Genomic DNA, 254091 nt, shown 5'->3' on the forward strand with positions numbered 1-254091 from the left:
TCGAGGGTGATGTCCATATATGGTATAAAAGGGGCTTTGTCCGGTTCCTGAATGTACAGAGTTATTGTATGCATACTCGGAAATCCATAAAATATCTTTCCAATTACTTTTGGTCTGGTGTAGCATGCAACGTAGGTACTGTTCAAGGGTCTGGTTGGTCCTCTCCGTCTGACCATCGGTCTGGGGATGGTGACCGGTTGATAACCTCACGTCAATTTGCGCCAGCTGACAACATTTCTTCCAAAAATGTGAAATGAATTGACTACCTCGGTCAGAGACCAATACGGAAGGAAATCCGTGTATTCGAACAATGTTTTCGAGGAACTCCTTGGCCAGAACTGAAGCAGAATGTAATCCCTTTAGAGGAATAAAGTGGGCCATCTTGGAAAAAAGATCCACAATAACTAGAATGGTGTTAAATCCATTACATGCAGGTAGATCTGTAATAAAGTCTAACGATAAGGTGTGCCATGGTGTTGGTGGAATATCCAAAGGTTGTAAGAGGCCAGCTGGTTTTTTCTTCTGACTTGTTTTGGGCGCAAATGCCACAAGACATTACAAATGACTTTACGTCTTTTCGCCAGGTGGGCCACCAGAATTGTCTCTTAATTTTAGCTTCAGTTTTTGCGATACCTGGGTGTCCTTCCATCAGGGTGTCATGATAATTGGAGATGACTAGTTCTTGTAGTTCCTTGTGTGGTAGAAATAGTCGCCCTTGATAATAAGGTAGGTCATTGATGACTGAGTAGTCCGAGCCTTTCTTCACCCAGTCCTGCAGGGCTGTTGGATCTTTACTTGAATATCCTCTAGTGTCTGTAGAGTGGTTATGCCAAGAATTCTTTGTTCTGAAATTATAGGCACCGGTTCCGGGTTCGCATATGCTTCTCCGATCCCTATTCGGGATAAGGCATCTGCCTTGCCATTTTTACAACCTGGTCGATAAGTGATCACGAAATCGAACTCGGCAATGAACTATGCCCATCGAAGTTGATGCGACGATTGGGCCTTGGCTGTTTTAAATACTGCAAGTTCCGGTGATCGGTGATTACCGTAATGGCATGCCTGGCACCGAGAAGATAATGCCACCAAGACTTGAAGGCGGATTTGATGGCCAATAATTCTTTATCGGTAACCGCATAGTTTTAACTCGGGTGCCGAGAACTTTCTGGACCAAAATGCTACTGGGTGAAGTTGACCTGTTTCAGGATCCTTCTGGGACAGGACAGCTCCCATGGCTAAACTGGATGCATCAGTTTCAACTATGTATGGAAGTTCGGGGCGTGGATGCTTTAAGACAGGTGCAGACGTGAATTTCGCTTTCAGCTCTTGGAAGGACTTTTCAGCTTCTTCGGTCCACAAGAAGCGTTTGTTTTTCTGCAAAAGTGCTGTGATAGGGTGTACAACATGTGAGAAATCCGGAATGAATCTGCGGTAGAAATTAGCAAATCCGAGCATGCTTTGTACCCCTTTAACTGAACTGGGTGATGGCCACTTGAGGATTGCATCCACCTTTCGAGAGTCCATTTGGACTCCTTTTGGAGTCAGGATAAATCCAAGGAATTCCACTTCCGTAGCATGAAAAACGCATTTTTCCAATTTTGCATATAACTTGTGCTGGCGTAGTTTCTCAAGGACTGCACGAACGTGCTTCACGTGGTCTGATTCTGAAGAGGAGTACACTAGAATATCGTCTATGTATACAACAACACAGACGTCAATGAGTTCACGAAGGACATTGTTCATAAAATACTGGAAGGCTGCTGGTGCATTGCACAACCCGAAGGGCATCACCTGGTATTCGAATAACCCATACTTAGTGCGAAAAGCAGTCTTCCATTCGTCGCCTTTCTTTACACGTACCAGATGATATGCCCCTCGGAGACCTAATTTAGTGTAGATGCAAGCGTCCTTTACTTGGTCTAGTAATTCGGGTATCAGAGGCAATGGGTATCGGTCTTAACCGTGATCTGATTTAATGCGCGGTAGTCTATGCACGTTCTGAGGTCACCTTCCTTTTTAGACCCGAAGAACAAAACTGAAGATGCAGGGGACTTGGATGGACGAATGAAGCCATTAGCAAGGTATTGGTCCAAGTATTATCCTAGGTGAAGGTTTTCGGGTTCCGTAAGGACGAAGATTCTACTACATGGAGGTTGTGCACCGGGTATGAGATCGATTTGACAATCGTATGATCTGTGAGGTGGTAGGGTGTTTGCCTGTTCCTTTTGGAAAACATCCTGGAATTCTTGATATTCCTGAGGTAACTGCACGACTGGAGTAGCGACTGTGGCTAGGCCTTGGTTCAAGGGTTTTTTCGGGTAACAAGTATGTGCACAATCCGGGAAGGTTATTCTCTTCTCTCGCCAATCAATACAAGGATTATGTGTTTCCAACCAAGGTATCCCCAGTATTATTTGGAACTGCGGGGCTTTGATTAAATCAAACACAATAGTCTCTCGATGCACATCCTGACCCAATAGTGTCATCTCTGCGGTGGAATGAATTACAGGCCCAGAGGCAATTTCAGTTCCATCGACTGTGGTGATGACATCCGAAGTGGTCTTTTTCAAGAGAGATAGATTCATCCTAGAAGCCAACTCGTGGTCCAAATAGTTTCCTATGGCCCCGCTATCAATGTATGCCCTCACTGCGTGCATACGTGATGGCTGCCTTGGATCTATAAGGACCATTGGTATGATGAAGTGCGAGGTCTGAGTATCCTTCTTCAAGCTCGGCAAGCGGACCTCTACGCTTGTCGGGCGTGGTCATTTCCCGAATCAGGCTCCGTTTGATTTTTATCAGCAACTCCGACTACTCTTTAGATGTTTTTATAGGGCAATCCCGTAGAAAATGTCCTGAGGCCCCACAGTACAGACACAATTGCATCTGCCGTCTTCTTTCTCTTTCCTTTTGAGTTAAGGGTCCCTTGACCCCCCCTCCGATCTGCATCGGTTCTGATACATATGTTCCTTTGATGGTAACATTGGGTTTAACCAATACTGATTCTCGAACTTAGCTCGATCAGCCTTTCTATTCTGAAGTCGGGGTCTAACTGGACCACTAAGTCTATATATTCTGCACAATCCTGAGGTGGGTTCACAACTTGGGCCAAAACGTCTTTGAGTTCACCCCGACGTCCACGATGAAATAATGTAATAATGCACCGCGAAGGACTGACAAGGACTGTTTGCTGTGCTGGTCTCTGGTCGAGGAGCGCTGCGCCTCGTTTATGCACAGCCAACGTGCGACGGTGGACTTCATTTCGCCGGGCCTCGCCTCTCTTGACTCTGTGCTGCCGTGAGACTAGGAGGAAGTCTTGCGCTGTGACACAGTTGTGCCTGACCTGCTTTACATCAGGAAACAGGTGCTCTGAATCAAGCCTCCCTCGCTCTGAACACGCCCCGCCTATCTCGATAAATTCACTCGACCCCAGCGCACTCGCGCTGCGCACCGCGAAGGACTGACAAGGACTGTTTGCTGTGCTGGTCTCTGGTCGAGGAGCGCTGCGCCTCGTTTATGCACAGCCAACGTGCGACGGTGGACTTCATTTCGCCGGGCCTCGCCTCTCTTGACTCTGTGCTGCCGTGAGACTAGGAGGAAGTCTTGCGCTGTGACACCGTTGTGCCTGACCTGCTTTACATCAGGAAACAGGTGATCTGCAGCATGTTCTCTCCTCCTTTCTTTCTCTTGGCTTGAGGCTTACTGGACAATAATATCTGCTCATGTATAGCGGATAGTGAAGATGAGTCAAATAATAATTTAAAACTTAAATTCATTTTTTTGTTTTATTTCTCTTTACTGCTTAAAGGTGCTCTGAATCAAGCCTCCCTCGCTCTGAACACGCCCCGCCTATCTCCATAAATTCACTCGACCCCAGCGCACTCGCGCTGCGCACCACGAAGGACTGACAAGGACTGTTTGCTGTGCTGGTCTCTGGTCGAGGAGCGCTGCGCCTCGTTTATGCACAGCCAACGTGCGACGGTGGACTTCATTTCGCCGGGCCTCGCCTCTCTTGACTCTGTGCTGCCGTGAGACTAGGAGGAAGTCTTGCGCTGTGACACCGTTGTGCCTGACCTGCTTTACATCAGGAAACAGGTGATCTGCAGCGTGTTCTCTCCTCCTTTCTTTCTCTTGGCTTGAGGCTTACTGGACAATAATATCTGCTCATGTATAGCGGATAGTGAAGATGAGTCAAATAATAATTTAAAACTTAAATTCATTTTTTTGTTTTATTTCTCTTTACTGCTTAAAGGTGCTCTGAATCAAGCCTCCCTCGCTCTGAACACGCCCCGCCTATCTCCATAAATTCACTCGACCCCAGCGCACTCGCGCTGCGCACCGCGAAGGACTGACAAGGACTGTTTGCTGTTCGCGGTGCGTGGCAAATGGCGGGCGGTTGCTTCTAAATTGATAATCAAATGTGTTGGGTAAGCTCTACTTTATTCTTTAGTATTCTGCCCTTTTATTGACAGTTTTTATAAATACTTACGGTTGTGTTTTTGGAACGCAACCTTTAAATAAAAAAAAAATAAAAATAAAAATAATAAAAAAAATAAAAAAAAATAATAATAAAAAAAAACACATCACACATTATTATTGTGAATTGCTAATGTTGTGATGGTACTATAGGTGACGTATTATATGCCAATCAACCACCAATTTATGGATTCCTCTTTAGTCACTTTAAGGAATGGGAAACGATTGCGGGGATCCAACATAAAACCTGGTCTCAAATCTATCTCAAAATCAAAAATGGAAGTAGTTAGTGTAATAGAAACTTGTACACAGTCTGAGCCTCTCGCTGACATACAAACGATGTCTATTGCGAATCCTGTAGAACTAGTTACTGAACAGCACACAAGTACTGAAGGTTCTGTTCCTTTACTTGAATTACAAATGCACACACCTTTCACTCTACAAACTGCTAATGACATAGACACTCAAGCTAATGTCTTTCTCGGGGTGATGGATAATGGCCCTATGCCTATCTCAGATACCTCTATGCTCGCTCCTGGCATAATCTCGGCCTTAGAAAGGCGTATTAGTCTCTCTCTAGGCCCTTCTACTCCTGTATCAGCTTTTTGCGGAGCGAGGGAACATGTCCATTTCCATCAGACACCATGTCCGCCTTCAGCACCTTGTAATCAACCCTCTTCATCCAGAAGTCATTCACGTGAAATGTTTGCGCTGAGCAAAATGAGAAGCTCCCCCACTTTTGAACCTCAATCTCTCATAAAACCACAACATGAGAATACTGGATTCTCTGATCCTTTGAATATTCATTTACCACATGTGCCTTCCCTTGATCCTATTGCTCCCCATTCTCCTATATCCCCAATATCGAACAATGAAAACTCCTCACATTTATTGGAGCGTGAATTACATTCTTTTCCTGTATTAACTCGTATTCTAAATTTATTGGACAGGGGACATGAACTTACACACGTGTTGTTAAAGGATATAAAAGAATCTATTGTTGACAATTCGATTAAACTAGCAAAAATTGAAGGGTTTATGTTAGCCCAGGAATCCTGTCATAAGTTTCATGCTGCTTGTCCTGAACGTATGGCTGAGCTTGTAAAGAGAGGTTTGCCTGCCAACCTGGCAATACAGGCTCCAACATCACAAAGTACACAAACAACCGAGATTACATATTTGTTAAATGGCATGGCCACCACTTTTGCTAATGCCACTGCTGGAGTTAGTTTGCCTGCAACTTCTACTTCTGGCCCAACCCCAATGGACATAGCAGAGGTGGCGAAACTTCAGCATGAGAGAATATTACAAATCGAACAGCTGCTATTTAGATCAGAGCTGTTCTCAGCTGACCTCCTTAACAATGATTTAAATGCTCAGGTTGCTACTGCGGATGAGCAGGCTCCCGACAGTCCCTCAGCGATTACAAACTTACTTGAGGATTCCATCCTGACCTCGCCCGATTTGACTGAGGTGCCATCAAATATCTACCATCCCTCTCGGAGGATAAAAAAAATCCTATCAGAGAGCATTGAAACGCAGAAATAAAGCAAAGAAAAACTATGCCGCCAATGCGAATGGTGGCAGTGCAGCCATCTCTTTACAGGCTTCAGCCAAAAATTGCAATCACGGGGATGTAATACTGAATACTTCACAAATTGGAAGCGAAGATTTTCGTTTTAATTCTAGCCAACTGAACGAAGAAAGCTTAATGGCGCTACAAATAAATTCCTCTAAAAAAGCCAAAAAAAAAAGCAAAGCAAGGAATGTGTTCAAATTCTCTTAAATCCATTATTGAGAATGCATTAGAAGATCTTACTCAGGCTGGAGAAGTAGCTGGCTGTGAAGATGCAGTAAGTTCTAGCACGTTAGTTCAGGCAAATATCAATACTTTCTTTCCCCTGATTGAAAACAAAAAAACATCGGGCTGTAGCGGGACTAGCAATGTTAAGAAAGAAGCCTTAGAATACATTACTCCAACTACTATGAATGTTCCAGTAATGTTTCATCAACCCATGTCAACGACGCAATTGCAAGAACCTCAATTCTCTCTCCCGCAGAACACTGACACTCAAATGCTCCTTCCAACTGTGTTGACAGCCACTAATAATCTCAGTGGAGTAGCTTTAGCAATGCAAGTTGGTTCATCTTCTGGCATCGCCACTTCTCCAGAGGTTACCCCAGTAGTGGCTGCATCTCCTTCTGCGGCGGTGAGTGTGATCTGCCGAGAGCCCATTGCTGAATGTACCCCGGCTGTCACACAGGTCATAGTTAATCGCGATCTGCGTTCCTTCAATGAAATCCCCGAAGAGACGCAGACCTTGATTGGCTGGTCCAGTAATCAACAAATCAATGGAGTGGCGCCCATCAATCGCTCATTTTTGATGAACACCATATACAAAATCCCTGCGCTACGTAATTTAATTTCCCAAGACATCGAATGGATAAAGTTACCTTTAATCAACAATAATCTCATGCTTTGCAAGGTAATTTCGCCCATTATTGCAAAGCTAATTTGGGAGCATAAATTGGACCTAGTTTTCTTGGGACTGGAACTACAAGCATTTTCTTCTTTCGAAAAAGCAATGCAATTCTTAGAATTCATTCCCCCACCCACCCTGTCGAAATGTAATGCCCTGACCAATTCGGCCCTTACACCTTTGGAGAACGAAAAAATTTTAGTTCAGTTGGCCTCCCTTACTTCTGCTCTGAATGGACTTTTGGGAATTTTGCCGCTTTCTCAAAATCCTTTACAAACAATGAGCACGACTGCGGCATCATCATCATAATGTAACAAGCTTATTGTTCAGTCTTGGAATTGCTGCGGCTTAAACAATCTTCTCACATGGTTTACAAATAGAAAACTGAATGTTCTTCCTTCTATTTTATTTCTGCAAGAAACCATGTGCTGTAAAGAATTCTGTCTTGATGGATTCACAGCCATTCATAATACCGCATGCCAGCCACCGTCTGGTCGGCCAGTTGGAGGCATTTCCATTCTTCTCAATAATGATCTTGTCTTTGTAATAAACTCTAAGTTGTGCTCTCAATTGTTTGTAATGACAAATATTGACATTGACATTTCTGGGCTAAAAAAGGTGATGTTGATCTCCATCTATTGGAACCCCGCTAAGCTTCCCATCGATGAAGCTATTCACATTTTAAATGAATTGCTAACAGAAACTTTTTGTAACTATCCAGCGACTGAAGTGTTGATTTGTGGCGACTTTAATGCTTATTTATTTGCATCTAAAAAAGTTCATCCTTCACATATAGCCTCTCAGCACTTCAAAATAGCACACGCAAATGGGTTAAAATGGGCCCAATTTTTTTGGTCATGGGATCTAGTAGTAGTAGATCCCTTACTCCCTCAAACTTTTCTAACTTGGCATAGGGGAAAGGCTTGCTCGACTATTGACTATATGGTTGCCTCCCAGGGTTTAGCGGGCATTATTGATCCTATTACTTCGTTCTTTCCCGCATACGGTGATCATGCCATTTTACAGTGTATCATATTTGCTGAAATCCAGTCCTTTAGCAGACTCCAATCGCTGTCTCTAGTTCAAAGCGATAAGACAACTTTTGTCTATTCGCTGGAATATTTCCACCTGTTGACGTCTAACATTTTTAGTAAACCGGGACTGGTGGCCTGATCATGATCAAGGGACACATTCCTGCCAGATTATCCTTGCATGGAATCTGCAAATGATTCATAATCATTTAATTGCCCTTGCAGAACTTGCATCGACACAGCCGCAATCAAATGCTCCTGACTATGTTTTGACATGTAAAATCGCCAAATTAAAATCGGAGAGAAATCATGAGCTAAGAATTCTTAAAAGAAACTTCTATTCCACACACTGTAGCACTTATCTTGCAAGTAAGAAGTTATTACTAGGCAGATATAGATGCAATATAAGAGCGGCCAGATCGGCATTTCATTTAATTGGTAACCAAAACATGGTACGCCTAATTTGTAACCGCAATACGCGGGACATTTGGAAACTACTGCGTACAGTGAACATAAGTACTAGGCCTTCGCTTGAATCATCGATTGATGGCATTGCTTGGTCAAATATTTTTGTACAGAAATACCTGCTTCCATCAAGATTCGCTTCTGTAGACATTATGGACTTAGTTATCCATATTCCAATGACATGCCCATGGACCATTGAAGACATTTTGTTTGCTATTTCCAAACTTAAATCCTCAAAATGTGCAGGTCCCGACGGCCTCCCTCCCTGTGTAATCAAAGACGACCCACTGTTTTGGGCCAATACTTTTTTGAAGATTTTTCAATCTATCTTTATCCAAAAACATCTTCCAACCTCGTGGGTTTGCTCTATTATTATCCCACTACATAAAAAAGGACCTACAAATAACCCCCTCAATTTTAGGCCTATTGCACTCATGGACGTGGCATCTAAAATCTTTTCTCTCCTCCTATTGAAGGAGGTCGAAGCCCACATTTCTGAGAATCATATCCTAAACAAAGTACAGACTGGTTTTCGAAAGAATATGGGCACACAATTAAATGCCACAATCCTAGCACGTCTAAAAGCGGAAGTGTTTTGTCCTAACCATGGTCCAATCTTTATAGCATCACTGGATTTATCCTCTGCATTTGACTGCGTTATTCGCAGTAGGCTCTGGAACAAAATGCTCCAACTGCAATTCCCTCCCTACTTGGTCGCACTAATTGCGCTGTTACACGACAAAACATCCTTTAGAGTACGCATCTCGAGTCAGGGCAATTTGACTGCCCCCATTCCCACTGCAATTGGAGTTAAGCAAGGATGTAATCTCACAGCGGTCCTATTTAACCTTTATTTATCTGACATTGAAGGGCTATGGGACCCGGCTTTTTCTAACACAATTCGTCTTGGCAAACTTCAGCTGTCTTGGCTGGCGTATGCCGATGATGTGCTTCTTTTTGATAGTACCCAATCAGGCTTGCAAAACAAACTGAATATTTTTCAGCATTATTGTAGCGACAACAATTTGACGATAAATTCGACAAAATCGAACATTCTTGTGCTCTCCTCAAAAATAAAAACTCGCAAATTTCGATGGCACTTGAATTCTTGCAATATTCAAATTGTTAAACAGACTATCTATCTGGGCTACAACTTGGCAAATAATTCTTCTGCTATTTTTTAGCAAATTACACTTGCAGATAAAACACAACCTTTGCAAAACCAAATGAAAATGATTTTCCACAAGTATTGTAAATTTTCTCTACTTCCGTTGTTTGAATTTTATTCTAAGAAGATTGAAGCAATAATTTTGTAAAGTTTAGATCTATGTCTCTTAGATCCATCAGTCTTTCTAAATAAACTCCAAGCAAAATTGTGGAAGGCCACCTTAGGTCTTCCGAATTATCTTCCTAATTCAATACTACTACATGAACTAGGGCTGAATTCCTAAGCAGTGCGTCATGACTGGCGCATTTTAAAGAATTATGCAAAAATGTGCTCTCCGATTGAAAATTCTATTTATGAGGACTTTAAAATCATGTTGCAGGAAGCTTACCCTATATCTATTAGATCTTTCTATAAGCGTATGCTTTCTATTTTAGCGAGTATAAACATTTCTGCTGAAGCTTTACCATCTAACCTAGTTAAAGCACATAAACGACTGTTCGAGAATGATTGGGCGGCTATCTGTTCGCAAATCTCGGTCTACAAATCGTTCACCGAATATGCGAAATTCCGTCATAAGCAATCGCCAAGACTACCATACTTGATACTCTGCCCCTGTGCAGAAACTAGAGCCCTTTACATGCAATTTCGTCTAGACCTATTACATACGAAATCAAGAACAAAACATTGGGAGAAGACTGCTAATAGAACTCACAGTATCAGCTGCAGATTTTGCAATAAATTGGAAGTAATCGAAACTCTAAAACATCTTTTTCTAGTATGTCCATTCTTCGAAACCGAAAGAGTGAAAACGATTAAATCTTTCAGTTCGACAGACTCGAGTTTTGCAAGAGAATTAGTTTGGTCACGGTGTATGTGGGGTTCCTCAAATGCTATCATCCTAGCGACAGTACGCTTAGTGAAAATCATTGTGGAGGCACTATCATCGAGCTCAGAGACTGCTCTCCATTGAGTCTCAACTTTTAGTGTTTAGATCAAGACTATATACATACATATATACACATATATATATATATATATATATGTATATATATATATATATAAGTGGTTATTGCCAAGTTTTCTTTTATATGTTTACTTTCTTGGCCATTCATTATATCTTGTAAAAACCAAAAAAAAAAAAAAAAAAAAAAACAAAATATTTTTGGTGATTTCTCTATTCTTCTTATTTAGATAAAACGTTACATGATTTTATATATGATATCTGTAATTTGACGTTCTGTTTTTGGCCCTTTTTAAATTTTTTTTAATTCTGTAAATTGATAAAAAATTGTGATATTGTTGTTTATGTAATTTTGGGAATGAACTGAATGAACTAAATATTACAAAGATGTAAAGATGTTTATTGGATGTAACTTTTATGAACAATGCTATAATTTTGTAAAGATGCGTATGCATCAAAAACAAAATTTTGATCAATAAAACTTTTAAAAAAAAAAAACTTTAAAAAAAAAATTCGTTTTACCTCTGGCCCTCCGGTTTCCACCACTAACCTATTGAAAGTGGCGATATAGGTTAGTAGAACCTGGTTACCTTGTCGTAATGATAAAAGTTTGTTATCCAGGGCCTGTTCCTGTGAATGTTAGGCAAATAGTCTTTCCATGCTCAAGTGAAAACCTTGAAAATCCCAAAGAAGAGGGTCATCCTGGTTAACTAATGGAATTGACCAATCCGCTGCGCTGCCACTAAGATATGATAGTACAAAGGCTACTTTGGTTTGGTTTTTCGGAAAAGCTCCAGGTCTGCATAAAAAGTGCAAGCGGCATTGGTTCATAAACACGGCAAACTTTTTTGGGTCCCAGCAAAACGTTCGGGTGGAGCTAAAGGAATGCTCCCTGGTAGAACCACTTGCACAGGATTGCTCGATGAAACAGTAGTTGAATTTCCCACGAATCCAGGTAATGGTGTTTGCCCAGCTTGGTTTTGCAGTAATTGTCTAGCAAGATCATCAGTGCGCTCCTTTGACACAATAAGTTCTCTCCTGAGGGCATTAGTCTCTTGGCGCGCGGAGTGCACTTCTGCCCTAAGTTCCCCTAACAATAGGGCTAGTTGGTCGGTTTCTGAGGTTTCCATAACGCCCGGGTGGGGATTTTTGTAGATAGGCTTCGCGTTCTGTTACGCTCACCTGGCTCCCACAGGGGCGTCGGTCGGACCCGGACAGCTGCAGTCTCCACCCACGTAATGCGTAGTGCAGCGATGACTGACTGGATCTGCCCTCCTAATCTTGTCTGCTTAACCCGTAGAAATATTCTCCTGCAAGTGGAGAGATGGATTTAGCCACTTGTGGATTCAAGTGATGGCACCCCCACAGTCCTCCCCAACTAATCACCTCCGAAATGCCCTCACAGCAATCTCATCTTATATTCTTGAAAGATGAGCTCGCCATCCTGCGTGGATTTGCAGGGGCGCGTCGATTCCAGTTACTTCACTGGTTTGAAGGCTCGGGAGAGTTCCGGAGAGTATTCACTCTGAGGTTCCTGGTGAGGACCAGTAAGTATTAAGTTCATAGAGTGCAATATGTCCGATTTTCACTCTTTTCACTCTTGTTCCCCCCTTCCTTTCTTGTCTTGCATCTGGCTCGTGAAAAGATGCTCTTGTGGCAGCTGGTGGCGCTCAGGTAAGAGTCTGTATTACCCGGCGCTGTCCGGTAAATGTTGCATGAGGAAAACGTGTTGTTTTGTCTCTCTTTACAGATGCGTCACGTGAAAATATGGAGAGTCACAAAAGGATGCCTCCAGTGGTAAATCAGGTAAGTCTATGGTGGTAAGAATTATATTTGTTGGTTACCTCGGCGAAGAAATGATGGAGGCAGCGCCGACCCGAAGGATGCTGTGAAGACTGGTGAATATGGTGCGGCGCTGCAGCTGGAGGTGCGGCGGGTGCAGAAATTATGTTCTTTACAGGTCCGGAGACGAGATGGATCCAGAATCAGGTGTGGAATAGAAATAAGTCTGTTTTCTAACCTTGTCCCTTTCTTTCCTCTTTGTTTTAGGAGCTCCGGATTCGAGGCGGGCGTGGCAGAAGACTGGATGCAGGCTGCAGGCACGGTGAGCGTTACGCTGCTGGATGCAGAATAACGCGAAGCGTGTGTTGCTAGTCGGGCGTGGTTTAAATAGCCTCAAAAGTAGTCCCAGGTAAGAAGTCCCTAGAACCACACCGAGTAAAAAAATAGTCCCTGTAGAAAAATAGTCCCTTTCAGGATTCATGTTGGATTGGAGTCATTTGCAGCATGGTCTGCCTGAGATAAATAATGACTATGAGCCTGGCGCCTTAGCCGGGGCTGCTGAGGTTTTACTAAATGTCTAGATGCCTGCTCCCGGGGCTGATGGGCTTGGTCCGGATGCCTGGGGGTAGGCATCATGACAGGGATGAGGAGGGTAGGTGGAGGCAAAGGCACCCACTGTCACTTTCTATATAGGGCTGGTGACTTTGATGCCGAGTGGCAGTGCCGGGGTTGTGTTGCTGTAAGAGGAGAGGAGAGTGTCGGGTGTGTTGAGAGAAGAGTGTGGTCGGTCTAAGAGAGAGAAGAAGTGAGAGGGGTAGAGAGAGGGATGTCAGAAGAGATGAGAACGTCCATGGTGTGGCCCCCGGTATGCACCTATATATCGGAGGTTCTCCAAGGAAAGGAAACATTTTCTGATAGAATGTTGTAAGGAGTGGTATATCAACGGAACAACTCTTGTCTCGCAGCCCGCGTGAGTTGACCGCAGTAGCCGCAGCAGCAGGACCTGCACTGACAGCAAGGATTCTTTCCCCTGGAGAGAGACGGACCGTTAAGGAAAGGACTGCTCATCTCTTGAACATCTACCCACGCCTGCACCCACAAGCCCTGGAGGTGGGGTTCATGGTCTGGTGTGGATGCCCCATCTTGTCTGATGGATAACAGTGACTGATTGTGCACTTCTGAAAGTATTGGTCCTGAAGAAGATGACCCCACTGAAAGTGTCATCGAAACCGATCCACCTTGTTTCGTTGTGACGATAGCCTTTTAAAAAAACTGTTGGGATATGGTATATTTGAACTAACCACCCATGTCGACTGCTTTGCCGGCACAGTACTGACGATACTGGTGGGATTGAGTCACTTATATGAGAATTAGATTGGAGCTGAAAAAATGAACAGCCAATGAAGTAGCCAACTGACTGTTTGTTTTTGAAACTTTTAATCGCGCCCTGTTTTTTTCTAAATCTCACATCTTGAATTCTGTGCACACACTTCGTTGGCGGTGAATAAAGAATGGCGCATTGCCAAAGGAAATATTCCTCTGTGAAATGTCCAGACTGTCAAAAGGTCGGGATATGGCTCAACTGCTTTTAAATATTCTGTGATAAACACATTGTAGTGATAGGGACAGTCCCTCTCACCCTCTTTTCTATTAAATAGGCGGTGCATCAGCATTGGCCTAGGGATACCATCACCCAACAGGGACAGGGTGTGCTTCTGACTAGGGATAGTGTTAGCGGACACATTTATGGTTCATATGAAAAACTCATCCTTGCACTCCTGTGTGCTCTACTTCTGTTTTTGTGTGATATAATATATCAACACATGTACCATCTGTCGGGTAAAGTTATGTAATGCTCTAGGGGGCTGTATTTGCAAAAAGGAAACTTTTACTTTGGACTTCTTGACGCAGACTATCCTTAGTTTTTTTAGGTAGGGAAGTCCCACCTTAGCATAGGGCAAGTTATCCCTTTTTCCAATCTGCTTTTAGTTGAATAAAAGTTTATAGCCCAAAACTTGAATTCAGTTGCCTGTGTCTACTTCATGATGCCTTCGGAAATGGTGTCAGAGTGGGATGTGGATCAACCGATACAAGTTGGGGAACCCTATAGTTTGAGAAGTTAAGTCCCAAAGCATCCGATCCCTCAGTAGCCACATACGGCTCTATTGGGTCTGATATTTGCAGCAGTAGGGAAGAAATCATTCCTCCAGGTGAAAGATGACTAATACCCACTGATCTAGTCTTGGTTCCACCCCCCACACATACATCAGATTGGCTCTCAAGTCAGGGTTAGTGTGGAAGTATGGAACTGATATATTAGCCGTGGTCATAGACCCAGATTTCAGAGGAGATATAAAGGTGTTACTAAAAAACCATGGGAAAGATCCCTTTCACATCCGCCAGGGGGATACTATTGTACAAGGGGTGCTCGAAAGAGCAATGTTTCCTAGAGTAAAGGAAGAGGCCAGGAAAGAAGTAACCAATTGAGGTACCCAAGGCTTTAGGGAGGATAATTAAACATCTGACACCCAACCTAAACCTGAGCCTGAAAGGGTCATAGAAGAGGAATCAGAAACTCTTCCCGATTTAGCCTTTGCCCAAAGGAATGACCCACTGTTAGCTAAAGCCTTCCTACAAATCATACCAGAAGTAGAGGACCGTGAGACAGGGTGATCCCACCATAATAAGGAACAACCTGCCTCACTTTCTAATCACCTGTCAAAAAGATCTAGATGGAAGTATGATCCCCATTACCAACTGGCTTGTCAATTGGGAGCCACATTTCATTCCCTAACCCTCCAGGCTATTCTCCCCATAAGGAAAACAGCAGAGGGGAATAATTTCCACCTTTTTTGCCCCCAAGATTATTTGGTACAGGAAAGAGACAAAATAATAATTTTGTTTGAAAAACAGATGAGTTTCCCTGAAAATGTTCCCATCTATGTAATATCCCGCTAAGAAAGAGAGTTGAAGATTCTACCTCTCATCTCCTGTTGGCATGAACTAAAGTTTATTCTCCGGAATTTTTCATCAACCCCAATCACAATAAAAAGAGGCGAGCTAATCGGAAGCCTGGTGTATGAAAGTTTTGGGGAATCTCCCTCTCATGAGACCTATAAGGAGAGTCAGTGAAAGGGTTATGGCCATACTTCTGAAGGATATGGACCCCAGAAAATTATCTCTACCCCTCAAAAAGGGAGGTCTAGTATGATTAGATATGGAGTAAGTTCTTGGGGAAGTCAAACCTTAGTCCCAAGGTTTCAATGTCTGTAAAGAGTTTCTCTCCAAGGGAAATAGAATCTGAGACCAAAGAGAATTCCTACCAAATTTTACCAGGCAGTGACACTAAGGAAAATTTGGTTTCCCTACCTCCCTCCAAGGATGATAATGCCACAAAATATGGTGGAGAAAACAAGGGAGATTTCCCTTTTGACAAAGAGAAACAAATACTATCCTCCCCAGGGATACCCTTCAATGACCCACTAGAACTAAATACATCCAATGATTCTGAAGATAGTGAGCCTGATTTAAACACTCTGAGGAGCGGGAGCCAAAGTCTCTCTTCTCCAGCATCATTAAATGATGAGAGCTCCTGTTATTCATGCAAAGAATTTAGCCACCCAAATTAACCGTGTCCTTTGGACCTCCAAATACCTCCTAATAATCAAGAGTTGAAGACATTAGAAAGATCAGGTCCAGACAATAGGAGCTGGGAATAGAGACATTCCATCCTCTCTACCCCCATCTCCAAAGTAAGATTGAAGATGTTTATCTTGTAGAGGGTCTGGGCATATCGCAAGAGATTGTCCTTTAAATATAATTGATCTCCCCACCACTAAGAAAAGCCAGTCAAAATGGGGTAAACCATCTAATATGAGTGTGCTTTACGCTCAACCTGGTGAAATGCTAGCAGAAGGGGAAGAGAACCCTAAGAAAACCCTCTTAAAGGGGAAGTAAAATAAGAACCAGAGAAAAACCCATGTTTTTCGATGTACTGAAGATAAAACCACATAGAATCCCTGTTACCCGAGAGAGAAAAACTGTTTGGGCGCAATTAGATACAGGGAGTAAGAAGTGTGCCATAAGGCAGGTTTATTTCCCATGGGATGGAAAGAAGTAGGAGGAGAGAGGGTAACTTTTATATATAGCCATATGGAAAATCACCCGTTAAACCAGATCCCCATCACAATCTTGGGGAGAGAAATAAACCTAACTTTGGCGGTGATCATGACTTACCGGTCCAGTTAGTCCTGGGAAGTGATTTACCCCAATTTAACCGATGGGCCTCACGAGTGGCTCAAATGAAATTGCAAATCCTTAAGGGTGGACCTCCATATCCGAAAGAACCATTGACCTACAGATTGAACAAAACACCTGGGCAAAAAAATCAACACCATCACTATGACCCACAAGCTTATGTCCCTTGTGCGGCAGGCCATATTCATAGGGGAAGGGTATCTGAGGGCGTCCTCACTTCTTTTCCCTATATGTCCTCCCCCAGGTGGCCAGGGAAAGGTTGTTGCTTTCGGATCCTGTCATTGGGGGTGGAGATGCGAGGCAGGACTACCTGGGTGGAGGAGACTTGGGGAATGAGACGAGGCACCCTTGGGGGAGACACAGTACCCCCCATTCCCCTTTCACAATGAGTCCACCATTTCCCAGGCCTGTATAGGCTCTTTTCAATCCCTACCATGGTTTTCCCGAAAATCTTTCCCTAATAAACACCACTCTAGAACTGGGATGAGGAAGAGGGATGCTGACTACCAAGATCGTTATGTAATGAATGAACATTGTCTACAGCTGAAGCCAAGGGGACGGTATAAGTGGCCTGCTCAGGTGAGGCTAAGATGATCATCAGTGGAACGCTTGCCAGAGAAGCTGTAGGTGAAACCAGAGAGACGCATGCCCAAAGTGCAGACGAGCTGCAGAGTCCTTGCAGCAGAAACTGATCGTGGCGGGAGCATTTGAAAGGCCACTGGTAGCAGAGCTAGTTTGCATACCTCATGGAATCAGACAGACTCACTCTGCGTACAGCAGAGGTGGCAGAGACCCTGGAGGAGAGGCCCGCCGAGCCATGAGAAGCGACAGCCCCAGCGAGCCTGCCGTTGCGGAGAAGAGCACCTGGCGACAGCGTACTCGGTGAGTGAGAGAAGCCTGAGTGACTCAGGGACAATGAGGTGTACACCACGTAGTTGCTGCAGGTCGGATCGCTTGCGAGTGAGCGAGCAACCATTTTGCCGATATGAATGCCGGTCAAGTTTGGACTCGAGTGAAAGGCTTTGTGAATACTGAACTGTAAAAGAGATGAAAGAAAGGCTAACCTTGAGCCGAGTGAAACCCAAGAGTGAATTAGATGAAAGTGTGACTTTAAGCAAGCTTCGTCAAGCCCCAAGAAGAGGTTGTAAGCCTTGCCAAGAGTTAAGAGAGGACAAGCATTCTCCAGGCCAAAGAGGACAAAAGCATTGCCAAGCGTCAAGAGAGTGCCAGTATTGTTAAGGCAAGAGAGGACCAGGGAAAACTATACAATTTGAACTTGTGAATATGCCAGTGAACCAGTGTACAAGTTCCCAGCAGAAGAGCATACTGGGAATTTGATGGTGGTTTCGACAAATCGAACTGTATGAAACCAAGAAAATAAGCACTTTTTGTATAACAATTTGAATGAACTGAATCTGAATGAAAGCAGTTTTGTGAATTCCTACACTATAAAAGAACTGTGTAAATTAAGAGAACAAGCTTTGGCAAGAGGCATAGAAAGATAGGAAAGTGTAACAAGTGAATAGTGGCAAAACAAGCAATGATAACGCATCATGAGGGTGTGAAATGGGAAGAACCCAATTACCACTGTAGAGCTGAAACAGTGGCAAAGTGAATACAAGGAAGAAGAGGCAAGACAGGTGTTTCGGTTGCGTGGCCTATAATGGGTGGACTGTGTGGTCTGACAACTGCGCCTAGAGCGAGGACACCTACTTATGTGAAAGCCACATACCATCAAAGAAAAAAGCCAAATACCAGCAAAGAAGCTTATAATTGAATATAAAAGAAATTTGGTGAACTGAAGTTAAGGAACTGTATTTTGTGAAATTGGTGAAAGGTAACCAAACCAGAGGAGTTGGAAAGTATCATAACAAACTGTGTTTTGGACCAGGATGAAAGACTTGAAAGCGTGGGGAAGGGAACCCCTTTGCATTGTGAATTATTTTGAAGCGTGGAGAAGGGAACCCCTTTGCATTGTGAATTATTTTGAAGCGTGGAGAAGGGAACCCCTTTGCATTGTGAACTATCTTGAGGTGTGGGGAAGGGAACCCCTTTGCATCGTGAACTATTTTGAAGTGTGGAGAAGGGAACCCCTTTGCATTGTGAACTATCTTGAAGCTTGGGGAAGGGGACATCTTTTGCATCGTAAACGATTGTGAACCTTGGGGAAGGGCAAACCCTTTCCAAACTACGAGCTGAAAGAAGCTCTGCACTTGTATTTGAACACTTCTTGTTTTGACACTGACATCCCTCCCCATTGTATACAAATAGCTGTGAGGGCAAGCTTAGATTTTGGACACAGACAGACTTTTACTTTGGACTTCCTGACGTAGACTATCCTTAGTTTATTTAGGTGGGGAAATCCCACCTTAGCAAAGGGCAAGTCAGGCCTTTTTCCAACCTCATTTTGTTGAATGAATATTTATAACCCAACACTTGAATTCAGTTGTCTGTGTCTACTTCATGATGCCTTCACTCTGTGTACTGATGTATTGCCCGATACGACAGGGACACACCCTGTCAAGTCGGCCTTTCCAATGCTCACACTTCCTGTGTCTGTGCTATAAACAGGGGATTTTGTTCAACAAGAAATGTGAATGGGGTGATAAGAAATGGGAAGGGAGCATAATGCTGCATGCTGTGTTAAGTAATGCCTATGGGGTTAAAACCCAAGTGAGATTAGACTCACATTAATTTGCCTGGTGCCACTGTGACCTTCTATGCAGGATGGCGAGAATAAAACCAAAGCCATACTATTATTGCTTAACATATTTGTATGACTATTTAAACTATGCAAGCTTAGGCTGTTATGAAAGTCTGGTTTATTATGTAATTTGAGTTATTTTCAAGGCATTGCCATAAAGAACGTATTATTTGGCACATGAAACCCAAAGCAAAATCTTAATAAATATTTATATCAACTAAACGTGGGAACATAGGTGTTAAATTGCTTTAATTGTTCACATCCGGGTTCCTTCATTTAACCAAAGTTTGTGATCCTGGGCAAATCATTTAATCTCACTGTGTCTTATCTGGAGCCTCTGTGAGTGATTCAGTTTAATATATCATGATATTGACTACAGAGTTGCTCCTTATAGTATAATAATTCTATTCATATATTTCATACCACATTTATCCGCTACTGGGCTTACTTATGGCAGCATCTTTAAGGTCACTTCCGATGGTGCATTGAAGTATCAAAGACTAAAGATGCTCCTTGCAATGCCCCTTTCTGAGAAATCACTTCTGTTGGTGTCAATGCTTATGCATAGAAGGAGGCTTGCATGTATTTTGACCCATAGGGCCTGGACAGAGCTCTAATAGTCGAGTTTCCTGTGTGTATAATGGTCCTGCAGTTTTGTTCGTTTTTTTTCTGTGAATGTGTTAAAATGCCATCTGCAACTAATGTCACCAAAAAAGTTGATGCAGGCGCGCTAATAATATCGTATGCAATCGTGAGCACTTCCGGTCACTTCTGATACACTACCACCTCCAAAGTGTCCTGCGAAACCATTTGGGAAAGTTGGTCACCCTAGCTGGCATGGCAGTGGCACCCTATGCAAGTGAAAAATTCGCCCCTTGGAGGGCGGAGTAGATTTTCGCTTACCTAGGGCACCTGCTGCTGTGCAGGCTCGGACTGACCCATAGGGCAATAGGCCCATGACCGAACCAAAAATCAAAATGCTGGTATGGGTCAGTTTTTCGGGTCAAAATGGCCCACTTTTTTGGCCAATGTGGACCAGTTTAATGAGTTCCTTCACTATGCAGCTACTCGTTTTGACCAGTATTGCTGAATAAATATTCTTTAAAATGCAGTTTGCATCACATTTTATCAAAAAACTCCACGTTGGATACTATTAAAACAGTGTCACAAAAGGAACGAATAGCCATTTGCTAATGTGGGCCACATTGGTGCCCGAGACAATTTTATGGCCCAGTCCGACCCTGCTGCTGTGCAGCACAAGGGGGCCTTTTAAAGGCTGCTCCCTACTGGCATGGCAACTTTGGCCTCCTTTGTAAATGACAGGATTTTGGCACCTGCGGTGCCTAATGCCAGTCTTGCTCTTAAGAATGAGCGTCAACCGATGGGGCAGTTTCTAGTATTTTCTAAAAGCCCAGATGTCAGCCAATGGTTGGCTGCATTATGGGCTTGAGTTAGGTTCCAGCCTACCCTTGAAGTATGGAGTTACTATTATACTATTATTATTAGGTAAACTGACAGCTCCCATAATGAAAATCTAAGAAGGCCCAGCCAAAAGAGCCCACAATTGACTATTTGCAAAAGTAGGACACAAAATTGATTATGTGCATGTAATGTGTTGCTGTGCCAAGAGTAAGGGTACTCAGCAGTGCTTACTTATTCCCCTCTAACCGTATCCACTTGTCATTTTCCTTGAATCACAGTAGCAAATTTAATTGTGTGCCACACATAAAACTACACGAATTGGAATACCCCTCATGAGCTATACCCACACCCGACATAGGACACCTAATTGAGCTGTTAGTGGCACTGAATATAGAATCCATGCCAGTCCTGGGTAGCAGGAGAGCTGCCAATTGGCTGTTTTATGCACCTTCAGCCAGTTCCTGCTTTTTCTGCTAAAATAGTACAATAGTACTTTAGGTCCCATTGCGTGGGGTAAGGTCTGGTGTTGGCCCCCTGTCCCCATTTTATCCTGCTAAATTGTATTTTCTGCTAGCACACTTTGCATGCACTACCCGTGTGTTTCCCCACCATAGCTGTGTGTTTGGAGTGGAGGTTCTGCCTACAGGGCCTCCCCCGGACCTGATTGGCGGTTCCCAATAATCAGCTGCGACAAGGGTCAAGGCCCTGCATTCGCCGCCTCCTCCGCACTTTATGTCCCATTGCGTGAGGTAAGGTCTGGTTTTGGCCCCCTGCCCCATTTTGTACTACTAAAATGTATTTCCTGCTAGCGCACTTCCCACGTGCTGCCTGTGTGTTTGCCCACCGTATCGGTGTGTTTGGAGTCGAGGTTCCCTGTGGACCTGATTGGTGGTTCCCAACCATCAGCTGTGACATTGGTCTAGGCGCTGCGTGCCCCGCCTCTTCTGCACTTTAGGTCCCATTGCGTGAGGTAAGGTCTGGTTTTGGCCCACTGCTCCATTATCTGCTGCTAAATTGAATGTTCTGCTAGCGCACTCACCACACGCTGCCCGTATGTTTCCCCACCGTAGCAGCGTGTTTTTGAGTGGAGTTTCTGCCTGCCGGACCTCCCACAAGATGTGATTGACAGTTTCCACCTCTGAGATACAAGGCCCACGATTGGCTACTAGGGCTTCCTTAAGCCATCACTGTAGGACAAACCCCTGCCGGGTGCAGGCCCCCCTGCAAAGGGCCCCAAGGTAAAGGGTAGCCCCCAATGAGGCAACTATAGGAGGTGTCTGCAGGGGAAGCAAGCAGCCACCTACCAATAAGTATAACAGCCAGCACTGCCCAAAAAGGAGCTATCCCAACTGCCACCCTAATCCATCACCTCTCACTCACATTCATTAACCCAAAAGCAAATCACTGACTCCCCCACTACCTCTTGTAGGGACACCACTCAACACTAAGCTCAAGGTGCAGGAGAGTGGTGCCAGTTGTTGTGGCATGCTTCGCTTGATTCCCCTCTAAGCAGCAGCCCACCAAGCTTCGCTGCTTGTACCACTACTCATTTGGGTGGTTGCCAAGGCATTATCCCACCGCAGCCGTGACCTGACCAGAGCCCCCATAAGACCCATCGCACTAAGGTAAGCCCCCTCCCCATTGCAGTCCCCAAGGTAGAGAAGCCAAGGCAGGGGACTGCACCAGTAGAAGTGGCTTGCAACAGTGTCCCCACATGCCAAAGGGGGAGCAGACAGCCGTCAACCGGCATCAACTGACAAAGTAGGCACATTACTAGCAGTAACAGCCAAGACTCCCTCCATCTTATCGTTAAACCACTGACACTTGCAATAATAACACCAACCGCTCACCGCAAACACGCAGGACACCCTCTAGGAAATAAGTGTTAATCCGATCTCGTTTGAAAGACTACCGTTTTGTGAAACCTAGGCCTTTCCTCACTATTCAGGAAACTCAAATCTAGGTGTGTCTCTCATGTCTGCCATTTTGTAAAACCTAGGCGTTTTTTCCACTATCCAGGAACCTCAAATCTAGGTGTGTTTCTCTTGCGTCTACAATTTTGTGAAACCTAGGCATTTTTCCCCCACTATCCAGGAAACTCAAATCTAGGTGTGTTTCTCTCATGTCTGCCATTTTGTGAAACCTATGCCTTTTCCCCACTATCCAGGAAACTCAAATCTAGGTGTGTTTCTCTTGTGTCTGCCATTTTGTGAAATCTAGGCCTTTTTCCCACTACCCAGGAAACATCTAGCCACCCACTGAAAGCAATTGACTACAGCTAGGCCAGTGCCCCCAAACTAATCAAGAACCCAGGTTAGGTCATCTCCCCTCCCAAAAACAACCACCCCGCTTAGACCCTCCACTCACGGGAAAGCGGAACACCAAAATGCTAACCCACAACTTGGGCAGCCACCCCCGACACCTGAGCAAAATACCTTCACCCCTAGAACTATATCAAGCCTGGAACCCCCCTAATATTTCCAACTCATTCATTGTACAGAACAAGAACACCCTAGCAAATCTGCCAACAGCAGCCACCACAACCACCACCATTTCTGGAATATAACCCACGTACAAAGTCGCAATCCCATGGAGTATACACCGCTATCCCCATAATCATAACACAAGCAGATAAGACTCAACAGCATCCAAACCTCATGAGGTCCAACTGGCGGGCTTCAGCCCGTTACCCATACTCCAAACTTCCAAACCATCTTACATCCAAGAACTCCAACATGCCCCAACACAGACTTGGATGACGCCAAAGAAAAACAGAACATGGAACAAACAGAACAAAACCACACCCCCTTCCAGTAGAAACTGACACAAATACAGAACACACCCCTACAAACATTGTAACCAACGGAACAAACATAATGAGAAGAGAAATGTTCCTATACCTAACACTGTACTTCGCAACTGACCACGCACCACAACATCTCAACGCCACCAACAGGGCTAGGCACGCCAAGCACATACTGGAGCCAAAAAGAAAAAGAAGAGAAACTCTGAGAAGAGAAAGGAACAAAACCAACACCCTCACACATTATATCACAAAAACACAAGGACACTGCCAACAATCGCATCAAAACATAGAAGATGAAGAAGCTGAAGAAATCAGCAACCCAACAACCAATTTAACAGCCTGTTTCAATGACGAAGCAGACCCCACAGAGCACCCATCAATCCGCGACAGCAACACGGAAGCACCCCATCAGAACAGCTGCAAGACAAAAAGATTACAAAATCAACCAAACCACATTGAAAGGATCCACTGCAACCTGATCAATGCATAAATGTCCAAACATGCCACACAGATTTACAACCTCCTGTGCAACAGAGGTATTGACATCCTATTCATAACAGAAACATGGCTAGAGGACAACTACAAAATCACACTCCATACCCGCCTCCCTGACAACTTCAAGTGCTCATAAGCAAACAGGAAAAACAATAGAGAAGGATGACTTGTAATAGCATACTAGGAACACCTCGAAATTAAAACAGATGAACCACTAAGCATCAAAAACTGTGAATCCCTAATCCTTCACCTGACAGCAAACCCCAAAACAAACCTCAAATTTGTCCTGGCATACAGACCACCGACATACGATGCAACCTTTGTGGACACCTTCACAGAAGCCATTACCAACCTAGCCATCGAGTAGGAACACCTGATAATCTTAGGGGACTTCAACATCTGGTCTGAAGAAGAAACCGCAAACCGCCAAATCACAAAAATCATTAGCCAAACAACTGAAGACCATGAAACTACATCAGTTAGTCAAAGGAGCTAGACGCACAGCGGGGCATACACTAGACGCAATCTTCGCCAACAAAAGCCTCATCACCTCGACGCCACCAATACAGATCCTCTAGAGCGACCACCTCATCATTCCATTCGTTATCATGCTACACGCAAAAGCAACCAAACCACCTGGCAAACTGCCGACTATCATAAAAAGAAACTGGAGGACCATCAAAGCTGGCAACCTAGTAGAACACGGGAATTCAACAAACCACCAACCATGCTCCTGAACGAAGATGACCTTGACAGAAAAACAGATCTGCTTCATAAATGCATCATTGGAACAATTGATATCCCCAAGGAAAAACCTTTAACCTCATTGTGCAAAATGGTTTACCCCGCTACTCAGCGCCATGAAAAGAAATCCACCAAATCATACAAAGCAGACGGACCAATCAAAACGCACAACCCACCCTCCCAATTGAGGATCATCAGAACAAACTACAAAGTTTCCCCCAAATATCAGTAGAGACATTCAACAAGTTAGTAAGAAATAGCAACAAAGCAGGCTCCTCCATGGACCCCTGCCCTTCACACATATACAAGTCAATCCTCACACAAGGCACACCCATGGAGCACTACAGAAACCTCCTCAATTTATCACTTTCAACAGGGAAACTACTACGATCATTCAAATTGGCAAACGTCAAACCACTCCTCAAGGACACAGCAGGAAACGTGGAAGACCTCTTCAACTACAGACCCATCCCAAACATCTCCTACCCAGCGAAACTATTCAAAACCCACATCTATAGAATAACACAAGAACATAGAGTAAAACACTGACTACTGGACCAAGGGCAAGTCGGCTTCAGACCTATGAGAGGAATGGAAAAGGCACTCCTCTCAATCTGGGACGATCTAAATCAAGAAGGTACGAAAAAGCCCACTAACCCAACTCTAAAACTTTAATTTTCTGCATTGTAGTCAATTCTGGTTAGACTAAATGGACATGCATCCAGTGGAGACCACAACGTGATAGTATTGTACCAACCCGCCACCAATACCTCAAATAACAATATAGACAGCTACCTGAACTGAGTCCTAGACCACCTGCCAACCGTACCTCAGTACCGTCCAACCCCCCCACGGTCAATGCACCTGTAGGATACACACACAACCCATTGATGGAAGAACAGACAGCACCCAAAGTACCCAAGCTCACCTAGATGAAAGACCAGTATTGTCCCAGCACAAGACATCACAGTCGACTTGTTATCTCTGCACCAAGTAGCAAAATGCCCCGGAACAGGAATGGGCGCCGAGAAGGAGCACACGATCATGCCACAATGGACATGGATACACAAATCCAACTGACCCCAGCAGCAACAGCCTCAAATGCAGGAAACACCCCGCCAAAAACCAATATGACCAGAACAAACTTCGAAAGAGAAAAATCCTTATATCTTACACCATGCCTCGCGACAACCTCAGAACATGGATACCCTGACGACACCGAGACCTCATGCCAAGCAAAGAATTGCTCTAGACAGCTAGAAAAAAGACAGTAGCACCCAAGAAGAGGGTGGGTAGACTTCAACCCTCTCACCCCAAACATCTCAAGAACAGAAGGGCACCACCTACACCCATGAATCACCAGACAAGATGACGAAGTACTATTAACCAACAACCCAACCATTACCCTAACAAACCGATTCAAAGAAGAAGAAGCCTTCGCTGACCTTCAACCAACCGGCATGTGTAGGGAAGCACCGCTATTGAACAGCCAAGCTATCAATCTAGCAGACCACTTCAATGAAGATGCATCCCTCGCTGATCCTCATCCAATCAACGTCAACACAGATGCACCGCGACTGAACAAATGCAAACCAAAACAAGGAACAACTAATAAGCAAAACCTCACCAAAAAGATCCACTGCAATTTAATCAATGCAAGGTCAACGTCCACGCATGGCACCGAAATATACGATCTCCTCTGCGACTGAGGTATCGACATCCTATTTGCAACAGAAACATGGCTAGACGACAACTACAAGATCACCCTCAACGACTGCCTGCTAAAAACTTCAAATGCGTCCAAGCAAACAGAAAAACAAAAAGAGTGGGGGGGGGGGACTGGCAATCATCCACAAGGAACTCCTGTCTATCAAATTGGAAGACGCATTAAACATCGATAAATGCGAATCCTATCATTACACCCCAAAATAAACCTGAAATTCATACTGATATACAGACCGCCAACCTACAATGCAACCTTCGTAGACGCCTTCACAGAAGCAATCACCATCCTAGCCATCAATCATAATCACCTGATCGTCCAAAGAGATTTCAAACTCTGGTTCGATGAAGAAATCACAACCACACAAAAATCTCTAACCAGCCAACTACCAGCAATGAATCTACAACAACTAGTCAAAGGAGCAACCCACTCGGCAGGGCATACACTTGACGCAATCTTCGCGAACAAAGAACTCATTACCACAGCAGCCCCAATTCAAATACTTTGGAGCGACCACCTCATCATTCCCTTCGTAATCACAACAAGAACCACTCCAGTAAACAAGCATCAAGACAACCCACTGATCACCATGAAAAGAAACTGGAGAACCATCAAAAACCTAACTGAACTCCTGGAGCTTAGCAAACCGCACCCAACATTTATGGAACAAGTTGACCTGGACAAAAAAGTAGCCCTACTCCACACCTGGATTGCAACAACTATTGACAACATCACCAAAGAAAAACATTTAATTCCTTCCCATAAAAGAGCAACGGCAAAATGGTTCAACCCACTACTCAGCACCATGAAAAGAAAAAAAAACGAAGACTAGAACTAGGTTAGAGAACCAGAAACACTGCAAATAAGCTGAAATTCCTGCAACATAACTGTGCATACAAAAAGGAAATACGAAAAGAAGAGGAAACACTACGACAACCGAATCTTCAAAGAACCAAACACCCAAAAAGAACTCTTCAAAATCATAAACGAAATAAAAAAATCCACCGGGCTGCAACAATACGCCAATTCCTTCGATGAAACTATGCAATGACCTAGCAGACCACTTCCAAAAACAAAGTCATCAGCATCCAACAAACCATACAAAGCAGACCACTCGATCATACTACGAACTCCACCTATCCTCATGAGGAACATCCGAACAAACTACAAAGCTTTCCTGAAATACTTTCGTCAAACTGGTAAATCAAAGCAACAACTCAGGTCCTCCTGAGGACCCTTGCCCCCCGGACATATACAAATCAATTCTTAAACAAGAAACTTCCATGGAATATCACAGGATTGTCCTCAACCTTTCAATCTCGACAGGGAAAGTTCCATAATCCTTTAAATCAGCGTACATCAGGCCACTACTCAACGATACAGCGGGAACCGTAGAGGACCGCTCCAACTACAGATCAATCTCGAACATCCCGTACACAGCCAAACTGCTTGAAACGTACATATACAAAACAACCCAAGAATTCAAAGAAGAGCACTGCATACTAGACCAGCCACAAGTTGGTTTCATACCAATGAGAGGAATGGAATCAGCTCGCCTCTCAACATAGGATGACCTAAAAACAAACGCAGACTCGCACAACAGTACTGCCTTGATACTTCTAGATCTATCTGCAGCGTTCGACACAGTTAATCACAACATCCTCATAGAGACTATAAAAACTAGGAATAACAGACACCGCCCAACTGTGGCTCAAAGCCTTCTTAACAAACAGAATGGAAACCATATGGATGAAACCCTTCAAATCCAACCCGGGAGACTCCACATGTTTACAATTGTAAAAAAACCTGGGGGTCCTGATGGAGAGCAATCTTACTCTAGAGCCACAAGTAAACGCTCTAGTCAAGAAATGCCCATTTCTCCTGCGAGCGGCAAAAAGGATCCTACCATTCCTGTCATTGACCAACTTAACAACCACCATCATCACTCTCGTCATGTCCAGAGTAGATTACGCCAATAGCCTATACCTGGGTATGCAGGAATGACTCCTAAAAAAACAACAACGCATACAAAACACGGCAGCCAGATTGCTTCTCAAACTACCCCGAAAAGAACACAGCACACCTGCGCTAAAAACACTACATTGGCTACCAATAAAACAACAAATAAAATTCAAAACAATATGCATCGCGCACAGAGCAATACACAAACAAGGCGCTGAGTTCCTGAGCAACAAATTACGCCTACATCAACCAACAAGAACGCTCAGATCAAGCAACGGCATCGGCCTTGAACCAAAACCCTACAATAAAAGAACACTCGGAGGATCTTCTTTCTCTCACCAGGTGCCGAAAACTTTGAACGACCTACCAAAGAACATACGCAAGACAAGAAACCACCTACTATTCAGGAAACTGCTCAAATCCTGTCTTTTCACTTCGTAGCTAGAAGACCGCCCTCAGGGACACACACACACACACACACACACAACTAAAACAATGATGAATGAAGACACAGATCCCGACTACCACCAAGCAATCAACTAAAAAATTGAATCTAAAGAACACACTCCACAACACACCGAAAGACTAACTGAGAGATAGACATGATTGGAGGACACTAAAGACTGAATACATAGCGAGACCAAGAGGGAAGTACCAGGACGATTCATCAATAGCACCCTGGCCCTGAACCACACCTAAGCCCAACACACCCATGTCACGACAGATAGCAAGGGAACAGGGAGCACCCAACCCACAGCTCCTACAACAGAGGGAGAGAAATAAACATACCCAATCACATTATACAAAGCTCATAAGGATACAGCGGGAAGGGCGCTGCACCGCCACAGACAAGCAATCAACTAAACAATAGAATCTAAAGAAGACACACCGAACGACTGAGATAGCCATGACAGGAGGACACCAAAGACTGAAATCATAGCCAGACCAAGACGGGAGTACCAGGACGATTCATCAATAGCACCCTGGGCCTGAACCACACCCAAGCCACAACAGACCCATGTCACCATAGATAGCAAGGGAATAGGGAGCACCCAACCTCAACTCCTACACAAGTGGGAGAGAAATAGACATACCCAACCACATTACACAAAGCTCATTAGCATACAGCTGGGAGCTTGCCGCATCAATACACACAACAGTTAGACGGCCAATAAAGGAAATCAGCAATAACGCCACCCACAGGAATACAATTTAAATGGAACAAGATGAACTAGAACCAGGATACAGTCCCCACTAACCAAACTTTCAAATCTCTGCATACCTAACCCACCCAAAAATCCACACAACCATCTCTCACCCAGCAAACTGCACGCATTTTACAACACAACATCAACAACAAACAACACTTTAAAAGCACCTACAGCACACGAGGTCTCGCCCGGTCCAATACTCGCACCAAAGCTCAGCGCACGGTGTATACCCAACTGAAGCCGCCAACAGCACACCACTTCTCCCACTCTCCTACTCCCCCTCAACCAGACTAAACTTCGTGCCCTCCATCTTGTTTACAGATCCGCCAGAGCGCCTGGGGACCACTCCGGTGGTGATAGTGCGCGGTACAAATACCCTTTTAATATTAACATGCCTTGAAAAAGTTTCATATTGCCAATTATTAGCATTTGCCTAAAAGTGCTAGCATGCAAACTGTGACTAACAAGCCAGGATTGGCTGAACGTTTCACCCAAGCTACAGGGCCACTTTGCAGTTAGGCATTGCCAGTGCTCATTGGGAATTGAGTGGTTCATTTTTGTTAGCCTGTTTTTCTGGTTCCACGCCAGGGGTGGATTGGCCCCTCGGCCAATCGGCCCGTGGTCGATACGATATGGGTCAGTCCCTGCCTGGGGGCCGGTTTCTGCCCATGCTGGGCCAGTGTGAGGAAGAAAAAAAAAGAAGCCAAAAAGCACCCGCAGCAGAGTAACGACAGCAGCAGGAGCCAGGAGGCTGCATGCAGGGCTGGGCTGGGCCTGGCTGCTGGGACCACAGCACAGTGGCGGCGCCAGCGCACACATTATGTTGCTTTCAACTTTGCAGGAAGCAGCAAATTTGTTGCACTTCTTTGCAAAGTTCAAAGCAACTTGTTGTGCCTGGGGACCGCCAGCGCTGGCCAATAAAAATGGGGCTGCAGAGGTTGAAAGAGCAGTGAAGACATGGAGAGAGAGTGACAGCAATGGGGGAGGCAGTGATTTATGTTACTAGAAAAGTGGTATTGCTGGAAAGAATCGGAAACATCCAGGGCTGTTCCCGCTCGCAGGAAGCAGGATAGCAAACCGATGCCGTGCAGCAGAGGAGTGACTCTGTCCAACCCCTCCGACACCTCAGCAGAATGCAAAAAGCAGGACGACATGGACCAACAACGAGAGGGAGCAAACAATGGCTGCAGGCGGCAGCAGCAATGAAACATTTAACCCCCGGCACACGAGGGTGTCAACGAAGCCCCAGAGGGGCAGCAGGCGTGATACCTCCATACTTACCTGACTCAGACTCAGCACGGCAGCCTCCGATACGGAAACTAAAAGCGGCCCTGCAGGAAGGAAATGGAGAGCCAGGCGCGTTCCTTGGCCCACTGGAAGCTAAACATTGGATGCCGCGCTGGGAAGGCAGTGACTTTGTCCCAACCCGCATGACATCAGCACAGCAGGCAAAAGCCAAAGACGGCGGCAGCACAATGCGCTAAGGAAAGGAAGAGCCGGTGCTGCCTATAAGCAGAACTGAAGGTGCACGGAAGTGGACCAGTCCAAGCCTCGGATGCCAAAAACCGGAGAGCCAGCACCAGGAGGAGCAGGCAGAGGCAGCCCCGGGCCTGCTGTGGCCCTGGGACCTCTTCATTTGCCCCTGCGGAAAAACCAGGCCTGCCTCGGGTCCCCCAACCCCTCACCCCCATGGCGGCTGGAATGACTGCTCAGTGTAGGCAATGTACCGGCTAGTGATTGTAGGAGGCAGCAGCGTGGGCAAGCCTGCGCTCACCTTCCAGCTCATTCAGGTACAGGCGGCCCATGGGAAGAAAAAGAAAGAACTAAGAACATACTGCTCTCGTGAGGAACCGAGCTTCAGGAGCGGCATTGGCAGACTGACACTTCCCCAGCCCATCCAATACAGCAGAAATGATGCAGTGTCAGCAGTGGCCAGGGCCTCACACAAGACGGCCCTGGGGGAATCGGAAGAATGGTCCGTGCCCGTGTGTAACAAAACACAGCGAGTGCCACTGGGTGGGCGACCGTCAGTGCCCCAGCCCTTCCAGCACATCCGCAGCTTCCCAGAACAAATTAAGCTGGGTCAGCGTGACAAGGGATCAACTGTGTGCTTGGGAAGGCAAAGGCAGGCGGCTACAAGAAAGGAAATTAGCTGACTGACAAGCGGCTTTTGAAATAGCACAAGTCAAAATGTATGTAAGCAGACTCCCGCGGCCCCCTGCGACGAACACTCCAATACATGGAAAAAGTAATTGTTTAAATTGCTGGCCTGCAACACCTGAAAGCCGAATTTTGCAGGCACCACAGGACTGCTTTCACACACGGAGAGAGGTGAGGCAACAGTTTTTCTGTTAAGCATCCGCGAGGATCAAGACAGCCGGAGCACCGACACTTCCCCAGCCCTTCCGACAGCGGGGTGCTCTGCTCACCAGCCTATAGCATGACGGAACAGAGCAAGGATCAGCGAATGAACACCAGTTTAAACAATGGTGCTACAGAAGGGCAAGCAGGCGGAATTCTTCCCCTGCTACAGGACCAGGCACGGCATAAATTTTGTGGCAGAAATCTGGAGGCCCCCCTTTTTTGCCCCAACCCTTACAAAAGGGAGAAAGGAGAATACCGCAGCTATCTTCAAAGCGACTAAGAGCAGACAGCATCTTTCAAAGATCAGCACTCCGGCCATGGACGTTTTCTGACCTGGCCACAGCCCATGAGGGAACCGTGAGTAAGACTAAAATAACAAAATGAATAGAGATTTTAATGATACATATGGTGGTTCATTTTTGTATGAAATGTATATCACATTAGTGAAATCATAACCATATTTTTCGTAGTGTACTTAGGAACAATGCTATACAACATCTCCCTAAACCTCATTCTGGTTTTCCTACTTCCCCCACTTCCTATCCAACCATCGTCACCCTAACCCTCCTTTCATGCTGGGGTTCGGAACCCTATATAAGCATCGACTTGCAGCAGGTCTCAAAACCGCAGTGGGGGTGGTAGGTTCATGTCACTCCTGCGCCTTGTAGCTGTGGACCCCGTCACAAAACTATGCAAAGTTATGTTATTTTATGAGTTGTGTTGTAATGTAACAGACACATGAACCCTCCATAAGTAGCATTTTCTGTAAAGTTGTGAATTGACACAATAAATGGATGATGGTTTGAGGGCCACTTTTATGAGGTGCGAGGTGGGCCACTTTTCTGAGGCGAGGGGTGTGCCACTTTCTTGAGATGAGGGGTGGGCCACTTTTTTTTTGGTGTCCGGGCCTATTTCTTGTCCCAGTCCGACCCTGTTCCACGCCTACTTACTCTTTCATGTTGGATGTTGAAATCGCATGTTGCACCAAAACTACTTGCACCCTTGGACAATTTGTGCACGAACAAGGGTGTTGGCTGCACAGGGCGGGTCCAGGCAGCATGGATGTTGAAATCGCATGTTGCACCAAACAAACTACTTGCACCCTTGGACAATTTGTGCACGAACAAGGGTGTTGGCTGCACAGGGCGGGTCCAGGCAGCAAGTAGTAACTCGGTTTCTGTTACAGGCACTCTAAGATGGCGGCTCTCGCTTGGATGGAGTGTCCCAAAGTGTCATCAGTGCTGCTTGCTGTTGCTGTCCTGATCCTTGTTCTGGAGCTCCGAAGGTTGTGGCTTCCATCCAAGCGACGACCCCCAGGGCCTGCGCCGCTTCCTTTCCTGGGTAACGTGTTCAGTGATCGAGACAACGTGGAGTTCATGATTCATGTAAGTGAAAAGAAGTGTATTTTATTCCCGTGTAGTAACTTGTCAAGTTAATGCATCTGTTACAGAAACAAAGTAGTCTTTGGGAGTTAAAAAGTTAAGGGAGGCGGCAGGACAATCATTGTGAGCGTGACGATCTGATGGGGTGGGGCAAAGGAGGGGACGTTTCCTGCAGACAATTCTGGAATGTTGTTTGCCTACTGCGGAATGAATCAACACATTGGATGGACACAGCGATGGTGTTTTTGTTTTTAATTAGAACAAAATGACAATCAAACAGGGAGGGCTTCTGATAATTCCGCGTATTGTATGCACTCTTAATTCTTTTTAAGTTGGGCGTAACAAACTCCCCTTCACAATGGGGGTTTGTAGGCAAATGAATTACATTTTTAACTCTAAAAACATCCACACTTCGTTGCACCTATTGTAGGATGTATTTTAAAATTAAAGTTCCTCTTTAGGGCAAGCACCCTCATGTGGCGCTGCCGTGCTGGCATCACTGACTCAAATATTCGTGTAGCTGTGAGGGCGTGTGCAAGGGACGCTTTTTTATTGGGAATTTTCAATCCAGATTTTTTTTAGTAAAAGGTAAGTACGCCACTTGCCTGAAGGGCTGCTCACACGAGCAAGGACTGTGCAAATTAGACCTTAACTCGAAATCTTTATTCTTACAGTATAGGCTTTCCAATTTCCGTTAAATAAAATGTTACTGTACTCACTTTAAATGGGCCAACTCTTATGTTAGATATAACACTCCACGCCAGAGTTCTGCAGGATTGCAGTTCACGGCAGGATGCCGTGCTGAATCTCGAACATTGTTTCCAGTGGGACCATTTTCTTTTTTACATGTCTGTATAAAACATCCAGCACGCGCAGAGTGCATTTCGGGGCCAGGAGCTCTGGGTGAGTTGATGGAACATAGTTATCACGTGCTTTTTTAACCGTCCACTGTTGCCCCGTTGCCCTGCAGTACAACCGTTGTTTATTTCTTGGCTGGGTAGCCTGTTGGAAGCCCGTTGGTAGACTGTAACCTCTATGTACAATTTAAGGAGCAGAACGACTAGTACTGCTGCCATGGAAACCAGAGAGCATACTGCATTACTGTCGTGAGACCTGAAATTGAATCGGGCTTACTCTGAGGAGACAATTGATAGACCTGTTGTGGAAGATAAACTTCACTACTTTGGAACAGCTGGTCTGGACTCTGACCAACAGAGTAGTAATCAAAGAAGGAATCTTGTTGAGGTGAATAGTCGGCACCAAAGTGAGATGTATGAAGCCTGTGAGCTATTAGGGTAAAAAAACAGCCACAGAGAGGCCACCGAAGGACATAAGATTGGGCCTCATAGAGTATTCTAAACTTATACTGAAATCGAAACTGGATACACGAACGCCAGTACAGACAATCAGACTTCAGTCTCACTGCAGGCACTAGCACTGAAGTGGACAAGCCTCCTAAACCTTAAAGCAAATAGAGAAGAGAACAGGAGGGTTAATACTACTGCAGTAAATGACTTAGGTATACTTGAGCTTGATGACATTGTTAATCTGGCGATGAGTGCCAAACGCATAGAACTGAATACCTTAAGCATGGGCTGGTGAGATTTGTTTTTCATGAGCTTGGACTGTGCCCTTGTTGTCGGTCAGATCCTTGGTGAACCACAGGGTGGGGCATTTGGCTCTGGTATGGTCCAGTTTTAAAGGGATATATGTACAGACAAACACCTTTAAGGTTAAATGATCATTTGCAGTATTTATTCATTTATACAGGGAGGAACAATGCTCTGTTGATCAAAAAGCATGTACAATAGATAGGAATTCAGATTTTCAACACATTTGTTCCAGAAAGTCATAATTCTATTAAAGGCACGGAGGCGAAAGATTATGCTTCTCTTTCCATTTTACTACTTCAGCAGCAAATGTACAAACCAATAAAACGTGATAAAACTCATTAAAAAAACTACAATACTCATTGTTTTTGAGTCTTTGGTAGTTCTGATCTTATTGGTCCTCAAACTGACCACATGATAACACTAACCAATCAGCATAGTCCTTATCCTTAAACCACACTGTCCCTCTACTTCACTTCCTCTTTCTTTGCTCAGTCGAGAATGCGTCCAGTCAACTTTGCAATCCCGTCCATTCCATGCAGATACATCCTCAATTTCCGGATTGTTTGGTGTTCGCCACTGCACCTAATAGAAACACCAAGTAACCAGTGACTGTAAGGCGAAAGAGGGTGGGACAATCGTAAAATCAACCATCATTTCCATCTATTATCCTTTTGTGCGTTTTAACAAATCTGTAACACTTCAATCTATTCATCATAAAACATTAAAATAATTTCAGGAAAAACATGTAAAACATTCCAGTAACTTTTCCATTCCATTATTGTTATTACGATTGATCCGTGTCTTTAATATAATTATGATTTTCTGGAACGAATGTGTTGAAAATCTGAATTCTATGTCAATATCGGAGGCTCGGATTATGCTTGTTCAAAGCTTACTCTCACCACTAACGATGCCACACTTTCCGTTGGTTTAAAATAGAAGTTTTAAATGTCGATTTATTCAACCAATCTGCAGACCTCATAATTTCTTCTACTCTGGCTCCTATGTTGAATGCCTTGGTAGCCATCGCCCCTCTTGCTGAGTGAGCCCCATATTTTACTAGGTCAATGCCTGCCTGTTCCATCACCCATCTAAGCCACCTGGCTATGGTAGCCAGTATTATGGCTTTAAAAGGTTTACAAATTGCTATTAGTAACTGAGATACTCCTGGAGGTCTCACTTCCCTTGTCATGCCCTCCTATGCTGCTAAGCATCTGACCGGGCATAATTCTGGTTGTCCCGGAAAAGATTTGTAAGATATGGATCTCAAACCTGTCTTAGTCCTCCTCGTTATGAGGAAGGTCACTCAGTTTGGTGACACTCTTTCTGTTGATCTCAAGTGCTCTAACGTCTGATGACCTTTTACAAGTCAATAGACAAAGTAGCATTGCTAGCTTGCCTGAAATAGCCTTCCTGGATAGCTCCTGATTATCTGGCCATGATAGAAATAATTTCAAAACTGTGTTGACATCCCACAATTGAGTATATTTTTCACTAGGGGGTCTAGTTATCTTTACTCCTGTTACTAGTCTACAAAACAGGGAATGTTCACCTATCGCCATGCCTTTGATCCTGGGGTGGCCTGCCGATATTGCTGACCTGCCTGTATTGATTGTTCTGTATGCCTTCCCTTGGGCTGCCAACTGTGCTAAGAAATTGGCTACATGTACTAAATCCGTTCCATCGGGATGGATACTCCCCTCCAAACACCAGCTACTCCATCTAGCCCATGCAGACTTATAAACCCTGTGTGTTCCTGTGGCCTAGGATTCGTTAATGATTTTTTCTGCCTCATTTGATAGTCCTGGCCTAATCCAAGATCTCCTGAATTTGTCCATGCGATTAGGTTGAATCTGCCTGACCCCACTAGTGGATGGCTGAGGTCCCTGGGGTCTCGAAAAATGAATTCGTAGCTGAGTAGCGCCACTGGGTTGTGGTGAGAGAATTCCAGTAGACTGGGGAACCGCACCTGACCCCTCCAATCCGGCGTAACTAGAACTAGCAATGCTTTCTGCCGCCTCAGAGTGTAATGGAAAAAGGAGGAAACGCATAGTTTGTCTGGTTTGTCTGTTGGCCCCATGGTTGCAGGCAGGCCTCTGTCACTTCTGCCTCTGGGTCCGGTCTCCAGCTGAAGAACAAGGTTAATTGTTTGTTCATTCTCGATGCAAACAGGTCGATCTGGCAGCTTCCAATTGCTGGTGTCCCTGAGGTAACTGGAGTTCCAATCGGCCACCTCATTCTGATGTCCTGGCAGGTACTCCGCCGTCACTTACATTTTCCTCTGAAGACAGAGTTCCCAGAAATCTTTTGCTAATTCTGCCAGTAGTCTGGATCTTGTCCCACCCAGTCTGTTTATGTACCTGACTGCCGAGACATTGTCCATCTTTAGCAGGACACAACATTGTGCCCTCTCTTGAGTCCAGCATTTCACTGCAAAGGACCCTGCCAGTAGCTCCATACAGTTGATATGGAGAGTTGTCTCCTGATCCGACCACCTGCCCCCTGTCGACAGGTTCCCGCATCGGGCGCCCCAGCCCCATCTGCTGTCGTCGGATTCGATGACAAGGTCCGGGGATGAGCCAAAACTGGCCCACCCGTTCCATGCATCCATGTGGTGTAGCCACCATTCCAACTCTTCCCTCAATTCTTGGGAGATGGTAACATTCGTTTCGTATGATGCGCCCCTCCTGAGGTGTTTGATCTTTAACCTCTGGAGTGCCCTGTAATGTACTGGTCCTGGAAATATCGCTTGGGTCTAAGATGCTAGTCGGCCCACTAACCTTGCAATGTCCCTCAGTGACATTTCTCCTCTTGCTACGGTGTGTCTTAACTGTTTTTTGATATCGTTCACCTTGGCAATTGGTAGGCTAAGAGATCCGGAATAGAGTCCACTATGAACCCCAGAAATTCCATTGACTGTTCCGGTACTATCTTGGATTTCTCCCAATTTATTAGGAAACCCAGGTCCTCTAATAATGTTATTATTGTCTGCACCTGTACATGGAGTGTCTCTTTCTCCCGACACATCAGACATATATCGTCTAGGTATATTATGAGTCTTATTCCCTGACTCCTGAGGTGCGTCACCACTGGCTTCATTATCTTCGTGAAGCACCATGGTGCAGATGCCAGGCCGAAGGGCAGACATCGAAACTCCCATGTCGACTCTCCACAGATAAACCTTAGGAATCTGCAATGTTCCTCTGCTATGGGTATAGTTAGATATGCATCCTTTAGATCTATTCTGGCGAGCCAATCTCCTTGAATTAAGGTATCTCTCAACAGGTGTATCCCTTCCATCTTGAAGGGCCTGTACACCACAAATTTGTTCAAACCCTTCATGTTTATAATTGGTCTTACCTTGTGTTTCCCTTTCACCAGGAACATGTTGCTTATATAACCTCTTGAGGGATCTGTTACTAGTCTTATGGCATTTTTGCTTTTTAGTCCTCTTAGCTCTTCCTCTAGCAATAATTTGTCATCTCTGATTAGCTCTAAACCCTTTGGAGGATTCCTCTGTTGAGGTGTCTCTAGAAAATCTATGTGAAAACATTGTACAGTTTCTATTATCCAAGTATCCCCAGATATAGTGTGCCAATTTATTGTAAACTCTGCTATTCTCCCCCCTACTGCTGGGGTAATTAATCGTGGGCTGTTCGCTCTCACCTCAGGTCTTTTGTTGACACTCTCTGTGTCGCCAGCTTCTACCCCTTCCTCGGTCCCTTGATGGGAACAAATCGGTCTGCCTTCGATCCTCTTGGTCTCGCCACTTCGTTCTATCCTGGTAGGATCTGTTAAAGTGGAACCGGCCAGCCGAGCGACTCCTGCCTCTGCTAGCCCTGCCGAAAATCTGTCTCCCAAACACTCTCTTGAGTGATGCCTGCGCCTTGTACAGAGCCGCATAGGAGTTAGCGAACTTTGTTAACTCTTTAATAAAGGAATCTCCAAAGAGCTTTCCCTTTGCGGTCGACGCTGACTCCGAAGAAGCTAGTTGACTTAGCTTCGGGTCTATCTTTACTAGAAGAGATCTTCTCTTCGTGGTGATCGTGTGGTTGGCGTTACCCAACATACAGATTGCCCTCTGGGCCTACCCGATCTGAATTGCCGGGTCCACTGGTTCTCCCTTTTCTCTGGCCTCTTCGCCAATCTGCAGAATCTTAGTGAGGGGCCCTGTCATGTCCAGCATTTTGTCCTGGACCTATCTAGTCCTTTTCTCATGTCCGTGGTGTACTTGCTCATGAACGTGATCATTTTCTCATCGATCTCGGGTGTATGCGCCACACCCTCTGGGAGGTGAGGTCTCAGGCATTCTGCCCTCATCTTACTCCTAGCCTCTTTAGCTAGGGGCGCCCTCAGGCGCTTGCTCAGGTAGGCTGCTATTTTATTTGGCGGCTCCCATTTAGAAGACCATGGGTGGATCAGTGCCTCAGGATCAAAATCATCACCTGCACCGTCCTCCTCTGTCTCCTCCTTCCTCTTTTGCTTTGGCGTTTTATGGCCTTCGTCTTCTGAGGAAGATATGGAATATACCTCTTCCTCTGAATATTCTTCTTCCCAGTCCTCCTCTCCCTCATCAGAGGTGTCTGAGGATTTATCCTGCCACCTGGTAGGCCCTGCCTTGGATCTCACTCTCCTTCTCTTACCACCCTTCTTCCTTAGTGGTCTGCCCGGGGGGGGCGGGGTGGGCTTCTTCTGCTTGCCGGCTGCTTTTCTGCCCCCTTTGTTTTCCCCTGTGCTTTTAGCCTTTTGATCTCCTCAGGACCCTGTGAGAACTTGAGCCAGTCCTCCATCAGAGCTATCTGCTGTGGCCCTTGCCCCAAAGAGGCCCCCAGGGCGTTTTGGAGGACCTGAGACATATCTGCATGGCTCCTCTTCTGGCTAATGTTAGCCTTTCCCTCATCACTGGAGGAGCTCAGGTCTGCACAGAACACTGGGGATTTTAAATATGCCGGGAGTTTTTATATCTCTTGGAGATTTAAATATATCTATATTGTATTGATTGCCTGGCTTGTTTTTTATATATATATATATATATGATATAGCAGGTTTTAACTGGGACTGTGCCCATCACTGTTTTGTTGCGGTATCTCTTTCTGGCCTGCAGGGGCGCTGTGATCTATATTTGCGTAGCACGACTATACAGAATGTTGTGTCCTGAAGTGAACAAGCGGATTCTGTCACCAGACTCTTCAGGATCAGATGTTACAAAGGTAGGCTTTCGGAGCGATCTAATTAATGTGATTATACTCTCTAAACGGTCCGTGAAATGGTGGGAGTGCTGGAACGGTGTGGTCCCATCACGCTCCCCCTTCCCTGACCGTAGTGCCCTCTGTTGTTCTCTTCAGAGGTTGCGGTCGCCGGAGCACCAGCCCTGTTGCGACCGCAACTTCAGAATTCTCACAAATCAGTTGCGGATATGCTCCGCCAAAGCTCTAAGATGTGCACGCGTGCGTGCAGGTGTGCCTTTCCATACACAGACTATCAACATACATTCAACACAGAATAATGAAAAGGGCACTTAACTCGCTGCCGAGCAGCAAAGAAAGAGGAAGTGAAGTAGAGGGACAGTGTGGTTAAAGGAAAAAGACTATGTTGATTGGTTAATGTTAGCATGTGGCAGGGGAGTTGCTAGGTCTAGAAAAGACCCGGGGCTACGCTGAAGTCGGAACTGTTGGGACTCGGGGCTAGCTAGTCTTTTGGCTGTAGCTCCTGAGATTCTACCCGGGGCTACAACCAAAATATCAGGGGCTATAGCCCCCTTAGCCCCCCCTAGCAACGCCCCTGGCATGTGGTCAGTTTGAGGACCAATAAGAACAGAACTACCAAAGACTCAAAAACAATGGTTATTGTCGTTTTTTATGAGTTTTGTTATCATGTTTTATTGGTTTGTGCATTTGCTGCTGAAGTAGTAAAATGGAAAGAGAAGCATTATCCGAGCCTCCGGTCTTGACATAGAATCAGATTTGACGGGAAACAGTGAGTTCGAGGTTGTCGAGGGGAGTAAGTGGAATAGTCACCGGGGACAATGGATGGGTGGACATACGTAAAGGACAAACAACAGTAGACATTTTAAGTGCAGATAGGCTGTACAGCCAGCTGTGTTCGAGATGTGACCATGATGGATGAAGTGCTAGAGTGGAGGCAGAGAATGTGCGGTACAAAGGGAGGTTAGAGGCGAGGGAAAAAATGTTCAAGGATGCAGATTAAGAAGGTAACTCGGAGGCAAGAAGGTGGGCTTTTAGTGTGGATTTGAACAAATCAATATGGACTGTTTCTCGGATGTAGGTTGTTAGGTTTAGGGGTGGTACTGTCTGAGAGGTTGACCAACCGATTTTCCATTGCTTGCCTTACCCTGTCCCTTGTGGGTAGGGAGGAGAATAGGAATTGTGACACGGTCTGTTGAGTTGAGCATAATTGGATTGAGGCATTTGAGGGGGTTTGCACATGGGTTATATGCGGGGAGCCTGCCAGGATAAGGAGAGTAATTCTGGTACTCTTAGTCACTTGGGTTCTGTGAGGGGTCAGAAATGTGAGGCAAACAACTTTGTGAAGGTTTTTCAAAAGAGGCCATTTTATTAACTCAAAAGGTTGGATAAACACCTCACTATCTGACAAGGATTTCCCTACCTAAAATAAACTAAATGAAACACTCTAATAAAGGATCTCTTTCCCTCACACTTATACATACAGTAACTCAACGAGGTAATGTATGGCATTTCAAAGGCAACAAAAATATAACAGTTAAGTACACACCATGAAAACAATCTCTCCTTATAATTGTAAGGGAGGAAGGGTCCATATGCCCCCCCGGGAGGAAGGGTCCATATGCCCCCCCTTGTACATTCCGCATGAAATAAGTCTATTTGCTCATCCCATAGTGGGGAGACGTCCAGGGCTGGACTGCCCCACCGGGACACCGGGACATCCCCCGGTAGGCCTCTGGCCCATAGGGCCTCTTTGGAGCGCACACACATTGCCAGCGCAGGTCAGCAGGGCAGGCTGCAGCAGCCAGCCGGGCCGGGATCAATGTGGACTGGAAGATAAGCAAGCAGACACTTGATTAAACAAAGAGATATGAAGGAACTTTTCATTTGAACTGTGTGTGTCACTCACTGATCGTAGCTATAATAGGACTGGACTTTCACCATATGAACGCTGCTGTTCAAGCATTCGGCCTCTCTGGTTATACACAGCATGTGTGTATGTTACACAGCGCTGTTAACCCCTTAGTGCCCTTGTCGACCCTCTTTTAATCAAGTGACCCGCCCAACATCTCTGAATGGCATGCTGTTTTATTCACACGGTGAGACCAGTCTCTAATATCCTTCTGTGTATGCACCCAACGAGGTGCCGCCACCATGAATGAAATAAATTCTGCAAAGTGGGCCTCGGGAAAGGAACCCTCACAGACCTTACAGTCTCTGCATTTCATCATTCATCCAATCATCCCAAGTAAGCATACATGACATCTCACATACAACCTCTCGCTGGCCAGCAACATCACCAGCTGTCAACCTTTGGGCATGGAACCCTGACAGACCTCACACATGCACCAGATATTCTGCATTCCCCATTCCAAGGCACAGGCAAACATCCAAGCAAGTGAGCATGACACATCACCACACATCTTTTCTGCAACGGAAACCGTACACCCCAACACAAGAACATGGCATATCGCAACAGGCTGTGTAGTGAGCAATGTGACCATGGCTTACTAGGCATCATGAAAGTTTTTCACCAAGTCTGCTGTGTCAGCCAATCAGCAAGCTCAGATTGCTGGCTTTATCGACTCATAGAAACCCTGATTTTTGCCCGCAGCCATGCGTACCCCCATTGCCCACCCACTCCTCTATGTTTAAAAGAAAAAAAACGTGCCTACAGCCACTTTCCTCTTGGTCCTGCCTAGGCCGGCACCTCTTTAAGATGAAACTAGAAAGAGGACCTTATGCATTTTGAATGAGCTCTCTTCACTTATTTCAATGGTGCCTTTGGTTCCCTTTTTTGAAGAACCCTTTCTGCCCCGTTTGTCTGCTCGGAGCACAAATAACCTTTGGAGAAATGGGGCACCCCGTCGCTATTAGCAGCCCAAACGTTTGAGCAAGGGGTGGACTGTGTACCAAAAGAGGCCCTGGATATCATTTTCAAAGTGGTCCTATATAACACCTTTTCAGTGAGCCTAATCCTTTTCCTAAGGAAATAAAATAGGTAAAAACACAAAACAGCTCAGGGTGCAGAGGCCTACCAGGAAATCTCTAGAGAACCCTATAGGCCAATCCACCACTGGCCAGGGTGCAGAGGCCTACCAGGAAATCTCTGGAGATCCCTATAGGCCAGTCCACCCTGCCCCTGGTGCAGAGGCCTATCAGGACATCGCCAGAGTTCTGTATTCCGTATAGGCCAGTCCACCCCTGCCCAGTGTGCAGAGGCCTACCAGTAAATCTCCAGAGTTACCTATAGGCTAGTCCACCCATGCGCAGGGTGCAGAGGCCTAAGGTGGCTCTATGGTGACATGTATGCATGCCACCAAAACCGAGTACGAAATTAATTATTCAAAGAAGCCCCTTTTCTTTAGTCTTTGTGCCATTAGAGATACATGAGGACAATAACTGCCTCCCTCGAGATAGATGGGCGGTGTTTTTTATATTTCTAGTTTTTTGCAATCATTTAACTGAATATTGGTCTTTGGAGTCCAAGGATCACAGTCATCAGATATTACTTAAATCAACCGCAATGAAAGTCAGCCCTTTACAGGATTCTATGGGTTATGCCCCCATCCTCACATAATGGCAATTTACTCATACATGATGCAATCCCCAATCCAAAATGTGCCTTCTATGACATTCCTAGTGTATGCAGCTCGATTCCAGGTGCTGGAAAATCAAGTGAGATAGGTACTGGTTTCTCTTCTAAGTTGCGACGTGAAATCGTATATTTTTGGACAATGGGCACCCCTTCACATGAATGATCGCCAGGCAATTTCTCAAGGTCTTGCTCTGAAGAAAGCAACTTTCCTCGGGGTGAAGGCATGAACAATATATTTTTACCTGGGGCTTTTATTTGCCATTTATCCTTTCTGAAGCCTTTGACTTAAGAGTTGTTACCTCAAGGGATGAACGTACATTTAACCAGAGTCTTGCCAAAATAAACAATTATTGACAATGCCAACAGGTTGGGCTTTTGTATAGGCATGGGTAAGGTATTTACCTGGGCATCTAAAAGCAGTACCTCTCAAAAGCCTAATATTTATATACACAAGCTGAAACTGTTGGCTTTACCAATGCTTGTTTTTAACAGGTCTTCATAGGAGGATAGTGCTTATAAATCGAGTGGCTAAAGGCAGACCTTGGTAAGACGTTATTATTACACCAGTATTGGGTTTACATATCTAATTAAGTCATTAACTGTCACAAGACTGCTTTGAAAAAAACTGGCAGGGACTTCAAATGCAAAGTTTGATGGTAAGGCTTGATTAAAGCAAGCTCGAGGAGTTCCTGTGAGGAGATGTTTTGGGCTGGGAGAGGCAGAAACTGGGTTGGACAGGCCATACAGATTAGCATGGCCATGGGCAGTCAATGGGTGGGCACATAACCAAACAACACCTACAGGCTGTGAGGTCCTCCCCTTATACCATGTCTCTCTATCTGTACTCCTATGCAATAGTTCTGGCTTATAGGTGGTGCAAGTATACAGGGTGTTTCCCTTCTGGTCCAAAAGCTGAATGTGCTGACTTTGTGTGGGATACGGATGTTACCATGTGTGATCATGATCTGTGTCTGTATGGAGCAGGGTAGGAAAAGCTCCTTCAGGGCTATGGGGAAACTCCCTAAAACATTAAGGGGCGGAGGCCCTATAGTAACAGTATCAGGATGGAGAAATCTGGCGCAAGAGTCTAATCTAATTGGACCTAATGTTATAGTCAAGTATCCACTGTCCTATTGTAAGCAATAAGGGAGCCTCATTTTCAAAGTCCCAATAATTGCACGGATGGGGCATTTATGCTTGCTGAGCAAACAGGTCCCCTCTGTGCACTTTAGTCATTTGCAATACAAAGTGCAAAACAAAGTTGTAAATGTGTGAGTAATCAACTGTGCACCTTTGTTTTTGCACATCACAGTGCAAATAAGCACTGCTTGATGTTTATGCATGGCAGGCAGCATCTAAAATGGATTCAAAAGTAATCTGCCTGCTTTTTGCTGGTTTAAAAACCATTCAGATTGTATGGGAATCTACATCCTTTACACCAGCATGAATATGTCATGCCGGCATAAATGCTGTGGCATATGGATGGCGGACAGAATGGGGAGACGGAATCCGATATTAGGTTCCATGACCCCTTTCTGCCATATGCATGAAAGAAAATCAGGCATGACATCAAATGGATGTGTACAATTTTACACATACATTGTACGCATGCACTGTATGCTACAAACTGCTCAACATGAGTCCAACGTTGCCTGGCCCTTAATGTTTTCTTCAGTGCACTCACTATCTCAGGGGTTTAAAGCACCCAGGAGTGGAGTGGCCTATAGTGAACTCTGGAGATTTCCTGGTAGGCCTGTGCACCCTGGGCCCCTTTTGTGTGGTATTTACACATTTTCCCGTAGGAAAAAATGTCTGGGCTTGGTAAAAATGACCAATATTGGGCCTCTTTGAAAATTATTTCCAGGGCCTCTTTTCGTTCCCAGTCCCCCCCTGGAGACGTCCTCTTGTCTTTCACTGACGACAGTAGAAGGAAGCCCAGGCACGAATTGTTACAAACTGAAAACAGTATTCTGTCTCTTCCTCTGAGCTCACTGCCCTGAGTGAGACCGGGGCGGATCTTGATTTGTGTATTCATCCGTCTCCACAAACCTGCTCCTTCACCCCCACCTTTAAAAATTATAGCTTGCACAACCTTTTGCCCCTCTATTCTCCTTTGATGTAGCAGTTGGTGAGACCCTTTCCCGTAGACCATCCTAGATTGCCCCCAACATAACTAATACTGTGTGATCATACATTCCTCTTGGACTAATACCTATCAATTCATCCGTTTGAACCATGAGGCACCAGGGTGAATACATCGCAGATCAAAACCTTTAGATAAGTCACCTGGCAAACAAGACCACCGCACCTCAGCCCCGCAAAGGCCTAGGTAAAAAATGTGTATATGTTTGTTCACAATTTATACACGACCCCGCATTTTGGTATGAGTTTTATGTGTTCCATTATTCTTCGTATGTCAACGATTACTGTGTAGTTAGATTAGTTAGGACAAACGCATCTTGTGGACCCAGCCTGACCTTCACCCTTTCACCCCTCCCAGATTAGCCCAGCTGACCCATGTGCTGCGAGAAGCAACAGCTCTGCACCAACCAATCAAGTTGCACCAACTCCATATGGACTACACAGTATAGTTACAATGCACCAATGGGCCCGCACTATTCATCCCTTATACTGTTCATCACTGATGACAAAATTTGTATATAAAGATATGTTGTTTCTGTATTGTTGGCAGAGCGCTCTCAGAGCAGCAGAGTCCTCTGCGTGCGTCATTTACTTTATAAACCTTTACTCAACTTGCAATCTTTCTCCTGGTCTTATTCCCTACTGGGGTGTGTCAGTTTATTCTGAGTTGGGATTTGTATTTTTGTGGAATGACCAGCTTCACTTGGTGACCCCGATGTGATTGGCCCGGGAAGACCCCCATGCTCCGCGGCGAGATCCGGGGCACCCCCATCAAGACCACCGCCACCTACGGCCGACCAGTATTTAAAACGCGTACGCTCCTGAGCAGGTTCTGCGGGTCCCAGCTTTGCAAATACCCAACTGCTCACCGGAGCAGGCGACGGCTTGGTTGGGGGAGGCACCCCATATTGTGGCTAGACCGCAAACTGAGGCTCTCGGACCACCACGAACATGTGAGTATTGATTGCAAGAAGTCTTAAAGGAGGGGGAATTAACGTGAGAAGGGTCAGATTAAAACAAGCAGGGGGAATAGCCTGTGGATTGAATTCAGTATGAGTGGGATTGAGTGATTGTTGATTAAGGTCTTTTTTCTTCTTCATATGGCCATTAGGTCTTTTATATAAGGTGATGAAATAAGAGGAGATACAGGAACCTAGCTCCGAAAGGTGGTGGAAGGCGGCGCTGCATATTACTGTCTTGACCAATGCAGGGTTATACATGGGGAAAAGAGGAATAAGTAGGAGTCTTATATATTAAGTAGACTCGGAAAATATTAGTAATTAGTTTTTCTTTTTTTAGTGTTGGTAAACGCTCTTTAGAGGTCGGCCCAGAAGGGGTCAGGGTGGAGTGACTGTGAAGTGTGAATGAAGGGGAGAATTAAGTATTGTTGAAAAGGAATCAAGGCCTAAAAAGATAGCTTAAAAAATATATGTTCTATGTTCTCTGTTGTGAGTGACTTTTTTTGTTGTTGGTGGTAAGGTGCGTCGGACTGTAAGGTCTGTCTGTTCAGTGGTTTATGTATCCATGGTTTTCTGTTGTCTTAATGAAATGGTAAGAAGCAAAATAAGGTGTAAGTGAAATGTTTTGAAATGCAATCTTGAAGATTCACCATTTAGACATATTTGTCAGCACCTCCCCTTATACAGTGAGAAAATAAAAAAGTATCATGACCAATGGCTGACCGAGATTAAGGGAGAGGATCGTCTCAGATATGGCCAGAAGGAGGGTCCTTTGATAAAACAGTGTTGGATGTGGTAGCAACATACCTATTGGCCAAATATAAGGGAAAGCAGCTCCAAAATAGGAGGGAAGTATTAGACATCTGGAGAAGGTTTGAAGAAGCACAGCCTAAGAAAAATAACGTTGGGGAACCACAGTCTGCAGTGGCAACAAGCAAGGAGGAGGAGGGGGGAGGAAAGAAGGAAGGAGAGGAACCACAGATAAAAATGAAATAAGGAAACCCTGGTTTGTAACAAGGTTCCAACACAGTTCGGTGTGACTCCAACTTGACAACAAAGTTCCAACACTCCAATGGTTCAGCAACGGTTCTTTCTCTTCCTCTTGTAATAAGTAAGACTCAAAGTAATCTTCACATAAACAAAGAATATTTCCTTAGTTCATCAGTATTAACATAAATTGTCTTTGTCAGGATGCGTTTATTTATTTATTTATTTCTAATGTGCCTTAGGCCATAGGCATCAGGGCGTGGAGGAAAGATAGATTGAGAGAAATGGGATGTAAGATAGAGAGTCATCAGTAATAAGTCAATCTAAAAGAATAGAAAAGTCTTCAGTGCTTTTTTAAATGCAATAAACTTCTCTTACAGCGCACATTTACAGGCAATTTATTCCATGCAATGGCCGCTTTTACAGGATAGGACCTTTCTTTTCCCCTGACTCGTCGGGATCTAGGGCATATGAATCGCATGGAGTCCTTTGATCTGATATCTCTGATAGAATATTGGATAGTGATACGAGTTTTCAGATATCTGGGGGCATCGCCAAATAAAAATGTGTGCGCCATGGTTTTAATTTTAAACTCTATTGTCGCTTCTACAGGAAGCCAATGCAGTTCTCTTGTATACTGTGATATATGGTCGCACTTTGATGATTCTCACAGCATCATTTCGCAGAATCTGCAATCTTTTTATATGTTTGCTCGCTCCGCCTAATAATGCGTTGCAATAGTCTAATCTTGACATGACTAAAGCTCTAACTAGAGTAGCACAATTTGTTACTGAAGCAAAGGGTTTTATCAGGCATAATAGCCCGAGATAGTATTGTATGTTTTTGTCACACTTCCAACTTGAGCATCTGCATTAAGCGATGCCTCAATGGTAGCCCCAAGAGTTTTTACTTTATTGACTGTATTTATTAGATGTTGGTCAATACATAGCTTTTCGTAATCCACTCCTATTTTTCTCTTGCTTTGTCAGAGCCAAAAACCAGGGGTTCAGTCTTCTGACTATTAAGGCAGAGGCCATTTTTCATCATCCAGATACACATTTTCTCATATACAGACGTGATAAGATCTGTGTCCTTTGCATATTCTCCACTCAGTCTAAAAAGAAGCTTAGTGTCATCTGCGTAATTGGTGAAATACAATCCCATAGTGTCCAATAGATCACACAATGATCGACAGAAGACATTAAAAAGGGTAGGGGACAGACAGGCTCCCTGCGGAACTCCACATATAACAGGCTCTGAATTAGATGAGGCATTTCCCCAAAAAATCTTGGACTTTCTATTACTTAGAAATATCCAAAGCCATTCAACAGTATTGGTAGAACTATTTCCAATTTCCTGAATGCATGTTAGAAGTTTGTAGTGGTCTACAAGATCAAAGGTCGCTGAAAGATCTAAAAGCATCAGCCCTGATCCACTATCATCCATAATATCTAGCATTGCTGTTTGTAAATCGAGTATAGCAGTCTCTGTCCCATGTGCAGTCCTAAAACTGGACTGTCGCTGGTGTAGAATGCTTGATTTCTCGAAATACTGTTGGAGCTGAATAGCCGCCACCTTATCAACTACCTTCAGCAGAAATTGGACACTGGTGATAGGTCTGTAGTTGGAGTATACTGTGGGGTCTAGATTTGCATTTTTAAGTAGAGGGGTAACTGTGACACTTTTCAAGAGGTCAGGCACATCATTATCTAAAAAAAGAGGCATTTGTAAAATGAGTCAGAAAAATATCTAAATATTGTAAAACAATTTTTGAGGGGAGAATGTCCATCTGAAAAGTAGTAGGGCACATTTCCTTGCAAATTTTAATAAGAGAGTCCATTGTAATAGTCTGAAATGAGAAAGGGGGATTAACATAGGATTGAGATTGAGAGGTAGAACCCTGAGCAATAAAATTACTATTGGTCTCTTTTGCATTGGCAATCATGCGTTGCGCTTTATACACTTTATCTGAAAAAGCTTTTTGTACTGCTTCACAATCCACATTATTCAGAATAATGTGTTTTATTTGGGCTTTTACTTTTTCCAACGATTTAACAATCTCAAATAATTTCTTGGTGTCATTGGCAGAATTGGAAATTTGGGAGTTAAAAAGACCCTTTTTTCCTGCAAGATTTCTGTCCGGTAGCGTTTCTCTAAAACCTTCAATTTCTGTTTTTTTCCCTAGGGATTGACCTTTAATCCACGACCAGATGCGGTGTGTACCATTTTTGGCTATATTCTCTCTCCCTGACTTTTTTCTCTTTCAGAGATGCACTTTCATCAAGTAATTCGCAAGTACTTTGAGCATACTTAGGTGCTAGTATAGTAGGTGGGTCATGATCTGATGTAGAAGTCATCAATTTGTTTATGTATTTCTGTAACTCATCAGGTGTAAGTTTATTAAAATTCCTACTAGTGACTGTTTGCAGTTTATTAGATTTCTAAGATTCCTTTTTAGGGAGAAGTAACTCGAAGGTCATTGTGTAATGGTCTCACCAGACACAAGGTTTAATACCAAGAAGTTGTAGGTGCACATTGCTGGCTGCAACCCAATCAAGGGTGTTGCCATGTATCAGCTAAACTGTGATAGGTTAGATTTGTAATAAAAACTGGAGAGCTTCCTTTGGAAAGGGTTTTGGGGGTTTCTAAATCATCCCCTGTAAAGGTGATATGCCCAGCCTAATTCCTATTCTGGTGAATCTAAAGATGGCCAGATTTAATCTGGGCAATTGGGTGGGTGGTACGTAAGGGGATTCACTCTTAGGTTATGCCAGCTGCACATTTAGGAGCACTGATGCCTGAACAAATAAGTGGGATTTGAAAACATCACCTTTAGTGGGTTGTGGATTTTGTAATTCAGAACTGTTTTAATAGCAGTCCATTAATACCCCAATCCATATGTAAATCTAGCATTAAAATCGACCATATAGGCACTTGGTATTCAGAAGGATAAGGAATGTGTTGCTTAACTCTCCTCCTTGGCTGTTATGGTAAATTTAGGTTGCGAGCGCAACATGCAATGTTATTTGTATGACCTTGCTTCATTGCAGTGCCGTCATTTTTGTATGCAAATTCTTGTTTCCATTACAATGGTACCTATATGTGTGATATTGGAACATACATGCTGTCCCACAGGTTCATGACAGCACTGCACACTAATTGCTGTGCTGTAAACACAGCAATGTTTTAGTTTCTTTTGTATGGTAACCTTTTTGTATATGTTTTTGCACTATTGTATGTGTTGTGTGAATAATGACAAAAGGAATCAAAATGATGAAATAATTGTTTGAAAAAATAGTTTACAAGCTAAATAATAAATGCTCTGTAAACCTGATCTACAAAATTGCTATTGTATTTGTATGATGATACCAGCAGATATACAGTCAACTTTGTTAAGGTTGCGAATGGGCTATTTAATGAAAGCTCCCACCAAATAATTGGCCGAAAAACTCAAAAAATTTACATTAATTAATGTGAGTGTGGAAATATATGTGGCAGGGCCCCCCCCCCCCCCCCTGTTTCATAATGCATTAAGCCCAGAGTCCTCCCGCTAACCGGGCTGTCCCTCCAAGTACCCCTTCTCAAAAGGAATGGGCGGGCGTGGTGGGGAAAGATGTTTGCCATGGTGGGGTTCTCTGAAACCAATAACATTGCTCTGTGGGTTTTGCACCCGCTAAATTTGTGTGTAACCGGATCATTGTCTTAACAGTGGGTCTGACCCAGCCAATGAGTACCATTCAGGTGCATCATGAGAGCATGCATTTTGAATACCAGGAAATCTTTCTGTATATAGGAATTTGGATTATTTGTATTTGCTACTTTTCTCAATGAAACCTTTGGGATTCTCTCTCTTCTAAGATGCAAAAAAAATATGGCGACATGAGCACCATCTTTTTGGGCCGCACCCCCATCATTCTCCTCAACAGTTACCAGGTGGTGAAGGAGGCTTTGGTGCAGTCTGCCTTGGAGTTTGCCAGCCGGCCATCAATCCCTGTCCTCGAATGGATACTTCATGGCCTAGGTATGTACTAAGTGACCCTTCTTCTGAAGTTAAGGTGGTGGTGGTGGGCATTCAAGCTGTTGTGATGGAGATCTGGCCAGACTTAATCTGTATAACATATTGTTTCATGGACCCAGTCAATGTTAATTATGGTTACAGGGGGAAACATAAAGGCAGTGTGTGGTTTAGCCCAGCCTGGCTTAGTTATTGTTGTGCCGATATGATGTGATGTTAAGGCACAGTGCTGGGGTAATGAAGGTGCTTAAAAATACGGGAGTTTATTCATAGATGGCCCCCAGTCCCGTGCCCACCTCTATGGATGTAAATGTTGGACAGTCTGTTTTTTGGTTGAAGCAGGCAATGTTTTGTTGATTAGTGTAGTGAAGAGAGGGTCACAGGAATGCCCCCGTAATCCCCATGAACATAACGGCCCAAAGAGTCAAGAATGCACAAAGTCACTCACTATTCGGACAGCCCCCAGGAGCGCCAGTGACTGACACGTGTGCAGAGAAGTACTCTCTCAGACAGCCAGTCAAACCTTATCAAGTGAATGTCTTTATGTATACAGGTGCTTCAACAGTGGTCATAGACCCAAATGCCATGATGGATGACATTGACTAGATGCAGAGAAACCACTGTGTGACGTCATTAGTTACACTACAACATAGCCACGTTAGTCATGAAGTACACCTGCAACCATGCACAGCTTTACACACTCGTATACATGAAGAACATGCTTACACAGTTCTGTAGATAGAGGATGGATACATATACATACTGTCGAAGCTTTTATTATTTTTCTCATTAGCTAAGTGCAGAAATGCTGAACGCAAGGCAACAAAGAGATGCAGAGTAAGCTTGCAGATGCATATGGCAACTAACCCTATGGAACTACAGGATCATATAAGGAGCCTGGCAGGACCAATTAGGACTAACCTATAGGAAAGATAGCACTATATAAGGGTGCAGAAATCATAGAATAAGTATAATGAAAATCACATAAGGCCTTAAACTGCAGGACAAGAGACGAGGGAAGCAGAACCAGGCTGCCGATGCAGGAACAGAGACAAGCAGCACATTCCAAATCTAAACACGATAAGGGACCATCTGCAGAAAAACAGAATAAATCCTTATAATTGCAGACCAGAAGAGCTCGATTTCGTGGTCCTCAACCACGTGATGAAGCCGAGCTAGACAATGGGTATTCACCCACAGTGGGAAGACAAACAGTTCTCAGCAACCCAGCATGAAGTGAAACATGAACAAGTTAACAACGTTGCAACATGGGTCTAAATGTGTTTTTAAAAAGTTTGTAATAAACCCAAAACAAAAAAACAACATTGCAACATGGAGAGCACTCTCACTGGAACAAATGGAACTGCTAACAGATACATTGGGCACACAGTCATTCACATCATCTTGAAGAGATGCACAAAGGGCTGAGAACCGAACTGGGTCCCAGGCCTGAGGAAACCAGTTCCAGCCAATCAGGGGACAGAAATCCAGGGGTTGATGGCAGGGGACAAAGATCAATGGTAATCCTGTGACCCTGCAACAATGTAATAGATAGTTTCATGGGGATGGGGCAGGCTAGCCACCTGACATGGAATGGTCAATTGGGTAGGATGTATAAGGGCAATCCATAGTGTCTGCCACTCCGAGCACCCAATGAGTACATGTGATAGGTTTTTTGAGGAGGGCCCAGATTGTGACGCAATTCTGTATCAAAAAAGGCTGACATTACTTTGGAAATGATGACTGCAGAGATTTTCTGAATGTCATGTATGATTCCTGTCGGTTTTTGTAATAAACAACAGTTCTAACTTGCCCTTGCCTGAGTCCTCCGTTTGTTCTGGGGAAGGGTTGTTGGGCCATTGGGAGCTGAACGGGTAAGCTTGTAGTTACCCCCAGACCTCTGGCATATCAGACCTCACCAACAGTAGTTCCTGCGCTGGCTGGCTCTCCCGCGGTGAGCATGTACACAAAGGTGGAGGGAATGTTAGCGTCTCTAAACAGATGGAAAGATTATTTTCCACAAACAGGCCTTAAATGGGCTCCGGTATCTACACGTGGAGGGTAGTCATAAAGTACTGCATAGCGGGATGAAAGGGAACTCGCATTGGATGAAACCCCTCTGGGGTGGTCCAAAGTAGAGGTCTTTGGATGGTGTAGCCTGTCCTAGTAGTAATCAAAGACCAGGATTGCAGCAGAGAGGGGATCTTGTATGGGGTTGGATTGCAGAGATCATCCCTGATTGTGGTTGCGGAGTAGTGTCTAGATCGACTGCCATTGATTACTACTGCACATCAGGCCTCAGACACTACTTCAAGGGAACTATTAACCGTGGATGACCTAGCTTTAGCCTTATAAACTTAGCCTGTGTATTGGGGTTGTTATTTCGTAGAAAATAACATAAATAACATATTGGATGCAAAACATACGAATAAAATTGTGAGTGATAAAATAACACACCTACGAAAGCCGACAAGACTTTTTAATTACCAACCATATTCAGAATAGATGGCTTCCTTGATATGCCATTGACGGGGCATTATATGCCAGGGCTACAGCAGCATAAACAGCTTAAGTCTGTGGCAATGCCTTCATATGTTATCACAGCCATACATTGTCAGTTACTGCCATCTTATTTCTATTCTAGACTCATACATAATGTATAGGCATACTATTCTAAACCGAGCACCACATATCCCAGTGCTGCCAAACTATACTGAGTATTTTCTCTTATATGTGTGTACCTTCGTGTAAAGTCGGTTATAGCCCCACATGCTTGGTGTAGTCTCAATATGCCTCATATGTCCAGGTGATACCATGATATGCTAAGTGCAGTCGTAAGTGACCAAGGGCATCCATTTCATGTCAGTTAATGCCTCGTTTTCTTGGCACAGTCACCATAGCCAAGAAACAGTAGCTCATCTTCAAGTGCGGCCATCATAGGTCAAGTGCAATGTCGGATGTTGAAGCAATCCCATTCTATGCCAGATACAGCCTTCTATGACCGTAAGAGACATAAGTAGGTAACAGCAACACATGTCCAGGTGCTGCATTACATCCATGTTAAGTGCAGCCGTAAATGCTGTAATATTGCATTATAATGCTAGTTAGTGCTTTGTATACTCGTCACAGTCACTGTATGAAAGTAACACCATTATATGTTCAGGTGCTGCTATCATCATATGCCAAGTGCAGCCTCAAATTCCCATTAATGGCATCTAATGACAGTCAGTGCCTCATATGAATGATATAGTCATCATATGTGAGGTACAGCCTTTCATGTGTAGGTGCCACCATCACGACCTATCTTTCCCTGACATCACTCTTACCTCCTAGGGTCCCTTAAACTCCATTTAGTCACCACCATGCAATTCACCGACAAAAGGGAACATGTTTGTTTGGCTTATAGAATGGAGGAAAACATTGCAAATGCAACGTACTAGTTAAACTGCAAGATTAAAGATACCTCTGCACATTATAATGGTACAGTAAGTACATGGGAAGTTGCCTGTTCTGGAACCCTTTAACAGTGAGTTTACGGTATTGCGACAAGGCCTTGTGCACTACAAACCGGGTCTAAAATTTACAATTTCTATCCCTAGCATGTAGACCAACATTCCCCCTGTCATTTAGGAGATTATCATTCAGTTGCGTTTTTTTCTTTAAATTCAAATAAGTGTAGATGTGCTTTTCCCATTTATGAGTTCACATAATGGCAAGAAAAAACAGGAATAGGTGAGCAGCACTCGAATTGACATGGAGTTTGTTGGCATGTATGTAGTAGCAAGAGCTTAGTGACTCATTCAGTCAAGAACTCTACCCCTAATACAAGCCTTTCATCTTTAACATAAAGGCGAGGATTTTTAAAAGCTTGACATTGAAGATCTTTGTAAATTCCCTTTTGAAATACGCCAGGAAAACCTATGCCCTCCTTTGCATAAATGAGACGTAGCACTATGCTAGAAGTCATGGGTCAGCAACCTTTTGCACTCCCGATGTTTTGAACTACAACTCCCATCGCCCCTAACCAGCATAGTCAATGGCGAGGAGGTCATGGGGGGTCATAGTCCAGAGCATCTGGAGAGCCACAGGTTGCATATACGAATGTTAGTACTGAGCATTTCAAAGATGACTTGTATGTGTGATCTTGGAGATTAAGCTCACACGTTCTTATGTAGTTGGGGTAGGTCATTCCTGATAAAACATTCCTGAACAACCCATTCATGATAAAGAAAAGGTTTCAAGCAACCAAATACCTTAATATTTTTTACACCAACCACGTTGTTTTAGCTGCATAAGCATGTGGCAATAGCACTGCCTTATCAAACTGTTTTTACCAAACCTTTCCATATTTTAACAGTTCAAAACACACACAGCTCTTGCCACGGATGCTCTCCTGTGCTTATGAGACTGCCCCACCTCTATTCCAAGACAGAAAGCTGGCTCTCGGAGCTGTGTTTTGCTTTCTTCCAATGCCACTGCTCTTGTGACCCATGCCTGACCGAGCCAAGGGTACCAAGCTGCTACATCTGGCGACGCTCACGTGATATCAATGGACTTTTTCATTTCTGGAATCCCTGACTTGGTGGCAGGGTTTTAGCTTTATCATTTCTACCTCCTTTTTTCCCTTGGGTCTCAGGAATGTGCTGGTTGAGTTCCTATAGGATCTAGGGTTGTCTCTATACTCAGAGGATGGGTCTTTCTCCACTCAAAAATGGTTTCCACATAGGTGAAACAATCGCATGTATCAACTGCTCTAGATAAACTAATGGCCACGAGTCCAAGGTTCCTGGGTGATTGATTTCCCAGGCCAGTATCCACAAAGTCATGCCTCAAGGAGCTATGGCATTCCTGCGCACTTCTTTCCTTGGTGGAGTCGGTCGTCAGTGAAACTGGTCACCACTTGTGCTTCGGATGCATTTCTTCCTGGGATGGTGAGATGGTCTCCAGCAGTGGTTGGACCCCTCATGTCCCAAGGAGTCTGATGTTCTTCTCATTGGGAAGGTGTGTGGTTCCCCCCTCGTCCTCTGGGGGTTTCTAATGCATGGTCACTCCTCCTGCGACATTCTGGATAGAATTAACCCCCCTGCCCCCTTATCTGCTTATCTGTACGGTAAGTCTTGTACTCTTGAGGTCGAACTGATTGCTTGCTCACAGCCACTTCTTATGGATCCCTCCCTACTTGACCATGCTTGTGGATGGTGGGGTTGCCAAGGTGGCCATGTAATACCAGGTGGGTGGGTGATGCCTGACACAGGGGCAGGATGGGTAGAAACCCTTGGCAAACCCCACATTCTTCTGGTGAAGCTGAAGGAACCTGTCTTTTTGCCCCAGCAGCTGGGTACTGTTCCTTTTTAGACACACTTGTGAGCACCCATAGAGAATCAGTACATTCCCTCTCCGGGAACATGTTTGTCAGAAATGATCAATATTCTTTCTTACCAAACATATACCTTATTGTAAAAATAAGAGGCCTAAGTTGTATGAGAAAAGAAGCTGCAAGTGAGAGCAAACTTATGCTCATTGGCACCTCCCAAGGGCCCAGCATTTGGAGAAGGCATCCAGTCCACCAAGCAGCTTTAGAACAAAAATAGTGAAGAGCTGCAGAGTCCCAAGCAAGCACCTCTGCACCATGACTCCCAGAGAGTTAAAAGCCCAGGTGGGAACTCCATGTTTTAATACCTTGTGCCATATATCTGTAGTGTGGAAATCCATGGAACACCATGCAAGTGGGTAGTCATGCTCAGCAAATTCAAAGGCCCCAGTCCCATTTCCATGCATGTAAAAGCATTACCCTTGTTATCTGGCGCATTAGCGGCCCACCAAAGGAAAGGGGATTCAGAACCCTGTGGGTGTTTAGAGTCTGAGTAGGAGAGCGTTTTCAGTAAGCTGGAGGGGCACAAGGGAGCACAGAATGTTGGAACAGGTGGAAGGAACAAAGCTAGTGGTGATCAGGATAGAGGAGAGTGAAAAATGTCAGAAAGAGTGGTAGAGGACATCAGGAGAATTTCGAGAGATTTCAGGAGAAAATGGTAGACATCATCGGAAAGAGTTCCTAGTCTAGCCGGACCCATGCATGAATGGGAGGACTTTTGCTTTGACCTTTTTCTTTTTGCGATACCAACCTCAGGGCGGCTGTGACATTAGACCACCCAGAAACAACACTGGGGTTAATGTGAACAACCCTTAGAGAAGCAGAATCCTAATAAAATTAAAGCCAACATCTCTGTATATGTTCTTGCATTCTAAAGTTTAGCTTGATGCAGGGTCGGACTGGTCCATAGAATTGTCTCGGGCACCAATGAAAAAGTGGCCCACAGTTTTCAAATGGCTATTCATTCCTTTTGTGACAATATCTCCATGGTACCCAAGGGGGAGTTTTTGATAAAACGTGATGTAAATTATGCATTTTAGAGAATATTTCCTCAGCAACACTGGTCAAACTATTAGCTGCTTAGTAAAGTAACTCATAAAATTGGCCCAAACTGGCTAAATAAAGTGGCCCACTGAGACCTAAAAAACTGGCCCACACAAACGCTAGTCTGAGCATGGCTTGATGTATCCATCTGAGAAAATCCTACATCAAAGAACCGTGGAGAGACCGATTTGTGCAGGCTTTTTCTTTATCCTTGTTCCATTTGTAACATACCCTAGCCTGAACCTCCAATCCTGTCTTTCTGGTGTAGCCTTCCTGTATCCAAGGGATATAGAGTCGGAATTCTCTGCCACTTTTTTTCAGGCATATATCACCCCTGACATGCTTCAGGTTGTCTGTGTCACTGTATGGTCCCTGCCAGCTCCTCTATTCATGATTTCTACTCTTGCTTGGAATCCCAACCAGGTCCTTCTCTCTGTGAGGTGGCCCATAGTCTACCTCTGTCTGTGCACTGGCCTTTGAGACTGGGTCACGGGCCTGACTCGGGTTAAGGGGGACCTGGGACCCCTCCCGACCTAGGACAGGAGGCTTCCTGGGTGCAAGCCAGAGACACCCTTGTCTCAAAGCTAGGGAAGGGGAGTGTGGGGAGAGAAGGGAGGGGGTCAGTACTTTACTCCCATCTTGTCCAATGACTGCAAATGCTGATACCACCCCCTGTCAAACAATGTCTCCATACTCTCCTCTCCCTCCTTCCCGCCTGCTCTTTCTTCTCCCTCTTTCACCTCTGCTCTCATTCCCCCATACCAATGTCTCTACTCTCTCTTCTCCCTCCATCCATCCTCTCGCGTCTCTCCCTTCACCTCCACTGTCACATCTCCTTCTTCACCTACCCTACATGTTTACCTCTGCTCCTTTCACATTGCTCTCTTCTCCCTCCTTAACCTCCATTCTCACTTCTCCCTCCTTTGCCTCTGCTGTCCATGCGTCCCATATTCCCTTTTTGCCTAACTGCTGCACACTATCCCTCTCACTGAGTCACAGTTGACTGTGTTCTGTGTGTGCGCAACTAATGCCGGTGAATTGCTTCCAAGACAGTCTGTCCTTGCTGTCTATTGCTGCCCTGGGGAGGAGGAGGGGTTAAAACCCCTAAGGAAGCATGGAGCGCAGCGGAGTCAGCGGAGCCACAGTTAACACAGTTTACGGCAGGGTACGCCGCGCTGACCATCAGCTGCTGCAAGGAACTTCGTGAATGGGACCCAATGGATTCGGAGGGAGATATGCTGCGAGGAAGAACGAGACTCCAGACACATGTGCAAGGTGAGAGTTTCCACCCGCCTGTAACCCTTTGCAGCGAATCTGTTACGGCTTCTCCTCCCGTTCCCTGATTCATGCCCTTGATGAAGGCGGTCCCTACTGCACCGCTACCTCCTCCGGTTCGTGGTGATTTACATTAAGTGAGGCCCACTTCTACACCTTTATTTACGGCTTCAGTGTCCCAGCTATCGGCATCAAGGCGTGACGTGACAGATGACAAGATGAAGGGCGTGGAGCGGGGATCTCCGTATAGCGTGGGCATGGCACTGACAAACTCTGTGCCCAGGAAGGAAACTCTTACATTTGATCTTTCCAAGCAAATGACCCTATAATGACCCCTAACAGTAGAACAGTCCATCAAGTTGCAAAACAGACTGTGACATGGCTAGCGGAGACCAGACGAGCAATGATGGAATCAATTCTGGATTCTCAAAAAATTGATTTAAAGCTTGCTGAACACTAGAGAGACAGGCGCTCCTGACCATTTTTGTGAGCGGGCCAGAATACCATGGATGAGCCCAAAGGGATCTCGCCCCCAACAGCCTGCCCAACCACAGGCGAAAAGCTCATTAGAAAGTGAGAATTGTATTCAGTCTCTGGCTACTCTGCTCCCTATTAACCAGCCCATCGCTGTATTAGATTAATCATCTAGTGAGCGGTTGGAAGAGCCTGGACGGAAACAGAGAAACAAGATTATTGCTTTCTTGACAGCCACCTCTACACAGGATATCATCCTGATGGATACAGTGGTAGAAGAGCAGCAAGGCTCGATTAAACCCCCCTACCCGAGAAGGCATTGATGTCCACGCCCCAGATGACGGACAAGTGTGATTCCAACTTTTCAATTCTTGGGAAAAGCAGAAGACCAACAGACCAGCTCTTATAAATCAGCAGAAGAAACTTAATAATCCACCTAAAAAAAAGAAGCCCAAAAGAATGTCTCCAGAGCCTTCATACACAATTATGAAAGGACCACAATCTATGGTGTGCTCTAATTGCACGATGAGCAAGGAGGTGAGAAAGGAGGCCATTGTCCCACTTCTCTCCGATAATGTGCACAGTAGTAATGCGCCCTTGCCTATACAGGCGGATGAGCCTGTCAGCCTTTTGGATCTCGCTCATAGCCACTCGATGGCCTCGATGGAGTATTCCACTTATTCTGTTGAATCAACAGAAGAAACGCTGGCCATTAAAGGGGCTCAGGCGGAGAGTCAGCATGCAAACGTGACCAGCAAATCTGTGCCCTTCACCTGTCGCGCTATTCTCAAGCCCAAGCAGGCAGTTTTGGTTCATTCAGAGGAGGAGCACTACTTGACGTTAGCAGAGCATCGCCAATTGGTGGAAAAGAGCAAGATCTCGGATAATAGCCCTCCTTTCATACCAGCTTCAGCCAGCAGGCCTCAAGGGAGAAATCCGGGCCTTGTAGTGGCAGACATCAACTGGAGCCCCTTCTATTCCAGTGGAGAATCTTGATCATATGAATGATTGTCTAATATTAAATAGATCTAATGTAATGATCTTACTGCATCATGTTCCCGATCCGTGATCTATAAAATCTAGAGACCTTCTGGTTTTGGAATTCACTGAAGGGTCGAGATTTGATTACGTAAGATTGCATGTGAGAGCGCAATCCATTTGGGAAAGGATATGGAGTGCAGCCCCCTTATTTTGGTCACTGAACTTTGAGCTCACGCAAGTTGAAATTCATAAACAAAAAAATAGGAAAATCTGACAGTCAAAATCGAAGGTTACTTTTGGAGGATGTAGCAAACACTCACCGGTGTTACCATCGTCTAGGCTCTCGGGAAAACCGGATACAGGGATCCCTCATAGACCTCGATCAAGCCAGTTCAGATGCAAATTAAATTTGATCGACCATTGAAAATTACCTTCTCCCGGATGCCCAATGAAGCTCAAAGAGTAGAATATGATAACGCTCATCTCGTGATATCAGCAGAAGACGAAGACTGGTCATGGATCCACTCGGATTTGACTACCTCAAATAAACATTAGGTTAAGGGGGGTCATGAAATGCACTCTGTTCTGATGGGATCCTGGAATACTAGGGGCTTTCTTCACTTAATGAATGAGACACTCATGGATTGGTCTCCCTTTCATAAACTACTCTTCAAGAAACCTGGCTATGTGAACCTCCCTTGGCTGATAACTATACAGTATTTTTAAATCATGCCCAAAAGGGAGCTAAGGGGAGACCTTTTTCGGGATTGATGATCCTCATTAAAAAATCTCTATCTTTGGAAATAGTGAGGCACATTATGCCCAATCCCTGGGTGCAGGCCTTAACAGTTAAATGGTCTTTTGGTGTGGGAAACAAGTTCTCAGTGATTGCATTTGTTAATTTATATCTGAACCACCTGATACACATCGACCCCTCCTGCTAGCCCAGGAACGCCATCGCAACTTAGCCCTAGATAACGCCAAACAGGCATATAGAGCGATGCACACCAATCTGTATGAGATGGGTGACAAAGCTAGCAAACTATTGGCATGGCTAGAACGAAGAGATGATGGCCACCGTCAGGTCAGGGAAATCAAAACAGATAGCTCAGAACTATTACAAACTGATTGCGACATTGCGGATGGGCTTGCATCCTATAATGCAGAACTTTATAAACCCCCAGTAGATCCTGGGGTGACGACGCTGCTTGAGGGGATCACACTCCCTCAGTTAAGCACCACACAATCAGCCCTCCTTGAAAAGGACATAACAGAAGATGAAGTGGTTGTAGCCATTTCGCAACTGCAGTCAGGGAAAACACTGGGGCCGAATGGCTTCCCTGTCGACATATGGAAAAGGCTGGTAGGGAACGAGATAGCCCCACACCTACTTAGAATGTTCATACACTGCAAGGAGCAAGGGATCTTACCACCTGACCTGAGGAAATCTAACATAATCGTGATTCCCAAAGCAGAAAAACCCCCAGAAAGATGCAGCTCATACAGGCCGATTTCCCTAATCAACAGCGAGACCAAAATCCTGGCAAAAGTGCTAGCGAACAGATTACAAAAAGTGATAGCCTCGCTAATACACCCGGACCAATGCGGATTAATGCTGCAGAGGTCCACACGCACGAACCTCTGCAGACTTCACCTAGCACTAGAAAGGGCCCACACCCTTCAAGAATCTCTCGCCCTCCTAGCGATTGACTTTGAAAAAGCCTTTGATTCTGCCTTCTGGGACGGCCAATGGGGAATTATGCATCAAATGGGATTTGGGGAAAAATTCATTGTCTGGGTACAACTCCTATACAGCTCTCCAGAGACAGAGGTAAAGGTGAATGGTTGGCCCTCGAGAGCCTTCCAACTGGGTAAGATAACAAGACGAGGCTGCCCCCTATGGGCAATGCTCTTTGCGATAATAATTGAACCACTAGCTATATTACTAAGAGACACGCCGTCATGGATGGGCTTCAGTTGGCGGGTGGGCCGGGAAGATAGTTTCCTTATATGCTGACGACCTCCTGATATACTTAGGGAACCCAACTGTCTCTTGTCCTGTGGTTACGAACCTACTGAAACAATATGGACCGTTCAGTGGTCTAAAGGTAAACTGGTCCAAATCTATACTCTTCCCAGTTAAAGGTGCAGGTGATGCCATCCCAGATGACTGCCCATACCCTGTCAAATAGGCCATTTCCGTTACCTGGGCATCCAGATCACGACTAACCTTACAGAATATGTGAACAGGAACCTGCATCCGATAACGGACAGATTCATAGAAGATGTGCGCCACTGGGCTCTGCTTCCACTGACTCTACTGGGGAGAGCAGCGATGTTTAAGATGAGGGATCTGCCTCGATATTTATACATTTTGCAAAATGCCTCGCTCCATGTATCAGCCCTTGAATTTCACAAAATGGACCCCACTCTTAGACAACTTCTATGGGACGCAGGGCACCCGCGAATAGTGCTGCAGACACTTCAACGCTCGATTTGGGAGGGCGGCATTGGGCTACCACACCTGCAGGCTTACTACTGGGCTAGTCAAATGACAGTGGCCAACGACATACTACATGAGGGCAGAGACCTACCTCATGTTAAAGCAGCAATAGCCGCGATGCACGAGTCGTCCCCATTGGGAAGCCTCTATCAGACACTCAAACCTCCACTCCCATGCACCATGACAATACACACTGCACTGATTTGGAGAGAATCCCATAAATCTATTGGTTGGGACAAGAAGGTTACCCCAGTGCAAGCACTGTGGGAAATAGAAATCTCCCCAAACTGAGTAAACTTCTGTCCTGGCCGAATTGGGAAACACTTGGGATAACCAAAGTGGGGGATGTGATCATAAACGGGAAGCTGGCATCATTTGAAGACCTGGCGACTCGGTTCGGTCTTCCTAATAATGAGCGATATCGCTATACCCAACCAAAACACGCAATACATGCACATCTCCCGCTACTTCCTGACATGCCTGAATGTACACTGATAGTGAGAAATATTGTTCTTGACTGCATTAATAGCAAAATTACCTCTGTTATGTATAACGCCACAACCACCTTTGCAACACCAGAACTCTGCAACCTGAAAGGTAAATGGGAGGGGGATATTGGTCCAATACTGCCTGAAGACTGGGTTGCAATCTTAATGTTTCCGTGGGATTCGGCTATCTCTGCTAGGCTCAGACTGATACAGCTCAAAGTGTTACATAAAGTGTACTACCCGAGAGTGGCTCTCTATTGATGGAGTAGGGCCACAGACCCCAACTGCTTACGATGCCTACAGGAAGAGGGCTCCTTCTTTCATATACTATGGGAATGCCCCCGGATCCAGGTATACTGGCAACAGTGCTGTGACAAACTATCTGCAGTCCTGGGGTATGCCATCTCTAAAGACCCTAAGTTGATGTTGTTGGGTGTTATGGAGAAGGGAGACACCACACGCTATGAAAAACTGCTCCTCCCGACGACCACAAGAATAATCAAATGCAATATAGCAAAGTTATGGGGCTCCAATGTAACCCCGCAATATGAGCAATGGGTAACAGATGTGGACATTTGTATGTCAATGGAACAGCGCATCTACACTGCCAGAGCATGCCCCAGGAGGGCCCAGAAAATATGGCAGAAATGGGCAGATGCACAATAAAACAATAAAGCGATAACAACTACATAACAGTTAATATGTGAAGATCATATGCCATGGACATGTCATACTGCATCACTTTCAATGATGGTACTGGAACTGTGATTGTTTTGCTTTGTTTGTTGATTTAATTGTATTATTTGTGTCCTCCTTGTTTATGTTGTGGATGGCGCTAATTTCATGAAAACAAATAAAATGTGTTATCGAAACAAATTTATATTGGAACCCGGATATAATTGAGTATGAATAATTTGTGAATGTTGTGATGCAGGTAATTGATGAGATAAGGGTGGAGTGGGAACACCCACCTATCATTCTGGTTGGTGACCTAAACATCAGGTGTGTCCCCTTGAAGGGGATTGATTTTCAAGGGGGGAAAGTGGGAAGTCAATCGCGAGCAACGATCAAAGGTATGGTTGAATGGAATGGGTTCTACAGATTTACTAATGTTAAATAACAACGCAACAGGAGATAGACCATCTAAGGCTACTTGGGATACGGGAATAAACAAGGCAATATTAGAGTATTGTTTTGTCTCACGTAATATATATTATGACATTGAATCCCTGGAAATGGTAGAGATGGAGACCAGCGATCAAGCCCTCCTTAAAATCTACTGGGCTCACCAACTTCTAATAGCATGTAAAACCAAAGCCATGGGTATTGAGGTTACCCATGGCCAGAACCGACTGCGTCCCCTTCGACAGGATGTTATAGAGATCACTTCCTTCCTAAACTCTAGATTGGAATCAAGGAAGGGTGCCCCCAACTATGTGCCTATATTGGCCAGATATGAGCACCTTCAGGGGCAGGGACCCAGACCAGAGTTTGTTGAGAAGCATAGGTTCAATGATAAATTAGTCATTGAATGTAAGAGATACAGAGCAGATCTTAAAGCCCTAAAAAGTATGCCTCTAAATAGGAGGGCGCAGAGTAAAAGAAAGCGCCAACAACAATATAAAAACTGGTTGAACACCTTCAAAATAGAGCATATTCAGGCAGACGTGGGGAACATGTTGTTGAACCTTAAACAAAAAAAAATCTCCAGACTTGCATGGGAATGGATTAATAAAGTGGGGACATCGCAGGCGGCCCTGCAAGTAGACATGGTGAATGAAAAACAATGGTTGGATCATTTTGACCAACTGCTGTTGAACAAGCCCATTGATTCTGTTCCCAGACAGACTGGGAATCCCAGCGAGTGGGCTTGGAACCTAGGAAAAACAGAAATTCTTGAGGCAATGGATAAACTTTACTCCTCTAGGGCACCGGGGCCCGATGGACTGTCAAATTTTGCATTAAAGCAGGCGCTCGCGGAATGGTCTGAATTTGCTCATATGCTGTTTTTGCCAAAGTACTAAAAGGAAAACGAATCCCTCCTTCATGGAAAAAGGCCATTATTGTACCAATTTTTAAGAATGGTGAAAGAAGCGACTCGGGCAATTATCGCCCGATAGCTTTCCTCAACAGTTTTGGTTAAATCTTTGCTTCTTTGTTACTGAAGAGGCTCTCGAGGTGGGTGGTAGAATCAAATCACCAGGATCCCAGACAAACTGGTTTCATTAGAGGCATAGGGGGCGGGATTGAATTTATTTCTGTTCAATTTGCTAAAGCTCCAGGCGATGAAGGCTAAACCTTATTTATATGTGGCCTTCATTGACCTGGAGAAAGCATTTTACAGCATGAACCGGCAACGGTTGTGGTGCAAGTTGCAGGACTGGAAATGCCCGGAGGATCTGTTGGAACCGATGGAAGCCCTTTATTTGGACACGTTGATGCAGGTTCGCCTGACTTCACAGGGTCTGCTATCTAAAACAATTACGGTTAATAGGGACCTTAAGCAGGTTTGTGCCCTTGCCCCATTCTTTTTAATTAGCATATTTGCGATATAGCTAACTCATTAAATGGGATAGGTGGCTTCCCTCCTAAACTTCATGATGGGACCCCGATACCGTGGATGATTTATGCGGATGATCTTCTTCTGATTGACCTGGCACCTATAGGACTTCAAAGGTGCTTAGGTGCACTTTATTCCTATATGCTTGCAAACGACCAAAGAGTAAAATGCAAAGAAATCAAAGATTCTGATATTTAAGGGGAGCGTAGAGGGAAGGCCTCCATTGAATTCAAATGGCAAATAAACCAACAATCTGCTTGATTGCGTCAACCTGATTACTTATTTAGGCGTCTGTTTCAACCAGAGTGTAGCAGAAACTCTGTGGGCATTCCCCTTAAGATCTAAGGTTAAAAATCTAGCTGCCCAGGTCATGGTATTACATCGCAGAATTGTCAAGTTCTCCTTGATTCCATTGATCACATTTTAGAATCAAAAAGTGATACCAATACTTGCGTATGGGCGAAATCATGTCTGAACCTGACTTGGCAAATCTGGGATTTGTTAGAAGTGCTCTTTTCTAAGCGAATTCTGTGACTCCCTAGGAGAATGTCCATGGTCTGCATTCGGTTTGAATTGGGCCTACTATCCTTGTATTCCGTTTCCCTATGGAAATCCGTCCAACTCTTTCTCAAATCCTTGCTCTCTCAATATACTCTGCAATTGACCATTTTGTGAGACAGTGGAAGTGCTAGCAACCAAGATCATTTATCTCTATGGAAAACCAAATGCACTGATTGTCTATCATATCTGGACTCTTCAGTGGCAATTTTAATCTCGAATCCTACCTTGGTAAAAAAAGAAACTCAACCAACATGATTGGATACTGACACGGACTAAAAGAAATAAACTCAGTGTCATGAAAGACTATGGGCCTCATTACGACCCTGGCGGTACGGGGTTAACGGCGCCGTAAAAGGTGCCAGCGTCGTTTACCCCGTACCGCTTCATTACGAGTTCCCCTCGTGGGACCCAGGAAGTAACACCTGGTCAAACCAGGCGTGCTTACCGGGTCCCGCGAGGGGAAGAGGGAGCAAACAACGGGCCAACTCGTAATGGCCCATTGTTTGCTCCCTCTCCCATTCCCATTCAGCCCTAAGGGGGCTGAAATGGGAATGGGGAAGGACCGGGTCCGGGTCCTTGGAGGGAGGAATTACCGGGCTTTCCGAACTCGGAATGGCCCGGTAATTCCTCATTCTGTGGACCTGGACGCGATTTCGGCGGCAGCCATGCCGCCAATAGCGGCATGGCTACAGTCGAGGTCGTAATGAGGGCCTATGTTTTGGAGACCAAATACGCAAAACAGGTACCCAAATATTTGAAAATCTTTCCCTGTCCAAAGGTGCGAGGAGACTTTGTGAGAATTTGCTTGAATTTGTACCCGACCAGGGCATTGGTGGTGGCCAGGAAACAGTTGAAGGGGGTTACGCCGCATTGTAGATATTGCTGGGTCCCTTTAGAGATACAATCATTGAAGCATTTGATAATAACCTGTGTGGGCTGGACAGACAGGCAATCTCGATTTCTGGGCCCTATATTTTCCTCAGCCGCCACATTAGATGCAGATGATTGGTGGTTAAAACATGTAATAGGCGAGAGTCATTTGTTGGTTTTTGCACTGGTGAAGTTCTTGAATGGAATACCCCTGAGGGATGGCCCTAGGCTACTGTACAGTATTGAGTGTCGCTATTTGGTGATTTGGAAGCTACATGAAAAGTGGCCCATGGTGATGCAGGTGTCAAATAAGAAGGGAACTGAGTTTAATTCGATTTTTATTGATCAGTTTTAATTCACAGTGCAGTTTGTTTTGTTTGTTTTTCTTTTGGTTTGATCTGTTTGTCTGAATTAGGAATGTTGTTTACATGTATTTGCACAATTTGGAAAGGTACTTTCCTTTTTATGTTGTTTTATATGTATATCTGTGCCCTGGCATTACAGCTTCAGCAACTGGTGCTAGTTGGCTGGTGGACTGTGCTGGGGCTTCACTAGCTATGGCCATTGGCCTTATATCCACCATCTTGCTTTCACAGCAGAGACTGCAGTGGTAGCACGTCCTGTTTAGTGTCAACTTCTCCTTAGTTTGGTAACCGGGTAACAATTAAAGTTTCTGAGATATTTGATGGCTCATGGCGGCGGGAGGGGAGCTTGCGGGGGAGGGAGGGAGCAAGACCAGCAATTACTGTGTGAGTGACGGTCACAGACGTCTGACTTCCAATGAAGCACACACATTTTCTCATGGGCATTATGGGGCTCCTGCTCACTGGAGGCATAACGTTAATGGAAAGCGTAAAAGTCTTGCACAAGACTTTTACTTCTTCCATTAATGTAAACCTCCGTTTTTAATCATTTGTAAGGTGGAGAACTTGCATTTCCGCCCCTCCTTTTTCTCCGCTATACGAATGCTCGAGCATTTGCACCGGCATGGCAAGCGCAAGCATGCCAGGTAGCATTTACTCACTTCGCATTGCGGAGTGCAAATGTGAAGGGCAAAAGGTGGCGTACACACTACTATGCTGCCTTTTTCCATTTACATTTGCACCCCACAGTGCAAATGACCAAAATTTGGTGACAGCACCCGCTTTCGTTAAAGTGTAAACGTAACTGGTCCCTGTCACCAAATTACCAGTTTCATGAAATTGAGCTCCTATGTATTTTGTGAATGCCAGCGGTCATGGCTCCGTGGACAGCTGGAGCTTTTATTACCTTTCTTTTATATTACTCACATTTTGTCATAGCCTTGTTTTGCTTGGTGCCTGGTGGACAGGATTTTGGGGAATAAGCCAAAGCAGTACATGGAATGGGGAGCCTGTAGGCGATCCTTTGTGTTCCCCTTATGGGTCCAGCTTCATGGAACGGGGGTGGCAGTCCCTGGCTCCCAGGGTCACTCCAGTCCTAGCCCTTATCCTCTATGCTGGGATTTCATCACAAATGTTGGTGTTCAGAAGCACTCAAAACTTTTTGATATTTTGAGAGGGAAACTTGAAGAAGCAAATGTGCCCATTGGCTTGCACTGCTGTGCGTGATGTTTCAGAGGGAGAAAAAAGGGAGGAACCACAAATTGTGTGTCTACTCTTGTGCTGTAAATATGGATGGTTTTCATGTGTGGGCACCCCCACCGTCTACAGTTTACAGTAGAACCCACCACAGCACACCCACTTGCGAAAGTAGACAGCATAACACCTACTTGTCCTGATGCTTAATCTTCCTCTTCCGTCTGTGTACTTTCCCACTGATGTGATAGTAGAAGGCATATCATGTGAGAAATCCCGAGAGTGATGACCCGGTGCTGAATTTCTGTAATGGAAACCCCATGGCCATAAAACTCCCTCAGCATGGTGCACATCTCTGGGCTGACAATAATATGCCTGGCAGGTACAGCATCATACTGGAAGTGAAGTGGGTCACAACTTAGCTGCAATGCACAATGAATAACTGTATGGTCATCTAAAAAATGGTTAAGGATAGGACACGGGGTAGACGAGTCACTTAAGACACTGCAGTTTGACTCATACCAACATATGTACATCCATTAACTCTACGGGCCTCATAACAAGTTTGGCGGTGCAGGGAAAAAGATGGCTGTAATGCCATTATCACCACTTTTCTGGCACTGACAAATTATATTTTTGTCGGATTTACTGCCAGCTGAATTACTGCGCGGTAAATCCTCCGCTTTTCGTGGGTAACGTGGTGGATTCACCTCCAGCTTGTTGCTCAAGGTAAATTCTCCACTTTTCCTCCAGAAATGGACAGTTTTAATGCACTGTAATTCCGCGGGCGGTAAATCTGCCAAAAATCCCCATGGAGTCCTACTGAGAATTACTAACAGCAATGGAGTTTGGCAGTAGTTTCGGCGGCGTCACCGCCAAACTTGTAAGGAGGCCATAGGTGTTTTTATTAAGGGCCTGCTAACCTAGTACAAAGATGCAAAGACAGGCAAGATGCCAAGACCAGTATTGTGTACTCTGCAGGAGGACGATGAACATAGGTGGCCTGAAAGGTAACGCCTATTCTATTAAAGAGACACAGTTAAAATATTCAGAAGTTTAATATGCTATGCAAGCGGTAAGAGAGTTGCCATGACACAAAACCCCTACCAAAATTCAAAGGGAAAATGGTTTAAAAGGCAGCCCAAGAGCGTATTTAATGTTTCACTGAAGAAGCACATTTTTACTTCTATAGTAATTAAAAAGTGTAACTATTTGCATAGAAAGAACTAATTAATAGCACTGGATATTACGAGGTACCAAATATGGCCATTTTGATCCCTTGATGGACTGAAACCGTCCCGAGCAAATTTATAGGACTAGCTTCAGCTATCAAGTGAGTGCACAGAACCCCTCTGCTACCATGCCACGCGGCTAACTGCTCCTCAGAGTGTGCATAAGCTTCAACCCCCATACAGTACTGTACATGACACCATCAGAATGTAAAAAAAGTGTAGTGTACAAGTGGGAGCAGAGATGCCATGGCCCGAACCCAACCCAAAATGCATTACACATTTCCATAAAAAAGCAAATGTTTACAATTCTGTAGTTCTGTCATTAAAATGGGTGACTGTTTGCGGAGAGGGAACGAAAAAGTGTCACTGGAAATAAAGGGGTTCTGAGCCTCTGCTCTCTGGTCCATGGCTGGACTGTCTAAACCTGTCTCAAATCGTTGCACATGCTGTAGCACATCCCCTCAACCACCAAGCTGCAGAGCTAATTGCTTCTCAAAGCATACATTCAAATTTGTAATAGTTTCCAAAACCTTTATTAAAATATCAGGATGGGTGTAACGCCTAACTTGCCCTATTACTATTTTGGGGATTGCCCTACCTAAAGAAACTAAGGAACGTCAATCTCCAAAAGTCCAACACAAACGTCTGTCTGTGTCAAAACCTATGCTTGCCCTCACATCTAATACCGTAATGTAGTGCAGGGATATTCTAACTCAAAAATAGCGTTCATAGTAAAAGTCTGGAGCAGTCTCTAGCTCACTTTCCCAAGTTCAGGATACAGTTTCAAAGGACAATGTTCTCCAGACGCTTGGGATCCCCTTCCCCAGGATTCAAGCATTAAGTTCCAACACAATGTTCTAACGGAGCGCAGGGTTCTTCCTCAAGCTTCAAGTTCTGGTTCACAAAAACAAATATTTTAAAGGAGCTCAGGAGTTCCCTTCCCCAAGATGCAGCTTTCTTCTCGATGTGCTGCAACCTCCTTGGTCTAGGCGCAGTTAATGGGACACACAACCCACCCGTTACAGGCCACGCAACCAGTAGTCCTTACCCCTTGGCAGTTCCTTCAGTCTCGCAAGTTCACAATGACTCGTAGATAGAAATATATCTGTCATTGATAATTCTCAGGCTTTTCTTTTCCTCTAAGATGTTTTTCTGCCGTTCTGTTAAGCCTTCGCTCTGCTGGTTAATGTACATTTGCTGGTTTCATGTAGGTTTGCCTACTCGGCAATTTGCTCGCCCTTCGCTGGCTCCCCTCGGGTGCATGTTCACACTGTCAGCGTATTGTTCCAACAACCTAGTTTATCTTATTTTCTTAACAGTCTAAACTTCAAGCTTTTTCAGTTTACTTCAGTCGGAGGCTTTTAGCAACGTGCCAACTGCACGCGAGCACTCCGATACAATATAATGTCTTTGCAATTGCAACGTCCTCTTTAAACCTTACCCTCATTTCCGTCTATTTCACTCGGAGGCTTTCGAGAACGTGGGGGCTGCGTGTGACCACTCTGATACAATGTAATGCTTTAGCTTACCTTCACTTTCATACGTGCACCAGCTTTCAGCACATCTCTTTGAAACTCAACGGTTGCTGCGTTTCCTTCTTGGGTTTTTCCTCTCAACTGCTTTGAGGTCAGGGTCTCATCGTCTGCCCCTCAGACACCGCTGGAGGGCTCATCTCTTCAGGGGAATACGCACTTCTCAGCCACAGCAAAGGGACAGCCAACCTCCACAGCTCCCTTCTCTCTCGTTCTCCAGCTCCTTGGAGACACGGCTCTCTCGCCATACATTGAAAATTTGACTCACAGTGTCTGGTTCTCCTCATGGTTTTCCTGTGAGCTGTGCTGGTCTTCTCTCTCCACACCGGCTTCCCAGTCTCTGTTTTACTTGAAAAGCTCCACCTTTTATACACCTGTGCCCATTTAAGGGGTTCCAGGTGTGCACAGCTTTTCTCATTTGCCGGACTACAATTATTGGGTTGTGCCTGACCCCCAGGTCTGTAACTCCCAGACTACCCTCTTCTTCATCCGAGTACTATAATGGTACTTTCCACAGGTAACCGGCATTACTCTGGCATGTTATTATTTTTCTCAGTGAGAGACTTCACTTCAGGGTTGAAAATAGCATAAGACCAACAATATCCTACAAAAGCTGAGGGAGCTTGAATTATATCACTGTTAGGAAAGGGGGTATACCGTTTCTCACCCTCAGGCACCCTCATCCCAATCCCCAAGGACCCTCTGCCTAGGTGATCCTCCCTCGCTAGTCCACCCCCAATGCCGGGATCCAAAAGCGATGGCTCTTCCCTGGCCACCTAAACAGAATATCCCTGGGGAGCAGATGTGAGAGTACCTTCAGGTTTCTCACAGCAGGTAGACAAAAAAAAAAAACCTAAAATAAAACAAAAGCTGATTCGAAAAGGCATTGATGGAGGTGAGATTTGAACCCAGCTACCATTGCTGCTCTCCTTTCCTGAGGCAAGCGTCCAAACCAATTTACAACTACATTGTAACCTCGAAGTCCGTAAAAGCTTAGATGAGCGTTAACACATCATCATATGCCACATGTGCTTGCACAAATACAATTCTGAACAGGCACAGTTTTTGTCTAGCGTTACACCATGAAGAAGCGTTGATATTTTCTCTTTTCTATCTGTGATAGGAGGAAAAAATAAATCAATCAGGGGCTTTCTCAGATAAATGGTCTCGTATTGGGGCAAAGTGTGCATCATGTTTTGCCTGATTTTTCAGACTTTGATGACAAGCACACTACAGCACCATTAGCTCCTTAGTATATAGGGTTACATTGACTTTCTATTCAAAAGATGTGGCTTTTAACTTGGACATCCATGGAGAAAAGTCAACAAAACATTCAAAAAATAGATTTTTCATGGGGATACTGACATGTCCTTTAGGCTGTCAGTTCTGGGAAACATTGTTTCCCTTAGCTTTGTTACATTGTTATCAATTGTGGTAACTTTTTATCATTGTACAATGCATCTTACAAAGCAGTACAATGGGGTGCACTTTTTGTTTTACCCTAGATGAACACACATGGGATTTTTGTTTACTTTTGGTGTGCCTAAGGGACAAGCTGGGGACAGCAGTTACTTTTTGCTATTTCTCTATTTTACTTTGGTCTTACTGCGTTTACCACGTTTGGCCACCTTGGCTAGTGTCCAAACATGGCCGTGCCACAAGGTTTTTCGTTTGTCCCTTGGCTATCTTGTCACTAACCCTTCTACCAGACCTGTGAGGACAGGAAAATCCTTATATGGGCTTCCAGTGCCCGGGAGAGCGGTGCTTTTTGCGGGCTACTGCTGGACCATGGGTGTTTGCTGTCAGGAAGTGGTTCGGCACTGTGGTCCCAATTCACAAACTGGTTTCAGTGTGTCTGAATTGTATGCATGAGATATACCACTAGTGGTGCTGATTGGACAATTGCTAGGGTGTGTGTGTGGGCCAGATCTTTGATTGGCTAGTGGGAATTTCGGCTCTTACCTGGCTTTTGAATAAGAAGAGGACACTGCACCCATTCTTCAGAGATCCTGGAAGAAACCTGAAGGAGCCAAGTATCCTGTCTAGCTGCGAGACGTGTTAGGAGACTGTGGACCCATTGGAAGAAGGCCTAGCAACCAATTTATGCTGTTGCCCTGGAAGAGCCCGGTCTTGAAGGTGATCTTCAGAAGTCCTATGAAGGAGCTCTGACCCTTAGAGTGGAGGGAACATCCATTCTCAACGTCAGCTCAGGGTCCTGTGACGAAGAGCCCTCAGAGGTGCCCCTGGATCACCCATTGGCTGCCCAGCTCAGGGTTTGGGCTACAATACTACAGATGTCGCTGTTCCGCATTTAGGCCCAGAACTATGGGCATCAACAGCTTGTGCTACAAGACTCACTTCTGCCAAATCTTGTGGTTCCAGTAGCAAGGGGTCCCAAGATAGGAGGCAAAGTCCGACCGTGACAAGTGTCCTCCCCCCCCAGCATTACTGTGGATTGAGAGGGGCCCTGCTTCCAGTTCTTCTGCATTCTCCAACCTGAAGACCTTGCACCAGCATTTGTCGCCGACTGGAGAAATGCTTGAACCTGCAACCCCTGGGCATCAGGGACTGGGGTTGAAGGTGGGTAAAGCACCCATGGACCCTCTTCAGAAGACCTGCCAAGTCCTAAGAAGAATCACAGTACAGGGGGTGAGGTGTAGTACTTAACTGAACCCCTAACTCCATTGTATAAGTTTGGTAACTTTTAGAAACTTTTACAACAGTTTGGCTTTGCCTGCTTGCTCACGCAAGTATTCTGAAAATTGGCGACACTTTTATTAGTTAGAATAACTTGTCCTTTACCCCTTGGAACTCTTCATTGGACCCCAGCGGCTCCACACTAATTGTTTCCCGCCTCACAAATCTGTGCAGAACTTTGGTGAACCTTTGGGAACAAGGCCCCATACATCTTAGGGATGGATTTTTAAAGTTAGTATTGTATCTTTGTGGACCGTGAGTGATGGATACTAGTACTTAGCTTTCTTTTCAGGGGCTTGTGTATTTTGCCCTACTCCAGTGATTGTATAACTGTATCTTTTAGTTAGCATTGTGTGATATTACATGCTAAAAGATCATAGTGTTATATGGCCAGAAAAAAATATTTTTATTACTGATTGTCTAAGTGTGTTCCTTGACTGTTTTCACTGTGTGCACTCATTGAGGACCCCTTACAGGCTCACCACCTCTTCAGACGTAGCCTTGACCACTGCCTGGCTACCTTGAACTGGTTTGGTTGCCGCTCCCAGAGTTGTCCCTGTCACTAAACTAGTTTGGCCTTCTATACATCTGTCCACCAGGCCAGATTATAGAAAATTAGTCCTAACAAAATTTCACTTGGATTTGAAAAAACATAAAAAAGGGGCGTGCCTAAAAATATAGAAATGGTCCTTTGGGAACAATCAAAAGTAAACACTGCCTGGACACTTTGCATTGCGGCGTGCAAATGTGAGGGGCAAAAGGTAATGTACATGCTTGTATGCCACCACCCCGCATTTCAAAGTGCAAAAGTAACAGGTCCCTGTCGGCAATTATTTATTTTATCACAATGAGCTCCTATGTACTTTATGGACACCGGCGAGAATGGCTCCTTGGCAGTTGGAGATTTTATTGCCTATTGCCTTTGTTTTAGATACTCACATTGTGACATAACCTTGTGTTGCTGGGTGCCCCGTGCAGTGTCATGTGGATCCCAATTCAAATTTGAATCCAAGATTCTGAGAGGTTGAAGGTGCGCTGAATAGGTTTCGTCTGCCTGCTGTCTTGGATATGCGGATTAGGACCCAAATCCATGCAGCCTGTGCTGCAAAGACGCACATAGTATCTATCTGTGACATGTACTGACCACAGCAGTTGGCAAGACCATACCAGAGATTGGTGAAATATTCCCTTTTTTTAAGAAGAAAAACTGACCAATGTCAGGAACCAACGATGCCACACTGCAACATTTTAGAAAGGGGTCAATAGGAGGCCCTTCAGGCAAGTCATGGCTATAGGGATGGCAAGGTCATGCTCCTGTGTGTTACAATATACCCGTATCAATAAACAGAAATCCAGATTTGGTGGCAGCCATGCAGGTCCATGGCATGGCTCTGAGCCCATGGAGCAGGACTGTGTAAGAACTAAAAGATGGCTGTTTCCTTAGTAAACCATGTAAATGCCTCACACTACGCATGTACATTTTAGGTGGCATGCATTAGTGTTTGTGCTACAGTACAAAGAAACCTGAGACTGTCCTCATATCCTTGCATAGTAAGAACAATTATTGTTGAAGGAAAGTTGACAGGTAGGGTCACTATGCTATGGGCGTGGCTGCAAGCTATGTTTACTGGGTAGTGCAGCTAGAGTTTCTTGTGCTTGGGGTATGGACAAATGCCATGCCATAGCCCTAACAGGCATTGCAATGAGGGTCCATGTGTCTGGGGGTAGCATCCTTGCCCAGCAATCACTCGGACACAGTGTCCACGGGGCAACCAGTGACTGTGTCCTGAGAGCTCTGGACATGGTCTGAAGCCATACCCAGCAGGGAGAGTCACTGTGCCCAGGGTATAGCCAAAGACCATGCTCCTGCAACTGTAACCCGGGGCGTGGCCATATGCTTTTCCCAGTGGGCACTTCAGGTAGGGTCGCTGTGCCGGGGGCATGTTTGCAATCCATGTTCAGTGAGAAAAGCAGGTAGCGACTCTTGTACGTGGGGTATGGGCAAAGGCCATGCCCTGGGCCCAGAAGACATTGCAGGGAATGTCCTTGTGCTTGGGGCTTCAGCCTTTCCCAGCAGGCGCTGCAGTTTGGCTCCATAAGCTCTTGACATGTCCAAGTCCAGGGCGCAGTGTTCATTAGATATATCAAGGCACAGGAACCTCCGGACATGGCCTGAAGCCAGGCACTGCAGGCAATCCAGGGAGGGTCACTTTATGGTGCAATTGAGGTAATGTAATTGGGCCGAGGAAGCAGGCCATTCCCAGAAAGTACTGCGATTAGGGTCACTGTGACATGGGCAGGTCCGCAGACTCTTCTTAACGGGAACAGCGGGAAAGGTCACTATACCTGGGGCAAGGCATATGATGATTTGTATTTTATTTATTTGTAGCACGCACCACCAGGCCCAAAGGCATCAGGGCGCGAAAACTTGAAGGCAGTTACATAAATCTACAATAGACGTGAGATGAGGTCATGCTATAGCAGTTACAAGTACATACAAACTGTGTGAATTAGGATCGGCGTATTACAGCGTGAAAATGAGCAGAAGCAAGTTATCATGGCGGCAACATAAGTTAAGCAAGGCATAATTTACAATAAGGTAGAAGATTCGAAGGGCTAAACAAGTGACAGAGTAACTTTGGGGCACTTACTGAAGTCAAGGATGCCATCTGTGATGTCATGTGAGACATTAGGGGGCGAGTTATGGTTGCACTGTAAACCATAACTGTCAATTCCCAGTATTTTTATAGTTAGCTTTCATTTTGACCATAACAACCCTTCAACTATAGTTTTCTTTCAGTTAATATATAAATGCATATCTATCCTTTGGTATTGCCTATTAAGTCTACCTTCTAGAAATGTAGGGCTGGGAGGTTTCTGTGGGTGGTCTGTTTCCCATTAATGAAAAAACTTCAATTTAGAAACATCATTGACAACAATGATACTAGCCTGGGAGCTGCTCTCGCTGCAAAGGGTTCACACAAGGATATGCACTTACATCCGTGATATCAGCCAGTAAACTGTCCTGAGTACATAGACAACTTACTGAGACTTGCCTTCACAGGTGGTGACCTCACCCATGGAGGTGCTTTAATTGTACCTATCTTTGATGTACGGATATCCAACTATAGTTTTTATAACAGCAAGGTCTCACTGGGAGCTGCCTTCCGTGCAGGAACAGCACATGTTCAGGTATAAAAAGATATATTTTAATAACGCACCATCCAGCCTTCCGTAGAAATGGTTAAACCATTTTGTCAACAAGCATGAAAAATCAGATTGAATATGTTTGCATCTAAAACAGAATGCACACGTCTACTAAGTTTAACAATTTCTTTTTAAACGGTTGTTTTCCTTTTCAGGCATACTGATGGCCCCATATGGGCCTTCCTGGAAGCAACAGAGAAGGTTTGCTTTGACCACTCTCCGCAACTTCGGCTTGGGCAAGAGAAGCACGGAAGCCCGCATATCTGAGGAGGCAGAATTTCTGATCCGGTCTTTCCAGGAAGCAGCGGGTAGGGCAAAATGCTACCTTTGTTTATAGGTCCCTTTGCTGGTGGAGGGGTCTCTTTACTGGCCATGTAGTCTGGTTGCAGTTTTTGGAGTCGCATTGATAAAGGAAAATAATTTTTTTCGGGTGGCTGCGGGTGGAAGTTGCTCTTTGCTGGTTGATGTTCGACTGGGCTGGTGCGGAAAGCTCTTTCCCAGAGGGGAGGGCTCTTTGCTAGCGGGCGGTGGGTGTGCTTGTTTGTGGTATGGAGGTATTGCTAGTGGGAGATCTTTGCTGGTGGCGTAGCTCTGGTGTCTGCTGAGACTCATGGCCAGCAGAAGGGGTCTATGCGAGCAGCAGATGCTTGCTGGCCTTTCCCTTTCTCTTTTTCCCTCCCCCTTCCCTATCACCTACCATTTGTCTCCCATATAACTTTCCTCCATCATCCTCAGTTGTGATAGTTCTCTCTCTGTATACTGGCTTTAGCAAAGTTTTGAGAATAAAAGAAAATGTATACGGTAGGAAAAACCCTAATGTATCCCATACTGTGTTACAACGAGAAGGGAGCAGAAAGAAACGGAATGCATCCTAAAAAGAATAAAAAGGGCTACGACCAGGGTCATGAGCTATCTACCAGCCGGTACTCTGGAGAAGAAGCAAACTAAGTTTGCGGGGCTCAGAAGGGCATGCGCATGAATACATTCTGCAAATATATTGAAGGATATGTTTAAAAAAATGTAGGGTTCATGAACTGAACAGTATTACAAATGCCCTCTGTAAAAAAAACTAAATTGTTTGATAGGGATTAACTCTAACTGCTGTTATTACCGCAAATACTACAGCAACGGATATAATATAGTGATGTCACACTGTGCCACTTTTTATTTTATCTTCCTTGTGTAGTTGGAAAGACATGCCACTTTATGATGGGTTCCACACCTCCTCACGCTTCTTGCTTTTATTTTCTATGGGTTATGGGATACTTATTTGTTTTGAGTGTTCAATCATGCACCACCGGCAGAAAAGAGAAAGAGATGGAGGCAAATAGGAGGGAGTTAGGGGAAGAAGGGAAGCAGGCTACATTCACAGCTAGACTGATGGTCCCCTTCCTAAAATCAGATAACATTTGAGACAAATGTCTCACATGTTGCATTTTCAATAGGTGTCCTGCCCATGTCATGGTAGACATCAACCACATTATATGAAATTGTCCTGAGGAGGGAGGGTGACCGCCTAAATCAAACCAGAGTAAGTGCAATGCACTATCCCTATTCCCTTAGAACCCTACCCCTTGGATAGAGTAGGGACACCTAGGAAGTCCCTGATTGAGATTAGAGATCCAGAGTTTTAGGGAGCCATCAGCATAAGATGCTGTTAGACGTCAGGGGGTCAACATTCGATAGCACTAACACAGGGTTACTAACGGCTGGTAACAAGATGACAGAGGGAGCAGGACGGCCTTAGGCCCCACACATAACCAAATAAAAACCCTTAAACTGTCTCTAAGGACTCCAGAGTATTTTCTGTGCCACATGTGATACAGGATGGAAATCAGCATGTTGTAGCAGTACTGCCATCTGACACTATCCTGCCTTCTTCCATCCTGTACATTTTTTCTTTATTTTTCTCCATGAACATTTGATCAGATTTGCACGTCTACCCATCAGAATGTTTTCCCTCCCTGTGCCTGCCTACTCTCGCTGTCCCTGACTGCTGCCCCTTCACTCGCTTTGTCCTCCACACCTCCCTGTGTCCTTCTTTTAATGAGCTAAACTGCAGTATCACACTTGCTACCCTTCCCTTCCTTCCTACCCCCCTTTTTGGTGTTCCTCACCGCACCCCAACTTCCCTTATGCACTTACTTCACACAAGTCGCCAGTCCTCCCCATATCCTTCTGCTCCCGAAGGGCTCTTTCTGACACCTTAAAGCCACAGCCCCTTATTGCTACCTCTTCCAACTTCTGCTTCATGGAAAAGGAAAGGGGACTTGTTGGGACTTTATAGCATGCCGTTGGGAAAGTGTCCAACTTCAGTTCTTGAAGAGCTGCACTAACCCAACCATTCACGTAGAATCTGTCTGTCAAAATGCAGCATCCCAGTCACGAGACCTGCTGTTTGTGGATCTCTCTCATCCCACTCGATTGGTTTTTTCTAATACTAAAGCTTGTCCTCTTCTCTTCCCCTCCTGACTCTGCCTCCTCCTCCTCCTCTCTGTCTGGCTGTGATTTTGGTAACAATTTTTCTTCTACGATTTCTCTTCAGATTTCTAGTTCTTCTTTCTTGTCATCCACATCTTTATCATATCCCGTTGTCTGCACTTCTAGTGCTACTATGTCCTCCTTTGACTTACTTTATGACTCTGATACTGCTTCTTGCCGTATTTGTGCCCACCCTATTGCTGCCCTAGGCGATCCTCTCCCTTCATCTTTGATCCCTACTGTATATCCTCCCCTTGTGGACTATCTTACCTCTCATTTCAATCTTTCACTGCCTCCTTCCATTTTTCCTTCCTCTTTCAAATACGCTTCTGTGCTTCCGATTCTTAAGAAACCCTTGTTTGACCTCTCTCTCTGCTCTAACTATTGTCCCATCCCTCTCCTACCTTTTCTCTCCAAGCTACTTGAGCGCATAGTTTATATTCAAGTTCATAGTTTATATTCAAGTTCCTTCCTTTGTTAACTTACGCTCACTCCTTCCTTTTTTCCAATCTGGATTGCGACCTTCTCACTCTACTGAGACTACACACCTGGCTGTAACAGAATCTCTTCTTTCTGCACGCTTTCAGAAGATGTCTTCACTTCTCGTTCTCCTTGACCTGTTGGCCGCCTTTAATACAGTCAACCACTCTATTCTTCTTTCCTCTCTTTCAAGTGTTGGTTTTTGGGATTCTGTTCTCGACTGGTTTCAGTCCGATTTTACTGACCGCACCTTTTCGGTTTCTTGGTCTGGCCAGTCCTCTTCTATTTTACCTCTTTCTCACAGTGTTCCCCAAGGTTCGATGCTTGATTGACTTCTTTTTTCTCTATACAGCTCTCCCCTAGGGGCTGTCATATCGGCACATGGGGTTTCTTACCATTTGTATTTAGATGACTCTCAAATCTTTCTCTCCTTTTCATCCTCCTCAGACTCAATACACTAATCTCACTCTGCCTGTCTTCTTTCTATCCAATGTTGGATGTCTTGACATTATTTTACATCTAAACCCGTTCCAAATTGAGGTTCTTTTCTTTTCTTTCTCGCTTCTACTTTTCCTCCCCTTTAAGACCCCACTCCATTTCCTTTTCCCCTGCTTCCCTTCCTCTTGCCACTTCGGCCTGCAATGTACGTGTCCACTTTGACCCTGAACTGTCTTTCTCCTCCCACATATCCTTAATTTTGTGATCCTCTCGTTTTTCAACTCTTTAATATTCCAGACCTTGCACATTTAAAGAAAATCCCAGTAGACATGCAGGGCGAATTCCTTAGTTTATACACTCGACCTAAGAGAAATGCACTTGCCCCAAGGTGACTGGTCACAAAATACTTAACAGTGCTTTTTGTGAAATGGCGCATGTCGCCATAAGCACACTTCATATTTGGGGCAATGCTGTCAAGCATGCACTGTGAAACTTGCATTCGCCATTTACTGCGAACAAAGTATGTTTGCAGTAAATGAAAAATAGGTTTCTAACATCCCCCTACTGGCCAGCAAGGTTGAGTATCATGTAAATGGTACTAGGTCTTCATAAAAACTACTCACCAATGCTAGTGGGCTAGTAGATTTTGCGAGCCCTGAATTCGGAAAGGCCCACCGGTTCCTCAATTCCCATGCTTCTAAACTTCTTATCACCTCTTTAGTCGTCTCTTGTCTTTTCTATTGTTCTTGTTTACTATTGGTTCTCTGTGTCTATAGAATCTTTCCTCTTTGTTCTATGTGCTCCTCTTCTATTCATATTCTTTGTTCTCTATCTCCTAGGGACTGTATGTCCACTGCTCTGAAGCATATTCATTGGTTATCTTTTGATGCCAGACTCCGCTAGAAATTCCTATGTCTTGTCTTTATGGTTTTGCTCCTTCCAATCTTTCTGTGCTTATTTCTTTCTACTCTCCACCACATGCTCTTTGCTTACAATCTCTCTTCCTCCTTGTTGGCGCCTTAGGCCCTGTGCGCCATCTCGCTTCTGCTTTTTTTCCCTTTTGCCTCTTAAGCTCTGGAATGCTCTTCCTGTCTCTACGTTCTCTGTCCAGTTTCCCTCTCTTTAAATCTAAACTTAAAGATCACCCCCTTTCTTTGTGATTCTTTTAACTGATCGACCCATTTTGTACTGTTTGTATGCAAAGCGCTTAGGTGATAGGCACTATATAAATCAAATAACTAAATAAAGTTATACTGTTGGAAGTGGTCAAGTGAGTCCATAGGTCATGGGTGTAGTGATTGGTTCCGATGTCTGGTTTTCATTTTTGGTTGTAGGTCCAACTCCTGTAGTAGGGTCAGCTCCTGTAGTAGGGTCTGTGAGCAGAGTCCCTGGAGATAGCAAGGTGAAACAAACAGTGTCTTCAAGGTTTGAAGACATCCACAAGATGGCCCATAAAGAATTTGTCTCCAGAGATCATATTGACACTTCACAGAATGCTCTTTTCAGAACAGAGGACTACACTCAGTCACTGGACATAGAAGGGTATCTCGAAAAAAAGAACCGCAGTGGAAGTCCAGTGCAGGTTGGCCCAAGATAAGCAGATAAGCACAAGGCTTCTAGATGCGTCATCCTACATTTCACAGTCTGGAATGCAGATGCTTTCACCTTAATGTGAGGGGTCAAGGAAAGATGCAAACATGTATTCAATGTTTTCTTTTATTTAATGCGTGGATCATTATGAAAGATTGACATCTGGCGTCTCACCAGCTGTGAAAAGTCTCACCCGTCCATGCTTTTATGTATTGTTACAATTTTCGACAGGATAGTTTCCCAAAAATATATCAATGGAATTACTTCACTAAGTGACACACAGCTATGGTTCACACGCTGTTTGAATTCCTCAAAGGGCCATAGCTCGCAGGCATTATGTTAGAGCTGCCACTGAGTCAGTTTCGCAGTGCAGTGCTCGACTGTGACGATATACGTAGTCACATACAGGATTGCTTTGCATTCACAGGTGATCGAGCATATACAAAGTTTAATTCCAGTGCAGGGGAGACTGGGGGGGTCTAAAACCTGCATCTCTCCAGATGTTTTTGATTACAACTTACATGATCCCTTGCCATTGATTATGCTGGCTAGGACTGATTGAAATTGGTTGCATACTCCTTTTCTAGTGGATGATCACAGCCATTTACATCTGGCGATGGGGGAGGTTGTGTTAGGCATTCAAAACTGTCAAAGTATTTCTTGAGTGTCACAGCAGGCATATCATGCACAAAGAGTCTCACAGGGTGAAGAACATGTGAAAAAGCATGACACATGCTTTGTGTTCATCAGCAGTGACATTAGAGTCATTGTCCAAAAGCCAAATATAGCTGTCAGGAAGTTGGCAGTTTTCGCCACATTAGTCCAGATGTCTGCACCGGTGTGTCTCTTGCAATCAAAGCCTCGGATTCACAAAGTGGCTTTTGGGTGAATGTCATGCTGCTGCTGTAAAGACTTCTCTTGGTCACTAGAGGGGAAGGCAGCTCAATCTGCTGTTAGTCATGTAGTCAGTGCTTTGGGCACTCGCCCACATATCTATTGAAAAGTGAACTTTCCTACCGTCCACCCTTCTTCACCGAAAGAACTGCTGCATCATACAACTCTGATACACTCTGGCATGCTGAGTAATTCTGTGTGGGAATTTGCCAAAAGACCTCAGCACATCCTATAAGGTCCCTAAAATGTTTGCTTTCAACAAAGGCCTATGCCAAAAAGTCTACCAGAACAGTTATTGCCAATTTGGCTTTCAGTAGATGGTCATGGAGGTTTACAATGTCATTTCTGGCTGCACTCAAATAACTCGCTGAGATAGGGCGTTGGTATACCCATTTGTCATCCTGCTATTACTACAGATGTTCCTGTTACTGTGTGTACTTCAACACACTTCCTGCTTCCGGAGTGACAGGGCAGAGCAGTTCCAGCATGCTGCTGAGTGTTTGCTAATTCCTGGGGGGCTGCTGTTGTCTATAATGGTCCCATTCCTATGCATGATAGCACTTCATATGATCAACAATTGATAAGATATCGAGATTGGTTCCTGGATTTCCACAAACCACTATTTTGTGGCACAAAGTGCAGGTGGCAAGTTGCAGCTCTCGACCGTCAACAAAAACATCATGCTGAGAAGATACGTGCTGTGGGCCTGCAGAAACAACAGCAGGTGCCTTTACTTGACGACAGTCTACCCAACTAACACTTTGACTAGGTTTTGCAAAAGGAGTGTGTACTGAATGCATGCTTTGTGGAATATTCTTACTATAAATACATGCAGAGGTTTTGCTGACAGGCGCTGAGCCAGAGTTAGCTTTTTTCTATCTGTCCTTCTGGCTCACTGCTGGTGCTGTGGTTGGTTCACAGATTTGTCTCAGCCTTCTCTTCCAACAAGCTTGTATTAAGCCAATGTGGTGGTCATCGTCACCCTCACTAGATTCGTCATCACCATTGCCGTCATCTGATTCCTAGGCCAAAAAATGGTAGGGATGGATCGCAGTACAGTAGAGAAACATTCTGCACTTATTTCTTTCTTTTTTTTATTTATTGTGCAGTAGCCACAATTTTGACTCTGCACACTAAACAACAACATACATAGAAAAGGAATAAAATTAGGTCAATTTACACAGTCACATTTGCAATTAATCAGTCAAAACATTCAACTTATCATATTTTTACAGAAAGAAAGAAGAGCAAAAAAAGTTAAACATGAGTTACTAAATGAAAAAGAAAAAAAGACAAATCACATAATACACTACATATTACAAAAGTAAAAATGTAAAATGCTTCTGGACTAAGTACCTTTTCTACTCACCCTGGAATTGTCAATTAGCCATCAATTTTAGTTCCTTTAAAGTTCTGACGACCTCTACAGACAGAAAAGACTAATGCCTGAAGATGGTATACCCCAGAACTCATCGGTGTTTAACCAGCGTTCATCATGGACAAACCTACTAAATCTTCTGACCCTCATATTCCATGTGCCAGTGCACTTGGATAGTAGGTGTTTAATAGTCTGAACTTCATTGTTGTCACACTTATCACAGTTAACAGCGATCTCCCCTTCCTTATCTCTAGTAGCTAATATCTCTAGAGTAGCAAGTAGATTTAAACATAATCTCAGAAAAGATATTCTAGAATATGAATCCGATGACTTTTTTAAATAGGCAGGCACTACCGACAGTCGCTTTTCCGTCAATGTGAAGGAGGCTGATCTCTTAGCCTTCTTCATGTTGTCTATCGTGCCTATCCGGTCACACTGTTTCATCTTTTCTTTTGACTTTTAGTGGATTCTGAAGAAGAAGGTCAACACAGCACTCGGATCTGATCAATATCTCAGAAAATATTTGCTTAAATTTAGCCAAAAACGCATTATTTTCAGACTGCATCGCGAGGGCCACTTCCTCAAACAAAGAGCTCTTCGGAGGATCTAGAATTAATCTATAGAGTGCAATCCACTTCCATTCCATCCATCTAAGAGATGAAAGGCCTAGTTTGTATCGAAGGCAAACTATTGGGACACATTCTGCAAAGCTCTTCAAACACACTTCTTCAGCACAAAGATTAACAGTCCCAAAACAATAATGTCTTTCTTTGACTAGTCAGGTAGCTTCTCCTTCCCTACTCTTCTGGAATATAACAAACATACTGCAATTTCCCTTCAGTGTAAGCCTCTTCAGACACAATGTTCTGGTTCACCAAAGGATTTCACACTCTTGATTATCCCCTGAAAAATTTAACAAGGGTTTAGGGAATGATGCATTCACGCAGTCTCTTGGGTACTGTCTCTGTTTCCTTCTGGTTGTCTCTAGTTAAAGCTGGGATACTGCTTCCTCCAGTCATCCTTGTAGCCCCCGTAGGTTTTGCTGTGTCTCCGCCATGAGATGTAGATGTAGTTGGAGTCTCTTTAATTTGACAGGAGAGCTGATTTGTTTAATCTTCATCATTTCCCAGAGGCAATGTTAAGAGGGATCTAGCCACTCACATTCTTGGGGTCCTGATTTTTTCCCTCTTGCAGAATCTTTTTACTCCTCTGATCCTGCTCCTCGTTGATGCCTTGCCATGTGCCCATTCCTCATCACACCACCTTCTAATTTGTGTCTCATCGTCAACTGCTGGCTGGGGTTAAACATGCCCTCTTGTTACTTCCTGATCTTGCTACATACCACCTCACTAGCCTACTATACCTCTCCAACAATCATTTGAATAACTTTCACCATCAACTTCCTGATGACTTCCACCAACTAGTGATGACCTACACCTTCCAACTCCTGATGATATCCAGCAAATACCTCCTGATGAATTCCAATTGCCACCTCCCAATGACGTCCACCTATCACTTCCTGATGGCTGTTCCCCTCATCTTGTCTTCAGCCTCCTTCACTCTTACCAGTCTCTCTCCTATCTCCTTCCTTAGCCTTGTTCCTGAATCGCGAACCTGCTCCAAGCTCCTGCCGCACCCTTTTCTCCAAGCACACATACTTCTTATTCCTAGAATATTCCTTTTATAATACCCACCTCCCTCCCGATTTTGTATGTATCCAAGGACATGTGCCTCTGTATTGTCATTAGGGCTAGAGACTGTTTGGTTGTTGTGGCACTGCTTCCCTCCCTCAGGTGTAGCATATGTCCTAGGCAAGAATCTGCACCAAAGCATGGGTAAGGGTCCTTTGGCTTGGCCCGTAAAGTACCTCTTTGGCTGAAATGTGACTGTCCGTTGTGTGAGTTTCCTGGCCCCTTTGGTCCCCACACTTGATGACCCTAGAGTATGGCAAGGGGATTCATCACAGTGGGCTGGCAGCAGTGAAGTTTCAGACACAGACAAGTCACAGACGACATTAAAAGTAATTAGCCACCTCAACCAGTGTTTCAATGCTAGAGTACTTGTAGCAGTGGTAGATATACCACTTCTGGTTTCTTCCTGGTGCTTTGCTGTTCCATTTTTTATTGTGCATTTGGTTAACATTTTTAAAACCTTTCAAACAGTCAAAAACATCAATTCATCAAATTACACATACATTTAGAACTAGTGTAAACATTATTTCATTTACATTTACAAAACAAACAAAAGAAACAGCTCTTTGAGTGAAATAAATGACATTTTCATAAAAATTCATATTGATTAACATTCAAGAGGTACAATTACTTCTAAAAGTTCAAAGGTTGCAATTAAAAAAACTTTTTTTCATTCAGATTCAAAATGCGGATCCATAAATGGTCAGCCGGTATAGCCCCAAGGTTGTGGATACGTCTACCCAACTTCTCGTAACAGAGCTGGCTAAACCTGGGGCCTTCCACACATAGGTGTTCTAATGTCTCCTGATTGTGGTTACTGTAGCAACATAGTCTCAAGCTGGATGACAGGCCTTCTTGTGAACCTTGTACTGCCTTTGTTAAGTATAGATTAAATCATAATCTCATGGCCTTCATTCGGTAGTACCTAGACGGATGCTTTCTCAAATAGACAGACAAGGTATTAAAGCTTCAGGAAGTCCGCTTCTGAAGTCTACTGCTACTGCTGAGCTGCTATCTTGCCATGGATCTGTGTTGGAAGACTGAACACTCTGAAACTTGGACTCTGTTTGTTTAACTCTGCCCGCATTACCCATAATTCTATATCAACACAGAACACTTGCACTTGAGGAAGTCCGCTTCTGAAGTCTGCTGTTAGGCTGTTAAGCGGTTCAGCGTGTTCAGACTTCCGAGGTGTTTACATTAGCAGAAGCTTATTATCTTTACTATCCATCTAGGTTGCTTTTACCTTCTAACGTATGCGAGATTCGATCTACACCCGAAAATCCGATATGCCTTCACATATGGTGATCACTCGTGCTTCGGTCCTTTTAAGACCAACGCCGCCAAGACCATCGCGGACCATTGCGCTTAAAAGAAAACTCAGTGGTAATCCAGCTACTGCTCTGGAGAAGAAAGTCGTGTCAGGAGAGATTCATGAGTTCTGTCAATTACGCAGTGACACGATTGTTAACCCTTAACCCTAATTGGGAACCTGTTGATTCTCTTATCATAGATGCAACTATAAGTAATTGTGTCCCTCGTATGGATGACTTTCACCCACTTGCTAATGTTTCAATCTCTGATTGTCAGATGGCTTCTATTACTGAAAAACCAGGTCGCTCTTTGTCTCCTTTGGTTGAGATTAACAGACTACGCTTACAACCCAGTGTGATTGCTTTAGAACATGGCGCTGCTTCTTATTGTCCCAGCATTGACACGGGCGATCGAAGCGCGTCACGCAGGGTGTCAATATGAATGTGACAATATGAATTGTAATTTAATTATTGGTCCTTGTACTATAGCTGACACGGGCTCCATTTGCATATTGCAAGCATTATTTTTCCGTCCCCGATAGCCAAGGATGTTGAATAATAGCCTTTATCAATCACCCAGTTTATTTGAACATCCAGCTCATATTTCTGCTGATTTACTGGCATCCTTTATTCAGCCAACACCACGTAGACCGTCTTTACCAGTCGGTTCTCAGGCTATGGGGTTGGGTCCCTCCATTAAAACTGATAATTCCTTAATAGAAATAACGCTATATGCCATCAATAGATCAATTAGTTCTATGTTGAAACTGTTTGAAACCCTAGAGGCGAAAAGTGCACATCAATCTAAGCAATTAGACTTTTTGGTAGCCAGAGGAAAACATCACTACAGCAAGCCCCCAGATACATTGTCAGTTCCTCGTGGTGCTGATTCCAGTTGTTATATGGTAAATGGTTCGCCCAGAGTCAATCACTGTAAGCTCTTGGCTCAAATGTCAAACAATAGTGTACTTCCCTCCTTTACAATCATTATTCATCCAATCGAAAGAATGGAGGGAGTTCTATCTTTACATCCTATTTCAAATCCTGTTGGTTGTGATGTTGACAACTCCCTATCGGAGACTGACCCTGTGAAGGCTGCTGTTTATAATATATTTGACTCACCCACCAAAGTGGACAAATAAAAGCTAAGTGTATGCCGAAAAAGTCTAAAAATCAAGTGGCCCACCCTTCTAATATCACTTCTAATGTCAGACAGTTTGTGAGGCAAATACAACTGCTTAAAGTTCCTTGCCAGAAAGCAGGGCATGCCATCCGTCTAAAAATACAGAAATATCGCAAAGCAGAGAAGAGCCGACGCTACTGAGAGCACCATACTCGATAAGGAGTATGAACCTCTCAATGAGTTGCTCGAGGTGATTAATAAACTGTCTGAAGCACCCAAACCAGTGGAGCCTTTGGTAACTCCTCCTGCACCCAGGGTCGTACAGAATCATACCCCCTGTATAACATCTCAGAAGAAAACAGAGGGACATTCCCTCTGCTAAGAACACCATTAACTCTGAATTGAGCATGGCTCCTTTGCCCTCTTCAAGTATTGGGTCTCTTCCGCCAAAGCACTCACCAACTGACACCATATTATGTTCGAGCTGAGATTCAATGATCTATAGAAGTGTACCTCGAGCATAAAGCTTCAACCCTGGTTGAACACTATATGCTCCATCCACCTGCAATACCTCCTGTTTTATCACATAGAGCTATCCCCACTCACTTACCCTTTGCCTGTGAAAGGGGTCCACTGGCTGCTAGAACCAGTACTAAACAGAATTCAACCATGACTCAGCATGTTAATAACCTGATGAATTTCAATAAATCTAAACATGCTTTATCTTTCAACAAGTATCGCCGTATTATATTGAAATGTTGCCCAGCCCCCTTCCCTCCATCTATCAAGATCGTGTGTGTTAACAATTCTGAGTGATGTTGATGGTTTACAGGATATTACATATCCTGACATCACCCAGGTCGAATTTTTAGATGAGGAAGATTGGTCAGTGGTCAGAATCTGGGTTTCCTCTAGTGTTATACGAAATGTATTGTGGCAAGCCAGGATGGTACTCTTTGCAATGGGTTTCCTCCTGGCCGTAGATCCCACATCCCAAATTGATTCCAATGGATTAGATATTGACAATGTCAACTGTTCTACTTCTTTAGTAAGGAAGCTGATATCAGCAAATCATGATATGTCACACATAAGAACCATTCTAACATGCAAATAGTCAACACTAAGGCTCACAGATGGACAACAAACCAATGACCACCACTGGAATGCAAAACTAATGTATATACCCTAGAAAGTTGGAATACTCGTGGATTTTCGCATTTGATGACAGACAATGTTTCTTCTATTTCGTCTTATAACATAATGGCCTTACAGGAAACTTGGCTGCTTTGTGGAGTGGCTTTGACTTGGTCCTGAACCCTGCTAGAGCGGGTCCAAACGGCCGTCCTTCATCAGGTCTTTTGATAGCTGTAAATTGTCAGTGAAGGGTTCCAACTTAGTCTGTGGGCTGCACCAAGCCACTATTTACAATTAGTTAAAATACAATATGATGTGGGCACTATTGCGCTCCTCAATGCTTATCGTAACCCAGTGGCATTGGCTGACGTACGTAAAACTCTTCACTGATTTAAGTTCTACTCAACATGATCTTACAGGCCCCTGAAATTACCAACACATTTACAGCTGGCAATTTTAGTTTAAAATGTTTACCGGGTTCTAAAGGTGGAAGTATTCAGACTTGTCTCAAGTGGAAGAGTTTGATGGAAAATCGTAATCTGATTATGCTTAATGGTGCTGTAGAGGGTGACATTGCACCTAAAAATACATGGCAGAGAGGCAAAACCAGATCAACAATTGATTATGTATTCACTGATATGCACACATTTTCTCAAATCTCTATATTTGAAATAATTGATGAAGTGCAAACTGATCATGAGTTGTTGTTAGCCGGAATCCTAACTTCTTTGTTTCATCTGTTAAATGCAACAAATTCGACTCATGTTTAACAGTAACTAATGCGAGAACTATATTTCGTTGGACCGATCACTCTCTAGGTGCTCTCAAACATCGCATTGTGGATACCTTTTCTTCACCTGGCTGGACTTATGAACCCTATACTTCAGCTTTACAATTATGTAAAATACACTCTGGCACACGTACCCATTAATACTTTATTCCTAAACATAACTACAATCTTGAAATTCAACGGTATAGAGCTAGGTTTAATAAACAAAAGCGACAGGCCTCACATTTACCTCCTCCTTTAAGGACTGCCATAATTAGATCTTTAAAATGCAAATATAGAAATCGAGTCAGGTTTCAAAGAGCAATTCTCTACAAACATGATGGAGAGACTATGCTACAAGCTATAGTCTCAAAGAATCTATCAAATATATGGTCTCTATTAAACACCGCAAATCATCAGAGACAAATGCTGGCTCAAATTAACTGTGTATTGGAGAGAACTTGGATTGATTATTATACTTCCCTCTATGCCGTACCAAATCAACTCCACCAAGGTAATGCTGTGCCTGCAGTGAACTTCCATCAAATGGAAATCCTTGAGGAAGACATTCTATATTTTGTCCAAAAATCAAGCATTTCCAGGGCTCCTGGGCCAGATGGGCTTAATAACTTAATGTTTAAGCAGACTCCTCAGATGTGGGCTAACATTCTATTTCATATCTTTGCCCTGATTCTTCAAACTAACACGATCCCTTAGTCCTGCTGTCGTTCTATTATCGTCCCGATTTTCAAGAAGGGCGGTCGGTCTAATCCCACCAACTATAGACCAACCGCCCTCTTGGACGCCCCAGGGAAACTTTTCGCTCGTTTTATTTTGAGGGACTTTAACAGGTGGACCAAGGAGCATTCCAAACGAGATCCCTGTCAAACAGGATTTATCTCAGGTTTAGGAACCTCAATTAACCTTTTAACGATCACTGCTATTAACCATCATCATGCCATTAAGCAGCTCCTTTATCTTGTCTTCATCGATTTACGAGCTGCCTTTGATTCGGTATCTCGTGAAATCTTAGTCTGGAATCTCAAGCAAGAGGGATGTCCATTATACATTGTATCCCTAATAAGTGCATTAGACACGAACACTCTTATGCAAGTGAGACTGACTGTACAGGGTAACCTATCAGAACCGATTAAAACATACAGAAGACTGAAGCAGGGCTGTGTTCTTGCTTCGGCTTTTATTTCTTTTTGGCGGACATTGTACATGCGTTTGATAAAGTTTTGGGAGATCCTCCCAAACTATCATTTAAAGCTACCCCAGCCTTACTTTATGCTGATGATCTGATTTTACTTTCCAAAACTCCCCGAAGCCTTCAAAATCTTTTGGACGGTCTTTCAATTTATGCCCAGGATAACTTAATGATGATTAACTTAGGGAAAACCAAAGTTATGACAATTCATCTTAATGTGAAAACCAGTATGAAATCTCATGAATGGACAGTACAAGGGCAATCACTTGAGAAAGTCCATCAATATATGTATCTGGGCATTAGTCTTTCCATACTTAAATCTCAAGCACATTGGGCCAAATTAAATGACAAATTGGGTCATATGATATCTCAGACATCCATCATTCAAGCAAGGTTTGGAAAGTTTTCTGTATGCCCTGCGCTGAATTATTTCCGCCAAAAGGTTACCCCTATTCTACTCTATGGATCAGAAACACAAGAACTAATGCCTGAATCTCTTTGGAGCAAATTAGAGCGTGTTTTCTGGAAACACTGTCTAGGTTTACCGAATTGTATCCCAATTCCCTGGATTAGACACGAATTGGGTTTAATTTCGCTGTACACGCATCACCTTTGGCAAATTGTTAGCTTATTTCGGAAGTGTATTTTAACAACTGACATGACCATGCTCATAGGCGTTCTGTCTAATTACATTTTTTCAAGCAATGATCCATACATCCGTAAATGGCATCGAGTGGCACTTAATGCCCTAGCTGATGCTGATGTCTCTCTCAAGACACTTCTTGAAAATCCTGTTAGAGCTAAACAAAAATGTTCACGCGTGATTGGATCAGAAATATAGAACGTTGCTTACAGTTTCAGGATTTTAAAGGCCATTTTCAATCCTATTAAAAATACAATGAAACTGAGCCGTACTTAATCAAGTCACCATCAACAACTGAATGATCGGAATTCTTATGCCTCAGGTTTAACCTGTGGCCAACAAGGGAGATACTGGTCAAGCGTAAAATAATTTTCCCACAAGATAATTTCTGTAGATATGGTCAAAGGAAAACACAACCTGAATGTGAAGTTCTTAGAGATAAGCAAATTCAATACCTGAAGCCTACCCTTTCAAACTACAGAGAAATAACCTCTGAAATGCTGTGGCGGCTAATTTTCGATAGCACGAATATATCTTTAAGAATCAACTCAATTAGCCTTCTGAATGAGTTAAAACTACATGATAAGGCTTTGACTGATGATGACGATTAAGTTTAATTTATCTTTTTTACTAATGATAAGTTGAATAAAAAATTCTTGTGCAGTACCATCAATTTTAAAGGGATCAATGTCTAGTGATGAGTTGGTTAACTAATTGAGTAATTCACATCTGCTGTTTCTATTTTAGGATTTTTGATGTAATTAATTTGATTAATTTTGATCCTTTATTGAATTGATTTTGATCTTTTATTGAATTTATTGATCTTTGACACAATGCTGTAAAAGTATGTTTTTTTAATTTTGTAACATTGGGAAAAGACAAATTCCTTTTTTAAAGTTGATTAATTTCAGCTAAATAAAAAAAAAAAGAAATTAAAGCTTTTCATGTTGTGTTGAAAGTGGTAGTTGAAGCATTAGTAGTTCATCAGAATAGACCTGTTCTTCAGCCTTTAACTAGTAGAAAGTTTACTTTTCACCTTGGTAGGGTTGCTGACTAGTTCAACAGCAGAGGAATCGATCCTTGTTAGTATCAGCTCACAATTGTCCCTCAAGGCTACTAGTGGCTTATAGATTGCTCGATTGAGTTCATGACCCAATGTATAAAGATGCATGTGGGGAAGCTAGAATTAAGGTATACATTTGTAGCATTTTACATTCAACCAGACAGCCAGCAGGTATGAAACCCAGTTCATGCCGCCATTGGAAGAGAATTTGGCAAATGCAGTGCCTTTCTCCACAGGAGGGCCTCTAGCGATGAACAATCTATGTTGATTCCCAAGTTCTCCGTGCCATAAATCAGGCCTGGCAAGATCTTTTGCCTGTACAATTTCAGCATGGGCTGCATCGAGTAGCACCCAAATTCCATCCAAAAACAAAATAAATGTTCCTTCACGAACCACCTTTCACAGTTAAAAAAATAGAAGAAAAAAAACGCATAGATCTACTTTATATTTTGTATCCTCTACTGGCAGGTCCTCTTAATATACAAAGCTAGATCAAGCTGCAAAACAAAACATCAATAACAGCGCCTCATTCAATACCAGCTGTTAAAGCCCTGATGAAAGTGGTCTTCTCCCCACTGAAACCGGTCGGCTCATCTTTACACTGTATCTGTGCTGTAAAACTGGATAAAAAAACGCCAGACTACAGTCTGATCTCTCCACAGAATATAGGACAGATCAAGGAATTCTGCTGTGCACTGAAGTCCAAGGGACAAAATAAAATGGCACTTCATGCATGAGGGTAGAAAAGGAATCTATACGAGGACTCTGGTCCATCATTTATTATCTATACCCACCTACAGACACCATGGTTGCATGGTAAAAACACTACGATACCAACCAGGGAACCGTGGGCTTTTAAAGAAAATCTTTCCTCTATAGAAACTGAATAAAGCTACGAAGTGTTTCATTTAGAGGACAGTCTTTTATGACAAAAAGGCAATAATACTTGACCAAATATTGGTTTCTCAACAAATCATTGAAGAATAAAAACAACTGAATCATAATGTGGAACTATCATATTTAAGGTAAGATTTGGGTGCTAGACTACCCTTTAGGTCCAGTACGTGGATACCCCCAGTTCTACATTGCTGCCTGAGCAGCGCCAGATTGCTTGGAAATTATACACTAGCATCAAATAGTCACTTAGGTGGGTGGCCCGTATTTCTAGAGATCCACCCCTATCTAACAATTCCGAAGACAGAAAGACATATGGGGTAATTACAAGGTTGGAGGTAACCTTGACTGCTCCGGCACCTTTACCGGCGCTGTTAACCCCTTACCGCCAACCTTGTAATGACCCCCATAGTCCATGGTTGATCGCTAGAGATTATTGTGCCATGATAAACTGGGCGGAATGCCAGGCTGTAATACTCTGTTCAAGAGAGACAGATCCTATATCTGGAGTTCTTTGGAGATCCGACTCCCATTTTGCTGTTTTTTGGCTGACAACCCCAACTGATCTTGTTTTTGGTATCAGAACTGCTCGAGACATTCTGCGTTGAAATTACCAACAACTATAACGTGGCCCCCTTGCTCCGGGGATTCACTGAGCATTGACTAACAAAAATCAGACAGTAAATCATCCAAAGTTACACGGTCAGGATTAAAGTAAACATTAAATAGGAGACACTTAGTTACGATTTTAGTTACGTCCAGTCTCTTCCAAGACAGAAGGGTAATTAACATGTCTCATCTTGATGAATTGATTAAATTAACTTCAAGGTCCTTGGTTAGGTTTAATAGCTGTTAAAAGCCCGCTGTTAGGGCGGCCTCTTTCACCCTGTTTGGCCTTAGTTGCAAACACCTCATAGCCATCCATAATAGGGACATCGCACATTAGGGTTTCCTGTAAACAAAAAATATGAAAAGCACTTAGACATCTTTGTTACTAGAATTTTTTTTTTTTTTAATCAAACTATTTTATTGATTTTCCACATACATTACAAACAGTACATTTACTGATAAACTCTCTGTGTCCTCACTCTCCTCTTGCACCTTGGCCATCAGTAGACCAGACTTGAACTCTGAGTCACTGGCAGTGTTGAGCAATGTTCTATTGGTGTTTTGCTGTTTCGCAGTTTACTCACAGGTGCGTATACCGGGCTAGGCAATAGCCCAGTCAGTGAAAGTCTTCCCATTTTTGCCATATTTTACTTGCTTTTTCAGGGCAACCTCTTGCGGTGTACACCCGGTGTTCCATTGCGGCGCATATGTCCAGATCCGTAACACGCTGGTCGAAACTGGGAGTGACTTCCGAGCCCCATAGCTGTGCAATGTTCCTTCAAAGTACTGACTTGGCAGTTGACAGAAATAATTTTTCATATCTTGACAAATCACTCTTGTCCTCCACACCCAGCAATAGCTGCTTTGGTTCTCTTGATATTGTTTTGCCCATGACCCTAGATAGTTTGTAGCAACATGCCTGCCAATATTGTTTTATGTAGTCGCATGCCCATAAAATGTGAAAGAAGGTGACTTCCTCGTGTTTACAGCGTGAGTCTGAGACTTTACCCCACCGGAAGAGGGCCACTCTCTGGTAGTAAGTTTGGTGTAGGATCTTAAGCTGGACAAGCCGGAGTCTGGATGAAATTGCGGCCTCCTTGGGGTACATCAGTGCAGCAATCCAGTCTTTTGGTTGTAGTGCTCCTATATCTCGTTCCTATTTGGCCTTAAGGGTAACTTATTCCTGTGTGGCAAAGGAGGTGATCGCATTATACATGTTTGGGGTGACTTTGTGTTGGATCTGCTCCGGGATTATGTTGCGTTCCATCGGGGTGTATGCGGGCATATTATTCATGTCTGGGAGATGGGTTCGTAGAGTGTGTTTTATTTGAGTGTAGTGGTATTGTCTTGTTGGTGGGAGAGAGAATTCGGACTGTAGAGTTTCGAATGTGACCATCTTGCCCTCCTGTATGATGTCTTTGATTCTCATTACCCCGTGTGTTACCCAGGCAGGCCATCTAGGGAGCTTGTTAATTTCTGGGAGACATCTGTTGTTCCACAGTGGTTGCTCAGGTGTCAGTTTCATGTCCCAATCCATGTACTCATGTGTCTCTACCCAGATTTGTGACAGGTGCGCTAGCATGGTCAGGGGAGCTGCCCTGTTCAGGTTGCGGTTTAGGAGTTTGACGGGGGGCAGTCCCTTGCTGGTGTTTATTGCTCTGATGCGTGGCAGTGTTGCGTCCCCATGTAGCATGTCGTTCACGGCTGCCATCTGGCTGGCCCAGTAGTATGTTTGTAGTCCGGGCAGTCCAATTCCACCCTCCCAGATGGACCTTTGGAGTGTGGCAAGTGCTATACGCGGGAGACCTCTGCACTATAACAGTTTACGGAGGGCGCAGTCGATTTTTCTGGAACTCAAGCATTGGGATATATAGCAGGGCATTCTGTAGAATGTACAGGAAGCAGGGCAGGGCAATCATTTTGAAAAGGGCCGCTCTGCGCAGTAGAGTTAGCGGTAGCGAGGCCCAGAGACGCCTGTCCTCTACGAATCTCGTTGTAATGGGATGTAAATTCGCGGGTATGTAGTCTGTGAGACTATTTGTGATCTGTATGCCTAGGTACTTGAATCGCGTTGTTTCAACTCGGTATGGGCAGTTTACAGGGGTTATGTCGTTTGCCCTCCCTATTGGGAATAATATAGATTTGGCCCATTTGACGCGTAGTCCACTGAAGGCCCCATACCTCTCTAACAAGTATGTGATTGCGGGACATGAGTTGACCAGGTCCTTCAGGTAGATTAATAGGTCATCTGCATACAGTGAGACAAAGCCCTCCCAGAGACTTCCTCAGCAGCGTTGCGAGGGGGTCTATCGCTATTGCGAAAATCATGGCTGATGAGGGACAGCCTTGCCTTGTGCCCCTCCTTAGGGTGAAGGGTTCTGACCGCCAGCCGTTGACTCTAGTTCTCGCCCTTGGACAATTGTACAGGAGTTTTACCCATGTAATGAACTGGTGACCAAATCCCATACGGTGCATTATTTCCCATGTGGCCCCCCAGTGCACCGAGTCGAAGGCTTTTTCGAAGTGGATGGCGAGCAATGCCAACAGATCCTGGAGTCTGTCAGCACTTTCTAAGGCTCAGTGTAATCTGTATAGGTTCATTCGGGTTGACCTCTGTGGCATGAAGCCGCATTGGTTCGCGTGGATCAGGGATGAGACGACCGATTGCAGTCGGTCAGCTAATACCATTTATGAGTGAGATGGGTCTATATGACCCGCAGTTTTCGGGGGGTTTGTCCGCTTTGGGTAGCACTTTATGGTGGCTTCTCTGAGGTCCGATGATAGGGAACCCAAGTCTTGCGCGTTCTGGTACATACGCAGTAGGTGTGGGGCAATCTCATTCGCCCCTATCTTCTGCCATAGTTTGGTTGGGAAGCCATTCGGGCCGGGGGATTTCCCGGGTTGGAGTCCCTCCATGGCTGCTATTACTTCCTCTTCAGTGATATACTTATTGATTTGTTTATGGGGGAGAAGGGTGCCCTGTATAGGTTAGCATAGGTTGTGGCAAAGCCCTCCGCTATATCGCTGTCCGCTGTTAGTGGGTCAGAGTCACCATTGCTGAGTCGTCTAACATGGATGTGCCCTTCGTCCCTGTGTTCTAACCCTGCCAGCATTTTGCCAGCTTTATCCCCAGTCTCACACACTCTAGCGCAATGAGCTCTGTGCACTTGCCTGGCATTGTCCAGGGCTATGTTTTGGAGGTGTTTCTATGCCAATGTCAGTGCCTGGTGTATTTTGGGCGTGGCCTGCGACAGGTGAGCCTCTTCTGTGCGTTTAACCTGCTGTTTGGCTTAATGCAACGTGGCAAGATGCTTTTTCTTGTGCGCAGTTGTCCAAGAGATGATGTCGCCACTTAGCACTGTTTTATAGGCTTCCCACAGGATTCCCGGGTCGGCTACGGTCCCCGTATTTAGTTCAAAGTATGTTTTGGTGGTGTCTTGGATCTTTTCTACCAGTCCCGGGAATCCCAGGTAATAATTATTTAAGCGCCAGCATGGGGGGGGATTTGTTCTGGAGGTGCTGATTTCTAAAACCAGAGGGGAGTGGTCAGAGATTCCTCTGGGGAGTAGATGCGCCTCGCATATTTTATGTGTGTCTATAGATGTGATGAAGAAGTAGTCTAGCCTCGAGAGTGAGGCGTGGGCCGCAGAGTGGTAGGAGTATTCTCTATGGTCCGAGTGCACTGTGCGCCAAGCATCCTGCAGTCCTAGGGCGCTATGGTGGGATTTCTACCTCGTAGATGTGTTCGGTCCAGTTCTACGTTCATGACCTCGTTGAAGTCGCCTCCCATCACTATGACTTCCGATGTGTCCCGAGTGATCAGGGGAGAGATGTCAGTGAGTAGCGCGGGTAGCAGGGTTGGCGGCGCATAGACTGCTAGCAGTGAAATAGATTGTTCCCATAGTGTCCCTGTTATGTACGTGTATTTGCCCCCCCCGTCCTGGGTGACCATAGTTAGATGGAGGGGGAGTTTTTTGTTAATAAGTATTAGTATGCCGCGGGATCCCATGGTGAAGCCGGCGTGGTTGCCGTTCAAAGGTTTGTGCGTTTGAAGAAAGAGCAGTTTGTGCCTGCTTGGTGCGTCTCAGTCAAGAATGCTATGTCTGGCATGTGCCTATTCAGAAGTTGCACAACTAGGCGCCGCTTGATCCCGTTACCTAGCCCATTCACATTCCAAGTAAGGCACCGAAGGTTCCTAGTGGTAGCGCTACGTCTGGCCATGCTACGGCGGGGCGGAGGGGTTGGGGGTTGCAGCATTTATGATGAGGTGCCTTTGTGTCCTACGTGCTGTATTAGGCCATTTGGTTGGTTCTGACTATATCCGGTGTTCCTGCTGAGTAAACAATATTCAGGTGTTGTCATTACGCCTGTGAATTCGAGCATGTGCCGTGGTTGACTGATCGCTAAGATGCCTAACGGGGTTATTCTCTGTGCCTGCTGCCTTGTGACACACCCACCCTCCCTCTATCCCTCCCTGTACTCCCCCCACCCCACCTAGAAGCACCTGTAGCCCGAACTGTGCACCAACCGGGTGCATATCTTAAAACCAAAACATTTTTGGAGGTAGCGGGGAGCTTACGCCAACCGCGAGTGAGTTACCGTCATCCTATGGCGGCCGCCTGTGCGTGGTCACCTTTGTTCTGTGATGTACTTGAGAGCAGAGTCCTTGCGGTAGCCCTCATCCGGTCCCTTCTCCAACTGGGCTGTCTTGTGACAATGCAGGGTGGTCGTAGTCCTGTGGGTTTTGCTGTGGCGGAGGGTCGGCCTTGCCCGGCATCTGCCTCGTGGGTCCTCTTGGGGATCTTTGGTGTTCCGGCATGTTTAGGATTTGGGTTTCCATCCAATCCCAGGCTTCTTTTGGTGAGTAGAACAAATGGGTGGTTCTTCCATGGTGCACTTTGAGTAGCGCTGGAAAGACCAGAGCGTATTTCATCGAAAGGGATTGCAGTTTCTTCTTGACTGAGTCGAAGGATTGACAAGCCTTCTGGACCTCCCTAGTGTAGTCCGGATAAAATCCGACCCAATGGCCGTTAAATGTGATGGGACCAGTGGCACCGGCCATCTGGAGGATTGTGTCTCTATCCCGGAAGTTCATTCGTTTTGCAATTATTGTTCGTGGCTGTGCGCCAGGGATGGGCCGTCCGGTGGGCACGTTCAATGTAAAAAAACATAGAGAATTTTTTTGGAGCGAATACATTGGTCAGCCAGTCTTCCAGGAAGAGCTTGACGCTGGGGCCCTCTTCTCTTTCGGGAATTCCAAGAATTTGAATATTGTTCCTCCTCGCACGCCCCTCGCTATCTTCAGCTCTGTTTTCAAGTTGTGTTACTTTCTGGGTTATGGTGGCAAGCTGTTTGTTCATCTGTCCTAAGGTGTCTTCTGAGATGGAGATCCTCTGTTCTGTTTGTCCCACCCTCGAGGACAGGTTGTGGAGGTCCTGCTGTAGAAAGGACACCCCTGTAGTTAGGCCCCCTATTTTCCCTCCGAGGGACGTTTGCGACTGATCTCTGTCAGCAAGATGTTAAGTTCATCCTCTCCTGTCCCCTCCTTTTCGGGAGTTGTGGCTGGGGGTCGCTGGAGGGGCTCAACCGTAAAGGGGTCCATCTTGCTCTGGAGGGTCTGTCTTTTTGCTTTGTCTTTTCCCATACCGTTGCCCGGTGCAATGAGTGGTGTGACGTTGATCACTTGTGGTTCTTGGCGTGTAGACCCTTCTGTGACATTGCTCATTCCTTAGGGTTGACCTGATGCACTGGGTCCAAATGGTTCATTTCAGTCTCCTGCTGAGACCCGGCGTCGAGGGCTGTGCATGTGTTCTACTTTTCTGATGCCGGCCTGCGCTGTGGCGGTGGGACCACCAGGTCCTATAGTCGCACAGGTACCAGTGAGGCTTCCCCCAACTGCTCAAGGGTAGGGCACTCACCCAGAGTCTGCCAGCTGTGCGGAGTTGGGCGTTGTGCGCAATGTGGGTGCAGACCGCAGCATCAGAGGATGACTACTGGTATACCCGAGTGTGGGTGGTGGTTGCAGCATTGTGATCAGAGTCTCGGAGGGGGTATCTGCGATGCCAGTGCCAGGTGGGCTTTCTCTGCGATGGTTGATCCTTCGGCCTCCCAGCTCAAGCAGGTCCAGTGGATTTGGGGTTTCCTAGCTAGCACCCTGTTGTCGTTAGGCAGGTCGTGATGCAATTTGGGTGAGTGTAGGTGTATCCCTGGGCAGGAGGTGGGTCACGAGTCGCACAGGAGCCAGTGTCTCAGAGATGTAGTCACGCCAGGGGACCCACTGGTGCGGTGTGCTCGTCACTTGCCTTGAGGGGAGGGGTGTAGTGATCCAGGTCAGGATCTTACGTTTTTGAAGCAGCACCCAGAGCCTGTTCTGTTGTGCGCGCTGCGTGTGGGCCTGTCACATGGGCTGTTCACCCTGCTGGGTTTGTGGTCTGGGGCGCTGGGGATCCGCTTTGCATTGAAGAAGGTCTATAGAGGTAGTGCCCTGCTGCCGGCCCCTTTGTGGCCTATTTCAAGCTTCAGCACCGTGGAGAAAGAGGGAAGTCCAGAGCTCCTCCTCACTGTGGGCTCAGAGTGATGCAGTTGCGTGTGCCAGTCCTGCTCCGGTTAGGCAGACTTATTCAGGGGGAGGGGGGCCTCTGGTCGTGGCTGCTATGCCCTGCATACAGTGTAAGTGTCCTGCATGGGGGGGGTGTCTGCTGCCGTTACAGGGTGATGCCCATGCGTTGGGGGCGCATATGGTGCCTCTCACCTTAGTCTGCTGGCATGTTTGGTCGCCGGACCCGTGGCTGGTGTCTGGTCCGTCGCGGGAGTCGGCGGGTGGAAGGGATCACAGGTGGCGCCAATGGCTGTCACGGGCATAGTGTCAGGGTGCATCAGCTTCGCTCAGCCGATTGCACCACAGCAGCACGCTCTCCGCCTCTGCTCTGGTTTCAAACTGGTGATCCTGCGGGTAGTGGTGGTTTGGGGGCGGGTGGGCAGCTTGCCTCTTCGCACTGGCCAATATGGCGGGCGAAACTCTGCTGGCGGTCTTCGGCCCATTAAGTACTTCTCGGGCCCCAATTCACCTCAGGAAAGCAGCGTGTGTTGCCCAGATGGTACCGCTTCGTTCTTGTCTCGGTTTTAGGCTGGGTAGATGCCCGGGGGCAAGGATATCACAGGATATTTGCTGTGTCCTCCGGGAGCCAATGCAACTAGGTCTTCATGTGCGGTTCGCGCATTACTAGAAATATTGTTGAAACCCCTCGAGTTCCAAGACACCATAGAAGTTGTAAATAATCATGCATGGACATCCGTGGTAGCCACTTCCTCATGTGTTAAGGATTTCAATCAGGCGACACGCACCTTGGTCTCGGCCTAGTATGCAGCACACGACTGAAATGCTTATCTTTTTATGTTAGATTCAATATTGAGATGATACACCACTCATATCACACACCTTGAACAAATACCCCGGGTCACAATGGACCGGTCCATGAACCAGGCTGGTTGGTCAAATGCAATATTTATTTATTTAAAATTCAAAAGAAATCACACACTTTTTAATATAGGGCAGCAATCGCCAATGGAGTGATAGTTACAAATGAGAATGTGAGCAATGCACCGGGTTTGACTTTAGTGGAGTACATACACAGCACAACAGGATAGGAGCACTTTTGATTTAGGACAGATAGCACCCAAGTTAGGATTACCCCATGCAAAGTTCCCTCAACCAACAAATAATCAGTTCTGAATGGATATAAGGAAGCATCAGGTGATCAGGAATAAGGAGCTGAAAACGGAAGGCAAATCCGACCTTCCTTCCTCAAAAACAGATGTTAAAAAGGACACTCGGAAATGGATGAATAAAATAAGGAATGTGTGCAAAAACCTTGAAAAAAATACAGTTCTTCATTAAAGCAACAATGTAAATGTACTAACGACCACAAGCAATGGAGTAGCAAGAGCATACAGTTCGAAAAATGAATGGAAGATTTAAAACAGTTTACAATCAAAATGACACGTTGCAAATATTTCAGTTTTCCGTATAAATTTACTAAAACGGTTTCTTTGAAAAGTGAAATACTGTAAATCGCATTTTTTGGTTGGGGGGATAGCTGTAGATCACAGGTACACTATGGAAGTAAAAGTAAGCCCCTAGCTGGTAAATTGAATAAGTTATGCAAGATCTAAGAAGGTACACTTTGAGTAAATGAAGGCACGAAAAAGGAAAGGAAATCAGGTTGTGAGAAGAACAGTGCCCGCCCCAGTGGAACCAGTCCGATCACTCAAAATAGGATTAATGGCTTAGGATTTCACAAAACAAAATTACTAAAGAGATGAGGCTAGCACTAGAAATCAATGGCAGGGTTGCAAGAATGATTCTGACAGTTTTGCAAGTTATCAGGATATGGATAGGATGACTTAGTGGTTGGGATAAGGACCAAGACAAGATAGGCTATGGGTTTAGATGGGGTGGCAATTGATACTCACAGTCCGCTTTTTGGTTTTTGGATTTTGGACAGTCAGTGGTTCTGGTCACTACACGGCAGGGTGCCTCACAAACAGCTGGGCAGTTCTGGTTACCGGGTAGCACTTCTGGACTGGCAATTCTGGTCACTGGATACCATAGGTCATCAGGATAGCAGGATGGCAGCAGCCTGCAGTGAGTGGCGGCAAGCCAGGCTGGATCAGGATGCCAAAGGTACCACAGTTTTCCCCTTGTTAATGGGGAAACTTAGTGGTTTTCTTTTATATTGGAGGCCTTGCTGGGAATGGGATCAGCACTGCTTGGGTTCTGCAGTGGGCCCTGGAGCAGGATCAGCAATGCTTGGCCTTGTTGTTGGTGTCTGGATCTGGAAGATGATGGGTATAGGAACGCAGCGCAGGAAATCAGGAACAGTGTGTGTGTCTAGAGTCTTGTCAGGGACCCTTATTTATAGTGTATAATGACATCATCAAAGTATAGGCTGGGCAGGGTTAACCAAGCACGCCCCTAAACTACTTGGATTGGCAGGGGCGCTAGTCTCCGCCTTGTTCTCAACTGGTTGGATTTCCAAGGGAATGATCTCAGGTTTATGAGGTGAGTTTTACAATGTCCAAAAACTCCCACATCTGATTTTGCCAAAACATACATTTACACCCTTGCAATCCTCAATACATTGTCATTTCTGTCCACAATGTGTCAGTGAGTTCTACCATGTCTCTAAAGAAAGCACAACAAACCACTTATAAACTGTGACATTTTTACAATTTTTCAAAGTCTTGCTGCAAAGATAGAAGTCTTTAAAGTTTATTCCTGAAATAGTCTTTGGGACCAAATGGCAGTCTTTGTTCCTGGGTCCATTTTTTTTGTCCTTAACTGCTGCCAACTGTCATTTCCTTTAGAGCATGGTGGGGGTTTCTCAGCTTAATTGAAGTTTTTATTGCCCCTTCACACCTCAGCCTTCCTTCCCTGTGAGCTTCATTGTCCGGGTCCCAGCAGAGACGAAAGTCTGTTCAACCCCGTAATTATCAGGGGGCTGTTAGTATCTGCTGAGAGAGAGCCCTCCTTTTGGTGCCACCCCTCCAAGCAGGAAACCTGTTTTTCAATTTGCAGCTCCTGCCACCATAGTTTTAATCTTTAATTTCTGATCTTAGATCTAGAATTAAAGCAAGCCGGTTGCATAAAACAACCCATGTTATATAGTCTCACCATCAACAAACCCCTTCATATTGCTGAAAACTGACATGCTTTCATTCACCATTGTACTGTTCCAAAACACAGGCATTTGTTTTTCTTTAATTTGAAAAAGGCAATTTCTTTACACGTGGTGCAGCTGGCCTTCCTTTTTAAATTCAACTTTTCATCTCCAGCAGATTCACACACTGTCTGCAGCTATAGTTATTCTCTTAAAGTGCTGGAGTTGGTGTGAAGCACGGATACATTGTAGCAGGCCTGGCTTCGCTAGTTAGTCTCTTTCTGAACAGCTGAGTTTTGGATTCTTTTGCAAAAAAAATGACTGTGTTTCCCGTGTGACTAAAAGTAGGGTTCCTGGTTCATTATTTTTAGTTGGTTTGACTGGGCCTGTCAATTCAGAATCATGCCTGGTTTTGCTGAGGCACAGTGAAACACACAGGGCTTGGTAGGGCTTATTAATCACAGTGGCTTTAAGGAACAGAGGGAATTGGCGTCAAAGCCGCATTTTTTTTAAAGGTGAAAAAGGGTTTCTTTTCAATGGATATTTTGGCTTTTGCAGCAAAGCAACACAGCTTTTTCCACTTTCTTCCTTTTGTTTATGTGGGAACCCACTGGCAATCTCCTTTAATGTGCCCCCTGGTTCCATCCTGCCCGATGTGTGATTGGCAGGATGGTGCAGCCATTTTTGTTGTTGTTGCACAACGCAGTTTTGAGCCATGGTGCTCACAGGAGCCAGCACAACCCTTTTGTGATTGTTTCTGCGCAAATGCAGCTTAGTGATGGGGGCAATGCCGTTGAGTTGGTCAATATATCCCACACATGTAGTGCATTTACAATCCTGACCCAGTCATAACTTGCTCTTCCGCCCCCCCCCGTCCCCCTGCATAGTAGAGTGAGGTTTCTGGGATCCCTGAGGCTGTTTAGTACTCAGATTAACTGTTAAGTGCTGAGAGTGCTCTCTAGGGAGCCAGTTTTTGATGGTACTATGCCTGCCAGGAGGGGAAGCAGGAGACACTAAATTCTCAAAGATTTCATACCCCAATGATAGTAAGGCTTCACCCTCGGCAAGGATTACGTTTTCTATATTTGCGCGTAAGCACACTTTTACAACATTCCGGCTATCTTTGTACACAAAAAAAACCTGTTTTATGTCATTAGATCTAATTAGCCTTAAACTTGGTATTTCCAAAAACACAGATAGAATATGACGCTGGTTTAAGGGATTATTGTCAAATTCTTCCAACAAACCCCCCATGTAAACAAAATGAGGCTCCTCCGCAAATTTCACATTCATATTACTTTTGCCAATAGATCCCCCTGTCTTTTTTTACTCTGGACCGGGGTTGGTCCCCTTTTTTGTGGATAACGCCAGGGGCTACATGCCACTGTATTATTAGAATTGACATCAAGCGGTGGTCTGTGAGCCAGGTAGGTCCCTTCTTTTCTCTTCTAGTGTCTTAAATATTGGGAATACCTCCTTGCCCACGGAATCAGTTCTTTTTTCAAGCCCTCAGTTAATGGAACACCTTGACTCACACAATCCCTCCCAGACGTCACCGAAGTTTCAGTCAAAGTGTGACATTTTTCCAGCCCAATTTGTATACAGCTTTCATTGATTCTGCCCAGGGATGTAGCCTGGGGGTTATTCTCAGCCTGGGCCTGGTTCCCAGTGTCTGAATAAACAGAGATCTTGCTTAGGTCAAGTAATTCACATGACTTGGGTACCGGCACCAAAAAACGGGAACAAGGACCCTGAGAGGTGGTGGACGTAACCTTGTCTGCTCAAATTGCAGATTTTCTCCCGTTCAGTCCCCCAAAACCATTTTTCTTTCCCTGTGTTGGCATTTGAGGACCTCCTCCAGAGCTCCCAACCAGCCCATCAATCTTTAGCTTTAGGTTGCGTAGGAATTTCCTAGAGCCATTGTTCGCTCTTTTTTCTGGGCTTTTACAGTTTTTAGGTTCAACCTGATTTTTGGGGATGCCTTCCTTTGGTATCCCCCTGTGCAAGGGTTTTTTGGCGGCCACCTCTGGAGTTTCGATCTTGTTCCTGTTGTTAGTAATTTCGTCCACCATCTCATGTATTGCTGGGCTGCTTTGGCCGAGCACAGAAACAGTGGGCGAGGGCATCTTCTTGGGAGTTAATTCTACAAAACTCCTCTGTTCAAGAGCCTGCGTCTTAACAACCGAGCAGTTCTCGAATTGCAGTAGAACAGCTAACCACATGTTAACATCAGGATTGGAGGCTTTGGGGATATAATTATGTATAGATTGTACCTTTATTTCCTCGGGATTCTCTGAGATATTAGGAATATGTGTTTGAAGTCCTGTAATGAAACCTTCAATAAAATTTACTTTTCCACAAACATCCTTTAGTATTGTCTGCACCCCCCTTAGTTCAAAGTTAACGGTATCGTAACCCCTGTCCATAGAGTCCAGCAGACGGGATTGAACCAGGAAAGATAACTTGTCGACCACTGTTTGCTCAAGGCCAGGGTTACTACCCCCAGGCTTTTCCATATTGTATGATGGATGAGGCTCCCGTCTTGGGTGTTTCAGTGGCACCGATGGGTCCAGGGCCTCTTTTTCTTCCTGTGTAGAGATTGATAGTGCAAGAGCTCCAGTGAGGCAGTGAGGCAGTTCAGCGAGTAGCCAGATGTAGAGGGCCGATGTAACATGACCTCGGTGACACCTACTTCCTCATCAATAGGGCCTGGAAAAACCCACTGGTTGGATTTAATATCGAGCGAGAGCCTCACTCGTTTCCCTAGTTTGTGACAAATTGCAGGAGCCAGGTTAGACATATCGGAAACAAGATCATGGTTATTTAAGTTTAGTGCATGCTGAGCGCCAAATTCCTATTGAAGCCAAGGAGACCCCCGCAGGAGGCACATACGTAGGGGAAGTACAACCAGTGCTAGGACAGGACTTTATAGGCTCTTCAACTCGTTTCAAGTTAAGAGTGGCACTCTCCATTAGAGGCCTCACAGGGCTTTTAACCATGAAGAGCAATGAAGGTTGAGGTTTTTCTTTTTTTTAAAAAACTTTTATTTATTGGCAGAAGGTTAAGACAGGTACAGCAAATGCTGCGCAGAGAAAAGAACAACACATTATAATATCACACATAGGCGTTGCATCAGAAGCATTTCGAACATCTCAGCCCGAGGGAGGAGGGGGACGATACCACTTGGGGGGGTTCAAGTGCTCAGTTCTTATGGTCAGTTGGGCGGGTCTGACGGGGGGGGGGGGGTGGAGCTCCACTCAACTTCGTCTCTACTGTTCAGGTAGCTGTAGAATTCTGTCCAAACATTTTTGGGACGGGAAGGCATAGGCAGGGAACCGATATATTCTTCTTCACACATTTGTACCCAAGCGAGGTCTTTCAACCACATTTCGAATGTGGGGGTGGGGGGGGGCGGCGCTTCCAGCATTGCAATATGCAACTCTTGGCTACAATGGTACTTACATTTAGAAACTTTGACATTGCCCTGCCATTTTTCCCAGCCCAAATTCCGAACAGCAGGGCTAGTGGGTCCAGACCTACTGGGGACCCAATTATCTCTGATAGCGCCTTTGTTACCTCCGTCCAGAACGTGTTTAAACCAGCACAGGACCAAAACATATGTGCATGGTCTGCCTCTTCAGAGTTACATTTCGGGCATGTATGGGTTGAAGTACCTGTGAATTTCGCAACTCTGTGAGTCTGTTGAAGAGTTTGTACTGTATACAACGGAATCTGGCACTGAGGGAGACTTTGCGCGTGTGCGCACACATCTTGCTCCACGTCCCCTCTGTGATTTCCGTTCCCAGCTCCCTGGCCCATGCCTCCCGTGGTTTAAGGGATACGTCCTTTATTTTTGCCAGCTGCATTTTGTATAGGGAGGACACTATGCCCCTGCACCCTGTGGAATTCGCTATGTATTGGAGTTCAGGTGAGTCTGGGGGTTCGTCCGGGTACGAAGGCCACATTGCCCTTATTGCCGCTCTTAGCTTGAAATATTGCAGTAGCTCAAGCGCAGAGTTGGAGTGTGTGGGTCGCCATGTTTGGGGGTTGATGAATGTGCTATTGGGGTATAGGTCAGTTAGGGCTTGGTAACCCAGGTCTTCCCAGTGTCGCGAGAAATGCTGGTCGTGTGTGGGGGCAAGTCCAGGAGATTGCCATATGGTGAGCCATTTGTAGTATGGGCAGTGGCCTTGTTCAGAGTGCAAAATGTTCTTCCATGCTGTAAATGTGGCGGCCACAGGGTCTAACTGGGCGTCTGTTTGGAATGTGCGGTGTAGTAGTAAGGTCATGATGTTAGTTCCATCCCCTGCAAGCTTCTCCAGTTTGACGTGAGGGGGTGGATTCAGGTATATGTACCAGTGAGTTGCGTGTTGGGCCTGTGCTACGTTCCAGTATAAAGTTAGGTCAGGGGCCGTGAAACCCCCTTTTTCATATGGCAAGGTCATGTGCTGCCACTTCTTGCAGACCGCTCCGGAGTGCCAAAGGAATTGGGTGCACGCCGAATGGAGCCTCTTAAAATATTGCTTACCGGGCCATATTGGTACATTGGCGAAGATATAGAGGAGCTTGGGGACCACGATCATTTTTATTAGGGACATCCTGCCCGCGAGGGACAATGGGAGATTGCGCCATTTGAGCATTTTGGATTCAATGAGCTGAGCTGTTGACTCGTAGTTGTCCGCTAGTAGTGAGGCTTTGGTCAGTGATACTTGCATCCCAAGGTATCTAATGCCACCTGGGGACTAGCGTAGGGGAAATTTGCATGCTGGTTGCTGGGTTGCTATAGTGAGAGGGAAGATTTCTGATTTAGAATAATTGATGGTAAAACCTGAGTACGTGCCTATTTTAGTTATGTCTCGGATGATCAGATCTAGGTGCGTGGAGGGGTTTCTGACGTATAGGAGAACGTCCTCCGCATAGAGCGACATGATTTCTGGCTTGTCCTGTAGGCGAATGCCCTTGTTAGTGTGTCGATCCCTGACGTGGTCCGCCATGGGTTCGATGGCGAGCACAAATAGGATGGGGGAGAATGGGCATCCCTGACGGGTGCCCCTGTGTAGCGCAAAGGGAGAAGAGGTAACACAGTTGACTAGCACCCTGGCAAATGGTCCTGTATACAGTAGTTTTATGTAGGAGAGCATGTTCGGTCCCACTCCCATTTCTTCTAGCACAGCCCATAGGTATTTCCACGAAACCATGTCAAATGCCTTTTGTGCATCCAGTGCGACCGCCACTGCGTCAGCACTCGGATCAATTCTGGACATCACGTTAAATAGGCGGCGGATGATGAGTGCTGTAGAGCGGCCAGGAACGTATCCGCTTTGGTCAGCATGGACTAGGTGGGGCATGAGTGGGAGGAATCTGTTGGCAATTATTTTAGCAAAAATATTTGTATCCGTGTTAATGAGCGATAGGGGCCTATAGGACCCACATTCATTGGGGGGCTTCCCCGGCTTGGGGAGGGCTGTTATTAGGGCTTCTCTTAGGGAGGGAGGGAGGGCATGTAATCTGAGTGATTCGGTCCAGACCCCGAACAGAATGGGTGCTAGAATAGCAACATGTTCCTGGTAGAACTCGGATGTGAGCCCAGCAGGGCCCGGGGCATTGTTCTTAGGGAGGTCCGAGATTACCTGAACGATCTCTTCTAAGGCAATCGGGACTTCAAGTTGTTCCTTGGCTTTGTGAGAGATGAGGGTCATGGAAATGCTTTCTAGTAGGTCGTCTAGTAGGTCGACCTCGTCCAGATCGTGGGCTGTATGCTCTGGCCGGGGGCCATATAGATTGGCGTAAAAGCTAGCAAAGGTGTCGATGATGGCTTGGTCCGACCAGTGTCTTAAGCCCCAATCGTCAATAATGCTATCTATACGGGTCTTGCCACCCTCCGCCCGCACCAATCTGGCGAGGGTTCATCCCGGTCTGTCTCCCTCCCCATACCTTCGGGCAGCCACAGGGCGGGCATGGTATCGTACCTCACTTAGGGCGTGGGACTCAACCAGCTCCAGCTCTGTTCTGATCTTTGCCAGGGTTGCCGGGTCTGGTGTGGAAACGTACTCTTGTTCAAGGGTTTTGTGCTTGGTTTCGGAATTGCTTAAGGCCTGTTTTATAGCTTTGAGGATCCCGGCCTCCCTCGAGATACACATCCCTCTGATGTGTACTTTAAATGCCTCCCATCTGGTCCCTTCGGGGGTGTCAGACGTGTTGTTGTTCTCAAAGAACGTGTTTATGTCCGCTAGTATCTCGCCCTTAAAGACGATGTCTGACAGAGCGTCAGATTTAAAGCGCCAGGCGGGTCGGGCCGTCAGAGTATTACCCATATGGATTTGTAGTAGCACAGGGGAGTGGTCAGAGAGCGTGCGCGGGAGGATACTAACCTCAGAAACCCTGCCCACACGGTTCCCGGACAGGAGGAACATATCTATTCTTGAGGAGCTGTCGTGGACCGTTGAATAGAAAGTATACTCTCTTTCCTGGGGGTGGAGCGTTCTCCACACATCGTGTAGATTCAGGGAGCGCATTTGTGTATGGAGTCGCTTGGCAGCGCGGGAAGGGACCCTGCGGGTGGTGGTCGTTCTATCTAGGACGTTGTCAAGTATAAGATTCATGTCGCCTCCCCATATAATGGGGACTTCCACATATCTCATAAGGATGGCGGTTATTGTGTCTATAAATTCGGGGGAATCTGTGTTGGGGGCATATGAGTTAACAAGCAAACATTCTTTGTTAGCTAGAGTGCAGTGGAGAATCACATATCTACCATCTGTGTCAATGTGGGATGTATGGAGTGTGAATTTTATAGACTTGTGAATGAGAGTAAGAACTCTCCTGGCCTGAGTGGAATATTGAGTATAGTATCTATTGGGACCCCAGGTTTGTGCAAGATTTGATGAGAGAAGTTTCAGTGCGTGTCTCTCTTGCAGTAGGAGTACCTTGATCCCATGCCTCTGTGCGTATGCCGTGATCCTACGGGACTTCGCGAAATTTGTCAATCCCCGGACATTCCATGTCAGCATTTTTATAGCCATGCCGACAACTTATGGGACATCCCTAGTGTAAAATCTTTCTCTGAGTGCCGCCATGTGCGCTGCAATGGCGTGAGGATGCCTTGCTTTAACCCCGGTTCCAACCTTTCCGCCATTTTCAATACACCATTCCCCAACTTTGCCACCCCCCACCCTCACTGCTCGGTACCAACTAGCAGTGTGATAGTGCCCACCCCCGGAGCGATCAACTACACGCCATCCCCAACTCAGCGACACTTGAACAGTAGCCCAACTGGGGCTTAAACACAAACACTCCGTTTTAGGAGACATTGCAGTTGCAGTGGGGGCTGCAGCTGCCGTTCGACCCACCTTTGTTACTATCGGTATGATGGAACAACATTAACATTTTGGATTGCCTGATGAAAGTAAGGTTACGAAGAGAGTACACACATGTAGTAGAATGGCAAGGGATAAGCTGCTACTGCCTTGGGGTGGTGTATGACAGTACTTCTTGGCTGTCGGTGGTCGGGCCCCGTTTGTGGTGATACAGTCCAGTGAGTTGAAGATGTATCCCCTTCGAGGAGTCATGCTCTTGATATACTGATGTTTGGCCTGTGTCGGCCCAAGATGGGTGATGAGGGGGGGAACAGCAGCCCGCCAGGTGGCAGTTCACAGGTTAGCCCCATCCAGCAAGACACCGCGCACGGGGCTGGCAGCCCTGGAGTTAGTTGTTGATCATGGGTCTTCTGGGGGTCCACTAGTGGGATTTGTGCCTCGATGAACTTGACCGCCTTGTCAGGGACCGTGAAGAAATAGTTTGTTGCGGCGAAGGTTGAGGTTTTTCATCAAACACAGGCAAGGCAGCGGGCAGATTTGAAGTAACTGTACAATGTAAAGTGCCCCGCCCAGCTTCTGGTCGAAAAATAACTGCATTAGATGAATCTAAAGTATTTTGAACAGGGGTATTGTTTATTGGCAATAGATAGCCCTGGGCAACCTCCACATTATTTTGTTGCGCTGGTAACATACTTCGGAGCACGACCACCATAGTCGCTGGCGAGAGGAGGAGAAAGAAAAAGAAACGTAGGCCTTTTTGAAAAACCTTGGAGTGCTGCTCTGTTATCTTTCATCTACCCTCAACTGCTGAAGCAATCTGCAATTCTTCAATAATCACGCTGCTTCATCACAAATTCCTCCTTCTGTGGTGTGTTGCGTTACATACAGTCATCCCAATACTGGTGCCCCTGCCTGAATGATCAAGTCATAACTAATGGGCCATAAACTTTTGTTCACCATTAGAAATTTGAATGCTGAATCTTGCATTCCAGTTTGTTCCTTTTGTAGCTACGGGCCTACAAGCCTGCTCATGCAAACTGCTGTTGACTAAAAAAACTAGCACTGTATGAAGTTGAACCTCATGATATGGGACTGTTTGTCAACCATGGCATATTTATGAAATGCATCTCAATAATTTTCGAAACCGGCGCTTAGTACACAGACCCTGTTAGTTTAGTCATGGCCGAGAGAAAGGGAGCATCAGCCGACTGACAAACCCAGATTGACTTAATGTCAAGAGAATCATTCCACTGGCCTATGAGTTGTAATCAGAGGACCAATTCTTGTTCATGATAGAGCGTTATAATTATGCCACAGATTGTCCCCATGCACCACACTTCACCAAAACCATTGTAGCACTGCCCCAACCAGTATAGATTTCCCATATGTTGCAGACAATTCATTGAATTTACAGGGGAACCCTAACAGCTCAATACTATTAGTGCCACACACACAGATTATTGGGTATGGAGCACTTCTTCATTGTGCAGTATCTGCCTGAAATACCATTGTGAGCCCTAGTGCAACACTACCACTTTAAGTTCTTAATACTGATTGCCATCTCTTGTTTTTCGTCCACAGGACAGCCATTTGATCCCCAGTTCAAAGTGACCAATGCGGTCTCCAACATAATCTGCTCCCTCGTCTTTGGAAATCGATTTGACTACACCAATGCCGAATTCCAATACCTACTTGATCTTATTAGCAAGAACATCCGCCTGACGGGGAGCATGAGCGCACTGGTAAGAATGATTGACAAAGTTTGGCATTTTCAACCTTCCACAGTCTCCGAATCATACCATACTGCCCAATATTACAGTGTTAAATAGGGGAAACAATCCACTGTAATTTGCAATAGAAAAGGTGCAATCCTACATGACCTTATGACTCTGCCACTAAGAAACCAGAGGGCATCAGTACTGGGCTTTCATGTGCTTAATAAAGGGGCTTAACAGCGCTATGACGTCACTCAAAATGCATCAGTAAATCCCCCAGACTGACTGGAGAGAAAGCTTAGTGAGTTAGGCAATATACAGCAGCAATATTGCCAAACTCGGAACGGTTATAACTCCAAAAATGCTTTACTTTATTTATTTTATTTGCTTATAGAATGCTGAAAGCCCACAGGCATCAGAGCGCTGTAACAAAACCAAACTTACAACATAAAATAACACAAATCCATAAAGCAATACTAAATAACTTAATATCAATATTTTTAACAAATAGTAGTCCGCAGCTAGTCCTCTATCAGTTTTAAATCAGACACACCCTTGGGCAGGTACTTGCATTTGCTAAGAAAATCTAGTAGATTATTCTCCCCACATCCTACCAGGACACAGACCCAATTTTCCTGGGTACAACACTCGTCAGTATCCAGTCTACGTAAACTTTTCAAGTCTGAGCATCTGACCACCCTGTTCTTTGGCAAAGCCAGGCCAAAACTTTGACCTTAAAGCCTCTTTGGTTCATACCCACATGATTTCTCTACATTAGTGATGATGAAATTCCTACATCCATGACAAAGTTTCGTAAGGTCTTATCCCTACGAGACTTTGTCATGGATGATAGGAATTTCATCCATGAGTGTTTCCGCTGTATTTCGCTTAACTTCCTAAGCTATCCATAGCTCCATTGGGGAATTGGGCACATTTACAGTGACCATTATTTTCCCTCGTGATGAATCCACCCATTTTTGACATTGAAGTGGTGAATTTACTTGTATCAAAATGCTGAAGATACATTCTCGACTTTAAGCTCAAACTTGGAAGCTGAAGTAGTGTTAAAAATGGCAATAGTTCCCTTCCCACCTAAAGAAATCGCAGTAACAGAAGTACTGCTTTTTATACCGCAGGACAAACTCAGAAAAAGCCCTATTGTCTTCAAATCAGTTGAACCCTCTGGACCAATGTACCAGATTAGAATGGTTTGTAGAAGGAAAGACCAGGACTGGAAACGTCCATGGAGCCATATGGTCAACCTATAAATTACCTATGATAATCTACGCAGTAGGCAACCCTGGTAACCTTTTACAAATAGTTTTCATCCAAAATAAAGGCTTTGATTTTGGGGTAAAACAAATCGGTTATGTGAAATGTAGATTATCGTGGATAATTTGTCCCAGATTATCCCCTTCTTGTTAATCACATCCGTTCCCCAGATAAAAGCAAATATAGTGCAAAATGCTCAAGAACATGGGTTGGCCAAACAAGCTGATCAGTGAACTCAATATCCTCCCTTATTTTCCTATAGACGGGATTGTCCAATCTTGAAGTGGCTAGTTTGTTAGTAGACTTAAAATGACTGTTTTGGGGTTACAGAGTGGCAATGAAACACCTGATGCAATTAGAAGGAATTTAGAGACTATCCATTGTTTTAAGACAACATGTTTGTATTACCTTTTTTAGATGGTGAACGTGTGCCCCTTTTTAAGGCATTTCCCTGGGCCACACCAGCAAATCAAGAATAACGCCACCCAAGTGTTCAAGTTTATCGACAAGGCAGTCCAGGAGCATCGGCAGACACTCGACGCAGAAAACCCACGAGACTATATTGATGCCTATCTACTGGAAATGGAAAAGGTGGGAGACGGATGAACTAGGTTCCCCTTTTTGTAAGGGTCCCCAGTCTGCCATGGCTCAAATCTGACAAACAATGCCAGTTCCCTAAGACTTTAGTCTGGAGTTTGAGTCTTGTGGAGAAAAGATCAATCTTTTACTGCTTCTGCAAACCTATCCTAACTTTTTTGGTTATGATAGGTTTTGCAGAAGCAGTAAAAGATTGATTTTTCTCTTGTCTTGATGCATGCATATCAGAAGAACGCAAGCTTTATGTGTTGGTACGGCAATTGAGGTATGTGTATCTTGGTGGGAACCCCAGGTAATAAGGAATTCTGTCCTGCAAGTGAGAATGGCTTGCTTGTTGGTTTGAAGGCAGTGTTTAACAAGCTGGTGGGAGAGGTGGAAGAGGTGTAGAGTTCAGATTCTGTGATTGTGGAGTGAGTAGTAACACATGACATCTGCAGCGTGTGGTTGGCTAGTTGATGTGTGCAAGGTAGAAAGTACAATGGTGAGTGGATTAGTAATGGGTGCAAGCAATCAAGAAGCCACAAATGCTTTGAAACAATTGTGTATAGGCGCATAATAAATAATCAATCAAACAGCAAGGACGAACATGGCATTTCAAGGCATAGCAAGGTATGTAAAGGCCTAACAATGCAAAATAACATGGTCTTCTCAAAATGGCCACTGTAGACCTCTCCAATTTACCTTTCTCACTTTGCCACTGTCAACCTGCGTAACTCTCTCTCGATCATTCAGTGTCTCCATCTCCCTCATCTTTCACTCATCTCCTCTCTCTCAGATAGATGCATTGTATACTGTGTGAAACAAGAACCAGAGAATTGGGAGAGGAGGGGACAGAGCTGACTGGGGACTTCACCCATAACCCTAAACGAAGTGTAAAGGGTTATGGGAGACATTTAACTTTTCAGTTTGGAGAAAGAGCTGCTCAACATATGGAAACTACAGGTGATCATTTCACCTTCCTTAGTGTGTTGATTGGTAGCCTGAAAACAATCCCTAACCTCACTCTAACTTGCTCATGTGCTCAATTAAAGGGAACCAGATGCTGAGAAGACGGAGATTAAGTCAGAGATGTACTGAGGAGAAAGACCATTGATATCTCCATACATTAAGATAATTCATTTGAAAATTGAGCTGTTGTGCATGGAGAGCCAACGAGCATGGTATTGGCAGGTAGAAGTGAGGGAGGATGTGGTCATGTTGTAGAGTGCGGGTAGTGAAGTTGAGGACTTTCTATTGAGGGAGGAAGTAGTAGAGAGGTAGGAATGAGTTTTTGGAAAAAGGGGAGTATAGAGTGGGCCAATTTTGTTGAATGTTGTGAAGTTAATACTACCAAAGTAGGTGGTGCGGATAGTGAGGAATTGTTGCAGTTGGAGGTTGCTATCAAAGAAGACCCCAAGATTGTGAGCCTTGGTTGAGGAATTAAGAAGGTCAGGTGGGAAAGATAGTAGAGGGGAGGGATGGAGTTGGAAACCAAGAGAAAGATAACTTCGATTTTTGAACAGTTCAGCATGAGGCAGCAGAAAGCCACCCAGTGACTAATTGCAGTGCACCATTTGGTAATTCCTTCTGAGAAAGTTGGGGTGAATAAGGGAAAGGAGAAAGAGTGTCATCAGCAAAGAGGGGATAGTAAAATTCAAAGGACAAGATCGGTCTTCCAAGATCAGAGATATAGAGGGGAAATACCAGAGGTCCAAGGACTGCTAACAAGTAGAGGAGTGGTGACAGAGGTTTACAAGCTCCAAGTGGTTTTAAAAGAGGAACCTTCTAGGTAGAAGACACTCCAGGTAAGGGGTGATTTGTGAAACCCAAGGTCCTGGAGAGTGAGGATGAGAGAGAAGTGGTCAACAGTTTAGAAACAGGAATGTAGGTCAAAGGATATACGAGAGTGAAGCGTGATGAGCATCAGAGAGAAAGTTGGAAACATTTTCTGTATAGAAACCAGTGGATCTCTAAGGCCCTTCTCCTCCATATATTTAGTGATCTGGTTGAAGATCGCACGCTCATTGTCCTTTGAATAATGGAAAGGAGGGAAACTGGGTGATAGTTTGATGAGACATTAGGGTCATGGAAGTGTTTCTACAAAAGGGATAGGACAGTTGCAGATTTGAATGAAGCAGGGTATAGTCCAGCAGAGAGAAAGAGTCTAAAGCGCTCAGAGATATAAAAGCAGGTGATTGAGACTAAATCTTTGACCGTTTGAGGAGCAAACGGATCTACAGGATCATAAGATGGGTTGGTGCTCTGAAGGATAGGTGCTAATTTGGCAAGAAATGTTGGGGAGAAGTAGTTGAGACTAGAAGGTTTGATGAAGAGGCTGTGGACACAAAGACGGTGGGTGAGGGAGAACGAGGTGGGCTGTGAAAGTTTCATGAGCCTGAGGTTTTACAGGCTAAGTACCGAGCAAATCATTAGCAGAGAGGGAGGAGGTGATGGATATTTGACTATTTAGGTGTGAGCAAAGCTTGGATGAAAGTTTGCAGGGGTGATTGGGAAGGGAAGAGATTCGGTTTTTGCACTAGGAGGATTTGTACAGGGCAGAGGAGAGTGCTGCAAATGAGTTTTGGTAGGCTAGGAGTAATTCCCGCCAGTATTGTAGGTCATGATGCATGTTTATTTTGAGTGTCTGGATCTGAGGTGGTCCAGGATGAGGACAGGGATGGGAAGATGTGACCGTGCTTGCAGGATAGTGTTGGTCAAAGGGAGTCATAAATGCACTGGGAAAGTCAGAATAAACATTGTCGATGGAAGAGGAATACATGGGGTAGAGGGACAGGTGAGAAGTCCTCACATCATCAAAGTAAGGGCCAAGAAGGTCCTGCTTGAATTTCTTCTTGGTCATTGAAGATGGGAGAAGAGGAGTTAGAGGGTGGGGGGACTAAGGTGTGCAATTGCTTGATCAGGGGATAGGGGTCAATGAGGAGATCAGAGGAGGAGAGCAAAGCGCAAAGAAAGACAAGTTCAAGGGAGTTCCCAAAAGAGTGGGTAGGCTAGTCATGGAGGGAGTGGTCAGAAGATAGGTGGGAATTAAGTTCAAGGCAGGTGGCTGTGGAGGGTTTGGGAAGGTTAAAGTCCCCTAACATTAAAATGGGGATGTCCGTGCCAAGTGGCTCACAGAGAAGATCCAGATTGGGGACGAAAGAGCTGAGAGGACCAGGGGGTCAATACAGAGCAACATCAGTGAGAGGAGGAGGCAGGAGTTGAATAGTGTCATATCTGGAAGAGGTGATGTCAGAGGGGCAATGGGAAGGGACATTTCGATAAGGAGGGCTATTCCACCACGCTTCCCAACAGGTTGTAGAGCGTGTAGCAGAGTCTGTGTGGAGAGCTGATAGTGTAGCAGAGTCATGAGGGGAGATCCAGGTTTCAGTGACAGAAAGCAGTGAAAGTTGAGGGTAATAAGAGTCAGTGATGTAGGAAGACTTGTTGTAGCGGGATTGTGCATTTCAGATGCAGAGTAAAGGGAGATGGGGGGAAAGGAGCAGGTGTTGTGCGGTAGGCAAGGTGTATAGATGAGGCTGGAGATCCAGGGAGAATAGGAGTGTCTGGATTGAAAAGTGCAGAGGGAGGGTGGAGGGGGGGATAAGGGGTAGGGGGAAGAGGTGCTAGAAGGTAGACTGAGTTGTGGCTGAAGGCTGTAGGTGAAGAGGTGGAGAAGAGCGAGTGCAAGGAGGAATAGAGCAATGGGCATAATGGAGGGTGGAAGAAATAGACACATGAAGATATTGAAGGAAGGGTGTAGGCGGTGAAGATGCTAGTATACGTTCTGAGATGGGCTAGAACAGGGCAGTAGTTCACCAAAAACAGTTAATGGCCCCAACACGGGGATTTTATTTGGTTCTTAGAGGTATCAGCAGCTCTGCAGTCATGGAGTCATTGGGCCGAAGGATCACAGTGTGTGGATGGAGGAGTCTGGTGAAGGGTGAGTTCAGGTATCAGCAGCTCTACAATCATGTAGAGTCATTGGGTCGAAGAATCCCAGTGTGTGGACGCAGGAGTCAGGTGAAGAGTGAGCTCAGCGAAGTCCTGGGTTGAACTGTGATTCTGGCCATATGCCTCTTCTGGTACTTACAGGCCCTAACAGGGACTTGTCCTTTGCTACTTTTGGCCCTTAACTGGACGTCCAGGGAAGACTCCATAACGAGGGAGGCGGCAGTGTGTCAGATGACCCTTTGGAAGCCAAACAGAGTGTGCATTCAGACTTCCATGGAGGGTGAAGGTGGGGTCCTGATTGTTGTAGACTCACAGATCTTAATTTTTGAGGCAGGACTCACAAATGGTGTACAGGACCCTCTGGGAATGCAGGATGTGACAAACAAAAATTATTTAAAAATGAAATTCCAGTCGCTTGACCCGTTGGAAGCTTATCAAAGTGTTCAAGATGGCTTCCAGACTTCCAGGTAGTACAAAGGCTGGGTCGCAGTTGTTTCTAAGTTGGATCTTTGGATGGTGCACAGGATCCTCTGGGAATGCAGTGTGTGGCAAAAAAGGGATTTTTCTGGGAGTCAAACAGAATACCCCAGAAGACTTTGAGGATACATGTATGGTCCTGTGTGTGGTAGTCCGAGGGAGCTTTGTTTCTCAGACATGACCCTAGGATGGCACACAAGCTGCCCTGGTAATGCACAGAATCCTCTGGGATGGTTGTTCAGGGAGAGGGGTTTGTGCTGCCCAATTTCTGCTCTGTGTAAAGCTGAACCTAAAAGTGTCCCTAATAGCCTCACTGTACAAAACGTGAAGTTAGAAGCGTGCCTAAATATCCCTTCTGTGCAAAGTCTAATTTAGAAGTATACCTAATAGCATATCTGTGTAATGTAGAATCTAGAACTGTGCCTAATAGTCTAATATCCCCTCTATACAAAATTGAATCTAGAAGTAGGCCTAATATCATCTCTGTGTACAGTTGAATTTAGAAGTGTACCTAATAGCCTTATTTCATCTCTGTGTAAAGTTGAATCTAGAAGTTGTGTAAAGTTGAATCTAGAATCTAGAAGTGCGCCTAAAAGCGCCTCAGTGAAAAACTCGAATTTAGAAGCGTGCCTAAATATCCCCTCCGCCCAAAAGTGAAGTTAGAAGTGTCCATACATATCCTCTCTGTGCAAAGCTAAACTTAGAAGTGGACCTAAAAGCGCACCAAATTTAGAAGTGTGCCTAATAACGCGCCCTAGTTGAACTCAGAAGTATTCCTAATACCCTCTCTGTGCAAATTGAACTTGGAAGTGTGCCTAATACCCTCTCTGTGTACACTGAACTTGGAAGTATGACTAATAACCTCTCCGCGTACATAATATCCCTCTCTGTGCAATGGTGTGCCCAGTGGCGTTGAGTTATTAGCTGAATATAGAAGCATTGCTAATATCCTATCTGTACAAAACTCAAATTTAGAAGTGAGCCTAAAAGCGCCCCTTGCGTGAAACTAGAAGTGTGCTTAATAGCGTGCCCCCACTGAATTTAGAACTACAATTAGAAAGCCCTCCTAAACTGCACCTAAAAGTCCATCTAAACCATACCTGGGGTGTTACTACATTCAATTTCTCCCTAATAGCCTACCTGTATTCCAGCTTACTAGAAGAAAGCCTACCCAACAGAGTACCTGTGCTGTAGCTACAACTAAATAGGCCGCCTAATCAGCATATCCTAAGGTCTAGCTACACTTCAAAACGGCCTAATATCTGCAACTTAGTACAACTAGTACACTAAAACCTAGAATAAGTGAATAATATCACCCGGCTTAGTGGAACCCTGAAACCAAGACTAGTCTAACCCAATGATATAGCCGAACTTATAAAGTCCGATAAACTTGAAACTACACCTAATAGCTCGTACTAATCATGAGTGCACCCACTCCACCAGAGTTTGTTGGAAACGACCACCGTGGACCGCCCCCACTCCCCGATCTGCCTTCCCTCCCGTCCCCCCCCTTCCCAAATCATCCCACCCTCCTTCACATTCCCTACCATTCCCCTTTCCAAACACCAAGCCAGAGCGGCATGATGGCGAGCCAACCACCCTAAAACCACTCCTCCCCCGAACCACACCACCGACCAGCCTATGTTGATCATGCCCGCTCTCCTCACTATCATACAGGGCACACGCCGCCGTACAATCATCCACCCCCCGCCTTTCCCACAAATCCCTGCCACTTTCCCCCCTGACTCACCCTTTCCCCTCCCTAAAAACTGCATGCTTAGCCCTAGCAAGAACCAAAGCCTCATCCCTCTCCCCCTCTGACCCCCCACTACCCTCTCTCACACTCCAATCGTAACAAAGACACTAAAGAACAAACGTACCTGGTCCCCCTCGATCTCTCAGCACTCTTCGCCTCCCCTGTCTCGACCCACCACCTCTTTCCCCCAATCACCTCCTTCCCCCCTCGCTTCACCCTTCCTGAAACCCCTCTCCCTTGATTTCTCATCAACTGCAACTGAAACTCCTAACTGCCTTCACCCCACCTTCAAATCCCCCGAGCCATACCCAATCATCCTAACATACGCAGCCACCCACTCCCGCCAGAAACCCGCCAACTTTTCTGCTTGCCCACTATTCCCATAGATCATCATCCACCCTACCCCTCTCCCTCTCCAGTTTCCACTGTCTCCGCCCCCACCCCCTTACGCTCCAGCTCCAAGACCAACCTCGCCTGCTGAAGTGAACTGCATCCTGTTTAATGCCCGATCCGTAGCAAAAAACAGACCCTGCATCTTTGACCTCCTCGCCTCTGACAAACCAGACCTGGTTTTCATCACCGAAACTTGGTTCTCTGATGACTTCGCCCCAATCGCCAATGAAGCCTTCCCCCCTGACTACTCCCTCATCCCACTGAACCGTCCCTCTAGAGGTGGGGGAGTAGCATTCGTCTTCAAGTCTCACTTCCACGCCTCAATCATCGACAACCAACCTTCCATTCCTTCCTGCGAATCACTCCTCGTTAAACTATCCCTCTCCCCGTCGTTCTCACACAGCTTCCTAATAATCTACAGACTCCCTGGCTACGATAGACAATTCTCAAACAACCTCTGCGACTCTATTGCCACCCTTCAACTAAACCATCCCAACCTCACTCTTCTTGGAGACTTCAACATATGGCTCGACATCCCCACCAACCCTATGACACACTCTCTGGTTGACGGTCTAGATGCAATTAACCTCCAACCCCACATAAATGGCCCGACTCACTATAAAGGACACACTCTTGATGCCATCTTTAGCTCCAACATCCGGATTCATTTAAACCCCCCCACCCCTATCATCTGGTCCGATCACTTCATTGTCTCTTTCGCCATTTGCTCACCCGACCCCCATCCCGTACTCTAATCCAAACCTCTGAATCTACGCAAATGCTGGAAAAAACAATAATCGTCTCATACCTAGCCGACGCACTCCTCCAGTCTCCACCACCTACCTGCCAACTCAATAAACAACTAACCCCCGACGCCTTTGACTCATGGCTCAACGAATCACTAATGCGGCTCACACCCTCTTGCAAACCATCAACCCGCCGTGGCCTGTTCCCCAGATGGTTCACTCCTGAGTTGAAGACCACTAAACAACTATATAAATACCTAGAACGCGAATGGCAGAAAGACAAAACCCAGGAGAGCAGGGCCACCTTGGCCCGACACCTTTATCAGTACAAGGCCGAAATCCGGAAAACAAAAAAAGCCCACTACAACTCCCACATCCTAAACTGCAAAAACTCCAGCAAAGAACTCCACAAAATCATCTCTGAATTAACCAAACCGGCTTGCACCACGACCATTCTGACCCTCTCACAATCACTGTGTGACTCACTCTCTCTCCACTTTTACACCACGGCTCTCGAAAGAACAAATACTCTAACCACCAAACTGGCTCTCTTACATCCACCAGGCAATACTCCCCCCCCCCCCCCCCATTCCGGCCAGCCCACCACCTGTGACCACTACGCAATCAACGTTCAAATCCTTTAGTCCAATATCATCAGACCAATTTTTCAAACTTCTATCTGCCCACAAACCATCTGGCTCTCTGCTGGACCCTTGCCCGGCCACAACCCTCAAAGAAATTTTCGCTTCCACCTGCGCAGGAGAACACGCAAGATCCATCATAAATGACTCCCTTTCCTCTGGTATCTTTCCCGACGCATTCAAAACGGTTCATGTCAAACCTCTAATAAAAAAACCTTCCCTCGACCCTCTCGAGCCCAAAAACTATTGCCCCATCTCAAACACCAGGTTCCTTGCCAAACTCATTGACCGAACCGCCTACTCCCAACTAAATGCCTTTGTCGAAGCCAACTATCTCCTAGTCCCCGCACAATCAGGTTTCAGAGCCCGTCACAGATCTGAAACCACCCTAACCTCAATCTGGGATGACCTTAAAATGACGGCAGACTCAGCGGGATGCGCCGCATTAATCCTTCTTGACCTATCCGCCGCCTTTGACACAATCAATCACTCAATCCTCCTGGACCGCCTCCACTACCTAGGAATTCGTGGAACCGCTCTTAAATGGATAGCTTCATTCCTCAAAGATAGGTAGCAAATAACGATACTCTCCACCTATTCCTCCCAAGCCCGACCAGTCGACATGGGAGTCCCACAAGGAGCATGCCTATCTGCCCTCCTGTTCAATCTCTACTTGATCACCCTCCCACCAATAATTCGTTCACACAACATCCTGTGTTACAACTACGCCAACGACACTCAACTAATTCTAAAACTCCTGAACTCAAAACCCAACTCCCGACCTGACCTCCTGCCTCCTCAACATAGAACTCTGGATGACCCAAAGCCACTTCATGTTAAACCCCTCCAAAACGGAAATCATGGTATGTGGCAACTCCGAACTTCTTCCGCACCCACTACCCTGGCCATCCGCCATAGGCAACTCACCGACCCCCTCTGACTCAGGGAAAAATCTTGGATGCACCCTTGACTCTGACCTAACACTCTCACGCCAAGTCAACAACGTCTCAAAGTACTGCCACTACCACCTTAAAACCCTTAGGTGCATCTTTCCATATCTCTCCTTTCCCAACAGACTCTCTGTGGTCCAATCAATTGTTATATCAAGACTGGACTACACAAACCCCCTATACCTCGGAGTCCACGCGTACCAACTGAATAAACTCCAAAGGGCACAAAACACTGCAGCCAAAATGCTACTTGCGCTCGGCCCAAGAGACCACATCTCCCCAGCCCTTAAGACGGTGCACTGGCTTCCAGTAGCCCGAAGGGTGACTTTCAAAACCTTATGCATCTCCCATCGAGCATTGCATAAAACCGGACCTCAATATCTTCAAGACAAGCTAAAACCCTATCACCCTCCACGCACCCTAAGATCAAGCTCACCCGGCCTCCTAGTCATACCTAAGACAAACTCAGTCAGGTTAGGCGGATCATCATTCTCAGCCTTGGCCCCCACGCTGTGGAACTCACTCCCACCCCACATCCACCTAACTGAGGATTTAACGTCTTTCCTCAAACTACTGAAAACCTGGATCTTCCCCTAAAACCAACCTGTACCCAAACTAACCCAAACAGACTAGCAGCATCTCGATGACACCAATCCAACAAACTACCTGATGCGAGAAATCTACAGCTAATAACCACTAATATAAACAAAAAGGACAAACAGAATTAAACGAGTTAAGTAGATCAAAGCAGTGAAGTGGATAATAAGAATAAATCATACGGAAACAGTAAGGAGATTTAAACTACTGAAATGGATATAATGCATGATGAGTGAACGAAGTGAATGGCGTGGATGAAATAGTTAGAATGGATGAAGCGTGTGGAACGGATGATTGCGCTGAGTGTAAGAATGCACTGAACAGATGAGTATGTAGATCGAATGAGTGTGTAAATCGGATGAGTATGTAGATCGGATGAGTGTATAGAATGGATGAACATGTTGAGCGGATGAGTGTGTAGAGCGGTTGGGTGTGTAGAGCGGACGAGCATGTAGAGCGGATGAAAGCATAAATAGAGAGAAGGGAGTACAACGCAGGAGTGGGTAGAACAGATGAATGTGCAGAATGAATGAGCGTAAACTGGATGAATGTGTAGAACGGATGAGTATGTAGAGCGGATGAGTATGTAGAGCAGATGAGTGTGGATAGCGGATGAGTACGGAAGTGCAGAGAGTGTATAGATCGCTGGAGCAGATGAATGTAGAGAGCGGATGATTGTAGAGAGCGGATGAGTGTAGAGAGCGGATGAATATATAGATCGGATTACTGCGTATGAGCGAATGACTTTATAGGGCTGATGAGTGCATATAGCAGTTGAATGCGTGGAAAGCACGAGTGCATAGAACGGGTGAGTGCGGGGAGCGGGTGAGTGCGGGGAGCGGGTGAGTGCGGGGAGCGGGTGAGTGCGGGGAGCAGGTGATTGCGTTGGGTGGGTGAATGCGTAGAGCAGGTGAATGTGTAGTGCATGTGAGGGCATAAAGCGGACAAATTCCTAGAGTGGATGAGTTACATAGACCAGATGACTTGAGTAGAATGGATAAGTATGTAGAACGGATGAGTGCGGAATGCATGCAGAGCAGATAAGTGCGTAGAACGGATGAGTGCGGGGAGCGGATGGATGAGCAGAGCGGGATGGATGAGCTGAGCAGAAGAATGTGTAGAGTGGATGATTGCATAGAACAGACTAGTGGGAAGAGCCGACAAGTATATAGAGCAGACGAGTGCATATGAGCGAATGAGTGCATCTGAACAGAGGGGTACATCGAGGGGCTGAGTGCGTAGAGCGGGTGAGTGATCAAAACAGATGAATGCGTACAGCGTGTGAGGGCATGAAGCGGACAAGTGCCTACAGCGAACGAGTGCCTAGAGCGAACGAGTGCCTAGAGTGGAGCGGACGTGTTGCGTAGAGCGGATGAGTACGTAGAATGAATGGGGGCAGATTGCATGCAGTATGAATGAGTACGTAGAGCTGCTGAATGCGTAGAGCGGACGGAACAAGTGAAGTCTATAGATGGATTCTATATGGATAGAACGAATGATATATGTGAATGGAATTGATCACATATATGGATGGACCGGGTGCCCTACGTGGATGGATTGGGTGCCCTACGTGGATGGATTGGGTGCCGTACGTGGATGGATTGGGTGCCGTACGTGGATGGATTGGGTGCCGTATGTGGATGGATTGGGTGCCGTACGTGGATGGATCGGGTGCCGTACGTGGATGGATCGGGTGCCGTACGTGGATGGATCGGGTGCCGTACGTGGATGGATCGGGTGCTGTACGTGGATGGATCGGGTGCCGTACGTGGATGAAACGGGTGACGTACGTGGATGAAACGTGTGAAATAGGTGGATGGAAAGGATGAAGTATGAAGATGTTACGGGTGAAATATGTGGATGAAGTGCATAAAACAACTTAGAATACACAGAATGGTACGTGTGAAATATGTGGATGGAGTGCATAAAACAACCTAGAATACACAAAACGGATCGGAGTAAATAAGAGCGGATTTGAGTGCGTGTGGCGGACAGGAGTGGGTGTGTCGGGCAGGAGTGGGTGTGTCGGAGACAGGAGTGCATGCGTGGGGCAGATGCGTGGGGCAGACAGGAGTGCATGCGTTGGGCAGAGAGGAGTGCATGCGTGGGGCAGACAGGAGTGCGCGGGGCGGACTGGAGTGCACAGGGCGGACTGGAGTGTATGAGTGCATTGAGCAGACCAGAGTGTGTGGAGCAGACTGGGGTGCATGGAGTGGACAGGAGTGCATGGAACGGACTGGAGTGCATAGAATTACGTGACGTATATAGTATGTTTTGGAATGCAGGGAACGTTTGAAAGAGCATATAACCCATCATATCACACCACCACGCTTACTCTCTTCTTTACACCACCACTCAACTAGAACACAGAGATACTATGACACCATTCGGTATAACTGTTCTCATACCAACATCCGCCGCACACTCCCCATCATTCTAAGTAAACAATGCTGGTTACACACCCCCAAGCCAGGCGTTCTCCTCAGGCCTAACGCAGCCACATTCAATCTGGATAAATCCTGCCAGAACGAACACATACTCCTGATCTCTCAACCACCACACCTACCACTAAGAAGCAGCTATTACACTAATACCGCACCAGCTGCACACATATCTGGTGCTCACACGCACCTTTGACTCTCTCTACTCTCTCTACTGATCTGAACTTCGGTTCCCAAGGGTGTTCAACCTACCAGCGCCTTCAGACCATACCAATGGTATATAAGGCGCTATATAAATGCAAAATAACATAACATAACACATGTTCCACTTATAAAACACACTGTTATGGCCTATGCATGTTTCAGCCTACCCTGCCTCCCCCAGCCCGACCCACTAGGCTCCCTCTCAGTTTAGTCTTCTTGGTCAGCTCTCTGTCTCCTGTCACACTTCACGTTTCTTGGCTGCCTGGCAAAGTGACCTAGCACCCAGCCCCAGAGGCCGGCGCCGGACTGAGAGCTAACACTTGCACAGTGGCGCAACAGCTCCTGTTCCTCCTCTTTACCCATGCATACTCAGAGGTAGGACCATGAGGAAACGCTGTTGCTCCACCATCATAAACCCACAAGTTGGCAAGGTGTCCTGTGAGGTATGGGCATCAGGCAACAAACCGTCTCCTTACAAAGAGTTCTAGAGAATACTGGTGTTTTTTAATGGTATCCTGGTAACCCGCACACATTTTACAGAGGCTTTTCAGAGGGACCTGAGGTTATGGGGAGCTCGGCATCCCAAGGATAACTTGGTTGCTTTTAGTGGTGCTATGTTGGAATGTGGGGGATAGGCATTTGTTGCTGTGGCAAACAACAGAACACACAAGAGATGTATGGTTCAAACAGACTTTATTCTTTTCCAGGTGGGTAACTGGATAGAAGGTTATAGGTTACAGTTGAACTGTCCAAACAAACCGTGTCAAGATGACTTAAACTGCAATGCAGCATGGGTCTCCTGTATAATACGGGTGCTGGTCTACCTCTGTATCCACTCTAACTACAGTTTCTACTGGGACCAAGGGACCAAGTGCCCAGTGTGATTCTGGATTCTACAACAGTCTCAGGAATGTAGCGCCAAGCACAGTATTTGTCATCTAGAGATAAAATGCCCATCTCACTTCCAGTGATATAGTGCCTGTCTCATTTTCAGTGATCTAGTACCCAGGCCGCTGCAGATATATATAGTACCAAGTAAAACTTTTTCTTCAGTTATTTAGCACCCTGTTGGTCTCTCAGTCTGTCCAGATACTCACCCTGTGTCAGGGTAATCTCACTCCTTAGTGAACTCAAACCACTCATCTGTCTCTGCCCTACCAAGTCCCACAGCTCTCACAGGACCTTTACCTCTCTGGGCACCCTGTGGGTCTTTCACCCCCTCCAGTCCTTTGCCTCTCTCAGCACCTTAGGATCTCTGTTCTAGGGTTTTTTCCAGGTTTCAGGTTCCTCTGGTCCTTTGACTCCCTTAGCAATCTAGGATCTTTCATCCCTCTCAGGTCTCTTAGCTCTATCAGCACACTGGGGTCTCGCTCTCGCTCTCTCTCGCTCTCTCTCTCTCTCTCTCTCTCTCTCTCCTGTCTTCAACCGGTTGATCCAAATGGTGGTTCTGTACTAGGTGGAGGGTACTGCATATCCCACAGTTGTCCTCTTCTTGGAAGCTCACAGCACAGGCCTGAGGCGTCCCGTAGGACAGACTACCCTGGTTCACAGCGTAGTCTGTAGCATTTGGGATGTGTTATAGCTACTTTGGTTTGTTGGTCGCGTTGCGCCTGGCAGGGCTTCCAACACCCTGTGGGCTATTTGTAAAAGAAATTCTTTAAAGTATAGATGGGACCTTAATACCTATGTTTGCAACCCTGCATACCTTCATGTGTATAATATTGTTCACTTCAATGTCTGATTGTAGCAAAACTCAAACCCGGATTCAACATTTTCATCAGAGAACTTGCAAGCATGCATCGCAGATCTGTTTGTGGCTGGGACAGACACAACCTCCACCACCCTCCGTTGGGGCCTCCTGTACATGATCACATACCCTGATATCCAAGGTAAAAAGTGTCCAGAAACGTTCAATGTGCAGTAAAACGACATTCTGCATAAGAAATCTACTGTATTGCTAAGTAAGTTAAGCCCAATGAAATGTATGGTAATGCACTTTGATAGCCTGGTTCAGATATATGCACTTACATCTACTTTCAGATTTGGACACTGATATCCTGGATAAGATATGCACACTGAAATTAAAGGAAAGGTATCTTTTTACAAAATAATTTTCACCACAGATTTTTACCACACATTTTATATTGCATTTGGTTCCATAAAAACATGAATCAAATCATTTTTACTGCACCTTTTAACTGCATTTTTCACACAAAATGTAGATGTCTGGTTTGGGTGAGGAAATAGTTTATGGGGAGAGGAGGGTGGGTTGGTTTGGGCGCTGTCACCCCGCATTTTGCAGAAAAAAATGCACAGTGAAAAATGGTTTGATTAAAAACACATGGAACCTTGCACACTACTATCCCAGGAGAAGCACCCACTGTGACCCCCATGGAAAAAGAAACAGCAAACAAAGAGTACAATGCACAACCCTACCCGTACATAAACCATGCATCAATCATACCTAAATAAAGAAACATACAATGCATAGAGAAAGCAAAATACAAAAACATTACAAAATACAGTAAATATTGGTGACCATGTCTAAGCTAGAAGCCACATGAAAAAAAACATAATTTCTCAAGCCTGTGCTGGAATCTTTCACTCGTCGGGCACAACCATTCATTATTTGCAAATGAGTAGAAATTACAAAACTGACTTGTGCAGGCTAACTCGAGTTCCGGCTTGGGGTATTGTCGTTCCTAAAACCTTCACCTTGAACTCAAGTGCTAGAGCTCTACTGAGTAAAATGCAATAAAATAAAAGCAAATGAATGTGGGGAAAATTCTGCTTGTCCATGTAAAATGAAATCAATGTGTGGGTGAAAAATCACCATAAATCACACACCAGTGATTACACACAATGTTCCAATGCATCAACCAATAAAAAACACTAAAGCGTACGCGCGCCCTCACAGCAACAATGCAGACCATTGTAGATCTTCATTTAGGCCACTTTCATGGGTCCTCAATCGATGGATCCATTTCTGTTTGGGTTTCAATAGGCGAGTTGTCATAGAGAAACCAACTAGATCAGGCTTCAGCTGGTCTAAAACCAGCCAAATGAAAGTCAGGCCCGTGATTGTGTTCCACAAAGAGTTGCACCAGCGGCACAGAGAGGACATTATTCCTGGTTCTGCTGTGATGCTCGCAAATCCTCACCGACACCTTCCTAGTTATGCCAATATAAAAGAGATTGCAACAACACTTAATGGCATAAATAACATAAGTGGAGTTACAGTTTGAGAATGTATTCAATGTCAAATGGAATGAACTATGGACAAACTCCCTGGTAGTGGTGGTAAGTGTGCAGACACTACAGTTCCCACATAGGTGATGACCAGCTAAAGCAACTACCTGGGATGGATTCTATGTCATTCAATGATTTCAGGGCAATTTTTGCAATAAATATTTTCTTTATATTGCCTTTGCCCGTTTTGACTATTTAGACGGATATGCATAGGACTCTTTTTGTTTGTTGTTTGAGACCCATCGTTCCTATGCTTTTACACATTAGATTGGGGTGACCTCATGTTCGTGTTGGTTCTGCATTGAAAAATAGGCACATTTCTATTCAGGGTTGGATATAAACGCTAACATAAACATTGGTATGTAAGGGTTGGAGATGTTTTCAATTGTGCATGGAATACAGGGATTAAAGACCGGAAATAACCAGCCGTTTTGATAAGCTTGGTAATCAAATGTTTTGTGTAAAGAATCAGGAATACAATGCCATGGGTAGGGAATTGAAATTTGGGGGAACATTATTGGGAATTGAATGCCTTTTTTAAAAATAATTGTGAATGGAATATCTTGGGTAAGAGGTCAGGAACATAATTTTTCCATCAGGACTGAAACAGTTTAGGAAATGGTATACTGGGGTAGGTGATTTGTAACAACACACATTTTGATCAGAGATTTGGAATGGAATATTTTCTGTATACAAATAACCTTTGTAATGGATTAAAGGATTGGAAATAGAATATCTCTAGGACAGAGGTTTCGAATTAAATATCTTTGGTAAGGAGCTGAGCATGGAATACTAGTAAAGGGGAATGTGAATAGGGTACATTTGGATACACAGATGGGAATTAAACACGTTCTCTATGCAATCTAGAGTAGAATACTTGGGTGTAATGCAGTCCCTCCCCCAGATCAGATGGTAGTATAGCAGGTGAGCAAGGCATGACCAGACCATAACAGTGCCAGTTTTAAATGAGACTGTGGCTCATTTTTAATGAGAAAGTAATGTATTTCACAAAGGTTCCCTCAATGTGCAAATTGCAAAAATCCCCATATTATGAAAGCTCATTTTCACATGTTTATGACTATGCAGTTGCACAATGTACTTTTCCAATGTCTACATATTTATTGATCCCAAACCAATACTTTTAGTGGAAGGGCTTCCATATTTCCCCAAAGTGTAGCGAGGGAGCCCTGTAACCTATGGGTTAGGTTTAGGGGTTATCCCCAAAGAAAGTTGTTTTTAAATAAACTGTTGCAATTGTGTATTTTAATAGCACCATTTTTGAGAAAAAATAGGTAAAAGGTAATTCAATGTACAATTGGTTCTCTGGGGTAACACATGAAGAATCCCCAGTAAATGTCATGTTGCCAAGAGTACACAGTAGCACTTTACACCATTCTCATGAAGCTGTGGCCACAACCCATCCATGCCTTTAATGGGCCCTGTAAATCACTTTCCTTAGCCTGAGGACACAATGCATCTATGGCAGTTATAGTCACTATAAATCAGTTGCATGAAGCTGATGCCACAACCTCTTATGACAGTTATAATGACTGTAAACCACGTGCATGAGCCTGCGGCTGTAACCTGTAAATTACATTAATGATCAATGTAAACTGCTTTTCATGACGCTCAAGCTACTACTTACTTATGCCAGTAATGGTGACTGTAAATCTCTTTCATGAGACTGCAACCACATCCTGTCTGCGCCAGTAATAGTCACTATAAACCACTTTCCATGAGCCAGCTGTTAAAATGTACATCATACCCTGCCCACCAGAGCCTAAGCTCCACCCCAAAGTTAGTCTAAATGCCCACTTGAGCCTGTGGCAGGGAATAGTGCTGTACCGAAGTAAGGCTCTGAAGAAAGTTGGATCTCTGCACTTTAGTGCAAGAGAAACTATTATTCTTGAATACCTGACAGGCTTACTATTGGACATGCATCTTGTTGTGGGTCTACCTCTTAGTGAATCTAGGTATCAATGCCTACTACCCTTGTATGTATGATGAACATTAAATCCTTTTAATATCTTTCCAATACAGTTTTATTACTAACCCAACGCATGTTTGCACTTGCAATATAGTGTCTTTTATAGGCCTACATAGAAACACATTGGTAATGCCATTCCTCTCTTGGTACAAATTCATGTATTGTTTTGAAGAGCTAATATAAACATTAAAAATAGAATAGTCAAACAATGTACAGTTCTGGAAATTAGCAATAAAGTATTTGAGAAGATACCTTCTGTATTCACTTCTAAAATGTTAAAACTTCCTACAATCAACCAACAGCGTGTGTAGCCATTGTGGCCCAGTAAATCTTAAAATCAAACTCACAGTTGCGATGCTGTGGATTGGCAAGCCAGGGGACAGGTTAGGCTACACTGACCAACCTCTGGATAACCCATTAGATAGAAATGGTTAAAAACTCAATCAAAACGTCCATGGCTTCTCTGGGCAGTTAAGTAAAAACAACCTAAAAGCGATCTACAGTCATTGATCAAAATGATTACAGGTAAAACAATTTAAATCCACCTGTAAAGAGTCCACTCACCCTTCATCTGTGCTTTAATGGTGCCACTTTATACTGGCCAAAGAAGTGCATGGGCGACACAGGTTATATATGGACACTGTGGCAAAACTCAGTACATCAATAGAACCAGCACAGGGAAAGTTGAAAGGGTATCTTAACAAATATACATCACAGTGCCTCTTAATAGCGGTACCATGGAAAAGAAAAATATTGCAACAGTGAAACAATTTGAATTTGGGAAAATGTTCCAATTGCCAGTTTTTAGCCTTATGAGTAGTTTACTGTCTGAGTGAAGGCTTCTGAGCGCTGTTTGCTGTAGATTCCCAGGCAGTTCAGCTTTCTAAATTATCTATGCCTCCAAAATATTGAAGCAAACATTGAAAATCAGAATTTTAAAAAATTGGCTATGTGCCAGTTTTTAGGCTCATAGTCTAGAATCTTGGCCATAGTCTTGGCCAAGTCACTAAAGTATATGCTTGCTTCTTTATCCAATCAGGTCAAAATCTTGTGGACAAGCAGCTGTCTTCCAGGCTCTTTCCCCCCTCAGGACCCAATCCACAGTGTCTAGTGTTACAATACCATGTAACTTTTGGGTCCTCCAACAAGACGTGAGAGCCTGGTGGTTATATACCCCTGGCGCCTCCCGCAGCAACATACCCAGATTCCCGCCACTCACCTGGATCTCTGCGGTCCCGCCTCTGCCCGCCCAACAGTGTTCTCCTCCTGCTCCTTGTTGGCACGGCAGGGTGCCCGGGCCCTGGAGGAGTGAGGCTGCTGGCATGTTTGCCTGGACATCGCTGACACGTCTTTGCTGGTTCAGAAATCTGCGTGCGTGCATACATTCATCATAGCGTTGCCTTGCAGCAACTAAACAACCTCATTCCCGTGGGCATAAAAGCAGAACAACCTTGTTGTCCCACTCCTATTTTCAGCTCCTCTTTTCTCCTTGCAACCGCCCTGGGTGTTTCCTTGCATTATCTCTGCTCTGTTGTCCTTGTTTATCTGCCTTGCCTTCCTTGCCTTTATTCTGCCCTGTATATCCTTCCTTGTTGCTTACCTCTATTAATTGAACTGGCTAGTCCATTTTTGGACCTTCCATCTGGATTTCCTTGACCAGTGCCTTGCACTGTTTTTGCACCACATTAATTTTGGGGAATACTTTCCATGGTGCAAGAAGACTTACCATGTGTCCTGCCTACTAGGTATTGTGTCGGTGGGTAGAGGGTGGTGCTTCTACACTGCTGTTACATGGTTCCGGTACCAAAGAGCATTGTGACGAAACCTGTTCAACGGACCTTGAGATCAGGTACGCACCAGCGCTCCATTCAGCTTGACAATTTCAGAAGAACATCCTAGCCTCCTAAAACAGCAAGTTTAAAAAGGATTAGTTTCTCCCCTATTTCCATGTTATTATGATGTCATTCATGTGATCCATAAAAACTGACCAGCTATTAGGTTTCTGTTTGAAGTGAAGCCAACTTGTCATTATGGACCATGTACAAAAAAAGTGGCATGTTTTGAACAAGGAGGACCTTCGCCAAAGAGTACAGAACGTCCATGCTCATTCAAAACATTTGCGCCTATCAGCTTGTCTTAATGAACCATTTGCGCAGGATTGGTGGTTTATTTATATTCGCTTGGATGTCTGTTTTGTTTATAGAAGAAGCTCCAGATGTGTACATGGTACAAAAAGTATTTATGATTTGCAGTTCAATTGCTGTTCGTGTTTTGCTGCGTACAATTAAGCCTTTTCGAAATACATCTCGTGTTCAACAGTTAGATATTTTATTTTGTACTGCTGTGCTCTCTGTGACTTTGTCTGTAATAATGCTGATGAAATGGGTACACATTCCTTTTGATTGAGAAGGGAGAGCATTTGATTTGAAGATGTATATAAACTGTATAAATTAGACATTTTGCTCAGACCACATTGTCTTGTGGTTTTCGCATATAAAAATGCAGTTTGAATGCACATTGCTTTTGTGGCTGCAGTTAAAACAGGTTAACATTATCACGTGATTTGAAAGTTTCAATAATGTTCTGTATATTTTTTATTGCGTCTGACAAGAGAAGGTTGACAAAGCCGATATTTGGAATGCACATTTGGGAACTACATCCCTGTCAAGATCAGTAGAATTGTGATGTCTAAACATCCTGTGGCTATGGGCCTACTTGGCTTGCTTGGAGTTACAACTTTTCAAATTGTAGGTTTTTAATGCAATTTATGACAAAGGTCACAATCCATCTATGCCAGCAATGGTCACCATAAATCAGATGCATGAAGCTGCTGCAATAATCTCTCTTTGCCAGTAATGGTCAACCGATTAAATGAGCCTTAGGCCGCAACCTATCAATGCCAGTAATGGTCACTGTAAACCACTTTCATGAGTCTGAGTGTGAAACACAACAGAAATCGGTGGTGTTTGGCTTCCCACGATAGGCACACAGTTGTACATTGCATTCATTTCCAAGCACCCGCACACTGTCAGACACATACATGTACACACACTCTGATGCTAGCACGCATACATACAGACACAGCTAAAGATTCACTCCACTAGTCATACATATGCACACACATGCACTATATTCAAACATGCATGCATAATACATTACACAAAACACACTTAGCTTGGGTTTTCTCTGAAATGTATCTTCTTTCCTCTGGGAAAGGCATGGTGCCTAAGGACGCCGGGGCACGGGACATGGCATAAGAGTGAGAGTAAATCAGGGATGCAGTGCCGGCACACCACAGAAAAACTTGAATGTCTGAGTTGCACTGGGTCTGTGCGAGTGATCAATGTTGTTGATAAGCTACTGGGGTCAAGCACGTTGTGCTCCACCTGCAAGTGGCCCACCATTAAAAAAGACAAATCAGGGCTCACACTTGAGCGCCAGCCCCTTGGGATGTAAGCGGGTCGAAAGAGAAAAGATCAGGTGCACACGAGTGCTTCCAAGAAATGATGAATATGCATCAAAACATAACAATATTCAATATTCGATTTAAAAATCTTTATACAAATCTCTTATGGTGCTGGGCAGGAAACCAGAGTAAAGGCAGACTCTGGAACCTAGAACACAAACTGAAAAACCAGCCCCTCAAGTAACCTCTGGGGTTTAACTGCCCTCACTCTACATCGAGCATAAAGCTCTTTAACAAACTTCACTGATATTTACAAAAAAGCAATATTTTATTTTCAAAATATTGCTTGTGGTAAATATAAGTGAAGTTCTGGATTTCTGTGGCCAAGAGAAGCCTCCTTCAGCAGTTAAAGCAACTTACAACTTGAAGTGATCATAAAAACATCCCGATCAAAACAAGAATAAACTATAGAAATCCAAAACTGTGCAGTAGTATCGTGTATTGATTTCAGAAAGCAGCTGAACATTACATCTAGAATTATTTCCAAAGCATGAACATATAGACACAGTTAGTGTAATGTGACCAAAATATAAACACTATCCTAAGTAGCACAGGATGTTGTTGTAAACCTCCAACTCCCCTCTGAAGCAGCGTCCATTTGATTTGACCTGTGACCACAAACCAATAAAGCCACTAATATGGCCCTAACTATTAAAGGTACCTTTGGAAAGTAAGGGGGAAGTGTCCCAGTATTCTTCCAGTATTCCTTTATCTTTGATCAGCAGCGAAAGGGAAACAGTAAACTGGCTCATTTGAATTGTGTTTCCACATTGCAAGGCTTTTGTGTGCAGAGGACTTGTTTTTTTTAAAGACATGCCACAGGATGTTTAGTCATCAAGCAGTGTCTCTCCATACTGGCATGAAACGATAAGCAACATGCTCACTGCCCAGTCCACACTCCTTCACAAAAGCTCAGACCCCGAGTAAGCAAATGTCCAAAGTAATTTAGGGGCTAAAGTCCAATCTCTCAATTTTCAGTCTTTCGTTAAACATCTTTACTCCAACACTGCTGAGTTCCTATTGCTCGTTCAACACTTTGGGTGCCTGTTTTAATGTTCTTGTGTTCTAGTCACCCACAACTGGTAATGGAATACCAGGGATAAAAGGTAGGGTTCATACTCTAACTGAAATACCCTTGATCAGAGAACAGGAATGGAATACTAGGTATACATTCTGAACAATGGACTGCTGTGAATAAGCGATTGGCAATGGACTACTGGAGATCAGGGATTGGCCATGTAATACATGGAGTAACTGGGTTATAGGAAATGGATGAAATACCAGAAAGAAGGAATTGAAAATGATAAACTAAGAAAACGAATCAAGCAATGGACTAGCTAGGATAAAGGATCAGATTTAGGATACCTCGGTAATAAAGGTGGAGGAATTAAATCAAAGACAGGAATAAGATCCTAAAAAGAGGAGCAGAAGGGATAATGGACCAGGATGTGGGAACAGATAACTGGAGCATACAATCAGAAATATGAAACTGCATGTTAAGGCACCAGGAATTAGTTATTTTTGATAAAGTTAAGGCAATGCAATATTGTGGCCCAGTGTCAGCAGTGGAATACATTGATGAGAGATTAGGAATAGAGTATGGTAAAAAGGAGTCGGGATCGGCTTGAGTCCAATGTGTATACCTGCCAAAGTGACAACTACACTAGTAGGAACTCTTTTCCAAGGGCGAGGCACCAGAGTTTTTTTTAGAAATCTCTTGTTGCGTCATATATCAACTGTGGCCATGTGAACTGGCCCTACAAATCTCCCCACCCAGGGCCTAGACAGCAGAGGTATGTGGTGACCGACTGGCAAAGAACAAGATGGGAGGAATTGTCTGTCAACTAGTTCCCCCAGGCTATGCAAGAGAGGACACACGAGACAGTGAATAAACACTCAATACTATGTGTACTTAAACAAGAAATATACGCCACTTCACAGAATGCTGGACTGAACAGGAGACACAAGGTGGACCAATCACACCTTGGGAGCCTAGGTGCATAAACCGGAATGTCCCACATGAAGCATGACACAAAATAATACTTTGCAAAGGGACATTTGGTGGAAAATATACATATGCTGCTATTTAACTTACTGCTCCCCTATGCCTTACTCACAAAGCAAAGCCTTTGCCTGTACCTGCCATATTTGTGTTAATCTGCCTCAAACCGGCCTACCCTGTGTCATTGTGTGCATGCCTTAATTAAATATGCCCCAGGTAAGCTGCAGGAAGCAGTCCGCTCGATAGACTGTTTGCTTTCGATGTATTTCCATTTTGGCTCAGACAAGCAAAATGTAGAAAACCGCCTCGCTCGGCAGATGCTTTCAGTGTGTAAAATTAGAAACATTAGGTGGGCCAGGCATTGCCCAAGTCCTGTGAGAACTGCAGTATGCACTTGATATGACTGGCTTGCTTAAATGTATCGGAATACGTCCGCAGTGCCCCATGTTACAAGGTGCGCTCACCCAGGTATGAGAAGGTAGTTGAAGTCTATTTAACGTGTTATGAGAAAACTGTAAAACAGACTGAAGATAACCTGATACATTTTATACTGCTCATCGAAAGTTGTTTAGCATGCCTCACCCATACAAGACCATGTTATGTTAAAGTATAAAAGCAATGGAAGCCAGGGAAGGGGGGTTGTTGTACCATGTTCTGTCCGAAGACTGGGATCAGGGTGTTTTGGTGTCATCCTGTTCTGTGGATGTCTGTATCCTGCTTTGCTGACTGCCATTAAAGATGGTTCCCAACCACCTTGAGATTGGATTATTGCTGAGTTTTGAATTTCCTTGACAGACCTGCCCTGCCAGCACATGGACGAGAACTAAAGGAGAGAGAGTCCACTTCCTGACTGGCAAAGTCATCACAAATCTAATAGGAAAAGACAGGCAGGTCAAACTGCAGACCACGGTTCAATGCACAGAAGGTTCAAAATGCAATTCAAGAGCAGAAGCAAAGCAAATCCATATCCAGTAGAGAAGCACAGATTGTCCAGAACAATAAAGTGGTGTAGACAGAGATGGATCAGACAGGCAGAATCTAGGTACACAGGTGATCCATCACCCAGCAATGGGTGTGAGATACACAAGTCAGGCAGCCAAGGTAGCTGTACACAAGAAGTCCTGTACAAGGCAGGAGGAGCTAGGGCAAAACAGGTTGAACAGTCTGAGTTTAGCACTTAGATTACTAGCAGTACCAAAGGGAACAGACCATGTGGGATGAAAACAGGCCATAGCTTTGTGAGATCAAGATCGACAGACTGCTGCCAGGCATGTCAGGAAATAGTTTACCCACTTTTTCAGTTGCTATGGCAGTCACCATGACTATAATCCCCTACAGAGAGCGACCTTTATGTGTTTATGTTCCAGATTCCTGACACATTGGCAGGATCATCATGTCCAAATAGGGTACTCCTCACCACCCTTAGCTATTTACGTGATTACCTAGGGGGATATATGGGGTAATGATTGACACTCTTCTGAGTTACAGCCTCCTAAGTGGTTCCATGTCTTCTCATCACTCCAATTCCTGTGCTGCTCCTGTGGCGTGGATCTTTACCGCACTACCACTTTCCACAATTCATCCAGGCTCCTGCCCCCAACCCTTTCTTCTGCTCGAAGTTGAGTACACTCTTCACCCCACCCCTTCACCAACCGCTCCTTTTGAAGGGGTGAGGGGTTTTCTCTCTCTCTTCAGCCCTGGTCACTTCAGCTGCCCCTCCCCATTTACCTTTCTTTCTGTCTGTGGGGCGTCCGTCTTCCCTGTCTACGCTGCTCTTTCACCATCTCCTTCCTGCCTCATTCCCTCCTTTCTCTGCCACCTCAATGCCCACTAATGCCCCAGACTCGATATTGAACCTGCCCTGCCTTAGCATTGCAGTAAATTTCCTAATGGGTAGTGAGGGAGGTCTTTAACGATTGTGACAGCTCTGGTGGTCTTGTGGTAAACCGTGTGATGGGATCCAAGCTTTCCTTAGAAATACAATCAGCAAGAACCAAATGAGGGCGCTGGTCTACGAAGATATTTGCAGGAGGAGACCCTACCTTTCTCCATCGTGGGATCTGTCATGGATTCACATGCTCATGAATATTCCCCGTCGTCAGGCTATGAATCCTCAGTAAAAGAAAAAACAGTTTCACTTTCACAAAAAACTGTATTTCTCCTCTGAACCAATCACTGTGCTCTGGGTCATACTGCCCACATCCAATGACAGTCCTCTCCTAAGCCCCTCCTCTAGCAGCCATCTTCAGATTTTTACCGGACGCTTCAGTGTTGGGAGTCCTCGAGTTAGCTCTTATGGTCCTGCTATTTGTATGCTTTTTTGCGTTTTTAATGGAAAAAGTTCTATTTTTGGTTCGAAGAAGCCTGTGTGCTGTTTTCTTCCTCTGCAGACAGCGGGGACATGTTGTTGAAGTTCCACACCCCTCAAGGGTGAAGATCGTTGAAGATTCTACAAAGCCTTTGGGCCTACTTCGCACCCTTCAACCATCACAGAGGAGAAGGAGGGAAGGTCCCTCTTCAGGCCCTGCACCAAATGCAGGGTACGGAATGTGTTTGTGGAGGACAAGCAACTGCGAAGCCTCTACTGCTTGCACCCGGACCACGACGACATAGAGTGCGAGATATGCCTCGGTTTCTCCAAGAAAACGACTAAAAACAGGCGTAGTAGGTGGGCAGCATGGCTTAACGCCAAGGCCTCTGACCCATGCTCCGAGCAGGGTCAGGCCTCACCCAGGAAAGACCGGCCGGTCCGAGGAGCAGTCTTCCAAGTCCTTTGAGGGTGCCTCATCTGTGGGGGCCCAAGATAAGGCCAAGAGCAGCAAATCTGAGTCCACCGGGTTAGCCACAGAAGCGGGTCCCAAAGTGGATAGGGTGCGATCGACAAAACCCTCTGCCTCCATTGCCAGCCGACAATCGAGCTCCTCTTCGAAGAGGAAGTCATCTACCCCGGCAAAACTATGTGAGAAATCCGAGAAGCCACGGACGGAGGAGAAAAAGACCGAACATCCTAAGCAGGCTCAACCCTCACAGACCAAGACCTCGTTGGCGACTCCGTCAACGACTGCTACTGCCACGACAGCTAAGGGCACTGATCCTGCAAGGGTAGCCCCCATGGCTCAGATGGTATCCCGACCCCCAAGGCGGTGCCTTTGGGGGAAGTCTGTAGGCACCCCAGAAGGGGTGAAACCGGCTCAAGCCCCGGTCCAAACCATGGAGGTCTCGTCCACGGATGACAAAGACCAGGACTCCCTGCATACAGTCCACGAGGACGTCGAAGAGGAGGACGACGGCGCAGGGCCTAGTTTTCCTGTTCTGCCTTTGCAGCTGAGGGACATTTTCTTGGATATTCTGTCGACTCTACACACCTTGGTGTCAGAGATCCAGATGAGGATGCCTCCGGCTCCAGTACCTGTGGTCCCCCAGGTCCGTGATCTGCCTCCAGCGAAGAAGAGGAAGTGTCATCCGACGCCCACATTTCAACCTCTGCCACCACGTTGGGTCCATTCTCCCCCAGCAGACCCAGACACTGGGACAGATACGGCCACGACGACAGATGATGACGAGGAGATCGTCAGAGTGGACGGTGACTCTCCACATTTGGATTCTCCACATAGGGTGTCCCCACCGGATGAGGTGGGATCATTCCACTCCATCATCTCCAGAGCCTCCAAGCTATTCCAGCTGCTGCCGAGGAAACCAAGAAGGAGGACTTCTTGTACCAGAAGCGCAAGGCCACGAGGAAGACGATCATGGCGGTGCCACTTCTGGACGATATTTGGGATGAGGGCCTGGACCTCATGAAGAACCCTTGCACGGCTCCAGCCAAACGAGATACGCTGGAGAAGAAATATAGGGTGCCGGACTCCGCACCCAAGTGCCTGAGGTCACAGTCATCGCTGGATTTGGTGGTATCTCTGGCTGTGAGGAAACAGTTGGCCCGCCCGTCCTCGTCATCATCTTCGGTCCCTCCAGACAGCGAGGGGAAAAGGATTGATGCCATTGGAAAGGAGGTTATTCACACGCGGTGTCCACTAACAAGACGGCCAAAGCACTGGCGATCCTGGTCAGGTACGACAGGGAGTTGTGATACAAGCTGGGAGCGATTCCGGAGTTCCTCTCCAACGATAAGAAGATGGAGGCAATTGCTCTTTTCTAGGAAGGTGAAGTGGCATCTGATCACGCCATCACAGTGGCATTGGACGTCACCAACACAGGGTTCTGACAAATGGGGAACGGTGTCTGCCATCGTCACCAAGGTTGGATGAAAGTCACGTATTTCCGTCAGGAGGTCCAGGCAAATGTGCTGGACATTACCTTCGATGAAGAGAATCTGTTTGGGAAGGTCATTGACTAGTCTCTCCAGGCCATCAAAGCGAATAGGGAGAAGAGGCCCGTTCCTTGGGCACTCCCCAGCAGCACCGCTCTTCTTTTCACTCCTCCACGGGAAAGATGAGCAGGCCTTCCAAAGGTCTCTCAACAATGTACCAAAAGTCTTCCAGATCCACAATGCAGGAAGCCTACAGAGGCAGTTCCAAGGCCTGCTGTAGAGGAGGGCAGCGTTGCCGTCGCCCGCAGGGCAGGACACTGGCACTGAAGCAAGGCTGAACCAACCAGGATGTCAGGCCCTCACTCACGCACCCCAGTGGGAGGGCGGCTGGCAAAGTTCATCAGCGAGTGGAGAAAGATCACCACCGACAGATGGGTGCTGGACGCTCTCGCCCAAGGACACATCCTGGAGTTTCAAGGCAGGTGTGCGCGGATTCCTCCGGTTACCCATCAGGAGCAGCACATCCCTCAGCTCCTGGAAGAGGTACGGGCCATGCTGTGAAAAGGGGTGATAGAGCTAGTTCCCCAACGGCTCTGGGGCTCTGGAGTCTATACTAGATACTTTCTGGTCAGAAAGAAGACAGGGGGCTGGAGGCCCATCCTAGACCTACGGCGTCTGAACAAATACCTAAAGTCCCAAAAGTTCTGGATGGTCACGTTGCAACACATGTTCGACCAACTGAAAAAAGGAGACTTCTTGACGTTGTTGGACCTGGAGGATGCCTACTTCACGTCCCCATTCACAAGAAACATCAGCAGTTTCTATGTCTCGTGGTGCAGTGACAGCACTACCAGTTCAAGGCTCTACCTTTCGGCTTGAAGTCGGCCCCCAGAGTGTTCACAAAATGCCTGGCTCTGGTGGCAGCCCATCTACGTCTAGAGGGTATACACGTATACCTGTACCTGTACGACTGGCCGATTCACGGCACTCACGGGAGCTGGCCGACGGACACTCAGAGAAGACCGCCCGACTATTGACGGATTCGGGCTTCTCCATCAACTATTCGAAGTCCTGCTTAACGCCATCACAGAACATGCTGTTCCTAGGCACCAGACTCAAAACAGTGTCTTGCCTGGCATCGCCCTTGGAGGAGAGACTAGCAGCCATTCAAGGAAAGGTGCAACGGCTGTCGTCGACGAAGACGGCCATGGTGCGGGCCATCAAGTCATTACTGGGCATGATGTCATCCTACATCTACCTAGTATGTCTCTGCAGGTTGCAGATGGGACCCCTACAGGAATTCCTGGACACCCTCTCGATACAGGTGTCCGGAAGCTTCACAGACAAGATCTCTCTGAACGAAGAGTTCCATCGGGCGATAGGATGGTGGGGCCTCCACTCCAACATCGCCCAAAGCACAGGATTTCAAAAGCCCCATACCAGGAAACGGTCACCACGGACACCTCCCTGGAAGGTTGGGGAGCGTACAACGGACATCTACACACCAGGGGCCTGTGGGTTGCAGAGGAGATGGATCTTCATATCATCATCCTGGAGCTACGGGCAGTGTTCTGGGCCCTCAAGTTGTCCCTACTGTCTCTGAAAGGCAAGGTGGTGAGGATCTTCATGGACAACACCACCACCATGTCTTACATCAGGAAGCAGGAGGCACTCGAGCCCCGGGGATCTACAAAGAAGCGCAGGACTTGTGGCGCTGAGCCATCAGACAGGGGATGTTCCTTGTCCCTCTCCACCTGACGGGAGTCAAGAACACCATTGCCGACTCTCTCAGCAGGAAACTGTGCTCCTGCCACGAGTGGGAGCTTTGTCAGAGTCAGGTGGACCGCTTATTCGTCAAATAGGGCAGACCCCAGACAGATCTGTTTGTGACGGCGGCAAACTCCAAGTGCCAGAGGTTTGCCAGCAGATTCCAACAGCCAGGGAGCCTGGGGGACGCGTTCTCCTTCCCGTGGGAAGGGCTGTTTTTGTACGCGTTTCCTAAGTTCCCTCTCCTGCTATGAGTCATCAACACACTCAGACAGTGTCAATGTAAGATGATACTCATCAGCCCCGGCAAGGCCGAGGCAGATTTGGTATCCGGACCTTCTCAGCCTGTCAGCGTCACCACCGGTCAAGCTGCCAGTGGTTCCGGATCTTCACACCAGAGAAGGAGGCGCAATCCTTCATCACGACCCAGGATCGCTGAACCTGAGGGCTTGGTACCTGCAGCCTTAGAGTTTGGAGGATATGAGTTTCTTACAGGCTGGAGGGAGGTCCTCGCCAAGGCCAGGGCGTCGACAGCCTTGAAGTGTTACGGTCACAAGTGGAAGCATTTCGCTACGTGGTGCCGGTCACAGAAGATTACCCCTCTGAGAGCCATTGCCCCACAGATCCTTCCATACTTGCTATCCTTGGCCAAGGCCGGACTGGCGCATGCCTCCATCAAGGTACATCTGGTGGCTATCTCCCGCTACACCAGGTCCCCAGGAAGATCTTCACTTTGGTCCCACTGAGTCGTCAAGGAATTTCTCAAAGGACATTTCCGATCTTTCCCGCTAGTGAAGGCTCCTGCCCTGGTGTTGGAACTCAACGTGGTTCTGACGAGGCAGAGGGGCACGTCCCATTCCACGCAGTTTTTTCATACCGATCAGAGCTTCCAGAGCTCTACGCAGTTAATGTAATATTAACTAAACCAATTATGTTAAGAGGCTTGAGGGCGCTGGACTTGTGGCCCCGCTAGCCAATAATGTATGCACAAACAGCACAGTGTAAGGAGAGAGCAGACACAGGATCTGCTCTGCTGCATAGTAACAGAACTCAAGTGATGGGGTTAACATTTTATTGGCCGATTGTCAGCCAATGAAATTCAGTTAGAATGAGTGTTGGTGGGGTCAGTTCACGTCGCGTGGCCGCTGGAGAGGCAGAGCGCGCCTCCTCACTTGTTGCAGAGCAGCAGAGTGGAGTATTCAGCCTTCTTCGTTCTGATATGAGGCCCTGTCTGAGCTAGGGCGTGGTGTGGCGTGGCGTTGATTCGGCCTGCTATGCCTGAAGCACACAGCAAAACAGCCACGTGCATGCAGCGTGAGGGTAGTAGGGCCTTGTTGGGCCCACGCCTTGCCTTCGAATTTGGTGTTTTGGTGATAAGTAATGTAAGTAATAGTATGTACTACATGTTGGGGGCATATACTAATCTACAATAGTAATGTAGACTAGTATGTGCCAGTGCCCTCCCCACACCTCCCCCCCCTAGCTAGCCCCTAACACGGCTGAAGTTGGCCAAATCCGACTACTGCAGTCCTTCCGTCTTTCTCCATGGTGTCCTTCTTTCAGCAATTGTGATTGTGTCCTGTATCTGGGTAGGGACTCTGGTCTGCAAGGTCGGGTACTAGGAGCTGCTGCACCGATAGGGTCTGGGGAGATAACCCACTGCGAAGGACCCCCATCTCACTGTGACCCGCATATTGGGCAGTCCTGCGATGTATATTCTCTCAGGAAGCATACTCAGCGCTTTGCACCTGCCCTCCACTAGTTTCGCCCCCATCAACACTGCCTATCATTGGTAATGCAGCCATTCTGTGAATGGGGATGGGGTGGGGTAGGGCGGGCTGTGCACAACACAAGAGGCAAAGCAGAATAATCAATACCACGAGCCAGGCACAATACATCATTCCCACTACACTATTCTATCCAGGGGTTGTTTTTTCGGCAATTATCTTTGTCTCGCGTGACTGCTTTTGAATAAAATACTTCAGGCCCCGGATGGCGAGCATGTTGCGCAGGGTGACATTGCCCGAAACACACTTTTGAGTCATGTGGTCCACTACCATGGCCACTGAATCCACACAGCTGTTTCATAGCTTCGGAGAGACCATGGCAATAAAGGCCACTTACTTTTTTTTTTTTTTTAATTTGCTATAGTTATAGGTGGAAGGCGGCAATAACGGTACTGCAAATTGCGGTACCGTTATTGACCCTGGTATCCCTTTGCAGGTCCCGCCCTTAGAGCCTGGTAAGGACCCGCAAAGGAAACTCGTAGTAGGGCGGTAAAGGATTACCGGCACCAGTGCCCTTACCGGTGCCGGCAATCCCTTACTGCCCACCTCATAATGAGGCCCAATGTCTCACCAGGCCTGCCTTCAGCCACTTGATTTATAAGCACTCTGAGTGGCCTTCACTGAAGTCTGTTTAAAACAAGCATTGGCAAAGCCAACATTTTTGGCTTGTGCATAACTTTTGCCAGGCACTGCTATTAAATGCCCAGGTGGTTGCACCATTTTGCACCTGCTACCAACAATAGGTTGTTAATACTTCTACGGCTGTGCCTGGCAAGTGTCTTTCAGATGCCTACACAAAAGACCAAACTGTTGGCATTGCCAATGCTTGTTTTATAAGTGGCTTGTACACCCATCATAGTCCCGCCACCTATGCCATGCTGTATGACTGACTCTGGCACACCAGCACTGCTGCTGGCCTGGTGCATACATTCATTGAAAGAATAATGAGTAATTGATCTGTATCAACAATTCTGTGTAGTATTGGTTCTTAGAGTTGTATCTTATTCAATAATAAATTGTGGACTTTTATAGTGCTGATAGTAGCTTTTTATATATATTTATCGAACGTTCACTATCTTTGAAACTGACTTTACTGTGACTAGCCTGACTCAACACTATGAAATAGTGTATTCTTATTTATTATGTTAGTCTTGTATACTTATGTATTGTTTTATATGTGTGTTTTTTAGTGTGAAAAGTTCAATTAACTGAAACACATTCAAATAATAAATAAAATAAACAATCCGTAAAGCCAAATGCTCCTTCTTTCAGGAGAAGGTTGCAAGTGCTCTAAATCAACAGAAGGAACTGTTCTCCCTGGTACGCTCACTTTCATCCCTCGTCAACTCCTGTTCTACTGTGGTTCCCTCGCAGGTTCTCTGTGATTCTTTCGCCTCCTTTTTTGTCCCGAAAATAATCGATATTCGGCCAAGTATATGTGCCGCAGTGCCCACAGAGAATGTTCTTACTCTGGTAACTTCTGCCCTCTCTCAGTCTTTTTTTCTTGTCTTTTCAGATGAAGACATTCTTCAGGCTACTATGAAACTCAAATCAACATCTCCCCTAAACTCTGTCCATTTTAATGTTTGGAAGGAAGTCATGCCTACGATTGTTGCTTGGGTCACCATGGCGGTGAATGAATCCTGTACTTCCGGTAGGATCCCTAAATAATTGAAACAAGCACTGGTGGTCCCTCTTCTTAAAAAACCTACTCTGGATCCCTCGATCCCTGCTAATTTCCGACCCATCTCTCTTCTCTCCCTATGAAACATCTTGAATCTTTCATCTCTCCTTTACTTAGTCAGTTCTTGGAAGAGTCTGTTTTTTGGGGGGTTTTTTGTTCTTCTCAGTCGGGCTTTCGTCCAAGCCTAGGGACAGTGAGTGTTTTAGTCTCAGCTCTGGATGACCTGGTGTGGCTGTCCGATCAAGGTGGAGTGGGGGCGCTCGTCTTAATAGATCTATCGGCAGCGTTGTGACCACCCCACCCTGTTGGACTGCCTTGCCCGAGTTGGTATCTCTGGTTCAGTGCTGGCATGGTTCTCGATTTCTAACTGACAGGGCGCACATACTTTCTCTTTTTCCTTTCCACTCAGTCTCTGTTCCTTTGTCTTGTGGGGGGTTTCTCAGGGCTCGTCTCTGTCTCCCATTCTCTTCAATGTATACATGCAACCGCTGATGGGCCTCATCCACTCCCACAGCTTCTGGTGTTACTCATATGCAGACGACGCATAGATTCTAGCCCACCTGAATCTTCTCCATACTGACATGTTAACTCAGTTTAGGAGTTGCCTGCAGGCCGTGGGGAGGTGGATGAGGTCTAACTGGCTTAGATTGAATGGGTACAAAATAGAAGTCCTTGTGGCTGGCCCTCTGTCTGCCACTGCCCTTAAGACCCCATCATTCTGGCCTTCTATTCTTGGAACCTTCCCCACACCTGTGTCGGTTGTCAGGGATCTGGGAGTGAAGCTGTCTTCTTAACTTTATATGGAGGCCCAAATTGGGGACACCTGTCAGGGAGGATATCGCCAGCTGAAAATTCTGCAGAACGTCCTTTCATTTCTACCTAAGCACTTCCATGCCCCGGGAGTAGCCTCACTGGTTATCAGTCGCCTTGATTATTGCAACTTACTGCTGTTCTTGGCGCAGCCATTGTACTTAATTCAGCGCCTGCAGGAACTCCAAAATCTGGTCGCTCGAGTGGCCACTGCATCCCCTTATGGTATGCACATTACACCTCTTCTGCAGAATATTCATTGGCCTTTGGTGAAGAAATGCATCAAATTTAAATCTCTGTGTTGCCCATCGGGCCGCATATGGTCAGGTAGCAGAATATCTTCGATTCAAATTTCGATTCAAATTTCTGATTTATATACCCACTCAGGCACTTCATTCTCAGGATGGCTATCTTCTTGTCATTCCACGCGATAAACTAGCTAGAACCGGTGGCCGCGTGTTTTCAATAGCAGCCGAAAAGCTGTGAAATGCACGAAAGCCATCTCAGGTTTAGGTGTGCTTCAAAACCCCTCCTATTCTAGTGTTATGATTGTACTGCCTTCTTTAGTCGAATCACTAGCGCCAATATGCCTCTGCCGAATGTGCGCTTTAGAAATGTCATAACATAACAATAGAACAGGCACATCTATGAATAGAGAAGATGGTTCAACATTGATCTCCTTTGTAACAAATCTGATAGATGAGGAAAGTCACCAAAAAGAAAAAGGCTTTTCCTGTTAATGGGACACCATATTTTATGGTTGATCTGGTTACAAATACAGTGAAAATGAGAATGGACTTAAGTGCAATTAAATGGAGCTGTTTGACCAGTGGGCCTTTTTTAACCAGCTAAACAAAAGTAACACTAAAAGAGAATAATAAAATATTTTGGGACCTGGGGGAACTGGAGCAATTATGAAGTTTGCAGAGAGGAAAGGTAGGGAATTTTGCCAGAGAGGATCAAAGCCTGAGATAAGAAAGAACAGTATTCAGTTTTGTCGGCAGAAAAGAAATTATTGGGCTGATAAACAGGATGTATGAGGTCTAGATGTTCTACTAATTTGGGAAGATGAGGAGCAGACAATGTTTGGCCATGCAAAAACGGAAAAAGGTAATAATACACTGTTATTGCATGCTTCCCTCCTTTTTTCTGAAATGTGCATTAAAGATAGATACATGCTACCGTTAAGTTACTCTAGACAAATATTTAGAGACTTGGTCACATCCACATCTGTGTTACCATCTGTTTCCATATTTGCACATATAACGGCTTGGCAATCTGAGCTGTCCCAAGGTTTCCACGCAATTATCTGCCCGAAGCAGCAAATGCACAAAGATCACTGCTGTGGAGGCAGGTGCACACAAGGGCGATCAATAATATGGGCTGCCATATACAAACATGCTGGCCATGAGGGATACCAATGGTTTCCTCATGCTCATTTCAAGAACAGAAAAAGTGTGGAATGCATGGGGATCCCAGTCTCTGCAGAAAATCCAATTATGGTGGGGTGAAGTCACTGGCTGATTTCTCTGCATGGAGTGGGGAAATCTACAAAGTTAGTTTCATGCACCATGCCTTGCTTCATCCAGGGGATCAAAATGAACCTGCTAGTGCTTTTTACTGGGTAATGTATTTTCTCATGGGGGGCATGCTCTGGTTTGATGTTATTTTGTCACAAAATAATCAAAATAAAGTTTAAAAAAACAATTGGGCCTCATAACAGGTCCGGTGGTAGCCGTGCCGGTAAAACTGGCAGGTTGCCGCCAGACTTGCACTATTTACCGGCACCTGGCTTGCCGGAGTTACCGGGGGATTACGTCCCTGGCGTTCCGGCAAGCCAGGCGCCAGTAAATGTTTATCCCCATTCCCATTCCCATTGAGTTCCATAGGACTCAATGGGAATGGGGGGCACGGAAGCACGTGCACCATTAATAACGGTGCCAGTGTTCCTGTGAAACTCTGCGGATGGGTGCCGTTCTGCCCGCCAGGTCTTCCCTGGCGGGCGGGACTGCACCCGCCCACAGAGTCGTAGTGTGCTGGTCCGGTAACAACAGTGCCGGTCGGTTTACCGGCACCGTTGTTACCGGACCGGCACTGTTGTAATGAGGCCCATGTGTTGGAAGTTATTCACCACGTTGAAAAGCAGTGTGCCGTTTCGAATTGAAAGATTTATTTAGTTTACTTCAGATTGTAATACATTAATGTGGTATTTTGCATGCACTGTAACCTGTTAAAGTGTATTAGTATGGCAAAGTGTACATGGATTAGTAAGGGGTGCTGAGATTGAGATTAGTATGGAGGTGCATTGACACAGCTGTGTGTGGCTATCGTCTAGAATAGACCGGGGATGATCCATAGCTCAGAATGTAGGAACTTTGACAGAACTGTGCATGAAATGCCATTACTGTAATAGTAGGTGTCGGTTCTGCGGTTGTTAGAAGTGGTATATTGACAAGAGTTTGGTCCAGTGCACTGTAATAGCAATAGAGTTCGTAAGGGATACTTTGGGGTTTATTTGTTGAACGTTGCTCACCTCTGAGGCATCTTGGCTATTGATTGAGAAGCAACCCATGGCACCAATATATTCATCACTCGGTGGGTGGTGAAAATTTCTGCATAGTCACTAAGATTGTCTCTCCTTTACTTCCCCCACTTTATGATGCCAGCCCAGTGCCAGCAGGAGATTGAGCAGGTGGTTGGCTGGGACCGTCTGCCTGCCTGGGATGACCGACTCAAGATGCCCTACGTGGAGGCAACAATCCATGAAATTATGCGCTTTGCCAGCATCACCGCTTTTGGGGTCTTTCGACAAGTCACTAAGGACACAGCCCTTCGTGGGTACCCGCTGAGCAAGGCAGGTATCTGACAAACAAATCACCTTGTGCATAAAGGTAAAGCTATGCTTTAAAGAAAGGTTTACGCAACCATTTTTCCCCAAACATCAGTGCACTGGTAAGTCTCCCTCCCATGAGATCATTTTTGCCTAAGTCCCACCACTGTGTGATTGATCAGGTAAGTCTGCCCTTCATAGGTTTGTAAACAGATGAACAATCCTGAGCGATTAATTCAATTCAAATCAGCTTTATTTCAGGAATTGTGTTCTCCATAAAAGCCACAAATATTAAATTGACAACATAATAGATTATCACAAAATCCCTAATATAATACATAAAAAACATAACAAAAACCTGTAAAAACAATCTGCAATTCAAATTCCAAGCCTTATGTTCCTGCAAATGAGGACCACATTTAGACCAATACAGAAAATCTATAATTTAATGATATGCAACACCAAACTACTCCAATTGCAGGTGTTGCAGGACAGTGGGTGCATTCATTGGGAGATTCAATCGCTTCTTTTTTCAGTAAAATAATTTTTATTGGTATATTAATGCACAAAACAGTATAATAAGAAAAAGATAAATTACTCAAATATCACAATTAGCATATAACCATAATGAAGAGAACAAAACTGAAACATAGCATAACTTCCGAAAGACTTGTTATTAATTCAACCATACTAAGAAATATATAATATGCATTAGATGAGCTAAGACTTAAAAGGGGGGACGACTAGACAAACTGGAGGAACATATAAGGAAAATGCGGGGGGGGGGCAATACAAAATCTGGACATAAATAAATGTATCATGCTAGATGAGCGTTAAAGACATTTCATTTGATATTAAATTTGGGCAGAGTTCAAGTAGACCGAGCATACATTTTTTTCAATTCTATGATACGAACAAATAGAATTTCACCACAAATTATAAGAACGTTTTTGTGCATGTTTCCAGTTGGTAGCAATGAGATGTAAGATTCAGCCGCTTCTTGAGGGACAAGTTCTCAATTTATTTTGTGTGCAGATTGCTCGTGCCCTAAATCTCGCGCCCCACGTGTTGCAGCTGGTAACGCTTGGGCCTTGTCGACCTCTATGGCTGGACCAACTACTTTTCCACAATATTGCGTGTCAAGAGTCTGGATTGCTTCACCTCGCCTAGCCAAAGTAATGGCACTTTTGGTTACTTATTCCTGACATCTAGCATGCTTATTAATAGGCATTCCTAAGTAATCAAAAATGGCAACTTGTTCCATTCTTCCCCCAATTGGTTCAGACATAGATTCAAGGACTGGCTTTAGTGACAGTTTTCTTTGTGACTCTTATAGTTGATCCTTTGTACGTGCAGATGTCTTCAAGCAGGTTAAGTTTACACTGCAGACTTCAGTGTCTCTTTGATGTTAAGACGGCATTGTCTGCAAATGGCAGCACTTGTATCTTTTCTCAGCTCAGGGTTGGCGCATCAGCCTCCAAAGCTGTCATGTTTGTTGCAATATAATTGATATACCATGGAAAAAATAATGGTGCTAACACCAAAGGTATTACAGGTGTCCACTACCAAGGCTCCCACAAGGGTTGAAATATGTTAAGTGAATCATGGTTTAGGTGCTGCCAGTGTATTCGTTTTGTATTTACTTGATGTCTTGTTTTGCTCAGATCTGTTGATGCCATCTTCAAGAGCTACCATTAGTGAAGATGATTGGATTGTGATCACTTTCCAGAGGTACAGCCAATGTCAGCATGTTTATCAAATGCAGCTTTCTGGGCCCGCCTTTATGTAGTCTATATAACTAGCCTTCCTTGCAGTCCTATTACATGGCTTTGTCTGGATCCTCCATTGCAGGCACTCAGGTATGCATTAGTAGAGGTAACTGCCTTAGTTTTTTTGGCGGTAAGACCTATTTGCATCACACAGTGCAGATAAAGCTTTTGTCTGGACATGGCAAGTCCCGCCACAGTAGGTTGGTGCAAATATGTAATAACACACAGCCTTCAACTTGTTTCTCAAAACATTTGATTTCTAAGTCATAGCAATTTGATATATATATTGATGCGTTGAAGTTAAAACCAGGCCTAATAAAACCAGGCCTAATAAACGTGTGGTTGTTCTGTGCAAGCTAACTGCAGCATTTGCGTACACGAAAAGTCCAACCTGTTTCTTTGGTGTCCAGAGATGTATTTCTGCTAAGGAATTTGGTGGTAGTTAATGCATTTAACCTAAAAGCATAGCTGCCCAGCGGTGACTCTGATATAAGATTATTTAAAATGTAATTCCAAGGTATGTGTCACTATTTAATTCACCCAAACATGCAGCGTGGATTGTGCTGCACCATCAATGGAACAAACTTCTTCTGCATTTGTCTTTTTGTTTCAGAAACCTGAGTTCTCAGTTCTAGTTTATTACCAACATCACCCTCAACGTAGCTAGCTTAATAGAGTTCTCTTTCCTGCTCACAGCTGCAAACATTCCCCGTCCCACTAGGAGCTAGAGCCACCAGATGTAATTACTCTGCCTTTAACGCTTGAATGGCAGACCCCCATCATATAGGATTTATTTAGTTCCATACTGGATGGATTTAAAGAGAATCTGCATAAATTCCCCTTCTTTAGAGCCCAAAAGAAGGAGGTTGGAGAATTTCAACAGACCTTATCCACTCATTCACAGAATCCAGAGGTAGATTATATGGAACATGTTTCCAAGTGTCTTGCAGAAATCATGGCACACACAAAGAAAACTACTTGTAAGTGTGGACTGTGCCACGCAACTTAACCATACCTAAACGAAATCTAGTGAAACACTTCACTGTGAGTTTCTCATAATCAAAATCTAGGCTTAGACTGAAATACATCTGTTCTCATGTAGATTTTGACTAAGAGCAACCACAAAGCCATTTTGGAGCCATCAAACCTTCATTGGTTACCCTGACCATCCTCTTCTGATAGAACCCTGCCGCCGCACTCAAGTAACTAGTAACCAAGGGGATGCTGATCAGTGGGAACAATCTTTGCTATCTGGTCCTGTTACCCCATTGCCCAGTTTATTTTTAGGGTCTTAACCCGCTAAGATTCATACAAATACATTTCTTTGTTTTTAAAAACATAATCCTAATTCTTTTTACTTGAAGGACAATGGTACTTAATTCCTATTTGAATTAAGTACCCTACTTGTGATAGCTTTGCTTTATTTTTACAAGAACATTATCTCTTGACTCATTCCTAGTATTGGAACTAATCGGATGTAGATATTACATTATTTATCACAGATTATTTTAAGGAGTTACATTGGATCTTCTGCTGCCATCCTCTTTTACAGCTCCACATACTTCAGCATTATTACACCCAGGAAGTATGAGGTGAGTGGATGCCATGTTCTGGCAGATTCCTGCATCCATATCCCCACAGATTGCTGAGAAAACATGAGGTGCTTACCACATGGGCAAATTACCCTTAAAAGGCCAAGAAGCGATTTTGGACATTGAGCCAGCCAAGTGAATGCTGTAAGAAAGCATGAAAGAGGCTGCGTTGAGGGTGTTTCTTAGTACCCACCCTCCCATCGCCTCATCAGTATTTTCTTGGCTATATGTCTATTGGTGAAATATAAGTTGATGTACATCCCCAAAATACATGTAGAGAAGAGTCGAAAATAGTTAAGTAGACCACAACATGGTGAAACACAGATCCTGTGTTTTTCTATTTGTGTGAGAGCTTACATTTGTTCTCATTAGCAGGTTGTTGGTCAACTAGATCCTCACAAGTGTATTAACATTTCGAACAAGCCCTCGCTATTTACTTTGTATCGCAACTTCAGCTGTATGACTCCCGGTGAGATCCTCCCACTTATAGGGATGCAAGAGTGTCTGTGTGTGTGTGTGTGTGTGTGTGTGCACACGCAAGTGCCACAGGCACCAAAAGAGAGAGACACACGCACGCACACACACATGCATCCATATCTCAGATATGAATTACCTATGGAAATGTTACTTAAGATATAGGGAATGAATGTTCCAGGACCCTAAGCATGAAACACACAATACACCTTGTAATGAAAATTTTAAAAAACATGTTGCAAATTTGTTTAGTTATCTTGTGACAAAGCACCTATTAGACAATTTCAAATGTATATTGATGGCTACCAATATATCCTTTTTTAAATTACTTATACTTCAAAATAAACATAAATGTCTTAAAGTATCAGACTTCAAAAACACCTTCAAAATTTCTGTAATATCAGACAATTCTTCAATACATGTCTTTATTATATCACTCTTCCAAATTTCTTCATAGTTCAAAATATAATTTTCTCTTTTGTTAACCTCTTCCAACTTTCTTCATTGTTCAAAATATGATATTTACAGTTTTGATATTCAAATTCCCCTTTTGATAACCTCTTTTCTGTTTTTGTTAACCTCTTCCAACTTTCTTCATAGTTCAAAATATAGTAACTACAATTTTGGTGTGCGCATTCCTCTTTTGTTAACCTCTACACGTGTTTCCACACCTTTTTGTGGATCATCAGGAGGATTTATATTTTGATTAGCTTCCTGCATCTGTTGACATAAACAATGTCAAAAGAAAAAGATATAATAAATATATATAGTCATCCTTTGTATATTTAGCAGTAGAGTTGCCTCTCATCACTTCTGAACATTGCTAGTATAAAGGATTTATTCTGTTACTTACCCATCCTTATCCTTATCCTTGTTTTCCTCAATATATGAGAGACTTTCTATTTTGGCTGGCGATTTTGACAAAGTTTCTAGAAGCAGATGAAAGATATAGGCTAATGTGAATGTGTCCTACTCTGGTTTGTCTAAAAAAGCATCCTAATATCACTAGATCCATCAAAAGTAAAAAATGTTTACCTTGTGCATATTTTGAACTATGAAGAATGGGTTCTCTAGGTTTTTTGCTGTTCCCCCTTATCCTGGGTGGGACTGTGGTTATGGGTCTGCACCTGTTGTGTATGATGGTGTCAGGGCTGTGATTGGTTGCTGGTGGTTCAATGATTGTCCCCTGCCATGCGCCAGGGACCAAGGGCAGGAGACTAGGGGGATCATCCCCATTCCTCCCTGGGCCAATCATCCACTGGCTTGTTAGTATTTGTATTTGTATTTATTTGTATTTATTTTATTTGTAGCGCGCGCCAGGCCCAGGGGCATCCAGGCATGAAAAACATAGTAGGCATATTTAAATATATTCCACAACATATACAAAATCAACAATAGAGCGTACATTTACAGTATAGTACATAGGTGATCACAATGGGTAGTTTATCATATGAACATAATTTAGGCGGGGCAAAGTTTAGAGGAGGCAGATAACTCAAGGTGATTGCAGCAGGCGGAGGCTACATTAGATTTGAGCGAAAAGCCAAGATTTGGTTTTCAGTTTCAATGAATTGAATGAAGGCTCAGTCCTGATATTGGACGGAAGAGTGTTCCATAGCTTAGTGGCCAAGACAGGGAAGATTACGCCCCTGGATTTTTGGAGTTTAAATCTTGGCAGAGATAGGCTGTGTATCTGGGCAGTTCTTTGGGGTCGAGAGGAAGTGTGCATGGAGAGGCGGTTGGAAAGGTAGAGGGGGGCCTTGTTTGTCAAGCATTTGTGGGTGAGGGCAAGAGTTTTCAGTGCAATTCTTTGTTTGACAGGGAGCCAATGCAGGTTAGTCCTGATATCGGATATGTGTTGGTTTCTTGGAATATTTAACGCCGCTCTAATGGCGTTATTCTGGGTAATTTGCAGTTTGTTAAGGTTGGACTGGCTGGTTCCCAGATAGAGGGCACTGCAGTAGTCAATCTTAGACATGATAAGTGTTCTAGCTAGCGTGATGCTATTGGGTGTGGTCAGAAAAGGTCTGCAGGCCGCAATGAGTTTGCAGGTATATGCCAACGCTGATCTGACGGCATTAGTTTGTCTTGTCAAGGACATGGTGGAGTGAAGATAGATGCCTAAGGTTTTAGTATCCTTGGACACTTTAATGACATTGCCATCAATGATGAAGGACTGATACAAGTGATCTAATTTATTAAGCCTTTGAGAGGAGCCCAAGATGAGGAGCTCCGTCTTATCATTGAGACAAAGTTCGTGTTGGGCCATCCAAGCCTTGATTACCAAATATACTTAGTTCAATGCCTTGGTATCCGTAATGTGATCACCTGTGATGGGGATGAGTATCTGGGTATCATCAGCGTAATTAGTGTAAAAGACACCCAGATAATCAAGAACATCAAAGAGTGGTTTGGTGAACACATTGTAGAGTGTAGTTGACACACACAAGCCTTGTGGGACCCCACATTGGATAGGGGCTGGGTCAGTGGCTGCTGAAGGGGAGAAAACCCTCATGTGTCTGTTACTGAGAAAGGAACTGATCCACGCAGTGGCTGAATCGGAAAAGTAGGCAGCAGAGCGGGGGTTCTGACACAGGATTTTGTGATTGACCAAATCAAAGGCTGCAGACAGGTCTAAGAGTAGTAGCAAGGCTAATTTCCCATTATCTTTCAAGACTTCGATTTGAGTTTTCAAAGCTATCAGAGCCGTTTCGGTCCCATGCCTGGGACAGAAGCCAGATTGTCTTAGTCCAAGGAGGTTGTTAAGTTCCAAGTAGTCTTGAATCTGCAGATAGGCCGCACAATCAAGTATTTTGAGCATGAACGGGACAGTTGTAATAGGCCTGTAATTAGTTGGTATACTCGGGTCTAAGGAAGGTTTTTTTTAGCAGTGGGATCACCCAGGCATCCTTGAGATTGTCAGGAACAATACCTGTTTTAAAGGAAGAGTTGATAAAGGCCGTTATGAAAGGGGCAAGGTCATGAGCCGATTCTTTGATGATGGAAGCAGGGCAGGAATCACCTTGGCAATTTGACGGTTTAATTTTATTGATGATGACTTCCACTTGGACAATGGTGAGTGGAGAGAAGGCAAACGGTTTGATCTTAGGTGATACCAAGGGAGGGGTTGTGATAGGAGTGGGCTGACGATTATCCAGCTTCCATCCATTTTGTTTATCTTTAATTTTAGATTGGAGGGAGGTGATTTTATTCGGTAGGGCTGTCTGGATATTAGTGCACCAATTGCTATCTTTAATACAAGTGTCAGGAGGTGTGGCAGGAGATTCCAGTTCCTTTAAGATCTTGAATAGTTCTCTAGTATTCAAATCTGCTTGCATGACGCGGGTATTAATGGACTTTTTTTGGCATGGTAGTTGGCTTCTTTATAGTTAAGGGTGGCTAGGATAAGGCCATCCTTGTGAGCATCTGACTGATGGCTTCTCCAGCGGTTTTCCGCGCAAAGTTTAGTTTTGCGGAGCACTCTTAGCTGCGGTGTAAACCAGGAGTTAAGGTGCGCATGCTGTTTAGGCTTTCTCAGTTTAATGGGGGCAATAGAGTTTAAAGATGAGAGCATTGCTTGATTGTAAGTGTCAGCAAGGATTATAGGATCGGAGCAGGAGTATGGGACCTTGTTAAGGGCGGGGAGTAAAAGAGGGAGTAGTTTTTCTCTAGTTATGTCCTTTTTGTTTCTAGTAGGGATGGCAGGAGCCATTGTAGGTGGAAGGCGTGAGGCTGCTTCAATCGTAAAGGTGATGATATGGTGGTCAGACCATAGCAGGGTATATTAGATATTACATTGATGTTGCAATTGGTATCAGCTACCCAGTCAAGTGTCCTTCCTTTGATGTGGGTAGGTTATAGGATGTGCTGAGTGAATCCGAGGTTGGTTAGAGCATTAGCAAGGTCAGTGGCGGTAGGGTCATTGAGGTCACAGAATCCCAAATTGAGGGCTCCTAGGAGAATGATTTGCGAGTTGGTTTTGGATTTATCAAGTAATAAGGTAGAGATGTCATCCGCAAAGGAGGAAGCTGGGCCGGGTGGTCTGTAGATAAGGTGTAAGGTGGCAGTTTGGTTGGGCGTTAGAGGTAGCTTGACTGAGATTAGCTCTGCAGACTCCAAGTTGACATTGGGTACAGCTCTTAGGCCAAGTGAATTTTTGTGGATGAAGGCAACTCCACTCGGCTCTAGATTGGACAGTGTTACGATCGCAGCGCGTAATACTGTAATCTGGAGGCATGGCAAGAGATAATGCAGGTCCAGATGCTGCATGTAACCATGTCTCAGATATAGCAATAAAGTCAAGCTCTTGGGTTGTGATAAGGTCAGCAATGTCTAGTGCGTGGGCTATGATCGATCTAGCATTAATAAGTGCGCCTTTGCCCTGAGCAGCTTTGGCTGCTTGGTCTACAGTTGTAGGGTTATTACTAGTGAAGGGTGTACATGTGGTAAGGGGGCTGTGACCAGGTAAGGGGAGTTTGGGCAAGGTGTGGGCAGTAGAGTTGGAACGCTTATTCACGTGACAGAGCCTGGATCCTAGTCTCTTATTTCTCATGTGGATGGCACAAGGTTGATTTGGTGTGGGTTTCTTTGCAAAGTGTTCTAGACAGAGAGCAGGGGCATGGAGGTACTGGTCAGTGGAGGCATCTTTATGATTGTGCTCATTAGCCGCTGGCAAGAGACAACCCCAAGTGCGGCCGTGGCTGAGGGAGGGCAGGAGAGGTGGATAGGTCGTGTAGGGGTGAGCAGCCTTGCCGCGATGGACAGGAGTGAGAACAGTAGATGGACACAAGTTAATAACATGCGAGAGCACATGATAAAACGTAATGTTGTACGTGCATCTAGAGAACCAGAGGACAGAACATACATCAGGGTCAATGACAGGCATCCTCTCGGTCATTACATTTCTGGTCTCTGGAGCTAAGGTAAGGGCCACCAAGGAGCAATACAGTAGATCGGATGCCTACCTAAGCCAGTGGATTATGGGCTTGGGTCAACATTGGGGAGCCCTGCTCACCCTCTCTTTGTCGGTGTTGCATGCAAGGCGCAGTCACAGAACCCTGTAAGGGTGCACTAGTAAGGCTCTGACACAATGGTGGCATGTTTCCGGATATAAACATTTATTAAATAAGAAAAGGTTGGAAAAATGCTTTGCTGTCCCTAAAGCTAAGAGGGGTTTTCCTACCTCAAAGGAAACTAGTGAAATTGTCAGAAAGTCACAAAATAAAGAGCCAGTCACTGCCGTGTCCAAAAACCTGCTTCTGTCCCTAACACTAATAATCTAAGATAACTGTGCAAGGATGGTCTTAAAGTAATAAGTGTTTGTTGTGCTTTCAAACAACAGAAACGTTCCCAGTCTTTCTGGTAATAAAGTGTTGCAAAATAATGTTCCAAAATTTGTAACTCCAAAGGCTAGGGTTGTGCTCCTTTCTCCTAGACGTATTCTTCTCTCAAGTTGCTAGATCTCTCATGAGGACCTGTTGCTTGATCTACCAGTTCCTTTATCCTACCAGCTTGGTATGGTTCGCTACCAAGCATAGGATTCCTTTTCCCTATTAGTCCTAGGGTTCTTGACCCTCTTATCCTTAAACTCTTAAGTGGGTGCGGGTCCCAGACCTGCAAGACTTTACACAGCTTGGTTTACTTCCATGCCAAGCAAATGTTTTCTCTAGTAACGTCTCTTTTCTTCTTTCATGGTCCAGACCCTCTTGGCTTTAAACTTGGCTTTAGTTGTGAGCCAATGCCTGGGCTCAGAAGGCTAGACTGCTTGCTCACCTTCATGCAAGTAATCCTTGTACTCCTGGCTATCTTCTTCGTCACAGTGTTTTAGGGGAGAAGGAACGGCATCCTCAGATTCGTCACAATCCCCTTCTATGGAACCACTCCCCAACTGTGAGAAAATGAAGCCTAAGCAGATCCAAATTCCCAGTGAGGAAAAGCAAAACTTCACATTCCCAGAATCTATTTTGTCCATTTGATATTAGTAGCTGTACTGTTATAATCCAATCCATGGTATCGGAGAAGTCTATTCAAAGCCCTAGCAAGATGGTATTTGAGCTCCAAAGTGCTGCAAATTGTATTATACATTGTTGCAAATTTGCAGCTGACAGTAGGTTTTCCTGCATGTAATGCAAAGTTACCAATTCATTGTTTTCTGGCAGAATGTTCCCTCGCGGAAGATACATTTCTGCAAATTCACCATGAGCCAACATTATCGATGCATTCAGAATGTTTCAAAAGCATACAAGGGTTTTGTAGCATACAACTCACACACTGAGGGAATATTATACCCGATCCTTGCACAGGCAGTGCTTGAGTGCGGCGAAAGTAGAATCCAAGATGGTGAACATGCCAGATAAAGCATTGGCCTGGTCCCTGAAGACCTACGTAAGGACAGATACTCTCCGGAGCAGAAAACAATCCCATTCCTGCCTTAATTACAGAAAGCAGGTGCCTATTTTCACCAAAGTTGCAACTAAAGTGGAGAAGGGAAGCACTAACCCAGAGATCCCGCTCAGTCAGTGTGGATTATTGGAGAAGGCGGATGTGGTAAGTGGTTGGAGAGCATTGGATAAAGACGAGGCTTAATGAGGAGAACTTGGAGGTGCTTAAAGCAAGAGAGGGAGAAGAGACAGGAGGAGTTGGTAACATTAAAAGTAGAAGGTGGAACAGAGGAGAAGGAGGTTGTAACTGAGGAGGAGGATGTGTTAATAGGGGACTCTCTGCTCTGATGGCAGCAGGCCTGGAGCCTTCACTCCCATCTCCCATAATATGGCAGTTGTATATGGGGGGAATCACAAACCTTGTAACCTTTTTCCAAAAAATAGTAAAAAAACACAATGCATGCATGTTGGAGACCTCTTTTACTGTTGCCAGTAACTAACTGTTTTACCTGTGATATTATTGGTCTTCTTGGATCATCATTTTGCTTACTGTTTAAATGAGTTGATTGTGTTTTTTTTATTGTGTTAGAAAGCTGTTTTTCCCTGCTGTATAACTGGTAAAAAAACAAATAATAATAGGGGAGGAGGAAGTGGTAACAGAGGAAAAGCAGATAGCAGCAGGAGGGAGATAGGTGAAGTAACTGGTAAACAACAGGAGGAGGATGTGGTATCCTTGCTTATGCTTCTGGATCTTTCTGCAACATTTGACTTTTGTCAACTAGAACATACTGACTGATAGACTGTGCTCTGCAGCAAATCTTTCATCTCAAGCAGCAGAGTAGGTTCCTTCATTCTTGTCTGAACATATGGCTAGAGTCTGTAGCGCATCCACCGTGGCTGCACCCGTCAAACTGGAATGTGGTGTGCCACAGGGATCCTGCTTGTCTCCTATTCTTTACAACCTGTTCACTAAACCTCTGTTTGACGTCTTGGATGTTGTAGGCGTCTTTTACACCAACTATGCCGATGATAAACAAATCCTGCTTCAGCTCTCAGAGGACTATAAGCAGTATGCAGTCAACATCAACAAGATCTATGACATCATTCAAAGATGGATGGCCTTCATTGGGCTAGCGCTTAATGATGCCAAGAAAGAGCTCCTCATTGTTGGTACACAATATAGATTAGGTAGGTTTTCCCCTGAGTTTAAGGAATTTACCATTGCTGTTTGTGTCATCCCAGTGGCGGCCAAAGTTAAGACTTTAGGGGTCTTCTTTCATACTAACCTAAACATAAAAACCCCAACCAACTATATTGTCTCTACGATGTCATACTTTTTTAAACTGCTCTGTCCAATCCACCCGGTTCTTTCTAAAGTAAACTGTGCCCATTTGGCGCAAGCCATTGTTGGTGCCAAAATGGATTATTGTAGCAGCCTCCTACATGGCACATCAATATTTCTAAATTGGAGACCCTGCAGAATAGTGTGGTTTGGCTTGTGAATCAACTTAAGCACAGAGACTACATTAGAGAGGCCCATCGTGCACTGCACTGGCTCCCAGTGAAGGAGCGTTTTGCCTTTTCAGGTCATTATCATTGCTCACAAGTGCTTGTGTGGAAGAACCCCACGCTACCCGAAATCTAGATTAACCATCAAATCCAGCCCTCACCTTTTGGGTTCCAGCAATAATTACTTATTGGTTACCCGACGTGTTAAACTGGAACTAGCTGGGAGATTGGCCTTTGATTCCACAGCTCTTTGTCTTTGGAACAATCTTCCGCCGGACCAAAGAGAAATTCACTGTCTGCCACACTTTAAAAAAAGCCTTCAAAATCTATCTCTTTGCCGATTCATTCTCTGAGTCCTGCGGCATTGAAAATAGCCTGTACTTAGGTATTTAGTGGTATGTTTTGTTTGTTGGTTTCTTCTAGTGTATATGTATGTATCATGTTTAATGTTGCTTTGTTCGTTTTCTTTGTGCGCCTCTTTGCCTAGGGGATGTGGGCATGTTACAAATATTAAAATAAATAAATGAATAATGGTCAATGAGAAGGTGTTAACAGGTGGGGAGAGCAAGCTTGAAGAAAAGAGAGCCACCTTCTACCTAGACAGACTAGGAAGGTTTGGCAAGCCTAGTTGGACCCATGCAGTGCCAGAGGGAGGGAGGAGAAACGAGACATAGGCAGGTCGTAAGAGGAGCATTAGTTAGGGCAACTGAGGGGTGGAGACTGCACGTTTTGTGGATGGGGGAGAGCAGCAATGGGGACACGCGGGGTGGTACGAGGTGGAAACGACTACTGACGTCCTCTCATCCCAACCAATAAGCTGCACCTTTATGAGCATTTGGTGGAGGAGTTGACCCTATGGATCAAGAGAAATTTCTTTTGGAACTACGACTGGCCATAGGGCTCTACAAAACTTGAAAGGGTACGCTGGTAGACATTTAAGTGTTTCTAAACCCTTGCACACCTGCAACACCACTGGTAGGTGAGATGGCATCACACCCAATGAAGTATAGTTTTTTTGATTTCTTCAGTGTCCTGTGGTTGCATTCCTTTTGTTTGTTCTTTTTCTAAATAAGCCCTAGTGAATCGTACTGTCCGAGTTCAGCCTTTTGTGCAACCTGTGTGGGCTTTCTGACAAATCATACTGTTTTCTCTGATTATTCCACAGGATGTCTACCGCACAGAGCCTGTTTGTCCGGAAGCTGCCTCACCCCACCCCCTCCTCCTGAAGCTGTTCCCGCCTACCCCATCTGGAGCTCTTTCCCCCCTTCACATGCTCCTACCAACCCCTCTCATCACCCCACCTGGCCTACTTCACGGAACTGCCACTTCCTAGAGCTGTTTGCCACCCCGGCTTCCTAGAGCTGTGCACGCTCCACCCCATACTCCCTCTGCTTGCCCCCTGCCTCGCTTCCTGCAGCTATTTAACCCTACTGCTTCCTGGAGCTGTTTAACCCTACCACCTCCTGGAGCTGTTTGCCCCCTGCTTCCTGGAGCAGTTTTCCCCCCATTTCCTGGAGCGGCTTGCCCTTCCATCACGCATCCTGGTTGGAGCCTTTTTCCTCCCTCCACCCCTGCTTCCTGGCTAGAGCGATTACCCCCCCCACCCCACTTCTGGGCTTGAGAGGGTTACCAACCACCCTGCTTCCTGGCTGGAGCCGTTTGCCCCCGTCCAGCTTTCTGGCTGGAGCTGTTTGCACCCTACCCTGCTTCCTGGCTGGAGCGGTCTGCCTTCTTCCTCTTAAGCTGAATTCTTCCCTCATCGGCTCTCTCTCCTCTCACCATCATTGATCTTAGTACCTGCACCCTTAAACTGTTTTCCTACCCTTAAGCTGTTTACCGCCTCTTGAGCTGAGACAACCCCTCGAGACCTGAGCATCCCCTATTCCCAGGGGAACAACCCCACTTGTCAGCTGAACTTCGTTTCATGGTCTTTATTACTTTTTCATTCCTAGGGCACTACAGTGATGGTTAACTACGCCGCCATCTTCTTCGATCCTTCGATGTGGAAAGACCCCAAACATTTTAATCCTCAGAATTTCCTGGATGAAAAGGGTCGCTTTATGAAGCCAGAATGTATGATCCCCTTCGGTGCAGGTGAGACAGCCCCCACAGTAATGGCATGAGGGTGGATTTTTCGCAATGCCCCTCTATACTTTCACAGTGCAGGAGGTCTGATTGGCTGAGATTTGTCATCTTTATTAAAGACAATGTCTGAGGGATAAATACTGTACATGTTCTCGTCGGTTAGCGCTAGACGGTGCATTGTGAGGTGATGGATTCACTTTGGGTTAAGATTAGATGCAGTCAAATACATGAAGAATGGCACAGCCCATCTGCACTAGTTACCCAAGCCACACGCAGGGGCATCTACTATGCATTGCATGCCATACCGCTACTATAAAATTATGGGATTCTCGGCAGCAGCAAAGTGTTTTTTTTAAAACCTAAGTAACAGTTGAATCACACAGCATTTTGGTTGGTCATTCAAAAGTTTGACACCTTTAAGGAATTCGAAGCAAAGCAGAATTGCAAGAAGAGTGCTAGTCCTACTCTTGGGAACAGCCCTGGATCGTTCAGCATTGGATTGCAAGCATCACACAAGATGTCTGAAGGCCAAATATGTAGTCTGGAGTGGGATTCTTGATCATTTTCTAGAGCAGACACATCACTTGACTTTGTTTTAGAAGGACAATGGGACGCAAGTTCAGAGTCTTTCAGAAGGTTAATAAATGACACTATTTCAAGCTATAGATGATTCTAATTCCTCTGTTCTGGATGACCAGACATTTGGCTAAAGACCATTGAGTATACCGAGGCACATTATTCTATGCAGGGAAGGGCTACGACCTGAATCGGGTGTTTACAATGATCTTGTGGGGGGGACGGATTTCAGATATTGTAAAGGTTACCTTGGTCTCAAATGTGGCTTGCTGTAAAAAATGGGAGGATTATGTTCAGATGACACTTGTGTGTGGATTGAAGCAACTGGCGAGTGCCAAGAGGAAGACGGACTCTGCAAATTGGATTCACCTAGTAGTAGGACCTCGGTGTCATCGCTGTTCAGGGGAAGACCGTTATTGTGCAACCACTGCTGACTTCCAATTTGCAGTCACCCACCCTGCTCTGACAGGCTAAATACTAAGGATTTGTCTTGGCTTGGATTTTGGCCTATACCTTGGCATACATACTTTCTAAACAGCATAACTTCTACAGAACCTGGTAAACAATTCTGGTGAAAAAACATGTCCTAGCCTCATATTTTGCCAACTTGGTGGCTATCCTAGTTCAGGGGTTTGCAACTTATGGCTCTCAGGATGTTTTGGACTACAATTCCCATCCCTACGAATCATAGTCAATGGCAATAGATCATGGGAAGTGCAATCCAAAACATCTTGAGAGCCATGAGTTGCAGACCCTTGTCCTAGTTCTATCGATGAAGATCTATGGGTTGGACATTCCTTACTGGCTTTCCAAAGTCCCAAAGTCCCAACTGGGTCCCCTCAAAGCAAAAGTACACATGGTAGCACTTTTAATTATTGATGTTATCTGCTTGTATCATATTTCCCACTCTGTGCCAGATAGATCTTGCAAGACAGCTTGTCCAGCTGATAAAACAATCCACCTTGGCTATTTGACATAACTCTGGAGAACCTCCAACGTGAAACAAAGCCTTCACAAGGCAAATCATAAGCTTTTGTTACTCTGTGGCTTATTCCAGGCCTTGTCACCTTCATTAAGGAACTGCAAATCTACCTTTCTAAACACAAATAACAACATTCCACCTCCCTGAAAGCCCTCACAGTGCTGGAGGCACTATCCCAAACCAACATGTTCACAGCATCCGATGCACAATGTGCTTCCTGTATATTCTGAGCTACAAAACCAGGCTTTGGTGTAGATTTGCACTCTGATGTTTAATGGGATCTGGTACCAGTCAATGTGGTTGCTTTTCGGAGCATTGTTTATGAGGGGCCAGCCCCTCCGATTCTCCTCCTGCCCCTCCATGACTGCCTAAGCCTCATTTTCCCCTTTTTCGGACTCCCTGATCCTTAACCCCCTATACAATTTGGCAAAAATGTGGTAAAATAGCCTTTCACCAAATGTGGTTAAATGGCTATGGTGAATTGGGCAGGTAAAACCTGATTCACATTGCGTAGGGCTTCTTTATCCTCCACCCCACCTTTTTGTGTCCAGTCTAATGCCTTGATCCTGATGTCCCAAGTGGGTTTTCTTGCTTGTCCATGTTTGGGTCTTCTTCCATTTACTGCTCCTGATGTCTTGATTGGTGGTCGTTGTTTCTACTACTTCCCCTCCAACCCCCATTTTATCCCTGCTCTCCTCCTATTGTGTTGTTTCTGCACCGCATGTTTTTGTCATCACCTCTCATGCACTTATGGTATCCTGCTTGGTTTGGAGCAGCTTCTCGTGCCTCTTGAATTTTGTGTGTGTGTGTGAGACAAATGTTCCGTCCTGCACTTCTGGTTTGAGGGCATGACTGTTTTTGTTGTTGCCTAACCAGGTTTACATGACCTTTCCCCAATAAGTCCCAAACATAGAAACAAATATGGATTGTGCCCCTAAGAGACACTAAACTCTTGCTGTTAGGGTGCCACAAGCAGGCTGTGTGGGCTACTCTGATTGGTGTCAGCCTTGTTGGATTCAAGAAGGGTACCTCTGTGGTGTCTCTACCAGAAGCCTGTGTAGATCCAGTCCAACATTTTGACATTGTTCCTATGGGACATATGCATGGGATATGTATGCTGCCATACATGGTCATGGCTACTGCCTGCCTCCAAAATGTGAGGGCTACAATTGCCAGAACCAGATATTGGGGTGTGGGCTGAAGCAAATGTTTGTGAATGTTGCCTATATTCAGGGTCAGAATCCATACCAGAGAGGGAGAGCCCAGGACAAAGCCCCCAAACGTTATATACGGCAGCCCAATAGTGAATGCGTAGCGTCCAAATGTTTGAATCAATGCAAGCTTGTGGTTGTGAGAGTAGATATTCACTCAGCCCCCAAACGATCTCATACCTAACTTGAAGGTCTGCATCCCTAAATTGTTAAACCTGAATAGAAATCATAACCAGAATAGCAATCATGTAAAAGCGCTGCTGCTTCTTGCATTCTTCGACAAACTGTTCTGTTGATTAAGGTCTAGCCGATATCTGTGGATGTTCTTACCTTGACCTGTAGGGACCATTTTCCTCACAAGTTCTAAGAATCCATGGCTTCTAAGAAACACATTCTACCCAGGTCCTGCACAGACCTGACACAGAGGTAGAAGCATCTGACATGAAGATCACCGGAAACCAACAAAGCTTTGGGCATACAATTGAAATCCAAGACGGAGAAGTAATCTACAGTCACGCGGGGCACCATCTACAGTGTGCCCTCTGGAATCCTTGTTTTACCTCGTCGCTGCGCAGACTCAGAATGACAAAAAGGTGAGCGCGAATGCCCAAGATTCCCAGTACTTGAAGTCTGCTGCCTGTAGTTTTCAAAGTTTAACCCCCCCAGGGTTGAGCTAATGAAGAAACCAGGAATGGCGTTGTCATCTTTTCTGCAACCCAGGGGCCACATCTTTGGTGCCCACACTCCACTGATGGATCTGCATCTTGTTCATCATTGCTGGGAATGCCTGCTTGTCTCGGTCACCAGTGCTGACGGTTTGAAATACCAGAAAGGACTGCATTGCAAACCAGCAACAAAGTATGCTCAACTGTGACTCAATCAAAACCTTGACTCCAGAAGCCCCTGTCACTGGTGAAACGGCTCCCACAGATGACAGCAACTGAGTTTTTGGTCAGCATCGTGTACCAAACCCGCTGTTAGGAGGGTGTTCCAAAGTCACTACCTGGGGCAGGACTTGGAAAAGCCGCCATAGGGCTAGCAAAGTGAATCACAACCCCAGTTGAGCAAAGCTTCTCTCGTAGTGTTGACCAAGCAGCATGGCTGAACTAAGGATGAAGGGGGTACTGTTGTGTAGTACAGTTAACACTTAGAAGAATTAGTAAGTAAAAGAGCTACACAAGGCCCTCAGCAACTCAGCTGTTGCACTTCAGTCTTCCTGCAGGTTCGTCTTCTGTGGAGAGCAGCAGATTTCCAGAGTCCCAGCAGAGCTTCGATTCAAGATGGTGTTGTATCCAGGTCTGGAGGTTCAGGAAACATGCTGGCACAGGTGTATAGTCATCAGTGGGTTTATCGGTCATCAGCGCCTAGATGCCATCTGGTTCTCGCAGCACTTTACAAATATCGTTATAATAGAATACATTGGGAGTCCAAGAGAACAGGTAGAGGATTCCAGGTAGTTAATACAGGTAGGCATGGAGGAGCCAGAGGACCAGGCATCCTACACACAGAGCAGCTACATGCAACTTCCCCAAACTGACAGATGGCGGATACTGCTATAGGAAAGCATGGAGCCAAGACTAAGGAGAGAGGTTTCCCCCATATTGGAACTCTATATGAAGGGCCCAGTGATCCAAGAACAAAAGTAAATGCAGGAGGTGAGTGATATAAATCTCACTCACCTTCAAGGTCAATGACAAATTCCCAATGAGTCCATCAGTAGTGCTAGGATGCTTAGGACAGAGAGGGCAAAATAAAAATAAAAGAAAATGTCTCTTATGCCCGTAGAGAACACTGTCATTGTGGGTAGTGAGTACTTAATGCTCCTAAAAGGTTGCTCACGTGAGACCTGCACCAAAACATTTACCAACTAGATATAAAGTATATTATCATAATAATAATTCTATGTGAACAGTCCTTTATACAAATTAGTACTGTGTTGCCCTATAGTTTTGCCTCCCCCGGCCTCACTCCTGAGAGTTAGTCTTGACTGCTCTGTCACAGATACCAATAGTTGAGCTAAAGAAAGCATAAGGAAATCCTGTTTGACTACTTTAGGAAGGGGACTACCCAAACCGAACAAAGGGCAGGGAGAATTCTCCTCAACAGTGGCCACCTCTCAGAACGTTCCTGTTGTCCCGATTGATTCCTCATCTCCTTTTGTTGTGCTCCTCGCTGATGCACTGACCCTGGTGTCATGATGCAGTGGTGTGTTGGGCTGCTTCTCTTACACTTCATGTATTTGGAGCCCCTCTCAAACAGTGCTACTTGTATTCTATATTTTCTGTTCCTCACTTGTGCACCGCCTCCGATTTTGGATTTGTCTTATACCTGCCCCCAAGGCATACATTCGTATTCAAAAATGAATTAGCAGAGTTTGCTAATTAAATTGTTCTTGACTAGTAAACGCACCCATTTGATTAGCAATGTTGTACTAATATTTTTAATGTCATCTGAAGTTATTTGGATCCAAAACATCAAATGAGCATCAATGCAACATTTTTGTGTACCGCTGAAGTAAGATATTAGTGAGACGAATCAGGGCAAGCAAATTCTTTAAAATTCCACTAGACCTGAAGGTTAAGTAATGTAGTTTACCTACTCGACCTAAAAGAAAAGTACTCAGCCCATAGCAACGGGTGACAAAAAATGTAAATGCACTTTCTGTAAAATGGTGCATGTCACCACAAACCCACTTTATGTTTAGCACACTGCTTCAACCCAGAAGCCAGCCATGCACAGTGAACCTTTCTTTGATATTTACTGCAAAAAAAGCAAATGTTAAAACAAAAGTTTCAAACATCCCCTGCAAATGGTACTCACTCTTCATAAACTCTACTGGACTATTCAAGTGAGTGAGTGGACTTTGCAAGCTCTGGCTGAGTGTCTGTAAAAAGTAAAAGGTTAACTACAGGAATGGACACAAATAAATAGATTTCATAAAAAGGCTCCGCAAACAGTTTGGCCAGCTCTCTCCCGAAGGTACTAATATATAATGCAATCATAATCATAGAGTAAAGTCAGCTCTGGAGGCTAACTACAGTGTGTGGTATTGCAGTAGATGTGTCGATATACAGTCTGGATGGAACTATTGATCATTCTTTTCCATAAACATCTAGTTAGCCTTGTGTATTCATTATGTAAGAGGAAACAATGTAAGAGACTAAGCAGAGTAGTAGGTGTAGCAGGTAGAGAACTGTCAAACTAGGTGGATTATTGTAGTGTGCTGCCATCGCACTTTCAGGGTAACTGGTATAAAACCGCTCATGCGTTGAGCACCAGTTGCACAGATGTGTGCAATCAGCAGGTCAGGTTACAGAACTAGATTTGCCATTAAAAGCAGTTGGCCGTGTGATCATGTACATTTTCAAAAGTGTTCAGTCATCAATGTGATGCATCTTCCTCAACAACAAAATCTAGTCGACACTGAGATTTAGATGCACTAACCTAAACATTACTGTAAAGCATGGAGACAATGCAGTGTTTTACAGAAGCAATAATGCAGTTCTGCATTATGCAACAACTTAAATTGTTAGGAATGGAATTGCATAATCGTTTTCATTAAAGTTACACATACTGGTCTTTGCCAAAGAGAATGTATCTTTGCCAAAGACGATTTAGTTAGCTTAATAAAAATATCATCCAGATTACCTCTGGTTTTCTAATGTTTGAAAAAGAAAATAAGAGTGAAAGAGATGATTACTATTGCACTCTCTCTCCCCATTAGCACCTTTGAACTTGCAGTGAACTGAGAAGAGGGTGGAGCAGGCATTGAGAGCCAGAGAGGAATTCAGCGTGAGCGGTGCTTTTATTGAACGGGGTAACTTAAATATCTAGCTTTGCTGCACAAGTGTCAACTTAATTAGCAAACCTACAGAATTGCATAGCAAATTGCTATGCGACACTGCTTATTGTATGCCTTGTGCCCCATATGTTCAGAATTGGTGTGGGGTTGCTTCTCTTGTTTTTACAGTTTCTATGCCCCCCTACTAGAGTTCCTGATGTCCTAATTGTGTGAGATTGCTTCTCAATCACATTGTTAGTTGGATCTCCTGCATTATTCCAATGTCCTAGTTGTTGTAGTCCCCTTTACTGGTGCCTCTTTGCTTTTGGGGGTTCCTCTGATGCCTTGTATCTTATTTCAGGTCAGCGGCAGTGTCCGGGGGAGCAACTCGTCCAGATGGAACTCTTCATCTTTTTCACCAGCCTGCTTCAGAATCTAGATTTAGGTGTTGCTGATAAAGAGCATATCCCTGATTTTTCTTACACAGGTGGGTTTGTCCGTGCTCCACTCCCCTATGAACTGAGTTGTCGGACAAGGCTGCATTCGTTTGTGTTCAACACTGAATGTTAAGACCTGATAGGGATAGCATCCTTCACATTTATAGGTGAATGTATACTGTAATCCTAACCCTTGTATCAATCCTACACCTCCTACCTCATCCATACTGCTATATGTTCATGGTATTTACAGCAAAATGATGTCTGTAAATGCACACTTGGCACATTCTCTTGGTATATAGCCTATATCAAATTCACTGCATGTTCCTGGAGCTGGTTGTATATACTGTTCTATCCCCAAATGTGTTATGCTGCCTTGTGTGTTAAACACAGAACCCAGCATATGTTAGTGTCTCATTTTATGGCATGTAACCCTGACATTAAGGTGTGTGACAGGGTCCTGCCAATGGGTGCTTAACACCAGATTCAGAGTGCCTAAATACATCATTGGTATGTAGCCTATTCATGGATATTACACACTTTCCTATTCCAGGAAAGTGATTATGAGTCACCCCAACCTGTGTAATCTGTCTTTCTGTTGGGTGTGTAACTCGCTCTGCCCATTGCTTTTTTACCCTACGCCTAGGTTCCAAAGCAGTGTCCTGGGTATGTAACACATATGTATGAGATACTGACATGTTTCTGGGGGATAGACCAAATATGGAAAACCATAGGAGTCTGCTTATAGGTGCCACAGGGGACGATGCATCTCAAGCATGGGTGGCAGATTTACAAATGTATTGGTGGGGCTAGGGCAGTGTTATGAAATTGCTAACATGCCAGCGGTAACAGCTAAATGACATTTGAACCGATAACATCACAGAATGTGGCAACACTGAGGTTAATAAATGAGAATAAATTAATAAAACAAAAGCTATATTAAAGAAGATAACATTTACTCAAGATTTACAATTTCTTTTCTTTGACACTGCTGCACAGAATAAAGGCTTCTCTTAGTACTAGTAGTATATACAGAACATTTGCAAAAATAATTTCCAGAACAGTTATCAGATCTGCTTCTATCTCTTACTACATCTTGGTGATATTAACATGTGGACAAATGGCTTAAGTAACCAATATGTCAGCATTTGTAAAGATCAGACTGAGCAATTGGCTTTGCTTTAGTAAATACAGGTTTAACTCATACAAAAGTGAACCAAATGGATTGGCTTCTAGCTATGTATAATGATATTATGATTTCTTCGATTGTGTATTTAGAATGGACTGATCATAGGCTAGTTAATTTTAATATAATAATCACTATTTCCCTCAGTATTGTCTGCAAAAAGACCTTTTAATACATCTTTTAAACATGTACATTTATGTTGCTGTATACTCTTTTCTATTTGTGAAAAACCTCTAAACTCCCCCAGGCATATCATATTCTTGGGTTCACAATCTCCTCTATTTTAGCTTAAGTTTTAACAATTCTCAAAAAATGAAAAAATAGACAGAATATATTAAAATCCATGTCAAATTAGAGACAATAGCCCACAATCTCCTCTATTATAGCTGAATTTGAAAATCCATGTCCCATTAGAAACGATAGCCTACGTGTGTTTTGCTCATGTAGGTTTAAGTTTATTACCATTCTTTTGAGCTTCTTCAGGGCTAATTCTAACAAATTCTTACTGGTAATTATACAATCTATGCCAAATCATAAAATAATGTATGTCCTATCTACAGCAAGTTGAGGTTTAGGGGATATAGACATAGAGTGTGAAAGGGAAGAAAGTACGTTTGATTATAATCATACTAAAACATATACACTTGTCTTAAAGCTACTAGCTCACTGATAGATCACACTAGTTACTTCAGTACGATGTTATATAGAAATCCATATTTATGGCTCCGAAGCCATAATAGGTTTATGAGTTGTCCAGGTAACTGTAAAATATAATCATTTATATGATTGTTATTCTTCCCCATTTAATTGTTTACGTACAATTCATCTGAGATCAGGATTATAAAATAACTAACGATGTTGGTATGCGACTTGTGCCTTATTATTTGTGAAATATTTTTGATCATTTCATCCTAAAGATAGGGTGTATTCTGTTCAAAAAACTAAAAAAGAAAAAAAAAGGCTTGTCTTAAATTATACCTTCAAAAATTCTAATCATGGACTTGAGGAATAAAGTTGTCACTCCATTACTAATGATGTCCTTAGACAATGTTTATATAGGTAATTACTTCTTAACTTACTTATCATGTTGCTTGTAAGGTTCCCCGGATGTTCGTCCTCATGGTTATGGCGTGTTCATTGTGTTTCTTAAATATGCATTGTAATGTAATGTAATTTGTCATTTGTATATTGCCTTTATTCCATTAGTATGGCCTCAAAGCGCTATAGGTTAAATGCCCTCAGGGGACTGAAGACTGAAGTCCAAAGTATGGGAAATTTGACAGAGAAGTTTAAAATGAGTGTGTGCATTTTGGCCAAAAAAGGAAGTTGGTGGGAATGACTGTGATTAACTGTTAATGCTCACCCTACACCTGTACGCCATTCATGGTGCGCTGCTTTTCTATGTCCCGGTGGCAGAAAATTAGTAAGCTATTCTGTAAAAGGCATACAAATAAATTGCAACCTAACCCAGAATTCCTAAAAGTAGCTAGACAACAATATACAACTGAAATTATTGCTGCATAAACACTTCTTCACATCTAGCACAGATGCCGCAAAACACTCACAAAAAGCCATTTTCCAACCTTTGCATCTTTTAGAAAACAATAGGACACCATCACCAAACATACCCATTATGTTTGACTGACTACAGGATATCCAAACATCAAAGGAAACTTAGAGTGACCTAATCAGAAACTCAATTCAAGCCTCTAAAACATGCTCATCTATGTCAAATATAATAGCCATGCTTAATCCTAATGTGCCACATTTGTATTGTAATCACATTACTCTGGAACATCTACAACATATAGGTACTTCTGTTTGACCCACATTTTGTCCAGGTAACCTTTGCCCCTCACAGATTATGCAAAATGTATGGAATCAGGACATGCATGAATCATCATTGATGATACTGCTTGACCTTTCAGTGTCTTTTGACACTCTTGGCCACAGTATTCTAATTCAAAGTATTTTAATTCAAAGATTGAGCTATGTTGCAAGGATGTCAAAATCTGCACTACAATGGTTTATTCTTTCCTTTCTGGTTGCCAATGTTGTTCAACCCTAAATTGAATGTGTACAAAGTGTGTCAATACAAAATACAATGACACGCAGGGCTTCGCTCTTTCTCCTATATTGTTCAATGTATATGTTAAACCATTTCATGACCTGCTTGCAGACCTCAGATTGGGTATGACTGATATGCTGCTGACACCTAATTACTTTTCAAACTTACATGCTTTTTTACCCATAATAACATTTTGGAAAATCAAAAACGGACACAAAGCAACTGGCTCAGCATGAATACCTCCAAGACTGAAGTAATTAAGGTACAGCGTCATAAAGTTATACCGACTTCTTGGAATCCAGTTGTAATCTCATGCTCTACTGTTAAATAAACTAAAAACTCTGGGTGTGTATTTTGACCCCAACTTGATTTAAATGGGATTGTTAGTAGCACTTCCAACTACCTTTATCTGTTCAGACAAATACACCCCTATTTAGAAAATAATTGCCTAAGTATCCTTACTAGAGCAATCATAGGATCTGGAGTGGATTATTGCAATGCCCTGAACATAGGTTTACGGAATTATTAATGTCAAAAACTCCAATATGTTCAAAATAACACTGCACAAATCATTAAGAATGGTCCTTTTTATATCCCACATAACTCCAATACTCTGCCGGCTACACAGGCTTGCTGCCATTGCCAAGCCTGAATATCTATGATAAGTCTCATTAAAATCTAAAAAGACGGAATCAAACTCTAGACCCAGACTAGTATTCTCAGTTCCACCAATACTCAGTGAGTTATTGCTCCAAGATTTAATCGGTCTTCTGCTAGCAGATGGAGTTTCACTGTGCAATTTCCTAAGATTTGCGTTGATTTGCCTGACCGCAGATTTCAATCTAATTAGGCTCTATTCAGGAAAGAACTAAAACATATATGTTTAACTTTTACTTCAATCCTTAATCCTATTTTCTGAATGTTTATTTTGATGTACGACAGCACTCTTCAAACCTTTATGCGTGATATAGAAACACGATAACATACCATAACAGCAAAACTGAACTTTGTTGAACAGTTCATAGGTAGATATTTGTGTGGTGCATACTTACTCAAGTCCATTTTAGGTCATTCCAATTTTGTTTTTATGGAAAATAGTGCACAGTTATCGAAAGGGTCTTTCCCAGGATGACAGTTTGGTCAAATCAGGAATGCAGTATGGCTTTCTGGTACATTCGTTTGAAATTAACCCTCTTAAGTGTCGGAGTGGGCAGGAATACCATGTTTTCATATATAATTAAGAATAAAAATACACTTATAAGGTGAGTCAAAAGATTACAGTCCCTTCCATCCCATCTTGTGTTACACTAATGTTCACTGTTTTCTACATTGTTCTTATTCAAAAGGTAAACTAGTACTGCATTCAGTAAAACTGACTTTCAAAGCAACAAACTACTTGAATTCTAGATTGTGGCAAGTTAAAATGTCTATAGTTCCACACTTACTCTGCATCAAATAGGTCCTAGAACTGTTAGCATATGTTGATGACCATGGACTCTTTCTTTCTAACAAATTTGTGGAGTAGCTATGGGTGCCACATTTTCCCCCCACTTGCCAACCTTTTCATGTCTCATTTTGAGCAAACACATATGAAACATCATGTTGCAGGAACATTTCAGTAACATGATAACCTACATGCAATATCCTCTTAATATGGAATGGTAGTAATATTGAACTGCAAGACTGTGTTGCAAAAAGTAACAACAACAATGAAGTAATTCAATTGGGTTATACATTAGTAAAACTAATTTACCATATCTCAATGTTAAATTGTTTATTGACTGAATCAAATAAAGAGTAAGATGTAATCTGAACCCATGCCTGCTAACTAAATATTACATGCAGAATATGGGCCCTTAACAAATGTCATCAAAATATACCCATTGGGGAAATGCTTGAGAGCCAAAAAGATATTGCAGTAATACCTCTGACCTTGAACTGGAAACTCGCAAAATGATTTAAAAAATTCAGAAAGAGTGGCAATCTGATTAAAACCCTACCTGACAAGGATTATGACACTATAAAAAGTAATAAAGTCTGAAACTGTATACTTCTTTACACAAACTGTACAGGATAACAGAATCAGAAACTTGTTTAAAAAATACGATTTAATCCTAGTGGACTATGATCTTAAATGTCTAAATAAAAGCCAAAGGATGGTATTCACTAAAGCAAAGAACATTAAACAGTGAATTAGTGCAAGCCATTTAGAAATCCATATATGTGATACATGGCTCTCAAGAAAACATAAGGGCTTTTTTTATTGTCAAATATGCAGAGTTGTGATGAACAAAATTATCTACATTTTGAACAACAAGAAATGTGTCTTAGAACAATTCACCAACTATTGTACTATGTTCTGTGTCTGTTATTGAATGTATCTGTGTAAGGAGATATGTTGGCAGCACCAAATGGAAACTTAAAGTCAGAATCGTAGAACATATCAGAAACATAGAAAATGGAAATATAAACCACCCACTTTCGGTACACTGGATTCAACAGCATGGAGGCGAAGATTGGCAGACTGTTTGTTTAAAATAAAATTGTTTTAACTACAGCACATCCCACAAGAGGAAAGAGGTGACCATGAACTCCAGTTGAGACAAACCGAGCCTAAATGTACTTTCAAAATGGATACAGTCAAAAATCAGATTAAACTCTTCAGATGAACTCACTTTGTTTCTACTGTAACTTTCTTTGTTATGGAATTCAACTTCTGAAATGTATTCTCACTTTTGATGTGATTGATCGATCAATCTATTCTTGCATTATAGTCTTGCTTATAACCTCACTGACTTGCCATCCATGACTGTATAAAAAATGAATAAGGAATATTTCATTCATGTTTTTAGTGTTTACTGCAATCGGATTGATTGGGACAACATAGTAATGCGATCAAATGTAACCTTATTACGGCACAAGATGGGGGGGATATTCTTCTTTCTTAAATTTGATTAATTATTGATTTAGAATCTGTTGATCATACATTCCAAGATATTATCATCAGAATCTTTGAGGCCGAGATCCATCAAATCCATCTTCTGACTTGATCATGAAGTGTTCAAACAACCTAATTTGAGTGTCGTGAAACTACAAGTTTTTAAAGCCCTAATATCTTCATCGCCATCCTGGTGAACCTTATTTTTTAAATCTTCATACGCCCGTGGTCCTCTGGTAGCCCCCAGCAGCCCGCTCCCACCCCGTGCCCTCTTCCTGCTTTGCCTCCCCTCCTGCCTCCCGACCCACCCTCCCCCCGCTCCGATTGGTCCTCTCAGCCTTCATCACTGGTCTTCCCAGGGCAGCCCTCTGCCTGTGCAACCCATCGGCTAAGGGCCCCAAGGCCAAGGGTGGCTCCAGCAGAGGCAGCTCCAGGAAGTGTCAGCAGGTGTCCGCAGGGGAAGTCAGTAGCCAGCCCTCAACCATCAACTACAAGGACCAGTAAGGTAGGAGTGGCCCTGGCCTAGGAGTAGAGCAACCACTCTACACTAGAATCCGAGCCACTTAGCAAACCCATATTAAACAAGGTAATTACTCCCCACCGCATCTCTCTCCCTCAACTTAGACAAAATGTAATCATTGTTTAATATTGTACTAATCCGACCTACTAGGCACAGACCTCCCCCCTCTGTATAGGCCTATACAGGTCTCTCAAATATTTAGCAGGGGTTCTGTCTCCAATACATTGTATGACATATAGATTGCACTGATAGGCGTCCAAACTGCATTGTATGATATTTAGATTTCATTGATAGGCCTCCAAACTGCATTGTATGATATTTAGATTGCATTGATAGGCCTCCAAACTGCATTGTATGATATTTAGATTGCATTGATAGGCCTCCAAACTGCATTGTATGATATTTAGATTGCATTGATAGGCCTCCAAACTGCATTGTATGACATATAGATTGCACTGATAGTCCTCCAAACTGCATTGTATGATATATAGATCGCACTGATGGGCCCCCAAACTGCATTGTATGACATATAGATTGCACTGATGGGCCTCCAAACCGCATTGTATGATATTTAGATTGCATTGATAAGCCTCTCTCCCACTATACAGGTCTCTCAATTTTAGCAGGGGTTCTGTCTCCAAATTGCATTGTATGACATATAGATTACACTAATAGGCCTCTCTCCCACTATACAGGTCTCTCAAATTTTAGCAGGGGTTCTGTCTCCAAACTGTATTGTATGATATTTAGATTGCATTGATAGGCCTCCAAACTGCATTGTAGGATATTTAGATTGCATTGATAGGCCTCTCTCCCACTATACAGGTCTCTCAAATTTTAGCAGGGGTCCTGCTTCCAAATTGCATTGTATGAGATCTAGACTGCATTGATAGGCCTCGCTCCCACTATAAAGGTCTCTCCTCAAGTTTTAGCAGAGGTTCTGTCTCCAAATCACATTGTATGATATCTAGACTGCACTGATAGGACTCTCTTCCACTATGCAGGTCTGAAGCTTTAGCAGTGGTTCTGTCTCCAAACTGCATTGTATGAGATCTAAACTGCATTGATAGGCCTTGGTCCCACTATACAGGTCTCAAATTTTAGCAGGGGTTCTGCCTCCAAATTGCATTGTATGAGATCTAGGCTGTACTGATAGGCCTCTCTCCCGCTATACAGGTCTCTCAAATCTAGTAGGGGTTCTGTGTCCAGATCACACTTATGATACTTAGATTGCATTGATAGACCTCTCTCCCACTATACAGGTCTCTCAAATCTACTTACCAACTCACCCTAAAGTGAGACAGAATCCACTAGTGAACTACTGTGTAGTGACACTCCGATTAGGGGCTCACGCCCCATAAGGCGTAAATCCTAGCTATGCCCCTCAAAGTCACTCTGCAACTAGTACATATCCCTCTCAAACCCACATAGCTAGCTCACCGCAGTGGACCGCGTTCAGGGAGACGGACACTAAAGAGAGCCACCGATAACACCCAACTATATAACCCTTAACCACCTCCCATACCCCTACCAAGACAGCGACTGAACGAGTAGGCAACATCAGCTGGGAATACCACCTACAGACAGAGCCCAAACTGGTAGCGGACAGCCCTCCACACCCAGTAATAGACCACAAGACAACCAGACCAAAGCAGAACCAACTGGACATCAGCAAACAAACGAAGACTAAACAACTATTGGATGTACAGTGGTGGGAATAACATTACCTGTCTTTTGACTTATCAATCTTGATATAACTACTGTGAGTAGATCTTTAACTTATACTGTGCCATATTTTAGGTGATATTCACATTATTGTTTGTAGGCTTTAGAGTCCTAGAAGTGAATAGGAGAGAGTTGGATAGGGCTAGGTGGGCATCCTTGACGCTCTCGCTCTGCGATAGAATTAATGCTATAAAAATGTCCTCAATGCCGAAATTAACATACTTGGCCTCCATGATCCCATTGACCCCGACGGCTTCTATGTTCAGTGAGTAAGACACATACATGCTGAAATTCATCTGCTGTGGCAAAAAAGCATGCCTTAACAAATCAGTCCTCCAGGCATCTAAACCGAATGGGGGCCTGGTGCTCCTGTCCTAGAAAACCTATTACATGGCCACACAAGTATGCTGGGCTAAACGCTGGCTAAACCAGAAGATGTATCGAGCTGGCGCTCTGCAGAGCTGACGGTTCTCCAGCCATACTCCCGGTAGAAGTTTTGACCATTTCACTGACGAGGCTTCCCAAGGCCATTAAAAACACCCGATCGATGGACCCACACTTACACAATGGCACAAAATGCATTCCATGACTAATACTGATGTTAGGCTTGCTCCACCATGGAGTAGTGTTAGGGCGGTATTATCATACAGCTTACACTACACGCTACACGACAAACAGAACTCAGATTGACAACACATAAGGATCATGGATCTCTATGAGGACGCTAAGCTGCATGTCTTTGAAGTTGCCAAACGGACACTCGGCTTGTCTGGCACAGAGTTGCTTCAATAGGCCATCCTGCTGTCTGCTATTCAATTGCACACAACCGCAGCATCACGCGACAGCGAACCCCCAGCTGTAAAGGCTGAATTGGGCCAGGATCTAACGATTTACCCAAAACATAAGACATTTTATAATTTGTGTATCCCGAACAATTTGTTGAGAAACACCATACTGGCTAACTGCTGGTCTGAAGACTTGAACATATCACTGGACGCTGGGGATATGCATAACTACTTCTCAGTGATTAAGGGGTTGGTGTACAGCATCAGGAATAGAGAAATATAATAGAAGCTGCTACAGCGCGTTTATTTCACTCCCACTAGACTATTGAGTATGAATCTGACTCAGTCGGCAGACTGTTGGAGGGAATGTGGTTGGCGCGGGACCATAGGACACATTATCTGGTTGTGCCCACAAATTTTGACTTTCTGGGGCAGGGTCCTTAGACATTCTTCTAGGCTTCAGGGTGCTGCTATTGAAATGTCCCTGAGGACCATACTGTTTGGAGCTAATGCGGAAGACTGGCATGAGGACTCAAAAGCTCCTACACATCATGATCTTCACGGCCTGGAATGTCGTACTCCTTAATTGGAAAGCACTACACCCCCACTCATAAACAATGGGCAGCCCTATTATCCAAAACCTGTTACCTCGAGAGAAGTACCTTCATATGAATTGCGAACAATAAGAGAGCAGACACATTTTGGGAACTAGTTGACCCCTTCATATGAAGTGTGGAAGACACGTGGCGATAGGGGCTGGCGCAGCCCTCGTCCTGGTCCCTACGGTTTCCCCACTTAGGCCTCTAATCGGTCACCTGTCCGCGGCCATATGGCTGTATTCAGCATCTGATGTTCCTGCCAGTGTTCCTATGGTTATCTGCCCCCATGCGGCCATGCAGCCGCTTAGGACTCCAGGGAGTGAGGACTGTTACAAGTGAGATACAACTGTGCTAGTCACTCTATTCAAGCAAAATATTATCTGTAGCACCTATACCAAGCCTTTGTTATTTTGTATACAGTGTTGGGAGATGGTCTCAATGGCCACTGCCAATTATGGTTATCCTTTTTGCAGCAAGCTTGCCACACTTTTGTTTTCATTCTGACCATTGCGACCTGGTTCATGCTTCAATAAAAAGATTACATCAAAAAGCAGTGAACAGGAGAGGAGTAGGATGCTAAACATATTCAACTACATTCATGCTAATATTCAGGGCTGCTTATGGTTTGACTGTACTATTTTTAATACTAATGCTCTATATTCGCAGGAGAATACATATACATAAATGCTAAAAGGAAAAGTGAGTGCATTCCTTGTGTTTCAATTGAGTATGAAGAGGCACTATATTGCAAATAATAAATGCTTGTTTCAGAGATAAAACTGTGTAGGGAAGTTAGTGATGACATCTAAAGTTAATAATTTACACATGTGTAATAAGAAATGGTTTCCTAGATGTTCTGAGGTTATGCCCACAACAGTATTGCTGTCCTATAGTAAACCTATCAGGTGCTCAGTGGTAGTGGTTTCTCTTGCATTAAGCACAGAGATCCAACCCTCTCCAGAGCCCTCTTCCCTGTCTAACCTGCACCAATGATCACTAGTAATTACCACTCTGCTGTGATATTTGTTGCCTGGCAGAGCTATCCTTTGAAACATGGGGCCACCCCCTGCTCCCTGAGAACAGACTCTGTTCTCCTGGCAGGTGAGAAGTCCTTCCCAAGAGGAGCAAAATGCCTTAGTTTTTATGGAGCCAAAATGGTATGTTTTGGGTGAGAACCCAGTCCCAGACATTGAACACACAGAGGGCCATCACAGGAAGGTCACTGGAAACCAAGCTGACAATAAAGTGACACAAAAAGGTTTTGGCTAATATAATTGTAGATTTGTAGAGGCCACCTTGTCAAAATAGACATGAATTATATTTAAATTTTTATTTGCCACCAGGTTCTGGGAGCACACAATTATATAATTTGGGACTTGGCTGGCCATGGGTAAATGCAGTCCTTGGCTGTTAAACATTTGGGTTCCATCGGCTGTTTGCAGGAATGCACATGACACTCAGCTGAGTTTCATGTTTGCACTAAACATTTCAATATGGCCCTTTTTTGGAAGTGAAACTGATTAGCAGAGCTCAGTTTCAAAGGCATAATTAGCAGCATCATATATTAATAAATGTTAAAAGCTCAGGCTAGTTCACCCTCACGTCAGACGACATTCTGTCCCAGGTTCTGCCTTACTTGTTTTTAGTCCGGCTCTGCCCAGCTTTGCATTGAACTTCATGTCGTCTTGGCTTTTCATCACAACCCAGGATGCTAGTGCCTTGAGTTGTACCCTGGAAAAGGATCCGACCACTTGTGGGCTAGTGGGGTTCCCAGGTAAATGTTGTGTCGAGGTGAACCCCCTGGGAATCCCGAATACCTGTGTGTCTTGATCTTCTGTGATCCAGGTTACCCACGGCTCCAGTGCTCCATGGTCCGGCTGTTGTATGATTCAGAAGCTCATCCCCATTCCCTGGTCTGAGGATGAAGACTCAGCCAGAAGCCAGGAGTACTCTCCCAGCACCACAGGAAGGACCACCCACAATATCAATGTGGTGCCAGAACAGTCCAATCCCTGGCGTGGGTGCCCCAGAAAGGTACAGAGTAAGTAGGCAGAAAGAAGCAAGAGAGAAGAAACAAGGAGCACAGCCAGACTCAGAGAAGAGGAGCCAGGAGGAGGTAAGAGGCAGGCTGACCACAGGAAAGCAGAGGGTAGGCTCAAGGTAACAGGAGAACAGAGAACAGAGCCTCAGTATTCCACAAGCAGGGACAGCTGCGATGCATGGTTTGCAGTGTCTAGTTTCCTTATATTGCTTTCAGTTCACACCGAGGCTTAACAGCTTTCCCTTGGCTGCCATGGCAACCGCAACAAGCAGCATGAACAGCGCATGCGCAGAAACCAGCTGCTGGTCTCCCGCGCACAGTGGCGTCGCTAGGAGGGTCCTGGGGGAGCCAGGGCCCCCCCCCTGTGAAACCATGTGCCCCCCTACCTAAAACGAGCAGTGACCATGTTCTCCCCTTACATTTGTCTGTGCCCCCCTACTTCTGTCTTTAGCCCCCTCTGTGCCCCTCCTAAATTTGATTCCTGGCGACGCCACTGCCCGCGCATGCACGAAGTGCGCAAAATGGCAGCGCCCAGGGGACGAAGCCGGGGAGGAGACAACTTTTAAAAACTCTTTGTCTTGTTTCTAAATGAATCCATGGATTGGCACTTAAATATCTTTGTTAAAAAATCAAGCTGCATCTAAGTATACAATACATCCCCGGGAGCAAAAGATGAGAGAACTCAAACATCCTCTCAACTCAACACGTTGGGGCCTCCACGCTAGTTGATAGTGATTCGTGGGCACAGACAATGACTTTGGTGTGGCGCTGACATCCGGTTAACTTTATATGGGGCTTGGAGGGTGGATTTGCATAATGGGGTATGGACTGCACTGTTTGTTTGTAGTGTTGTTTTTCGTAAAATTGAAAATAAAGAATTAATAAAACTCAAGCCTCATCTGACTGCACTGTCTTTCCAATCCGAAAGTCAAAATGTGTTATACATTCTCTGTACTCGCTACTCTGCTAGTGGTGACAGACGTTTTTCCTTTCTGTGCCCTCGCCTCTGGACTAATCTCCCACCATCCACAACTCTGCTTCTTAAGTTCTTTGGGAATTGAAAACTCACCTCTTTTTATAATTGCTTCTTTTGCTTGGATTCGCTAATCATTTTTTTCTTCCTCTGAAAGGTGGATGTTTTCTCCTTGTTTGTGTTCCATCTGCCCCAGATGCCTTCTCGATACCTTGTGTAATGCCCCATAGAAATCATAAGAAGAAATCCTAAATCAATGGCTAAACAAAATAAGGGCCTCAAGAGTGGTGACTGTCTTCCAATGATGATGGCCCAGCAGTGGCAGCTCATCAATAACGAGAGACAAGGTGTCGACCCACCACCCACTATGGAGCAGCCAAGCCAGCCTAGTGAAAGCCCCGAGTGTTCCCTCAGTTGCAGCAAGCAGCGGAGGGTACTCCCCATGACTGGCATTGTTAGGAAAGCACGGTTTCACCTGGTTTAGAGTACCTCAGATGCACGTGCCCAAAGGGTCATGCACGGCTGGGGATGTTTTGCTTCTCCAGCCTAGAATGCCCATTGGACATGCATGAGGGTAGCTGAAGGCCCAAAAGTGTGTAGGGGATGGCCTAGCACATCCTAGTGTGTCCGGATAACCTGGCGCATTCATTGTAACATGCTCCATTACTATGCATAAGTTAGGAACCAGGGAAGCTGAGGTGTTGATTGAAACCTCCCCCTGATTCCTGGCTTACACCAGTGTGCATGTGGGGACCATGTGGAGTAGCCTTTGGCGGTACAAATGTCCTGAGCTGCGGAAGATCAGAATACGCAAGTAAGAAAAAGACAAAATAATTCTATGTATGTATGTGTGCATGACAGGGGTTGTGTCTGTCTGAGTACACATGTGAGTGTGTGTATGAGAGTGCAGTGTGTATGTTGTTGTGTAGTGGTGTATATGTAAATACTGTGTGAAGGTTGATTCTGCATGAATGTGTGTGTGTGTGGTGAAGGAGACTGGTGATCGCACGTAGGAGTGGGGAGGGGATATTGACAAGGTCCAACTTAATGTTCTTGCGGTGGGCTACTGGCCTTCGGGTGCACGGCCCACAGAGAGGTGTTTTCTTGAAGTGGCATTGCATTATTACTGGCAATATGGGCAAGACCAACCTGATGAGTATTCTTACATGGGCACAGACAGCAGGGACATGTTTTCTTTCAGTGGCATGGTATTTTTACTTTCATTATTGGCAAAGCTGACCTGGTGAATGTTCTTATGTGGGGATTCTGGTCAACATATGTGCAGCCAGAATAGACCGGTTTTCTTTCAGTGGCAGGCATTTCCACTAGGATTCTGGTCAAAATTAGCCTGACGAGTGTTCTTAGTTGGGGATACTGGCCTACATGGGCACAATCAGCAAGGACATGATTCTTTTTGTGGCATGGCATATATACTATCATTACCGGCACTACCTGATGAGTGTTACTACGTGGGGATATGTGCCTACATGGGTGAAGCCAGCATGGGCAGGTTTTCTTTCAGTAGCACAGAATTTCTGCAGATCATAGTCGTCCGGGTGTCAGCACTTCTGAGGTAGTTGGACCCCACTGTTTTATAGCTTCCACCAACCTTTCATCTTTACTGTTAAATTACCACTCTTGGTTTTGGCCTAATGTCTTTGGGTTCTTTTCTGTCATGCCCCATCCTCTACCAACTCAGGATATTGTTTTAAGCCCAAGATGGGAAGGACTGTAGCGTACATCAAAATGCTCTTTCCTGTTATTCTGATTACCTTTTATTTGAGTAAAAATACAATGTCAATTATTAATACAATAATTCATTTATCCCTTTGTTAAAATGCACCAATTATTAATGTAAAGAACTCATGGTGGCAACAGTAAAGACAGAAACAAGTAACTATAGTTCAAGAGTGTTTATTAAACTGTATGAATGGGTGAGAAAAACGCCTAATCTAAATCTAAATCTAAGATGGGAGCAAGCTACGACCATCAAATAATAATAAGGCCGTCCTAATGGTGTCTTGTCAAATAAAAAGGGCCTATAGTAAAAAAAAAAGACTATTGTCAGTCCTTACCTCTAAATTACAAAATAGTGTGGGATAATGTTCACCAGAAAAGAAAGAAGAGTTCACCAAATAATAAGTCAGGATGGTATGGCTGGGGTCTCTCTTCCCCACGTTTTAAGCACGGGACAAGACGGGACTCCTGAGCACAGCACATTTTCAGGCCTCGCCAGCACAAGGTTATAGTTCCTTGCAACGATACTAGGCTCTTCTGGTGTCAAGTCTCTTTTCTACAAAGTCTCTTGCCTTAGAAAGCCTGATGGACCATCAACAACAAACAAAAAAAGTATCTTCAATAAATCTTCACGTGGGACGATCTCTCTTCACCCTTGGATCCCCCTCAACCAGTATCCGATTCTTCTTGCAACGTGGACCTCCCTCAGCCGGGTTCACTATGACAAATCACTCACTGTGGACATCCCTCGGTCGGGTTCACATTTGTCACCACAATGTTCACGGGTGTGTTACTGTTCACCCTTATTCCCAGGCATCCCTTGGTCGAGTTCACATTTGCCAAACAATACAGTTCAATTGGGTTTTATCTCAAGGTGGGGTTCACTTCCCTTTCCCTACCCTTGGTTTTATCACAGTACAGGATTCACCTCCCTTAGCTTTCTTCTTCACATAGCCATTCTAACACAATCTAATCAGAAAGCGGGGTTCCCGTCCCCTAACTTTCTCTTGGCATCCCTCCGTCGAGTTCACGCTTACCTTTTTCTTCTTGGTCATGGGTCAAAGACTTTCAATTATACAAGGGGTTTTTACTCATCCCTTGTAGGACCACTTTGACCTCTTGCGTCGGCTCTCCTAGGGCCATCTGGGATCTGTAGTTTTAACAAACGGGGACCGGCCATAGCTTTTCGAATGAGCGCCCATGTCTCCCTGGATTGTTTCAAGTAACACACAAAGTCTTTGTTCTTTCAGTTTACATTATGTTGCCATTTGCAACCTTTGTTCGAAACAGTTCTGTGTACTATCGGTTCTCCCTCCGACTCACCGGTTGTGATGAACTGCTTGGTATTTCTTGTCTCTGGAGTCAAAGATGGTACCACGGTAGCAAGCATCTCTCCCTGACTTGGTTATCAGTGAAGGAGGGCTCTGTGCACCGTTGACATCTGCTAAACCACAAGCTAGCTGTTGTTCCCAGCCTTAATGTTCCTTTCACGGAAGCCTTGCAGGTCTGGGTCGGAAAGGGCAAGGGCACTTCCCTCCTTGTCGTCCTTTCGCTTATCACCGCCTTTCTCCTCCTCTTGAACTGCTGTCCTGGAATAGCTGTCTCGCTGTGCTGTCTGCCTTGCTCCAAGTGTGCTCTTGTGCTCCACCTTTCATACCTGTGGAAAAGAGAAGGGGCCGTCAGGTATATGTGATTATTGTCAATTGCCCGACTCTGCCTGACCCTGGTGTTGGGACATGTCAGGTAAACGACCCTGGTGTTAGTCCATTGTCTTTCGTGGTGTAAGAAAGGGTTTGTTTCGGAAAAGGGGGAGGGTAGAGCTTCTGAATATTCTACAGGGTAGGATGAGGAAAAGGTGTTATAGGGAAGGGGCTACCGCGTCTCACCCTTCGGTGTCCCATTTCCACTCCCCGAGGACCCCCCATCCAGGCGATCCTCCCGCACTGGTCCACCCCCAGGAACTGGATCCAACAGCAACGGCAGTGTCCTAGCCACCTGGATAACAGATCCCCGGGGACTAGCGTGGTGGGACACCTTCAGGTTATATAAAATGTAACCCTAACACACAAAATAACTAAACAAACCAAAAAGGGCTAGCTCAAAAACACAATTGTAAAGTAACAAAGTCATATATAATGTAGAAATCCGCAGAAAAATTATTTTAAAAATCAATGCCACAGACTTGGTCAAAACATCACCCTGCATTCACACCAAACTAATAAGGAGTGCATTTTGTTGCCCTTCCTTCACAAGTTTAACTTTCCACCCTCCTCCTCAAGGTATTATGCTGCATCCACCTGGTCTGTCTCCTTCTTTTGATCTCTCCCTTTCCACACTCATTCCTTACCCTTTCATCCTCTTTTTGTCATGCTCTGCTGCCACGTGCTCTTTATTCTGATGCTCTTCCCTCCCTCTTCTTCCTCTCATGTTAGACATTTTACTTCCTCCTTCCCTTCTTCTTGCTTATGTTGTCCTTCATTGTACATCTAGCCGTTCTCTCTCTTCAATCCTCCTTCTCCTCTCCTTACTTCCTCTTTCGCATCTCCTAATTTCCACTCCTTCTGCTTTCCATCTGCCCTCCCCTCTGCTTTTGTCGTACTCACCACCACCCGGTCACTCCATTCTCCCCATCTCCTCTTTGCTCCCTCTACTCTTCCTTTTATTCTCCTCTCTGCTCTCACCTTTCCTCCTTCCCTCTCTGCCACGCCCTACTCTGCACTCTCTCTACCTCTCCTCTATCTGACTCCTAACTGCCACATCCTCTCACTAGCCCTTTATATCTGGGATTCATAAAATGTAAATACCAGGCCAAAGGTAGGGTAGGGCTGGGTCTTTGGGGATCTTCAATATACCGCCTCTGGAGCCATAATCGTAAGCAGGAGTTTCCTTAGGCCTTATCCTCCGGCCTCCCACATGAGACCTCGTTTAAGTACCCATATCTTCTTGTTTTATATCTCATCGATGCAGCTTTAAAGTTGCAAGTACAGTCTTTTTGTGGGGTTTATTTCATAGGGAACTATTAATATCGTTGAAATTCATACATTTTTCAGCTGTTGGTTGTTATCAGCCTTGTTAGCTTTTAACCTATTGGTTTCTTTGGTCATTTTAAATTCTGACCGGATAGTTACTATTGGTGTATTTAAGGTAAACTATGTTGGTTTCTACTAGTCTGATAACCATTAATCAGCTGGTCACTACTGGCCTTTTTCAACTTAAATATGTTGATGTGACAAATTTAGTGGGTCCACACTGATAACTACTGACCAAACCTGCACCCATCCCTCTCTCCTTCCACTTAACTTCTCTTTAACAAGACTTCCTTAGTCACTGATCACTTTGACTCTAACCTTTACCAACTCTCATTAATGGCTGGCACAGGAACCTGGCTCACCCCACAGCTCAGCCACACTTTCCAGCCCTGCATACAGACTCTCCATTACATCTCTACATTTCCCTATTCGAAAAGGGTGAATGAGTGGGTCTTCTCATTAACTAAAATACTTCTCCCTATTTTACTTCGTCCCATCCTTTTTTAAATATGTTCATGATCAGCATCTTCCTCCAACTCCTCTCAATATTGTCACCTATCACTGGTCTGTCATCCTCAGCCTCTTTTTCAAATACTTTGACCTCCTCCTTGAATCCAGCAATTGAGAGACAACATGCAACTTCATCTTAGTTGCTAGCACAAAAACCGGCTCCCGGTACAGCTTATGATGTATCTCTCTGCATCATTTCCTCTGCTATTGAAAATAATGCCAACTCAGCCTACTACACTAACTTAATCTCTTCTCTCCAATCCTACCCTGCGAGCTAGCCAAGTCCCTCCCTTGTATTCTCCCCCGCCTACTCTTCCATCCTGTCCTTTCATTGTCCCGATTACTTGCTATTTCTCCGCTAGTATCACTCAAATCTGGGATACACTCACCATCCTCCTTACCCTCCTCCCCTTTTGTTCTTGTCCCCGCTATTCCCCAATCACACTACCTTCTTTGTCAGCTACAACTTTTTCTGAACTTGCACACATTCTTCGCTCTGCTAACCTGTCCTGTCAACCTGATGATCCCTTTACACACAGGACCATCACAAAACAGGCACCCATCACCTATCTCATCTCTTTAACCTCTTCCTGTCCATTGGGATCTGCCCAACCTTCCCCTCCTGGAAAAATAGATGGCTGACACCCAACAATCCTGCTAACTACTGCTCTGTCCCTCTCCTCCCTTGCTACTCTAAAATCTGCGAGCCAGCAGTGTTCAACCATATTACCACATACCAGCAATACCCTCCAGTGTGGATTTCGTAGTAGGTATTGAATGCAACTATTACTTTAACTTTCTAGGTACTGGCTGCCACTTGGACCGTTCTCTTTCTTCATCCACCTTAGCCTATACAACATTCATTGCCGTCAACCATCTCTCTCCCCATGACTGCTCACACCTTGGCTTCCAGGCCATTTCCCTTGCATGGACTGCCTCCTACTTATCTGGTCACTCCTTATCTGTCTCCCGGAATGTGTGTTTGTCTTTGGCTGTTACATTTTCATCCTCTAGATATCACACCTTTGCAAACGCCTCTCCTCTTTCGTATCCTCATATCACCTATTTGCCAAAATATTGTTCTCCTCTTTCATCACAGAGCTTTCCTCCTGCATCCCCAAGTTCAGGACCCCTATTGAACACAGGATGCGGATCCGTTGGCTGATGCTGAAGCCAACTCAAAATTAGGTAATCTATCTCCATCCTTCAACAAATGCCCCTTTTCCCTCTTCCATTTACTTCCCACTTGACACCCTCACTCCATCCACCATTGCCCTCAACTTGGGGGACCTATTTGGCTCACCAAGGGGTAAATGTATCAGAGTAGACACACTGGGCCTCATTACGAGTTTGGAGGTAGCCATGGTGCTATTAGCGCCATGGCTGCCTCCAAACTCTGGTATGAATTCCTTGAATGAGGAATTACTGGGCCATTCCAACCTTGGAGGACCCAGTAAGTCCTCATTCAAAAAACCCATCCCCATTCGAGCCCCTATAGGGCTCAATGGGAATGGGGAGGGAGCTAATAACGGGCCTGTTAGTAACAGGCCCGTTATTAGCTCCCTGGTCCTTTAGCGACTAGCGGAACTTGCTAAAAGGACCTCGGAATGCGGCGGTAAGGGGTTAACGGCACCAGCATCCTTACCGGCGCCGTTAACCCCTTACCGCCGACTAGGAATGAGGCCCACAATCTGAAAGTACAACAATGTATCACTTCTACCTTGCACCAGACCCAACCTCCTGAACACCTGCAAAATTTGCCCTTTCCTCACTTTCCACTCTACCAAGATTCTACTTTACACCCCTTTACTGAAGTCCAGCTTCGAGTAAATATTAGCTGACTTCCATCCGAAAAATGGCTCTTTGGCATAATTGCTTCACCAAATGTTTTATTTTTTTATTTGAATGCAATAGAACAACTAAGATATGCTAATATGGAGGGATGATTGCAGAAGGCAGTGGAATTAAACATTGTGCCTCATTAAGAGAGGGAAGGTAGCCATGGCGCTATTAGCGCCATGGCTACCCCCTTACCGCATTCCGGGTCTGTGTTCCTGGAATGGGGACTTACCATGTCATTCCGACCTTTGCGGGACTAGTAAATCCCCATTCCGGGAACCATTCCCCATTCCCATTTGAGCCGCCATAGAACTCAATGGGAAGGCACCAATAATGGTACCGTAAATTTCAGTACCGTTATTAACCCCGGTGTCCGTTTGCGGGTCCCGTCCTTAACGCCTTCTAAACGCAGGTGTTAAGCAAGGACCCGCGAAGGGAACTCGTAGTAGGGCGCAAAGGGATTACCAGCACCGGTGTCATTACCGGTGCCCGGTATCCCTTTGCGCCCTACTTGTAATGAGGCCCACTGTCTAACACCATTTCTGATTAAATATAAGACGAAAGTGCATATGTTTGTATAGTGGAGAGGAGGAGTGTTGAGGATTAATTGAGAGTTGAAGACATTTTGTTCGTTTGGGAACTACCTATTGAGAAATTTGAAAAGTTCAAAACAGATAGTGGGGACTAGCAGGGCTACGTAAGGCAGTCGTATGTCAGGCAGAGTTACATGCCTCCAACCAAGAGGCCTCTCTGAGGAACTTCATGTAAGGACATCTCTCCAGTTCTCCTGTAAGCCAGTCTACCTGATGGAGTATAGGGAGATAGGTGTGAGGACTATTTTTGTATGGGACATAGTCAAAGAGCTAAGCTCTGTTTGTGCAAGCGGTAGGACAGGAGTGTGTTTGAAAATGAAATCACATCCCAACAAGTCGGTTGCCTCTTCTACGCCAACCGTGCTCGGAAACGTTGGTTACAGGCCAGTGTGCCCGAACAAAAAAGAGAAGGATAGAAAACACAGTATATACTGGTCTTGTGTGGTAAAGAGTTAAAGAGGGAGAGGCATCGAAAAATCCACAGAGCTTTGTTCCTGTAGTCTGGTGGAAAGGAAGTGGGATAAGTGGATAGAGATTTGCTGAAATTGAGCGAGTGTCCAACAGGCATTTGAGAAGATTCACTCACATGTCTGGCTTTGATCCAACATCCGTTCTGGTAGACTCTTTTTGTTCATTTGGCCTATGCTGGAGGGGGCCGTGGCTTCAGAAATAGTAGGGTCATGGAAATCTTTCACCTCATATACTCTCTATTCGTGACATGTGAGAGCAGGCATTTATACAATTTTACTTAGCTGCGAGAAACATTCGCAACACACTTTCCAACTAAGGTGCCTTGAAAATCTCAATAGATTGCATTTTGCATGATTCACAGTGTAATTTGAAAATTGCAATATCCATTGCATTTGTTCAACCCTTGCATTTATGAATTCTGGCATTCAGTGCACCACTGGATTTGCTATGCAACATTTGTTTTTTTTACATTACATTTGTAAAGCGCACTAAACTCAAAAGGCATCTGGTCCATGCTTTCTTTGGTAATGTGTCCTTTTCAGATTTATATGTTTTCAACAAGGATGATATGTTGATTCAAATGAAGAGAAATAAACATTAAATATAAGACTAAGGTGCATACGTTTGCACATTGGAGAGAAGGAGTGGTGAGAATGAATGAGAGGTGAGCACAGTTTGTTCCTGGGATGCATCTAAAATAGTGCTTCCATTTTATTTTTTAAATGTGTTTTTCATGTCTGAACCACGATTAGTTAAATAAAATAATTATTCAGCTTCATATTCGGCTGAATACTTGACAAAATATGCAGTGTTCAGCCGGGTGCTAAATGTACTATTCAGTGCACTCCCTACACCATTTTAGTTTGGGCTGTTAGGTGTTGCTTAAGTGCCACTTGTAAGCTGAAACTATTGCATTGGAGTACAGGTAGCAGGGATATGACACAGGAGGCGGGACACACAGCTTGTGGGTGGTGTTTGGTTATTTACCCACCCATTGACTGCCAATGACCATGCTAATACCTATGGCCATTCCCACCCACTATCTGCACCTCCTGCCCAAAACACAACCTCCTCGGATCTCTTTTGAGCTCTATTTATCAACAAATAACATCTAACTTTTGCTTGCAAATGTTATTGCTAAGTTGTCTGCTGGGAGTTAATTGCAGCTGTAAATGGCTACTGGTGTAATATAAATGTCTTAAGCAAGTTTGCCTTCAGCCACTTGATGTATATCTCTTCCATGCACAGAAGTTCTGTTAAAAACAAGCAACGACAAAGCCAACCATTTTGAATTGACGTATTAGTTCGACATCTGCTACGTAATCACTTCATTTTCCTGCTGTTGTAATCTTATGTCTAGGTAGTACCATTACATCAGTGCCTAGCAAATGCCTATCCCATACCTAACCAAAATCTCAAACTGTTGGCTTTGCCAATGCTTGTTTACTTTTGACAAGATTCTCAACTTTATTACCCATGCTCTTAAACCTCTTGCGAACTACAATTACTTCTGCACATCGCCTCCATGTGGGTTGGTTGCTGTGATGGGAGGCCCAACAGAAAATGCAGGTCAGAAATGTCTTAACCTTTATTAGCGTTATCCGGATGGGACTGGAAGGAATTCCTATGAGAATAAGGTGGCTTTCCACAGTTAAATAGGATTATCTATCAGAACAAGCTCAATAACAGTGTACGGATCGGTTAAACCACACATTGGGCCTCATTACACGGTAGGCGGTAAAAAATGCGATTTACCGTCATGGCGCTATTAGCGTGTCCGCCATCGCAGGAGACCGCTAATAGCGTTCCATTACGAGTAAGCGGACACGCGCATAGGGCCATGCCGGTAAATGACCCTACCGCCATGGCGCAAAAGCACCTTTCCGGCTCCGACCAAAGTGCTGTTAGCACCTCCGCCCTCATGCTGCATGCTATTAGCGGTCACCGCTATTAGCGGTCACCGCTGTTAGCGGTCACTGCTATTAGCGGTCACCGTAAAACACCGGAACCGGAAATAGCGTCATCGCACAGGAACGGGAAAGAGCCCGGCGGCCATCTTTAAAAACACAATCCATTGCCATCCCCTGCACTCAGGATCTGCAGCAACACCACAACTGGCAAAACCACTTCCCACAAGAACAAACAATGCCCAAGGCCCTAAAGAAAGCCGATGTGTGCCAGCGCAAAGAACGCTTCTCAAACGAGGAATTGAAAATGCTGGCAGACACCCTGGCTGCAAATGCAGACGTAGTGTTTGCTAGCGACATGCGGCGCCCTGCACTCCTGAGAAAAAAGGAGATCTGGGCTGAGGTGGCGCAGAAAGTCAGTGCGGTGGGCTCCACCCCCCGCACCGTAAAGGACGTGCGCAAGCGGTGGGATGATCTGCGCCTCCGTGTACGCAACATTTTATCGGCCAACAGGAATCTGGCCATGGGCACAGGAGGCGGAGGAGGATCCCCGATGAAGATGCAGGAGTCGGAGGAGACATGTGCCAGCACCATTGGCATAGAATCCATCGAGGGAGTGGGCCGAATGGAGTGTGGTGTGGCAACAACGTCAGACGGAGGTGAGTGACCACGCAAAACACTGCAATGCAAAGCATGAGTCCCTCCCCCAAATGTGAAATGGGAATTAGCTAACGGATGGGGTCATCACACACACATGTACACAACCCTGCATATATGCCGTGCACATCCCCACACAACCACATGCATGCAGCACCTCACACACGTGTCACCCTGACTCATGTCCGGATGACCCACCCATCTGGCCAACAACCTGCATGCCCAAACTAGATGTCCAAATCCAAAGAACTGCAGCAACAACAACATATGCATGATGCACGTTGACCCATCACTGATGCTATCCCTGTCCTGCTCCCCCACAGGGTCACATTCTGACAGTGAGGAGCTGGACTCTGCAACGCAGGCCCCACCACCCAAAAAGTAGGCCAAGGGAAAGGATGCAGGCACCAGACCCAGTACATCGAGGGGCACTGGGATATCTGGAGTGGCCCAGCGTTCAAAAGCCACACACGCACCGACCACACCAAGGGTCGAAATGCCATCCGACACTGTGGTAGCACCCCCACCACCCACCCCCACCACTCAGGAGCCAGTGCCAGAAGGCACGCAGTCCGCAGCCAATAGCTCCGTCGGGGAAGCAGCAGCCACGGCACCTATGAGTGACGACCCATGTCCGACACCGGAAGGGCAGCGTACACCCAGCACCCAGCTGTCCCCACTCCACAGCCCATGCAACACATCCAATGGCAGCATCCATGAGGTGCATGCCGGAGATTTAATGGATGGGTCATTCAGTCCCGTGGCGAGCTCACCTGATGTCGGCCACATGCAGCAAGCTGCGCCGAGGAGTAACAGGGGCAGGGCCGCAGACGACAGCATGAGCCTGATACGACAGCGCCAGGAGGAGCTCAATGCCCTGGTTGCCCGGCAAGTGAGCGAGGCTGCCTCGACCAGGGAGGAGATCCGGGGGTTATCAAGGGACATGAAAGCTGCCATGGACAGCAACACGACGCGCCTATGTGACGAGATGGCCGCTGTGAGGCAGGTCCTAACGCGCATTGCTGAGGCGATGGAGAGCATGCGTCACACACAGGGAGCAGATCAACCAGCCACCCCCTCGTCTACTAGCTCCGACCAAACAACCATCCTGCGCAGGTCCAGCCGGTCCTTGCGGCGGTCAGACTCACAACCCCCCAATGGTGGTAGTGGAGGAGGGAAGTAGGGCCAGCCTGTCCCTGTTGACACTTGGAGACTAATGCAGCACTGATGTGCACACCATGTTTGGTGGAGTTGTGGGGGGAGGGGGGTGAGGGTGTTTGGGGGAGTTGTGGGGGGAGGGGGTTGAGGGTGTTTGGGGGAGTTGTGGGGGGAGGGGGGAGGGTGTTTGGGGGAGTTGTGGGGGGAGGGGGGTGAGGGTGTTTGGGGTGGAGGGTACATGCACGTTTGAATGGCATAATGCTCAATACACACGTAATGGCATGGATAATCACATGACTGGACATTGATTATTGTGTATGTGTGCTTTATTGTTGAAGGGTGCACTGTGTTAATGTCCTCCATTCACCCCGTGCCCTGAGCTCAACATCAATTGCACCCTCCTAATCCATGTGCATCAGAAACAATGGTCTATCAGGTGCTACCGCACAGCACGTCCCTCATGGGCATCGCCACCTGCATGACCTGCAGCCCCCTCTCCTCCATCCTCATCCCCGTCATCATCCTCAGACGGTGGTCGCAGTTCAATGTCAGGGGGCATTGGCACATTCCGTCTGATACACATATTGTGAAGCATGACACATGCCATGGTGATCTTGGCCACCTTCTCATGCCCGTACAGGAGTGCCCCGCCCAACCTGCTGAGGCACCGGAAGCGTTCCTTCAATAGGCCGAATGTCTGCTCGATCACCACGCGGGTACGGGTGTGTGCATGATTGTATTCCTCTTCGTGCCTGTTCTGTGGGTTCCGCACAGGGGTAAGGAGCCACCTCTTCAGGGGATAACCTGCATCACCTGCATGGGTGCAACAATGGGTATGTGTAAGTGTCTACATAATGTGGAGCGTGCACATATCACACAAACAAACATAGCATTTTCAACGACATCCACTGATCCAAGCACGCATGGCAATCAGGGTAACTGCAATGTGGGAAGGTGAGGTGGTCCTTGCAAGTGGACATGCACCATGCATGCATACGGCAGGGATTGCCATGTCCCGCCTGAGTTTAAGTAATTTGTGTTTCCTGGCCCTGGCAACGTTAGTGCCACACTGCTAGTACACTGCCATTCCTTAGTTGATGTCCCCATGCTGTTCAATGGCAATTCAGTGGTGGGGTACGGGTGTGGCTCACTACAATGGCTACAGGGGATCCATTTGTATGCACTCATGTGCGCGGACCATTTCTGATGTTGTTCAGCGTACATTTCAGATGTGATTTTGATATGCATGTTGCTGATTTGTGTAATGGGGGGAATGGTGTGTTGTGCGGTGTGCATGTTGTTTGGAATGGCCTGTTTGGCGTAATGGATTGATATGTTTGTCGTGGCACTCACTTCCAGCATGTGGTTTTGTGTCTGGTCCATTGTGGCTGCCTCACTGTACAGTGATGCAAATATGTATGTCCATTCTTCTCCTGATACCAGTTCACGCCCAGTTGGAGTATGCATCTCCCCCCCCCCAATCACACCCAGTTGGAGTATGCATCTTCCCCCCCCAATCACGCCCAGTTGGAGTATGCATCTCCCCCCCAATCACGCCCAGTTGGAGTATGCATCTCCCCCCCCAATCACGCCCAGTTGGAGTATGCATCTCCCCCACCCCCAATCACGCCCAGTTGGAGTATGCATCTCCCCCCCCACTCACAATCCACATCACACTGACATGTGGTTGGCCTGCTACTCACCAAGTAGCCACGAACGTTGTCCAGCATGTCGCTCCATGTATCGTGGTATTGTCGAGTTCCGCAGGACCATTGCATCATGGGTTGATCCGGGATATCGGGCACAGCAATGTGTGATGATCTTGTTGGAGTCACATACCATTTGGACGTTGATGGAGTGGTATTGCTTTCTGTTATGGTACACTACCTCATTGGCATGTGGGACCACCAGTTCAACATGGGTACAGTCGATGGCCCCGATGCAACTTGGGATGCCTGCCAGTGAATGGAAGCCAACTTTGGTGTTGGAGATCTCCTGGGCAGTCAGTGGCATGTATATGTGTTGACTTGTGTGCTTCAGGAGGGCATCGAGCACCTGGTTCAGTGTGCGTGAGAATACTGGTTTTGATATGCCATGCATCTGACCTACCGTATGCTGGTAGGTGCCTGTGGCCAAGAAGTGGAGCTCTGTTACAACCTTCAGTAGAGGGGGGATGGCAGTACGGATGTCAATGAGACTCACAATGTCGTTGTATATCATGTCTACAATGGTGGTGATGGTATCCCAGTCCAGACGGTACAGGGTGTGTATCTGCTCAGGGGTTAGGTTGACTGGACTGGCTCTGATCCTGGGAATTGGTGGCTGCCTCTGTGGTATCACTAGGTGCACTGGTGGTGCTTGCTGCGCCTGTCTTGCCCTCCTCCTCCTCCTCCTCCTCCTGCGTCTCCTCTGTGCTGCCTGTTGTTGTAGCTGCTGCACTGCAATCATGTCCTCTAGCCCATGTAATGCTGCTAGTATTGCATCCATCTTGGTGTGGGAATGGGTGTGGGAAGGGGTGTGGTGTGCTCTTTTGTGCTGCCAGTCTCCATTGCCTCCACCTGTGCTGATTTTGTCCACCTGTGGCAGGTGGGAACTCTGCTGTGCTCTTTTAACGTGTGGTTCGCGATGCCGGTATTAGCGCCTTGCCGGTAAGGGGTTTTTGGGTCTACTACATGCCGGTATTGCCATGTACGCATGGCTCGTGATGCCGTGATATTAGCGCTATGCCGCTATTTCCAGTCTGAGGGGGCGCGCGCTCACGGACTTGCCGCTAATAGTGCCACCGTACTTAGCGATGCCGCTAATAGCGGTATGTCCGGGTCGTAATTGGGGAGGGGATTTACCGATACCGGTAATCCCTTACCGGTAACGGTATGTCCCTACCGCCTACCGTGTAATGAGGCCCATTGCCCATTATCAGAGTTCCTTACCTAATGAGAATACCTCACTTGGTCGATTTGCATAATCTTTGGGTCGGAGCATCCAGCTCTTCTCTTGGCACCTGTTGCCACTTTTGCAGAAGGTCTAGGAGAGTGCCCTATGAGATCTAGGGGAATGACACAAAATATATATAGTGTGAGAAACCAAAGGGTGTCTCACCTGCTAGTCCGAATGGACTGGTCATCCAGGTGGCCAGGACATGGCCATCGCTTTTGGATCCAGTTCCTGGGGTGGACCAGTGCGTGAGGATCACCTAGATGAGGGATCTTCGGGGGTGGTAGTGAGGCATCCGATGGTGAGATGTGGAATTCCCCCCTTTGTCGTACACCTAACCCATCCTATTTTTCAGGATTCTCCGATGTCCCAACTCCACCCTGCCCCCCTTTCCACACAAACACTGGGCCGAGGAAGAGAGTGACTGAGAGTAACAAGACTAACTCTTATACATCATACTGGACATGTTCATACACCGGATACCAATTAGCTTTCCTCATTCGGATAAAAGGCAGAACCTAGAGACACACTCGGAGCAAGGTGGAACACGAGTACGAGCAGAACTTCCAGGACGAAGGCAAACCTCCTGGAGCAGAGCGACAGACCAAAGGACGAGAGCAGCGAGTCGAAAACCTCAGGAGTTCCCTACAGGAGGTTGTTGCCGCAAACAGGCAGCGAAAGACAAGAGGAGAATGCCAGATCCCAAATCAGAAGGCTGCATTGTGTTTCAAGGATGCCAGCGACCCTCCCGGTTGAATGGCAGAGTTGGGGTGGTGAGGCCAAGCCTGAGGTACTAACCTTGACTCGTGAATTGGAAATTGTAAAACCAAGAAAGAAACGCACACAGCCGGTGATTTGGCAAGCGACCTGAGAGACCCGTGTGTGTTAAAAAAAGATTGAATTGCCAGCATTATATCACAAGTGAAGGCTGCACGCGTGGGAATGAGATGCGAAGAAAGGCAGACCCTTGAATGAACTTTGAAGTAAGGACAGCTGTGAAATCAGTGATACTGAGTAACGGAGTGGTCCGACGAAAGGAAGTAGCTGCCTCAAAAGTCTATGTGAAAGGTGCATTGTTTTTAGCGATAACGTGAAGGAACTCCAAAAGCGAAGTAAGCCAAAATTAACCCTGAGAGAAAGGGAGAGTAAAAAGCTGGACATTGAACTGGAGTCGAAATGGTCCTGCGGAGGTCTGTAAAGAAAGCCACGCACATTTGAAAGTCTTCTCTTCGACATCCGAAAGCGGTCTGAGCCCGATTGAGGGAGACCCGAAGTGTAATAAGTTTGGTCAAGGGAGCCCCCTGCAAGTATTGTTGAAATTTGTTGTGAAAGGTCTGAGCCCGATAGAGGGGGGGCCCGAGTGAACTTTTTTTTGAACATTGTTTGAAAGGCTGGAAAGGGAGACTTTAGCGTGGAAGCCCAGGGGGGCCTCGATCCAAGTCTTGAACTGTTTTCGTGTTATAAACCTGAGTCACAGTGTGTCATCCTGCCTACAGGGACCGCCTTCTTCTGTGTGGTCTAACGTGGGGAGGAGAGCTGATTCAACCACATTTATTCTTTTGAACACTGATTTTCCTTTATATACATAATCTCCTGTATATACTTTTCTATACAAGAGATAGGGCAGGCGTTAGGTTTTGTTAGCATAGGTAATTTTGATTTGATGAACTTCACTAGGACTGGTTTATTTAACATTTGATGGTCGAGACTACTCCCATCCCAGTTTTTCCAAACCCCAAAACTTTAATAAAGGTTTTGACAAATTGTACCTTTTGTGTCAGTGTCATACTTGTGAAACCATGCCTCCGCTACAATATACACCCCTCAGATGATTTTTCGCTTTGCTTTTTGGGCTGATTTCAGCTAGTGATTAAAATATAGCCCTTGGCAGTCGTTATGCTCTCCCACATGGTCTGATCTCAAGAAGTGGTTGAGATGTAACCCTCAGCAGACTTAGTATGTCGTCTTAGTCAGGTGCCGCTCCTTGTTTAGGATATAAATGTCAGTAAGCTGCATCTCATGGGCTCCTGCCCCCCACTCTATACTTTCTGGTCAGTATCCTGATCTATTTTCTTTCCTACACTTCCCCAGGTTGAGGTGATTCCCCAATAACATGTCTTAAAGGTTAGTTTCGAATCATTTTGTTCTTGAAAGGTTATTTCCCCTTTCCATTTGTTTCATAGCTTGTGTGTTCCCTCTTTTAATTATTGTACCCTGTCATGCCTGTGTAGAGGAGCAGGTTGGCGCATTTATCCTAACTCCCGCCCCCTCACTGCCGTCATACTGAAACAGCAGGAGAAGAGCTGTATGTGGGACCCCTGTGTTGTCGCTATACCACATCAAGTGAACAAGAGATGATATGCACTCAGGCAACCATACAAAATGTACCCTCGCACTGAAAGAGTGGAAGGATGTCTGCATTTACCATTGGCCATCATGTAACATTGAGTGAAATCTGATGAGGGAAGAGTGATGTCATGAAGAAGATATATGAGAATATACTGAAACAATATGAAAATACTTATGAGTGACGATGCAACCGAAGCAACAATAGAAATATATCCAAAATGATAAAGTAATCACGCATGCAAAAGAAGATAAAGTAACCGTCTAACCGATAAGTGTAAATACACAGTAATGCAAGGTAGATGAGACATATAAAAGCTTGCTATAGAGGAAAATATAACGTGGCAAGGATGGCCATGATAGGAAGATGGACGTTGGCTCGAGTAAAGATTCATTACAGCTACCTCAGAGACAGATCAGGGCTGCTGAGTCAGGAGATGCTGGAAAGCAGTCTTGTGTGCAGAATAAAGAGGAGTCTATGTTGGCCTGGGATCAAGGATGCTTTTTCAAGGAATAATTGCAGAGCACAAAGGGAGGCAGACGGATGAGCCATGAACGTGAGACATATTTCTCTTAGATTAAAAGAAGAAGAAAACATTTACAAGAGCCAAGTATTGGACAATTAACAGTGAATGAAGCTCCTACAAGATGGAGTGAGCGCGTCTCTAGAGGCCAAAAGGAATAATGACACCCAGCATAATTGAATTAAATAGCAGTAAATAAGAGGTTGAAATGGGCACATTTGTGGTCTCTTCACACAAGATTCAGAAGTCGAAAACAAGGGCTATTCATTAAGCCTCGGTTGAAGATAGTGATGTGCTTATACTATATACTTATACTCCCTCAAATGTCCTAGAACAGAGAGCAGGCTACACAGTCAACTACAGATGGGGAAACTTTGGCTCATGCTTGGAGTGATGAGAGATCAAAACCAGGAAGGTGGATTTCCCCTACTTCATGGGCATCTGGAGATAAATATCATAACCATAACCAGAAAAGAGATGCCTCATGTAAACACTATTAAATCTTCATTATTAAAAAAAGAGGACCAGCGAACTACATGGGAGGTAAAAGTGGATACTCTTCAATAAAGAAATGGGATACATATATATCATAAATACCAATACAATGTTAAATGAATAAACAACACATTTCATTACAATTCATTACAATTTCCATAATAGTAGTGTATGTATCAAAAAGGCCAATAATTGATTAATGTGTGCAGTATATATCTAGCATACAATTATACTGCTAGAGGTAACAATATGCTAGTAAAGTCCATTAAATCATTCTACTATAAAGGACTGTACACATAATATCTAACATTCAATTCTTCTGCTATAAATAGCAAAATACAACTAATTGTCCCACTATGGGCGTTTTAAGAGGATACTATCCACTGTGACATTCCTCCTTGGTAAATTTCACAAACAACCCTCTATTGTAGTTTCGACTCTGTGCTGTCTAGAAACCCTAATCTGGGTCCTGAGGCCCGTCTTTCTCAGGACTTGTATAAGAATAGGAAAAGTTCTTCTCATGTAGTTGCTTGAAATTTTACTAAAAAACAATAAAAACATATATGCCTATTAAAAATGTTTACATGGCCCAACACTGATAATACACTTAAAGACCTTCCCAGCGGTCATGGGGTTCCTAATTATTTATTATTTTGAAGTGAGGAACTATTTACCTAATTGCAGTTCAACTCAGTCTTGGGTGGATCCTTATTTCTTTAGTCCTCTACCCGTATATCATATGCAATCCTGACTTAAGCTTCTGTAAATCAAAGCAAAAGGAAGTCCTACGACTTTCTCTTTGGTTTGAACAACGTATACAGGGTACACAATGACACAAACGTTACACCAAGTGGTAGGCTAAAAAGCTTAGTCTGGCAGCTTAAAGCGTCCGAGTCTCTTCAGATGTCACATGTAGGCACATTATCTTAATTAGTTAAATGCTATGCCTTTTTGTTCAAAAAACATTTTTGACCCTCTACTCCATAGCTGTGTTTTAACCATCAAGGTGTAGAAAGATGGTAGTTTATCCTTAATCTACCCAAACCTTAAGGATTAAAATCCTTTCTGCACATATTTCATCATAGACCATAATTCTAATCCAACGGAACTACATGCTCATACCTTCGCCATTGATGCATGGATCGATATGTAGTTCTGAGAGATGTCAGACTAATTGGTAAAGTGGGGAATAATCTGACATGGCTCAAACACCTGGGTTTCTTTTTGCTTACGTGCTGCTAGCCAAGCCAAAAGTCCAAGGTTGGGTGTGAATGCCAACCAATCGGTGGGTCTATGGGGCAACCTGCTATACAATGTTGCATAGACCAGTCTGCTGCCATTTTGTCAGCTATAATCAGTATTATATGTATTTAGAGGTAGTTTGAGGCATGTCCTACAGGTAAGCGGCAGCCAATGAAGTACTAACCCATATGTATTCTATATGTAGACATGTTCCCCTAACCAAGCCCTCCCATCAATACGTTTTACAGTTTGCTATGTAGGATGACATCATAGATGATGCATATTGGGGTATAAGACCTCTGTGTAATACAGTTTGTGAGTGTACAAGCATCAGTCCGATGTCTGCCAGTTTGCCCTGCTTTAGTACATGAAGAATAAAGTATTACTTTGCCATATTCTTTGAGTCTGTCCAGTTATTCAGTCTGCGATCTTTATTGGTAATTCCATCTAGCACAAGAGACGCTTCAAAGTAGCAGTGCGGATGGTTCAGGTCTAATCGACCTAGGCCCAGATCCAGACCTCCGGACGATTGACTCCTCCCGCAATTAGTCAGAAGACTGCAGAGCTACCTGTGGAGAATGGCGTGCAAAAACACATGTAAGAAGATACGGTTGACAGGTCCCCCTTTGACGAAATTCCTGTCCGGTCCCCGCAGGTGCCCGGTGGACCGAAGGCGAACTTGACGGTTGAGGGAGAGTCGATGCTGAGGGAATCGAGCTGTGCCACGGACGTAAGTAGAACATTGAAAGTGGCAGAAATAGGGGGAGGGACTGTGTTTTTTATATATATATAGAGAGAAAAGGGAGGAAAGAGCGAATCGCACTCCCGCAGGCACAAACATAAATGCCAGGTTCAAAAAGGTTCGGAAAAAACAAACAGACACAGTATAGAAATTACTGATGTCTTTAATGTTTAAGTAAGTTAAAAAACAAAAGCATTGTGCAAAAAACAAATGCACGACACATAGCAGCACATAGAAGACAGAACAACAACAGGACGCCTAAGGGCAGCAGCCTGCAAACAACGCGTTTCGCGCTATACTGAGCGCTTGATCACGTAAGGGGGAGAGGGTTGAACAGTGTGAATACATAATAGACAATAGTCCCTCAACTATGTCGATGTCAACGACTGTTACCAACTCCAAGGGAACAGGGGCGGCCATGTTGGAAGGGAGTGTGCATATATGCTAAAACTTATGGATTAGAGCACAGTGCTTTGCAGATGCTTTTATCAATGATCAGTAGAGAAAATCTCAAACTGACCCGGATTTTAAATTGAAGTATACAACACCACAATCTCTAAATTAAGCAGAAAGGGCCCTCAAATATGTATAAATACATATAAGGGGACTTAACTACACATCAATATACGGTGTATGAAATAACAATGTGATGACCGTACAGCATAAAAGATATAATGAACCACACTCAAAATAAATAAACCAACATTAAAGAAATCACATAGTCAGCCTAGTGAAAAAAGTCATTCCCAACAATAAAAATATTAGACAATGCAATGAAATGACAATAAAACTAGTCAACCACGATTAGATGTAAAATCAGGTTAAAAACAGTAGAACTGAACCTAAATATTAAAATTTAGCAGCAGGATGATACAGCCAGCAAAATTGTTAATGCAAACAGCAAAGATAGCAGCTCAAACATTAAATGTCGATTATATAGTGCAAATAAGCAAAATAAAGCAGCAGGGCAACAGTATGCCTATCCAACCTCCAAAGTGGAGGAAGAAATAAAGTGCTAGTGCATCGATCTAATAAGCTGTGCAAAATTGCAAAGATTAGCAGCTAAGTCATCAAAGTGCAAGTGCAAACCATGATGTCAAAGTATCTAAAGCTGAAGACACAAACGCAATATGACAGATCCAGAACATACAGTAGACTAGGACAAAAATTTCAAAGCATTGAAAGATAATGGAAAGCAATATCAGAAAATGATAGGAATGACTCAAATAACTAAAGCAAAGAGCTACGGTTAAATCTCCAAAATAGACAAAACATAATTGAGAAAACGCTCCCCCTATTGCAAAATAATCAGCTAAAACAGACAGGTAAGACAAAATAATAAGCATAAGTGCAGAAACAGAAAAAGATCAGTCAATACCTGCGGATAAACCATCGAAGAAAGAACAGGAATCCAAAAATACAAAAGTGATAAGCCAGAAAAACAAGATAGCCCCAACAATGGAAAACAAAGCATAAATGACCAAGAAAAAGCAGTAATGAAAATGAAAAATACACATGGGAACAAAATTAGGTTCCCAAAAAGGTATACAATTCCTCGTCTACATTGTGACCTCTGGGAAATTTGGTGTCAAGATCCAAGATAAATCTGGTTTCGAGTTGTCTCAGCCTCAAAATACGATCACCGCCCCTAGGATGAGGGGGTACATGTGCCACAGCGAAAAATGTTAACAAGTTAGCATCATTGTTGTGTACAGATTTAAAATGCTTGGCCATAGGATATGTTGGATCAGAATTCTTGATGGCTCTCAGATGTTGCAGAATTCTGAGTTTTAGTTTACAGGTAGTAATGCCCACATACCAACGTCCACAAGGGCACAAAAGCACATAAACAACAAAATTTGTGTCACAATTAATAGAATGACGTATCATCTGCTGAATTTGTGTGACAGGATGCAGGAAAAATTTCTTGACAACAGCATGGGCACATGCTTTACATTTCATACACTTAGTGAATCCTGTATGAGAGGCTGGAAGCCATGTATTGGAACGCTGGATCTTGCCCATAGGAGGTAGAAAACTAGAAACAAGTTTGTCCCTTAAAGAAGGAGCACGTTTGTAAGTCATAGTCGGGCGCTTACCCAAAATGGGCTTCAGGTCAGCATCAAGGGTGAGAACATGCCAATGTCTTGCCACGATTTTACGAATGTCATTGGATGAAGTATCAAATGTAATGATGAGTCTAGGATCATCATTTAACACAGTTTTAGAACCAGTATCATAAATCAAGGCATCTCTAGACATGCCACGAGCTCGGAGATATGCCGTTTCAATTGTTCTTTTTTGGTAACCTTGCTTTCGAAAATCCATAGCTGCTTGTGCACAATAATAATCAAAACATGCAATGTTGGAGCAATTGCGACGATATCGAATAAATTCCCCATAAGGGATTGATTTTTTGCAAGGTGTAGGATGGCAGCTATTGGCATGGAGTGGCAAGCCAGTGTTGATAGATTTCTTATGTAATGCCGTACTAATACCTGAGTCATCCATCATGACAGTGACATCCAGATAAACAATTGTAGTACTGCTGTGGCATTCAGTAAAGCTGAGATTGACCTGGTTATTATTGATAATTTTAACAAATGAGAGCCAATCAGTTTCGGTGCCCTTCCAAATGATGAAGACATCATCAATAAACCGCCACCAAGAAATAATCTGTGTCGGAAAGGAAGATAGTAATAGGTCAGAAAGGAAAGTAGCCTCCCACCACCCCATTGTGAGATTAGCATAGGATGGTGCAAAGGTACTACCCATCACAGTCCCCCTTACTTGCCGATAAAAATGGCCTTCAAAAAGAAAAACATTGTTGTGTAGACAGAATGAAAGCATATCCAGGATCATGGTGCTGTGTCCAAGGTAGTTTAAAGAACGAGTGTCCAAGAAGTGTTTACATGCAGATATACCAACAGTGTGGCTGATAGATGTGTACAATGAAACTACATCCAAAGTGGCCAAAAGTAAACCTTCCTCCCAAGGTGTATTAGTAACATGTTTGAGAAAATCCTTAGTATCCCTCAGATAGGAAGGTAGTCCCGTGACAAATTTGATCAATGTTTCATCAATGAATTGGGCTAGATGTTCCAATAATGAGCCACAGAGAGTAACAATGGGCCTACCTGGGGGATTAATAAGGCATTTGTGCGTTTTAGGGAGGAAATAAATGGTAGGAATAGTATAGCTGGTCGGAGTAAGAAATTTGACCAGATCATCCTCCAGTAGACCTTCATTCATCCACCTTGTACACAGAGCAATCAGATCTGTCCTGATTTCTTCTGATGGGTCTTTCAGCATTTTAGTATAGCATTGGCGGTCATGTAATTGTCGGTTGGCTTCAATAACATATTTAGTTCTGTCCTGGATGACGACATTAGAGCCCTTGTCGGCTGGCTTGATAACAATGTTAGATAGCAGCTGGAGTTCATTCAAGGCCTGGCGTTGGGCAATAGTGAGATTCTGTTTGCTGGTACCAGCCTTATGACGAAGTTTTCTAAAATCCTCGATACATAAGTCATGGAAAGCCTCAATACAGCCGCCCACAGGAAATTGGGGGTTGAATCTCGATTTACTTTTTAGCTTGGTCCGTATATCCCAGTTGGGATTGATGTCAAAATCAAAAAAATCAATATTAAATGGATCATATTGATCATCTTCAAGACATGCCAAATCCATGAGTGAAGGAATGTCTGAAATTAGAAGATCAGTGCCACCCATACGAGGTATTGAACGTTTCATGGGGGCATCAGTGTTGGCAAAGAATTTTTTTAACTTAATTTTACGCATAAACTTGTCAAAGTCTATGCGTACTTGGGCGTAATCATAGTTGACAGTGGGACAGAAATTAAGACCCAGTGATAATACCGAGGTCTGAGATTTTGTGAGAACATGAGACGACAGGTTGATGATTTGGTGAATCTTCATATTATCTATGGTTGGTTTCTGGCCCCAGAGCGTGTTGCTCTGCCCTGTTGCTGCGCCTTTTGACCGGTTCCCACGTCGGCCTCGGCGAATGACTTTTTTGCCTGCAGTTTTTGTCCTCTTCCTCGTCCTTTAGGCTTACCACTGCCTCTACCTCTTTTTTGATTTTTCCCATCCTGACATAAAAGTCTCATTTCATCTAAAAAATTCATTTTAGGAATGGGTTCATCAGTCTCAGATGCAGAGATATCTGATTCAGAGGTGGTCGCGGCCAGGTCACCCGATGGGACAGACATTGACTGTATAGCATTAGTTTTGCGGAGAGAGTCAAAGCGTTTGGCAAATGTAAAGACACGACCCATCTCATAGTCTGTTTTATCTCGTAAGAATTTCCTGTGTTTACGCTGTTTAATTTCATCTTCATATACAGTTAAACCTTCATCAATTTTTTTCCGTAAAGATTTGCCTTCTTCTGTTGTAGGGACTTTAGTAAGATCCAGCTCTACAATACCTAATTCTTTCAGGGCTTGTTCACGATCCAATTTGGCATACTTCACTAAGATTGTCAGAAACTTGCCAGAACAACCTTTGCTTGCTTCTCCCCATTCCTCAAGCATTAATGGATTTTGGTCCTCAAAGGATGGAGTGGTCATAATGCGTAGGCCACGCGGTATTCTCTCAATGTCTAAATAATTTTGAAGAGAGTGCTCCTCCCACCATTTAGAAATTTCCCTTCGTCGGAGTCTCTCGTATTCCCTCAGCAGGAGCACTTCCTTGCTAACATTACTGCTGGCTTTTTTATTTGTCCCACTAGCAGGTGGTGTGGGAATAGATTCCTGCTCTTCACAGAATAAATCCTTGGCTTGGAGTAGCCGGGCTGCTACCCAGGCGTCCTGTATGCTCGTCATATTATGGCTGCAAAAATCATGAATATATCTCATGTAGTTGCTTGAAATTTTACTAAAAAACAATAAAAACATATATGCCTATTAAAAATGTTTACATGGCCCAACACTGATAATACACTTAAAGACCTTCCCAGCGGTCATGGGGTTCCTAATTATTTATTATTTTGAAGTGAGGAACTATTTACCTAATTGCAGTTCAACTCAGTCTTGGGTGGATCCATATTTCTTTAGTCCTCTACCCGTATATCATATGCAATCCTGACTTAAGCTTCTGTAAATCAAAGCAAAAGGAAGTCCTACGACTTTCTCTTTGGTTTGAACAACGTATACAGGGTACACAATGACACAAACGTTACACCAAGTGGTAGGCTAAAAAGCTTAGTCTGGCAGCTTAAAGCGTCCGTGTCTCTTCAGATGTCAAATGTAGGCACATTATCTTAATTAGTTAAATGCTATGCCTTTTTGTTCAAAAAACATTTTTGACCCTCTACTCCATAGCTGTGTTTTAACCATCAAGGTGTAGAAAGATGGTAGTTTATCCTTAATCTACCCAAACCTTAAGGATTAAAATCCTTTCTGCACATATTTCATCATAGACCATAATTCTAATCCAACGGAACTACATGCTCATACCTTCGCCATTGATGCATGGATCGATATGTAGTTCTGAGAGATGTCAGACTAATTGGTAAAGTGGGGAATAATCTGACATGGCTCAAACACCTGGGTTTCTTTTTGCTTACGTGCTGCTAGCCAAGCCAAAAGTCCAAGGTTGGGTGTGAATGCCAACCAATCGGTGGGTCTATGGGGCAACCTGCTATACAATGTTGCATAGACCAGTCTGCTGCCATTTTGTCCGCTATAATCAGTATTATATGTATTTAGAGGTAGTTTGAGGCATGTCCTACAGGTAAGCGGCAGCCAATGAAGTACTAACCCATATGTATTCTATATGTAGACATGTTCCCCTAACCAAGCCCTCCCATCAATACGTTTTACAGTTTGCTATGTAGGATGACATCATAGATGATGCATATTGGGGTATAAGACCTCTGTGTAATACAGTTTGTGAGTGTACAAGCATCAGTCCGATGTCTGCCAGTTTGCCCTGCTTTAGTACATGAAGAATAAAGTAGTACTTTGCCATATTCTTTGAGTCTGTCCAGTTATTCAGTCTGCGATCTTTATTGGTAATTCCATCTAGCACAAGAGACGCTTCAAAGTAGCAGTGCGGATGGTTCAGGTCTAATCGACCTAGGCCCAGATCCAGACCTCCGGACGATTGACTCCTCCCGCAATTAGTCAGAAGACTGCAGAGCTACCTGTGGAGAATGGCGTGCAAAAACACATGTAAGAAGATACGGTTGACAGGTCCCCCTTTGACGAAATTCCTGTCCGGTCCCCGCAGGTGCCCGGTGGACCGAAGGCGAACTTGACGGTTGAGGGAGAGTCGATGCTGAGGGAATCGAGCTGTGCCACGGACGTAAGTAGAACATTGAAAGTGGCAGAAATAGGGGGAGGGACTGTGTTTTTTATATATATATATATATATATATATATAAGGGAATGGGATTTTTGGTGATTCTAAAGAGAAGAAGTAGATACCTCGATTCCTGGTTAGAGGGGAGAGAAGGGTACACACTAAAAAGACTCCAAATAGGGGTGTTAAGGATTCCTGAGGCAAGGCCAACAAGAAGAGTGCGTATCAAACTCCAAGATGGAGTAAAAACGAGATAAGATACATTTACTAAAGATAGTAAAGGAAGGTGTATGCAGGGAACATTTATTAAAGTGCACGTGTGGGGTTATAAATAGGTCAGTGTAAAGCTTTTGTTGTGTTTAAACTAATGGATATATAACGGTCAGTGTAAAGCTTTTGTTGTGTTTAAACTAATGGATATATAACTATAGTACAAAATTAAGGTGATTATCAGATATTTTAATTAAAAGATCAACGTCAATCAGAAGGATAAAAATCGAATGAAACGAATACATAAATAAAGAAAAGACTCTTAAAACATCAATGATAAAACAATAAGATACTAACAATTGATAGAAAGTGTAAATGAACGAAGAAAAAACATTGTTGCATAGAGTTTTAAAAGCGGATAAAATATTTAGATTTTCAGATAATAAGCAGCGATTGATGGTGCCTGCTCAAACTGATCAGTGTGGTATATTTGACAAAATAAAGAACAGAATAAAACGTTGGGTAAGCATAGACAGTCGAGATCAACTTGTCACCATGGGGGGCACTCCACTTCTACACTGCAGGACATTGCCAGGATACACAGTTAAAATAAGGAAGTATCATTGGGAGTGGGTTCAAGGCACGACTAATAAGACACTCATGACGTGGCCTCAAGACGGTTCATCGTCAGAAACAGTATTGCGACATATGACAACGTATTTGCATGCTGCATATAAAGGGAAAGAAGCTACAGAAAAGGTAGGCTGTTTTAGAGTTCTGGAAAATGTAGCAGAGTGAGAAAGAAGATCCAGCCGAGAAGGAGTGGATGCTTAATCAACATAAAGGTAAGGATGTGTAATGCCTTGGGCTCCTCTTTCCCTTCCTGGAAACAAGAGCGCAGACACAGAGGAGAATGGATTTTATCCTTTAACGGAATTGAAAGTAGCAGTGGGGTATGTTAGTCCGACATATGAGCCCTGCGCTTATAAGAGTTAGGATCACCTGAAGAGAGCAAAAGTAGAGAACATAAATATATTTCGACATACGATGACAGTAAACAGCCTGATGAGAGAAAGTATAGGCAAGATAGACAGTTGGAGATAGAGGAAGAAGCAAGGAAGCAGAAGGAAATAAAAGACAAAGCAAAGGGAATAACAATAGTACAGAATGAATGGATGGGAGGACAAATATTACTCAAGCTGGATGACAAGAGCATTGATGGGTTCGAGAAAGAGAAGAGTGGGAAAAGGAATAACAGGAAGAAGAGAGCACATAAAGAAGCAAACAAAAGAGAATGCTTGCTAAGGAAAGAATCAGGACGGTATGAGGCGAAGAAGGAAAAGGAAAGGCTAGAAGAGAAGAGTCGAGAGGAGGTAGAACTGCATAGAATGAAAGCACGAAGGTTGCAAAGAAGGCAAGAGGAAGATGAATTAAGGGACATGAGGAGAAGGGAAGAAGAAATGAACAGAGGTAGTTGACTAAAAGATGAAGAAATAGACTATCTATGCCATAGAAGCATAGTGCTTATCGAAGCATAAGAACGATTTGAGGAAGAGAGAGGGTCGCAAAGTATACCAAGAAAACCAACATGGGCGGAAGGACAAGACACAGAAAATGTAGGGAAAAGAACTAGGGATTTATGTAGGCAAATGAGGGCTAAAGAAGGTTATAAACCACAGGAGAACATAGAAGGATCTCTATCGAGGGAAACTGGAGGAAGGCTAGATAACGCCATAACAGACGAGCACAGAATGCTGTCTTTAAGTAAAATAGATCTTGATGATGCAGAAAGGGATAATAGCCATACAAGCTGGGGGATAATGATTTCAAACAAAGAAAGGGAAGAAAACGAGAGAGCACGAAGGGAGGGCGCATGCAGATTTTCAAAAGAATCGAGTGTAGAAAAAGAGGTAAAATGGTCAGATCTAGAGGACCCCAAAGAGTGACAGAATCGACACTATATACTGATCGACCACAAGCACAATCGCTTTGTGCAGGGGATGTATCCTCACCTTATGTAAATAGATTAAGGGCACTACCAGGACGAAGACAGACGGGTGGGACTATCCCTGCCTGGAAAATGAGGAGTGTAGGCAGGTATGATTACGGACATGGATTTTCATAATTCCCATTATTAGAGAAAGGGGGGGGGGACAATATATTTCATGGCCACAAATGGATAAAGACAATTTCAAATGTGAATTAGTGAGTTTAACTCACGGTGCAGGAAATGGATTTATGAATTAGAGAAAATTATATCAGAAATGACGTTAGCCATAGGTGACATAAACGGCTTATTGGCAGGCATCCGAGGAGAGAGAGCTGACGACATTTGGAAGCGAGTAGGATACGCAGGTTTGACTGCACAGAACATGACATGATGGAGCGCCATTCAATAATTGAAGAACAGATGTATGGCGGGCGCTCAAAGTACAATATCCCTATACATCAGATATGGGTGCGATTATGACTAGGAAAATGGGGGATGATTAAGACCCTGTCGCTTATATTCAAGATAGTCAAGAGAGATGGCACCTTGAGACGTGTGAACTGTGGGATCAAACACTGGCATTATTTACCACATTTGATGTCAAGGACTGCCAGTGCAAAGGCAAATGAAGAAATGGGTAGGAATGGAAGCAAAACCATGGGCAGAAATGCAATTGACGATCATGCATCACTGCCAATTAATGCAGGAGAAAAATAAGAACAAAGCTGAGAGTAGAAAGCAGGAAGAGGCAAAGCTAGTTCTGAAAAAACGGTCAAAAATAGCCATAGAGGGAGTGGTATTGACAAATAATGAAAAGGGGGAATACAGCGTCTCACCATTGGTCGCCTTGCCCCCACTCCTCGGAGACCTCTCAGCCAGACCCGCACTGGTCCGCCCCCAGGAACTGAATCTAAAAGCGATGGCCGTGTCCTGGCCAGCTGGATGACAGGTCTCCAGGCACTAGCGGGTGAGACACCATTTGGTTTCTGACATACCCTTCCCTATGCAAGGTGGATAGGTGTGTTCTTCTCTGAGGTCCTCCAGTTTGAGGGCCTTGGATAGAACAAGGGAAAATTGTATCTAGGGGCTCTCGCATATTCACAGAGTTTCTTTTCGACTGTGTTGGTAGGGGCCAGATAATGGCTTTAGTCCCCTGTAAGTATCCCATGAACTGAGAATGAGGGGTTTTCATACAAAATATATGTTTGTAAGGGTCTGTTTCCATCCATTCCCATACCGGAGAGGTCTGGGAATAACAATCAGATTGCCGCTATAAATTCTCTAGGTGGAGTTGAAAGGTCTTGAAGAAAGGTGGAAAATTCTGTGAAGTCCCTTCCTATAATGACCTCTTCTGGAAGTCCAGGGATAATGGCTGGTGACCCTAGCCATGACTCCCCCATGATTTTAATACATATGGGTACTCTGGGATATATCTCGTTCTCTCCCTGCACACAGGTAACTCTAACCATAGTCGCATTTTCTAGAGTGACCAAATATTATTGCCAGACTCAATTAATGCCTTCACCATTCACAATAACTCTCTCATAGGTGAAATCACTGAGGATCAGCATAAACATATGCTAAAGGTTTCTAGGTCTTGCTCTTGTTCATCCCGCACCTCTCCTGTTGGGCATCCTTTTTCCATAGGCGCCTCCCTTTGATTTCTGTGACAATGCCGTTCCAAGTGACCCGTCCCTCTACATGAGAAGCAGATGGGTGAGGATGGTTTAACTCCTCTGGGTTGTTCCCCCATTAGCTCTTCTTTACCCTTAATGTCGTTATTTCTATTTCTACCCTTTCTTTCGGGGCCTCTCTCTGGTTTTAGAGAGTCATCCTCCTCGGTCTAGTGTCTGATTTTGAGAGCAGTGGGTTGGTTTTTTATCTTTCCTATCTTCGGTTTTATGTATGGAGTGGAAATGTTTCACTGCATCTGAGTGATTTTGCACAGTCTCAATAGCAATGCTAAGGGTGGGGCGATTTAATTGCAATACTGCTTTGTGTAAAAAAGGAAGTAAAGACTTGATAAAATTGCTCCAAGATGATCATGTCCACTAGCTCCTTCAGGATTGTATTACCGACCCAAAGTCAGACAGTGTTTTTAACTTCCATCTTTCCTTAGCACACACCAGTCTTTCATGTCACTTTCCAACTCACCGGCTCTGTGCGTTTCTTTGTCTTCACAGTTTTCCAATTCACAAGTCAAGGTTAGTACCACAGGCTTGGCCTCGCCTCCCCAACTCTGCCGTTCATCCGGGGGGGTCGCTGGCATCCTTGAAAAACAATGGAGCCTTCTTGTTTGGGATTTGCCCTTCTCCACGTATCTTTCACACCCTTTGGTTTCTCATAGAAGGTTTAGAGAAAGTGCCAAATACTTTATGGACCATGAGTCCATATGATGTGTGTTTGTTGAAAGGAGTAGCAGCAGCTTAAACCAGAATCCCTTTTGCCACGGGCAAAGCATTACCTCATGTCCAGAGAGGCAGATGAAGGTGTATTTGAGACCATCTCAGTTTTAATGTAGCATGGAATAATGCTGCCGTCCGATTCGCCATGTAACACGGCTGTGTACCCGGTGAAAAAAATCAACGTGAGGGTCGTGGAGATTCATACAGGACCTTCGCCCCTAAACAAAATAGTCTAAGCGTAGTTTCCTATAGTTCTAATTCCCGCAACAATATTGTATAACATCCCATCTAAGGCCAAGTATTTCACAGTCATGGGCCCTCATTACAAGTGTGGCGGTCTGGAAACAACGTGCCAGTTATTCAGATTACTGACACTCACTCCGGACTGCAGCAATACAAGAGGGAATGCCGGTAACAACAGTGCCGGTAACAGTGTTCAGTGTGCTACCATTGCCGATAGCACAGGTAACTGAATCTGCAGGACCCACATGAATCAGTGCCGGAAACTCTGGCACTACAGAAAGAAGGCAGCATTATAACATTGGATTTCCCTGAAACACCAGTAAAAAAATGCCAGTGCCACCGGGAAAACTGTGCCGGAAACACTGACACCGCGAAACAGGTGGTAACCAGGCCAAGGTGTGGAGGAACAGGCCACAGGTGCACCCAATTGACCCAGCTGCACACAATGAGTATAGGGACTGATGAAAAGGACCACACCCATACCACACACACCTTCCAACACAACCATGCTGCCACTCATAGCAGCAGTCCTGTATATGGAGCTGCTGCATGCAGGAGTGCAGCTCTGTGAACAGGAGGTGCAACAGTGGCAACATGCCGACAAGCAGTGAAGGAGGATGAGAAGAAGAATGGAGAGGAACAATGGGCAGCAAGTTGTGCTCTGGAGGCGTGCACCTATACACTGACAGCCAGATCCACAAACATCACTGTAAAGACTGGAGGGGGGTATCTGTACTCCTGCCCTGTATATGTCAGAGTAGAAGCACAGAGCACCCCAGCCAAGATTCTCTATAGGATAGCTATGGATGAACAATCAAGGCTTAAGCTCTCAGGAGGTGATGTGGGCTGGTTCTTAAGTACAGCGTAGTCCCCAAGCACCCACAAAGGAATGTCCACACACTATGTTAGGGATATCACAGTTCTTTATATAAATAAGGTTTCAATTATATACACAATCACAATAACCCACTTTGTGCTCAGGTAATTCTAGTGGAAAGTATACACAGTCTCACTGTGGTATCACAATTACTTCTTAGATTCCATTAAAATGCATCAACTGTAGACAGTTTCAAATGGCATACAAATCAATTAATAAAGTGAACCAACAATAGACTTAGGAGGAAAACAAGTTGGTTAGACAATTGGCAGAATAGTGGGCCCCTACCAGTAGGCACAGTTCTGTATGAGGATCCCCCCACCTGGGCAACCTGTAAAATAAAGTATATTGACAGGCCCAGTCCATATATTGTCTATTAGAGTCTTATTTCCTTCTATAAAGGTTCTACCACCCCAATGTACCTAGTTTAGTAGAGTTCAACGTCGGGTCGTCGACGGATCCTTCTTGAGTGACTCCCTTTAAGGCAGGAGCCATGGATCATCGAGATCCCTTGATGAAAAGGTGAACAAAGGCGTTGAGGCAGCGGCTTCGGTCCTGGCGGTGCTAGTCGACGATCGGTCATGGACATCATGCGAAGATGAGGCGTGCACTGCACCTCGATGACAATAGTTTGTTGCCGCAAAGAAGAACTTTGGCCCAGCAAGGGCGTCAGGTCGTGGGTGTCTTCGTGGTCTTCGGGTGGCGGGAAACCCACTGGCAGATTCTCCTCGGTCGTCGGCGCCCTTGACTTTCTCTGGCGGGACAAAGTGGTAGTTGGTGATGAGCAAGGGAGTCCTTGATTCAAAGTGTTCTTAAGCAATGGAGCGTTGTGGCTCCGGTCAGCAGCGGCACAGTGTCAAGCTATCCCCACTTCTGGGCAACACGGCTTCGATGGGCTTACAGCGGTTACAGCGGTCCTCCGAACCCTGGTCGACGACGGTGGATGGAATGTCCGGCCACTTCTCTTCAGTTTCCTCTGCGGTCCCAGTCTCTGGTCGATCTCTGGTCGACAGTCTTTCCAAGGCTGACTTCCAGTGAGCCTTGGTGAAGGTTAGCTGGTGCACGAGGGTCCCTCGTAGCTCGGGAAGAGGTCTCCTAGCCAGGTCCTCTCTTGGATCAGTTCCTTGAAGGCACAGCAGCTTTCAGATTGCGTCGAAGGGAGCAGCAGATAACCTTTTTCGTCAGGCAAGGCTTCGAGAATAAGCATCAAGTTTTGACATCAGCTTCTGAGCGATTTACATCAGTGAGAGGCCGCCAGATATACTGTTTGGTCTCTCATTCACTCTGCTGGGTCACACTCAGGCAACCAATCATTCAGAAGGGCATTCATGCAGGCAGCCAATCAGGCTCGCAGTGCATTCAGGCCATTCTTCTCCATCCAGACACTCACAACACGGAATGTGGATTCGGACAAGCACTGCGCCATTCAGCACTCCACACTGCATTCATACCAGTTTCGGGCACGGCTGTCTCAGTCATCGTGTTACACACCAGAAACTAGAAATCTATAACATGAAACATATATTGGTCACATACTCTATTCACCCAGATCCCACCCCAGGGGCGTACCCCCAACATACAGTCATTGAGAAGGCTCCAGCCAGTCTGGCCTTATCTTCGCTACAATACCATATATGGAACTTCCACGCAACAGTCAGTCAGGGGGAAGGGACAGAGCCAGGGCTTCTCATGACTTTGGGAAAACAAGGTAACAAGCAATAGAAAACAAGAGGCCACAGGGGCCATCTTGTCTCATATCAGGAATCAACTGATTCCAATGGCAGGGCCTGGGTATCCCAAGATGGAGGATACTCAGAGCACCTGTCAAATTCAGCATGGAACTGCCACCAGCCCATACCCTGCTCTGGGGCCACACACAAGTGCCAAAAACAGACACTAGGGGTGTACAGGGTTGTAAACCCACCCATGGGTGCCATAAGGGTATCCCAAGGGTCTGGTCACCATGACCAAAAAGAGGAAGAGCTGCACTGCCACGAGTTCTACATGGACTCCTGGGCAGAAAACAATACAGAACACACATGAAAAAGGAGTACAGGACAAGGAGGCCCTGTCCCTCCAATGCATATCCAGCATCACAGTCACCGCCTGAACAGGGAGACCATCCTTGCAGTAGTAGACCTTATCAAGGACGACATCCAGAGTGTCATTGGCATTCAGACTGCCATCCCCCACCCGTTGAAGGTGGCGTCTGTGCTGCATTTTCCAGTTTCTTGCCACAGGCACATTCCATCACAGTCCGGGAGTTGCATGGCATCTCTCACCCAACATTTTCAATTGTGCTTGTGCAGTTCCTGGATGCCCTCCTGCGTCATGTGTCCCTGACAAAGACATAAGCACAGGTGAACGCCACCAAGGTCTGCTTTCATGCCCTTGCAGGCATGCCTAATGTATTGAGAGCAGTGGACTGCACACACAGAGCTAGTGGCTGCCTACGCCCCAGAGGAGGTGTATCGGAACAAAAAGCTGTGCCACTCTATGAATGTGCAGGTCGTTTGTGATGCAGACCTGACGATCACACACTGCTCCGCACGCTTCCCGGAATCAACACATGACTCCATTGTCCTGCACAATAGCACGCTGTTTGAGTACATGGGGCGTTACGGTGGTGTTAGGGAGAATTCTCTTATAAGGCTAATTTCCCAAACCTAGTGAGTCCCCAGCAGCTTTGCTGGATTTTTGGGGTTTGTTTTTTTCTCCTGCTAAGAGTGAGACTCTTTTCCTCCCACTCTTAGGCATGATTTGAGGTATGTCTTTGACTTATTGTGTGCTTATGGGCTACGGGGTCTTTTACTCCATAGGGTATCATCTGTTTTAGTGTATGTGTTACACAGCACCCTCAGTGCAGTAACACAGGGGTGTCATAGTGACCCCCAAACATAGACTCCATACCAAGGCACTGACTACTGTCTCCCAGGGCATGTAAAGTCACCATTGACTTTACTAGTCCAAAATTGTGAACAGAACCAGTACAAACCATCATATTGTGGAAGTACTGGAAGGGGTGAATTCGATTGCCCCTGGGTCTGTTTCCAAGGGGGCACTGTCCAGTCCCCCCTTGTCGAGTTTCTGGCTGGTGGCAGTGGTTACCATGCAAAATATTCCACCGGAATATTTCCTATGGGATTTTCCCATTGATTTTAAACGCACCACTTTTTGGTGCAATGTTAAAGATACCGCTGGTTTATTTATTTAATATAAAATCACCGGTTGGGTCTTTTCACCAGAACTCTTTTCTTAAATGGCGTTTGTGTCCGTCTCTGTAACTCCAACCAAGGTCGGGCCCTTTCTTCCACTTTTTGGCGGGCTTCTCCACAGAAGCCCTCCAACTGGTGCCACTCTGTCTGGGTTCCACAGGACGTGTGAGTGGGGGAATTGGCACCCTGGACTGCGTTGCCTTAGCAACTCAAGTCGCACTCTGTTCTGATTGGCCCAGTGGTGAGCTGCCCGGCTCACCACTTAGCATGTATGAGTGACAGCTAGGCTGTTGAATGGGGGTTTTTCTGCATAAAAGCAGGGCTTTGGGGTCTGCAACGACGACACCATCGGTGGAGCGCTGCTGCAACGACCTCACCACTTTCCCGACGACAAGAGAAGATCTTCTGCTGTAAGAGTCTTCTCCCTTTGAGCTGGTGGGGACAGTTCTCCATTCGCCTTCCAGGACGTCCCTTGGTCGAATCGCCTGTGCCAAGCACCCCCTTGCAGCCGGATAGCCAAGCTTCACCACTGTGACCGCGAATAACAGGAACACACCTTTTAACCGACAAACTCTGCGGCTGGTCTCTTCCCTGGGCAGTGCAACAACTCCAAGTTTCCTCCTCGACGAGATCTTCTCTTCCCCTGGTCGAAACCACAAACTGCACCCGCTGCCAGGAACAACTGCTACCGCTGGAGCTTCCTCACTCTTTAAGGTACTGTGTTCCGCCTTGCCTCCCTTTCTGCGGATTGCTAAAGGTGACCCTTAAATCCTTTGCTTTCCAACTGGGTTGGCCCCAGACCTTCTAACTTTACCTTTCGCATCAAACCAACCTCCTTTCAACATTTCTGCAAAGACTTGAGTGCTTTTTAAACTGTGTGATCTTGGGCACATTTCGCCTTGCTCCATTTAAAGTGGGCCTGGCCTATGAACTTTGGCTCTACAGTAGACTCTGCCTTCACTAACTTGCTGTGGTCTTATAAAAGTGTATAAAAGTGTTGGGAACTGTTTTATTTTTATGACCTGCCTTATTCTCTCCCTTTAACTTAATTATTGGAGTGCCATCTAGGTTACGCGCTCACATCTATTTTTACAAATAGTGGTGTTTTGACCTAGACTTGTCTAATAATTATTAAGGGATGTGTGTATACTTTATCTGACTGTGTTTGAATTTACTTTGATTTAGAGTGCTTAGTGTATTTCCTAAAGTGTGTTTTAAATAAATAATGATATGCTTTTGATACCAAGCTCTGGTCAGTGTTTGCTTGCTCTACTGTGTTTTTAGCCCGATTGTGTATCCTCTATATACTGTCCTACTCATCTTGAGAGAAGTCTGACCGCTCAGCCACAGCTACCAGGTAAATCTGGGTGCAGACTGCTACCAATTGGGTTTACTGCTTACTCCTGTAGTCTTAATCTTCTTGCAGTGTTCCCCAAGGGAACTGCACAGGATTCTGCCTAACAGGTGGACAGCGGACATGGCTATTGGGTGGTCAAAGGATCAACCCACACACCACATTGCATGTACACCAGGGCATCGGGAGGATGTTCACTGTCACCAGTGCATGACCCACAGGCACCATGCAAATGCAGGGACACCTTCTGCACGCAGGAGTGGGTGGCCACGACTGGTATGTACCACATGAGTCTACAGAAGGGCACACCAGCACAATCTGGGCACGGATGGACAGGCACATCTAATGCACCACAGGTACCAGAATGCATCACTCCTATGCAAGCGCTGCATATCCTCATTATGCCCCACCCACCACCACTAACCCATCCTTGGGAGTCTGATCCTTCTCATGTCCTGACAAGCATTATGTGTCTCAGGGTGCAGCAAGGTGATTGACGGACCACAAGTGCACAGACCCAGATGCACGTGTCACACACCCACATCTCAACATGCATGCACAGCCCAGTCACCTCAATAATGTGTCATTCCCTGTGTCCCTTTCCATCCAGGTGACTCCAGCTGCCCCTTACTACCATGGCTGATGACCCCTGTGAGACATCCACAGAGCCACCAGGAGACAGCGTACAATCGTGCACACATCAGAACAAGGGTGACAATTATTGAGCAGACCTTTGGACTGTTGAAGGCAAGGTTTAGTGGCCTTCACCGCTCTGGTGGAGCACTGATGTGCAGGCCTGTGAAAGCGGGGAAGATAGTCCTGGCCTGTGCCATGTTGCACAATATGTGCATCTGGTGGAACATTCCCCTGCCGCCCGGACATAGACATGCCACCGGTGGACGATGATGATGACCGTGACGTGGAAGCAGCTGCAGATACGCGTATACACCATCACAGGGAGGACAGGTAGCGGCGTGCAGCCCGCAAGGGACTCATACAGAACTACTTCTGAGCACCTGCACACAACCCATGCACACGTGAATTCATATGCAGGACCATGTGTATTATTGCATGAACAGACAACAAGAAACATGTGCCCCCACCCAAATAGACCCCCACATCCCCCTTCACAACTAGCTCCTTGGTCATTGTGATGTCATGTTTGATGTCATGGGTGTTAACCTTAGCAGTGCACAGTGGTGGTGCGAGTTATGGTTGCTTAGGTTACCATAACTGGCGAATTTCCATCCTTCGTCCTCACAGCATGTTTGAAAACTTCTTTCACTTCAATTGGTCTAGACCACTGACAACCATATCCTCTCAACACAGCAGGCAATTTTATTCTGACCCAGCTTCCCACTCTTTTTCAAAAGTGGCTCTATATTCCAATGAGCAAGTGTCAGTCACCCCTCTTTGATGAAGCGCCTCTATCGCCCATTGGACAAACCTGTTGGTAGTACCACTGTTGCAGGAGTGATGAGTTGAGTCTCAACATATGTCATACCACCATAGTCTCAATTTTAAAAGAAAGCATGCACTCATTCTTTCTCATCTTTTTGTCACACCACCCTCCCTTAGTTCTACACTCCTGTCCTCTCCCCAACTCTCCTCTTAAACCTCTTATCCACTCTTCAACTCCTGCCTCCAGCCAAAACTCTTCTTTCCACTCCTCTGTTGGCATCTCTTCCTCCCATCCTGTCCTGTTGTTAGCCTTTTCCTTCCCTCTCTCCCATCCCACATAACTCACCTTCCTCTTGCTTTGTTCTGTATCTATCACCCAAACCTCACTTTCTTGCTGCACCTCTTTCACCCTTCACCCCAGTCTTGCCACATCTCCATCCTGAATGGCCATACGTTCTTCATATTAAATTCAGAGCAGTAGCATCTATTGATGGTGTTTTTCTGCTCTTCATTTAACACCTGTTCCCCCGTTCTGCCATGCATTTTGATACCTCTCTTCCATCCTTGTAACCATAATACGGATAGGTTGTTATTAGTGCACAGCAAGTGTAATGTTCCTTTCAAGTTCTTGTTGCACTGAATTTGATAGGTTTTTCTTAGGGCAGCTGAAACATATTGTTCCTTTAACAACGTTTTTTGTCAGTGAATGTCATAGCTTTTTAGTCGTGCAACTTACTCATAATGTACATTTAACACCGTTTTTTTTGTCAGTGAATATATATATATATATATATATATATATACATACACACACACACACATATTTCATTTAATATGTAAGTATTCCCAGTCAGAACAAAGTGTCAGTTGTCAGGAATCTGAGAGCATCCTCACTTCTTTCCCCTATATATCCTCCCCCCAGGTGGCCAGGGAAAGGTCTTCGCTTATGGATCCTGACCCTGGGGGTGGATATGTGAGGGAGGACTACCTGGGTGGAGGAGACTTGGGGAGTGGAGACGAGGCACCCTTGGGTGGGACACGGTATCCCCCATTCCCCTTTCACAATAAGTCCACCATTTTGCAGGCCTTTATAGGCTGTTGACAATCCCTTCAATGGTTTTCCTGAAACTCTTTCCCTAATAAATACCACTCTGGTACTGGGACAAGAAAGACGGGTGCCGTATACTGTGAAGGCATCATGAAGCAAGACACAGACAAAAGACTTCAAGTTCAAACAAAAGATATTTATTAACTTAAATGTCAGGATGGTAGAAGGCCTAACTAGCCCTATGATAAGGTGGGATGTCCCTACCTGAACGAAACTAAGGAAGCTCTGAGTCAAAGAGTTCAACTTAAAAGTCTGTCTGTGTGCAAAACCTATGCTTACCCTCACAACTAAAGCTAAAAAGTGTGTAGTGATGTCAATAATCAAATAAATGGTGATCAACATAAAGTTCTGAGCTTCTTCCAGCTCTTAGCTTCTTCTTCACCTCCCCTTCCCCAAGTTCAAGAAAGTTCTGCAAAAACATCTGAGGATTTACCTTTTTCCAAGTTCAAACAGTTCCACAACCTCCTCAGGGTTCCCCACCCCAAGTTCAAAGTACTACAGTTCAATCTCCGGAGTTGCCTTGCCAAAGTTTAAAGTAATACAGTTCAAACAAAAAGGGTCTTGAGGCCCTGTACTCAATATAGTATTGTAGTTCATCGGTTCTCAGGGTGTTTCAATCTTTCAAAGTGCAATTTCTTTGTTTTTCACAATGTAGGGCTCTGGTCTGGGTGCAGTTGACAGACCACACGGTCCACCCATCACAGGTCGTGCAACCAGGACCGCTGAGTTATTCAGCCAACACAGGTTCCTCTGCATTTGCCCTTGTGTAAAGTTCCTATACAGTTAGTTCCTTCTTGTCGGTCTTGGAAGGAAGGCATGGTATCAAAGTAAGACAGACACAACTGACCACAGTTCAAGGGTGTTTATTGAACTTTATCAAGGGTGTGAAAAACGCCTATATAAACCTAAATCTAAGATGGGAGCAAGCTACGACCATCAAATAATAATAATACAGTCCTGGTGGAGTCTCGTCAAATAAAAAGGGCCAATAATCTTATTTAACTACTAAGTTACAAATCGTGTGGGGTAATGTTTGTGAAAAAGAAAGATGTGCTCACAAAATGATAAGTCAGGATGTTCAGGCAGTTGACCTCCCCTTGCCCCACGTTTTTAGCACAGGACAAGGCAGTTCACTCAAGCATAGCACACTCTTGGGCTTCTTCGGCACAAGGACACAGTTCCTTTTACCAACATCAGGGCCTTCTCTGCTCAAGTCTCTTACGTTCAAAGTCTCTTGATCAGAGGGCCTGATGTACCAAAACAATGAAAAAAAGTTCCTTTCCAAATATTCAAGTCTGGCCATTTGCTCTTCAACCCCGATCCCCCTCTTTCGGGACCAGATCCCCTTTTATACAATTAGCCTCCCTCAGCCAGGCTCAGACCAATTTCAGTTCACAGGCTATCGAAGTCTTTCGAATGTGGACAGGATTTAGCTTGACCTGCTGCAGGACCACTTCAATTTCACAGTTCAAAAATTCTCACACGCTCAGTTGGTTACCAAACAGATACCTTTGAGTGAGCACCCACGTGACGCCGGACCACTCTGTGGGCCTCATCACAAGTTGGGCGGTAACGTCGGCGGTATTACTGCCAGCAGTATTAGCCCTACCGCCAAACCCCTCGGCGCTATTAGCGCCGGATCACGGGTTTGGCGGTAATGGAATTCCCCATTCCCCACTGAGCCCATTCGGGAATTCCCCATTGGGCTCAATGGGGAATTTTCACGCTCTTACGGCCGGCGGATTTCCCGCCGGCGGTAATAGCGCAAATTTTCAGTGGATTTCCCCCCAGCTCAGAGCTGGGGAGAAATCCGCTGAAGCCCTGATTTGGCGGACCCTTAAATCCGGCGGTAATAGCAAGACCGCCGGATTTAAGGGTTACCGCCAAACTCGTGATGAGGCCCTGCATCTGGTACCTATTTCGGTTCCATAAAGTTCAATCTCGCACGAGTCATCTTTCTTCACACAGTGTTGCCGCTTACAACCTCGAGCATAACACAGTCCGGTCAGCATCAGTCTCTTTGACTCCCCGGCTGTGCTGAATTAACTGGCGCTTTGTTGTCGGAGCCAAGGACAGTACCACAGCAGCAATCGGTTCTCCCTGCTTTGGCTATCAATGTGAAGGGCCCTGTGTACCTTCTACATACACTGGACTGTTGTTCAACTGTAATTGCCGGTCTTATGTTTCTTTTCCTTGAGGCCTCTTGAAAGTCGCAGTCCTTCTCCGAAAAGGTCAAGGGTAGATCCCTCCTTGCAGTCCTCTCTGGTCTCGCCGGCTTTCTTCTCGGTGTTAGGGAGAATTTTCATTTCAGTGCTAAATTCCTCCCAGCTTAGAGACCCCCTGCTCTTTTGCTGGACTTAGGACTTTTTAATTTTAACTCCTGCGTGAGTGGGACCTTTTTCTCACTCTCTCATGTGTTTTTCCCTGTTTTGGATTTCATGTTTTCACTGTTTTTTGAGTCTGACAAACTCCATAGGCATCTGCTTTTTGTATAGTGACACACAATACCTTCAGTGCAGTGTCACTAAGAAATCATTTGGATTTCTCTTAAGGTTTAAATACCTTTTCTTGAGTGAACTACAATTCTCAAGAATAGTAAAGTGAAATTGACTTTATTACCTTTTCACTTTGTAGGTACAGCACACCCCATTTTATGTGGAGTGCTGGGGGGTTACCTAGTAGCCCTTTATCCTACTTTCTCATGTAACATTTTTTGTTACGCTCACTACTTTAAATGGCTCGTGGCAGTGGTTTACTTTTCCCTACCATTGTGCTTTTCTACCGCAGGCTGAACCCTCAGCTGCAGTACAGCACCCATGGGTGACCATTTTGTCAAAATGGTCCCCGTCTTCTTTTTTCACCATTTTTCTGTTTGTGGGGTCTTTCTTGGCTTTTACTCTGTGCGTTGAGACAGGTTTGAGCCCTTTGTCTTGCCTTTGGCATGCTAAAGCCTTGAAGCCTGCCCCTGCCTCCAGTGTGTCTGGAAGGACAGAATGTGGGGGAGGGTCCCAAAACTTCCCTGTCCTTTCTCTCTAGGTATGCCTGATAGAAACCAGTCCTGATTGGCCGGCTGGCTGTCCTGGGAGGACAGCCACCCTGCTGTATGTTTGACAGCCTAGGCTGAGTATGAATGGGAAAACATGCTTAAAAAGGTGAGGGTTTTGGGACTACAGGCAGAGTCAACCACTGAAAGAAACATCCGGAGAAGAAATCATGAAGAGAAGCCTGCTGCAACCTCCTGGACCTCGTTTTGCCCGGTGAAGCCCTGCTGCTGTGCTGACCTCCTTTTTCCCCTCGACAGAGAAGTTCCGGATGGACAACTTCTTCCCTTGGGTTAGTGGGACCAACTAACCCTGAGACAAACACCACTTTGGCGCAATCCCTGACTTGCTGTGCCTCTCCGTTGCTACAGAAGCCCAATGCCAGTGATTGAGTGTCCATAACCGAGTGCAACATCTGTCGCAGAACGAATCCAGCCAAAAGCTCCAGGAGCCTCCTCAGGACACTCCAGAAGCAGGAAATCTCGATCTAGAGTCCCCTCATCAGAGTGCAGGACTGAGGAGCAAGGAAAGTCCAACCAGTGTCAACCGTTCTGCATCAGGGCTGTTTACGAAGTGCTGAAATCACAAAGCGCCACCGAAACAAAGAAAACCTCTAGCTGCCGACGACCTCTCTGAGTACTACCGGAGCATCTCTCCAGGCGTCCTCCCGCTTGACCCCATGACTGAGGCTCAGGAACCGGGGTCTGCTTGGCTGTAGCCTGATGGAATCCAGCTGGACCCCTTTCTTCTAACCAAAGGTACTTATTCGGGCTTGGGCGTATTTCCTTGCCTTAAGTCGTGCAGGCTCACTTAAGATTTGCACCTACTTACTTTCTGAGTTGACTTCAACTCCGTTTGCACAGGCTTAACAGCTTGTGTTCCTACAAGCGATTTTTCTGAACTCTCTAACTTTGTTCAGTACTTTTATCCAAGAAGTGCATCAGAAGTATAGACTGTGTCCAAATGACTTTGGCTGTCCTGGCTCCGTAAAGGCACTCTTCTAAATCCATTGACTTTGGTATTGCTTATCCCCCCATAGGTTGTAGATTGTTGAACACTGTTACTGCTGGGAAGGGCTTGTCTAGACTTCATTGGAGGATTCAGCTGTCCTCAAATTGGCTGAGAAACTGTTCTAACCTTTTTGCTTCCCTTAACCCTTCCTTTCTGCAACGCAGAACTGACAAAGTATATTGGTGTGATATATAAATGCAAATACTATTCTTGTGATTGAAGTCACCTCAGGGTGTAGAAGTGTATTGAGCATATCCAAAGATTATCCACTAGCTTATTGATTCTGAAAAGTAATTTCAAAGTTTACTTAACTTGCCTTTTTAAAGAATGCTTATTTAAAACTGATGTTAAATAAATAAATAAATATTTATAACTGAAACCTTGAGTATAAGTGTTACTTGGCTACTTGTATTGATTGTTTTCATCTGTACAGCTCTACAGCTCACATTTACCCCTCTTGAGATAGGCCTGGCTACTCAGTCACACTACCAACGTGTGTAGTACAGACCTATACCAAAGGGTGGGTTACCTAATACAAAGCAGATAAGTCGAGAGTAGTCTCACAGTGTGACTGCACCAATTCTTACCTAGCACTCAGTTTAAACTGCCATCTCAGAATTGCTGCAGTGCTTCCTCATGTGTTTTGCCTTGCTCAGAGTGTGCTTTCGTGCTCCGCCTTTTAGCCGTGTGGGGAAGTGTGATGAAGTCAGGTGTGTGTAATCAGTAATTGCCTGACTCTGCCTGGCCCTAGTGTTGGGACATGTCAGGTATATGGCTCTAGTGTTAGTCCGTTATCGCTCATGATGAACTGTCCATGAGAAAGTGTTTGTGTCGAGAAAGGCGGGGGGACTGAGCTTCTAGGTATCCTAGCTGGCAGGATGGGGAAAAGGTGTTAGAGGGAAGAGGATACCGCGTCTCACCCTTGGGTGTGCCACTTCCACTCCCCGAAGACCCCTCATCCAGGTGATCCTCCCGCACTGGTCCACCCCCAGGAACTGGATCCAATAGCGATGGCCATGTCCTGGCCACCTGGGTGACAGATCCCAGCGGACTAGCAGGTGAGACACCTTCACGTTTCTCACAGTTTCTTGACTTTATAAGCAGTTTTATACTATTCTGGCTTTTCCTATTTAGCCTCCTGGCTGTGCCATTTTGTATTACACACCTCTTGTCAGTCTTTGGTCTTGCTGTACTACGTCGGTTTACAAGATTTACTTTGTGGTGGTCTTGTTCATGCCCCAGCTTTAGTTGCACTCCTTCACACTTGCTCTTTTCTGTGTAGTCTTGTTACGCTCACCTGATATCCACGGGGACGCCTGTATGCCCTGGTTGCCGGATTCCCCCTAGATGTACTCAATTCGGGATGATGTCTTCTATGGCAGGTGGGCCTTGTTATGATGTCGGGCGTGCTCTCCGTCCTGCTTTCTGCGCAGGGGCGCGTAATTTCTGCCAACCCATTCAAGTGTCTTTAAAGAGGTAAATTTGATTATAGTAGTCTTTGAGGGCCTTTGCTTTCTTTCCGGCTATTAATGTCTTTCCCTGATTGTTTCCCCCTTAGGTATGCAGAGGTTCGCTGGGTGCGCTGCTTGGGTTCGGCTCCTGCCGGGATTTATGGATGCGAAGCGTATGAAGAAAGGTAGGTTCAGCGCGAAGTGCGGCACGCTAATGTCTTTTTGGGCTAACCTGTATTCCTTATTCCTTTTCAGATTACGATGGTCTTTCTGGGCGTGCAGTGATTTCTGGAGCGGAACCGGCCAAGATATGCCCAGCCAGGTGAGGGGATTTTGGTTGCTGCTGTGATTGCCGTGAGTAACCTGTTTAACATTGTCCCTTTTTCTCTCCTCTCCAGGTGCTTCGTTCCGGTGTGAGCGTGATGTCCTCAAGATGCTGCCAACGGGATGGAAGACCGCGAGCAGCTGGGATCGAAGGATGGAAGACTGCAGGTAAGCTGGAACTGCTAATGATTGTCTCCTCTGCAGGTCCACGATTCCAGGAACGCCGGGTGCTGGTCTCTGAACACGGTGAGCATTACGCTGCTGGCTGCAGAATAACGCAAAGCACGTTCTTTAGCTGGGTGTGGTTTATATAGCCTACCCTGTAAAGTAGTCCAGGTAAAGTAGTCCGGACTACCACACCCTAAAACACTGCACTGCACAGTCTGGTTCTTAGGGACTAGACTGTGTGGGTGCCTCCATGTTGGCTGCAGGCCTCCACATAAAATGTAGTCCCTTCAAGTCCCATTCCAAATATGAGCCTGTCGCCAAAGGCGCCAGGACTGACTCCAGAAGTCCCCGGTGAAAATGCAAGGCCCTTGGGGCCCCAAATGAACCCCGAGCCCTAACCCTACCTGGCATGTGACCATGCCAGTGGGGTTCGGGGTCACGGATCGTGACAGGTTGCCTTTATATAGGCATTCTCCTTTAAGCCTTCATTGGTTATTTGTTTTGTCTATAGAGTTATATTTCAGCTCAATGTTCAACATGTTTCAATTTTAAGTTTTCAATCAGTTCGGTATTGAATATGGGTAGTTTAGCACTGGTTTCAACTTCCCTTCAGTTCAGTATTCAATATGTATAAGTTAGCGCTATTTAAAACTTCCATTTCAGCTCGGTATTCAATATGCACCAATCATTTTGGTTTGAAGCTTTCACTCATATTGTGGTTCATTATTTGTACGCAGCCTGCCCGGAGTGCCCTGGTTTCTGAATGGCTTCCGCCAGCACTCACCGGTCTTCAGTGTCTTGCTCCGACAGCTCTTGCTGCTTCTTTGTGTTTCCCAGGCTGGCACTCTGACCTCTCGAGCCCTGCTCACACTCTGGCTGGAATTCTGCATATGCCAGTAACTTTTTTTGCTTCTGGGTGCACATGGGAGGCTTGCTCTCTCGTTTGCTTGCAGTGCCAGCTGCTCTTCACCAACGAGGAGTCTTCCACACCTCAGGAATCTCGGCTGGCTTCCCTGCTCCTATTCAGGTCCCATCACGGCTGCCCCCTCACGGAAAGAGTCCCCTAGTCTCTCTTTATAAACCTGCAGCCCCCCAACAGGTTGCAGCTGTGGATGCATTACTTGCCGGAGCGTGATTAAGGGGACATGCCTCACTCTCACAGTACTCTGCAGGCATATTCCTCATCCCAGTACCAGAGTGGTAAAATGAGGGTCTAGTGTCCATTACTCTCAATCTCCTCTTCCTCATCCCAGTACTTTCAAATGTGAAATGAGGGGAGAGGTTTTGCAGTAGCCCATAAAGGTAGGGGAGGGTTAGGTTTGAATAGGGAAAGGGGGATACCATGTCTCGCATGTGGGCTGTCCCCTCTCTCTCACCCTCCTTGTGTGTCTCCAAGATTTATAATTCTTCCTGATGTTACCCTGACCATAGGAAAAGGGGTAACAAGATCCAAAAGCAATGGCATTTCCCTAGCCACCTGAGAAGGGGATCCAAGGGGAATAGATGCAAGTATGCCCTCAGGTTTCTCATAGTACCAAGATCGTTATTTAATGAATGAACATTGCCTACACCTGAAGCCAAGGGGACAGTATAAATGGCCTGCTCATGTGAGGCTAAGAGGATCATCAGTGGAACGCTTGCCGGAGAAGCTAGAGGTGAAGCCTGAGAAAGACCCAAAGTGCTGACAAGCTGCAGAGTCGTTGCAGCGGTAACTGATCATGGCAGGAGCATTCGAGAGGTCACTGGTAGCAGAGCTTGTCTGCATACCTCCTGTAGCCAGAGACTTGCTCTCCGTAAAGCAGAGGTGGCGGAGACCCTTGCGGAGAGGCCCGCCGAGCAGAGAGAAGCGACAGCCACAGCGAGACTGCTGTCACAGAGAAGAGCACCCAGAGACATTGTTGTACCGGGTGAATGAGAGAAGCCTGAGTGACTCCGGGACGCTGAGGTTTAGAGCGCATGGTTGCTGCAGGTCAGGTCACTTGCGAGTGAGCGAGAGGCCGTTTGGGCGATATGAATGCCGGTGAACTTTGTTAAGTGAAGTCAAATTACTGAATACTTTTGATAATCATGACATGAAACTGCTAAGAAATCCAAGTGAAAGGTTTTCTGAATACCGAACTGTAAAAGAGATGAAAGAAAGGCTAACCCTAGGGTGAATTACATGGAAATGTGAGTTCAAGCAAGCTTTGTCAAGTCCCAAGTGGAGGTTGTAACCCTTGCCAAGAGTTAAGAGAGGACAAGCATTATCCAGGCCCAAGAGGACAAAAGCATTGCCAAGTGTCAAGAGACGGCCAGTATTGTTAAAGCCAAGAAAGGGCTAGGGAAAACTATAACATCTGAACTTGTGAATACACAATGAACCAGTGCACAAGACCCCGGCAGAACAGTATATTGGGAATTTTATGTTGGTCTTGACAAAGTGATCGAACTGTATGGCCCTTCCTGTCTGGCCCTTCGCTGCTGCAAGATCTACGTGGCATTGTGCATGCCCTGCAGTGTGCCTTCAGCATTAGTAAGCCCTGTTGGGCTATACTTTAATTTGTTCATGGGCCTCTTAATTATGGCCACGTGGTTTTTGTCTCAACCTGCACTGCGGCCTCCAGCCCCACCACGGACCTGCCTCCGGGATCCGACCTCTCTTCTTTACCACTTTCTGCATAGAAGCCGGCAGGCGATGCCGGCCCCGTTAAAAACCTGTGTTTAAGGCCTCTATGCCCTGTTGCGCTATACTTTAATTTGTGTGTGCGCCTCTTAATCATGGCCACTTGGTTTTTGTCTCGACCTGCACTGCAGCCTCCAGCCCCACCATGGACCCGCCTCCAGGGTCTGACGATTGTCCAGAACTCACTTCTTTACCATTTCCTGCATCCGAGCCGGCAGGCGATGCCAGCCCTGTTAAAGGCCTGCGTTTAAGGCCTCTACGCTCTTCCTGTCTGGCTGCCTCTCTGCTTCCTCATCGTCTGCCTCCAAGGTCCGTTGCAGGATCTATTGTTTCCATCCATCCACTACATTTTGCCTTGACTTGAACCATAACTTTCTGATCCTTCTGGAAGGCCCTTCCTCCTACACCCTGCTTGACGCAAGCCCTACAACTTTCCCCTCTGTTTACTGCCTATGTTGTTGCTGCTCCTGTTGCTGCTGTTATCCTCCCTTCACTGTGACTTTTTATCATTGCCTCCTACAGCTTGACTCTAACCCAACTGGTCTCTCATTTCATTCCCCCTCTGTACTATATTTGTGTCACTGTATACATGGTTTTCCTACCCATGTAGAGTGGTGCCTCTATTTGTGCACATGTTTTGTTTTTCCCCCCTCCTACTGCTGTACTCTTCTTCTGATCCTCGTTCAGCTAAACTTCTCCCTCTACCTACCTTTACTTCTCCTTACTCTGTGGTGTTTTGCTGTCCTTGTACGGCCTGTTTTGTCATTTGTATACTGCACCTAACTATTCCCTGCCTCCCGTTTCCCCTCTGCACCCCCTTTCTCCCACTCATCCTTCTTTTTGTTATAGCACTTGCTCGACCCCAATCACCTTCACGCCCTTGTAGGGACAGCTTCCATTTGTCCTCTCTCCCTTTGCTCCTACACTGCCTCCCTTCCCCTCTCCCCTGCTCTCTTTACTTAGCACTTACACGATCCGAATGCCTCAAGACCTTGTAGGAATGTTCATTCCTCAATTACTTTATGCTTGTTCTCCCCTCAACACCCCCTTGTCTTGATGCGCCTTGAAAGACAATTTTGGATGTAAAGTGCACATTACAAATAACCATTAAACTTAAACTATGAAAGTAAGAAAATAAGCACTTTTTGAATACCGATTTGAATGAAAGCAAGTACTGTTTAAAACTGATCTGAATGAAAGCAGTTTTGTGAATTCCTAGGCTATAAAGGAACTTTCTAAATTAAGAGAACAACCAACGGCAAGAACCATAGAAAGAAGTGAATAGTGGCAAAACAAGCAATGGTAAAGCATCATGAGGATGTGAAATGGGAAGAACCCAAGTACCACGGTAGAGCTGAAACAGTGGCAACGTGCATAGAAAGAAGAAGAGGCAAGACGGGTGTTTCGGTTGCGTAATCTGTAATGGGTGGACCGTGTGGTACGACAACTGCACCTAGCCCGAGGACACCTACTTATGTGAAAGCCACTTAAAAGACTGCAAAGAAGCTTGTAATTGAATATAAAGGAACTTTGGTGAACTTAAGTTAAGGAACTGTACTTTGTGAAATTGGTGAAAGGTAACCAAACCAGAAGAGAAGGAAATGAATCACAAAGAACTGTGTATTGGAAAAGCTAAAAGACTAGAAAGCATGGGGGAAGGGAACCCCTTTTGCATTGTGAATGATCTTGAACCTTGGGGAAGGGAAAACCCTTTCCAATCACTTCTTGCTTTGAATCCCTACACATTGTATACAAATAGCTGTGAGGGCAAGCTTATGTTTTGGACAAACCACCAGGAAATATTTTTATGTTAAGAAATACATTCTTTAAAAATCTTTTCTATTGTATTGTATTAATTATTTATATAGCTCCTCTACACATGAAAATGTTTCAAAGCGCTCAAGGATTTTGGGAACAAGGGGAGAAACAACAGTCGCTCAGAGCCCTTGAAATTCTGAGACGATAACTGTTTGAACAGGCAGAGTACGTGCATAAAATACATTTACTAGTTGAGACACATCAAATGGGCCTGACGGCGATTCTGCAGTTTACCAGTGCAATAAAGGGGAGAAGACAAGGGAGAACAGACAATCCTCAGGAACATTGCATTTGGATCGTGCAAGTGCATAGAAGGTCACAGGGAGGGGGAGGTCCAAGTGCACCCAATCAGTTCAGTGGAGACTGGGATAATTGCAGAGAGAGCCACACTCTTGGGTTATTCTAAGTGCAGTATAGGAGGCAGGGGGTAGGGCCCTGAGACAAGTGCAAGAGTGGACTGGCAGGGGTGCCCGGGACCAGTGAGACTCTGAGGTACACCAGGCGGCCAGTCAGCAAGCTGTAAGGAGGAGGAGGGAGAGATGGAGAGTGGAGAGGGCTAGGTTAGCAGGGTAGAGGGAAAGTAAAGGAAGAGGAGAAGAGGAAGGTCTTGAGGAGTTTCTAGAACCTAAGAAGATCAGGCTCAAGATGGAGGGTGGCAGGGAGGCTATTCCAGAAGGAGGCAACTGCTGAGGAGAAGGATCTCCCTCCAAATCTCTGCTTGGAGAACCGGCTCACTCGCAGAAGGTTGGAGGTAGATGAGCGGAGGGCTCGTGAAGGACAGTATTTAGGTAGGCAGCATTGCAGGTAGGTGGGTCCCAGGCCCAGAAAGTCTTGTGGACAATGCAGAGGGTCATGAACTTGATCCTTGCAGCCACAGGGAGCCAGTGAAGAGATTTCAGTGCCGGAGAGATGCAGCCCCTGGGCTTGGGGCCAAGAATAAGTCTTGCAGTTCTGTTTGGATGAGTTGAGAGGGCGCAGGCAGAAAAGGGAAATTGAGGAAGAGGCTGAAGCAATAGTCCAGCCTAGAGAGAACCAAGGCTCTGGAGACAGTGAGCCACTGGAGGTAAGTGAGAAAAGGAAGAGTACCTCTGAGAAGGTGTAGCTGATAGTTGGACTTTTTAGAGATGTCAGAAATGTGAGAGGAGAAGGAGAGAGTAGAGTTGAAGATGGCCCCAAGGTTTTTTGCCCGACAGGTGGGTACGGGCACAGGGCTAAGGGAGGCTGGCCACATCGAAAGTGGGAAAGCTGGAGCAGGGGTCCCAATGCAAACAATCTCAGTCTTACTGGCTTTGAGGCAGAGGTTCTTTGCAGCACACCATGACCGAATAGCAAACAGACAGTCAGATATGAGCAAGGAGGAGGAGGCAGATGAGGGTAGCCTGAAAGATAGTTGTGTGTCATCCACATAACACTAGCAATTAGAGGTAAAAGTGGTAATCACACGTTCCAAGGCAGCCATGTAGACATTGAAGAACCAGGGGGAGAGATTAGACCCCTGGGGAACGCCACAGGTTGAGAGCGCAATAGTCGAGAGAAAGGCTCCGAGTACCACCTGGGATGGGCGATCGAAGAGAAAGGAGATTAACCACACCCAAGCCTGACCTGCCTGACGTGCGATCAGAATGTTGTGGTTAACCGTGTCAAAAGCAGAGGAGAGGTCAAGGAGAATGAGGACAGAGGGAGTGTTAGTGTCAAGATTTGAGAGCAGGTCTTCATGGGTGTTCAGAAGAGTAGTTTCCGTGCCTCTGGATGCTCTAAGGCCAGACTGATGCTCATGGAAACAGCCAACAGATTCAGTGTGGAGGGTAAGCTGTGTGATATCCAACTTCCCCAGGAGTTTGCTCAAGAAAGGAGTGATGGAGATAGGGCAGTAGTTTCCCGGAATGAGGGGTCGGCAGAGGGTTTCTTGAGCAGAGGGTGCTTAAGAGCAGTTGGGAAAACTCCAGTGGAAAAGGAGAGATTGCAGAGATCAGCCAATGCTGGGGCGAGTGAGTCAATATTGTCCTTAATGGTTTTTACGGGGCACGGGTCCACCTGTTTGGATGAGGCCTTCATAGACCGGACTTGTCTGGGGACCTCATCCGGTGTGGCGGGGGAGAGAGAGGAGTGGGTAAGAGGAGGGGGGCCAAAGGAGGCTCTGGTGTTGATGTATGCTGTGGGGTGGAAGAGAGAGAGGAAAGGATGTCTTGGGTTTTTCTGATGAAGTGTGCAGCCAGGGCGAGCAACGGTCCTGGGTGGCTGTGACAGAACAAGAGGCTGCTACAGGATTGGCCAGTTCCTTGCAGACTTTGAAAAGCTCAGCCATGTTGTTTGATGCCGCAGAGATGCAGGCTTGAATATTGACTCTTTTCTTGGAGCAGATGCAGAGTGGATATTGCCTTTGATGGAGGATGCAGGCTAGTTTGTCAGATGGTCTGCCCGATGGGTTCCATTTCTGCTCAGCTGCCCTACATTTGCATTTAAGGGCAGCCAGACCGGAGTTGTACCAAGAGTTGCACTTCTTGGAAGGCTCAGTCAGACCCTCATGGCAGGAGCAAGAGTGTCAAGTGTGTTGGAGAAAGAGAGGTTGAGGTTCGTGACAGCTGTGTCAGGGTGGGAGTCAGCCATAGGAATGGGATGGTTATGCTCACCTGGCTCCCACAGGGGCGTCGGTCGGACCCGGACAGCTGCGGTCTCCACCCACGTGATGCGTAGTGCAGCAATGACTGACTGGATCTGCCCTCCTAATCTTGTCTGCTTAAGCCGAGAAGAAATATTAAGGAGAAGAAATATTCTCCTGCAAGTGGAGAGATGGATTTAGCCACTTGTGGATTCAAGTGATGGCACCCCCACAGTCCTCCCCAACTAATCACCTCCGAAATGCCCTCACAGCAATCTCACCTTATATTCTTCAAAGATGAGCTCTCCATCCTGCGTGGATTTGCAGGGGCGCGTCGATTCCAGTTGCTTCACTGGTTTGAAGGCTCGGGAGAGTTCCGGAGAGTATTGACTCTGAGGTTCCTGGTAAGGACCAGTAAGTATTAAGTTCATACAGTGCAATATGTCCGATGTTCACTCTTGTTCCCCCCTTCCTTTCTTGTCTTGCAGCTGGCTCGTGAAAAGATGCTCTTGTGGCAGCTGGTGGCGCTCAGGTAAGAGTCTGTATTACTCGGCGCTGTCCGGTAAATGTTGCACGTGGAAAACGTGTTGTTTTGTCTCTCTTTACAGATGCGTCACGTGAAAATATGGAGAGTCACAAAAGGATGCCTCCGGTGGTAAATCAGGTAAGTCTATGGTGGTAAGAATTATATTTGTTGGTTCCCTTGGCTCACCTTGTGGTTTTCTTTTGTCTCCTAGGTGCCGAAGTTCGGCGAAGAAATGATGGAGGCAGCACCGACCTGTATGGTGCGGCGCTGCAGCTGGAGGTGCGGCGCGTGCAGAAATTATGTTCTTTACAGGTCCGGAGACGAGATGGATCCAGAATCAGGTGTGGAATAGAAATAAGTTCGTTTTCTAACCTTGTCCCTTTCTTTCCTCTTTGTTTTAGGAGCTCTGGATTCGAGGCGGGCGTGGCAGAAGACTGGATGCAGGCTGCAGGCACGGTGAGCGTTACGCTGCTGGATGCAGAATAACGCAAAGCGTGTGTTGCTGGTCGGGCGTGGTTTAAATAGCCTCAAAAGTAGTCCCAGGTAAGAAGTCCCTAGAACCACACCCGAGTAAAAAATAGTGCCTGTAGAAAAATAGTCCCTTTCAAGCTTCATGTTGGATTGGAGTCATTTGCAGCATGGTCTGCCTGAGGTAAGTAATGACTATGAGCCTGGCGCCAGGACTGATTTCTACAATGAGCCTGGCGCCTAAGGCGCAAGGACTGAACCCAGATAGCCCCTAGCCGGGGCTGCTGAGGTTTTACTAAATGTCTAGATGCCTGCTCCCAGGGCTGATGGGCTTGGTCTGGATCCCTGGGGGTAGGCATCATGACAGCACTCTGCCCCACCCCCAAGGCCCCTCCTAAAGTTGTTCTTCCCCTGGGCCCTGGTTTGTCTGGGAAGTTCCGATGGAATCTTTTCACCAACCGAGGTGCATGGGCGTGGTCACTAGGTTCCCATGACCTTTCTTGTGGTCCGTAGCCCTTCCAATCGATTAAATAAAAAAGTTTTGATTTAACCATCTTGGAGTCCAGGATATTTTTTACCTCAAATTCAGGTTCTCCATCTATCAAGATGGGGTCGGGTGGTTTGGTTGATCTTATTTCTGGTTGAACTGGTTTTAAAAGTGAAACATGAAAGACAGGATGAATGCGCATATTAGAGGGTAATTCCAATTTGACGGCTACCGGGTTGATAATGGCCTTAATAGTGTAAGGTCCCAAATATCTAGGGTTAAAAGTCTGAGTTCCCTTCAGAGGTATGTGTTTTGTAGCCTCCAAACTTGATCCCCAATCTGGTATTGTGGAGTTTCACTTCTATGTTGATCAGCATTTTTCTTATATTTCTCTTTTGCTTGTTTCAAATGTTCTGTTGCCTCTTTAAAGGCTTGTGTAATAGTAGAATGTAAATGACTAACTGCAGGCATTTCTAAATGCTGAGGCGAATCTAGTTCTGAGGTTCGAGGGTGATGTCCATATATGGTATAAAAGGGGCTTTGTCCGGTTCCTGAATGTACAGAGTTATTGTATGCATACTCGGAAATCCATAAAATATCTTTCCAATCACTTTCGGTCTGGTGTAGCATGCAACGTAGGTACTGTTCAAGGGTCTGGTTGGTCCTCTCCGTCTGACCATCGGTCTGGGGATGGTGACCGGTTGATAACCTCACGTCAATTTGCGCCAGCTGACAACATTTCTTCCAAAAATGTGAAATGAATTGACTACCTCGGTCAGAGACCAATACGGAAGGAAATCCGTGTATTCGAACAATGTTTTCGAGGAACTCCTTGGCCAGAACTGAAGCAGAATGTAATCCCTTTAGAGGAATAAAGTGGGCCATCTTGGAAAAAAGATCCACAATAACTAGAATGGTGTTAAATCCATTACATGCAGGTAGATCTGTAATAAAGTCTAACGATAAGGTGTGCCATGGTGTTGGTGGAATATCCAAAGGTTGTAAGAGGCCAGCTGGTTTTTTCTTCTGACTTGTTTTGGGCGCAAATGCCACAAGACATTACAAATGACTTTACGTCTTTTCGCCAGGTGGGCCACCAGAATTGTCTCTTAATTTTAGCTTCAGTTTTTGCGATACCTGGGTGTCCTTCCATCAGGGTGTCATGATAATTGGAGATGACTAGTTCTTGTAGTTCCTTGTGTGGTAGAAATAGTCGCCCTTGATGATAAGGTAGGTCATTGATGACTGAGTAGTCCGAGCCTTTCTTCACCCAGTCCTGCAGGGCTGTTGGATCTTTACTTGAATATCCTCTAGTGTCTGTAGAGTGGTTATGCCAAGAATTCTTTGTTCTGAAATTATAGGCACCGGTTCCGGGTTCGCATTTGCTTCTCCGATCCCTATTCGGGATAAGGCATCTGCCTTGCCATTTTTACAACCTGGTCGATAAGTGATCACGAAATCGAACTCGGCAATGAACTATGCCCATCGAAGTTGATGCGACGATTGGGCCTTGACTGTTTTAAATACTGCAAGTTCCGGTGATCAGTGATTACCGTAATGGCATGCCTGGCACCGAGAAGATAATGCCACCAAGACTTGAAGGCGGATTTGATGGCCAATAATTCTTTATCGGTAACCGCATAGTTTTAACTCGGGTGCCGAGAACTTTCTGGACCAAAATGCTACTGGGTGAAGTTGACCTGTTTCAGGATCCTTCTGGGACAGGACAGCTCCCATGGCTAAACTGGATGCATCAGTTTCAACTATGTATGGAAGTTCAGGGCGTGGATGCTTTAAGACAGGTGCAGACGTGAATTTCGCTTTCAGCTCTTGGAAGGACTTTTCAGCTTCTTCGGTCCACAAGAAGCGTTTGTTTTTCTGCAAAAGTGCTGTGATAGGGTGTACAACATGTGAGAAATCCGGAATGAATCTGCGGTAGAAATTAGCAAATCCGAGCATGCTTTGTACCCCTTTAACTGAACTGGGTGATGGCCACTTGAGGATTGCATCCACCTTTCGAGAGTCCATTCGGACTCCTTTTGGAGTCAGGATAAATCCAAGGAATTCCACTTCCGTAGCATGAAAAACGCATTTTTCCAATTTTGCATATAAAACTTGTGCTGGCGTAGTTTCTCAAGGACTGCACGAACGTGCTTCACGTGGTCTGATTCTGAAGAGGAGTACACTAGAATATCGTCTATGTATACAACAACACAGACGTCAATGAGTTCACGAAGGACATTGTTCATAAAATACTGGAAGGCTGCTGGTGCATTGCACAACCCGAAGGGCATCACCTGGTATTCGAATAACCCATACTTAGTGCGAAAAGCAGTCTTCCATTCGTCGCCTTTCTTTACACGTACCAGATGATATGCCCCTCGGAGACCTAATTTAGTGTAGATGCAAGCGTCCTTTACTTGGTCTAGTAATTCGGGGATCAGAGGCAATTGGTATCGGTCTTAACCGTGATCTGATTTAATGCGCGGTAGTCTATGCACGTTCTGAGGTCACCTTCCTTTTTAGACCCGAAGAACAAAACTGAAGATGCAGGGGACTTGGATGGACGAATGAAGCCATTAGCAAGGTATTGGTCCAAGTATTATCGTAGGTGAAGGTTTTCGGGTTCCGTAAGGGCGAAGATTCTACTACATGGAGGTTGTGCACCGGGTATGAGATCGATTTGACAATCGTATGATCTGTGAGGTGGTAGGGTGTTTGCCTGTTCCTTTTGGAAAACATCCTGGAATTCTTGATATTCCTGAGGTAACTGCAAGACTGGAGTAGCGACTGTGGCTAGGCCTTGGTTCATGGGTTTTTTCGGGTAACAAGTATGTGCACAATCCGGGAAGGTTATTCTCTTCTCTCGCCAATCAATACAAGGATTATGTGTTTCCAACCAAGGTATCCCCAGTATTATTTGGAACTGCGGGGCTTTGATTAAATCAAACACAATAGTTTCTCGATGCACATCCTGACCCAATAGTGTCATCTCTGCGGTGGAATGAATTACAGGCCCAGAGGCAATTTCAGTTCCATCGACTGTGGTGATGACATCCGAAGTGGTCTTTTTGCAGAGAGATAGATTCATCCTAGAAGCCAACTCGTGGTCCAAATAGTTTCCTATGGCCCAGCTGTCAATGTATGCCCTCACTGCGTGCATACGTGATGGCTGCCTTGGATCTATAAGGACCATTGGTATGATGAAGTGCGAGGTCTGAGTATCCTTCTTCAAGCTCGGCAAGCGGACCTCTACGCTTGTCGGGCGTGGTCATTTCCCGAATCAGGCTCTGTTTGATTTTTATCAGCAACTCCGACTACTCTTTAGATGTTTTTATAGGGCAATCCCGTAGAAAATGTCCTGAGGCCCCACAGTACAGACACAATTGCATCTGCCGTCTTCTTTCTCTTTCCTTTTGAGTTAAGGGTCCCTTGACCCCCCCCCGATCTGCATCGGTTCTGATACATATGTTCCTTTGATGGTAACATTGGGTTTAACCAATACTGATTCTCGAACTTAGCTCGATCAGCCTTTCTATTCTGAAGTCGGGGTCTAACTGGACCACTAAGTCTATATATTCTGCACAATACTGAGGTGGGTTCACAACTTGGGTCAAAACGTCTTTGAGTTCACCCCGACGTCCACGATGAAATAATGTAATAATGCACCGCGAAGGACTGACAAGGACTATTTGCTGTGCTGGTCTCTGGTCGAGGAGCGCTGCGCCTCGTTTATGCACAGCCAACGTGCGACGGTGGACTTCATTTCGCCGGGCCTCGCCTCTCTTGACTCTGTGCTGCCGTGAGACTAGGAGGAAGTCTTGCGCTGTGACACCGTTGTGCCTGACCTGCTTTACATCAGGAAACAGGTGCTCTGAATCAAGCCTCCCTCGCTCTGAACACGCCCTGCCTATCTCCATAAATTCACTCGACCCCAGCGCACTCGCGCTGCGCACCGCGAAGGACTGACAAGGACTGTTTGCTGTGCTGGTCTCTGGTCGAGGAGCGCTGCGCCTCGTTTATGCACAGCCAACGTGCGACGGTGGACTTCATTTCGCCGGGCCTCGCCTCTCTTGACTCTGTGCTGCCGTGAGACTAGGAGGAAGTCTTGCGCTGTGACACCGTTGTGCCTGACCTGCTTTACATCAAGAAACAGGTGATCTGCAGCGTGTTCTCTCCTTTCTTTCTCTTGGCTTGAGGCTTACTGGACAATAATATCTGCTCATGTATAGCGGATAGTGAAGATGAGTCAAATAATAATTTAAAACTTAAATTCATTTTTTTGTTTTATTTCTCTTTACTGCTTAAAGGTGCTCTGAATCAAGCCTCCCTCGCTCTGAACACGCCCCGCCTATCTCCATAAATTCACTCGACCCCAGCGCACTCGCGCTGCGCACCGCGAAGGACTGACAAGGACTGTTTGCTGTGCTGGTCTGTGGCCTCGTTTATGCACAGCCAACGTGCGACGGTGGACTTCATTTCGCCGGGCCTCGCCTCTCTTGACTCTATGCTGCCGTGAGACTAGGAGGAAGTCTTGCGCTGTGACACCGTTGTGCCTGACCTGCTTTACATCAGGAAACAGGTGATCTGCAGCGTGTTCTCTCCTCCTTTCTTTCTCTTGGCTTGAGGCTTACTGGACAATAATATCTGCTCATGTATAGTGGATAGTGAAGATGAGTCAAATAATAATTTAAAACTTAAATTCATTTTTTTGTTTTATTTCTCTTTACTGCTTAAAGGTGCTCTGAATCAAGCCTCCCTCGCTCTGAACACGCCCCGCCTATCTCCATAAATTCACTCGACCCCAGCGCACTCGCGCTGCGCACCGCGAAGGACTGACAAGGACTGTTTGCTGTTCGCGGTGCGCGGCGCGCGGCAAATGGCGGGCTGTTGCTTCTAAATTGATAATCAAATGTGTTGGGTAAGCTCTACTTTATTCTTTAGTATTCTGCCCTTTTATTGACAGTTTTTATAAATACTTACGGTTGTGTTTTTGGAACGCAACCTTTAAATAAAAAAAAAATAAAAATAAAAATAATAAAAAAAATAAAAAAAAATAATAATAAAAAAAAACACATCACACATTATTATTGTGAATTGCTAATGTTGTGATGGTACTATAGGTGACGTGTTATATGCCAATCAACCACCAATTTATGGATTCCTCTTTAGTCACTTTAAGGAATGGGAAACGATTGCGGGAATCCAACATAAAACCTGGTCTCAAATCTATCTCAAAATCAAAAATGGAAGTAGTTAGTGTAATAGAAACTTGTACACAGTCTGAGCCTCTCGCTGACATACAAACGATGTCTATTGCGAATCCTGTAGAACTAGTTACTGAACAGCACACAAGTACTGAAGGTTCTGTTCCTTTACTTGAATTACAAATGCACACACCTTTCACTCTACAAACTGCTAATGACATAGACACTCAAGCTAATGTCTTTCTCGGGGTGATGGATAATGGCCCTATGCCTATCTCAGATACCTCTATGCTCGCTCCTGGCATAATCTCGGCCTTAGAAAGGCGTATTAGTCTCTCTCTAGGCCCTTCTACTCCTGTATCAGCTTTTTGCGGAGCGAGGGAACATGTCCATTTCCATCAGACACCATGTCCGCCTTCAGCACCTTGTAATCAACCCTCTTCATCCAGAAGTCATTCACGTGAAATGTTTGCGCTGAGCAAAATGAGAAGCTCCCCCACTTTTGAACCTCAATCTCTCATAAAACCACAACATGAGAATACTGGATTCTCTGATCCTTTGAATATTCATTTACCACATGTGCCTTCCCTTGATCCTATTGCTCCCCATTCTCCTATATCCCCAATATCGAACAATGAAAACAACTCACATTTATTGGAGCGTGAATTACATTCTTTTCCTGTATTAACTCGTATCCTAAATTTATTGGACAGGGGACATGAACTTACACACGTGTTGTTAAAGGATATAAAAGAATCTATTGTTGACAATTCGATTAAACTAGCAAAAATCGAAGGGTTTATGTTAGCCAAGGAATCCTGTCATAAGTTTCATGCTGCTTGTCCTGAACGTATGGCTGAGCTTGTAAAGAGAGGTTTGCCTGCCAACCTGGCAATACAGGCTCCAACATCACAAAGTACACAAACAACCGAGATTACATATTTGTTAAATGGCATGGCCACCACTTTTGCTAATGCCACTGCTGGAGTTAGTTTGCCTGCAACTTCTACTTCTGGCCCAACCCCAATGGACATAGCAGAGGTGGCGAAACTTCAGCATGAGAGAATATTACAAATCGAACAGCTGCTATTTAGATCAGAGCTGTTCTCAGCTGACCTCCTTAACAATGATTTAAATGCTCAGGTTGCTACTGCGGATGAGCAGGCTCCTGACAGTCCCTCAGCGATTACAAACTTACTTGAGGATTCCATCCTGACCTCGCCCGATTTGACTGAGGTGCCATCAAATATCTACCATCCCTCTCGGAGGATAAAAAAATCCTATCAGAGAGCATTGAAACGCAGAAATAAAGCAAAGAAAAACTATGCCGCGAATGCGAATGGTGGCAGTGCAGCCATCTCTTTACAGGCTTCAGCCAAAAATTGCAATCACGGGGATGTAATACTGAATACTTCACAAATTGGAAGCGAAGATTTTCGTTTTAATTCTAGCCAACTGAACGAAGAAAGCTTAATGGCGCTACAAATAAATTCCTCTAAAAAAAGCCAAAAAAAAAGCAAAGCAAGGAATGTGTTCAAATTCTCTTAAATCCATTATTGAGAATGCATTAGAAGATCTTACTCAGGCTGGAGAAGTAGCTGGCTGTGAAGATGCAGTAAGTTCTAGCACGTTAGTTCAGGCAAATATCAATACTTTCTTTCCCCTGATTGAAAACAAAAAAACATCGGGCTGTAGCGGGACTAGCAATGTTAAGAAAGAAGCCTTAGAATACATTACTCCAACTACTATGAATGTTCCAGTAATGTTTCATCAACCCATGTCAACGACGCAATCGCAAGAACCTCAATTCTCTCTCCCGCAGAATACTGACACTCAAATGCTCCTTCCAACTGTGTTGACAGCCACTAATAATCTCAGTGGAGTAGCTTTAGCAATGCAAGTTGGTTCATCTTCTGGCATCGCCACTTCTCCAGAGGTTACCCCAGTAGTGGCTGCATCTCCTTCTGCGGCGGTGAGTGTGATCTGCCGAGAGCCCATTGCTGAATGTACCCCGGCTGTCACACAGGTCATAGTTAATCGTGATCTGCGTTCCTTCAATGAAATCCCCGAAGAGACGCAGACCTTGATTGGCTGGTCCAGTAATCAACAAATCAATGGAGTGGCGCCCATCAATCGCTCATTTTTGATGAACACCATATACAAAATCCCTTCGCTACGTAATTTAATTTCCCAAGACATCGAATGGATAAAGTTACCTTTAATCAACAATAATCGCATGCTTTGCAAGGTAATTTCGCCCATTATTGCAAAGCTAATTTGGGAGCATAAATTGGACCTAGTTTTCTTGGGACTGGAACTACAAGCATTTTCTTCTTTCGAAAAAGCAATGCAATTCTTAGAATTCATTCCCCCACCCACCCTGTCGAAATGTAATGCCCTGACCAATTCGGCCCTTACACCTTTGGAGAACGAAAAAAATTTAGTTCAGTTGGCCTCCCTTACTTCTGCTCTGAATGGACTTTTGGGAATTTTGCCGCTTTCTCAAAATCCTTTACAAACAATGAGCACGACTGCGGCATCATCATCATAATGTAACAAGCTTATTGTTCAGTCTTGGAAATGCTGCGGCTTAAACAATCTTCTCACATGGTTTACAAATAGAAAACTGAATGTTCTTCCTTCTATTTTATTTCTGCAAGAAACCATGTGCTGTAAAGAATTCTGTCTTGATGGATTCACAGCCATTCATAATACCGCATGCCAGCCACCGTCTGGTCGGCCAGTTGGAGGCATTTCCATTCTTCTCAATAATGATCTTGTCTTTGTAATAAACTCTAAGTTGTGCTCTCAATTGTTTGTAATGACAAATATTGACATTGACATTTCTGGGCTAAAAAAGGTGATGTTGATCTCCATCTATTGGAACCCCGCTAAGCTTCCCATCGATGAAGCTATTCACATTTTAAATGAATTGCTAACAGAAACTTTTTGTAACTATCCAGCGACTGAAGTGTTGATTTGTGGCGACTTTAATGCTTATTTATTTGCATCTAAAAAAGTTCATCCTTCACATATAGCCTCTCAGCACTTCAAAATAGCACACGCAAATGGGTTAAAATGGGCCCAATTTTTTTGGTCATGGGATCTAGTAGTAGTAGATCCCTTACTCCCTCAAACTTTTCTAACTTGGCATAGGGGAAAGGCTTGCTCGACTATTGACTATATGGTTGCCTCCCAGGGTTTAGCGGGCATTATTGATCCTATTACTTCGTTCTTTCCCGCATACAGTGATCATGCCATTTTACAGTGTATCATATTTGCTGAAATCCAGTCCTTTAGCAGACTCCAACCGCTGTCTCTAGTTCAAAGCGATAGACAATTTTTGTCTATTCGCTGGAATATTTCCACCTGTCGACGTCTAACATTTTTAGTAAACCGGGACTGGTGGTCTGATCATGATCAAGGGACACATTCCTGCCAGATTATCCTTGCATGGAATCTGCAAATGATTCATAATCATTTAATTGCCCTTGCAGAACTTGCATCGACACAGCCGCAATCAAATGCTCCTGACTATGTTTTGACATGTAAAATCGCCAAATTAAAATCGGAGAGAAATCATGAGCTAAGAATTCTTAAAAGAAACGTCTATTCCACACACTGTAGCACTTATCTTGCAAATAAGAAGTTATTACTAGGCAGATATAGATGCAATATAAGAGCGGCCAGATCGGCATTTCATTTAATTGGTAACCAAAACATGGTACGCCTAATTTGTAACCGCAATACGCGGGACATTTGGAAACTACTGCGTACAGTGACCATAAGTACTAGGCCTTCGCTTGAATCATCGATTGATGGCATTGCTTGGTCACATTTTTTTGTACAGAAATACCTGCTTCCATCAAGATTCGCTTCTGTAGACATTATGGACTTAGTTATCCATATTAAAATGACATGCCCATGTACTTCAGGCTCCGCGCTTCGTTCCGTACTATGTGGCCCTCCTTCCCGAACGAACCCCCAGACGATCCTGCTTTAGCGTACATTGCCAATTCGGGCGGGGCACGGGGGGTGGTCTCATCACTTTATCACATCCTGCAGGATGCCTCCCCTGCCCCGATCCTTGGGGCGCGCAACAAATGGGCTGGTGAGTTGGATCTAGAGATACCAGATGGGTTGTGGGAGGGCATGTGCCTACACACCAAAAGAGTTTCCTTCAACTTTCGCTTCCGGGCCATGCAGTATAAACTCCTCAACAGGCTATACTACACACCTCACAGGACTTCTGGGTTTGCTCGCTCCGAGGTGCGCCTCTGCCCGCGCTGCAGGGCCACAGAGGCTGATCACCTCCATATGTTCTGGTCCTGCCACAAGCTGTCCGATTTTTGGAGTGGGGTCATGAACACACTTAGTGCTGTAACTGGAACCACTGTCGATCCCGACCCTCTAGCAGTCCTATTTGGGGTTTGGGGCACCGAGGAAACTAAACGCCAAAAAAAGTTTCTAGACATAAGTTGCATGGTTGCCAAGAAATGTATACTTCAGGCCTGGCGGTGTTCCTCTCCCCCGACCCCTCAGAGATGGTTGGGCATGCTCACATGGTCACGGAACTGCGAGGAAGACTATCTGGCTACACTGCCTGCTCGTTCTCGTCCTAAGAACATTTGGAGTGAATTCACCTCATATCTCAATGACCTGTCTGATGCCACTTCGGAGTCTTGCCCATCCCCGGCACCCACCCATGCATTGTGATGTTACTCAGCCTCCTCTGTTGTTTGTAAAATATTGCAGTCATTATTGTAAAGATGCTATTGTGGCCCGTTGACAGCTCTGCGAGCCACTCGATTCATATGCTTGTTGTCCTGTCGTTTGTACCCTGTGAACCTCTGCCAACAAAAATAAAAGTTTAAAAAAATAAAAAAAAAAAAAAAAAAAAAAAAAAAAAATAAAATGACATGCCCATGGACCATTGAAGACATTTTGTTTGCTATTTCCAAACTTAAATCCTCAAAATGTGCAGGTCCCGACGGCCTCCCTCCCTGTGTAATCAAAGACGACCCACTGTTTTGGGCCAATACTTTTTTGAAGATTTTTCAATCTATCTTTATCCAAAAACATCTTCCAACCTCGTGGGTTTGCTCTATTATTATCCCACTACATAAAAAAGGACCTACAAATAACCCCCTCAATTTTAGGCCTATTGCACTCATGGAAGTGGCATCTAAAATCTTTTCTCTCCTCCTATTGAAGGAGTACAAGGAAAAAGGTGGCAGAGAGCCAGCAGGATACAGCGCATAGGTCAGCAAATAATGTGGCTGTGAAAGGGCTGCGGCTAAGAGCTTGGGTGGGAGCCTGCCAAGTTCCCACTGGATTAGGAAATTGAAGGAAAAAGGGGGGGTTTTGCTCTCCAGCTGCGCACACACATAAAGTAAATAGGCAATTGCAAATATATATGAATGGTTTTAATCAAAAACTAATGCAGCCTGACACGTGTTTCGAGCTGACCGCTCTTCTACTGAGGCTTAGTCTTGGCTTGGGTAAATTGTAATTACTAAAATTGAGGTGTAATTAATCTGTCATAAATTATTGACCATGGGCTCCCATTGATTTGCAGTTGCACGGACAGGTTATCGGTAAATTATTAACTTACAGTGCGTTCACTGTTAAGTGAGGAAATGGAGCCAGTTAATTACAATTTACCCGAGCCAAGACTAAGCCTCAGTAGAAGAGCGGTCAGCTCGAAACACGTGTCAGGCTGCATTAGTTTTTGATTAAAACCATTCATATATATTTGCAATTGCCTATTTACTTTATGTGTGTGCGCAGCTGGAGAGCAAAACCCCCCCTTTTTCCTTCAATTTCCTATTGAAGGAGGTCGAAGCCCACATTTCTGAGAATCATATCCTAAACAAAGTACAGACTGGTTTTCGAAAGAATATGGGCACACAATTAAATGCCACAATCCTAGCACGTCTAAAAGCGGAAGTGTTTTGTCCTAACCATGGTCCAATCTTTATAGCATCACTGGATTTATCCTCTGCATTTGACTGCGTTATTCGCAGTAGGCTCTGGAACAAAATGCTCCAACTGCAATTCCCTCCCTACTTGGTCGCACTAATTGCGCTGTTACACGACAAAACATCCTTTAGAGTACGCATCTCGAGTCAGGGCAATTTGACTGCCCCCATTCCCACTGCAATTGGGGTTAAGCAAGGATGTAATCTCGCAGCGGTCCTATTTAACCTTTATTTATCTGACATTGAAGGGCTATGGGACCCGGCTTTTTCTAACACAATTCGTCTTGGCAAACTTCAGCTGTCTTGGCTGGCGTATGCCGATGATGTGCTTCTTTTTGATAGTACCCAATCAGGCTTGCAAAACAAACTGAATATTTTTCAGCATTATTGTAGCGACAACAATTTGACGATAAATTCGACAAAATCGAACATTCTTGTGCTCTCCTCAAAAATAAAAACTCGCAAATTTCGATGGCACTTGAATTCTTGCAATATTCAAATTGTTAAACAGACTATCTATCTGGGCTACAACTTGGCAAATAATTCTTCTGCTATTTTTTTGGCAAATTACACTTGCAGATAAAACACGACCTTTGCAAAACCAAATGAAAATGATTTTCCACAAGTATTGTACATTTTCTCTACTTCCGTTGTTTGAATTTTATTCTAAGAAGATTGAAGCAATAATTTTGTACAGTTTAGATCTATGTCTCTTAGATCTATCAGTCTTTCTAAATAAACTCCAAGCAAAATTGTGGAAGGCCACCTTAGGTCTTCCGAATTATCTTCCTAATTCAATACTACTACATGAACTAGGGCTGAATTCCTTAGCAGTGCGTCATGACTGGCGCATTTTAAAGAATTTTGCAAAAATGTGCTCTCCGATTGAAAATTCTATTTATGAGGACTTTAAAATCATGTTGCAGGAAGCTTGCCCTATATCTATTAGATCTTTCTATAAGCGTATGCTTTCTATTTTAGCGAGTATAAACATTTCTGCTGAAGCTTTACCATCTAACCTAGTTAAAGCACATAAACGACTGTTCGAGAATGATTGGGCGGCTATCTGTTCGCAAATCTCGGTCTACAAATCGTTCACCGAATATGCGAAATTCCGTCATAAGCAATCGCCAAGACTACCCTACTTGATACTCTGCCCCTGTGCAGAAACTAGAGCCCTTTACATGCAATTTCGTCTAGACCTATTACATACGAAATCAAGAACAAAACATTGGGAGAAGACTGCTAATAAAACTCACAGTATCAGCTGCAGATTTTGCAATAAATTGGAAGTAATCGAAACTCTAAAACATCTTTTTCTAGTATGTCCATTCTTCGAAACCGAAAGAGTGAAAACGATTAAATCTTTCAGTTCGACAGACTCGAGTTTTGCAAGAGAATTAGTTTGGTCACGGTGTATGTGGGGTTCCTCAAATGCTATCATCCTAGCGACAGTACGCTTAGTGAAAATCATTGTGGAGGCACTATCATCGAGCTCAGAGACTGCTCTCCATTGAGTCTCAACTTTTAGTGTTTAGATCAAGACTATATACATACATATATATGTATGTATATATATATATACATATATGTATATATATGTATATATATATATAAGTGGTTATTGCCAAGTTTTCTTTTATATGTTTACTTTCTTGGCCATACATTATATCTTGTAAAAACCAAAAAAAAAAAAAAAAACCAAAAAAAAATATTTTTGGTGATTTCTCTATTCTTCTTATTTAGGTAAAACGTTACATGATTTTATATATGATATCTGTAATTTGACGTTCTGTTTTTGGCCCTTTTTAAATTTTTTTTAATTCTGTAAATTGATAAAAAATTGTGATATTGTTGTTTATGTAATTTTGGGAATGAACTGAATGAACTAAATATTACAAAGATGTAAAGATGTTTATTGGATGTAACTTTTATGAACAATGCTATAATTTTGTAAAGATGCGTATGCATCAAAAACAAAATTTTGATCAATAAAACTTTTAAAAAAAAAACTTTAAAAAAAAAATTCGTTTTACCTCTGGCCATCCGGTTTCCACCACTAACCTATTGAAAGTGGCGATATAGGTTAGTAGAACCTGGTTACCTTGTCGTAATGATAAAAGTTCGTTATCCAGGGCCTGTTCCTGTGAATGTTAGGCAAATAGTCTTTCCATGCTCAAGTGAAAACCTTGAAAATCCCAAAGAAGAGGGTCATCCTGGTTAACTAATGGAATTGACCAATCCGCTGTGCTGCCACTAAGATATGATAGTACAAAGGCTACTTTGGTTTGGTTTTTCGGAAAAGCTCCAGGTCTGCATAAAAAGTGCAAGCGGCATTGGTTCATAAACACGGCAAACTTTTTTGGGTCCCAGCAAAACGTTTGGGTGGAGCTAAAGGAATGCTCCCTGGTAGAACCACTTGCACAGGATTGCTCGATGAAACAGTAGTTGAATTTCCCCCGAATCCAGGTAATGGTGTTTGCCCAGCTTGGTTTTGCAGTAATTGTCTAGCAAGATCATCAGTGCGCTCCTTTGACACAATAAGTTCTCTCCTGAGGGCATTAGTCTCTTGGCGCGCGGAGTGCACTTCTGCCCTAAGTTCCCCAAACAATAGGGCTAGTTGATCGGTTTCTGAGGTTTCCATAACGCCCGGTTGGGGATTTGTAGATAGGCTTCGCGTTCTGTTACGCTCACCTGGCTCCCACAGGGGCATCGGTCGGACCCGGACAGCTGCAGTCTCCACCCACGTAATGCGTAGTGCAGCGATGACTGACTGGATCTGCCCTCCTAATCTTGTCTGCTTAACCCGTAGAAATATTCTCCTGCAAGTGGAGAGATGGATTTAGCCACT

The 254091-nt window shown here is 44.9% G+C and overlaps 1 protein-coding gene across 1 annotated transcript; it reads left to right on the forward strand.

Moving 5' to 3' along the window:
- Window positions 1-33041: 33041 nt before the first annotated feature.
- LOC138512237 (cytochrome P450 2B1-like) lies at window positions 33042-206177 on the forward strand. The gene is made up of 11 exons (XM_069627679.1): window positions 33042-33436; window positions 51795-51957; window positions 78458-78610; window positions 114569-114729; window positions 116392-116565; window positions 130454-130595; window positions 152392-152583; window positions 163773-163936; window positions 166232-166373; window positions 173276-173401; window positions 206080-206177. The coding sequence occupies exons 1-11, from the start codon at window positions 33248-33250 to the stop codon at window positions 206175-206177; spliced, it is 1704 nt and encodes a 567-aa protein (XP_069483780.1). The 5' UTR covers window positions 33042-33247.
- Window positions 206178-254091: the final 47914 nt, after the last annotated feature.

Source organism: Ambystoma mexicanum, chromosome 1p (genome assembly GCF_040938575.1).
Source record: "Ambystoma mexicanum isolate Mex_15411 chromosome 1p, UKY_AmexF1_1, whole genome shotgun sequence".
In the NCBI taxonomy this organism is placed as follows: domain Eukaryota; kingdom Metazoa; phylum Chordata; class Amphibia; order Caudata; family Ambystomatidae; genus Ambystoma; species Ambystoma mexicanum.

What these genes read in the sequence shown, in the direction of transcription:
- LOC138512237 (XM_069627679.1), top strand. Translation starts at nt 33,248, where the DNA reads ATGGCGGCTCTCGCTTGGATGGAGTGTCCCAAAGTGTCATCAGTGCTG. An exon ending in GTCTTTCCAGGAAGCAGCGG is followed by an intron (nt 78,611 to 114,568) that starts GTAGGGCAAAAT and finishes TTTCGTCCACAG; the next exon opens with GACAGCCATTTGATCCCCAG. An exon ending in ATCTACTGGAAATGGAAAAG is followed by an intron (nt 116,566 to 130,453) that starts GTGGGAGACGGA and finishes GTCTGATTGTAG; the next exon opens with CAAAACTCAAACCCGGATTC.